Source organism: Lissotriton helveticus, chromosome 3_1 (assembly GCF_964261635.1).
Source record: "Lissotriton helveticus chromosome 3_1, aLisHel1.1, whole genome shotgun sequence".
NCBI classification, from domain to species: Eukaryota; Metazoa; Chordata; class Amphibia; order Caudata; family Salamandridae; genus Lissotriton; species Lissotriton helveticus.
Window position 1 is genome coordinate 2,023,309,992 of NC_136061.1, and position 288,358 is coordinate 2,023,598,349.

General features: G+C 45.3%; 1 protein-coding gene across 2 annotated transcripts; it reads left to right on the forward strand.

The window, feature by feature from the left end:
* The first annotated feature begins 7,362 nt into the window (after nt 1–7,362).
* Nucleotides 7,363–236,403, forward strand: FAM174B (family with sequence similarity 174 member B). Of its 2 annotated transcripts, none has more exons than XM_078683154.1 (3): nt 7,363–8,229; nt 175,371–175,508; nt 228,929–236,403. In XM_078683154.1, the coding sequence occupies exons 1-3, from the start codon at nt 7,919–7,921 to the stop codon at nt 228,930–228,932; spliced, it is 453 nt and encodes a 150-aa protein (XP_078539280.1). In that variant the 5' UTR covers nt 7,363–7,918; the 3' UTR covers nt 228,933–236,403. The 2 variants fall into 2 exon arrangements, with proteins under 2 accessions (XP_078539280.1, XP_078539281.1); XM_078683155.1 differs by having other exon boundaries at nt 7,383–8,229; nt 175,371–175,502.
* Nucleotides 236,404–288,358: the final 51,955 nt, after the last annotated feature.

The following is a 288,358-nucleotide window of genomic DNA, read 5'->3' on the forward strand; positions in this document are numbered from 1 at the left end:
GATTGTTGATGATGGATCTTATGACTCGCTCTTCCTTATTATAGGAGATGATGCGACGAGTATTAACCACCCACTCGTTGGAATCTACAGGAGCACCCGTGTCAGCATAAAGGCCGTGTGCGGTCTCTTGAAAATGGGGCCCGGGGGGATTCCGGCGTCAGCCGGTGTCCCCCTGGGATGATTCGCGCGATTGGAACAATCCACGCGCAAGGGATTGTGGGTAGGTCAGGGCTCGCGGGCGGGGGCAGTGAGGAGGCGCGCGCAGAGGCTGAAGAGAGCGGCGCTGCGAGGAATAATACGCAGCTGATATTTTCGAGTGTGTCACGATTTATTTGAACTTTGTTTTGGCACAGTAAGGTTAATTTAACCCTTAATATCGGCGTATTTCGCCGTGTTGGCGATTGTTTTGCCGTTTTCGGCGGGATGACGGCAGAAGGCATGCAGGAGGAGGCCCGGAGCAATTTCTTTCTTCCTGAGGCACCAGTGGCAGTCTTTTCAGGTGCGCAGAGGCCAAAGAGGATGGCGTCTGATGGTGTCCTGGATGCGGTGGCAGCTTGCAGAACATTCCGGGGATGACAGTCCAGCTCCTCGGTCCCCCCTCATTCAGGCAAGTCCAGTGGTCGCAGGGGTAGGGCAGTAAGGAGAAGCCCTGCTGGTAGGCTGGTGTCCAGGAGTTGCCCAGCTGTACCTGCAGCTACTAGGAGGCGTCTGGGGGGGCACAGGTTTCGCAAGTCAACAGGCCTATGAGGCAGTCGAAAGGAAAGGGGGCAGCACATGTCATGGTGGGGGCCCCCGATGAGTTACTTAGTGGGGGAGCGTTTGGCACCCAATTTTCACCCCTCGTGGCTGGTGTCCCCAGTGTGCAGAGTCAGCAGTGGTTGGGGTCCGGTGCCTTGCGCCCGCAGGTTTTGTCAAAGGGGGTTCGGCCCCCTGTGGATTTGGCCCCCCCGGTCCCTGCAGCAGTTTTGGCTGCCCCCCCGCTGGTGGATTATGCTGTCGATAGCGATGATGAGGAGGAGCTGGAGGTGGTAGACTTTTCGGGCAGCAATCAGCCCGCTCTGGGGGATTTCTATGACGAGGAATGCGAGGAAGGCCAGGTGTTGGATGTTACTACTGCGGTGTCTTTCACTCAGAGAGGTTCCCAGAGAGCCGGCAGACTGGCAAGGCGGTCGCAGATGCGGCAATATGTTTTGTGTGACTTGACGACCTCTGACAGGGTCCAATTTTCACCCAGGCCCCAGCCTTCGAGGTCTGTTTCTGGTTTTGCCCTGGTTTCGGATGCTGAGGAACAGTTGCATGGGTCAGCGGATGTAGCGCCTGTAGTTCCTATGTCTGGCACATCTTCTTTTCCTCCACAGGTCTCATTTGAATCACCTATGGGGCCGCAGAGCGGTCAATGGGTATGGGTGGAGCACTCTGTCCCTCTGCAGACCGTAGTGGGTGTTCGTGGGCAAGTTCCGGCTGTTCCTTCTGGTAAGTCCGCGGCTTCTGTCACGAGCGGGCGGAGGTTGTCGCAATTTTTGCGAGACACGGCGAAGCCTGGTACCTCGGGAGTTTTGAGGTCAGACCAGGTGTTTGCTCCTGCAGAAGTATCTTGTCCAGGCGAATCAGGTGCGGATTTTAGGACAACGGCCAGGTTGAAGGACCTTTTACCTGTGACCAATTGGGAGACATATGATGGGGGAGTTGGGGATGGAGTGAGACCGGGGACCGGCAAGGACAATTTGCAATTGAATATGGACAAGGCTTATCAAGACGATGCGTTAGACGATGTTGTTGAGGATATGGTGGTGAGAAATGTGTTGGAAGGTACGGAGGGTTCTTTGTTGCAGGTTCGGGGTCACCCAGCAAAGGGCGGGGTTGCCAATAATTGTTCTAGTTTGTTGCAGGAGTCAAGAACGGGCTCCTCGACGGTTCATGAGCGGAATCCGAGTTTTCAGCGGCGAGAGGACCTTCCAGAGTTCTCCAAGCGGGCGGTCCAATTAACTTCAGGTGAGCCTTGTTGGTGGGCTGCTTGGTCTGAACCAGCAGTGGGTCCTCAAGTGGGGAGTGGGGGGAGGAGTCGGGTGGGTACGGACAAGTCCACCACTGCCAGAAAGGGGTCTGTTTTGGATTTTCCAAGGGTAATTTCGGGTGGGGGTGATCCCGTCATACCGCCTTCTCGGAGCGACACAGTCCTCTCATCTGATGTGTCGGTCTCTAGTGGTGGAAGGAAGAAGTTGCCTTATATGGGTTTGGCCATGCCGCTAGGTATACACCTTTCCGACATGACTAGACAGCGTATTTGGAGACACGAATTTGTGGATGTTTTCAAACTTTTGCATAGGGACATTCAAACCAAAGAGGGTTCCAAGGAGGAGGAGTGGGAGATTGCTCGTAGGCCACGGGTTCCTCGTTCTATTGATAACTGGACTGCTGCATTTTTAATTTATGCTAGTGTGTACTGTGAGAAATACCCAGACAGGGCAGTGTCCTTATTTAAATATATGGATACAATACGCAAAGCTTATTTGCAGTTTGGAGGTTATGCATGGCTGAACTATGATGAGGAGTTTCGGGGGCGGGTGGGGTTGTTTCACGATAAGCCATGGGGGGAAGTGGATCAGGAACTTTGGCTCCAGTGGATGTCGGTGTCCCAGCCTAATGCTACTCTTCACACTGCAAGTGGTTTGCCTATTACCTATCGGCCCTTTCTACAGCGTCCCGCCCACGCAGGGGCGGGTTTGGTTGGGAGGGGACAGCTGCCTCCCTTGGGTGCCTGCTGGAACTTTAACAGAGGATCTTGCATTCGACAGTTTTGTAGGTTTAAACATGAGTGCTCCCAATGTGGTGGAAAGCACGCCGTTACTCAGTGTTTTGCCCAACGCCCCTATGGAGGAACAGGGACCCCCCAAAGAGGAGGAGGGGGTGCTTTTCCAGCAATTATGCCAAAGGGCTCCTACACCCATTAGGTTACAGGCTTTGTTACCATGGTTGGAGCTTTATACGGATTATGAGGCTGCATCAAAACTATTTTGTTTTTTTTTGGAGGGTTTCAGAATTGGTTACCAAGGGCCACGTTCTTTGCGATGGTCGGAAAATCTGAGATCTGCCAAGGAGCTCCCTCATGTTGTTCAGAAGAAGCTGTTGAGTGAGTTACAAGCAGGTAGGATAGCAGGACCTTTTCCACATTGTCCTTTGCCCAATTTGATTGTGTCACCGTTGGGGGTGGTGCCCAAGAAAGCGGCGGGTGAGTACAGATTAATCCATCATTTATCATGGCCTGAGGGGCAATCTGTCAATGACTATATTTCCTTTTCTGATTCCAATGTCTAGTACGCGTCAGTTGATGATGCACTCCGGATGGTGAGATTGGCTGGTGTTGGGGCTGAATTGGCTAAGTGTGATGTGCAGTCCGCTTTTCGTTTGATCCCGATACACCCCACAGATTTTGAGCTTTTGGGAATGTATTTTGATGGAGCCTTCTATGTGGATAGAGTACTTCCCATGGGTTGCTCGATTTCTTGTGCTCTTTTTGAGATATTCAGTACCTTTTTACAATGGTGTTTTGTACAAATCAGTGGCCATCAGTCGGTTTGTCACTATTTGGATGATTTTTTCTTCATTGGCGAGGCACAGTCAGGTCAGTGTGGCAAGGCGATGCAGGTTTTTCAAGGTTTGGCAGAGGTTTTTGGTGTACCGCTGGCTCCTGATAAAACGGAAGGGCCTTGCACACAAATCACTTTTTTGGGGATTGAGATTGATACCTCTGCCATGGTGGCCCGTTTGCCACGTGACAAGCTTTTGGAGATCCGTTCATTTTTGCTGGAAATCTTGGAAAAGACAAAAATTGAGCTCCGTCAGATTCAGCGTCTTTTGGGCTATCTCAATTTTGCTTGTCGGGTGGTGCGTGCAGGGAGGACTTTTTGTCGGAGGCTTGGCATGGCGATGGCTGGGGCCACCCTTCCGCATCATCGCATTCGGCTTTCGAAAGCGGTAAGGGAAGATCTTCAGGTATGGGTGAGATTTTTGGAGGAGTTTAATGGAGTTTCAATCTTTTTTCTGGAAGACGACACGATTTGGCAGATACAGATTTTCTCAGATGCTTCTGGTGCGAATGGTTTTGGAATTTTTTGGGAAGGGCGTTGGTGTGCGGAGCCTTGGCCGAGCAGTTGGTTGCAGCAAGGTCGCAGCATCGCCTTTTTGGAGCTGTTTCCCTTGGTGGTGGCCATGTTGGTTTGGGGGAAGGAAATGCGTGACAGGTGTGTGTTGTTTCACGTAGACAATTTGGCTGTGGTTCACCTTATCAATAAGCAAAAGGCAAAAGACCTGCGGGTGCTTCAGCTGTTAAGACATTTTATGTTTCAGAGTTTGAAGTACAACATTGATTTCAGGGCCAGGCACATCCCAGGGATCAATAACTCAATAGCGGATGCTTTGTCTCGTTTTAATTGGCAGAAGTTCCGGGAATTGGCGCCAGGAGCGGATCTATGCAAGACTGCCATTCCGCGAGACATCTGGGTCCTGGGGCACTCCGAATAACCGACCTGGTTGAGAACTCTATTGCACCTTCCACCAGACGTAGTTATCGTCAAGCCTGGTTTGAATACTTAACTTTTGCTGATTCTCAAAAAAGTTCGGGGCTAGTTCCTGGAAGCAGATCTTTTATTCTGCAGTTTGTCTTACATTTGATGAATAAAGGTCTGTCTCATACTACGATTGCTGGGAAATTGGCTGGGGTTTCCTTTTATGGTCAGTTGTTTTTGGGGCAGGATTTGGTTTCTGATGTTCTCCTGAAGCGAATGTTACAAGGTTTTAAGAAGGAGCAATTTTGCCCAGAGAGAGTGCGGGAACCGATCACTTTTGACCTGTTATGTGTGTTATTGGGGCATTTGCCTGTTTGTTGCTATGATGCCTGGGAAGTTTCTCGTTTTCGTCTTTGCATGATTTGGTTGTTTTTTGGTGCTTTTAGGGTTTCAGAGTTGCTGGGGCTTAAAGGGCAAACGGGGATATCTTCCGGTGCCATTCAGATTCAAGAAGGTGTTTTACAGATATGGTTAAGTCATTCCAAGACGGATCAATTGGGGAAAGGGACGTTGATTTCTTTACACGCCAGTGGTCGGGAGGGGTGCTGTCCACTTGCGGAGTGGTCCTCTTTGCTTCGCTCGCCTCATTTTCAGGTTGGACCTATTTTTGTTCACAGGGCAGGGGATAACATTACCAGTTTCCAGTTTTTGTCAGTGTTGCGAAAAACATTGTCATTAGCTGGGAAGGACCCTTGGCTTTTTGGGATGCATTCTTTTCGCATTGGGGCAGCGACTGAGGCTTACAACTTGGGTTTTGGTTGGGAAGGTATCCAGAGGATTGGTAGGTGGAAATCGGGGTGCTGTGCTCGTTATGTTCGATTGTAAGCATATATGCTGTTTTAAGTGCCTTTTCTAACATTCCTTTTTCTGTTTAGGTCGTGTCTACCATTCATTGTCCAGGTGGAAAAACACCACGTGGCTGGTGGGACATTCTTTTATTAAATGGGCTGCGTTCTTTGCCGAAAAGCAGATCTATGGCAGAGAGCTCGGTCTTCCTAGCAAACGCCATGAACTTTTATGGAATGGACAAGGTGGGATGAAATGGTCTCAATTGTTTCCATTGTTGTCGAAGTTATCTTCGGTCAGAGGCATTCCAAATCTCCTTATAATTCATTTAGGTGAAAATGACCTGGTCCAGCTCTCTGGTTTGTCCCTCTTGAAGCAAATGCAACTTGATTTAGCGGTTCTCACGGAAAATTGGGCTGGTACTAAGTTAGTGTGGACGAAGTTTGTGTATCGACACCATTGGGTGGGAGCACGGAATCAGGCTGCACTGGAGAAGTCCCGTAGAAAACTGAACAGGGCAATGAAGTGTTACTGCGATCACATGGGTATTAAGGTTTTGTGCCATGCAACCATTTCAGGTAAGGATATGGATCTGTTCCGTCAGGATGGGGTTCATCTCTCTGACTTGGGTCAAGCCTACTATTTGTTGGAGGTGAGGGAGTTTTTGTCTGCTTTCTGGGGTGACAATCTTTGGTGCTCTGCTAAACGTGAGATTTAAGCCTCATATTTGCTGCCTTTGTGCCCGGGTTCGGGTGGTTGGGGACCACGAAAACTCTTTGGTTTTCCTGGGTGGCGCTTTTTTGGGGATGGGATGGTCAGGAGCGGGCTCATCCTTCCCTAGGGGGTGGGAGGGGGAAACGAGAAATTGGAAGGAGGAAATAAACTAGGGCATGGTTCTGTTCATTTGGGGAAATTGCTGATGCAAAGTTTTGTGGGGAAGTTTTAAAGGTTTTGATATTTGAAGGTTTTACATAAAAGAATGTTTTAATGTACAATGTTGCATGGCTATACTGTTTACCTGTCTTAAATAAAGTGACCTTTTATGCTAAAGAAAACTTGGAGAGTGTGGGTTGTTCTTGTTGCGCGATGGGGCCCGGGGGGATTCCGGCGTCAGCCGGTGTCCCCCTGGGATGATTCGCGCGATTGGAACAATCCACGCGCAAGGGATTGTGGGTAGGTCAGGGCTCGCTGGCGGGGGCAGTGAGGAGGCGCGCGCAGAGGCTGAAGAGAGCGGCGCTGCGAGGAATAATACGCAGCTGATATTTTCGAGTCCCACCCTCCCTTCCCTTCTTGTAATGCTGTTACCATTTGTTATATATATTTATTTTGTTGTCACTATAGGACAGGTGACAGTGCCATGGTGTTTGTTATTTGCTGAAGGCGCTTTTTTGGGATGGGATGGTCAGGAGCGGGCTCATCCTTCCCTAGGGGGTGTGGGGGGGAAACGAGAAATTGGAAGGAGGAAATAAACTAGGGCATGGTTCTGTTCATTTGGGGAAATTGCTGATGCAAAGTTTTGTGGGGAAGTTTTAAAGGTTTTGATATTTAAAGGTTTTACATAAAAGAATGTTTTAATGTACAATGTTGCATGGCTATACTGTTTACCTGTCTTAAATAAAGTGACCTTTTATGCTAAAGAAAACTTGGAGAGTGTGGGTTGTTCTTGTTGCGCGATGCTCCATTGAGAACGCTGTCTGAAAGTCAGGAACGCTTTTGAATCGTTTTTCAAACTACGGTGTATTTTGAAAAGGAAATGAATACAGTGAACATGGTTACACGTCAGGCTCGGGGTATTTCCATAAATACTGTGACATAGATTAGCTAAAAGACACACAGCGCTGACTCGATGCCAGCTCGGAGCCTTGCCTGGTGCTGTGCTCCACACACGCGCTGCTGCTGGGGGCGGATCAGGATGCAGACAGTCAGCTTCCTGCTCCTGTAGCATTGTGTCCTCGGTCTCCTCCCTCCCTCCTCCCCCATAGGCGTCTTTAGATGAATCAAGTGACTCATCAGAGCATGCTGCAGAGAAAACTCTTCCGGGTTTGCAGGCTCATTTCCTGCAATTCTTCCAAGTGCACAGAGCAGCAGGCGAGACCAGAGCGCTTGGAGGACAGCCTCGTCGGTGCAGCACGGCACAAGGGTCTGCTGAGACCACGCTGAACCACAAAGCTCCAGCATGGTTTGCAGCCCGGTGCAAAGGCATACTTCGAAGGGGTACCTCTGACGCCACGTGTTACACACTCCTGTGTTTGCACAGCCCCCCTGACAGCAACTCTGGACACAGGACTTCTTGCTAATACCCGGGCTGCCATTCGAGACCCACTGAGAGGTCAGTGATCGGCTGGGACTGAGCTCCATCTTTGAGTAAGCACAGCTACAGGCGGAGCCCCGCTCTGCCTTCACGTTAGGGAGTGAAGGGGGCAGGGCGACTCGCACACCTGTCCTACCTAGAGCCAGCAGCAAGGCCAGCGGCTGGGGCCGTACTGGGCGTCTACAGCTTCATCCCACGACTGCACACAGCTTTGGGACCACCTGGTCGCGGACACCTTGTTTCTCCCGGAATAAAGATGCCCTCTTTCTTTCTTGCCTTGGTCTTTGCCCTCCTTGCCCACGGAGGGCAAGTTCGCTCCTTGTCCAGCATTGCGGAGCCTCGGACACTAGCTCGCGGGAACCCTCAGGCGGACAGTAAGCCCGGGGACGCTGATAACACCACCGTCACCGCCTCCCCGGAGCCGCCCTTGGTCGAAGGGGGCAACGCCACCCTGGTGACCCGCATCTCCACCATTTTCAAAGATCTCCCCACCATCAAGAATGTGGTGATCGCTGTGTGCGGCTTCACGGCCTTCCTCATCGCCTGCCTCATGTTCAAAATCTTCAGGTAACTTCCACAATGCACAGATGTAATGCTTTGGGCTACCCGGCTTCGTAGCACTGCACCTTTTACTACCTCAGGTCATACACGGTGCTTTCTTTATTCCTTCCAGATTAACTGAGATGAATTATTTGTATTATCTGGTGACAGTTTTCTTAATCTTTTGGTGCTTGATTGCGGACACTCAGTGCTGATCACCTGAGCTCACCCACACACACTACTCTGTTACTAGGTTCACGTAGCCCCCTCTCTCCTTTACTGCTTAAGTTGAATTTGCCCTTTTAACCTTACTGTCTGAGTCTGCCCACCCCTTTGCACAGCTTCCAAGTCACGTCATGTCACAAGCAAGACCATCACACTGTCCTAAGTTTTAGCCAACATCACTTTGCTATTAGGGGCGTGTGCGTTCTCTTTTAGCATTTAAAGCATAGGGTCTTAAAACAATATACAATGTGGTGGGGAGAAACAACCAAGGCTGACAGGGCCACGCTTGAGGTGGGGCCGTTAGGGAGCTGTGAGTGTGTAGTGCCGGATATTGTCTGAGATCAGGTACTCCAGCATATGCACGGCCTGTACTTCCTGAGATCAGATGCCTCCTCTCCGGGATGCTGTTACTTGCTACAGTCATGTGAGTTTCGAAATGTTCGATCATAAAACAGTTTTTTTCCTCGTGCTGTGCCCTGTGTGGCAGTGCTACTGGATAAGAGCACATTTAGGGCCATGTAGCATGTGTGGAGTAGTGTGCACCCCTCAGAGGGCACAGTTCCAGGACTTCTCATCTCTGAGGCAGAAATGTTTGAGCCCCTTACATGTTTTGCAGTTAGAGAAGTTATTTTGTTACTCCGCTACACCCACAGGGTTGCAAATATTGTGCGTTTTACAATATATTTTTCATTATCATACATTATCCAATCGTTGAATGCGTGGATAGATCAAGATTAGAGACGGAGGGTGTGGGGGGCGCTACTTGGCTGAATAGCTTGATTGTTAGCAGTGGGTGGATGAATGGATGGTAATGAATTAAGACTTTCAGCTCCATGCACTGATCAATGGTGGATGGTCTGATTTTTCATTTTAACTTTCGCATTACAGCAACCTTTTCCCCAAACACTACTACCAACAAATCCTTTTGAACCATACATACCCTGGCTGGGCTGTATTTAACAAAGTGCACTGATTTATCAACTTAAAGAATTAACCAAAGTGCATTGAAGTTTGCTCTAAAATAGGAGAGAAAGTGAGATAACTGGCTGAATTCTAAAATGTGAAATCAGGAAACCTCATCAATCCTGGCTTCCACTTAAACTACATTGTGTGATTTCAGGCAATTACTTTTTTTCAGAGTGCCTCCTTTTCTTTTGTCATCACGAGAGTAACTTCAACTACATCAGTTCTGGGTGTGTGCTGCACAAAAGCAAAATACTATAATGTTACTCCATCTATACTAAAACCCTTGCCCACATAAAGGGGCAGAACACAGCGGTCTTTCCTCTTAGTTGACTAATAGCTTTTTCGTCAGGGCTTTGGCGGTTGGGGCACAAATGTTTGTAAGATCATGATTAGAATCTGTCACTTCTAACAAATGCCATTCTATACAGTGGTATAATTGAATTTACTTAGCTGAAATTAGTTGCAAAGATCACATTATAAAGAAATAAACTGTTTTGAATTTAGAAGTTCTTATCATATATGTACAGGACTCTCCGAGACCAGCAACAACAGCCCCCCTCCCACTCCCCTTAAATCTCTGAAGGCTAGTGCTGCTGGTGGCGACCCTGGTGGAGCCAGGAACCACCCAAATTGTTTTAAAGATCTCTTTAAAAAATATTTTTTGCATTGTTTATTTTTAAAGAGTAGCAGGCAGTAAATGTGGCCAGCCAGCCCCCTGTAACAAAACTTCCCCCCACAGAGTGGATTCTTATTTTATCCATGTTATAAAGATGACATGTAAAGTTAGTCATGCTGAGATTTGAATCAGTAGCCTACCGGCAGGGTTGCTAGAATCGTGTGATTTTTGCGGCCGAGGCTTATGCTTAATAATTATATATTTTCGGCATTTGCCACATAATACTTTATCTGCTGGATACTCTGCAGAATTTAACCCAAAAATAGTTTTTGATCTCAAACAGATCAAAAGTTACTAAACTCACAATGATATGTAATGGCTTGAACACGAAGAAGTCCAATTAAGTTACAGTGTCTGTGGACCATCACATTATGGTATCCCCTGTTTCCTCCTATGATGTATTTGAACCGGTCAGTAACATAACCCACTGAGCTATACTACCCGTTTACTGCAAGAACCCATTGTACTCCTTGTTGTGTTGCCAATACAATTATAATGTGAGTGCAAAGCATGATAGACCACATTTTCAAGATTCCTTTTACGTTCCATTTCCTTGCGATAACCTTAGGGCTAATAGCCCACCCACACCCTTTAACTCTGTCTGAAGATGATAACCTATTACTAGACTTGGTGATTTCACTCAGAGCAAAAACTATTCTGTCAGAGTAGAAATCCACCACTGAAACCCCATTCAATGTGGCTGAATATTTTGTGTCACTAGAAGGGCTTATAATGCGATGTATAAAATATTATATAACCTCACACATGCAGCTCGTTGCTTATGGGATTCTTTTGATTTTTACCTGCAGAAGTCCGAACTTCCCTAAAGGTCCCGCTATGCAGTTCCATCGTACAGTCTGATTACTTGGAGAATTCCGTAGTCTTTAATGTGCATTTGTCATTGGACTGCCGTCCAAGCTACACGTCTACTGCCTTCCCCTCTTCCCTCTACACTGGTTCTTCTTTGGCTTATGCATTATGCATATTTTTCTTTGCTTTCTCTTTTCTTTGTTTTTATTTGTTTCACAGTGCACTCACTGCTGTGATTAGGTTTACTACATTTCAAGCAGAGCTGGCAGGACAGAAGATCTAGTTAGGTGCTATTGGCATACATTTAGGATTGAGCCCGTGGCTGATGAAGTAATTTGGTTAGAGGGAGCATGTGTATATTGACTAAAATAGCTGACAAAATGGAGTCTTGAGCAAAATCACCACTGAGAATCTTTGCATTTGCTTGAAAAGGTGGAAGAGTCACAGTTTGTTTATAATCTTTCAAGAAAGACTCAACCAGTTTCAAGTCTACTCCTGAGATACCCACATACAAAAATATGGAGATGGGTGTAGAGTGATCTTTGGTGCTGAACGCTGCCAACAGGTAGAGCAAAATCAGTGTCCTGACTCCATCTTTATCTGTTATTCTGTGCCGAACATCAAGGGTAGTCAAGACAACTAGTTTTGTGCGTCTGTATGCATGGAAACTCACTTGATAACTATCCAAGATGATTGTTGAAGAAGACCAGTTTCTCCATTATTTTGCCCAAACAGTGGTACGAGTGATATAGATGTATAATTACTCCGCTCTCCTGAATTTAAAAAATGGCATTTTCAGGAGAGATTTAAACATTGCTGTTTTCCACAGAACTGACATAACGCTGCCTAAATAGAATTACTGAAAATAATAGTCAAAATGTTTAGGAAATGAGATGATTAAAACTTGCAGCCTATTCGCAGGGCAGATGTTGCTCGGAGACCTAAAGGGATGCGAGTTACAGGTGTTAATTAGATATTGAGCTGACACCAGATGCTGTTGGCAGATACAGAAATGGAGGGACCACTGTCAACCGCAAAGAGGTCCGGTTTAGATAAATGTTCAGTTACGATTTAAAGGACTTGGGTTAAAATCCTATCTGCAAAAAGGATGGCCAGATTGTTCCATATTGATACTGAGGGAATGATTTAAGTTTTCGCAGCTAGCTACAGGAGATTGACGCTTATTTATAACTCTACAGATTTCTTTGGACATATTGGGCACTATCACAATTTAATTGGAACAATAAGTATTTTTAGCAGGCTTCATTTGAGATTATTGATAACATTTATAAAAATTAATGTAGCTGACTTTTAAATGGTATCATATGACCTACACCATTTACGCTTGAATTTACATTGATCGAAAACTTTGTGTTTTTGATGCTTGGTTCTGACCTTCTGGTTTTGGAAATTAAGTATGGGGTCTATAGTATCCATCAGGGAATCATTAAAACATTTTAAGATGCTGTCAGGAGTGTTTACTAGAGTGGTTGATACTGGATATTAAAACTATGAGAGGTCTGTGTAGGTGTTGCTTTAGAGGAACAAAAGTTCAAGTTTTTTCTATATAATAAATTGAATTTGGATGTTTAGCATGGGAGACTCGGACATGGTTATCAAAAGGAATTTCAAAATGATCATTCCATACTAAAGACATTAGATCACTAAATTCCTTAGTATCTATCGTGGAAAACACAGCATCCCATGGGCGACTTGCCCTGTGTTTATGCTGCTAGTTTACTAAATTGTAAATCGCTATGGGGTAACCCAGTATCCCTCAGAACCTGGGCAGAACAATTTAGTATATACAGTGGTTCTGTCGGGTATGCAAGCTAATTACTTCACAAATGCATATACCTTCATTCCAAAGTCATTTCTTAGTTAAACACAAATTATTTTGAATTACTTCATACAGTCATTAAGAAACAATGCTACTTCCTAAACAAATCAAAAGGCAAATCCCATATCAAGGAAAAAACAGAGTAATAATGTACTTTTTAATCTCTGAATTAATTTCATTCATGAATACTTTGTTTCTAATACAGGTAAATCAATTCGGACAATCCATCAATACTTGGTAACAAACGGCGCATAGATACAAAAGTGCGTGCAATGTGACATATAGTGCACTCGTGAAAAAGTGAGTTATATACATCAAGTGAGTGAAAGAAAGGGGAAGGGGATTGTGTGAGGTTTCCTATACACACTCTTGCAGGTCAGTTTTCTATTTAATTCTAGAACATTCAATACTCCCTTTTATTTGACCTTCGTGACTGAATGTCCTATACTGGTCCGCTGATGGTGATACCGTCGACGTTTCGACCCTCGGACACCTTAATTCTGGGTCTATAGCGGGTCTTCTTCAGGACTAAAGAGGGTGGGGTAGTGAGTTAGCGCCTAGGGGCCCTTCTTAGATAGGAACCCAGAGGGTGTTTGGATTAATCACCCCTCGATTAGAGCCATCCGGCTTCAAAATGGTCCGGTTCCTGACGTTTAAAAATGGTAGAATCCCGATTATTCTTCAGTACTTGGCGAGTATTTAAGCCGCCTGCCGCCAAGGTGCATCTGTAACACTCCTTATTTATAATATCAACCACATCGATTTAGACGATCTGATATCAGAATTATCTTTCTAGATTCATTAAGTTGCCGACCACACTGGATACCAATTCCTGTTGTATGCCGCACAATGGTCTCAGACATTTACCCACCCTCTTTAGTCCTGAAGAAGACCCGCTATAGACCCAGAATTAAGGTGTCCGAGGGTCGAAACGTCGACAATATCACCATCAGCGGACCAGTATAGGATATTCAGTCACGAAGGCCAAATGAAAGGGCCTATTGAATGTTGTAGAATTAAATAGAAAACTGACCTGCAAGAGTATGTATAGGAAACCTCACACAATCCCCTTCCCCTTTCTTTCACTCACTTGATGTATATAACTCACTTTTTAACGAGTGCACTGTCACATTGCACGCACTTTTGTATATATGCGCCGTTTGTTACCAAGTATTGATGGATTGTCCGAATTGATTTACCTGTATTACAAACAAAGTATTCATGAATGAAATTAATTCAGAGATTAAAAAGTACATTATTACTCTGTTTTTTCCTCGATATGGGATTTGCCTTTTGATTTGTTTAGGAAGTAGCATTGTTTCTTAATGACTGTATGAAGTAATTCAAAATAATTTGTGTTTAACTAAGGAATGACTTTGGAATGAAGGTATATGCATTTGTGAAGTAATTAGCTTGCTTACCCGACAGAACCACTGGATATACTAAAAAGCTAGTTTACTAAAACATATTATAGGTTTTCATACTCCGCATAAATTGAGATGCTCCGGGGTTAATCAAACCACAGATCAGTGTCCCCTAAAAGCATGCCATTAGCATTGCTTAGAACATACTAGACAACCCCTGTATTAAAGCATGCAATGTAGCATTGCGAGTGTTGGGTGGGTGATATATCAAATGGAAGTAGAAAGTGAATTTATCAACTTTCCAGGAAAAAGTAAGGCAATCCATAGCAGAATCTGAGGTGAAAGATTTCATGTGAATTGTAAATTGAAACTCCCTCGCCAGGTTTATTGGGCAGGTCCGAGCTATACATTTTAAAATTATTAGGTACAAAAATGTGAGTAAATGATTGCTACTACCAGAAGGTCACCTTAAAGTCAGGCAAAAAAGGTAAACTCTAGTTTGCTCCAAGAGCTCTGCAGTCAAGTGTGGTGTGCTGTGACTGATCTTACATTATAAAGAAGGACCTTTTTAAGTTTTGTTTTGCCGGTATAGCTAGACTGGAACGGAGGAACAGATCCATTATTGAAACTGGGACAGTATAGATGTTAAGTGGGTAAAAACTGTTTTTGTCGTCATTGAGCATTCAGCTAGCACAGTGTATGCCTAAAATTGAGAAAATGAGTACATTATTGAAGCATTACTTACAAATTCCGAAGTGATGGTAATGGATGCCATTTGGGTGGTAGACCTGTCTCGGGTCACTTTAGTCTAGGGCATGGACGGGCATCATCAGCACACCTGCTTGCTGCACAGTGGCAGAGCACCCCGGTTTTCAGAGGAATTATTAGTTTAACATGTATTATCCCAAACTCGCAGACCATGTAAGGTGAAGCAATATGGCAGACAAAGTAGAGGCTGAAAAAGACTGCCTGGGTGGCCTCGGGATCCAAAACTGAGAATGCTGAGCGAACTAGTTACACAAACGTTTTACAATTTAAAACTATTCACCTGCAAATCCTACTTAATGAAACAGATACAAGCTATTTATATAAAGACCAAAGTGCATATAACTCGAACACTCAAGAATCTAGACGTAGTCTGTTCTGTTTTTGAATACAAAATTTAGATTTAAATACAAACTGGAGCCTATAAGGAGCAGAAAATCAAACTCTATCAAGGTAGGTAGGCCACAGTTACTGTGTGTGTGGCTGTGGAGCAGTCCAGTGTAATTAAATATTATTAGCTTGGCACATAATTGCTGGACCACCATCTCACAGACAGTATGAGGCAAAGTAAGATAGCAGAGAAAGTAGAATTAAAAACGGCCTGGCTGTGAAGTGCTAGGCAGCCAAACTGGCTCTGCAGACATTTACAGTTTAAAACCATCTACCAGCACAACAGATTTAAAGCCCAAAATTCATAAAAAGTGCATATAACGACAACATTCAGTCAACTATACCTAGTTAGGTTGGTTTAGGATAACCTAGTTTAGATTTAAATACTAATCTATGTTGAGGTAGGTAGCGTGTAATTATTAAGGCAGCTTAAAGGCAATCATTAAGAGTCTTCATTCTGGTATGTAGACGTCCTTCCATGTTTCTAATGTGCTTTCAAAGAGTGATTGTCATTTTACTGGTTTCTTTTGCTGCAGCACCGAATCTACATACCTAGGTGAGGCTCGTGCTGGAAACCGAAAAAAATATTCTGGGATCCCATAAATTGGCAGTCAAATTGTGGAAGCAGAAAGGGGGTGGAGTCATGAGAGTGGAGCCTGGCACTCAACTCCTACATTTATTTTTCTAAATAGTCTTCAGCAAGGAATTTGGTAGCAAGGCCAAACGTGTTAATCGGTCGTACTTACCTACTTAAGTGGACCGTAACAGGCTGTATTTTACACATAAGACACCTGCTCTAGAGATATTTACGTGCCCAGCATTTCCAGGATATAGGAACATATAGGCTGTAGCATAACGGCAGAGCTGCCGACTTTGGAACTGGGGAACCATAGAGTCTCGTTGTCGGTTCAACATCATGTAATTCTGGGCAAAACACTTAATCTCCCCATGCCTAACAAAACAAGCATTGGAAATGCAATAGGTCTCGCAGCATTAGAGTTAGTGCTTTTAGAATTGTTTATGGGTTTTTTGTAAATCTTTAGCCTTGGCCTTGCGTGTGTATCAATGCAGCTTTAGCAGGCAAAAGGCAAAATGCACGTTCTAGGCCCCGAGTGGCTACACTGAATAATCCTTCTAATCACAAACTAACTAAAAATTACTCGAGTGCCTGCTCTCCACTTTTTTTAAGTTGCCTACAGTGTTCAAATTAAATACCTACTCGATAACATATAACAATGTCTAATGCACCACACAATTCATCTAACACCCTGCCAGTAATATTCGGTTTCTGTGCGTGTCAGATAACTAATCTCCCTTTATTCACTGTTGAAGTATTCTGAAACGTTCTCCTGGCATCTAGAGTACACGGGTTTCTTTCCTCTAGTATTTGTAATTTAGAAAAAAAATGCTGTTAAAGCAATGCAACGACTTAAAGACTGTTGTAGAGTGTAGTAGATTTGTTCAAAGACATAGTCCACAATTCAACGACCATCCTTCACATTACAGATATCAAAAAACATTGGTATAGTGGTGCTGTCAAGCACTTCAAAAGTGAAGTACGGCTGTTCTTCTACCAAAGATACATCCATCTTTTGTAGTTATAAATGTTTCCTGTTCAAACTGGTCAATTATGTTTTAAAACAAATTGATTTCCAGTGTTCCAAATGACCTCAAAAATAGGGACATGGTTTCCCGCCTACTGTATTCCTCCCTGGGGGCTTTTGGACACTGGAGTGCAAACAGTGGTGGTTGAGTACAATCGCTACTGAAAGCTGGGGAAAACCGGGGCCTTAGACGTCTGCAGCAGCGAAGTACCTCTTTTGCGCACTACGCAGCCTGGCAGCAGTGGGGGCAGACGGACGGCAAAACTGGATGTGGCGACTGGCTGTGATAACTCAGGGCGGTTAGTCTCCAGTGTGAAAGTATGGATGGTGATAGTTGCTTAGGCTGGAGGGATGAGGCTGGGCATGCACGAAGGAGAACGTCTAGCGGAGAGCTATGGCTTAATCGGGATGTGCCTGGGAGTGAGACGGAGAAACAACTCTGGGGCATTATTGCGTTTTGTGTGACCGGTAGTAAAGTAAAGTCCACATTTATAAAGCGCACAATCACCCGTAAGGGTCTCTAGGCGCTGGGGGCCGTCAGGAAGATTAAGCGAGCTATTGGGGCCACACCTCTCCCGTAAGAAAAAGGAGAAATCTGGATGATTTGCTGAGTCTGGGAATTGAAGCATTTTGAAATAGGTGCCTTTGTGGTGAGTTAAGGCCCGGATGCATGTTGCCTGATAAGTATGGAAGATAAACATAGGAACAAGGACGATTTTTAAAAGCACAAGGGGAAAGCACAGCGCAAAGGCAACAACACTTCATCTATGCTGGAGCCAGAGCTGGGGAAAACCGGGGCCTTAGACGTCTGCAGCAGCGAAGTACCCCTTTTGCGCACTACGCAGCCTGGCAGCAGTGGGGGCAGACGGACGGCAAAACTGGATGTGGCGACTGGCTGTGATAACTCAGGGCGGTTAGTCTCCAGTGTGAAAGTATGGATGGTGATAGTTGCTTAGGCTGGAGGGATGAGGCTGGGCATGCACGAAGGAGAACGTCTAGCGGAGAGCTATGGCTTAATCGGGATGTGCCTGGGAGTGAGACGGAGAAACAACTCTGGGGCATTATTGCGTTTTGTGTGACCGGTAGTAAAGTAAAGTCCACATTTGTAAAGCGCACAATCACCCGTAAGGGTCTCTAGGCGCTGGGGGCCGTCAGGAAGATTAAGCGAGCTATTGGGGCCACACCTCTCCCGTAAGAGAAAGGAGAAATCTGGATGATTTGCTGAGTCTGGGAATTGAAGCATTTTGAAATAGGTGCCTTTGTGGTGAGTTAAGGCCCGGATGCATGTTGCCTGATAAGTATGGAAGATAAACATAGGAACAAGGACGATTTTTAAAAGCACAAGGGGAAAGCACAGCGCAAAGGCAACAACACTTCATCTATGCTGGAGCCAGAGCTGGGGAAAACCGGGGCCTTAGACGTCTGCAGCAGCGAAGTACCCCTTTTGCGCACTACGCAGCCTGGCAGCAGTGGGGGCAGACGGACGGCAAAACTGGATGTGGCGACTGGCTGTGATAACTCAGGGCGGTTAGTCTCCAGTGTGAAAGTATGGATGGTGATAGTTGCTTAGGCTGGAGGGATGAGGCTGGGCATGCACGAAGGAGAACGTCTAGCGGAGAGCTATGGCTTAATCGGGATGTGCCTGGGAGTGAGACGGAGAAACAACTCTGGGGCATTATTGCGTTTTGTGTGACCGGTAGTAAAGTAAAGTCCACATTTGTAAAGCGCACAATCACCCGTAAGGGTCTCTAGGCGCTGGGGGCCGTCAGGAAGATTAAGCGAGCTATTGGGGCCACACCTCTCCCGTAAGAGAAAGGAGAAATCTGGATGATTTGCTGAGTCTGGGAATTGAAGCATTTTGAAATAGGTGCCTTTGTGGTGAGTTAAGGCCCGGATGCATGTTGCCTGATAAGTATGGAAGATAAACATAGGAACAAGGACGATTTTTAAAAGCACAAGGGGAAAGCACAGCGCAAAGGCAACAACACTTCATCTATGCTGGAGCCAGAGCTCACTCATGGAGAAACAAGACGGAGGGAAGAGAGGGGAGGGGGGAGGAGAAATGCGACACGGCGGGAAGGGGCAGGCAGGATGACTCAGGGGAGGGGGCGGAGCGGGGCAGAGCGGCATGTGGGTGTGAAGAAGCCGGGCCTTTGAAGTGAAGCTAAGCTTCACTTCAAAGGTGTCGGAGGAATGCGGGCGGCTGTGCACGCGCTTTTAAGCTCAATGCACATGCGCATTGAGCTTAAAAGTCACGGGCACTGCAAGGAATCGCCACGATTCCTTGCAGTGTGGATAAAGAGTGGATAACTCGCAATACTCTCGCCTTGCTCGATGCGCATGCGCATCGACAGGCGAGACCTAAAAATGCTGTGTGCAATCTAGTCACACGTTTGACTCCTCAGAAAATGGGATACAGGGTTAATGAGCTTGCTGCTAAGCACAACATATAACATGCTGATTACAGATTTGTATATTATGTAGTCTGCTTGGTGGGTTACTTTTTTTGCAGAGTTCCTTTTATTGCCTGCAGGGCACAACATCCAATTTTTGTAATCTAGCTCATTGAGTTGTGAACTGTCATCAAGGCGATGCATGTAAATTGCAATGAATAGGTGTAGAACCTTGCAGGTTTTTTCTATCTTTCTCTATTCCAAGATTGCTAACTATGATTATGATTATTTTGTGAAGTAATAATGACTTATTGAAAGTTGTTTAGCTCCTACGAACTAGTGAGGTGACGCGCTAGGTGTCTTTGTTTCCTGGATGGTATTTGCATTAAGGTGTTCATCTTTAGCTAGTTCCCAGCCACGTCAGACTCAAACTAAATGTGTAGTGATTGCCCATTACATCAGGCATTTGTGTAGGAACTGAAAAGAAGAGAACTCCGTTACGCCCTGCAACTGCTCTGAATTAAAGCACACAAAGGTCCTCCTTACCAGTGGCACAATAACTCGGATGGGCCCCGTGAGGCTAGTTACAAGGACCAGCAAAGTTATGAGTGGTGTTAAGAGCAGCTGAAATCCTCTATGTGAAATACCGGGAGGAAACATGCAGGAATTGGCACAGAAACACAGATCCCAGCATGTTACTCACAAAAAACTTGCAATCCCTATTATTTCACAGACCTCTGGAGTGACCAGGACCCTAAGTAATGGTAATTCTGGGGCAAGGAATTAACACGAAGTATCCGGGCTACTGAAAAAGAGGTTCATGGTGTAGGCACTGCTGAACGTGTCCCAGTTTTGGCACATTTGGGGGAAAGTCGTGATATTTCCCTTGAGCTGTCTCGGATCTGATTCAATAATAGTTATCACATCCAGGACCCGGCTGGATCCCCCTCATTTGCAGCACTTGATGTGCCTCTGGTCATTGTAAAAACTGTGCTTGCGTACGATTATTCCTCACTTCAAAGTATGTGAACCAGATGAATTCTTATAGAAAGAAACATTTTATAGGGAAAGCAATAGGTACTGAACCAAAAGCTTACACTTTCTTCCATTGCACAACAAGATCAAACAAATACAATTAGTGTATTAGAATGGGCTATAGAGACTTAAGTCACTGACTGGCACATTTCAATTGTACAACTAGGCAATCAATTTTGTTTCCAAAATAACAATGGCGGTTTCACGTACACGTTCATGGAATCTTGGATACTTCATATGGTCTGGCTGAAATTTTATGAAACCAGATAAAGTGTAAACCAAAAATCGACAAGCAAATCCTTTTTGCTGTTTTTAGGCTGAGCCTGGGCAGCGCATGCTCTGTTCTTCGAGGCATGCTGCGTTTAGGTAGGCACTTGAAGCTCCACCCGCTCTCCACCTACATTTTCCATTTGCTTGTGTCATTGTTCACTGTAAACTGTGAGAAGAACAAGTAATATGCTGTAACTAATGGTTAAAAACAGAGTCAGTTAAAGGGATCTGGACGTGCTCAACTGTGAATGATTCAGAGGTGGAATCCAATTTATTGGAATTTAGGGCCCTCACACACCCAGATGGGTGTCATGCTTCATCATCTGGCTGCTCCTCGTCGGGTCGGCGCTGAAATACCCTTAGGGCACCCAATGAGGGTCACTTTGGCAGAGATATTTTTCCAATAGCCGTTTGGTGCCATGGGATTGAGGGGCCTTGTGAGTGAAGATGAAAAAAAATGTATTAGATGAGTGAATTAAAACAGGTTGGGAGTACCACCAATGACGATTTTAATGAGTGGGTCTCCTATCCTGAGTAAAGACAAAACCAAAGGCGCAAGGCTGGGATTTATGTCTCAGTTGGGGTGCTCTTTCGTGTGAGAGGTCAACATGTTTCTCACCTGCTCCTTAATCTAGGGGCGATTTCGTCGGGACCTAAAACCTATATGTCAACTATCTTCACCTGGGGTACTGATGTGGTCAAAGAATCACACTGCTAACCACCCTAACTACTATTTATGTAGTATACCTGGTAGTGCTGGATGTACCTCATAATGCAGTATCTACCCTATTTGGGTTATTAAAAAACATCCACAATGCCCGGCAAGTCTTACATGAGGGACTTCCTCATTTGGTGTGTGTGGCTTACACTTTTATTTATTTATTTATTTATTTATTTATTCATTTTTATATAGCGCAGACTTTACCCGAAGGTGTCAGAGCGCTTCACAATAGGAACAGAACTGATACATGAGAACATTACAAGTGAGCAAAATACAAAGGCAAACGTTACATTAAATGAAGCAAAATTACAATTGTGCGCCAACAAAGTATAAGAGGTAGTAAACGGTGCATTACAAAAGTGACAATCGTGATTCAACAAAATACAAGAGGTAGCAAACGGTGCATTGCAGGAGGAAAAAGTGACGTGTGCAGGTTACAAAAAGCGTCCAGAATAAATATAGAGGTATAATACTGCAATATATGGAGGACACTCCAGCACAAGAACAAACGTTACGTAGGCACTGGTGGCACTTGTGCAGGTGTCAAAACAAACAAATGTAGGAGGTAGAAAACAGTGTGTTACCGGAGAGAGTGACGGGTGCAAGTCACCCATGAGTCCCAGACACAGGAGGAAGGACAATACTGCAATAAGAGGCAGACTATCAAACCACAAGAACACACTTGGAAGACACTTCCATAGTCAAAGTAGGTTTTTCAGTAGTTGAAGGGCTTCCTTCAGATAGCATAGAGGGCATGAATTACATTTGGAAATGTCTTTGAAGAAGGAGAACTTTGAGGTCAGATTTGAAGGCTTGGGAGGAGGAGGTGGTCCGGAGCTGAGGCGGAAGTGAGTTCCAGATTCTCACTGCGCTGCCTGAAAAGGATTGGGCCATCGATCTCTCCTTCTTGAAAGTGGGAGGTTCAAGCAGTAGATTTTCCGCATTTTGTGATGGTCTAGAGCCTCCAGAGAGTTTCAGTTTATTCGCCAGGTAGCGCGGAGAGGAGGAGTGCAAGGCTTTATGGGTGATGCAGGCAATCTTGTAGATAGCTCTAGCCTCGATGGGAAGCCAGCGGAGGGAGGATAACATGGGAGTGATGTGGTCGCTTCTTTTGGCCCCATAAATGAAACGAGCTGCTGAATGTAGAACAGACTTAAGGGGGGATAGGTGGGATTTGGGGAGGCCGGTCAGAAGAGAATTGCAGTAGTCCAGTCTGGAGAGGACCAGCGATTGGACCAGGGTTTTGAGGTCATGCACCGGGAAGAAGCGACGAATCCCCCAAAGAAGGCGCAGTTGGTATCGGGCAGACTTTGCAATTGAATTAATGTGGGAAAGTAGATTGAGTTTTGTGTCGAGTATGACACCAAGGGATTTTGCGCTGTCGACAATGATGGGATTAGTGTTCAGCAGATTCATCTGGTCCATCCATGATTGCACCGGGGGAGGAGAAAGTGAGGAGGAGAGGAGGAGGAACTCAGTTTTGGAGGGGTTCAGGATCAGTTGATGTGTTGACATCCAGTTATGAATGGAGTCGAGGGTAGAGCTTAGGACAGAGAGATCGTGCGTGGAGGCAACCTTGAGGTAGATTTGAGTGTCGTCAGCGTAGAGGTGATATTTGACCACAGATTTACTTAGGAGATTTCCCAGAGGTTCCAAATAGAGATTGAACAATGTGGGAGCAAGAATAGAGCCTTGGGGAACACCTTGACCCACCGCCAAAGGAGGTGAGAGACTGTCCTCTATTTTGATCATTTGGGATCTATCAGAAAGGAAAGAAGCAAACCATTTAAGCACGGTGCCTTCCATGCCCATTCTCTGTTGAAGGGTGTTGAGTTTGCCCAAGTGCCCCTGTCACCAAAACAGTCTCGACAGAACTATGCTGCATGCTCCACAACTGCAGATCTGCAATAAAACACAAACTAGAAATCTCCGATACCATCACCCTTCACAATATTGACCTGTTCTTCTTAACAGAGACCTGGTTCAACGATACCTCTCATTCCATGTTTGATCTCCTCCTACCCACTGGCTACTCTATTTTCAGGAATGACAGACCTATCAAAGTTGGGGGAGGTGTTGCAGTTATCTTTAGAAACTCCCTTCAACTCGAGGCTTTTCCCATCAGCGCATTCCGCACTTTTGAATGACTATCTCTTGAGCTTCAACTACACCACCGCTCACCCCTTAGATTCCATGTCATATACCGCCCACCTGGCAGTGGCCCTTCATTTATGGAGGAACTCACTGACTTCATCAGTGACCAATACGCACAAAGTGACAATCAGACCTTCGTGGGTGACTTCAATCTCCACTGGGGCTCCATGCAAGACTCTTCCGCGAACGGGCTGGCCTCCTTCCTCTCTACAAACGATCTTACCCAACACTGCACAGAATCAACACACTCTAAGGGTTCTAGCCAGGACCTTGTTATTTCTCATCAATCTCAGCTGCACTTGGCTGGTGACCTACCCTGCTGCTGCCAGGATTGTAAACTTTGGCAGTTTGTTGGTCAAAAGGCTTAGTAGTCCCTCCTTAGTACTGCTTTGTTTCATTTTGTAACCTCCCATGGCGACACCCCGTTAGTGTTATTGCTTGGTAGGCTTTAATTACAGCCTCTGAGCACTATTTTTTCAAATATCTTTGTCCTGCATGCTGTTGCAGGCAGGACACAGTCTTGCCTAATGCTTTAAAAAAAAATGCATAGCACACATTTGCAATGCAATAGGTATCCCATTTGCGAGAGTTTAAGCTATTGGCATGGTAAATGACAATGCCTTTTATTTATCGGTTTTAAAGACCACACGTAAATAAAGGGCATTCTTATTTGCAATTCTAACAGCTTAAGCTCTTATAAAGGCGAGACCTATTGCATTGCAAATGCTTGTTGGATTAGCCTTCAAGGTGGCGCAGCATTAATGTCCCTATTAAATCTGATCGCAAGTGCATTTCTTGAACTTTCCACTCAGTAGCTCATAAATCTTCTCTCATTGCAGCATAGCATGGGTCAGAAAATAGGCCTCTGTGCCAAAATAAAAGTATCTCCATCTGCGAATCAGTAAAGACCAGCTGTGTAGTTGGTTTGCAAGGCATGGGAGAATGAATGCATTTATGCTGGGAGAATGAATGCATTTATGCTTGCTACAGGCAATGCGTGTCGTAGTATGAGGGGAAATCAACAGTAAAATCCGGCTTCTCAGACCATAAAACAGGCCCAGAAACTGCCAAAAAACAGCCCGCACATTGACAGTCGGACCAACCCTTCCGGCACTGCCAGATTGCTCTATTGGTCAGTCTGACTCAAGTGAACTGGTAGCAGTCAGTGTGAGTTTTAGTCACTGTGCAAACAGTGTAAGATTGAATAACTACCTATGGAGAGAGATGCATACTTGACTCCACCAGTCTGTTACCGCTGTTATCAGTCCTCCATTATCACATGACATTGAGACTGTGTGAGCCATACTACAAGAATCCACACACTTTTTTGCATGGACTTCTAACAATGTTAATTTTTGTTAGGTTCGTAGCGTACCCCTTGGCCACACATGTTTTTCTTAGCTTTAACTAGGCTCACATCCAGTCAAGATTGAGTGCATCCCCCCTTGGGTAAAAGCCAGGTGTAGGTGTTAACTATTTATGGAACGAATAATACATGTTATCGGCCTGTGTGCATTGGGCAGAAGTTGCAAAGTTTGGAAACCTGGAAAGAGAGTGCTCTGTCCGCGAATATTTTTTACTTGACTCTGAACATTCAACACCGGTTCAGAGAAGGACAGGCTGCCTTATTGTTGTTTTTATCACAGTGCTTAAATGAGACTAGAAGAAATACTGGTATAGGCAAGATAAGAAATTATGCCTTGCTCTGTCTGATGGACAGACTTGTTTTGAAGGCAGATGAGCGAGTAATGTGACAGTCCTTGTTAGAGGTGAGGATATCCCTTCATAATTCATGTCTCCGGGGTATAATATTTCTAGGAGCCAATTTCAGTATCGCATTTGAGAAGAACATTCAGTAATGGCCTCGATCTGACGAAGGAAAGTAATTTCTCAGCATGCTTGACTCTAAGGAGTAAGAAGTTCTTTGAACTAAAGTTTAAATATTACACTGAATATTTTAGGATTATACATAGGATGGCATATACTTATATGTCAATATGGAAAAAATATTTTTTTGCGTCTGTCGAATGTAATGCATACAAGCAAGTTAAACTCGAGGCAGGTTGGTAAATAGAAAACATATGGTAAAAGTTTCAGCAAGATTTGCTGACATTTAATGGGCTCATCTAGTTTGGTATCAGATAAAGATTACAATGCCTGTCGTCTACACTAGGAGGACAGGCCTGACTATGTCTCCAGCTTTACTCAACATTCTTCAAAACTCCGATATGAAATCTGTTTCTCCCCCCACCAATGGACTACTCCATGAAACTCCTGGCTTCTTTTCCCAGGGCTCGGCACTCGCATCATTTCGCCCAAATCTAGTGGGTTGCAAACAGGCCCAGTCAGAGTAATGTGAGCAAGCTAAGCCTTCCCAAGGGAGAACTGTCGGGTGCTAGTGAAGTCCAGCATAAGCATGACGTCTAGCCTACCCCCCCAAACATTGAAATAAATGGCTAAAAATCCACTTTTAAAGCACATTTCTGTAAATAGTTTGGTTACATTGCTACGTTTTACAAATGGTCCTTTAGTGAAATGTTGAAGATTTATCACAGTTTCAAAGACAATAATATTCTTTTACAGGAGGAAGTACAACGATGTATGCTATTGAATACTTTGTGCCTAGTCAAAACACTTGTTGCACAGCAGACATGTCCTATTAGGAAAAAAGTACATATTTGAAGCAGCAGCTTCATGCTGTTTTGCACAGAATCTGGATATTATGCAAAACATATCCACTGCCCCAGGGTAGAAGACACGCAAAGGAATCATTTGACACTTAGGTCTGAATTTTTTTTTTTTTTTTTAGCGTAACACAGCTAAGGAGAAGTTCTATTTGAAAACCATCATAGAAGCAACAAATAAGTTGAGGAAAAATTTTGGCTTGGTAAGGGACTTAGAAAACCCAGACTGTACGAAGAAAGCCATTAACCCTTCACAGGTACTCTGTGACAATCTGTTTGAGTTTTTCAAAAAAACAATGGAGCTTATTTTACCATAGAGTTAGATCCACCCACAGAGGAGCAGGGCTCCAGAGAGACATGAATGAGTGGGAGTCCACTAAAATAGAAAAGATTGAAGGGCTGGAGGAGAACGAGGAATTTAGATCATTGGCCCTGTCAATCTACTCCGGCTCTGGAGTACCGGATTAAAAACCTCCATCAAGTACAACCCATAGCTACAAAGCTTGCTCTGAACAAATCCAGATGTGATTTATCCTCTAGTACAATAAGAGAGCTAGGTACATTGGCTTCCAGTCAAAGAGAGGACGACTTAAATCTATGGTTGTGGTCTATAAGGCCCTAAACAAGACACGCCCACTGGCATTGCAGACACTTTAGACACACAGTCCTCAGAGGATTTTACAATCTGCCTCTACCAATCTGGTCTGTGCCCCGAAATTCTGGAGAGTTGGGTCAGGAGTAAGAACATTCCAGGTAAAAGCAGCCCAACTGTAGAACACACTTACAGCTTCCCTTAGAGCCAGTGCAGGTCTCTCCGGTTTTAGGAAGAACCTGAAACCATCGCTGATTCTGGAATGGCTGGTCGGGCCATAAATGGTTTACTCTGAGTATACTGATGCAGAAATGAGACAACTGCAGGGTTGGAACCAGCAAGCGTGTTTAGTGCCAAGATACCTATCAGGTAAACTTATTTGCTTTAACAAATGTTTGTTACTTACATTGCAGCAACCAAAGTTGCTGCACTGCGTTGTGCAAGGGGGAGGAAGCAGCGCATAGCCATCTTTAAAAATGGTATGCTACTGCTTATTAACCTTACGCTGGTGTACTAATAGGCTGCCAAGCCCCATGTACAGCCTTTGCTCCATAGTGCATGTCTAGATAAATTCTTAAACATTCCACTAATTTCTATGTGTGGTGTACAGTATAGCAGACATGAAATACGTGGAATGTTTGGAGAAACATTTCTTCTTATTAACATCTTCTTCAAGGATGCATTTTTTAAAAGTAATGCATGGTTTGGCTTTCTTTATAGATTGGGCTTTGTGTCAAAAACTTTGGGCACCTGCGCTGATCTACCCCAGTACCAACCAAGTCACACCCCCTTGACGCAAGGCGGCACAAAGCAGTGCAAAATGCTATTTGTGCTGAGAATGAGCACCTTTCTAGTGCAAAGTAATTTTTGCAATGGAAAATAAATACTCTTGCAAGAATTTGCACTTCTGGCCCTGGTGCAAAGTCTAAGCAAATCCCTTAAGCCCAGAGATCCTCAGACGTTGCATAGGCAACTTCAAGAGGCAGCTAGGATTTGTGACCTCTGTGCTCCCCTAAATGATTTTCATGGGCTCTGTTGTCTGCAATATAAGGGCCACAGCAGAAGTAACTTCCCAGGCTCTGTTGGTGATAAAGCTCATTGGTTTGAGAGCTGGCAGTGTAGCTCTCGGTCTTGAAGCAAGTTGCAGGTTAGAAAACCAGGAATGCATTCATGATTCTTCAGTCTATACAGTATGTAACTATGATTTGTTTAATAAACCTATGTCGTTTTAGAAAGGTGCATCGCTTTGTCAGGCCTCGAAAAATCATAATGTTACTACTTGTGCAGGTCTAGTGACCTAAATAATCTTCTGTCTAATTGTAATTCTTTTGACCCATAAACTGGTTTCAAATTATGTGATTGTGGGCAAATATTTTAATTCACTTAGCCACCATTTTCTTCATTATCACATATATGAGAGCACCTTCAAATATGCGAGTTCAGCCTGTCTGCTGTAACAAAAACTCTTGTTTAATTAAATAGACTAAACATTTGCTCCATATATAATACAAATCAAGGCTAATATAGGATACAAGTGACACCCTGACGTGTCTCTTAGTTCATTAAAAGCATTGTCATCCTGGTGGGGGCAGGAATGTTTCTCAAATCATGTTTAAAAGGTTCGCTTTTAATAAATGCATAACGAAAGCATGAAGTGTTAGCACACTGTCATTTGCAATCTGCAGTTTGTACATTGAAATGGCCACAGAATTTCCTAGTGACATACAGTTTTACTGATAGAACTATGAAGTGTATAGTGTTGGAAAATTGTCATTTGCACATAACCAAAAGTGTCCTTATTTTTTTTGCTCTTTTTTAAAATCTCCGTTTGCATCACACTCATTAATTACAAAATAAAATGTGCTTTCATATATCGTGATATATTTTGAAATATTTATAGTATTAATTTACAAGCTATTTAAATGTATTTGGAAAAAACTCATATTTTACAGCCTTTGTTTCACCATGATTGTCAGACAGTTCACTTGACAAAAACCTCTAACTGTAGTAAGAGAAAGGAAAAATAACGTCTGTAGGTTTTGCCTGCACAGCGCTTGCGCTGTGCTTGTGAAAACTCTTGTATTCAATTTACCTTGAAAGAGGGCTCCTATCGTTCCCATATCCGAATTACTGTAGTAATTCGCTTTTGTGTGGAACCTTTTGTGGTTGTTAGCTTCCCCTGGCTGCACACATTTATGATACTTCTACCAAAGCTATTAACTTTTTAAGCCCCATTCACAGTCAAGATAAGATCTCTTCACACAGAAAAGACATACCGCTTCTAACAGTATTATAGAATGCTTGCTTTTTATGACCTAGGTGTGTAAAGGAGATGCTTTAGCCTTAGAACGTTTGTTTCATTTCCTAGTCATGCTTCAGTACCTTTCTTTGGCACTTTGTAGGCATTATTGGATTGATTTTTTTTCAACTTAATCTATTTGGTCATTATAATCAAATTCTAAATGTTGAAATAAACATTGCACAATAAAAATAAAGTTAATATACCACAGCTATGCTATATTTGACTACTAAATGGGAAGCCACAAGTGTAGTTAGCTTGCAGACAACAGGGTCATGATTTGAATGTTACTGCAGGTGTCTTGGTACCGGGCCCAGCATTTGTCAGAATTCCTCTAAACACCTAATATTGCTATATTTTAGTGCTATACAGGCACACAATTGCAGTTATCTTTCAGCTAAAAGGGGCTTGATTTGAATGATGCTGCAGGTGCAGTGGCACCAGGGCAAAAAACTTTAGGGACCCAACTAAACGCAGAATATTGCAACATTTTACTACTAAACAGACAGTCATTAGTGCAGTTATCTAGCAGGCACTAGGGTCATGATTTCAATGGTGCAGTGGGTGAGTGATACCAGGGCCCAAAGCCCTAGGAGCCCCTCTAAACACCAAATATTGCAATATTTTGCTACTAAACAGGCTGTCACAAGTGCAGTTATCTAGCAGGTAATAGGGCCATGATCTAAATGGTGCAGCAGGTGCAGTGGCACAGGGCCCAAAAGTTGTCATAACTCCTCTAAAGACATACTATTGCTATTACATTAATTCTATTATTTCCCGTATTCATTTCATTTTTCTAAATCTTGCTATTACTTATCCGCACTATACTACTAGTAACAGCACAATATTTTGCCTTTTTGTACATAAACAAGTCATAACACTTTAACAGACTTTCTGTAACTTATATTGTACAACTACTCAGCAAGCTACAACTACCAACAGAAAACAGCTTATTATTAACCACATAGGGAGCCCGTCATAGCCACTGGTGGGAACAGAAGACTTCAACTCCCAGCCTTCCTTGCGACCAACGCCACACCGCCAATGCGCAAGGAGGCGCTTCATTGGCAGCTCGGGGCTTCTGCAGCACGGGACATGCGAGGACGTACCTGGGCCTAGGGCTGCGCCCGGGCCAATGGCTGGCCCGTCCATGGTCGGCAGAAACTGGCCATTGGATCTTGGGCCCCGATGCCACAATACAGCTGTCCTGAGCCCAAGGAATTCACTGCTGGCTTGTTACTCAAGGACAACACTCACCTTCACGTTAGTACTTGCCCATCATCTTTGACGTTGATGTTTTTTGCAACATCTTTTTGGAAGCAGGAGGTTTTTCAAGCTGATAAAGGGCAACATGGGGAAGAGGAAAGCTGGACCTGTGAGCTTTCCCCAGGGCCCCAAACACAGTACTATTGACTCCTTCCTTGCAAAAGCTGTGGGTGCAATCACACAAGAAATAGACAGGGCGGAGAGGTGCCTTTCCTTGGATACAGGTGGAGCTTTGTTTCCCACGCCGGATGAGACCTTGTGCTCAGTAACTGATAAATCATTGGATAAATCATTGAACGGTCTTATGGGTCGACTTCAGAAGGGTGCAATCATTTCTGGCCCTAGCTGGAGTAATGCCGCCCCTGGGCACAACATCAGCAATAGGGGTCTTAACGCTGCCCTTCAAAATGCGGATTTGAATGGCCCCCCTGCACCCAAGAAGTTGTGAAAAGCAAATAAGAAAATAGAGACTGTGAAGACTGGGGCGGGTGTGGTCAATGTTGACTTGAAGGGCACTGAAAAATTCTAGAGCCTTTTAAAGCAAAATTTCAGGGAAGTTTTGTCTGGCTTATTGTCTAAGTTTTGTAGTGAAATCACAAACATTTTGACAGAATCCAATATTATACTTGGTGGTGTTGAAAAAGTGTTGCTTTTCCTCAAGCAGGCCTCTCAGATAGCTGCCCCGCAATTACAAGCAGCTCCATCTACAATCTCTCTCCCAGGGGCCCCGTCTCTCGCCCAGATCCCCATAGTCTCACTTAGTGCATCAGGGTCCTTTGTACAGGACTCTGTCCACCCCCCTCCAAACCACCGATCATTCTTCAAAGTGGCCTGGCCCGGAATTACCAATGTCCTCCCTCACAGCAACGAGCAGTAACCGAAAATAGCTTATCTGCTCAAAACAGAAATGGCTTACCAATATAAGACCTTCCACCAGCCTGCTTCCCTTACACTGTGGTCTTGGCAGGGGTACCAGGCCTGAGGGAGTCTACAGACCAACAATAAGGCGAATCATTGGCTGAGTAAACTCGCCAGGTTTAATATGGCAGATTAGAGGCATATCCTGATGACTAGGCAGGACTCTTAGACCGGACGTTCTAGGAATACATTTGATGGGGACTGTGTGGTAATCACGCTTAGAATTCTGGAATTGGATCGCAAGATTTTACATTGATCTTCTCACCCATTTTCTTTTGACTCCGGTAGAAAGCCATTTCCAGAGGATTTCTTTTACAGGCCCCCCACAAGTTTTACACCCTGCCACCACCACATGAATCCTGAAGCGGGTGTTTCCTCCCTAGGGGGAATATCGATGTCACTTCACCGTTTTGGTCCCCTGAGGGACCTCAACGAGATAGATTGACAGCGAGATGGTGTGGGTTGGGACGAAGATTGCGAAATGTCCATCGAGAATTGTGACATAAATGTGGGTGGAAACAGGCCCCCATCCTAACCTCACGCGTCAAAGCTGCAGCTGGACTGGCAGCTTAGAGGGGCCTTTACTGCCGCACCATATACACAGACACGGGTCAGTGGGGCTAATTTAAATATTATTTCTTGGAATGTGGCAGGACTGGCTCAAATTCATTAGGCACTTTCATATAATTTGTATACAGGAAACTTGGGAGACTGAAAATACTTTCTTTCTTGAGGGATATACGAATAGGCGAGCAAGGGGAGTGCTAATTATATTCATAGACCTTAGCATTCACAGCACTATGAAGCCTCTGGCATGGGATTCCTTCGTCGCTCAAGAGTTCACATTAGCAATCAAATCGTATAGACCCATGATGTTGCAAGATGGCAAAATCATGGGTCGGCAAGCATTGCAGAGCTAAGGGGATATCTTGAGCAACTACAGGGAGAAGGTTTGTCGCAGGCCCAACTAATCCTAGTGGGAGATTTTAATTGTCATTTATGTCCCCACTTATCCATGAATCTCCAAGATTGGTCTACTTGTATTATTAGTGAGGGACTGCATATGGAACATACCATGGAAGGGCGGGAATTGAATGCCCTCCTTAACACCCATGGCTCAACTCATATACTGGATATGCTCCCTATTCCCTCTGAATCTTTTGTTCCCCCGACCTATAACGGCAGAGGTTGTTCAACATTTATTGATTTTATTTTTGTCTTCTTCCTTGAGGAGGGTTATGGCTCTTTTTAATATCCAACATAGCCCATATAGTGATCACAACCCTTTGATCCCGACGCTTGAAGTTTCAGGGTGTCAGTCTGTGTTGTACATAACTGGGAGCACGATTTCTGCCACTGACCAAGGAAGGTTTTTAAGGTGGTCGCATGTGGAGCATACCGATTTTAATAGATCTTTGTACATAATAGTCAGCAGGAGGTTTTGACCTGTTTAGATCCACAATGGGTAAGAAACCATTTAGGCATTTACTGCCTTCGCACAATCAATTGACGGTCTGCTAACAGTCCCAGCAGCCTCTCCCGTGTGGCAGGTCCAAGATGGTTTGACAGCGAGTGCTCCTGTGCTCTGAGTCCTGAAGATGGCCTTGAAACAGATCCCGTGAGATAGAGCCCGATTTGCAGCCAGCCGCAGTATCTATAAGTGGGTGGTTAATGGGTGGAAATGCCTACTGCAGAAACTAGCTGTGGAAGACCTAGCAGAGGCATGTAAACAAAGGGATAGTACCAGATTCTCGAGGGTCATCAATAACCCCTGTTTTTCAGATCCAGGTAAACCGGCGTTCAGTCACAAAGTTCCCCCAGATATATGGAAGGATCACTTTGAGGCAGTTTACAATTGTGGTCCTAGTGAGTTACACCTACAGAACCCAATTCCCTTCTATACGTTGGAACCCATCATTTTTACTCTGGCTGGAGTTAGAATGGGAATCAAAGGATTATCCCGCAATAGGCTCCGGGACCCGATGGGATACCCCTGCCCTTTTTTGCCATAACCCAGAGGTATTGGCTCCACTCCTGGCTAGGGTCTTCAATGCCGCAGCAACATAATTTATCCCCACTTGTTTGTCTACTGCCATTATTGTCCCAATCTTCAAGAAGGGAGATAGGGACAGCCCACTTTATCGTCCTATATCCCTTAAAGATGCCACAGTGAAAGTTCTTGGTCTGGTCCTTCTTAACAGGATGTCAGACTGGGCAGATTCCAACCGAATAATCTGAGGTGCAGTATGGGTTCCGGGTTGGAAAATCCACCTCAGACCAGTGTCTTAACCTTTATCTTCTAATTGCAAAATACACATTAGCCAAACCAGGTGCGAAGTTACTGGGTTTTATGGACCTCACTGCAGCTTTTGATCGGATGAACCGCAGTAAGCTATGGAAATTGCTTTGGGACTTGGGGTTCGAGGTGGCGATAATTAATGTGTTAATGACCCTACACTCTAACACCTCCACTGTAATTAGATATACCCAGGAAGGGAATATTACTGATCATTTTAAATGCTCAAGTGGGGTCAGGCAAGTATCTCAGCTCCTTTTTTATTTACACTATATATTAATGGTCTTGATGCATCCTTGACGGCCCTACAGGCCGATACGCCTAGGATAGGTGCGAGGCCGGTACCTGTCCTATTGTTTCCAGATGATGTGGTCCTTCTTTTGCGTACACCGAAGGGTTTGCAGATTCTACTTGATTGGTTCATGTCCTTTATGAATGAGATGGATCTGTCACCAAACCTATCCAAATCCTATGGAATGGAAATTGGTAAACACGGCATTAGACATAATTCCTTTAACCCTTTAAGTGCTGCCGTCGGCCAACGGTCGTCACGGGCACTACCTCCCCAGTGCTGCGTGCGACCGCTGGACGTCCAGTTCAGCACTGGATAATGGACAGCGCAGCACTGGGGAGGTTTATTTAGAAGCTCCTAAGGTGTTAAACTTTACCCACATAATTTAGTGAAAGTCCCTGCTCTCTCCTACCTGGGTGTATTATTTGATGAGAAACTTAATTTTAAAAATCTATAGGAGAGGAAGCTTTAAGAAGTGGTTAGGACAATGGGCGCAATTGCAAATTACGCCCACAGATTGGGTACTTGGTCACCGGAGATCATTTTAAAACTATATAATTATTTTTGTATTTCTAAAGGTCTATATGGCAGCGAGGTTTGGGGGTACATGGCGACTGGTAAACTCCAAACTGCAGAAAACAAATATATCAGACGTATTCTGAAAGCCCCTCCCCTCCCCTCATACTCTATACATGAGGAACTAGGGAGTAAGTACATCATGGATATGGTTGCTGTTAAACCCCTGTTATTTTGGGGGGTGATCTGGTCAAATGAGGAGGAAGGTTTTAACACACTTGTAATTCAGGACTGCCTCTCACTCTACCACCCACTTAAAATACCCTGGCTAAAATACATCAAGATACCTCTACTGCCTTAGGAAGAGCAGATATGTTCTCTAGATATGACAATGTGAAGCCCCGGGATAATGATACTATCAAAGAGTTGTTTTTTTAAACATGCTGCAGCTCACTGTGAGGACCAAGAGCTTAGAAAACCCTTGGAGAGAGCTCACATCCTGGAAAAATCTGTGCAAGGCATGAAGCCCTATGTATCCTTTTTAACAAGTGCGCATGATAGATTTTTAATTATTCGTTTTTAGATTGAATCAAAATCATCATCTATTGGCTTCGCCCAACACATAGAAGATGGAGGTGGCTGTGGCTGCGACATAAGGCCTCCACAGGATACTCTCCATTTTGTCTTTTTCTGTAAATACTTCTCACGCCCTAGAAGAGTGTTTCTTAAAGTGCTTTTAAAAGATCTGAGATTCTGGCAGGTTAGTGTTGCCCTATTGTTTTTACAGCTTTTACCTAATTTTCACATACTTTTCTGTGTTAGTAATTTTTTTAATATCTGCCTGAAGGTTGAGATGTTCTAGAGGTAATTAATGGTCATAACTCCTTTTGCGTTTTTGCACATTGTTATGCTGCCACAAATGTAATTAACTTCTGTTGATTATCGCAGACCATTTTTGTGTTTCCCTTTGTTTTTTAATTCCTGCCTTTGGCCCCCCCAGCCTTTGTTTTAATGTTTTAGCTGTTTTTGGATATCTCGTCAATGTGTATATGTGGTTGTTATGCAGTCAACATAACAATTCGATCCGTTGCTACTTTTCTAAATTTTTTCATTTATGGCCGTATTCTCGGCCGAATAAAGATTGTTAGTATTATTATTATAACATAGGCGAATCCACCTAATGCATTCACCAATGCGTGTACTAAGCAGCAGTTAGTAAAAAGACAAACTGACAATTGACCTCTTTACTTCAACAGACAGCAAATGTGTCAAGATAAAAACAAAATGTAATGGCATCTTTAGTGCTCAGTCTCTTTCTGAATGAACAGAACACCTGCTCCTTTCCAGCTAAAGTTCACCTACCAGAAGGAACAGACTAGTAAGTGCTAAAAATAACAACACTTGATAAAATCCAACTGGTAGACTTTTCGAAGTCTATTTTGTACATTATTTTAACTGGTTTGTGTCTCAGTTTGGTTTATTTTGAGGGCATCAATTATCTGCAGGTCTTTGCCTTATTTATCAATTGATGGAGTTGAACATTTGCCAAAAACTAGCGCAAATCTCTTCTGACATCTTCATAATGCCACTAACATCTATGGACTCTGAAACTTTTTGGCGGCTGCCCTGCATCTGCCTCGCTCTAAATAAGGCCCTTTATTTTCAAAGAAGTGTACTTCAAAAAGCCACCTTTTGATGCGAGAAAAAAAAATGTTTTAGAAAAGAACATGGAATGCACACGTTCTCTCTCTGGAGCAGTGGTTTTCAAAGTTTTTAATGTAAAGAACTTAGAGTTGACAATAGGCACTGCAGGAACCCTGATCAGATCAATTTATCTAGGTCCCTCTTTATGGGGGTCTACTAAGAACCTGTGATTCTTGATCCATTTTCCTCTGTAATTCCTCATTTTTGCACAGATTTTCACCTGAGGATTTGGGCTGCCTAAATGTCAGGGTGAAAATTCAGTTCAAAATACTTTATTTCCATCACTATATAATAGAGCAATTCCTCCCTGAGCACTTGATGAAGAAAATATTAATATTAGTAAAAGTAGTTAAACAAAACCAATTACTTAACAATAGGTACATCCAAACTAGTATCTCGCTTCACCAATCAGTCCTTTTTGTCGTCCATAAGGCAAATTGTTTTCAAATTTTCTTGTATAGATGATCCAACAGTAAAGATAAACAATATCTTTTATTTAGGACAAATGTCAAATAGTTCCAAAAAATAGTTTTTTCAAATCAAGTTTATCAGCATTTGCAAAAAGGCAGCCAACACGTGTTTCGTCATGCACTAACATTGAGTACGGGGTACATTGACTCTCTGTTCATATTGTAGGATATCTTTGGATTCTTTTCGTTATTGATTTGGAATGTTTGTCACTCACCCATTGCCTTAGTGGATGACGAATACAGGTGAGCAGTTAAAAATAGATGGATTTTATAAATATATGTTTTTTGTTAAATTAGATCGTGGTCAAATCAGCTTATGGTCTGAGTGCCATTTAGAGGAGCTTTTTTACTTATGAAAATGAGGAGGAATGACTATTATTACCCTGACATCCAGATAGTGTCCTTGTAAGACTTTTACATAATAGTTCTTTTTGAATTGTTAAGAGTTCTATTTATTTTTACAGTGGCTAGTGTTACATTACTTCAAGAAGTTTAATACCTGAAACTTTTGGAATTTGAGTTCAAAGGTGAAATACCTAATTGTTGTCTAGTACATGTTACGTCTTGGTGAAAATGTGCACTATGGTGAAACTTCAACTCTTGCTGACTTGCTGTATATTTCAGCACTTTAACTTTGATACTATATCCGGTGATGACTTTGGACTTGCTTATACTTATCTCTTAGCTTTGTTTTATTTGAACCTTAATTGTGACATGAATAACTGTGTTTGAAATGTATTGATTTGTATACTATTTTCATTTGGTTGCAGCCCTGACAAAGTCAACTGGCACATATTAGTGCATGGGGAAACACGTGTTGGCTGCCTTTTTGCAAATGCTGATGAACTTGATTTGAAAAAACTCTTTTTTGGAACTATTTGATATTTGTCCTAAATAAAAGATATTGGATATCTTTACAGTTGGATCATCTATACAAGAAAGAATTTGCCTTATGGACGACGAAAAGGACTGATTGGTGGAGCGAGATACTAGTTTGGATGTACCTATTGTTAAATAATTGGTTTTGTTTAACTACTTTTACTATTATTAATATTTTCATCATCAAGTGCTCAGGGAGGAATTGCTCTATTATTTGTTGAATACCCACTTTGTGGGTGCTGTGTGGTTGTCTGGTAACCGACCACTTTCCACCCTTTCAAGCACTGTATGTACGTTTGTCATTGTTATTATACCCAGACTGACGGTAGTGCGCCCTTCTGTAACCTGGCCACCAGGATTGTGTGTCTATTTCCATCACTATAGATCATAAAAGTACAACATAGAGCAAAGACACAAACACAAATAAAACATAAAACATTTAAAATGCACGTTCTCGGTCCATTAAAATAGCAGCATAGTGAAACGATGAAATTCTCTAGTTCTTTTAAGATTGTAATTTTGATCATAAAAATACTTTAAGAACAGCAATAAAAATCAATTAATATGTTGGGTTATATTAAAAAACATAGTCCACACAGAACAGTTTGAGTTACACTAAACAGTCTGAGACCCTGTAATCCGGGGCAGCCTAGGGACTGTCAAGGGAACACTTGGCATGCCTGATCCACATTGCCATTAGAAACTTGGTTGTACAGAATACGGTAATACGAGATGTGTTTGTCTGCAGTATTCTGTACACCTCCTTATACTTACTTCCAAGTTTCTACATAGTGGGGCTATCCATTTGGATCGCTAATTGGCTGTAGGAGGGGTAGAATAAAACATGCTCGATTGACTCTATTCCCCCTTGGCAACAGGTAAAATTCCCATCCACCCTGTCTCCTGCTTTACACCATTTTTATTTTAAAAGTATTTACAGGTAGGCAGCCTTACCTAAACTGTAGGTATAATTTCCTTGCTAAAGGAGGTACAATTTCATATATGGTATCCTCAAATGACTGTTGGTTTAAAGCAACCGAAAAGGTGAAAATTAAGAATCCACAGTGTTCCTGTGGATTTCATAATTCCGATGAGGCTGATTACTCCTTCTGCATGCACCATTGGAATTAAGAGGCCATTTGTAATGACAGCGTAGGTAGGAAATCGCTAGGGAATTGATGCAATACAAATTACTTATCCCATTCTGTGACTGTTCTCAAACTCTTTTAGTTTGATGTTCTTGTTAACGCATTGGTGGCATTAAAGTCGCAAGTCACAAATATGGTAATATGACTATATAGTATAATAGACTTTAGAATTGTAGTTATTTGCTTTCTTGCCTAGAACACGCTTTTCTGAGGTCAGCAGATGCTTCCATATGAAAGGGTCCATTTAACTAAGTGAACCATTGCATCTTGGCAATCATTTGTTTCTCTGCTCAGTTTCAAAAGAACCAACCAATTGTTCTAGTATGAAGTCATTTGCAAAAGATCCGGGAAACATTTAGGTCTTGCCTTAAGCTGATCCAGAAAATCCTGTCCCCTGTGCAAACTCCTGTATGTGAAGGGGTTTGTATAAGAATTTGCTGGGGGTGAACTGTCATCTGTGATTAATGGGTGCGATAAAGCCAACGCTGGCACAGTTTGTCATTGGTACGCCTTGGCAGATCAAACCTGTCAATATTCACTGACGAAAAATCTCCAAAAAGACCATATATCGTGCATGTAATGGCCCATTATGAAGAGCTTGACATCCCATAAATACTTGATCCTGGGATATCCCATTTATCCACTGGTAGTCAAGGAGTTATTGGTAATTGTGGCTCATTTCCTTTGATAACTGTCCGCATGTTGGAAATAGAAGTTGCTCTAACACACTACAGACTGTTCTTCTTCCCATGGACAGTGTGCCCCTGCCAACTGTTCCGCTTCACCAAAACACCCTTCTTTTTTATCGCTGAAGAAGCTCCTCAGTGGATCCCGTATTGTAAAATTCTCTTCAGCTAAGTTTTTTTGGAATTCAAACATTGCTCATAACATACATATTTAAGTAGATAGTGTTGTTCCCAATTGTTTTCCTACTCAAAAGTGCCAAAAGGAGCACATGCTTACTTAAAAAAAAAATACAAAGAAAATGGACAACATAAGCATCATGACCCATCCCAATTACTCCATTTTGAGAAAATTCCATGATTAGAAACCCCCCTTTTCGAAAAACATTTGACAAAAAGCCACCATAAATTGGGTGAACGTGGAACAAGAAAAGTTCACAAAAATAAATGGGAGGAGTAATGGGAAAAAAAGGGTGGAAAGATACCAGGCTACAGGTAGGGATATTGGTACGAGGGTATTGGTGGCTATAAAGATACCCAAAATAATTGGGTAAACAGTGTATTAGGGTAAAGGTGGAAGTTTAGTGTTTGGGTAAAGTAAATCATACTTGAGGCGAGTAATAGATTTGAGTGTAAGAAAAGAGTTGTGGGAGGTGTGCCAGGTAGAAGAATAAGACTTGGAGAAGGTAAAAATGGGTTTACGGGGATTTCCCTTACCCTCCTATGTAAAAATGGAACAAGATACCCATTTGATCCAGGAAAATGGATCCGAAGGGCCCTGTGGACGCTACAGGATTGACCCAGCATCCTGAAATTATTATTCATATGGAAAAGTTTAAGGAAATCGATTAATGGAAAGTTTCTCAGAACCTGTTTCCCTACAAGATGTTTCACCCATATCGCATGTCTGTCTGTGTTGTTGTACCATATATACGCTTACTCCCAACAAATGTTTGGTGGAGGTTCATTGAAAACGTTGAACTTGTTTATGACCTTTAAAACCTGTTAGCAGCCTCTCCATACCCCTGGGTTTTCTGCTGTGTTGCCTCCTAGATAGATTTGTGCAGCAAAATATCTCCACATATATACTACGCAATGTTAGCGTGGATTGATTGCTACTGCAGAGATTTGTGGGCAACCTGCATGCTACAGCTTCAAAATCCTTTGCAAGGCTGACGTTCCTCTTTGTGAATTCAAACAAACGTGGACTATGGAGTGAGGCTATTGAGCAGAAGAGACTTGCCATTTTGTGATCTGCAATATATAAAAGGGTGATAGTAAAAATTAGGGCAGGTCTACATTGTTATTCCAGAGAGTAGGTGGTATTAGTCGTTAGGTGTAGCGCCTAGATTTGCTGGGCTAAGCCGTATCTATTTATGCAAAACAAAAATCCCTAAATGAATAAAACATACAGCTTTATTAATTCCACCCACGGTTATAGGATCCAAGCTGAAAAGAACGGGTCGGCAGATGGAATATGCGCGTTGGTTTTGAAAGGAAACCCTTCTGTCCGGTGATCGAGCTGGCCGCAGTATCTCACTGCCTGCATTCCTGCTAGGCCTGCCTTCCCGAGAGTCTTTTGGCGCTGAAGGCAGGCACTTTAGGCGTGCCACCGCTAGAAGCAGCTTTTTTTCTGTACATGTTTCAGAGCAGCTTTGTTACATGCCACACCCTAACTATTGCAGCAGCACCGCTTGGAGTCAGACAGACTTAAAAAAAAAAAAGTGCGTATTGACATATGTACTCTTACACGCCGCTGAGAATTGACCCGAAAAAGCCAAGTCTTTATTAGTGAAAGAGAGCGCAGTTCTTTCTGTTTGTTCCAATTGTATGTCAATATTCACATTATACTCCCATTGAATGTTTTGGGGTGAATTCACATAGATGGGTAGGTAAACAAGTACGACATAAGTACTACTTTAAATACTCCAAAATGCCTTTGTAAGTGGGCCCCTATGGCTCCTGAAAGTAGCGGAAACATCAGAATGAATCTCTGGGAGAAATTAGTAATTTACATGGAACTCGAGTGAGCCATTCCCACTTGCACTATTAATTCCATATTGTTGATGGGGGGAGCGCCCCTACACTGCTGGGGCAAAGACTTCATTATTCTGCATAACTAGTCCTACTTCATAAAACTATTGCATTGGCACAAACCAATACATCTGCCAAAATGAAATCTATATTCATAACCAAAGTCAGTCTGCACAGGAGGATATGTTAATCCCCAGGGTGAAATATTCTGTTACAATACAGAGGCAGCTTGTGGGACTTGGTGGCGTTCAATCCATACCGAGCAGCACTTGTCATTCTGGGCGATTAGGGATTTAGCCAGGTGTGCAGTGAGCAGAGCTTTAAATGTAACGTGACATCCATGAGTACGTAGTCAAATTGAAAACCAAACTTGTTGTATCACGTCCAGTGCAGGCTTGTACATTGCTTTTGCTGAATAAGAGAGAAAAAGGTGTGAAGGTTGATGACATGTTTTGTCAAAACATTGCCCCATGGTTCGTCGGAGCCGCTTCTAGGTGTGCAGAATAGAATGGCTTTACTTCATGTTCTCTTTGACTCTTCTTGAGTCACCAGTGCCACTCTGAAAACAAGAAACCTCGTGATGATAGTGATTTCAGTTATAGGATTAGATTCAGGACATGGTATGCTTTTTCGCTAACCAAGAAGGTGCAGCCGACTATCTACCCTTTTGACAGATACTGACCTCTGAACTGTTCTCTGTTCTGAACTGAACTCGTATTGCCGACATTCAACATCCCCAGAAACAACAACAAGCGCCACTGGATGTGAAACAGACCGGGTCACTGTATTCAAAGAGGAATAATCTTCAACGCCATCACTGTCGCATCTGAGGTCGAACTCTGCGGAGAGTCGGCTCTAACAGAGTAAACAACTTATTCGACACCAACTCCAGTGTGACTTAAATATTTATCATTTACCTTCTCCCTTTCTGGATGTGGGTGGTGCTCTAAACTGAGAAAGGAGGAGAAATCTTCACTTTATAAAATCCCTTAATACCTAATTCACCAATATTTCCATAATCCATGGATTGTAACAGGTTGAGAATTAACGATGTTGGTGAGCAACACTACCAATGGGAAGAAATCCTAAACACTGAGTGGGTCACTATAGAGTTTTGGGGGAAGATGTAGGACATTTTTACCTGGAATTGAGTGGGCACTCCTCTGACAGTCACTGCCCCCTTCTCTTTCACACAGGGCACACATACGATTTTGCGTTCGTTAAGAAACTACATTTGTGGGGCTATCAATGCGCAAAATTCTAGAACTCTGTGGCATTATGGGTAGGCGCAACCCTATTATGGTGGTCCAAATGTCTGACTAAAGTAATTAGTTTAATCGATCACATCCATTTTGTGGTTGATATATGTATTGTATCTAAAACCACTCAATAACACACACATTCCTTCTTGTGGTGTGCTTTTCCAATCGCCATCTTCCAGTACAAAATAGACGAATGTTCCTTCTGATCACCTTTTGAAGCCATGTAGCCATTGACCTACCAAGGAATTCATATTGGTGCCTTTTCCTTCCATGCTCCTAATAAAAGCAGAATGATGTACATACACCCTTTTCCAAATGTGAGTATTTAATTAAACAGTTGCTTGGAATTACATTGCACTTGTTTAATTGTTTTTTTTTTTTTTTAATACATGTAAAGGATAGCACTGCCGTGGAGGATCAGAGGCAGAAATGGGTTTTTGTCATCTGTGTCCTACAGCAATGCCATAACGCAAAGTATTTGAATGTTCCCCCATCCCTTATGTGATTTGGAAAATGAAGCAGTGGGATCAATGACAAATAATGAGGATAATAGTGCTAGAATTGTTTGTGCTTTTGAGGGGTGCTCGTGGATTCTCTTCCATTATGACAGGCACCTTCTTAGTGCTGCGGCACACTGCAATCAAATGGATACTCTTGTTTGAAGGTTCCACTATGAGGCATTTTGTCACCTTCTGCCCCATTCTTGTAATATTAACGCATTTGTTTGCCCATGTTGGAGCTAGATCACCATTCCATCAAAACTAAAAAATGAAGAGAAGCGAGGTAGAGGAGCCATCTCTGACAAAGCCCTGCCTGCTTTTCACCTCATTTAATAGAACGCTCATTTTAGACAATATTTGGCTGGCTGGAGGGACACACGTGCGCGCACACACCTCTACGTGCACACACCCACATCTACACACACACCCACATCTACACACGCCCACATCTACACACGCCTACATCTACACACGCCCACATCTACACACACCCACATCTACACACACCCACCTCTACATACACACACCTCTACACACACCTCTACACACACCTCTACACATAGATGCACACACCTCTACACACACACCTCTACACACACACCTCTACACACACACCTCTACACACACACACACACACACACACACACCTCTACACACACACACACCTCTACACACACCTCTACACATGCACACACACCTCTACACGCACACACCTCTACACGCACACACCTACACACACCTACACACACCTACACACACCTCTACACATACACTCCTCTATACACACACCTCTATACACACACACACCCGCACGTCTACACGCCCGCACGTCTACACGCCCGCACGTCTACACGCCCGCACGTCTACACGCCCGCACGTCTACACGCCCGCACGTCTACACGCCCGCACGTCTACACGCCCGCACCTCTACACGCCCGCACCTCTACACGCCCGCACCTCTACACGCCCGCACCTCTACACGCCCGCACCTCTACACACCCGCACCTCTACACACCCGCACCTCTACACACCCGCACCTCTACACACCCGCACCTCTACACACCCGCACCTCTACACACCCGCACCTCTACACACCCGCACCTCTACACACCCGCACCTCTACACACCCGCACCTCTACACACCCGCACCTCTACACACCCGCACCTCTACACACCCGCACCTCTACACACCCGCACCTCTACACACCCGCACCTCTACACACCCGCACCTCTACACACCCGCACCTCTACACACCCGCACCTCTACACACCCGCACCTCTACACACCCGCACCTCTACACACCCGCACACACCTCTACACACACACCCGCACCTCTACACACACACACCTCTACACACACACACACACACCTCTACACACACACACACACACCTCTACACACACACACACACCTCTACACACACACACACACCTCTACACACACACACCTCTACACACACACACCTCTACACACACACCTCTACACACACACACCTCTACACACACACCTCTACACACACACCTCTACACACCCACCTCTACATACCTCTATACACACACACACACACACACACCTACACCTCTACATACCTCTATACACACACACACCTACACCTCTACATACCTCTATACACACACCTCTACACACCCACCTCTACACACCCACCTCTACATACCTCTATACACACACACACACACACCTACACCTCTACATACCTCTATACACACACACACCTACACCTCTACATACCTCTATACACACACACACCTACACCTCTACATACCTCTATACACACACACACACACACACACACCCCTACACACACACCTCTACACACACACACACACACACCTCCACACACACACCTACTTAGGGCCCGTCTTTTAAAGACCACTACTCCTTTCTTGGGACTTCTTGAGTCTATAAAAAAAGGTTCGAGGAAAATGGAAATAGGCTGAGGTTTTTTTTCTTCTGTTGTTAGAGGTCCCCTATGTTGTCTGCATGAAAGAGAAATCAGTTTCTGATTCACAACTGATCATTTTTAGTATATTATTAACTATTTGTCTGAATATATGACTTCATGCGCGACTGTTGAGCACATGGAAGAACTTGGCAGTCACGACAGGACTGGCTGTTCTGCAAATGCTTCTCAGGAACATAGGGTGTGTCAACATCCGGCTTCTTCATATGTAGATCTACGCAATGTGTATTTTTTCTATTGGTGAACCACAATGCCATAAACAAGAGGACCAGATTTTATTTACCCTGTTTATGATTGCTTTACAAAAATGTGGTGACAACATTTGTTAACACACCTGGATTTTCTTTTGCAAATCTTAAGTAGAAGACCTGGCTTCACAATGAAAATTGCTGTTTGCTGGAGTTGGAAATCTGAGCCAGGCAATCGCAGTGCTTTGTATTGTTTTTTTTCCTTATTTGAATTTTTTTTGTGTGTGTGTGTGGTGTGAACGTTTTGAAAGACATAATGGAGTGTATAATACATTATAAGACCAGCCAAACGTTAGCAGATGGAACGGCTCACTTTTGACTTGTCATTTAAACCACAGACCTGGCTTGAATCTACTGAACGTTTCTTTAAAACGACTTCATTCAGATGCGTAATTTTAACAAGTCCCACCTACCCCTTCCAACTAAAAAGATGTCCTTTCCCTGCCCACTTTCCTTGTATGAAAAAGCATGCTTAGTGGCACGACGGGAAGGGTGGAGAGCTGTGCATAGACCATCCTATCATGCCTTAAGGTGTCTAATAGCTATTAAAGAATGCTTCTCCTCCACAGAACCACAGGTACTTGGAGGCATTGCATTGGAAAGCCAGTAGCTCGCCATGGGCGAGCTATTGGCTTTGGCAATCTGGTGTGGGTGGTGAACGGAAGGTGGGGTGTGGGAGGTGAACGGGTGTGGGTGGTGCATTGGGTAGTGAATAGTAGGGCGTGTGTAGGTGAAGAATGGGAGGGTGGGTGTAGGTAGATAACAGGATGGTTATAAAGCACTATCAAGCAGATTTAAGAGTAAACATAAACACACTATAAAGAATGCCTTTCCTAAATGTACTACCTTATTATCTTTGTATTGTTTTAGAACTCACTAAAGGTGAGTTACCATTCCGTATAAGAAGCATTGCTAACAATCCCCCATGATTCAATAGAAATACAGTATGGTGCATGGGTAACTTGCGCAGACAATATACATATATGCAACCAAAGTTCAAGAAAAGTACTAGCTTTTATAACAAAAGTCGGAAACGCAGCCTGTTCACCCTAAAGAGGCTCGATTTTTGGGGGGACTCCGTTATCAAGTCGGGTGACCAGCTGGCATTGGTGCAAATTCAGGATGTCCAGTGTAAAAATTCAGGACACAGGGTCAAACTTTAGGACAAAAATGCAGGACAGAATGTCAAAATTCAGGACAAAAATTTAGGGCAAAATGTTTTACACTCATCAGAGGAGGTCGCACAATAGTACATAGGTAAATAGACACCCAAATAAGTTTTTTTTTTTTATGTCCCAGGGGAACAGAGAACAAGAATAGTTTCCTATTTCCTATTTACATGGTTTCTTTTTTGTCGAACTGAGTTGTAAACAGTTTATCAGACTTGGAAGGATGAATAGCTGATTCAGACTTGTGTGCTGTATAATCTACGGAAGTCAGCAATGGGAATTTGACTCACTGAGTCATCCTACAGTTTACCGTGATAGTGCACATTTTTGCATACTATTTCATAAAGTAGAAAATGTATACTTAGAGGACCATATGCTCTTTGCCAAACTCCTAGGTGGCTATCCCACGGCTTGCAATACAGCAGTTGAATATAGATTGCACATCAGCTGGTATTTAGCAGTTTTAACTCTGTACCTGTTTATTTCTCAAGTTTGCTTTATGCTTCTGTCTGTCGCTTCAACTCCTCTTTCACAGTTTGCTCTGTCCTAGTCTCTTAGTCTTTCAATGGATTTTCACGTTCATGAACTCTGTCTACTAATTACCTCTCAAAAACAAAATATTGTGTCATCCGGCAGCTCCAAGGATTGCAGCAATTAACACATCCCAAGCAGCCTTTTCAACATTTGCATTTCTTTGGGGAAGCAGACACCCTGGGATTATTTCTTTTCAGCTGTCTGCCCACCTCCGGAATGAGTACAAGAGACTCCCTTGCTCTGTAGCTGGGCAATCTAAATTATGTAAATAAACGTTTGTACTTTAGCTGAGAGGCTAACATTATAGACACATGCTGTCCATGAAGACATTCGTCACGGACAACGGGCTTAAGGGTTAATTTACGGACTGTATGAAAATTACCGGCGGTTGCCCACCCTATAGTCAAGTATTGTTTGAAAATGTCATGAAGAGGGTCAATATTTTGGGACTCCTGTAGTGGCGGTCTAGTGTTTGCACTTCACGTCGGCGACGTGACGTGCTGGCGGCCGTGCTGGCGACCATGTTGGCTGCGCGCGCACCGCGCTCGGCAGAGGCGCGAAACGAGCGCAAGGAGCCGGTACATGAGCAGAGGCTCGGCGCTCTTTAGGGTGAATTATAGAAATAAACAGACTCAGTTTACCAGTGGCTCCAGCGTCCTTCTTGGGGGTATAAACAACTTTACAATGGTGACGAGGGTGGGATGACAGACCGCCCCCCCCGCAAAGAAGAAACACCAGAGCAACAGCAACCACACAGACAGCACCAGTGCCCAGCAGGACCACCAAACAAGGAGCCCAGAGGAACAGAGGGCCAGGAGGATCACCAACTACCTCACAGGTACCCTAAAGAGCGTGGCAGAGCCCAAGAGCACCCGAGGGGGTGGCACAGACAAGTCACAGAGGGTGGACAGACCACAGGGACAAGCAGCAAAGTGCGCCAAATCACGCCGCAGCCCACAAGACAGGGGAACCCGAGCTGGATACCCCACCGAAGAGCGAGGGGGCTGACGCAGGTAGTCCCCAAGCCCAAACCAGCGAGGAAGAGCAGGACAACACACCGGGGAGCCCCAGAAGCCAAGGGAGTGTACAACCCACGGTTAAGAGAGAGAAAATGAGTGCGCAAACTGGATATGCAATGGCGCCGGTGCAGTTTTTGCCCCGTCCTGGAGAACCACTAATGAAGTGGGAGGACTGGAGAGAATATATTGATAATTTCATAGGAGTCTTGGAAGATGAGAATGAGGAGGAGTTTAAACCCACGAGGAAGAAACGCATCTTGTTGCTGAACCTTGGCCTGGAAGGTCTGAGAATTTACAAGAGCCTGGTACCAAAACAGAGAACTTCCACAGACAATGATGTATACGCTCACGCAATTGATGACCTCAATGAACACTTCAGGCCGGCAGTGTGTGTATCTGTGGACAGGTTCAATTTCCAACAGAGGAAGCAACGCCAGGAAGAAACGGTGGAGGAATACGTGGCAGCACTGAAGCGGTTGGCATCCACGTGCAAATATGACAACTGGGAAGAGGAATTCATCAAAGATCAAGTGGTGATGCATACCACGTGCACGGCAGTGCAGGACAAACTGTGGGCCAGCGGAGACACTACACTGAAAGAAGTGTTTGTCATCGTCAAAAGGGCCGAGTTAGCACGACGGTGTGCAGAAGTAACGAGGAAAGGAACAGCGTCCAGCACCAGGGTGAACAAGGTGGACGACGAAGAACCTCGCAGAGACTATCCGAACAAGAGATCATCGGAGAGGGGACCCAACAAATGGCAGAGCGACGCAGGCCCCTCGGGGAAACAGGCGGGAAGCAACAAGAAGCCATGCTATAGGTGCGGGAGCTGGTCGCACGAGGCGCACGACAGGAAGTGTCCAGCTTTTCGCGCCAAATGCATGTATTGCGGAATAATCGGTCACTACGAGAAAGTATGTCGGAAGAAGGCCTCCAAGGGCATGGTGAGGTATGTCGGTCAAGGCATCGATGATCAAGACGAAGGTACGGAGGAGGATGTCGTCACAGTAATCTACATCGACGACCAGGTGTCGAGCGTGGACGGCTAGGTCCTGGGCATAGACGGGAAAAGGACCATGAAACCAGTCCTGGAGATGGCAATAGGAGGTGTCACAATCAGCGTGGTGGCAGACACAGGCTCGCCCTACACCATTGTCCAGAGAGCGGTGTGGGAGGAGAAATTCGTATCGCGACTAGGCCCAGAACTAGAAAAACTAGACATCCGTCCCGTCACGTACAACGGAGACCGCATACCAATGGCAGGATTCAGGCCGTTGAACTTCGAATTCAGAGGGCGGTCCGCACACTGCAAGCTCTACGTGTCGGAGAAGGGCCCCTCGGTCTTAGGTTGGCTAGACCAAGGCGACCTGGGCATAAAGCTGGATCCGGGAGGCAAGGAGCAGATATTACTAACGGAACAGGAGGCATCGCCCGATCTCGACAGATGGAAGAGTGGATTCCCTAAGGTGTTTGGTGGCACGGTAGGACGACTGGAAAAGTTCGCACACAAAATAGTCCTAAAGGAAGACGCCGTGCCTGTGGCCCACAAAGCGAGGAACGTCCCGTTGGCAGTGAGGGAAGCAGTTCGGGAGGAACTTCAAGACTTGGAAAGGAAGGGGATCATCGAGCCCATCACATGTGCTGAGTGGCTGGCACCCTTGGTGGTAGTTAAGAAACCCAGTGGTAAGATCCGGTTGTGTGTCGACCTGCGCGAACTGAACAAGAATATTGTGGTGGAGAGGTTCCCCTTACCCAGAATAGAGGAGATGCTGGCCAGCACTAAGGGAATTAAGTGGTACTCCACTATAGACTTGACCTCAGCTTACCACCAGATAGCTCTACACCCGGAGAGCCGCAAACTCACATCATTCATCACCCCATTTGGGTGCTATCAGTTCCGCCGAATGCCATTTGGACTGGCCTCGGCGGCAGCGGTGTTCCATAAACTGATGCACCAATTGTTCAAGGATACTGCCGGCATCCAATACTTCCAGGACGACATCCTGGTTATGGAGAGAGATAGACCTGACCATGATGTGAAGCTGGGAAATGTACTGAGGATCCTAGAAAGAAAGGGACTCACAGCGGAGTGGTCCAAGTGCCGGATAGGGATGACCTCGGTGACCTACCTAGGGCATGAGATAGGAGTGCAAGGAGTGACTCCAAAAGCAAAAAACGTAAGAGCAATCTGTGAAGCACCTCCACCCACCAACAAGGAAGAGGTCAGATCATTCCTTGGAATGGCAGAGTACTACGGCAAGTTTGTGCAGCACTTTGCCTCCAAGACCCACCACATGAGGCAGCTGACGAAAGAGAATACGGAATTTAGCTGGTCAGAGGAAGCACAAGGGGAATTCGAAATTATCAAGAAGGAAGTAGCAGGAGCAATACCACTCCAAGGGTACGACCCTCAAGGAAAGACCGTACTGACCACAGACGCCAGCGATAAAGGACTGGGCGCCGTTCTCATGCAAGACCAAGGGCAAGGGAGACTGGAGACACTAAGCTTCGCATCACGCACGCTGAGTGAAACAGAAAAAAAGTACAGCGTGATAGAGAAAGAGATGCTGGCAGTGGTGTGGGCTACCACGAGATTCAGACAATTCCTGTGGGGCACGTGGTTCCAATTGCGGACAGATCACAAGCCGTTACTGAAGGTGCTAACGTCGAGTGGACATGCAGATGCCACGCCCAGAATCTCCAAAATGACACTGAAACTACTTGAATTCAGGTATGATGTGGAGCATATTCCAGGCAGCAAGAACAGAGTGGCGGACTATCTGAGCAGAGCAGCGGCCATGGAACCGAGTGAGGAAGACAAGGCGGGAACAGAAGAATGGGTAGCACTCATGGAGGACCACGAAAAAATCATCAGCCTTCAAGAATGGAAACAGGCGTATGAGGAAGATCAGACCCTAGAGGAAGTGAGGCTGCACATCACCCAAGGATGGCCTGACAAGAGACACACCCGAGGGGAACTCAACCCCTACTTCGAAGTTGGAGAAGAACTGTCTATAGACGACCAAGGAATATTTATGTATAGAGGAGAGAAGGTCATCCCCCCGACAAGTATCATCCCCCGACAAGTATCATCCCCCGACAAGTATCATCCCCCGACAAGTATCATCCCCCGACAAGTATCATCCCCCGACTAGTATCATCCCCCGACTAGTATCATCCCCCGACTACTGGACATGCTGCACGAGGGACACCTTGGAATTGGAAAACTTAAACTGAGGTCCAAACAAAATTACTGGTGGCCAGGAATGGACGTCAGAGCCGAGCGACATGGAAGAGACTGCTCACGGTGCCAGGGTGCAGACAAGACACTCAAACCACTACGCCCAGCACTGGGTACATTTGAACCGCCGAAGAATCCGTGGGAGGAGCTGTCAGTTGATATCCTAGGCCCGAGCACTAGACACACAAGGAGTCCAAAAGTACGTGTGTCCTAGTGGACAGGTACTCTAAGTGGCCAGAAGTGAAGATAGAGGAGACAATGGACACAGAGACCATCATAACATGTTTGGCGGACACCTTTGTGAGGGAAGGCATCCCAAAGTCCATCCTCAGCGACAATGGCCCCCAGTTCAGATCGGAAAAATGGAACAACTTTATGCAGAGAAACGGCATCCTAGCGAAGCATACATCCATATACCACCCGGCGGGGAATGGTCAAGTGCAGCGCTTCAACAGAGTGGTGATGGGGTCGATCCAAGCAGCTATCTTGGACAACAAGGATTGGGAGAAGGACATATGGCACATGCTGTGGGCGTACAGGATCACTCCCACAGGGACCGGTTATAGCCCCTTCCAGATATTGCAAGGCCGCAAACCATTCACCCAAGACAATCGGGTGTGGAAAGAGAAAACAATTGTGAGTGAATGGTCCCCCGCAGTGGTGCGTGCGACGACCGGAGGAATGTGAAAGACACGGGACTGGAAAAGGGGGAGTGGGTGCGAGTAAAGTTGCCCACGCTACAAAGGAAGGGAGAGAGCAAATACAGCAAGCCCATGCAGGTGAAGGAAGTAATGGGCAGAGCGGCCCGGCTGAGTGACGGGAATGTATGGTCACAGGACCGCATGGCAAGATGCAACAAAATTCTAAATTGGGACCATGGCGGAGTAGACGTAGGAGATGGAGAGAACGGGATTGGCCAACAAGAACATCCGGAGGTAGAACCTGAAATGAGAGGAGGAGAACAGCGACAGGAAAAGGCGAGAGACATCGAGCAAGAGCAGAGGGTCGGAGAGGAACCGAGTGGTGTAAGGGGAAGCGCGGAGGTGCTAGGAAGCAGAGGGAGCAGCGAAGGAGTGAACCCCACCACCCCGGTAAAACTGACCCGGCGGGGCAGGGCGGTGATCAAGCTCACAAGGTTCAGAGACTATGACCTGAGCGACGGACTGTAAGTTATAAATGTTATGTGTTGGAAAAAAGGGAGATATGTAGTGGCGGTCTAGTGTTTGCACGTCACGTCGGCGACGTGACGTGCTGGCGGCCATGTTGGCTGCGCGCGCACCGCGCTCGGCAGAGGCGCGAAACGACCGCAAGGAGCCGGGACATGAGCAGAGGCTCGGCGCTCTTTAGGGTGAATTATAGAAATAAACAGCCTCAGTTTACCAGTGGCTCCAGCGTCCTTCTTGGGGGTATAAACAACTTTACAACTCCGTCGCCAAGTATTGGCTAAAAATGTCATGAACATCCTGCTAACATGAAGAAAGCCGCCAGGAGAATTTAGGCCGATCTTTCCAGCATTGTGACACAGCTTCTCACTAAGAGCACAGCATTGCCAGTCAGCTCTAGGGGCGTTGTCAGTCATGATTTGACATGGCCGTTGCCTCTGTCGCTAATGATCACGTGACTACGGAGTAACATCGCTGTCATGCTGTCGGGGACCTTTAAACATTAAATATATTTGGCACTTTCTGAAACTAATAATAATGCACATGGTTTAAAAAGCGTTGTAAATGCAATCAGCCTTGTGTTTATCATGCAGGAAAACAGCAGTTTTCTTGCTCATTGTTTGCAGGTCAATAATGTCAGTAGCAACAGGGCTACCCACTTAAGTAACCCTCTGCTGGAACTCTAGTTACATAATGACTTGTGCGTCCCGCTGCCATATCGCACCTATTGCAGCAGGGTTTGAAGTGTCCACAGTGCGCCCTGATACAACATAGGGAAAAAGAAACAGGGAGGTGGGGAGAAGTTTAAAACACGAAGTGCGTGCCACGCTACTACTGGTAGTGTCAGATTGGGATCACAAATTAGGCCCATGCACTCCCAAAAAACAAGCATTTGCAATGCAATAGGTCTCGCATTTGCGAGAGTGTAAGCTATTGGCATTGTAAATGACAATGCCTTTTATTTATCTGTTTTGCTAATTAACACGTAAATAAAAGTAATTGTTTTTTAACTCTTGTGAATGCGAGACCTATTCAAAGAAGCGGCTGCCATTGTCCCTTGCTGCTCTGAAAGAGAAAGTGCACATGGCGTGCTGAATGTTGCAGGAAAGCATGTCGTGCCTATAGTAGGAGAAACTCATTAAAGAAAATAGTGCTTACAAACTAAACCAGCATTTGCAATGCAATAGGTCTCGCATTACTGATAGTTTGAGATATTGGCGTTGCAAATAATAATGCAACGCCAATAGCTCATACTTTTAGTAATGCAAGACCTAGTGCATTGCAAATGCTTGTGTAGTGACCCAAGAACCAGCATTGTATGTCTCAGTGCAGTACCACAAGCTGCTCTTAGCGGTGCCTAGTGAGGCAGGAACCAGCATTGTATGTCTTGTGCAGTACTGCAAGCTGATCTTAGAGGTCTCTAGTGAGCAAGACACGAGCATTGTATGTCTCGATGCAGTGTTGCAAGTTGCTCCTATAGGTCCCTAAGTGAGCAAGGCACCAGCACTGCATGTCTTGGTGCAGTACCGCAAGCTGCTCATAGAGGTCCCTAGTGAGCAAGGCACCTGCACTGCATGGCTCGGTGCAGTTCCGCAATCTGCTCCTAGAGGTCCCTAGTGAGCAAGGCACGATCACTGCAGACCTCTTTTGGTTGCGTATGGTACTGCACCGTGCAGAATATATGGTAAATCCATCCTACCCATAATGCATTGCTTGCAAGACAGTAGTACTACGAGTGCATTCAAATAGCTATGTCCGTATATGCAATTAGTAGCTTTGAAATGTGACAAAAGAATTAATACATTTATTTCTGATTAGGTTGCACTCTGTGTGGACCTGATGAAGGGAAATTTATAGACGGTCTCATATAAACGTGAGATGTTCTAGTGAGCGAAGTAACCACTGCCAGCCTAACTAAGGACCAAGTGTGTGTCTTGCCTGAAGCCTTTTAAGAAAATAGTGCTTTGAGGCGGTAATTAAAACCTAGGGAGTAACCACACATGTAGTAGAGGGTGTTCTCATGGCAGGTTGCAAGAAGAGACAAGGTGGTGCTAAGGAGGGGCTATGAAGCCTATTGACCAATGAAATGTTACAAAGGACAGGGAAATGAGCCAATTAAAAAATATGGGTGGAAAGTGGTCTCAGCTTTATGCCCATAACCGAAGAGACCGAAAAAAAGTGCAGCAGGAGTGTTACCAAGCTGTACCAGAGACCAGCCACCATAACACAAATTGGCCTTCTGTGGCAGTGCACATGGGCATGTAGATACCGGTTAGCACAACATGTACATGTAGAATGGAGTGTGTTGCTGCCACTGGTGTCTATCATAGGGCTCTTCTCCCACATGAAAGGTACATAAGGGAAACATTTATAACCAGCGGAAAAGCTTCAAGGATGAGGCAGTGTACCGTCACTACTTGTGGATAATACATTATTACAAGTAGTGATGCAGTTTTCCTATTTTGTGTGTGCCTTTAGTAAGAGAGGGAAAGAGAGATTATAATTAACAAACCACTACGGAAATCACAGCTGTGTATGAACAGTATAGCCTGGGGAACCCTTGCAGCACAGGGGGCCCCAACCCTTCAAAAGACCCCTAATCCTTCAAGGGGGCCCATTCATCCCAAGTCACTTCTGTGCGATATGGGAGACTCGGGCCCTCATCACATTCTGCAAGGGAGCCCCATAATGTTGCGCTGCGCTGCGCCACTGCTATAGCTCACTAGGAAAGACAGTGTAGGAATGGCAAAGATTCATGAAAAATACGCAGACCAATATGAAATGAAGAACCGGCCTTTAAATGCACATACCTCTATGAAATGCGAAGATTTACTTAAAATTCACAATGCCAAATGCACTCTTTCATGAACTGCTCAGCCGTGTGTGAAAACGCAAACAACTGTGTGAAATAAACGTAACTGTACAAAGCTAAAGGGAATAGAGACGTTTAAAAAAACACATACCTGCATGCCATTCCAAACCTATGCATAATGCACAACCCCAGAGGCGTCATTAGGCCCCTACTATAGCAGCTTGAGCAGGTGTGAGGGCCACAAACCTTTAACAACTTGTTCATGGCTCCTTTGACTTCGATAGGAGATACTGCTCTTCAAACAAGCCGAAAGTACCCCCGCAAGAGAATAGTATGATGGGGATGTGGAGTGGGGGCACATGAGGCAAGGGAGCATGAAAGGAGAGAAGGTGTTGACGTTGATGGATGGAGAAAGGAAGACTGGATGGGCGGAATTACAGGCTCGTCGCCCTGATGGATGTGGAGGCAAAACTCTAGGCATCATGCATTCTGTGAGATCTACATGGACTGAGGCAAAAGCTATAATCCCCAAAAATCAAAATGGCTTCAGACAAGGAATGGGCACGATCACAAACTTGGCCGCGTTAGCAATTCTCACGGAGAAACCTGCACTAAGGAACATAGGACTTTTCGTACGTTTTATCGACCTCAAATCTGCTTTTGACAGAGTTCCTAGAGAACGACTTTGGATGAAACTAAAAGACTGGGGCCTTCCGCAAAAATTATTGGACGCCATAGTAGCCCGTCATACCGAAACTTTTGGGCAAGGGTAAAGTCGGTAGACTGTAGCATCTTATCCTCCAAAATAAACATTCATAATGGCCTGAAACAGGGTTGAGTTTTGGCCCCAAACCTTTTTAACTTGTTTCTTGCAACTTTATTTGTCAAATATAAACGGGCTTCCTCCAAAGTTGGCAGAAGACCATATACAGTATCTGCAATATGCAGATGATATTGTGGTCTTAAGCCAAACCCCGATCGACTTACAAAGAGTTATTAATCACCTGACAACATACTTTGATGAGCAAGGGCTAGAGATGAATAAGAAAAAAACAAAAGTTATGCAATTAGGAGGCCCCAGCCCAGGAAAACGCAGGTGGTTTGCCAAAATGGAACAAATAGAGGAAGTCAGTTCATATAAGTATTTAGGGATACATTTGGGTCGAGGGATGTCATTTATGGAACAGAAAAGAACAATGGAAGCAAGAGCACAATCACTAATTTTTGCTTACAAACAACTGAAACAAAAACTGAGTTGTCCATCATATAGTCATCTTCTGAAAGTAATGGCCTCGCAATTAATCCCTGCTCTTGCATATGGTTTGGAAATATGGCACGGCCGGGAATGTGAAGTCTTAAACCATCTTCAGACAAAGGTGTATAAAGCTGTTTCTAACCTTCCAAAAAGGGCATCACCTGCACAGATTCATCTGGAATTTGGTCTACAAAACCAGGAAATCCAGCGCTGATCGTTTTTTATAAAATTATGCTGGAAACTCCGTGCAGCAGATCCTGGCTCATTGAACAGCATTTGCTGGTCCGAAATAAAGGCTCAGTTGGTTTTGCAAAAATCGCACACATGGGGCGAGTATTTACAATCCGCATTAACAACTTTAGACATACAAGAGGCATGGGATAGTAAGATGAAAAGGGTGGCTTTTAATAAAACGTGTAATTGAGCTGCAAAAACTCCCTTGTTTAAGATAAAAGAGCCTTGGTAAAACACAAACATTCCTGGTCAGTTATAAACTCTTATGTCAAACCAAAACAACAAGCTTATTTGGAGGCTCATTTTCGATTGTTTTAAGAAAAGAGTTTTATGATGTATCGGTGTGGAGAATATGAAACCAAAGATTTGCGACAATCATGGAATGAAAACTACTGTTTATGTGGATACCACACCGAATTTTTGTCACCTGATGTGCGTTTTCCCCTCTTTGAAGGAAGCAAGAATGAGACTCTTGGTTTTAAATGAGCTTAACATCCGCACCTGTAGACAAACTGTGACTAGCTGGTTGAGGGGGCGCATCAACTAGTCTTATTTGTCGAGGGGTTACATTTCTTACCTTGATTAACAACCTCTTATGTAAAGAAGATAAAACAAAATGAACTAGGCTATAAATGAGTTGGCAATATGGATGAACTGTAAAAAAACTTTTTTTAATTTTCAAGGGCTTTTAATGTATCTTAGTTTTAAAACATGGAAATTGATTTTAAACCGGAAACAAGCTTCCGAGGACCGGTTTCTGGCATTCCAGCCGTCTACAGCCCGGCTTGCTTGAATCCAGTGGCAAAGTGAGCAAGGGACTCACGTCTGAGCATACCTTGCCACACTTATGGCGGCCAAAGCGGTACAAAAGGGGGTGGTGATGGACGGAGCATCTGAATCAATCAAATACTCACACCCAGTCAAAAGATCTGGGTTTAATCCATCACCAACCCTTTTTGTACTGCTTTGGCCGCCATAAGTGTGGCAGGGTATGCTCAGACGTGAGTCCCTTGCTCACTTTGCCACTGGATTCAAACAAGCCGGGGTGAAGACAGCTGTAATGCTAGAAACCGGTCCTCGGAAGCTTGTTTCCGGTCCAGGCAAGGCATGGCTTGGCAGTTCGGGCTGGACTGTTCCCATGAGGCACAGGGTCAGACTGATTTGCATATAGCCATGTCTGAACTGGGGTGGCAGAGTGGGCTAAAGAACTGTGATGGATCAAACCCAGATCTTTTGACTGGGTGTGAGTGTTTGATTGGTTCAGATGCTCCGTCCATCACCACCCCCTTTTGTACTGCTTTGGCTGCCATAAGTGTGGCAGGGTATGCTCAAGCGTGAGTCCCTTGCTCACTTTGCCACTGGATTCAAGCAAGCCGGGCTGAAGACGGCTGTAATGCCAGAAACCGGTCCTCGGAAGCTTGTTTCCGGTCCAGGGAAGGCATGGCTTGGCAGTTCGGGCTGGACTGTTCCCATGAGGCACAGGGTCAGGCTGATTTGCATATAGCCATGTCTGAACTGGGGTGGCAGAGTGGGCTAAAGAACGTGATGGATCAAACCCAGATCTTTTGTCTGGGTGTGAGTGTTTGATTGGTTCAGATGCTCCGTCCATCACCATCCCCTTGTGTACTGCGGTAGCTTCCATCAGGGCACACTAGACCAGGTGAAGGAAGCAGTTGTGTCTGACCGCACAGCCACACACTCCACCCCCACCAAACTCTGGAGCCCCCAAGTGGGGCAACGTCAGAAGGCTTTGTAGTGCGAAATGACCCCGGTGAGGTTGAATGCGGTGGTCACGTATGTTATGGGAGGCGAAGGGTGCTGGGATGGTGATAATCATAATACTCACTTTCTTTATTGTCTTATTAAGATATGTTATATAGCGCTTGCACTGCCCGCAAGCATCACAGCGCTACACAAATACCACACAACCTATAGCAGGGGAATTTAACGATAATAATGGCAATACACGTGAGCAGTGATCACTAGCAAAGCACCGCCCCAACACAAAACTGCACATCAAACTTTACACTATGCAGTTTGCGCGGGGCCGGGGCAGATATCCTCAAACTCCAGTTGTTGGTATTTTTGGGGGGGGAGGGTAATCCTCTAGCACTAGTTGTTTGGGGGTGAGGTCTGTGTGGACGGTTTGTTTATGCTCCAAGCCTATGTCAAAGCATGGCTCTGTTACTCCAGCGAAGTAGGGGAGTACCGAACCACATCTGTTCATTCCACGGAATAAACCGTACAGCGAAACAAGCAAAGAATACAACCTCTGCTTTACTGTCCAACCCCCATTCCTGGCAGGACAGGCATGGGTAACTACGAGGAAAGAATTACACGGATTTCAGCAATGTTATCTGTGAAACGCTGCTTCTCCTGTTTAACCCCATATCACTTCTTTCAAAAGCGTTTGTTTCGGGTCGCAGCGGGCTTACCTCTCGTCGCTCCCATGCATTATCTGGTACGGTATAGGGGAGGGGCGCGGAGGAGGGAGTGGCGATTCCATTGGTCATTGCTACATCACTGAGGAACCACAGTAGAGAGAACAAGCATTTGCAATGCAATAGGTCTTGCATTTACGCGAGACCTATTGCATTGCAAATGGTAGTCATCACGGACAACGGGAGGGAGGGCAGAGGTGTGGGGGTAGAAGTCACGGACAACGGGACGGTGAGAGGGAGGGACGGCGGGAGGGAGGGGAGAAGGCACGGACAACGGGAGGGAAGGGTGGAGTAAAGAAGGCACCAAAGCACGTTGTGCCTGCAGTAGGAAAAGCTCATTAAAGAAAATAGTGCTCACAGTCTAAAGAACATGTACCATGTAACACTCGAAGTGAAGGGGCCAGTCACCATGGGAGTTGACAAATGAAGAGGAGGTGGTACTGAGGATGGACTAACAAGCCTACTGACGAATCAGAAGCCAGCATTTAGGACAAACAATGACAAAAGCCAATGGCAAATATGGGTGGAGAGTGGGTAGGGCTTCTATTCGCTAATCAATCAATCAGTCATTTGTTAAGCGCACTACATACCCGTGAGGGTCTTAAGGCGCTGGGGGGGGGAGGTGGGGTCTGCTACTGATCAAACTGCCAGGTCTTTAGTATCCTCCTGAAGGTCAGCAGGTCTTGGGTCTGTCGTAGGCTCAATGGGAGGGTGTTCCATGTCTTGGCGGCGAGGTGGGAGAAGGATCTCCCACCGGTGGTTGTGCTTCGGATGCGTGGGACGGTGGCAAATGAGAGGTCTGCGGAGCGTAGCTGGCGGTTGGGGTGTAGAAGGAGAGCCGCCTGTTGAGGTAGGCTGGGCCGGTCTTGTGGAGTGCCTTGTGTGCGTGGGTGAGGAAGGATATCCTCTTGTTGACGGGGAGCCAGTGAAGGTTTCTCAGGTGGGGGGTGATGTGGCCCTGTCGTGGTACATCGAGGATCAGTCGTGCCACATAGAGGATCAGTCGTGCCGAGGCATTTTGGATGCGTTGTAGTTGATTGATGAGCTTGTTCGGGGCTCCCGCGTAGAAGGCGTTTCTGTAGTTGAGTCTGCTGCTGACGAGGGCCTGCATGACTGTCTTTCTTGGATCTGTCTGGATCCATCTGTAGATCTTGTGGATCATGCGGAGGGTGTTGAAGCAGGAGGAGACGGCGTTGACTTGCTTGGTCATTGAGAGCGTTGAGTCAAGGATGATTCCCAGGTTGCGTGCGTGGTTGGTGTGGTTCGAGGCTGCCCCCCGTGCCATTGGCCACCAGGAGTCGTCCCAGGCTGACTGATTGGAGCCGAGGATGAGGACCTCCGTCTTGTTAGAGTTCAGCTTCAGACGGCTGATCTTCATCCAGTCGGCAACGGCCTTCATTCCTTCATGGAGGTTGGCTTTGGCGGTGATGGTGTCCTTGGAGAGGGAGAGGATCAGTTGAGTGTCGTCGGCGTAGGAGATTATGTTAAGTTCGTGCTGTCCGGCGACGTGTGCGAGCGGGGCCATGTAAATGTTGAATAGTGTCGGGCTGAGGGAGAATCCTTGAGGTACGCCGCAGATGATCTCGGAGGCTTCGGAACGGAACGGGGGGAGGCGGACGCTCTGGGAACTGCCAGAGAGGAAGGAGGTGGTCCATTCCAGAGCCTTGTCTCGGATCCCTGCTGCGTGGAGGCGTGTGCGTAGTGTGCGGTGGCAGACGGTGTCGAAGGCGGCGGAGAGGTCTAGGAGGATGAGTGCTGCATTCTCCCTGTTGTCTAGCAGGGTCCTGATGTCGGTGGTGGCGATGAGGGCGGTCTTGGTGCTGTGGTTGCTGCGGAACCCTGACTGGGAAGGGTCCAGGATTCTGTTCTCTTCGAGGTATCGGGTTAGCTGTCTGTTAACGATTTTTCTCGATGACCTTGGCCGGGAAGGGGAGCAGAGAGATGGGTCGTAATTTCTTGAGGTCTCTTGGGTCTGCCTTGGGTTTTTTGAGTAGGGCGTTGATTTCGGCGTGTTTCCAGCTCTCAGGGAAGGTCGCGGTCTCATGGGAGAGATTGATGACGTTGCGTCGGTGGGGAGCGATAGAGCTGCTTGCTTTGTTGAATACGTGGTGCGGGAATGGGTCGGACGATAAGCCGGACTGGATTGTGCTCATGGTCTTGATGGTGTCATTGACGCTCACGCTGGTCCAGACTAGCAAGGGGATGTGGTCGATGGTGTGCGGAGGGTCTGTTGTGTTGCTGTCTTTTGGGGCTGTCTGGGTGTTGAAGCTGTCGTGGATGTCTGCTATCTTACGATGGAAGAAGGTGGCGAGGGAGTCGCACAGGGCTTGCGACGGCGGGATGTCGGTGTTCGAGCTGGGGTTGGAGAGTTCCTTCACGATGTTGAAGAGCTCCTTGCTGCCGTGTGCGTTGTTGTCGAGGCGGTCTTTGAAGGAGGTCTTCTTGGCAGCCCTGATGAGGTGGTGGTGGTTGCGGACGGCGTCCTTGTGTGCTGCTTGGCTGTCCAGAGTTTGTTCACTGTGCCATTTCTTCTCTAGTTTCCAGCAGGCTTGCTTGGAATCTAGGAGTTCTGGGGTGAACCAGCTGGCCTTCTTGCTGGTGTCTCTGTGGGGGCAGGGCGAGGGTGTTGGCGCAGTCCTCGATCCAGTGTCTGAGGTTGTGGGCAGCGTCTTCGGTGATTTTGCTCCAGCAGCGGCGGGGGTTCTGTTTGGTGCGGTGGTGTGTTTCTGGAAGGTGAAGTGGATGCAGCGGTGGTCGGTCCAGAGGAGTTCGGTGGTGTGGCCGACAGAGACGTGCGGGCTTGAGGAGAAGACTGGGTCGAGCGTGTGGCCGTCAGAGTGGGTGGACGTTGGGACGAGTTGTCTCAGTCCGAGGTTGGCGAGTTTATCGATCAGGGTTGTGGAGTTGTTGTCGTTGTTGTTCTCAAGGTAAAAGTTCAGGTCTCTGAGGAGGATGTAGTCGGTGGAGGTCAGGGCGTGCGTGCTGATTAAGTCGGCGATGGAGTCACTGAACTGGGGGCGGGGTCCGGGGGGTCGGTAGACGAGTGTGCCTCTGAGGGTAGAGTTGGGGTCTGTGTGGATCTGGAAATGCATGGGAGCACGTCGTCGGTGCTAGTCGAGACCCTGATGCTGTTCTTGTGGACAATGGCGATTCCTCCTCCGACTCTGTTGGTGCGGTCTCTACGGGTGATCTTGTAGCCGTCTGGGATGGCTATGGCGATGTCTGGTGCGGAGGAGTTGTTCAACCAGGTCTCTGTCAGGAAGGCGACGTCTGGGGAGGTTGTGTTGAGCAGGTCCCAGAGCTCGACGGCGTGTTTGCGTGCGGAGCGGGTGTTCAGTAGTATGCATCGGAGGTAGTTGAGGTCTTTCTTGGCGGGTGGTTTGTCGGCTCTGTGGCTGGTGTAGCTGCAGTTCCGGCAGGTGAAGGGACCGTGTGTGCGTTTCGGGCCGGCCTTGAAGCAGTTGTGGGTCCGTCCGGGGTTGAGAGCGTGCAGAGTGCTGGCGTCGTAGTGGTGGTGGGTGCGGGGGCCAGGTGTTCTCGCGCTGGGAACGGTCCAGGCGCGGGCAGGGGCAGACAGGCATGCCGTGCGCCAGCGGGGCGACCGCAGCGCCGGCATGTGTGGGGGTTGGGAGTGAGGAGCAGCTGGGAGGCGGGGGCAGCGAATGGGCAGTCAAGGGGGGCGGAGCCGCAGGGGACGCAGTTGCAGGGGCGGTGAGGGGCGACAAAGGAAACAGAAGGCAAAAGGGCACAACAATTGAGGGGGAAACGAGTAGCACAGAGGGCAGAAAGATAACAAAAAAGGCAAAAAGGTCACAAGAATACAGGGGTAAACGAGTGGCACAGAAGGCAAAAAGGTGACAGGAAGGGCAAAAAGGTCACAGAAAACGGGGTGAAACGAGTGGCACAGAGGGCAAAAGGTCACAAGAAAGGGCAGAAATGTCACAAAAAACGGGGGGAAACGAGTGGCACAGAAGGCAGAAAGTTCACAGAAATGCAGGGGCAGCTAAGCAACAGAAGGCAAAAACGGGCAGAGAGACACGGGGGCCGCAAGGGTAGCAGAAGAAAAAAACGGGCAGAGAGACACGGGGGCAGCGAGGGAGAGAACGGGCACAGGCGGTGATGTGCGAAGGGGGAGCAACCTACCTGGAAGGGTCAATGGTCGCTCTCCTCCCCGCGCAGCGGCCGGCCTATATGGGGAGGTGGGAGGGAGGAGCAGCTGGGTGGCGGGAGGTGAGGCAGCGAATGGGCAGTCAGGGGGGCGGGGACGCAGCGGGGACGGGCGACGAAGAAAACAGAAGGCAAAAGGGCACAACAATTGAGGGGGAAACGATTGGCACAGAGGCAGAAAGGTCCCAGGAAAGGGCAGAAAGGTCACAAAAACGGGGGGAAACGAGTGGCACAGATGCACAAAGGTCACAAAAAGGGCAGAAAAACGTCACAGAAAACGGGGGGAAACGCGTGGCACAGATGCACAAAGGTCACAAGAAAGGGCAGAAAAGGTCACAAAACACAGGGGGAACGAGTGGCACAGAGGCAGAAAGGTCCCAAGAAAGGGCAGAAAAGGTCACAAAAAAACGGGGGGAAACGAGTGGCACAGAGGCAGAAAAGTCCCAAGAAAGCGCAGAAAAGGTCACAAAAACAGGGGGGGGGGAACGAGTGGCACAGAGGCAGAAAGGTCACAGAAATGTAGGGGCAGCTAGGCAACAGAAGGCAACAAGCATTTACAATGCAATGGTTTTGCCTTTGTTAAGGTTCCACCAGGTTCACCATGGTGCGGCTCTGAGCCCCAAGCAGAGCAGCAGCAGGGCCCAGCAGAGCAGGGCGGGGGGCAGCAGGGGCTCGCAGAGGTGTTTCCTGGGGCAGCCGCCCAGGTCCACCATGGTGTGGCTCCGAGCCCCAAGCCTCTGGTGGTGGTGCTGCTGCGCTCGGTAGCCCATGTAACTTACCGGGCACTCTGGCGGGGGCTCCTTGCGACGGCGGCAATCTCCTGGGTACTTCTCCGGTCTCCCTCTTCGGCATGGGAGACCGGCAACGTCCTCCGCTTCTCCCGGGGCTCCCTCCAGGCCACTGGAGCCCCGCGTGGACCGCCATACTTCTTCTCCTGGGCCGCCGTCCTGGCGGGGGCTCCTTGCGACAGCGGCAATCTCCTGGGCACTTCTCCGGTCTCCCTCTTCAGCATGGGAGACCGGCAACGTCCTCCGCTTCTCCCGGGGCTCCCTCCAGGCCACGGGAGCCCCGCGTGGGCCGCCATACTTCTTCTCCTGGGCTGCCGTCTTTTTTCTTCCCCCGGGCGGGGGCGGGCACTTCCGGCCGGCCGCGCTAGGATTGGCCGGCCGGCTAGTCACTTCCGGGTCGCCGCGGGCAGCGCGGCGGCCCGTCTCTAGCTCAGGCAGGCGGGCGGCGAAGTTTCCCGATGGATGCGCCGCTCTCAGGGCGAGCCTCCGATGGTGGCGAAGCTGCGGCCAATCGCAGCACGGCTCCAGCGATGACGCGGCGGCTCGAGAACCACTCCTAGCGCGGCGGCACTGAGGGGGCTCGACCGCCTCAGCCAATGGGAGGGCAGCTCCTTCGTTCTTGCTCTCCGCGGCCCGGCGAGGTCCTCATGTTATTCTCGGCCCCAGGCAGCGGCGGCAATCAGGGAGGCAGCGTTTGAACCGTAGTAGGAGGCGGCAGAGCGCTCGGGGTGCCACTAGTGCCTTACCAGATTCGGGGGCGTTCCCGGCTTTCGGCTGACGTCGCGTGACGTCGGCAAAAGCCAAAGAAACGCGGGAACGCCCCCGAATCTGGTCCGGCATTGACGGACAGGCCCCTCGTCCAATGGCTAGGCTCCATTTATGGAGCCAGCCAATCAATGACGAGGGCCGACCCAAAGCCACACTACAGATCTCATCAGGATTTCGCCTGCGCGAAAAAGATGCGCAGAGCGCATCTTTTCGCCAGGCAAAACCTAAAAATGGGCAGAGAGACACGGGGGCCGCGAGGGGAGCAGAAGGAAAAACTGGGCAGAGACAGGGGGGCAGCGAGGGAGAGAACGGGCGGGCACAGGCGGTGCTGTGCCGAGGGGGAGCGACATACTCCACCACAACAAGTCTCACAGAGCAGTGCAAGCGCGATGGATCAGGCTCGACCTAAAAAGACATACCGTGTAACAACCAAAGTAAAGGGGCCAGTCCTCATGGGAGGTTGCAAATGAAGACAAGGCAGTACTGAGGAGGGACTAACAAGCCTATTAATGAATTGAAGCCAGCGTTTATGAAGGACAATGACGAAAGCCAATGACCAATATGGGCGGAGAGTAAACAGTGCTTTTATTCCAAACTCCAATACAGCATTGCGCAGAGCAGCCATGCGCTGCCCAAGCTCAACCTAAAAAAGTGATCCACATTTCAGAATTTAATTTTTTTTGTTGTTTTATATAGTGTGAACTCCGTCTCTGACAGGAAAATCAGGAGAATAACAGAGACTCATTTATGTCCCACCCTTCAGCCCCCTTTCCAGTTTCCATGACAGGAGAGGGACACAACCTGAGGAGCTCCCTTGCTGGCTCTATCAGCCCCCCATCACCCGAACTTTCCAGTCCTCCTCCCTACCCCAGTCCTCTGCAAATCGAGTGCCAATGGCTTCCCATGAGCAGCTCCTTGAGGCTTTTGTCGCACCTGGATGGAGTCAGGGGGCAGGAACACATAGGAGCAGCCCATTGTCGTTCTGCCTCTGAGAATTAGCTGGCCTGAGATGTGTCCGGCTCAGTGTATGTATGCAAATACTGTAATTGCAGCCTCTAACGGTGTACAGGGGAGATCGGGTTGTAAATCCAGGAATTTGATCTTCAGATTATTGATATTATAAGTGAAACTGATGTGATCGGTCACTTGATTCAGGACTTCGATGGCCAATGTTAGATCTGCCTTAGAACCTTGCCAGACGACAACAATGTCATCTATGTACCTCAGCAATGTGACTAGGTGCTTTCTCCAAACTTTTACATTAACAGTCCGCAATTGTAGACCACCTTGTACAGGAAGGAGACAGACCGTAACAACATATTGCACTTCTGCTGCTTCCATCAGGATGCTCTTCAAGTTCACCTACCTTCTTCTCAACTACTGAAAGTAAAATGAATCGTTTCAGATCCAGAGCAGCTGACTTCCAGTATGATCAGCATCACAGATAGATTCAAACACGGAGGATATCCTACCAACATACTTTTCTCATCCACCAGGTCTTCTGCATGCAATCACTGACCACCCCGAAAACGAAAACAAAATCAAACAAAAGGATTATGGTTTTCAAGTTTTCAACAGAAGGCACTGGACTCAAGAAAATCATCCTCAAATACTGGCCGATGTTGCAGTTGGAGCCAGATTTTAAATGATTATTTACAGACACACCACTATTCGCTTATGAAAGGAGGAACAACCTCAACGAGCTATTAAGAGCTAAAAGACCACACACACTGACTGGAAACATACAAATGCACTGTTCCGTGCTTTAATTGCTGTAAGTGCAATGACATCATTAAAGGCAACATCATTAACCACCAACCAAACAATATAAAATCAGACTTTTCACCACAGCCACATGTGATTCAAGGAATTTAGTGTATCGGCTCAAATGTCCATGAGGGTTAGCCTAGATAGGCAAAAATGTAAGGAAAATCAAATCAAGAATAAACTAACATAAAAGTAGCATCTGAAACAGAAACACCAAATCTGTCCTGGCGGTACACTTCTTGGCTCCTAATCAAAACATCAGCCAACTGCGTTTCCTGGACTTGAAAAAGGTGGAACTAAAGGAAGGAAGAGACAACAGCAAATTCCTCATACAACGCAAAACTTTTGGTTTAAGTGGATGAACTCTTTGATGCCTCATGGTCTCAATGACCGTATTGAATACAGTTGTTTAATATAAATTCTGCATCTTACTCCAACCTTATCCTCTAAATCAGGCTTGCTTACTTGGTGAGTGGTCCATAACGATATACACGGTAATAAAATAAACCACCTGATTTGTCTCTGATTTTTTTCCCTCTTTTTCCTCTGTTTACTGCATTCTATAATTCTTTTTTATGGTGGCTTATTCTTTGTACTATCGTTTAATGTTTCCCCACTTTCCGTGTGGCTTTAATTATTTATATTTACACAATTCATTTTTTTGAGGCATACATTTATGAAATGTGTTAATTCCTCTGCGGCACTCGGAATGTATAGCGCATCACTATGGGGTTCGTATTTTACATGACTGATTGATTAAAAGATTTTTTCCAATTGGAATTTGGTAGTGCACCAAAGGTACGCTTTCCAGTGGGGCAGCACAACAATTTGTCACATGTACATATGTCCAGGTTCAGAGGACAATACCTTGCTGGACACCCACTAAACTGTTGAATATAACAGAGAGAGACCCCCTGCGCCAGGGGAATAGGGTACTTTTCAACAGTAAAATTAGAACAAATTTTCCCTTGGCAGGATTACTAGTAAATCAAGCCCAAATGTTAACATTGGACATTATTTTTAAACAAGTATGACAAAACATATAGATATGTAAGAAAAATATATAAAATTTATTTGTATGTTAAAAACATTAATAATAAAAACAAATGAACATTTCATTAGCAAGTTATACTAAAATAGTCACAATTCTAAATCATCCGAAAATTGTGAGCAAGAAACAAAATTTATATCAAACTAAATCAGACAGTACAACACAATTGTCAATTCCAAAGACCTATACAGAGGGGAGAGCCGAACACAAGAAAATATAGTTTGTCATCAAAACTTGCACATCAAGTGTCAAAAATTCAAAAACCAATCCTAGACACATTTGATTCTTGCCATACACAGGATAAGCTTGATTACTTGATTTTGCAATTTGTTTGGCGTCACTAAACTGAACATTTGTTGATGAGGTTGGAATTAAAGCTAGGCTAACTTACGAAGTGTGTGATCCACACTCATTGACCTTTCCCTGTGAGGCATCACCAAGCATGCTATTTGTAAAAGTTAAAGCGAAATAATGAAAGTTAAGAGAGGCTCCCTTAAACTGATGATCTGAATAAAACACAACAAATAACATACATAGTACATAGTAGGTCCAGAATCCAGACAGCAGTGGTGTATCGATCTCCTGGGGATAGGCTCCTTTATAAAAGCTCTAGTTAAATCGTAAGTTCTTATTAAGGTAATGTTTACTGCAGGTGTCTGATACGGAGATGAACATTTGAGAAGAACACAACCATTTGTGAGTCTTTTATCACAGAAATATTAACAGCAGTATTCCAACCAAAATCTGTTGTTTGTTGCCTATTGTTCGGAACCTCTCAAAGCCAGCCCTGAGAGCGGTGACCAAAGTACCTTATTGACCTATAAGTGCATGTTTTTTTTCCGTGCGAACCATGATACCCAAGTGTGACTTCAGGGCTGTGCCCTGCCAGAGTTAGGATCTGGCCAACAATTGCCATAACTAACTGTGGTCCATTCTGGTCTAGTGGAAAGGTTTCTGAAAGAGCCCTGACTGACCACTTGATCATAGTTATCTTTTTACTGTGAACAAAGGTTGTTGGATTGTTCCAGGGTTTAGCACCCTGACTAGCCAGCATCACACCTCTTGCTTTGATCCGATTAGTTCTTCCGATCACCAACTGACCTCAAAGCCTGAACTATCCCACGTGACTTAAGTCGCGGATGCAGGTCAACAGTTTCCTTTGTATCGACAACTGTGCATACAAAATGTTGGCATTACTGTGCCTTACCAACGTCACTACTCTAAAACAAAGCATTTTTAAAGCGGGATGAAGATTCCATTATTACCCAGACTTTTAGAATGATTACCGAAATTACCTTAGGCCTAACTTAAGGTTTATCAGACTGGTTACTCCGTTACAGTGACTTATTAGAAGTGCCATAGGATAGAATTCCCATGTAATAAGGTAGACTGGCTATCTTCCACATCTGTGACGGAGTAACTAGTCTGCCAAACTCTAAATCCGGTCCCTTGCTTTATTTTAACCCTTGAGCATTATATAAGTGATAGCCTTTGAATTTAAAGAGTGTTCTCTTAAAATATTATTTCAAACAATGACGCTAAAATGTAATTGTAAGGTTGAAATAGGGAGCAGAAAGCAGAAAAACAGGTTAAATAGCTTCTTCTGATTCATATCCAGCGTGGTTTGAAGCTGTAAAGGTTTCCGTAAAACACCATTTATTTGTAAAGTCAACTGGCTAGCTGTTCTTGTTTTGAAGTATGAGACTTTTACCTCCGACTTATTACACAATTCTAGTTTTGTACAGACTTCCTTTCCAGAGGAATTTCAATAGTATTTCATTAGTCTTCTTTAAGTACTCAGTACAATGGAAGCATATGTTTGGTGCAGCTGCTAACTGTAATATTTGACATTTTAACTTTGTGCTTCTCTGCCAATATTTGGTTATCAATGGTCATTTTTTCTATAGTTGTCTTTTGCACCAATGCATAGTTGTCTACTCTAGAATTCACTTACTATTACAACATTAGTTGTCCAACTTACTGATGGAGGTGGTTCACTGTGTGCACTAGTATGGTCTTCGTTAAAGGTTGTACTTCTGACTCTATTGAGTATCCAGAGACCACAGCAGAGGTTTGAAATGGTTTTATGACGTTACAACGCATTCCCTTGCAACGCATGTCTTTTCCACCCATGCGTTACAATGGGAATGCCATTACCACGAAAATGCCTTTACCACGCATACCTTTACAACGATTTTCGTTGTATAACTATGCATGATAATAGCATTTTCATGGTAAACTGACTGCAGGGCTGATATTTTTTTAAAATCTATAAATATATTTTTATTAAAGCCTAACCTAACAAATTAGTATAATAAAAAAAAATATACTCCCAGTTTCTATGGTCGGAATTCTCTTTCTAACACTGTTTTAAGTGGTCCTATTTCAATTTTTTTGACCATGTAGTACGTAGACGCACATACGTAATTATGTCGTTGGGGAGGCTCATTGCATGATGGACAAGAGGCACAGAAGAGCGTTTTTTAGGTAAAACCTTTCTCTTTTTTTTTTTAAAACCCACTCGTATTTTTTTTGGGGGGCCCCCCAGCCCCCCTTTTTATTTCCACCTTTAACTCCCATTCCTTTATTACGTATCTCGTAGTAAAGGAATGCGTGGTAACAGTTATACGTGGTAACCACGCATGCGTTGTAAAGCATGCATGGTTAGTGTATTCGTGGAAACGGCCTTGTTGTAGTGGCTGTTTCCCGTTTGAAATGCGCTGAGGCAGACAGCAACTTATTTCTTGAATGATGAACAGTGTAAACTATACTAAAAGGGAAAGCGGGAAACCAGAGGATTAATTTGGGGCAGTGATAGTATCAAGGTAGTAACCATGAACTATAACCCCATTACCAAAATAAGCCCCCACGTCATGCCAGTGAATGCATTTCCAGAGCTAAACTCGGGCAGAACAGCATTGTTAAGAGTTATCCTGAAGGATTTATTGTTACCACGACAGTTCCGGCCCGGATATTGCCGAAGCTTTACCTGTCGAGTATGCCATTGTTAGGAGTGACCGTCTTAAAAAAGTAGGGGGTGGTGTGGCAATTATATTTAAGAAAAAGTATCAATGTCAGTCTGATCCTGTCATTTTAGACAGCTGTGAAGCATTGCATTTTAAGCTTGCTCTTAACCCTAAAAACACCCTCACGGGACTGCTAGTGTATCGTCCTCCGGGCATTGTGAATCCCTGGCAGTCACAATTTCTAGAATATATAGCATCCGTTCTTACATTGTCCAGTAATTTTTTAATTGTTGGCGATTTGAATTTGCATTTAGAAGACCTTACGGACAGTGTGGCTGGTAATTTTACTGCGGATCTAGCTTCTATGAATCTAACCTTACATAATAAGGGCCCACTCATAAAGGTGGGCTTCTTTTAGATCCTATCCATTCAAATATCATTCAACTAGTCTGTTTTCCGGCGCTGCCAGTTTCCTGGTCTGACCATTACCTCATTAAGTTTATCATGACGAGTAATGAAGCACAGTCTAATCACAATTCTTCTGTGAATATCAGGAAGAGAGACTGGAAGAATCTCGATATTGTTGCTTTAAACAAAACCTTGGTCGATCTTGCGCCAAACAATCTACCAGGCTTGGGTGAGATGGAAACTGTGGCTAGTTATGTGAATTCTTGGCTTTTTGAAGCTATTAACATCTGTCTCCCCCTTGCCCAAAAGAATAGAACTATTCATAAATCACCTTCCCTTTGGTACAACGAGACACTTCGTCTTCATAAATCCCGATGCAAAAAACTGAAACGTGTTTGGAGAAGGGTTTACTCCATCTCAGCCGGTCTTCATTATAAAACGGAACTAAAGCAATATCACAAGGCTTGTGCCCACACTAGAGCCACTTATGCAAACAAAATAATCACCGAAGCAATAAACAAATCCAAAGTATTGTTTAATGTGGTCAGAGATCTTGCTGGCTCACAGACTACTGCTACACCCCCCCCCTCCTCTATCTAGCAGTAAATGTGATGAACTCGCCCAGTATTTATTTCTAAAATCGAGAATATCTACCAGGATATTGCAGCCCGAGATGACAGCAATGCCTTGATGAATTCACCCTCTATTACGGGGAATGGCGCAGACCCCTTGTCGCTATCCCCAGCCTTGTGTCCACCTTCGGCCTCACTCTTGACCCGGCCTGATCTCTGCCCTTCTACCTTATTGGAGATCTTGAGCAACATTAAGTCAGGCTCTCCAGGTGATCCTTTACCCATTTCGATTTTACGTATGCTAGAGCTCCCTCAACTTACCACGATGTGCATTTTACTTAATTTTTCACTTAGCTCGGCCACTGTCCCTAGTTGTTGGAAGCACGCAATGGTCACCCCGCTATTAAAAAAACCGACCGCGGATCCAAATGTTGCTTTTAATTTTCGCCCTATTTCGTTATTGCCTGCATTCTCTAAAAATCCTTGAGAGGCATATTCATTTGCATTTGTCGCAATTTGTGGCAACTAACAATCTTCTTCATCCCTCCCAGTCTGGTTTTCGTCCGGGTCTCTCTACAGAAACCACTCTTCTAGGAGTGACTGAGAATCTTCGCTTGCTACTGGATCGAGGTGAAACGGCTGCACTGATACTACTTGATCTCAGTGCAGCCTTCGATACTGTATCGCACAGCATCCTTCTTAATAATCTAGCTTCCTTTGGCATAGGTGAAAAAGCCCTGAACTGGCTTACGTCTTTTCTCACCGACCGTACTTTCCAAATTTTCTCTCACACGTCCACTTCCAAAACGTATGTGTCCCCACATGGTGTGCCCCAGGGTTCTATCCTTAGTCCCCTTCTTTTTAATCTTTGTTATTCCTCTGGTCCATATCGCACATCGTTCTGGTTTAAATTTATTCACTTACGCTGATGATTCTCAAATTGTTTTTTCTTTATCCCAAGCTGATTCTACTTCTTCCTCTTCTCTGCAAGCGGGTCTCAGCGAAATATCCTGTTGGATGAATCGCAACTTTCTTAAATTAAACAGCAGTAAGACTGAGGTATTAGTCCTCGGAAACAAACCTGGTCTTTGGAGCCCGAGACACTGGCCATTGACCATGGGTTCCTTGCCCACTCCTTCAGAACGAGTACATAACCTCGGGGTCATTATCGACAAGGGTCTATCTATGAAACATCAGGCCAACAAAGTTGCAGCCACCTGCTTTACCATCTTACGGTGGCTGAGAAAAATCTTCTGGATATTACCTCCTAACACCCAGAGATCCGTGATGACGGCCTTGGTGACTTCCAGATTGGACTACGGCAACGTACTCTATCTGGGGTCTACCAAGGCGGTCATACGTCGTCTCCAACTGGTTCAAAATGCTGCTGCACGGCTTCTCTGTGGTTGCCGAATACGGGATCATATTATTGAGCGACTGAGGGAGCTTCACTGGCTCAGTCTTGACAACTGTGTAAAATTCAAGGCACTGTGCTTTATGCACAAGATCAAGATTGGAGTTGCCCCCTCTTATCTTTAGTCCCTTGTTACACCTTATATCCCTGCACGTTCACTTCGCTCTTCTTCCCAACACTTATTCTGTATTCCTAAGTTCAGACTCTCGAGAATGGGCGGCAGCTCCTTTGCAACCTTGGGACCTAAACTCTGGAACTCACTTCCCTTGGTTCTGCGGATGGAGAACTGCCACATCCGTTTTCGTAGAGCCGTGAAGACCTGGCTTTTTGTCCAATAATTCTCCTGGGATTGTATTTTTGCTGCAATTGTCTTTCAGCGCCGGGAAACCCTTACGGGTAGCTGTCGCGCTATACAAACTTAATAAATAAAATAAATAAAATACCAGTATAATATACTATGCAATGGGCTGTGAAGCTGTTTATGTTGAAGCAGCAGAAATGACATGATCCCACGCCCCCCCCCACCATTCAATACATAACTACAAGTATTCTTACAAGTTAAATAAAGTCTTTGGTCACTTTCATTCATTTCCTGTTCTATTTGTGTGTTTGATATTCTCAAACTTTGTAACAATAACCCGTTTCAGTGCAGAAGGCTCTAGTTTAAAAAACAAAATTGTCATGGAACATTCTTGGAGCCCTCTACATTTAAACTGAAAGTTAAACCTATTTGTCCAATACTTTTTATCCCCTTACTCAAATTTAAAACTTTGATATGAATCCTTCGTAGGGGTTTCCAGAGAAAGGTGGAGAGTCTCCTAAATCACTGTCCCAAACCATATTTCGAGCGATTCTTTTCATTCAATTGGTGTTAAGAAATTATTATGCAAGGCTCCAATTTAGTGGTTTTACAGTAAATTAGACATTGTATTCCTGATTTTATAGAGCCTTTGACAGTGGATCTGTCCTGGAGAGGCCCCACCCGATGCAGGAAGAACAGGGGTGTAAACTTAGAAGGCCTCATTTTCCAGCTGACACATGAAAGTGGCTTTTCTTTGAATATTTGTCTGTCCAGGATGGAGTAATGATGTAGGCTAAATCTGTTCCTACGAACATTATTGATTTGTCGTTTAAAATGTTGACCATGGAACCGGAGCAGCTCAAGGTTTCACCAACAACAGATCCTGGTTGTTTCTTGTCTGTGCTATGTAAACCTTCTTTGTATATAACACTTTCTTGTATACTATTACTATAAACAGTGGCATATCTCTCAAGGAAGAGTGAAAAGGGCATTTGGCAGACATACATTAGAATGAAAATTTGCTTGAAGGTGAAAACTCTTCCGAATAATGCGTGACTCCGCCTGGGCATCCAAAGAAACCGATGGTAGAGAACTGAAAACACCTTACATTCATTGCGTTTTCAGTTAACAATCTTTAAGATTTTAGAAATAGGGGGATCTTCAAACACGTTTGCTTTACATGTGGTAGTGGTGAGGGCTGGGGGAGAGGAGTGCCTGAAGGAACCACGTTATCTCTCACACAAGAACCTTGAAAATTAAACATTTATTCTGAAGACTAGATATTGGAACGCAGGAATGGTAACATGGCATTTTTTGTAGTTGGAGGCTGTACATTCTTGAAATAATTAAAGCGCTCTATGATATTCCGTCCATAATGAAATCTTTTAAAAGTATGCATTATGTATTGATGCTTTATGACAGAAAAAAAAAGAAAACAAAGCATTAACATCCCTCATACCACACGCCGAATTCTCTCATGGCACCTGCGCATTGAATTGAAGTATTGCCACTACCACTTCCTATTGTCCAGGGCCAGAGAAATAATGACAACAAATACATCTGCCGAAAGAGATTTTTAAAGAGCTTATGTATGTATGCATGAAGAATAAAAATACATTTATCCTGCAACCTTCTTCCCTGGCCAAGTCCTTGTTGTGTAGAGCCTGCGGTCCCAGGGAGGATAAAGAATTGGTTTAATTACCTGGTGAACGTGGCATCTCAGCACTACCTGGCTATCCGTGGTCCGTTCCAGAGCATATACCTCCTCGGACAACTGTGTGTTCAGTGGGCCATTTTCAGTAAGATGCATCATGAGCTATTTGTCGCAGATGTAAGGGCTGTTGGCAAGGGCAGGGAAAAGCCTGTGTTTTCAGTGGTACAAATGCATGCTGGTTCATCATAGTCTTGTGCTCAGCACAGCTACTGAGCCACTGTCTACCTCTCTCTGTAGGTGGGCTGGAGCCCCCCCCTCCCTCCCCGCTACCGCAGTGCATGTTGCCAGGGGCTCCCAAGAGTGTGGATGCAAACCTTCTTCACATGCCAAGATCCAGGTTGCACTTTTGCCTATAACCCCCGTACTGAGCCCACTCCAGTATGGCATACAATCTTCTATCCCCTGCATCTTTTTTTTTTTTAAATTACATTTATTTTATTAATTTTCTGTAAACATACAACTGTGAGACTCAGCAGTGCAAGGTATTATACCACAGTGCATACACATAGACCTACATCGAATAACGTAATTTATGGACAATACATGTAGCCAGATGCATATCACACAAATGAAATAAATCTTTAACGTTCTCACTCACTGTCCACAATACCCGTGACACTTTGGTGATTCAACCTCTTGAAATGGGTACTAGTCTTGGGTGCAGGTCGGATAAGCATACTGCACGAACGAGGGCGTCCTTTCGCATAAAGCATACTAACTGTGTGTATGAGCAGGGGTGACATTTACACTATTGGCAGTGGATTGTTGATAAGTATTGTAGAGCTCCCAAACGTTTTTGGGTCTGTTGCGCGGCGGAAGCACCTCTCTAAAAAGCTCCGTCTGCGTACTTCAGAATGTCATGTCGGTCTTCCACTGGGCGATCGTAGGCAAAGGGCCTCGCTACCAGTGCATAGCTACCCTGCGTTTGGCTATCAGCATTCCCATATTGACCAATCGTCGTGCACCCTTAGGGATTAATCTAGAGTAAACCCAGTAGGGCTAGCAAGGGATCTGGTTCAAGAACCATTTTCGTATCCTCTGCATCTTTATTGAAACACCCAACATGTATTGTAGTATTTGTGGTCATTGTTGGCTGCAGTTTTATTATAATTACATGCATAATCATCTTTTCATTTTTACAACACCCTGGTCATATTTTATGACCCTGACCATAAATCGCCATTGTGAACTGTCATATATTGTTTGTCATAAATCATATGCTTTGCTTGTCATAACTCATTTCTTATCGTAAATCATTTGTACATCATAAATTCGTAAATCACCCAGACAGTTTGTTGGTCCGCTCTTTTCTTTCCACTTCTGGGTCATAAAATTGTTCTGTTGGTTTCCACACTCCTTGCGTGTGGGGGTAGCTTCTCCCCAGAGTTAGGCCCCAACTCGCTACCTTGTTAGTCTCATTTGTGCTTTGCCGTCTGGTGGGGTCTGGGCTGCGAGCACCGCCTCCGTTTGCAACCCCCTTTTGTCAGGCCTACTCACCCTGCCGTAAGGCATCCCAAAGTGAGTTGCCCTACTCCTAAACCTCACCCTGTCGGTGTGTCTCCAGAACCAACCATGGTACCCTTTCTTATCCACTACGCCGTCAGGAAGGCTACAGTCTTCCTGCTGCTCCCCCCTGCATCGTCATTTTTTCTTTTTTTGTTAGTTGCAGCCTGCCAGAACTATTCCCCCCCACAGGTTATCCCGAAACACCTGCATGCGTTCATCCGATAGGTGAACCCCATCCCGGTCATAACGCTCCGGGTGGCTAGGGAGAAGGAGGCTGTGCCTGATGCTTTCCAGGCCATTGATTTTGCAGAACTTGATTACTGCGATGTTCAGCTTCCTCCTAGAGTTTCCAACCGCCTTATGCGACTTGGCCCCACCAAGCCATTCTACTGATCAGCTCTGACCATATGATGGCAGTACTACCAGAGCACATCTCCGCGTCTATTAAGTACGTTTGCATGGCCTGGAGGAGCACTTTTCTCCCCAGCTGGGCCAGGTCCTGTCCCCCCCCCCCCCACCCCCCCCCATCCTCCCTCCCCCGAGGTGTATTATCAAGATGTCCGGATGCCATGCCGTGTAGGCCTATAACTCATTGAGTGCCTCTGGCAACTAGTTCCATCGCATCCCTGGATGACCCAGCCATTGGACGCATGTGTGGACTTTCCTTCTCATCTGCTTTTGGCCCCCCGCTTCTACCAAGATTTCATGCAGGATACAAAAGAGTGCCCCACCACCCATACCAGTCGGGCCGCATTCCTGCTGAAGCAATAATCACAAATGTCTGATGGCCTCTAGTGCCTGAAGCTGAGCCCCCCCTAACAGCCCCATAGTTTTGTCCTAGTGCCAAGTGTTTCTACAATAGTCGGGGTCTCACATAGGTCCTGTATGCTCTTGACCGCCAGCTGCCGATTGCTTTGATCCCTGCCTCGGTCATCCAGTGTTGGGCTGCTGATGTTGCTGCACCAATCCTGAATGAATGAGAGCCAAATACTGACGGGGTGAGCCCTGCTCTGCCGAGGGCTTGGCGCATCACTGCTGTGAATTGAAATTTACTTAAGAGGCTCCCATCCCTATGTTTGAAAAGTGGGCCTTCCCCTGCTGGTCACACTGTCATGTAAGTTAGGAGGCAGCAGACTGCGCAGTACCTGCGGTCCTTGATGCACCACAACCGCACCACTGCCCTTTTGCCAGCCTGATCAGTTTTCAACCTTCTCAGCAGCAGCTCCATCTCCAAGCTGTGTTTGGCGTCCGCTGCTTGCAAGCAGCGCCCTGCTGGGCCAGACTTTCTCAAGGCCACAAGCTCGCTGATCCGAAATGCCCCAAAGAATGCGGTTGCGAAGACCGCATTGAAAAGGTTTCGCTCGATTGTGTCCCTTGCTATTGACCCCAGCGTGTCACCTGTTGTCTGTTTTCTTCCCCTGTGACCGCTTCAACCCTTTCATAGCTGTTATAATTTGGTGAGAGGCAGTGGGGTCCTGACCAGTGATTATCTTAGCAAAGTGTGCTAGTGCTGACAGATGGACCTGCGCCCAGAATCTTTACATTTTGTTGGTGAATGCCCACTGGATGAACTGCTTGACAGCCCTCTCTTCTTGTCCGTATCTCCCAGTGTCTGGATTCCTCCTAATTGCATCACTGTTCCTGCATATTCCTTTTAGCACTTAGCCGCTTCCGGGTTGAGAGCCTGGTTCACTAGTACTGTCTAGTCTGTCCCGCTAGGTCTCATAACTGCTCTGGGAAGGGGGTCATAACCTGTTCCGCCCCTAGTGCCAAATTACCTGAGTCTGTTCATTTGTGCTTGTGAAAAGGCGCCTACCACCGCGTTCTCCACACTGGTATATGACGTGCCGTCAGATCTATGTTCTCCTCCAACTGCAATTTAATCATGTGACACATTAGTCTCAGTGTATCAGGGCACCTGGCTGTGCCTCTGTTGATTGCCTGTACTACCTCTTTGTTGTCTGACCAAAGCGTCAGCTTCATGTTCCTAAATTTCCGCCTTCAGCCTGTTAGGGCCACAGCTATGGGAAAGAGCTCCAGAAATGTGATGTTGTTGGTGGTGCCCTGTTTATGCCATCTGTTTGGCCATTGGCCCAAATACCACTTGTCACCCAGGATTGCCCCGAAACCTGTACTACCCGCTGTGTCTGGGAACAGGGCTATCTGCTTGGCTGTCGCGCAGCCCTCCCTCCATATCAGGAGATCATTAAACTCCGCTAGGAATGTGTCCCACATGAGCAGGTCCCGCTTGACCCCTGCCCCAGCCTTAAGTAGTGGTGCTTGTGAGTAAGCCCAGCTGTTAGCTGTGTGAGGCGCCTGGCAAATACCCTGCCCGCGGGAATGACCTTGGCTGCAAAATTGAGCTTTCCAATCTACCGCTGGAGCTCCTGGGGGTTGTCTTTTCCCGGTCGCGCAAGCCCCCTATCTCATCCCTGAACTCCCTCACCTTCTCATCGGGCAGCCTGAATGTTCCAGCAACTGAGTCTAGCTCTAGCCCACGTAATGTGAGTTTGGTTGGAGGGGCCTACTGTTTTCTCTGCTGCAAGTGGGATCCCAAACTCCTCGGCTAACTCTTGAAATACAGCCAAGGTGTCACCACACTCTGCTCACCTGGGGGGCTTGTAAACAGGAAGTCATCAAGGTAGTGTAGTTTGCCCCCAAGCGGGGTGCCTGTCATGTAAGGCCCATTCTAGAAAGGTGCTAAATTGTTTAAAGTTTGCGCAAGACTGCGTACCCCATTGGCATTGCTTTGTCAAAATATATTGACCCTCCTACTGGGAACCCAATAGGTGGAAGCTAGAGGGATGAACCGGGAGGAGGCGAAATGCAGACTCAATGACCGCTTTTGCCATGTGGGCTCCTTGGCCTGAGGCCCTTACTAAGTTGATGGTGTCATTGACTGTAGCGTAACCCACTGAACATGCCTCAGCACTGATACCATTGTTAACAGACTCCCTTCAGGGAAGGAGAGGTGGTGAATGAGTCTGAACTGACCTGCCTCCTGCTTGGGAACTACCCCCAGGGGGTAAATTACCAATCCCATCACAATCTGGAGGGGAAGGGGACCCTATCCTACCCAGGGATTTTTCCTTCTCTAGTTTTTTGCGACCCTCCACTGGGTGCTGTAGTGCCGATTTTAAGTTCTTTGCGCTGCACTGTGGTAGGAGACCCTCAAATGGTATAACAAAACCTTCCTCAAAACCTACCACAAGCAGGGCGGGGCCTTTCTTATTGTGAGATTTGTTGGCTAGATGCCTAAGCTGTTGTGTGTTGATGGGGGACTTGGCTAACCTCTAGTTACGCACTTCAGTTTTGACGCCCCCCCACCTCTCTTGTCTGTCCTAATGTTTTCTCTTTTATGTCCCCTTGCGGCTCTTTCTTGTATTTGCACCCTGCTGCTGGATGTCCTCCCCCACATGTGGAGCATATGTGCTGGAATTTGCAAGAGGCTCCCCATGTACACTTGTTGGAATGGTACTTCCAGTGGATGGCCGCCGGCCTTCTGGAGGCTGGGGTTTCCAATTATTATAGGTTTTAGGTCTATGAAATGGCTTGCCTCTTCCCTTTGTTAAAAGAATCCCGAAAGGGCTGCTCACTTTTCCCTGTCCATGTTTTAACCTCTTTCGCCACCATCCTTTTGTGATTGAAACCGGACACGCTCTCCTCATTTCATTCCGTTCCATTCCTGGGTGTATCTGCATTTTTAGTCTAAAGCCCTTGTCCTATTCCAACCATGCATCCCCTGGGAATTGCCTATGTGCCCCGTGGAAGTTGGCCATAGGTCTTCTGAGCAACATGGGAACTTCTCAGCAATAATGCAGGCCATGATGCTAAATGCTTCTAACCAGTTATCGAAATGACATTCTTTTGTCTCCCTTCTCCTTCCCCTCCTGTCCTCATCTTTTTTTTATCGCACACCATCTGGTCCTGCCCGTCTACTTGAATCTCTAACGAGGACAAAATATCAATAAACTCTTTCCTCTATATACTCTCTTTTACTGCTAGGGTGATAAGGCTCGCCAGCCCAGTGGCCCTCTTGGTCAGTCAGTCAGTCAAAATCACTTTATTCGGTTATTCAAAACCGTAAAAGCTTGTTAAAAAACCATCACGTAGAAAAACAGATAATACACAGAATCCATGATAGATAAAATACATGTCTAAAAATTAGACGAGATATAAAATACATAATATAAAAGGGAGAATCTTGTTACAGAGAAGAGACCAGCACCTAAAAGAAAAAAGCTTACATTATAAAATACAAATGGAATGAAGAAGAGACATTTCATAATTAAGAGATGAATATACATTAAAAAAATCGAGACCCAGGAACCCACACTCTTGTTATTTCATTTTTCTCCTTGCTCTGACTGCTGCTACTAGAAAGTTAGCAATATAAAAAAAAAATCCAGGGGCTCTTCAACATCTGCAGATATGTTAGAGCCGGCTTGACCTGCAGGAATCCTTTGTCCTTTAAAATTGGAAAAATAAAACGCTTGCGAATCTGCAGATAGTGGGCCAAAACATGACAAAGTGCAAAGTATCTTGCCGGAACTGTCGGAAGAGCAAGGTCCCAAATCCTCTATGTTGCACCAGCCCAAAGGTTCAGCCAATAAAGAATGTGAAAGGTCTCGTCAACAGTAAACGGTGTTGAGGCTTGGTGACTATGTCCAAATAGGGCTCCATTAAATAGGAGGTTTTTAAAATCTGGTGAGCACGTACAGTGGGTTTCATTAGTTCTGTGGCCTCTCTTTCTGTGGATGCTAAGCGTAAAAATTAGGTCTTTGCCAACACCAAATGTTTTTTACATATTATTTCTGGGTAATCAAATACCTCTGGGCAGCCTAGCACCCCTGCCTTACTTTTCACATATCTCAGCCATGGGATACTACTAGCCCTATCTAGTGCAATACAGTCTCAAATGTTTTCTTGGATTAGCACTAATTCTGGATTACACCAGATCTAAATTCATTTAAGAAAGGGGGACATTTTAATTAAATCGGCAACATAGGCAATGCCCACTTCTTCCTGGAGTATATATGAAGGTATGGATTTATATATGCTTAGCATTGCCTTCACAGGTTTGGCACCCAACCTCCAAGCAAAATCGAGTACCGGACTTGTTGATCCTGCCATAGCACTCCTCTTCACCCTCCATTGCGGGGCCCATGAGCATCTGTCATCAAATAAAACACCTAAATACGTGAATGAGTTGACCCTGGTTAATTCATTACCGTCACAACCAAAAGTTTTGAGTTTACTTGGCTTTGCTCCCATACTCATGGTGTGTGACTTAAAAAAAAAGTGTACGTTTAGATCCAGAGAGCCCATGAAATCTGCAAAGGAGGACAGCAAGTGCTGGAGCCCCACCGCTGTGTGCGCCAGTAGGGCTGCATCGTCAGCATAAAGCAATGCAGGGATCAATTGATCCCCACACGAGGGATATCCTTGGTGGCTACACACAAAACCGAGTCTAAGTTATTAATGTAAAGGGTAAATATCAAGGGAGCCAGGATACAGCCCTGTCTGACTCCTCTTATATTATCTATCTTCTGCGTCGGTTTACCCTTTTGGTCGAACCTTACTGCTGCCAAGAGATCCCTGTGCAGATCAGACAAGAAATACACGATATTCTTGTCCATACCCAAGTCTAGCTACAGGTCCCAGAGCTCGGATCTATTTACTCGTTCAAACGCCGAGGATCGATCCATAAAAGCAAGGTGAAGTGTTCCTTTCTTGGCTACTGTATATTTTCCTATTAAAAAATGGATGATGTTTGGTCTCCCGAGATACACTTCTCCGGCGCAGATCCGACTCGAATTTGGGCTGATTAAGGAAGAGCTTGCTCGCAATGGAGCATACCTTAAGACCTGGCACAAAATTAGCAGAGGGGAAGCAAACACCCTCATCGCACTCCTCTGGAAAGATCTACAAAGCAAAGACCACTTCCCAGCAAGACTCTTTCTACAGGATGCAATAAAACAACTGGGGGCGAGTCAACTATGGGATCTGCAAGGGAGCCAGGCAGGTTTCAAGAAAGCTGTAAACAATACAGTTAGGAAAGAATCCCTCCTTCAAGACAAAGCCTCACTAACGGAGAGAGCACATGGCTGGCTGACAGTATAAACCTACAATAAACTCACACCACAGGCATACCTTCTGACCAGCTTCACCAAAAAAACAAAAGAATCATTCCTAAAATTAAGATTAGGAGTATTACCCTCAGCTGACCATATGGCCCCTTGGCTGCGGCCCCCAACACCGGCAAACTGTCGCCTGTGTGGAACTCATGAGGAAAAGATCGTACATCTCATTACCATCTGCAAAGAGCTGCAGCAAGACTGCAGGAACCTACTGAGACCCCTACTCATAAAAAAAGGAATCGGGACGTGCAGACAAGCAACTCTGGCTTGTTTCAGAGGCGACGAATTTCAAATGGCTAGCCGACTGGTAAAATACCTCGGAGCTGTAGAAAGCAGAATCAAAACAAAGAAAGAACAAACGGACAAGGACAGCACACCCTCAATACTGTGAGTGCCAAAACATCAAGACAGCTCAGAGACTTAAACCGAATTAAAACACTGGCATACTATAACTAAAAGTTATGAACATTCAGGGTAAAGGCCAGCCAGTATTCCTAAAAGGAATAGGCACTGCAATACCTAACTTTGTATAGGAATGAGGGCTAGGACTGACAAAAGAAGCCCTCTCCGTAGAAGGACACGAGCACCTAGCGGCAGACGGACACTCCGTTCTTTTGTAACTTTTTTTTAAACTGCACTTTGTAACATAGCTTAAATTGAATAACTCCATCATCTATGCTGCTATAAATATTTGTAATACTTTCCTTTTTACTGCTATTAAAAAATGGAGGTTAAGGCACTGATCCAGGGTTCCTCTGCCTTTCCTGAAGCCGTATTGGAGATTTGACAGGACACCACATTCTTTAATCCATCCGGTTATTTTGCTGAGAACCACTCTCATCAACACCTTAACCGTAGAATCAGTCAGTGATATTGGCCTGTAACACCTTGGATCCCTTCTCTCTTCTTTTTTGAAAACTGGGACAATAATTGATGTAGAACAGGACTTGGGTATTCCCAGTTGGCATACCATGTTTAAAACCTTAGCCAGTAGCTTTGCCGATAGAGGAATATCTGCCTTGAAAAGGTCGACTAGGACCACCCCATCTGGGCCCGGAGCTTTATTACTGCTCATTTGGGCTATGGCCACAGCCACTTCTTGTTCTGAAAAGTTCAAGCTATGTGCAGCAGTTAGACACGTGAGCCCTGTATTTCTCCTGTTCAGGCGAGTCACCATAAATATGTTTAAAATGGTTAAACCAGAGCTCTTCTGTGTTATTGCACTCAACAATATTACCCTCACGTCCAGAGAAGAAAGGTCTGTTTACGATGTCCCAAAATTTTGCGCTGTTTTTAATCACATCAACAGACAACAGATCGTCCCCGGCTTCTGGTTTGATTTCCAATTTGCTTATATGCCGAATCTGCTTATACCAATTTCTGATGGGCAACTGTGCAGTTGTGATCAAACCACCTCTCTTCCTTGTGAATGCCCTCTTTCTTAGGTACGGAGAGCGCACTGGCTACCTGCTTACAAATCGTGTCAAAAGCTACGACAATCACCACTCCCCCCTGGGTACTATCTTGACAAATGGCGATGTCGTTCCCTACAGTGTTTAACAAATGATTTGAAAAAAAGGTCTGCCACCACTTTCGCCCATTTCAATCTGCAACCTTGAGCCCTAGTTTTTATTATGGGGGCTAAGGCCCTAATATACACCACATCTGTGGTCTTTAAACACTCTCTTAAACTAATATAATAGGATTATGCTCCAAATTCATCAAAGATCTTACATTTTTTATTACATAGATGAATATTAAAATCACTGAGTAAAATAATCGAAAACTGGATAACTTGCTTCTCACTATATAAATCTAAAAAGTGATTTTGGATGCATAAGTGTTCATTTATTAATGTCTTTTCAAACAAATTATGAAAGTTAAGAACAAGTATTTTCTGAGCACGTGGGGGGTTAATCTCGACCGCTAGACCGTTTGTGTACCCTGTATCCAGTTTACAGTGACTATCCCTCACTTTTATAAAGAGAGCAATGTTAGTAGGCCACCCCTCGAGCGGCCAGCAACCGAAGGTCGTGCGGCCTCCATATACAAGTTGTGAACCCGTCCAACCAATATACATGTTCAGGCTCTCAGGTTTCTTGAAATCCCAGTATATCATATTCCCTCACCAGGCCAAGCGACACTGGGTCATCACACTTGTTCTTAAGGCCAGCTAAATTCCAACTTTGAAAATTTTCAAAGTTTCATCCCCTCTTTCTACCACCCTTATAGTGGAGCTCAGACTTGGCGTGGTCTGACTCGGTGGGACTGAGCCGCTGTAGGCGTCTGACTTGAGTCGATCATTGGCGTTCAGCTGGCTCAAAGGGGAAAATCTATTAGACAATTCTAGTATGTTCCCTGATGGTCTAGGACCTGGGGCATTCCAAAGTGTTAACAGACCTGTAGATTGTGGGTTTGGGATCTGATTAGGCAAGTTATTCTGTCTTAACAAGTTCGTAGTGCCCTGCCCTATATCTGCCTTACTGAGGAATGAACTTGCAGAGATAGAGGGTTCTCAGCTAGGTTTCTCACAGATGGGCAGTAAAAAAGAAGAACGGGGGAAGCGCTCTAATCTCACCCAACCCAAGATTACCAGGCTCTTTAACTAATAGACAGGCTACATTAGCCTGATTAAAGTTGGCAACAACACAATGTCCATCAACTGTCTTCACACCCTGTCCGACCCACCCCACTTGCCTAGCCATAATGTGTGATGCCGCTTTAGCCTCACCATCTGACGACCTTGAGCACCATAATTTAACTTTGCAAATCAGTTCATCTGGGGTCTCATTTGTATTGTCTTTCAGAAAAGGGACCCCTACTAACTCGGCTGCGAATGGGGGTAGCCTCCGGAGGTAAATGGAGCCTGCATTTGTTACCCTGTTCACGTGGGTACTGATTAATCCGTGCTCTACAGGCAAAAGTAGCTAGCTGTTCAGACTTGAGGATGGGACCATGTGAGGCTAGACTGGGCACCCATATCTGATGTAACGTTATTAGTAGCTAAGTTTTCAAGATCAGATGTGGGGATCCCACAGTGATGGGCAGTGTGTTAAACCCCATTGGACGGTCCTGTGTGTGTGAGGCCTGAAACAAATTGAGCATCCAGAGCCACCTTACTCGGACCGATGTCCTTATTCTTGCCTTCTATATGATCCCTCATTTTGCTTAAATGCAAGTCTATGGGGGACAGTTTCATTAATATAACCTCGAATGCGTTATTAATACAATTAGGTAAGTCCTCTTTAAGTGTCCCCAGGAAAGTCGCAAGATGCGTTTGAATGGAGTTTTCCACAACAGTAGCATAATGGGATTTGGCCCAGGCTTCCGTGCCTAATGGACTTTTCGGCCCCGCCACAAGCCGAGAGTCAACAGTATTTCAAGCCGACTTCAAGCCCTTTCTAAGTTTCTTCTTGTTTATAGCCCCCGTTGAATCTGCAGGTGCAACTCCCTCCAACTTTCCGCCAGTATCTGCCACGGGATTCTTGGCAGTAGACAGAATATCTTGTAGCACCTCAATAGGGGCTTCCTCTTCCACCTCAGTCTAGACCAGTGTTCGCACCATTGAAAGTGGAGCGTACGCTTTCACTCAGTGTCTCATGCAGGGTATTCTTTAAGTTCTTATCCAGTCTAGGACCTCCTCCTAATACCAGCTGCTCCTCAACAACATGGTTTTCCTTATTTAACACCCCAATAGCTGTCATACGATACGAAATAGTAGAGGCACAGTTTCTGGGAATCTTGGCTTCCACCCCGCCCCCATCAGAATTAGAGGGTAATTTTCCCTTACCCATGGCGAGTGGTGGACGAAAGAGACCTGGCCCAGTCCAGTCTCTGCCAGGCGCTGACTGGCGCGGATGGGCCAGCCCTTGACCCAGGAACGCCCGCGCCCGTCCCGCACTTCGGTAGCCCTCTGTGGCTTTTGAAGGCACCTCTGGGCGTGTGTGAGCGGCGTCCGTGGCGGCTGGTTGCTGCGAAGGAGACTGGGACGTGTGGTCCTGTCCCGCTCCCTCTACGGATCCCGGCAGTGGTGGCGGTGCTGGTGACAAAGGTAAGGTCTTTCCGCGCTGCGGGAGCCCTCTGTGGCTTTTGAAGGTGCCTCTGTGCGTGTGTGAGCAGCATCGGTGGCGGCTGGTTCCGCGAAGGAGCCTGGGACGTGTGGTCCTGTCCCGTTCCCCCTACGGATCCCGGCAGTGGTGGCGGTACTGGAGACAAAGGTAAGGACTTCCAGCTCTGCGGGAGCCCTCTGTGGCTTTTGAAGGCACCTCCGGGTGCGTGTGAGTAGAGTTGGTGGCGGCTGATTGCCACGAAGGAGCCTGGGATGTGTGGTCCTGTCCCGCTTCCGCTACGGATCCCGGCAGTGGTGGTGCTGCTGGCAACATAGGTAAGGGCTTCCCGCACAAGTCACTGAAAAGGGTTTTTAAGTTATTCAATGACAGTAGGGTACGTTAGTAAATGAAGTTCAATATGCTATCGAAATGGCTGCCCTGCTCGTCACCGGTACAGCCGTACGTTTTCATCTTTCGATCCGACTAACTTCTTAAGGGTATGGAAGCGGCCATATTGAGTGTTCAAACAACCACGTTCTCTCTGGGTCATTAATGCCTGAGCTGGCGATGGTCTAGTGTATGCATCAGGAGGTAGGCCTGATCTAGCTGGGTCGCTTGCCGTGCTTGCGCTGGCCCATGCTGCTACGGGTACCCCATTCCCCCACCTATCTCCTGCGTGACCTGCCCCTGCAATCACGCCTGCCGCACACAGCCGGGGTCTACCAGGTGCCATGGTAGCCCCGATACCCCCCTTGAGGTTGGGTGCCCGCTGTACCCAACCCAAGTGCGCCCAAGCCATTAAGCAACAACTGTGCGATTGATTTTAAGCATTCCTGTACTATTGTACCAATATGCTCACCCCTTGTCACTGTGTTTCTGGCATCTCCGCTAGCTCCTGCCATCGCCGTGATGGCTACATGTGGCACGTCGGTCCTTTGGCACCCTTTCTTGGCCGCCGTCCTCTGTGGTGTTCTCGATATGGCCCTCTGTCTCTTCCTGGGTGCTGGCCTACCGCTATTTTCGGGTGGCTGATAACTTGGCCCTTCGCCGGCATCACAGTCCAAGTGCGAATGCTGCCAACCGGTCCCGTGCACCTCAGATGTTGCTCGAATTTGCCTTAATAAATCCCCCAGCTCTCCTGGTTGCTCCTTTCTGCCCTGGTTCTCCGTCCTGCATGTCTTTCGCTCACCTCCTCTGTTCCTTCTCCTTGTGCACCAAAATCCTTAGGTCCTTGTTGTTGTGTTGTGCACAAGTCCTTTTTTTATTTTATTTTTTTGTTGTTGCTACTGTTGTGTTGTCACCACAGGGGAATGGCTGCCTCTTCTCCCACCTGTGTAGAAGAGGAGGAACCTGTTACAATCAGGCCACCATCGATCCTGCTCCTGGCCCTGCCTTTTCGCCCTCGATTCAGCTCGAATCTCCCCAAGGCAGGGGAGCAGCCACAGAGCACTCCTGGGGACGCAGCCGCAGATTTCTCCTGGGGATGCGACACAGAGACACAGCCTGCCCTCTGATGACCAAAGACACCGCGCGCTGTCAAGAGATGAGGTGCCTCGTGAAAGGGTGAAACTGTGTCAGCAGCTTGCTAGGCTTCCCAAGAAAAGGGGGGGGGGTCTGGAGAAACCACTGCTACTCACTGGGAGTAATCCCGTAAACTCCCACAGCCGCGCCCGCTGTCACGGCTCCACCCCTTCGGCCTCGATTCAGCTGCCGTTCTTCTACCTGGCAGGAGAGGCAGCGCAGGTGATCCGGTGCTGGAGCCGTCGTTTGCTGCGGGGAACATGGGTGTGTGGGTGCGGCTGGCACGCCCGTAAGCCTGATGAACTGAGCCTGATGAACTGCGCCGCAGGAGTTATTTTAGCGGCCAGGGAAACTGAGCAGCCTTCCCTTCTGCCTAAAATCGGATGCCGCTCTTTGAAGCAGCTCCTCCTCGCTTCTGGATAGCCTCAGTGCAAACAACGCCGAGCAGCAGTCGGGCACCTTCGATGCTGAAAGGTTCTTCGGCATGCCCCAAGGGAGAGGCAGTGCGGGGTAATTCGTAGCTGGTTGTCGGGAGATTGGGGCCCATCGGGAGACTGGGAGGGGAAGAACCGACCGGACACAGATGTAAAGTGTGATAAAGGCCGCTTTTATTGGAAAACAGGTGCATCCTGAAAACATACCCCAACCTTGGCCTTTGCCGTACAAAACTAGTCCTAACTAATTATACATATACCTGAACAATCCCCCCACCCCTAAACAGTTCCCCGCCAACAACATACACATCTTTATCAATTACCCAAACGCCTGCCTCAACTGTTTTACATCTGCCAAATGTACACTCCCTCCCCTTCAACCAGTAAAGCTCCTTCCTCCTATCCTACCCCCCCCCATTATAACTAGGGAAAAGCGCCAACCTACATAAAATTCTCCAGCACCTGCTCCCAGCGACAAAATATGCAAACCCTAACACAGAAAGCACCTGTGACCAACAAAAACCCCTTAATTTTCCGACCCTGAAAAGAAGAAAAGAGACTCTCCCCCCCCCCCCCCCCCCCCCCAACTTAAGGGAGGGCGGGTGGGACAACATTTTTCAAGAGCCCCCGGCTGCTGGGTCACTGTCCCATGAAATGGTGCACAGTGACCCAAAATGGCCGCTTATTAACCCTCCCAGCCCAAAAGGAGCCCAAAAACCGCCGACCAGCCCAACCAGCCCAAAACTCCCTTCCTGTGTCCTTTGACATTCCTCCCCTCCCCTTCCTCCCGGTGCCCCAAAATCCCCGGGGGGGCGAGCCTCCCTCCGGTCGGCCACCCCCCGCAAAGCCCCATTGGGGCCCATCGGGAGACGGGGAGGGGAAGAACCGACCGGACACAGATGTAAAGTGTGATAAAGGCCGCTTTTATTGGAAAACAGGTGCATCCTGAAAACATACCCCAACCTTGGCCTTTGCCGTACAAAACTAGTCCTAACTAATTATACATATACCTGAACAATCCCCCCACCCCCACCCCTAAACAGTTCCCCGCCAACATCATACACATCTTTATCAATTACCCAAACGCCTGCCTCAACTGTTTTACATCTGCCAAATGTACACTCCCTCCCCTTCAACCAGTAAAGCTCCTTCCTCCTATCCTACCCCCCCCCATTATAACTAGGGAAAAGCGCCACTCGAAAGCCCCATACCGCTTTCGACCCCCCCCTTAGGTCCCCTGCACCTTCGGATACCTTTGCACCCCTATTGCCCGGTCCAATGCCTCCTTCAACTGCACTATATACAGCTCCATCCCATATCTGGACAAATGTACCCCATCTTCCATGAAAAATAAACCGCCCCATACCTCAGTTCCGGGTGCTCCATTCTACCTACCCCTTCCTTCTCACAAAAAGCCCTCATCTCCCTGTTAATCTTCCTCCTAGTCCTGTCAACAGCCCCTGGTCTCTCCGCTCCCCTCCAACATCTCCTAGGTATAAACTCCGACCAGATGACGTAACACCCTGCCCACTGCCGCTTGATCTCCAGTAAATCCCTCCTCATCTGCTTTACCAGTGCCAGTCCCTTACACTGAACCAGGTCGTTTTCCCCCAGATGAACCACCAAAACATCCGGGCACACCCCTCCCCGCACAACGTTATTCAACACCGGCACCAACTCGTGCCAACGCATGCCCCCTTTACCCCTCCAATGACACCTAAACAAATGCTCATCCAATTCAAGGTTAAGGCTCCTGTATTTTTCCCACTCAGCCTTCTCCGCTCTCTTTACAAAAGAATGGCCCACCACGTATATAGACACTGCTGCCGCTGTAGGCCCCGCCACCGCACCTGGAAAGAAACATATATAAGCAGCAAATCCAAAATCCAGCTTAGTCCACCACTACCCCTCGCAACCTGACATACGTCTTATAACAGTCCGATTTCCATCGTCCCAACTGTTTAATTTCCTCCTTCCCCCAACCTTTCCGCGCCGCCTCCGTCGCCGCCCCGATGCGAAACGAATGCGTCCCGAAGTCTTTCGGATCCTCACCCATACACCGCAGGGCGTGCCGCAGGACCCATAACAACTGCGCAGCCGTCACTCGTCCCGCCTCTCTCCTGCCAAACACCTCCGCCCCAACCTGCACCCCTCCGTCCGCCAGCCGTCTCCCCCACTCCACCGGACACACCGCATCTGTTCCCCCAGGACCCAGCAACACCCAAGTACCCCTTCCTCGCTGATCAGTCTTGGAACGTGGAAGCCGCACTGCGACCTCCCTGCCTCGGAACTCCACTTCCCCCCACGTCAGCCCCGCCCTCCCTTTCAAACCCACCAACTCAGACACCCGACAGTCATTGTCCACTCCCGGCACATGCTGAGCCCGAAACAAGATATTGTGTTCCAAACACCTCAACACGAACACGCGCATCAGCTTTAGCACCTGGGGCTCCCTCGCAGACTGCCGGTTCACCACCTGCACCACTGACATATTGTCCACCTTGAACAACACGCGCCTGTGCGCCAACTCACGCGCCCACACTGTCACAGCCACCACCAGCGGGAACAATTCCAAGAAAGCAATGCTTCTCCCCCCCGCCTGCCACTGCTCCGGCCATTGTTCCGCGCACCACCGGCTAGCCCAGTAGAGTCCGAAACCTCCGACTCCCGCCGCATCCACCGACATCGTCACATCCCACTCCCACTCCTCCGGAGGCGCCATGGGAACACCGTTGATCGTTGAATCGTTCCAAAAAGGCCAACCACATGCACAGATCTTCTCTCGCGCCCGCCGATAGCCGTACGTGATGGTGAGGCAGCGACAAACCGGACAAGGCCAATCCCAACCGCCGACAAAAGGTCCGCCCCGCTCGCACAACGCTGCACGCGAAATTCAAATGCCCCAGCAACACCTGCACCTCTCGCACCACCACCTTCCGCTTGGCCAACATGCCCTTCACCAAATCCATCATCGCCGACCGCTTGTCCTCCGGTAGGCGTGCTTCCATGGCCGCTGAGTCGAGCTCTATCCCGAGGAACGACAGCACCGTGCTGGGCCCCTGCGTCTTCTCTGGCGCCAAAGGCACCCCCAGGTAATCCATCAGGTCCGTAAAACTGCTCAGCTGCTGCTGGCAGTCCGTCGAACCGGGGCTGCCCACCAGGAAGAAGTCGTCCAGGTAATGCGTAATCGCCTCAGAGCCTGTGCGCCAGGAAAAAGCCCACTGCAAAAAAGAGCTGAAACCCTCAAACAAGGCACACGACACGGAGCACCCCATTGGAAGCGCGCGATCGACAAAATTGAACCCATCCAGCTGGATCCCCAGCAAATGATGATCAGCTGGATGAACCGGAAGCAACCGAAATGCCGATTTTACATCGCATTTTGCCATGAGCGCCCCCTGACCCGCCGTCGTCACCAACTTCCTCGCGACGTCCACGGACGAGTAGGACACCGATGCCAAATCCGCCGAGATAAAGTCGTTCACCGACGCTCCCTCGGGCCATGAGAGATGTTGAATCAGGCGGAATTGACCTTGCTCTTTCTTTGGGACCACACCAATGGGAGAAATGATCAAATCTCTCAACGGCGCTACCTCGAAAGGTCCCACCATCCTCCCCTCTTTCACTTCCTTGAAGAGCTTCTCCCGGACGATACCCTGGTGTGCGTTCACGGACTTCAGGTTCTCCGCCCAGCGAGCGATCCGCGGACCCCAACCGGAAACCCTCCCTGAAACTCCGACGCAGCACCGTCGCATCGTCCGCCCGCGGATACACCTCCAAGAAAGGTTCCAGCCGATCCAGCCTAACCGGTGTACGAGCCTTTTCCCATGGTACTCGCTCCCCCCCTACCCCCTCCCCTCCCCCTGCCGGGCACGGGAGCCGGGAATTGACCCTGTGAGGGGCCTCCCCAAAGCCCCCAGCATCGCGCCTCTGGGTGACGTTTTCCACAAGCGGAGCACTCATGCCGGAAGCGGCACGTCTGCCGGAAACAGGAACCCCCGTTAAAATCCCAGCATGTCCCAAAGCCGGGACTGCTCCCGGCTCCCCCCGTCCCCACCCCCCCACGGGTGGGGCGGGCCGAAAAGGGGGGAGGAGCCAGCGGCAAGCCACTGGCCGTGTAGATAGTGCGGCCAAACTTCGCCCCACTCATCGTCTGTTGGTACAGGTCCGCGTCTAACTCCCTCCACTTAGCCTCCGGGTCGGACGCCATGCGCGCCCGGAACTCCTCACCGTAATGCGACCAAGCGTTGCCCCCGTAGGTCACTTGCGCCCGCCGCACCACGTCCATGTATTTAAACAGCGCGACCGCCCTGTCCGGGTACTTCTCACAGTACACGCTCGCATAAATCAAGAAAGCCGCCGACCAATTCTCGATAGTAACCGGCACTTTCGGCCGCCTCGCCAATTCCTGCTCCTCCTCTTTCGACCCTTCCTTGGCCATCAATTCCCGGTGGAGCAACTTCAAAATCTCCACGTACTCCCCCTTCCATATCTTCTCCCTAGTTGCCATTGACAAATGCGCCCCCAATGGCTTCGCTACCCCCATGTACGGCAGCTTCTTGACCGGAACCTCGCAGCTCTCCTTCGCCCTGGCGCCCGCCGCCATCGACCCGCCAGCCGCCACGCCCGTCCCCGAACTCCCCGACGTCGCGCCATCCGCCTCCGTGCACACCCCGGCATCCATCACATACCTACCCTTCAACAGTCTCACCTCATCACCACCCACAGCATCCGTCCCCACCGACACTTGGCAACTGCCAACCCTACTTCCACCCGCCTTGCCTCCATGAGGCGCGCCCAAGCCACTCCCCGACCCCGTACTGGTCTTACCTGGCGTCAAGGCTATCGTCCGCACCGGATCCTGCCGCCTAACCATTTCAGCTGGGGGGGCCGTCACTCGCGGCACCACTTGCCGGGGGCATTCCTGCAAAACACTGCCAACAACATTACTGACCTCCCCCCGTCCTCCCGCAGCTCCCCCTCTTCCTCCGACTCCATCTCCGCACTCCCTTCTCCTACAGCAAAAACCCTTCCTGTGGACACCCTGCTTAGACCTGCCTTCTCCCTACACTCCGTCATCAAAGTACCTAGGTCCACACTCACTCTCCTCCTATTCTCTTGGTGGTAAGCTGAGTAACCCGTCACATCGTTGCTCCATCCCCGTCCCCCGGCGGCCGGATCGACCCATCGGGAGGGGGGCGTCGGAGAGCTATGGCCCATCGGTCGTCTGTCCACACCAGGTCCCTCGTTGGAGCGCGACCGCCCGTACTAGGCAGAGCCGGCCCATCCACTCGGCGGGGTGGAGCCGCATGCTGCTCACCCGAGCCCCTACCCCACTGCTCCTGCCAAGAGAAAAACGGGGAAGTCCAGCATGCCGGGGCAAAACCCTCTCTACTACCTCCCCATCCACCTCTCCCCCCCTGCCGCAGAATGCCCTCCTCGCCACGCCGGACGCCCCCCCCACCCGCTCTCCCCCCCACCCCCCGCTCCCCGCCCCGCCCGGGCCGTCCCACACGCCCCCCCCGAATCCCCCCACTCACCCCATCCCCGCAGCTCCCCCCCGCTACCCCCTGCCGCTCCACCTGCCCCGTATCCCCCCCGCCGAACCCCCCCCGCCCCCTCCCCCATCCCCCGGCCACCCCCAACCCTTGCTGCACCTCCGGACCCCCGCTCGGCCCCCCTCGGCCACCCCTCGCACCTCCTCCGTGCCACGCACCCTGCCCCTGGCCCCGTGGGGAGCCCCCCCCTACTAGGAGGCACTATGTCATCGTCCGCGGAGTCCTCCCCCCCCCCATCTCGCTCTCCCCTCCATTTCCCTCCTCCTCTCCCCCCTCCGAATCCTCAATCATGAGCGGCGACTCCCCCCCCTGTCACTCCCTGCCCCCCCGATCCCCCCTCCCCCATTGCCCCACCGGCCCCCCCCCCATGCACCACTCCCTCCGCCCCCCTCCCGGCCCCCTCCGCCTCCTCCTCCTGACCATGCTCCCCTCCCTCTCCTTCCTTCAAGGCCTGCCCCTTTCCCACCCCCCCTCCCTTGGAGCTGCGCTTCGCCCCCCGCACTGCCATTGTCCCACCCGTACTCCCTTCAACTCTCTCTCCCTCGATAGCGTCCACCTGCGCTCCCCCCTGCACCCCCCCGCCTCCCCCCGCCCCTCCCAGGCCATCCACGCCTTGCCCGAACGTCAAAGGCGCCTTCTTCCGGCCGCCGCGTTGTTGTCTCGGCCCCCCTCCCCTCTTAGCCGCCCCAGCCGCCCTCTGTCCGCCACCGCGCGCCGCTCTCTTTGGCGCTCCCGCCCCCTCCCCCTTCCGAGCGCGAGACCTAGGCGGCTCGCAAGCCGCCACCGCCGCCGCGGCGCCATCTGCAGCGCGCCGCGGTGGCCTTACCCTCAGGTCGCTCCTCAGGAGGTCCGTCCTGCCCGCCTCGCCGAGGAGGCGAAGCGCATCCCGCACTCGGGGATCGGATAACGCGTCATCCGCCATCGCCAGTTACCGCGCTGTCAGCCCGCTGCCTCCTTCACTCCAGCAACGTCTCTTCGCGCACCACGCTGTAACCGGCACCGACCACGCGATCCCGCCCCTAGTCGCTACCGCTAACCTCTAATATCAACCCACCCAATATCCCTAGAACTCTACCGCCAAAACTAAATTCACCACAAAATTTTTCAAGAGCCCCCGGCTGCTGGGTCACTGTCCCATGAAAGGGTGCACAGTGACCCAAAATGGCCGCTTATTAACCCTCCCAGCCCAAAAGGAGCTCAAAAACCGCCGACCAGCCCAACCAACCCAAAACTCCCTTCCTGTGTCCTTTGACATTCCTCCCCTCCCCTTCCTCCCGGTGCCCCAAAATCCCCGGGGGGGCGAGCCTCCCTCCGGTCGGCCACCCCCCGCAAAGCCCCATTCTCACACCAGTGCCTGCGCAAACCAGGCCCACAGCTATACGATCGAACTCTTCCGTCCAAAGTTCCTCGTCGTGAAGGTTAGGGGAGAGTCCTTCTGCCGGCCCCCAGAAACTGTTTCAATACCATCGCTCCGTCCTCGCCATAGGTAAGCGTAATTCATGAACTACTTGTTGCGCCGCTCCACGATGATAACAGGCTGTACTGAGGGGAGCGGCGCCTTATAACATCCCGCAGTTTTCCTGCCTCAGACGGTGGTTTCCCCCCATTGGGGGTGGTTCGAAAATCTAGCCCCCCCCATTGGTCGGGAGGTTTGGCACCTCTGTGGCGCTCCTTAGGGGCGAAGGGTAGCCCCATCTACTTCTGGGTGCTTTGCACGGCCCAAACCAGATCCTTCCAGCAGCTGTTATGGCGCCGGCCCTCGAGGCCCCGTTAGGGGCGGCCTCAGCAAAACTGACTGCATAACCCAGGCTGACCTGTTCGAGAATGCACTGGGGCTCCCCATACTTCCGCCTACTTTTCGGTTCCTACCATGTCAAAGTTTCCCCTCTTGTGTGTAGAACAGGTAGGCCACCTTGTATATTTCTGCAGCACTTTTGTTGAGAGGTGGGTTCCCCTTATACAGGCTACGTAAAGGAGGACACACCTTGGAAATCACTGTTTCTCTTGAGAATCTAAAAAAAAGTAACGTCCTTAAGTGAAAAGGAGGCAGTAGAAGGACCCCACACACACACCTTAACCGGTAGAGAGGGGCCAGTGGAAGCCTATAAAGTGAGAACCATCCAATGTTTCACTTGATTTGCATCAGTTGTCCTTCTAACTTGTTTAAAGGTGAACGCCCCGTATTGTTAAGAGAAGTATGAATTCAATTTCAGCACCATTTTCGTGATCTGTTAGGATGCCAAATTCTCAAAACCTCTCTTCGAAACACAGTAAAGAGAAACATTAACAGATAAATGTTCAGTATGCTGCTCGAAGAGATTGTGTTCAATAGAAAACAGTAAAATCTCTGGCAGAAAGCCATCATCTGAGCAACAAAGGGTTTTAGAGGCCGGTTCAACATCCGTCTCTAGATGCGGTTTAAAACAAAAGCATATCTTGGAAAACCTGTTTTTCTGGATGCTATGTCAAAGTGTAGCACCTGCCTGTAAACACACTCGCCTACATACCCCAAGGCTTGTGTAATGTCTATAGGCCGGTAGGGAGGGGTGCTGTCTAGATAAATACAGTACGTGAACAGGGCTAACGTGCTTTGTGTGGTGTCCTAGACCAGGTTTTTGTAAGAGGTGGTCATGACTGGAGTACTGGCTAGTTTTATGTGAACAAGAAGACCGGCTGAGGTTAGCTGTTATATCCCTAACCTCCATCTACGGTGTTAAAGAACAGAAGAATTTGGTTTCATTGCAGGTCGAATTAACTAGATGCCAATTTAGGAGGAGTATTGCATGTCAGATGAGTCAGGTGAACTAGTTGCTTATTTAGGAGGAGTGGTACTTGTAGACTTAAGCAAAGAAAACCAAATAGTGGTGTACCAAACAGTGAATGTTCATGTGCAGATGTCTCCCCCACCAACCCCTCTTCTTCTGCAGGAAGAAGCAAAAGTAGGGATCACGGACACCTTTTAGCATGTGTGACACTCAAAGAAAAAGTGATACAAAAAGTGATTTATGATTTACACAAAGTAGCAGTGAGTGACTTTGTCATGTTAAATCAGAAAAATCCGTGCTTATTTCAGGTTTGCTTCTTTCCGGTTTGCTCAGCTCCCGCCGGCATCTGACTAGCTCATGGGCAGGTAAACCTCACTCTTTAACCCCTTTGGTGCTCATGACGGCCGGGAGCCGTCATGAGACACAGTGAGCGTATGCTCATTATGGCTCCCAGCCGTCATGACACATGGCCCCGGAAATCCCTCTGGTGCGGGCACCAGAGGGATTCCCTTTACACCCTAAAAGCCTCGAGAGCTGGGGAAGAGCTTCCCCAGCTCCTGAGGCCCTCCCCTGGTTTCCCTGAAATAACGATTAGTGCGCACGTCGCGCTGACGTCATTCCAGTGAAACCGAAACTGAAATGAGCCAAGAGGCTCATTGGGCAAGGGCCTTTGCTCCCCCATTTAATTTTGCCCCCCCGGGCAACGGGCCCGCCAATGCCCCCACCAACATTACAGCCTTTCTACTGGGGATAAATGGGGCATTGGCCCCTAATCAGCCCCTTCGGGCGGCAGAAAGCCCACTTGATGCCAGGGATTTTTTTTAGGGTGGCGGCTGCCTGAAACAGGCACGCCAATGCCCCCACCCACCACCACCATTAAAGCCTTTCTGCCCCAACATCCCCCCCCCATGAGGGGGTAGATGGGGCAGTAGCCACCAATCTGCCCCCTGGGGGGGGGGGGGGGGACAGAAAGCCCACTAAACGACAGGGATTTTTTTGTGCGCAATTGTTTAGGGTGGGGGCTGCCTGAAACAGGCACGCCAATGCCCCCACCCCGCCACCATTACAGCCTTTCTGCCCCCCCCTCTGTAGGCAGATGGGAGCTGTAGTCCCCAATCTGTCCCCACAGGGGGGACAGAAAGCCCACTAGAAACCAGGGATTTTTTTGTTTTATCCATGTAGGGTTAGGGGCTGTCCAAAATGGGCATGACAATATCCCCACCCCTCCCCTACGTAAATTACAGTCGTTCTGCCCCTTGGGAGGGCAGATGGGGGCAGTGGCCCCATATCTGCCCCCGGGGGGGGCAGAAAGCCCACTAGGCGGTAGTATTTACGCAGGGGTTTTTTATGCGTGGAGGTGGGGGCTGCCCAAAATGGTCATACCAATGCCCCAACCCCCACAAAAAAAAATCCAGTCTTTCTGCCCTCCTTAGGGGCATATCAGGGCGAACCTCCCACCCCTATTCCCCCCAGGGTGGCAGAAAGCCCACTACGCTCAGACTTTTTATTAGCAATGTTCCATAACTGTGGATTTCGGGCTCTAGCGCCGCTGGCACGTAGGGAAACCTAGCAAACCTGTGCATTTTCAAAACTAAACATCAAGCGGGATCCAGGATGGGGTGACTTGTCTGGCTCTCACCAGGTTCTGCTACCCAGGATCTCTTGCAAACCTCAAACTTTGTAAAAAAAAACAAAACATTTTCCTCCAAATTCTGTTGTGGGAAAGTTCTGGAATCTGCGTGTATCTACAAATTTCCTTCTACACAGCGTTCCCCCAGGTATTCCGATCAAAATCGTGTGGGAGGCCCAAGTACCCGCGACAGGCAAGGGCCCAAAACGTGTTGAGGCAACATCAAAATTGCCTATCACAAAACGACCTGATTTTGCAAGGGGGGTCACCAGGGTTTTTGGCCCCGTGCTCGGCGGCTAGCTAGGTAACCCTACCAAACCCACACATTTCTGAAAACTAGACATCCGGGGGATTCCAGGGAGGTATGGCTTGCATGGATCCCCCAAGTACTCGCGACAGGTAAGGGCCCAAAACGTATTGAGGCAACATCAATATTGCCAATCACAAAAAGGGTAATTTTTCATTGTGAAAATGTGGTGTGTTCACGTTGCGTTTTGAGCATTTTCCTGTCGTGAGCATTATGCCTACCCACACAGTCGGTAGACTTGGGGTAATTCAGATTTGTAAAGCAACTGTTATTACCTATTGACTTTCGATACGTTTCTGCCTTCCAAATGAAAGACAATGTGTAAAAAAAGTAATTTTGAAAAATGATTGATAATTCTAATGCTAGTATGAGTATACCCAATTTTGGAAATGTGCAAATATCTACTGTTTCTAAACTATATATTTTGTTCCCATTTTAGAAAAACATAGTTGGCTTTCATACCTATTTTTCCATGTATACATTTTCCCAGAATAATTGCTACATACCTGGTACATAATAAAAAGCCATTGCAAGTCGCTGCTCATGTTTTGGCTCTGGGTTTGTCGGGTTCTTGGTGAATTTACAAGTCCTATATATCCCCACAACCAGTAAGGTCCAGCGGATGTAACGGTATATTGCTTTCAAAGAGCTGTCCTAATTAGACGAAGTTACAGGTGAAAACGTTGACACAAAAGTCTGGGTTTTTTTCAACTAATTTTCAATTCTCCTATATTTAACTGTTAGTGTCTATAAAGAAACCTTAAAGGATCTACACAAATGACCCCTTGCTGAATTCAGAATGTTGTCTACTTTCAAGAAATGTATAGCTTTCCAGGATCCATTATTGCTTTCATACCCATGTCTACCATTAACTGGAAGTAGGTTAAAAGCACACAAAGTAGCAAAAATAGGCTATGTCTCAGAAAAATGCCAAAACTGTGTAAAAGATTTTGGTTTTCTGACAAAAGTCTGTCATTCCCTGAAAGCTGGGGAAATTGTGATTTCAGCCCCACAAACCCTTGTTTGATACCATTTGTAGGGAAAAACCCAGACGCTTTCTTTGAAGCACTTTTTTTCCCATCCCCCCCCCCCCCCCCCAAAAAAAAACTGCATTTATTTTGGCTAATTGTTGGGTCCCCTCCAGGGGAATCCACAAACCCTGGGTACCTTTTAGAATCCCAGGATGTTGAAAGAAAAGGTCGCAAATTAGGCGTGGATACCTTATGTGGTCAAAAAGTTACAGGGGCCTAAGCGTGAACTACCCCAAATAGCAAAAAAAAAGGCTTAGCACAGGGGCGAAAAGGCCTAGCAGCGAAGGGGTTAAGCCTGTGTGCACGTGATTACAGATACCTAGAAATCCGCAGCATAGTTATTGCTCTGCCACTGACCGAAGATAATGGGCACCACCTGTATATGTGCATTGTCTACGAAAAACTCCAAGATAATATAGTACGCTGTAGTTTCCCATGGGCCAGTTCTGATGACAAGGTGGTGTTCGCATTTTTTTGTTTTTATAACAATGTTCTTCGGTTTGGAAAGGTTAAATCTAAAAGTGAAGGGAAGTTGATTCCCTTAAATATAAACATGCAGATGAAAAGAGAATTATATTGTATTGTTACTGCAAAGTTTAATTGTAAAGCTATGGGAGAATAATGTTAACTTCTACATCAACAAGATGTCTCGGAGAGTTAAGCTTCTGAACTCTAGTCTTGGTTAGAACTTGTGACATGCACATCATGCAGATCAATTCAGCCTTTCATACTTCTGAGGTCGATACATTGTGTCCAATTAGTCTTCATTCTGATCATCTCTAATCTCTAACTAGTTCCCTAGTCACTGGATGACCTGACAGGGAATCCATTGATGTGTGGTAGTCTCGATTCGGATCTGGACAGGAGTTTGCAGCTGGGATTGGGATTACAAGATGTGTGCATGTTTCGCAGCCAGTAGATTTTACCTTCTCCTATTTCAGCAGGTGCCACCTAAGACCATTGTAAACACAGGATTCTGAGTGGGTGATGTACTCAAACAACATTCCCAGTAGCATGCCCCTTTTTTGGAATGCTTTATTCTGAGGGGACTAAAATTCTATATTTACTTTCTGCATACCTTCCTTAATTTAGTTATTCTGCATTTTAATTTTGTTTTACTTTCCCACTTTGTAAACATTGCACTTGCTGTTTTGGTTTTAGTGAGTGTACTTCTCAAAGCTCATTAAGCAATCCTCCCCCCCCCCCCCCCCCCGCATCCCACAAAAAAAGTGAGCATCAGCGCATTTCCACATCTCAGCATGCAAGGTTTATCAGAGTTTGTCTGGCCAACCTTAACCAGGCTTATTGTTTCTGCTCTGGCAGTTGCGTGGGATCGTGGGATCACGGCATCGCCCTCCTAACTCCTAATCTTGATGCGTGCCTGATGTAGCCTTTGGCCTAGTATAGGGAGTCCCGTCAGTTTCCTGGAGCTCTTGCATTATCGTGTCCCAGTGTGTGGCGATTGGTGATATACGCAGTCCTAGCGCATCCTCTCTACGCGGCGCGACACCTGCTGCTGTGGCCCATACCTGCAACAAACATCTCCATGCAAGAATAACAAGGGGTTCAGGGGATCACCACCGTTTAGTAAATTTGTCATTTAGCAACTTTCAACCCCAGGGCAATGAAACAGGAAGTCACCTTTTGATCCTTAGTTCTGCCATAAATGTGTAGAATGAAAGCTTCCCAGCATAGGGGTACACTGTGACCCGTGTCGGGATTGAGAGTTACAACAGATTCCCATTACCCTCCCAGAAGTGGGAAGCTCCATACCATGTGAAGCAAATCTGCGACAAATGCCTGGCACCGCGGACAACCAACATCTGTGCGATTGTAGTGTTCATTAATCTTCGCTGCAGTGAGATATGCACTCTGTGTTCTAAAGTATTGTATTAGGCGAAAACGCATGTTGCACAGGATGCTATTTGGCCCCTCCAGCACTGTGTTCCTTTCAGGGTCCGAGAAAGGACGCTGAAGGTCTCTCTCCCATCTTGTGCGCAAAGGAAAGCGTTATCGCTGTGTAATGCCTGAGGGCGGCGGTGAACCACCTGATTAACTGTCGTCCCTGTCCCATGACATGTAAGTATTGGATAATTAAATGTGTTGGAGGCTCTCTCGACATGTCACCTCAATGTTTGCCCAATGCTGCTATTATTGTGCTGTGTATGGCGAATTGCCCTGGCTGGAGCTCATTGTTCTTCGCCAGAGAGGCAAACAACATAAGTCACCCCTCAAGGTATAGATCACCAATGTCATGAATCCCACCAAGTGCCGCAATTCGTGGTCCTTGATAGCCATGGATCCTCTGGGAGTACCCAATAGCGGTAGTGCAGGGCCATATGTCTTTGTGTTGTGTAAGGAACAAGATTCTGCGGTAGCATCTGTATGCTACCTGAAGCAGTAATTGCGCTGGATTTCTCTGCCTATGACATGGGTGGAATAGTGCAAGTAGTTTGCGACGTGATAAGGGCGGAGAGTCTGTTGCCGTGTCTGATAGATATCGCTCGGAAAGCCACCGGGCCACCCATTGCAGTTGAGCTGCAAGATAGTAGCGCTCTTAGTTTGGTAACGCGAGCCCACCCTGATTTGTCGGTAATTGGGACGTGATCCTAAGAAAAATTTGGTCTTGCTAGTGCTTCTTAAAAGCCAGTCTTCTGTATACTGAGAGCCTCTGAAAGATGGTAGTTCAGTGGTGTGACAGAGCAGTAACTCTGAAAAGATGGAAGAGCAGGGCCACATCAAGCCAGTGTCTTTCAGGAGCTAAAAGAACTAAAGTTGAGCTAGTCGCACTGCAGGCCAATGAAATGAAGGGAAGTGGCTTGTTCAATGAGATGGCACACTGATCCATGTGAAATGTTGGCATTTCTGGTCTCCCATCCTTCAAACGTCAGGCTAGCATTTGGGAAAGACTGGTGGACTAAAGTTAGTCTGATTCCAATATTGCATCTTGTAGACTGGTGAGGCTGACTTAGAGTTGGCTACTTAACAGGCTGATGGCTCTTGGAGACTGGTGTAGCTAGAAGGCTTTTAAGACTGGGATGAATTAATTCCCTATCCGCGCCATTTCCCAAGTACACCTTCAATAGATGAATAATATACCAGGCCAAAATCTTACTTCCTTAATGTGTTGGACAGCTAGGTGTGAGAGATTTAGGACTATGACAGTGACCTTTTTGGCTTCTTTGCTTTCTATCAAAGAGGTTTCCATTGGGAATGCTTATTTCCCTGACATCTGGTTGTCAGACGTAGTCATGGGAATCAAGACAATTACTCCAAAAATATAAAATATCCCAGTCTCTCCTTTCTCTCCTTCCTTTGGCACCAACTTTAAAAGGTTGTTTGACCAATTTGTTAAAGTTAGAGGAAAGGGTCTTCAAAAAAGAGTCTGTAGCTATTCAAGAAGCAGGTAAGTTCTTCGTTTCGTTTAATTCCGGTTGTCCATAATCGTGTGGTTGCTTTGTTAAATCAGTTCTCCGCATTCTGATACGTTCATCTCATTGTTGTGTCCAAGCCTATACATTTGTTTGTTATGGCTTTGTTGTATATTTTGTCACACAGCACTGCGTGCTTTTCAGATCGCTGTCTTGGTCCGTCTTCTTTTAGCGTCTTTCTTTTTATTTTATGAGTGATGCTCAGGAAATACATTGTAGAATTTGATTATGGTGGTTGGAGAAAGTTCACTAAAGTTGATTTTCCCTTGCACTACAAGACATGATCATTTAATCCATGGAAAATATTTCGTTTTCCCCTATTTGATTGATTGCAGGTCATTAAAATATTTAATTATTGTCACCTAATTAGAGGAAAAAAAAGATTTATTATAAAGTAAAATAAAAGGACTAATCAATGCTAACATATATCATCTTTCCTCTCTTATCTACAATACATAGCAAGTCCACAATGAATTGCCCGTTATTAGTTATGGAATCAAGATTTGAGCTCCAAAAACTCAAAATATTCCTTTGGTCTCTCCTTACTTTCCTTCTTCTGGCACCAACTTTGAAAGTTTGTTGACCAATTTGTTGAAGTTGGAGGACAGGGTCTTCATACAAGTGTCTGGAGCTATTCAAGTAGCAGGTGAGTTCTTAATTTCATTTTAGAGCTTTACGTTACAGCAACAGCATGTTGGTCCAGCCAGGGATCCATCCTCTCTTCAATGGTCCATATTTTACTATCTACCACACACCAACATTCTATTAAACAGGTTACTCTCAGCATTTCAGGTACCATCTCCATGAGGGCATGAAGACCCTCAGCATGTAACATGCAACACAGCTCCTTTTCTCACAAACAACTTTGTGTACGAAATTAGAGTATTAGTTGAGTGGGGTGAAAACCCACCTCAAATAATCACAGTTCATGTTGGGGTGAACCACTAACGTCACTAAATAAACCTGCTCTACCATCTGATAGCTTGGCACACAGCAGTCAAACTTAACTTGGAGACGATGTGCATTTATGCAGTACTAAAACCGTTAAAACCTGAAAACACAAGAATCCCAAACCAATTTATAACTATAGAGGATATTTCCATTAGTAAAATGATACAAAAACAAAAATCCAACACTTAGAACAAGATAGATGGATTTTTAAAGTTTGGATTAAAAATAGTAACGGTAATAGCAAAGCGCCAACCATGGGTATCTGGTTGCGCTTGACCGGGTCAAAGACAAAAGTTAGGGCGCACTGAGATGGAGCATGGGCTGAATGCAGGGAGCAGTTTGTCCCTAGTCTAAAGATTACCTTATGATTTAGGACCTTTTATGGCAGAAAAGTGGTTGTTGACTAGTCGTCAGCGGGTCTAGATGCAAGCTGGTTCCAAAGTGGGCTCGATGACAGTGGGTCTCTGTGCGGTTTTCAATGAAGTTTAAAATGATGATGACATGAGGTTTGCATAGCACAGAGATACTCCAAGGAGTGTCCCGGTGCTGGATTCAAGGCTACCTACAAACCACAGATTGTCCTGTTAAGCTTGTTGAGAGAGCCATGTTTTCATTTTTTTTATAATGATGGATTGCTCAGTTGTGGTACGTAGCTCCAGAAGAAGTTTATTCCCGGTGACCGGTCCGAGATAGGAAATGGACCTGCAACCAGTTCTAGCCCGGCAGATTTTTGGAATTCTAGTCAATTGATCATAGGAGGACATTGGGTTTCTGGAAGGGACATTGTAACAAATCGTCTTTTTCAGATAACCAGCTCCAGTATCATGCAGTGCTTTGTGAACCAGGACCAGGGATTTAAAAAGGATTCTTTTTTTTAATAGGAAGTGAAGTACCTTCAAATGGGAGAACATATGGGTTCTTTGGGAAAGATTGAGGAGCATTGGGGCTACTGAATTTTGCACTACTTGAAGTCTGTTAAGAAGATATTCTGGAAGACCCAAGTAAAGTGCATTTCCATAATCTAATCTGGTAGTTATCAAGGCTTGGATCACTGTCTTATCTTCAATAGACAGTTAAGGAAGACATTTTTTCAAAGTGCGGAGCAGCCTGACACGGGAACCAGCCAGTGCCTTGTTTTGTAGTTTGAAGGAAAGGGACTGAGGCCACAGAACCTGTGGCTATTTCTCTATCAGAGTCCCTCTCAGTTCTTAATCTTGCTCCTTATGTTTCCCATCTTACACACAAAATGGGCCACACCCTCAACCAGATTTACTCCAATTTAGAGCTTTAGGTAGACCTGCCTCTACCTCTGGTATGGTCAGAGTACTGCCTTATCAGCTTTAGGGTGTCTAGCTTAGGGAGGGCAGCCAGACTCCTGCAAACAAAATAGAAAGCAAGTTCAGACCTTTCCACCGAGTCTCATCATCTGCTTTGGGGGAGGCACGGGATTTCTCCACCCCCCTGCTATCAGGGAACCCCGAAAGGGATGCACTCTTACTCGATGCCTGTGTGCGGCATAGTGCTCATGAATTAGCCCCAATGCTGACACATACTCCTAAGAAGGTCAGACTTTTAGCACCCTGGTTCAATGACCTGCTGAGAATGATTAAGAGCGCCTGTAAACGCTTAGAAAGGAAATGGCTAAAATACTTAAATTCAGATGATAAACAGGAGTACAAACTGGCCTGAAGTCCCTTTACATTAAAGTTCATGAGGCTAAAAAAACTACTCTAAAGACAAAACTGAGTAATTAGTAATCGAGTCAAGAAGATTTTTGAAATTGGTAAAAGCCTTCTCGGCCTGTCATCTGTTGCCAGGGTTCTCCCTCTCTCTCCTGAACGGAGGCTCCAACTAGTGACTTTCTTTCAAGAAAAAATCTTGACTATTCAGGAGCGTGTCACAAGGGGTTCCCCAGATGACCTGGTAGACCGATGAACTCCTACGGCGGATCTTCCATCTGGAGAAATCCCGGTCTTCTTGCAGTTTCCTTGGCTGCAACCTAGAGTATCCCCGGATATTATTAAGGGTCTTAAGTCCGACTCCTTCCAACCCCTGTCCTGCAAAATTGCTGGCTGTAGTGGTCACGATTCTAAACCCTGTGGTAAACAAGATGCAGTACTCCATACTGAACCCCACTCACTTCAACCTATATATGTCCCCGCTGGCACCACTAGCGGAAGCATGCAGTGCTAAAAAGATTTCATATGCCGACAACACTCCTCCTTTTTTACCTGTGATAGGGGAGCGGACTTTGAGGGTGAGAAGATTAGAATCTGTCTCATGAAGGTGTTTAAGTGGTTGTGGTCTAATTAACTGAAATGTAATCAGGAGAAGTCTGAAATTATCTTTTTGGGCTCCCCACTGCCGGAAGATTGGAGATGTTGGTTGCCTGAAGATATGTCACCTCCTCTCTCTGCGCAAAAGTCTGTAAAAAATCTGAGCATCATGATGGATGATACTCTCTCGATGGGAGCCTAAGTCCAGTTGGTAGTAGGCGCTACTTGCTTTGGCCTCCTGCCTATTTTGAGAAAGTGTCTTCCCCTACTGCCACTTGATACTAGGAAGATCGTGGTCCAGGCTCTGGTCACTTCCAGACTGGAATATGTGAATGTTCTGTTCATGGACCTTCCTGAATGTCTGCTCAGTCGCTTGCAGGTGGCCCAAAATGCAGCCGCCAGTGTGGTTCCTATTTTTAAGCCCAGGACCCACTTATCCCCGCACCTCAAGGCCTTCCACTGGCTACCAGTAAAAAAGAGGATTCGGTTTAAAGCGCTGGTGCTATTCTTTAAGGCCCTGCACTTGAGTGGTGCCGGCTACCTCAGAAGGAGAGTAGCCCAATACGCGCTCCAAAGAACCTTGAGCTCATCCACTCTGAACCTGGCTTCCGTTCCCAGAATACGCCGTGCCCGGTCGGGTGGTAGCTCCTTTAGGTTCCTGGGAGCCCAGTCCTGTAACCTGCTTCCACTGTCTCTTAGAACAATGACCGAGCTCGCCATGGTTAAGAAACTGCTGAAAACCTAGGTATTCTGTCATTGACCTAGCAATCTCCCGGAAGCATCTTAAAACTTTGTTTCCTGCCCGATGGGTGTCAGTTGAGTTGGCAGCGAGCCATTTTAGTGCCGGGATACTCTTGTTGAGTAGCTGTGTGCTATATAAATGTCTTCATTCACTCACTGTCAAAAGTAATTCCTAAATTCTTTAAAGTGCCTAGTTGCGGGCCAGAGAGCGGGGTATCCTTCAGTCAGAAGGTCTCCCGTAAGTCTGGCAATGTAGGTCCAAAAACACAATCTCTGTCTTGTCATGATTACATTTGAATTAGTTAATGGACAACCAGTGAAACACATTTGAGGCAGTTTTTAATGCCTTCTACTGCACTGGTGAAAAGAAGCTAGGTGTCGCCAGCATATGAGATTACCTTGGCCCCCAAGGTCACAGCTAACACAACTAATGGCGTAAGATAAACATTCAATAAGGTGGGTCTGTGTGCCTAGATTTGAAGCACTCCCACTGCTAGCCCACGAACTGTGGAGAAAAAATTGGGCATTCAAACTTTTTAACTTCTTTCATCTAAGAAGGAAGTAAGCCACTAAACGGCTGTGCCACCATTCTAAGTTCAGAAAGCTCAGAGCATCAATCAATCCGAAATCAATGCCGAGGAAGGCCTCAATATCGATGGGATGCTGCTCAGCATTGGTCCCACTGAAACTCTCTACTTTTGGATTCAGAAACTTTTCTGGAAGTTAGATCTCCCTCAGCGGAGCAAACCGTCAAGTTGAGATCAACCAGCGATTTCATTTTTACGGCTCGGCTTCAACAACAATCCCAGTCTCTGTTGGTTGTCCAGGCAGAGAACAGGCAAAATATTTTGAAGTCTCACTTTTTGAAGTTTGAAGACACGAGGAGTACACCAGCCATGAGCCCAGGACCTGCGGGCACCACTTGGGGGTTAGACCTCACTGCAACAGAGGGACTCAGCAGGATTCAGGGTACATCCAGGTTGAACAGGTCAGCTGGGCAGTTACAGTAAGAGCTCTGTGGAAGTTTGTTGCGTCTTTGTAGCTCAAACAGGAGGTCGGCCAACAAACACTTGAAGTCACTTCTAGGGTTCTGGGTTCAAGGGTCTCAGTTCTTCTTCTGATTCTACGATCCTACTCCTGAGGCGAGATAGCCGGGAGAGTAAATTGCTTTTAACTATTCTGTATTTTCTGTATTTTCGATTTTAAAGATTTACTTTTAAAATTGTATGTAAATTGATGCACACTGCTGTTAGACTGCTCCTGATTACAATTGCACTCTAAAAATCGTAGCACGCAACCCCGAGCACTCCTCCCCCACCTCACCTGTTAGAACTCCCCGCGCTGCCGATTTCAGGGCTGTGGCGGGTCGGAGTTCTTGCCCCCAAATCTGAGCGAGCACAAGCCACGCCCACAGACGCAGGCCACGCCCCCTTCCCCGCCACAAAAAATGTGCCCTCCACAAACGCGCAGCGGGCGCGCGGCCTGCGCGCCAAAGGAAAGCCCGTCTGCGCCCGTCCCGCCAAGACCGGGCCAAGGGCCATACCCCCTGTCCAAACTGACCCCAATAAAAGACTACGGAAATACTCCAGCCAGGAACTTCAAGGGCTGAGAGCAGACATCATATGTGCCCGGATAGAGCCACACAAAGAAGGTAAAAAATGTCTGTCATGCTCACGTACATTTGACTTTCTTCCCATTAAGAACTTGGATAAATCCAGGATACCAAAATTTAGAAACAATTTTCTGAAATCTGGCTTAATTAATGTCAGGTCATTAGTCAAGCATAATATACAGACCGCTGAACTAATAGACCAACAAAATATTGATATACTATTCATCACTGAAACATGGGCAGACGAAGCATCAGATGTTGACCTGGCCTTAGCTATTCCGGAGGGATACTCCTTCTCCAGAGTTGACAGAAAAATAAAACGGGGGGGAGGATTGGCAATCATAGCAAAAGAAGGTCTGAGAATTAAAATCTCAGACAAAGGAAGCACCCCAGACTGTGAAACTTTGACCTTCCAAATAAAAATCACAAACAATTATACGTTTAATGGACTACTAATATATAGACCACCTAGTGCAAAAACCTCCTTAATTAAACTACTAAGTCCGTTTCTTGAATCCAGTGTGACAAGTCCAGATTATACAATCCTAGGAGATTTTAATCTGCATCTAGAGAAAAAATCAGACCCAAAGATAGCAGCATTTATCGATGCAATGACAAACTTTGACTTTGAACAAAAGGTTCACTTAGATACCCATAATGCCGGACACACACTGGACGGTATTTTCACTTCATGTAAGAGCCTAAATAAAATTGACACTCTTACGATCCCATGGTCAGACCATAAACTAGTCCGATTCACGCTGGAAGTTAAAGAGGACACTGGAAGACCTGTGGAAACTATCAAACAAGTAACCTATCTCGAATGGTCTAAAATTGACAACCAGGCATTTCTAGAAACACTCCAACCATCCCATCCCACATTCGACGAAAATTGTAATATAGCCTGCAAACAATTCAACAAATGGTTAGATAATGCAGTCAATTTGACAGTTCCACAAAAAAAGGTTACTCTTAAAAGAAAAACCCCCTCACAACCATGGTTCTCAGAAGCACTAAAAATACAAAAACAAACATGCAGAAGAGCAGAGAAAAAGTGGAGAACCAACTACGATATCCACCTCAGACAAGAATACAAAGCTACTTTAGCCAGCTACAAGAAATTAATAATAACAGAAAAGAGTAATTACTTCATTCAGAAAATCAATGAGTCTAAAAACTCCAGCAAAACCCTTTTTGACACGGTCAAGAAGTTATCAAGATTTGAGAACAACAACTCAGAAGCACTGTCATCAGACTTTTGCAACATATTAGGGGATTTCTTTGTTAGCATAGTATCATCAGTCTACGACTCTTTTAAAAATCAGAGCATGGAGAAAGTAGAAAAGGATACTCCACACTTACTAAACCCAGTAATACAACCAGTCCAAACCACATCATTCATCTTCACATCCCCTACAGCTGAACATATCCAGAAAGAGATCCTCACCATTAACTCAGGTAGCCAATGGACCCTTGTCCACCCAAAATAATGCACATCTGTTCCCACCAACTGAGCCTAGTGCTAGAAAAATTATTCTCCAAAATCATCAATACCAATATATTCCCGGATGATTGGAAAATTATATCAATCAGGCTGCTGCTAAAAAAAACTAACTTAGACTGTGAAACTCCTAATAATTACAGACCCATAGCCAGGATCCCTTTTGCCGCAAAGGTCTTGGAGAAACTGTTAAACTTGTAAACTTGTGAAACTTGTAAACTTGTGAATTTATAAAGCGCGAATTGTTGCCCGGAGGCGTCCAAGCGCTAGGATAGCCAGAGTCTACTAGGAACAAGAAGGGGTGGCAGACAGTAAGTGGATGCAAACAAAAAGGTCTTTAATTGCTTGCGAAACTGCGTGAGGTTAGGGTTCGCTCTGAGGTGGGAGTGGTAGGGTGTTCCAGGTCTTGGATGCGTTATATGTAAACGTTCTTCCGCCAGATCTGGATCTTTTTATTCTTGGTACCACTGCCAGAAAGGTCTGGCTGGAACGAAGACTTCGGTTTGGAGTGTAATGGGTCACCAAATCGCGTGTAATGCTGGGTTCTATGTCCCAGAAGGCTTGATGAGCTATGCATAGTGTTTTGAACAAAACTCTCTGCCGGATCGGAAGCCAATGAAGGCTAATCAGTCCGGCCCTCACTGAGTGTCTGCGGGGAATTTTGAGCAGTAGGCGCGCTGCGCAATTCTGTACAATCTGCAGCCTGCGTAGGGTGTATTCTGGGGCGCCAAGGTAGAGTACATTATTGAAATCAAGGCGTGATTGAATAAGCCCTTGAATGGCTACCTGTTTTGCTTCCAAGGGAAGGAGGGGAAATATTTTATGTAGCACCCTCATAATGCCAAAGCAGGTGGCTGAGAGTTTAGTGGCCTGTGTATTAAAAGATAGTGAACTGTCCAGCCACACTCCGAGGCTCTTGATAGTAATTTTGGGAGTTGGAGGAGGGCCTAGACAGGAGGGCTACAGAGAGGGAGGAAGGGCCAGATCTGATGGGCCTAAGAGCATCAGCTCTGTTTTGTCTCCATTCAACTTCAGGGAAGACGACGACATCCAGTTCCTCACCTCCTCCAGAAACTCTCTAAGCCCGCCTGGCGCAGTCGATTGACATCCTGCGCCAGTGAGACCACTAGCTGCGTGTCGTCCGCATAGGAGATGATCTTAACTCCAAAAGGGCGGACGACATCGGCCAGCGGTCTCATGTACAGATTGAAAAGCGCAGGGCTTAGAGAGGAGCCCTGAGGGACCCCACATATTAAGGGTCTACTGGAAGACACGGCTTCACCGTCAAAAACCCTGAAGGATCTGTTGTCCAAGAAGGATTTAAACCATGCCCAGGCCTTATCCTTGATTCCCGCACAGGACAGCCGGTTCAGTAAGGTGTCATGACTGACCGTGTCAAAAGCCGCACTTAGATCAAGGAGGATCACTGCCACTGATCCTCCTTGATACAGGATTTTTCTAGTTTCCTCGTTGACCATGAGGAGGGCGGTCTCAGTCCCGTGTTTTGGTCTGAAACCCGTCTGAGTGGGATCTAGTATGTGTTGATCTTCCAAGAATTTCACCAACTGCTGGTTGATATATTTTTCAAGTACCTTGCTCACCCATGGGAGCAGGGAGATGGGACGATAGTTGGCTAAGTCAGATGGGTCCAAATTGAGCTTCTTAATTAGTGACCTGACCATGGCTTGCTTCCAGACAGTTGGCACGGTGCTGGAGGAGATAGATGCGTTTAGTATGTCCCTAATGACGGACAGAGTGATCCGGGATGCTGCCATTAGGATGTCAGGAGGGACTGGGTCATCCGGCGAGCCTGATTTGATGCGAAGAGCTAGTGACTCAAGGGTAGGAAGATTCAGAAGGGGAAAACAAGTTAGGCTATGTTGCACAGGGGGAGGAGACCGGGCTGGGGAAATATTGGGTTGAGTTGAAGGGTTTATTTTTGGGGAAGGAAATGCTGAGTAAATCTTGTTTACTTTCTGAAAGAAAAACTCAGCAATATCATTACACTGTGTGACCGCTTTCTCGATGTGCGGCACAGGGGGGGGGGGGTTTGTAAGTTTTTTTAATGATCTGAAACAAACAAACAGTTGTCTCAATATCTGATGGATGGGAACTGGCTGGATCATTCTCAGTTCGGTTTCCGTGTGGGACATGGAACAGAGACGGCCCTGATTACAGCAGTGGAGGAACTTAGGCAAATACTGGACAACGGATCGAAGGCCGCCTTGATATTACTCGACCTATCGGCGGCCTTCGATACAGTCAGCCACGAGATCCTTATAACACGCCTAAAAACAGCAAATATACATGACTCAGCTTGTGCCCTTAGAGCCTCTTACTTAGAGAATAGAACCTTCTCAGTAGAATCAGGGGAAGCGAAATCCAACCTATTCAACCTACCATGCGGAGTCCCGCAGGGCTCTTCGATGAGCCCCACTCTTTTTAATCTATATGTAGCTCCCCTCGCACAAATAATAAGGAACAGTGGCTTCACCCCAATATCCTACGCCGGCGACACCCAAATTGTGGTGTCAATAAGTAAGGATGTACAGGACACAGCAGAAAAATTCCAACTCTGCATGGCACAAATCAGCCAATGGATGAGAATGAACTGCCTAAAACTGAACGGTGACAAGCGTGAGGTCATGATATTAGGAGGGGACACAAACATATGGTCCCCCTCATGGTGGCCAAAAGATCTGGGAAGATGCCCGAGTCGTCAGAAAAGGTGAAAAGCCTAGGGATCATGTTAGACACTAATCTCTCATTTGACGCCCAAGCCAGTAAACTGGCATCATCACTCTGGTACATCCTAAAAATGATCAAAAAAATTCTACCTTACTTACCGTATGATTCACGCAAGACAGTAGTGACAGCACTAGCATTGTCCAGACTGGACTACGGAAACGGCTTATATGCCGGAGCAAGGAAGAAAATCCTACTCCAGCTACAACGCCTGCAGAACGCAGCAGTGAGGCTGATACTAGGAATACCAAAGTTCGAAACAGTCAGCCACAAACTAAAAAACTTGCACTGGTTACCAATTGTAAGTAGGATACAATTTAAAACACTGTGCCTGGCATACAAAGCATTAAACGGAACTGGATCACAATTTTTAAAGACGCATTTACAACAATATGAGCCAAATAGGCTTCTCAGATCTAGCCAGATGAAGCTCATCAAGGTCCCTAGATTTAGGAGAACTAACTGGGGCGGAAGAAGCTTCCTGGTACACGCAGCAAGAATCTGGAACCAACTACCATTAGACATAAAAAACAGCCTATCCTTGAAATCCTTCAGAAAGGAAGTTAAAACATGGCTCTTCTCTGCACAGCTCTAGTCAACATCTTCAAGAGCCAGTGGCACGTCTCAGCGCCAAGACGCCCTCGGGCATTCGCGCGCTATATAAATAGAAAAATCAAATCCAGTTCCAGGAGTGTTCTCAGTTGAGATTTGAGGGATACACTTTTATGCCCATTGCCAGCCTGTGGGTGGAGGGCAAGCTTTTGAAGCAGTTCTGTTCAGTTCCTCTCTTCCCACCGGGTATTTGGGCATTTGGCCAGAGCAGGAAAAGGAAGGAAGGCCATTGTGCGAGTCGTCTGCCAGTGACAAGGTACGCTTCCTTTAAAGCCCCTGAAGGGGCTAGGCACAGCTTCCCAGGCCATCCTGTTGTGTGCTGGTTCTCCTTCCCAAAAGCCAGAGCCATTTCTCCACTGTCTGGGAGCAATACACATCTCACCACAGTAGTGCCATAAGTGGTCACTTGACAGCTGGACACTGACAGGAAAGTCTTTTGATTATATGCAGTAAAAGGACAACTTTCTAAAAGTATACTTATCAAAATATTCATATAAAATCTTACTTGACTATTAAGTTGAATTATTTTATTTAAAATGAGGACTTGAACTATTTCTCTACCTATCCTGAAACTAAATTTAGCACTTATTAAAGGTCATGGAGTAAACCAGTGCTAACCTTTCCACAGTGAAAAACTGCGTTGGGGATTTTCACTGGCAGCACATGTAAAATATCAAATATACATATCCTACTTTTTAAATATCATGCATCCTGCCTTATGGGCTTTTACGACTACTTTAAGGGTGACGTACAAGTATTAATAAGGAAGGTTGGGCCTGGCAAAAGGTGTATTTTGCCAGATCGACACTGCAATTTATATCTCCACTCCCAGGCTACGGTGGCAGACCTGGAGACGTGTTTTGCCGGGCTACTGTATTGGGTTGTAAAGTTAGTGCTGCAGCTTACAAATAGCATTTAATTTGCAGGCCCTGGGTACAGTTGATACCATATACTATCATAAAAGCAAATTAAATGTGCCAAGCATGAATATACCAATTTTAGCATATTTAAGACTGAAACCTCGGGCACTTTACTACTGATTAGTAGGGGTAAATTGCACAGAGTTCTACAGCCAACAACATAAAAGTGACACTGCAGGGAAGGCAAATTTCAAACACTACCCAATACCCATACAGGCACAAAAAGACAATAAATAGCAGTTACAGAAACTCAGTGAGAGGTCAAGACATTGGGCTCCTTACACCTCATTTTAACAAAGAAATATGACTACAAGTAGATTGTGGCTACCATTACACATCATTTCAAGATGAGCAAGTTTTGCCTACTTGTCGGACAGGAGGCCCCACCACCACGTCTGCACACTCCCAATGAGACCATACAAAATGTATGCACACACATCATGTAGTCATGTAGCTTGATCACACGACGGCCAGGGCACAGAGCCGACTGGCTTCCTTCAACAAAGAGTTTCTCTGTAATCCCCAAGACTACACATTCAAGCAAAATAAAAATGGAAACTTTAACCATATATAGTCTTGAATCAAAACTCCCTTGACTTGATTCTAGACAGCTGTCTCACATTAGTAAATTAAAAAGGTGACACTGGCCCAGCTCTCACACTTTCTCCATCTTCCACAAGCAGTGCACTCAATCCCAGAAGGATAACATACTCCACTACACACCTGTTCACGAAAGTGCAGCTCAACACACCACACATGCGGTAACATTAACCACAATGACCAAGTGCCAGTCTGAAGAAAACAATCTGCAGCCAATACAATGCTGTCAGGAAAATTGAACCAGGAAAGTTGGGATGTCTTCTGAACACAATGATGACAGCCTCCAGTAGATGCATACTGTATTGACACAAGACACGTTGAATACTAGAGCAGTGCAGCAATCTCCCCATTAATACTAGACCACATCAGCAGATGAAGTCCTCACCAATAATACACTACAGGTACATTAAACATTATCATTCAAACACTACACTGCCCGACTCCATTACATCCAAACTGAAAAAAATCACTACTATACAACCGCAAACATACTCTGCCTGTATAACACATATGTCCAATCTAACCATTTGTACAGAATAATGACTCGGGCGAAGCTTGTGGTTTCCACCCACATCACTATGGGGGTACTGCAGGTCTGCCCATTTTCACTCCATGGGATAATTCCCTTTGCCAACTCTTGCAGCATGGTATATCTCTGTGGCACATTGCACCCATGAGGTATTCCTCATACCACTTCTCACAACTGGGTACTCCACTTCCCATGCAATGGGGTACTCTCTCAAGCAACTCCTCGCAACAGGCAGGTGATGTTTCAACTTACCATGACTTCAGGGCACACTATACCCTCTAACATCACAATCTCACTTCAATCTCCAATATCCTTTGAGGTAGTCCTACTTTTATTTCTAAACTAACCCGGAGGCCTTGGGTAGTCTTTCTTAAACATCTTCAAACCTGACTTAATTAAACCTCTGCTTATTACCCCCATCTATGACTTCCAAACCCTCAACTCATCTGGAATCCAAGTATTGGTGAGTCTCTCTCATGAGCACTTAGCAATATTCTGCCCCGAAATACCACACCCTCTTTTTCCAGCTGTGACTGACTTGTGCTGAAGTGGAAAGTCCCCATTTACTTAGTGCTGCGCATTGTCACAAAACTTCTGACCATTGCCTTGACCACAGCACTTACAAGAGATTCATCATCTCATTTGGTCAATCTGCGCTGGGCGCCATAAAAATTTAGAATGCACTTGCGACCCTCCAAAGGCACAGATTAGCCTGTTCCACTGTCAATGTAATTGAGAAGGCATTTTGCACACTCACCAGCTCTGCTTCTTATGTTACTGTTTAATGTATTACTACCTGAAGCTCCATCTGTCATATGCTTCTTCCCAGTGCCTCCACAGACCTGTCCTTCAAACACGGTCTCCTTAGCATTGTCCTTAAGTGTGGAATCTTTACTGGGACACACCTCTTCAGTTTATAACTCCTCTCAGTTGGCTCTTTTTACTTGCCAGACCTTGCCCTTCCTGTCCAGCAGCCTGGACTGACACAGCGTACTGGTGAATGTGAGGATGGGTGACCCCAGATTAGTCCTCCATAGACGGAGGGCCATCTTCCTGCTCTTGACAGGCCTTCTCCTCTGCCAGAAATGTCTCCCAACGTCCACAGTCTTACTGCATTTTCAAGTAGGAAGGGAGTTCTTTATTTCAGTTAGCCCCTTGTGTTACAGCAGTAGCAGGTACGTCCTGGCAGGGTTGCATTCTCTGTAAACTGTTTACATATCCTAGCTTCCACACCACACATCTACATTCTCTCACGTCATCCACTCTCACCATTCTCGACACCAGATACCAAATCTGTATGTATTAACTGCAAAATAAATTAAAGTTAAGGGCACAGCCATACATTTTGGAATTTATGGACCTGACCAATGAATGCATTTGAGAAGGTTACTAGTGCGAAGCCCTGGTTTATTTTGACAGGAATGGGGGTATAAGATTCCTTAATTTCTTTACTTAAAGAGCTGCATAGAAATGGGGCGTGGCTAGCGAGCAGCCAAGATGGCCGCTTCTCTGTAAGATCTGTCGCGTCACCGGGAGGTCGCGTCTTTTATTTCATGACTGACCCCGTTTCTGCATACAAGATTATCGAATTCTGAAGGTGGAATGTTGTAAGGATATTGTGAGCGGTTTTGGAGAGGCTGTGGCGTGTTTTTCACTCCCTTTTCGTGGTGATGACTGTCTCCTCCGGAACGCTCCTCAAAATGGCGGCACGTGAAGCATGACTGAATCGCCGACGTTGTCGGGATAAGTACTGCCTGTAATCTGCTACGGACTTTACAATGTACTTTTTTAGTCGCCATTTTCTATATATTTCTGCTTTTGCGCCTTGACATATAGCTATTGTAGCGGACTATTCAGGCGCTCCTTCTTCTGTTTGATGCTCTCTTCAAGTTCTTAATGCTTCAGCTGCATCTTTCTTCTGCTGTGGATACTGCTTTGTCATGCATTTCCCATTGTGCTTGAGGTTTGGTCATGCTTATGTCTGCTCTAGCTTTACCTTAGGACATTTTTAAGCTCTGGAAACGCGCCATTATTTTATATTGTGCTCTGTTATAAGGGTTTGGCTTTTTCTTTTTGCTGCCCTTATAGGATACTATTTTATGGGTGCAGGTGTGTGCGCTGTTTTGAATTTATTGTCGAAGGGCAATAAGAACTTTATTTTTTATGCCCAGAGTTGCGCATACTATTGTTTCCCAGGAGGCTGTCCTCTAATAGTGTAGTGTCTCGTGCTACATTAGTGGAGGCAAATACACGCGGAGGGCTTCTTTATTGTCTCTATTGCTTTTTCTCATGGCAGACACCATGGGTCTTTCTCCCAAAACCAAGGACTCTAAAGGCAATCTTAAAAGACCTAAACAAACGTCTCCTACTCCGGAACTTTTACCGAAAGACGCTGATAGTACACTACATGCTATTCTCTCTCGCCTAAATGCTGTTCATGATATTGCGCAGAGCACTAAAACTAATACTGATTTATTTCAAGTTGAAGTTGCGGCAATCAGGAATGACTTCAAGAATTTAACACTTCCTTTCTCTCATTGATGCCGCAATGGTTTGAAAACCACCGGTCTAGTAGAGGTGAAGACTTCGGATGAACTGTAGGAACCCTGTGAGTACGCTCTATTTCAAAGTCTCTCTGAAAAGAAATATTCAGCACAGTAGGAATCCAATTGAGCAAAAACTCTAACATTGATGGCGCTGTTTTATCTGCATCCTCGGGCAAACCAAAGATACGTAGATTGCTTCGACGATTCCTAGCTTCCTGTTCCGTAAGATCTCTCCGTAAGGCAACCAGGGAGCGCTCCACATTCTGCATGAATTTAGCCTGTTGATGTGAGGAATCCTCCACAGCACTTACCCGCGATTTGTTGTGAAGATGCTGATGCTATGTGTTTATCTTCTCTTACTCTAAGTAGTATTTGGTCTTTTGATTCTTCACTATTATGCCAGGCTTGAACGTTTTATCACTTAATGTGCGTGGGTTGAATCATCCTGTGAAGAGGGCAAACATTTTGGACTATTGTAAAAGCCTTTCCAGTGATTTAGTATTGCTACAAGAAAGCAAAATATTGTATAAAGAAGCTTTATTGTTGCGGAAGGAGTGGGTTCTTGATGTTGTTTGTTCTGAGGCTTCTGGTAAGAAGTATGGAGTGGTGACTATGATTTCCAAAAATTCTGGATTGAATATTGTTACTGCGGAGCATGGCGCTAAGGGTAGGTGGTTGCTGACTCGTCTATCTAATGGTTCTCTCGATATTTATGTCATGAATATTTATGCACCTAATAGTGATGATCAATCTTTTTGGTGTCTTATTACTACAAAACGTTCCTCATAATGGTAATTTGATTGTTGAAGGGGACTTTAATCTCCCTTGGGACATCATCTTGGACACTCTGCTTTTAAGTTTCGTTCCCCTAGGGCTCACAAACCGATGACTAACATGTGCTCTTCCTCTAAACTTACTGATGTGTGGAGATTGCATAATCCCATTGGTAGCGATTTCACCTTTTTTTTTCTCCTCACTCTAGCTTTTCTCGTATTGATTATATTCTAGTTCACTCAGTTCTTCTAAAACACTCTTCGAATCCTGCCATTCATCCTATCCTTGTCTCTGATCATGCAGCGGTTTCCTTTACGCTTCTCAATTTTTCAGACCTTAAGGAACCTCGCACTTGGCGGCTGAATACAGAGATCTTGTATGATGAAGTTCAAGTTGATTTACTTAATGAGGATATTGCACAGTTTTTCTTGGAGAATGAGTCCTCGGTTAGCTCTCCTGTGGTTTTATGGGACGCCTTTAAGTGTACAATCAGGGGCCAGATCATTAATGAAATGGCAAAAAAGAATTCAGATATTAAGAAGGAACTTTCTGCTTTAGCGGATACTATTAAGCGGAAAGAATCCCTATATAGGAATTCTAAAGATAAGGCGCTTTTACAGGATATCAACAATTTAAAATACTCTTACAATTCTATTGTGTCTAAGAGAGCTCACATTGGTGTCCAGGCGCAGAAGTCTAAACAGCTGCTCCTAAAGAATGGTGCAGGGAAGGTATTGGTGGCTACGTTAAAGTTCCAAGATTCTACTATTAGATCAGCGCATATCTCTTGTATAAATGATAGCTTTGGAGCTAAGAAATTTCAAACTAAGGAGATTCTTGAGGTCTTTCATAAGTATTACAGTAAATTATACACTCCTCTTAATCAATCCTCTCTTGATCAATGCCAACAATTTTTTAATTAAATTCCTACTCCGTCTGTTTCTGATGCTGATGGGGTAAAGTTGGGGAGTCCGATTCATTCCGAGGAAATTATTCATGCTATTAAGTCCACTCCCTCAGGGAAGGCACCGGGTCCAGATGAGTTTCCCATTCTTTTTTATAAGACCTTTCTCCCATCTTTCGTATCTCGCCTCAAGGATGTTTTTGATGACTTTGTTTCGTCTGGATCCGTCTCTGGTTCTGCGGCTGAAGCTACTATTGTAGTAAAAGCAAAGCTTTCTAGCCTTCCTGCTGCGGCCCTGGCCCTCAATGCCGAGAAGGTTTTTGACAAGGTTTCCTGGCCTTTTCTACATGCAGTGCTTCAATCTCACAATCTTAGTGATTCCTTTGTCAACATGGTGATGTCCCTGTACGCAAATCCTAGGGCAAATATCAGAGTTAACGGAGCTACCTCTTCCTTTTTAGGGCTCGGCCTACGTCACCACTTCGTCAGAAGTGGGGCGGAGCTCCGAGCCGTTTTGTTATGGGGCTCCGAATAGTGTAGCAAAAATTCCTCAGTGCGCGAGATTTTTCAGTAGTTATTTTTGCCATCTGCATGGTAATTGGTCCTCGCGTTGCTGTGTTTGTAGTAGCCTTGACGCAATAGGCCATATATATTTTATGTTCGGCACTTCCTGCATTTTCTGTGCGGTTATGCGCAGGGGAGTGTAATAAATGTTCAATTACGAGCTGTCGGGGTGCTGCGGTAATAGAATCCAGATGGTCCGGGCGCGTTCACCAGTCTGCAGTGAGTTTGGTGGGTGCGCATTCGTCTGCATTCTTTCATGTGTAAGTGTTGGCCTTTGAAGAGCTGGCTTGGTCCTGCGATAAGAAGTAATTAAGACGAAACAGATGTTCCCTTCAGTTTTATGAGGGCAGGAGGGCTTTTGTTTCTGTCAATATAGTTTCGTTTCTGCATTTCAGTTACTAACTTCACATGTTTTTAAAAATGAAACATTTGTTGTCTTATGACTTACATTAGTGTGTTCTTAGAACCATCTATAGACATAGGTCAGTCTAATACTGAAAACAGCATGTGGGAAACACATGCACAAGCATCACAACAACTTTGTGGTGCAGCTTTCCCTGTCAGTGTATATGTGTATCGCAGTGCTCTTTAATATTTATTTTGTTGTCAATTTACTGCAGCTAAAATGTTTTTTTTTTACATTTTAGTGCACATTAATAGTCTGAGCAGAGTTCACCTGAGTATGCAGGGTGAGCAGAGTGTGAGTATGCAGGGTGAGCAGTGTCAGTATGCAGGGTGAGCAGAGTGTCAGTATGCAGGGTGAACAGTATGAGTATGCAGGGTGAGCAGTATGAGTATGCAGGGTGAGCAGTATGAGTATGCAGGGTGAGCAGTATGAGTATGCTGGGTGAGCAGTATGAGTATGCTGGGTGAGCAGTATGAGTATGCAGGGTGAGCAGTATGAGTATGCAGGGTGAGCAGTATGAGTATGCAGGGTGAGCAGTATGAGTATGCAGGGTGAGCAGTATGAGTATGCAGGGTGAGCAGTATGAGTATGCAGGGTGAGCAGTATGAGTATGCAGGGTGAGCAGTATGAGTATGCAGGGTGAGCAGTATGAGTATGCAGGGTGAGCAGTATGAGTATGCAGGGTGAGCAGTATGAGTATGCAGGGTTATCAGTATGAGTATGCAGGGTAAGCAGACTGAGTATGCAGGGTGATCACATTGAGTATGCAGGGTGATCAGTAGGAGTATGCAGGGTGATCAGTAGGAGTATGCAGGGTGATCAGTAGGAGTATGCAGGGTGATCAGTAGGAGTATGCAGGGTGATCAGTAGGAGTATGCAGGGTGATCAGTACGAGTATGCAGGGTGAGCACACTGAGTATGCAGGGTGAGCAGTATGCAGGGTGAGCAGTATGAGTATGCAGGGTGAGCAGTATGAGTATGCAGGGTGAGCAGTATGAGTATGCAGGGTGAGCAGTATGAGTATGCAGGGTGATCACATTGAGTATGCAGGGTGATCACATTGAGTATGCAGGGTGATCACATTGAGTATGCAGGGTGATCACATTGAGTATGCAGGGTGATCACATTGAGTATGCAGGGTGATCACATTGAGTATGCAGGGTGATCACATTGAGTATGCAGGGTGATCAGTAGGAGTATGCAGGGTGATCAGTAGGAGTATGCAGGGTGATCAGTAGGAGTATGCAGGGTGATCAGTAGGAGTATGCAGGGTAAGCAGACTGAGTATGCAGGGTAAGCAGATTGAGTATGCAGGGTAAGCAGATTGAGTATGCAGGGTAAGCAGACTGAGTATGCAGGGTAAGCAGATTGAGTATGCAGGGTAAGCAGATTGAGTATGCAGGGTAAGCAGATTGAGTATGCAGGGTGAGCAGACTGTGAGTATGCAGGGTGAGCAGACTGTGAGTATGCAGGGTAAGCAGACTGTGTATGCAGGGTGAGCAGACTGTATGCAGGGTGAGCAGACTGTGAGTATGTAGGGTGAGCAGACTGTGTATGCAGGGTGAGCAGACTGTGTATGCAGGGTGATCAGTAGGAGTATGCAGGGTGAGCAGACTGAGTATGCAGGGTGAGCAGACTGTGAGTGTGCAGGGTGAGCAGACTGTGAGTATGCAGGGTGAGCAGACTGTGAGTATGCAGGGTGAGCAGTATGAGTATGCAGGGTGATCAGTAGGAGTATGCAGGGTGAGCAGACTGAGTATGCAGGGTGAGCAGACTGAGTATGCAGGGTGAGCAGACTGTGAGTGTGCAGGGTGAGCAGACTGTGAGTATGCAGGGTGAGCAGACTGTGAGTATGCAGGGTGAGCAGACTGTGAGTATGCAGGGTGAGCAGACTGTGAGTATGCAGGGTGAGCAGACTGTATGCAGGGTGAGCAGACTGTATGCAGGGTGAGCAGACTGTATGCAGGGTGAGCAGACTGTGAGTATGTAGGGTGAGCAGACTGAGTATGTAGGGTGAGCAGACTGTGTATGCAGGGTGATCAGTAGGAGTATGCAGGGTGATCAGTAGGAGTATGCAGGGTGAGCAGACTGTGAGTGTGCAGGGTGAGCAGACTGTGAGTGTGCAGGGTGAGCAGACTGTGAGTATGCAGGGTGAGCAGTATGAGTATGCAGGGTGAGCAGTATGAGTATGCAGGGTGAGCAGTATGAGTATGCAGGGTGAGCAGTATGAGTATGCAGGGTGAGCAGTATGAGTATGCAGGGTGAGCAGTATGAGTATGCAGGGTGAGCAGTATGAGTATGCAGGGTGAGCAGTATGAGTATGCAGGGTGAGCAGTATGAGTATGCAGGGTGAGCAGACTGTGAGTATGCAGGGTGAGCAGACTGTGAGTATGCAGGGTAAGCAGACTGTGTATGCAGGGTGAGCAGACTGTATGCAGGGTGAGCAGACTGTATGCAGGGTGAGCAGACTGTGTATGCAGGGTGAGCAGACTGTGTATGCAGGGTGAGCAGACTGTGAGTATGCAGGGTGAGCAGACTGTGAGTATGCAGGGTGAGCAGACTGTGAGTATGCAGGGTGAGCAGACTGTGAGTATGCAGGGTGAGCAGACTGTGAGTATGCAGGGTGAGCAGACTGAGAGTATGCAGGGTGAGCAGACTGAGTATGCAGGGTGAGCAGACTGAGTGTGCAGGGTGAGCAGACTGTGAGTATGCAGGGTGAGCAGACTGTGAGTATGCAGGGTGAGCAGTAGGAGTATGCAGGGTGAGCAGTAGGAGTATGCAGGGTGAGCAGTAGGAGTATGCAGGGTGAGCAGTAGGAGTATGCAGGGTGAGCAGTAGGAGTATGCAGGGTAAGCAGACTGTGTATGCAGGGTGAGCAGACTGTATGCAGGGTGAGCAGACTGTATGCAGGGTGAGCAGACTGTGAGTATGTAGGGTGAGCAGACTGTGAGTATGTAGGGTGAGCAGACTGTGTATGCAGGGTGATCAGTAGGAGTATGCAGGGTGATCAGTAGGAGTATGCAGGGTGATCAGTAGGAGTATGCAGGGTGATCAGTAGGAGTATGCAGGGTGATCAGTAGGAGTATGCAGGGTGATCAGTAGGAGTATGCAGGGTGATCAGTAGGAGTATGCAGGGTGATCAGTAGGAGTATGCAGGGTGAGCAGACTGTGAGTATGCAGGGTGATCAGTAGGAGTATGCAGGGTGATCAGTAGGAGTATGCAGGGTGATCAGTAGGAGTATGCAGGGTAAGCAGACTGAGTATGCAGGGTAAGCAGACTGAGTATGCAGGGTAAGCAGACTGAGTATGCAGGGTAAGCAGATTGAGTATGCAGGGTGAGCAGACTGTGTATGCAGGGTGAGCAGACTGTGAGTATGCAGGGTGAGCAGACTGTGAGTATGCAGGGTAAGCAGACTGTGAGTATGCAGGGTAAGCAGACTGTGAGTATGCAGGGTGAGCAGACTGTGTATGCAGGGTGAGCAGACTGTGTATGCAGGGTGAGCAGACTGTGAGTATGCAGGGTGAGCAGACTGTGAGTATGCAGGGTGAGCAGACTGTGAGTATGCAGGGTGAGCAGACTGTGAGTATGCAGGGTGAGCAGACTGAGAGTATGCAGGGTGAGCAGACTGAGTATGCAGGGTGAGCAGACTGAGTGTGCAGGGTGAGCAGACTGTGAGTATGCAGGGTGAGCAGACTGTGAGTATGCAGGGTGAGCAGTAGGAGTATGCAGGGTGAGCAGTAGGAGTATGCAGGGTGAGCAGTAGGAGTATGCAGGGTGAGCAGTAGGAGTATGCAGGGTGAGCAGTAGGAGTATGCAGGGTAAGCAGACTGTGTATGCAGGGTGAGCAGACTGTGAGTATGCAGGGTGGGCAGACTGTGTATGCAGGGTGAGCAGACTGTGTGTATGCAGGGTGAGCAGACTGTGAGTATGCAGGGTGAGCAGTAGGAGTATGCAGGGTGAGCAGTAGGAGTATGCAGGGTGAGCAGTAGGAGTATGCAGGGTGAGCAGACTGTGTATGCAGGGTGAGCAGACTGTGTATGCAGGGTGAGCAGTATGCAGGGTGAGCAGACTGTGTATGCAGGGTGATCAGTAGGAGTATGCAGGGTGAGCAGACTGAGTATGCAGGGTGAGCAGACTGAGTATGCAGGGTGAGCAGACTGAGTATGCAGGGTGAGCAGTAGGAGTATGCAGGGTGAGCAGTAGGAGTATGCAGGGTGAGCAGTAGGAGTATGCAGGGTGAGCAGTAGGAGTATGCAGGGTGAGCAGACTGTGTATGCAGGGTGAGCAGACTGTGAGTATGCAGGGTGAGCAGACTGTGAGTATGCAGGGTGAGCAGACTGTGAGTATGCAGGGTGAGCAGACTGTGAGTATGCAGGGTGAGCAGACTGTGAGTATGCAGGGTGAGCAGACTGTGAGTATGCAGGGTGAGCAGACTGTGAGTATGCAGGGTGAGCAGACTGTGAGTATGCAGGGTGAGCAGACTGTGAGTATGCAGGGTGAGCAGACTGTGAGTATGCAGGGTGAGCAGACTGTGAATATGCAGGGTGAGCAGACTGTATGCAGGGTGAGCAGTAGGAGTATGCAGGGTGAGCAGTAGGAGTATGCAGGGTAAGCAGACTGAGTATGTAGGGTGAGCAGACTGAGTATGCAGGGTGAGCAGACTGTGAGTATGCAGGGTGAGCAGACTGTGAGTATGCAGGGTGAGCAGACTGTGAGTATGCAGGGTGAGCAGTATGAGTATGCAGGGTGAGCAGTATGAGTATGCAGGGTGAGCACACTAAGTATGCAGGGTGAGCAGTATGAGTATGCAGGGTGAACACACTGAGTATACAGGGTGAGCACACTGAGTATGCAGGGTGAGCAGTATGCAGGGTGATCAGTACGAGTATGCAGGGTGAGCACACTGAGTATGCAGGGTGAGCAGTATGCAGGGTGAGCAGTATGCAGGGTGAGCAGTATGCAGGGTGAGCAGTATGCAGGGTGAGCAGTATGCAGGGTGAGCAGTATGAGTATGCAGGGTGAGCAGTATGAGTATGCAGGGTGAGCAGTATGAGTATGCAGGGTGAGCAGTATGAGTATGCAGGGTGAGCAGTAGGAGTATGCAGGGTGATCAGTAGGAGTATGCAGGGTGAGCAGACTGTGAGTATGCAGGGTGAGCAGACTGTGAGTATGCAGGGTGAGCAGTCCATACACGCTTTCACCAACCACACACACCAACAGCCATCACTGCACAATTCCTACAGGCACACACATCCACCACACATCAATGCACACACCAATTGACAACGCATCCACCAATTAATATTGTACCTATCGCACTATGCTGCACTTTACCTTTTAAAGATAATGCGTTAAAGTGCAGCATGCCACCATTGATAACATTCCAATACAACACACATATCTCCAACACACACCACCTGCTTCCACTCCAAAACACATGCCTAAAACACATTGCCATTTACAATGCCATTATCTCAAACTCAAACAAACTCGAGCCCTAATGCATTCCTAATGCTTGTTTAATCTGTGTCAGGGTACTAGACAAGGGTGCCCGTTATCACCTCTTTTGTTTTTGTTATCTATTCATCCTCTTCTTTGTTTACTTAATCTTAACCAAGATATTAAAGGATTTCAATTTGGTTCAACTTGTTTAAAAACGGCTGCCTATGCAGATGAGGTGCTCATTTTTTCTGATGACATAGTTAATGCAATTCCTGCTATTTCCGAGACTATTCTTTTTTTTTTTTCGGGTGTTTCTGGTTATACTCTCAATAAAGATAAAATGGAGATGTTTCCTCTTAACGCATATTGTTTTCCTGCCCACATGGGAAATGCTGGTTTTAAATGGCAATCAAAACTTATTAAATATTTGGGGATTTGGTTTTGCCACACTTTAACAGACACAGTTTCGTATAATGAAGCTCAAATTTTAATTAAGGTTCGTCAACTACTGGATACTTGGTCACCTAAATACATTTCATGGTGGGGACGTCTTCAATCTTTAAAAATGATGATCACGCCCATGATTAATTTTGTGTCCTCGATGATTCCTGTTAAGTTGTCTTCATCTTTTTTCCATGAAATTGATTCCCTCACTTCAAAATTCCTTTGGAGTGATAAGAGAGCCAGAATAGCCTATAAACATTTAAAGAAACCCTATATATGGGAGGTTGTAATTTTCCTGACTGGGATCTGTACCAAGTGGCTTTTTTAGCCTATCAATGGGCTCTTTGGTTCTCTACTGATGCTCGACATACTCCACCGTGGGTGTTTATTGAACAAGAATTATCTTCTCCTTTACCTACCTCTTCTTTTTTAACTGCGTCCACATTGTCTATTCCTTTTTCTCGTGCTATTATTTTAGATACCGTTGCTGCCGTGAAAGCTATTGATAAAAAAGTAGCTCAGCCAACCCATAAGTCTAGATGGTCTTCTTTGTGGAACAACCCTAAAATTAAGATTGATATTGATTCGCCATTAGTGGCCTAATGGGCTAACTAGGGTATAACGTTAGTTCAACATCTTTATGGCCCAAATCATGATCCATTGCCTTTTTCTTCCTTAGCTCAGCAGTTTTCACTCACTAATTTGGATTTTTATAAAAAAAAATTAAATTAAAGTTGCCGTTGCTAAGGTTCCTTTTGATCCAGTTTCTCATAATGTTTCTCTTCTATCTATGTAGTTCAAAACAGGTCATGTGGCCTCTCAACTCTATACATTTTTATCTCCCACTCTGCCTTTGTTGTCTACCGTTACACAACAGAAATGGCTTCACCATTTTGACCATGATCTTTTTAAGCATATTTCCCCAGAAACTTGGCAAACTATTGGGGAACTTTCTTTACATAATAAAATTGCTCCCTCTCTAATTCAGTCTAAAAAAAATTCTCTCAATGTGCTGCATTGCACCCCGGTACGCCTACACTCCCTTAATCCTGAGGAAAATGATCTCTGTTGGAGTTGTAATCTAGCCGCTGGTACACATCAACACATGTTTTTTTAATGTTCTTTACTCCAACCTTTTTGGGAACTGGTTCGTAAACATCTCGTACCAATTTTTAACATTCAATTTCAGCTTTTGTTACCCTTAATTTTGTTGGGTCCATGGGCTACAGTATTGCCATTGCCAGTGGATTCTTTAGATATGCAGTTATTATACTTGTTGCTGACAATTGCGGTGAAGATTATCCTTACGGAGTGGAAATCATTTGGATCCATATCCTATCATACATGGTGGGCTTGGGTCTCTTTCCTCCGTGGGGCTCATACCTCTGTGGAGAAGAATCACCTTTCTCCTTCTATTTCTAGTGGGGTATGGAGATCTTTAGATAGATATGTGACTTAGCTACAAAAGGTATGGTAGAGCAATATCCCTTTGTGTCGTCTCCTTAATTTCCTTTTCCCGCCTCTTTGTAGCAGGAGACTCGCTCTCTTCTCTTTCTCTCTCTTTTTCTTCTCTTTCTTCTTTTCTTTTTCCTCTCTTTCTCTTTTGCCTTCTTCCTTGTCTTTTCTCCTATGTTTGATTTTTATCAAAGTGATGCACCTGACTCTTTAGTATGGTTTCGTTTCGATTTTATTTTTTGCAACATGCTAATCGCATTGTTATATAGCAGCTATATTTGATAGTATTTACAATGAATATGTATTGTTCTGTTGTCAGTGTATTGCTTTTTATCATATCTTAACTATGTATATGTCCTTTTTAAATTAATAAAGATATTAGAACAAAAAAAAAGAGCTGCATAGAAATGCTTCCAAAAGGGTATGCTTTGACCCCAAATGTGGAATGCACAGAGTGAATTCAATCGGTCAAAAGGGTTTCTCAACGCTACATATGATCTCCTTTTCTGTTCACACTGTATATAAATGGGGTGGTGGACTATTTAATTAACCCCATAAAAGACCTACCCCTTGTGGGTATGCGCCCTATCCCCGTGTTGCTGTATGTGGAGGATGTAGTTCTGCTAGCCAGAACTGCAAATGGACTTCAGGACCTTTTAGATAATTTTACTCTTTTTATGAATAATTGGGCTCTTAAAGTTAACCTTGCCAAAATGCTTATTATGATCAGTGGTCCAAAGAATACAAAATCACGTTTATATGTAACAGAGGAGTTTGTAGAGGGGCAGGTTAAGAATTTTACATATCTAGGTATCACATTTAATTCCTCGCTTGGCACCACGTGATTATCGTTAAGTCTCAGCAATTTAACCGATCTCTAAAGGCGCTTTTAAAATTCGCACAAATACTTCCCACAAACCTGTTAAAGACATGCATACCTTCTATAGGAGTCCATTGCAACATATGGCGCTGTCTTGTGGGGATATGATCAATTAGACCAGCTGCAGAAACTTGAGAATACTTTTTTAGGGAGAATGGTAGGAGTCCCACAAAGCTGGTCTACTTGCATATGTCACGCCGAGCTATGACTACTTCTGTTGTCGATCTAGTAAAGATCTCTCCACTTCTATTAAGGGTTTCTATGAGGTGGAGCCCAGAGAGGAGCCTTCTGCAACAGATCACAAAAAAAGATTGCCTGAATCTGAATAAGACTCCACATATTCCTTGGCTAGCTTGTTTAAGAAATACATTTCATCTCCTGGGGTTGCTAGAGGTATTTAACAACCTACATCCATCTATGACCACAAGTAGGACTGGGGTAAAGTAAATGTACAGAGGGAACCTGGAGGAAGTTAGATTAGCACAAGATTTCAGTAAATCCTCAGTTCCGTATCACCTTGATTTACTGATGGGGAGGGGCCCGGAGCACTATCTTTTGATGGTCACTAATCCCCAGCATTGATTTACTTAACGCGCTTCAGGCTAAATGCGGTGCACCTTTTGGTTGTGTTCCCCAGCTATGGTCCATGGTTTGAAGATCTTATTGAAAGTGCCTGTGACAGTCGAACTTCTCAGAGCTCCTTGCACTTTGCCATCTTTTGTAAAATATATATTCCCCTCAGGAAACACGATATTTTGTCGTTATTACGGGATATTAAGATGATGAGATATTAAGTGATCTTAATATAAGGAGGTCCAATAAAGCACTCATTGTTTTACAACAAATGACCTCAGAAAATATTTGTTTGAGTATAATTAATTGTATTCAAAGTGCTTCGGAAATATTGCAGCTTGATAGCTTTATGAAGGATGTTTTCTAAGTACTTCGTTAACTGTCCTTATATAGCTGGAATAAGATGTAGTTCTTAGCTAATAGTCTTATGTATCGTACATTTTTACTCAATGCGTGTGTGAGATATTGAACGATTCTGTGCACTTTTATGGCTGCTGCTTTAAGCCAAATAAAGATATTTTGACTGACTGACTGACTGATACTAGGTCAGACATACAGGGAATGGGTACACACAGGTTACTATATCAACTTCTACCATGATATCTCACCTGTATTTTATTCCAAAGACTATTTTGTGGCACATCAATGGCCTTTTGCATCCACCACGTCTCAGAGTAATTGGCCATGACTTGCTGAGTTCCATCATTGAGGATGACTGATCTGGGGCAGCATCTTATTGCTTTTACAGTTACCCTACTGATCGATCGATCCATGTGTGTCTACTACGAAAACGCTCTATTTGGGAATAATGTCCGACTGTGCTTTGTCATTTCCTTCAGACATATGAGTGCAGTAAATCCAGCAACTTCATCTTTTCAGTTTGCTGTTAAAGTCAATTACATCCTTTTTGCTGGGACAGTTTACCCACCACATTAGTATGTACCCTATGAATGAATGAATAACCAACGTCTTTGCCAATCCTGATCTGAGTAGGTTAGGGTTAGGTCATACCCCAATCATTTGAAGGAAAATCTCAGTATAGACACTTAACCAAGCATCTCATAAAGTCTGACACTTTACTTTTTAAATTCTCAGCAAACACCCAATGTAGCACCTCATACTTTTGATCGTTCTGTTTTCAAAAAAATAAATACAAGTCCATTGCCAATTTCAGATTAGTCATTTTATATTACACGGCCCACAGGAATAAAGTTTTCCTACAACCTGTGAAATGATTTGCATATTTTTTACAACGTGAAACCACACTGAACAATTGAGAGCCCAACTGGAAGGATTGGGCTCGCAAAGGTTTATACTGGATATTCCCTGTACTTGAGCTCCCTCCTTGTAGAATCTTCTTAGCCTTCTAGAGACTCTGAAATTAAATTGATGGTTTTGGATTCTAATCCAAGTGGTTTCTACTGGTTTACTATCAACACCCTCCCTCTTTGGCCCATCCAGCTTAGCGATCCTCAGGTGTTCCTCTTAAAAAAAACCTGGTCTCTGGTCTACATAAAGACAAACTAATGACAATTACATTTGGCAAACCTTGTTCACCAATCTTCACATTGACATTTGAGCTGTGTGCCCTTTACATATATTTTTTTGTACCATCGTCAACGCGGGAAAGTAATTTGCTGAGTTTCTCCACCCACATGACTACATACATATAATATTATCAGCTGTATTTCTTTCTGTTTCGTTTTATTAATAAATCTATATTCAGTGACTTCATCATATTTCTTCTTCTCCAGGTTATCGAAACACTGATCCAACGTACACCCAAGCATAAGTGTTATAAAATGTAAATTAAATTGTCATGAATCGTGTACCATCTACTGAGCACTTAAATGTCCAGCTTACTCTTAGCAGTCCTGATCTCTGAGTGAATTCCTAATAGCCTTAGTTTTTGTCAGTTCTGTGGATGTCTACTTCATCAAAACCATGTATTAAATTCACAGTAAGTTATAATAATCTACCTATTCTGCCACCATGAGGAGCGTGTTATAGCTTAACGTTAACTGCCTGTTGAAATTCGTTCTTCCTACGTGCTGATTTAAGAGGTTCTATAGCGATATTGAAAAGAAGTAGGGAAGTATAATCTCCCCCTTTTTTATTTTCAGTCTTACTTTAAAAGTTTCTAGATAGAATAGCTTTAGTATCTACATTTATTTGTGGAAGTTTTATGGAAGTCCTATGAAGTGACACAATACTTATGCAACGTATGTACGTGATTTTCAAACTCTAGAAAACCATCAACCAATAGTTCAAATTCTGGTGGTGTACAGCATTTCCAGAATCATTTGAGATTACTACACTAGCCTACTGTTTTCATCGACATTCATAATATCGGAGAAGGCGTCTAGTATTATAATGTGCACGTATGCCCTTAGCGAGAACAACTTTGTCCTTGGCAAACTACATTCTGGTTATACTTTTGGATCTTAACGTTCATCACCATTGCAAATAATAGTAATTGAAACTGGCTTATGGTTGTGACCAAACTGGGTGTTGGGTGCTTCATGAGGTATCATGCCACCTGGAATGCAGCATGACAGGCACCAGTTACCACCCTGACAAACTGAAAGGAGTAAGCTTTTAGGGTGATCAGTAAAGGTTGCAGGGAAATGATCATTACAAATATAACTTCAAGTATCGGAGTGCACTAGGACCAAGCAACCAACATTTAATGAATATTGTCCGAGACAAAACCATGTCATAGACCTACCACACCCCTGTGTGGTTCATGTCCATACTGTTGACTCTACTAATGGGCATTGTCCACAACATGAGTGGGATAAATATCACTATAAATAAAATAAACATTCTTAGCTTTTTAGGACATATGAAATTGAATATTGTAATATTCCATGAATGGAGAAAAAAGGTGAATAGTTACAATATGTTTGTCTTTACCTTGCATCGTGACTTCACAACATGGGCGATAGGTTTAAGCATTCTAGAAAGTTACTGATGCCTAAATGAACTAAGTGAATTTGAGGCCCCGAAAGGGAGGGTCAGTATTATGAACTTTAGAAGTAGTGATACTGATGTATTTGCTGCTTCAGTATCGAAACAGAAATGCAGCAGCTTTGAAAAATAGACTGACCATACAGGGCCTCCTCCCCCTCCCCAGTTGCCATGAATCCACATATGACTGAATAAGTAAGCAAAAGTAAAGCAGTGGCTTTCATGATAACGGGACAACTGACCTTCTGGAAGCTGGAGTTGTCGAACTGTTGTACTCCAATGCATTTGATACATTCTCAAGAAAGGCCGAAATACTCTGCAGTAAACCACCATCAGAAAACCTGACTTTGGAAAACTGGGGAACATTTCCATCTGTTACCATGTTCGTTTTGTGATTTGCTGGCAGGGTGCTCTTTTCTGAAAATGTGCTTTGACACATTTCTTTTTTCTTTCCTTTTTTTCACTTAATTTACCGCTCCAAGGTAGATGTCCGCCATCTGGGAAATGTAAAAGGGGGGGGGCAAAAAGGGAGGGGGGACAGGGGAGCGGGGACTAAACAAATGGTGGCCGGGGACTAAACAAATGGTGGCCAATGTAATTACGCATGTGCAAGTAGACACCAGAATGCTGTTGTGTACGAGTTATAACCTACATGTTTATACACATCATGACGTACGCGTCATTAAACATGCACACTTCATCAAGCGTTCATACATAATCGTCATGACACATGGCATCCATCTTGAAATTTATTTTCTTAATAGGAACCTCATTCCAAAATTACATGTGTACTCCTGCATCTTGAGGCATAAACAAGCATTGGCAAAGCCAATAGCTTAGCCATTTAAAGCTGAAATCTACTGACTTTGTCAGTGCTTGTTTGTATTTTGGCATACAGGAGTCCAGTGTGCCATGGTGACCAAAGTGTTGCAGTGCTGCAGAAGAGTACTGATCATGCGTGTGATAGGCTGTATAGTCTATTGTTGTAAGCTTTGCCTAGTGATTTCCACGTGTTAATGAGATTTACATTTTGGAACTGGAGCTCACACAGTTCTGTGGCTACTCCTGTTCTGTCAGCAAAGCAATCCTCTCCCACCTAGATGTACCACTGCTTCATGTGCCACCTAGCTCATCCTGCTGCTTGTGACACTTTCCCCTGCACTGTCATCTTCCTCCCACTGTTCCCAAAATAGTCCTTCTCTTTCTGCCCTGTCTCTATTTCCTGGCTCATCCTGCTCCTTTCTGCCCCTCTATGGACTGGCTCATTCTGCCCCATCCTCCACTTCCTCTCTGCCCTTCCTCCTGCACTGAGTCCACTGTTGCCTTTCGACTCCTGCTCTCTTTGCCCTACTCATGCACATCCGGCTGCCAGCCTCTCTCCACCACTTTCCACTGAAGAGCCCCATCTATGAAGTGCCATCTACTATAATCTGTACCTCTGCATTGGCAGTGGTGTGTTGGTTGCCAACACCCAGAACGGCCAGGGCAACCCATCCCAACGAAGAGGCGGCAGAGGGCTAGAAGAACTGAGGTAGAGCAGGAGAGCACCCCACAAAGAGACATCCACTGAATCGTCACAGCAGAAAACTTAGGTGACTGACCAAAGAACGAGGATAGTGGATGGTGGGAGTGCGCCCCCTGCCTCAACAAACCAATAGCGTACCTGAAGCACACATGGACAACAAGCGAAAGGGAAAGCGGCCACAGCTGCCAACAGCACCAAACCCGCAAAATCCCCCCTGCATGGCTGGTGTATAAAAGGAACCACCACCAACAACGACCGAGCACCACACAGGGTGGGAAAGAGGAGTTGATGAATGCCTCACCGGTGGGAAGTTTTCAGATTCTTCTTGAGCCTGAGGTGGGTTTTTTTTATTACTAAATAGATTGTTTTTCGGAAAATCTGTGAGCAGGGAATGCAGCGTGATAAATGAAAAATGTCCCCGCAGCTTTTTGAAAACTAAATCTGTGGGAACAGAGCGATTCTGGGGCATTTTTAATGACCATAAACAAAAATACACAGTTCCTTGACTCCCAAAATAAACTCGGTCATAAACTGTGTGTCAAGGCTGATGAATCGATTTTTGCATTTCTTCAACCACATGATGTGCTCGAAAGTAGCATAAGGAATTTCATGTGACCGGGATTTGAGCAAAACACCCTCAGGTGAAAATAAAAAGGCTCAACAGCATTCACAGCCAAGCTCGCTGTGGGTCGTCTTGCTCGTTTCCAGCACCAACAGGCGGCACGTACTGCGTTGGAAATGGCAATTTATTTGTGTGTAATGTTTAGTATCGCATTGTAACAAATGTCTAGCTATGTTTGTATTAGAAAGGCCGCTTCTTTGGTGTAGTGTGACCAAGAGATAAAACAAGATGGATGACCGAGACTGCTACCTTGCATCCCTGTGTTAAAATCCTCTCTGCCACTTCCGCCACGTTCCCTGCATATGAAGCAAGTGACTAGTTAATAATCACTCATAAAAATAAAAAACACATTTTCATCTCTCCCAACCACCCTGTTAATCTGCCACCCAAAGGCCACTCACACAGTGCAATCAAACCATTGCTCGAATCTGATGCTCCATGTTTGACCGTAGAGAACTTATGGATAACAATTGTTTATCAGTCAAAATAAGAATAGGATGCTCACCTGCTCACACTGCACACCCACTTATGTCCTCCATCCGCAGATTTACTCCTAGACCACCTCAACTACACGGACTCTTTGTTGCACGTTCTAAACATCTTGATGATCATATCTTGTTCGCAAGAACTACCAAGGACTGCTCATTGTATCCAACATAAGCAATACAACACTTAACGTCAATCGAATAACTACCAAAAGGGTATTTTGTTCTGCATGTTACAACATAGAAATAAAAGAGGAATCGTAGAAAAGTGGGAGATCAAAAGTAACAAAATACCTGTTATTGATGTTCACATTACTTCTCACAAATACTTCTTTTATGTCATAACTTCTATAAGCATGCAAATGTGAACAGTACCTCACTTCCTAATTGAATTTCAAGAGTGAGGTCACTACTCACAACTCCAGTGTAGTAGCTTCAAGTTTAATTTATGATGTCAGTGTCTGCTACCAGCAGACAGCTTTGAAAGCAGCTTCCATAGCAAACACACAAATTGTTATCTAAAAATCTAAAGAGATTCCTAGCTTTTGAAATCCATGCCCTGTGAAATTGCTTTACCTAGTATGGATTACAATCCGCTCCCAAGGAGATATTAATTGCAGTAAATGTACTTAGTTCAGCACATGAGAACAAGGAACTATTTGTTGCATGTGTTGTAAATCATGAACCAGGTTTTACAAGTCTGTTTCATAATTAATACACATATCTCATATAGCGAACGAAGCAAGAGACTTAAGGCCCGGGTTAGACTTTCGTGGATGGGTCGTTGGTCACAAATGTGACTGATATTCCATCTTCCGTATTACAAGTGCATTATATCCTAATGTACCTGCAGTAACAGCAGACTGGATATTCCTTACCTTGTGACAGAGAAACCCATCCCCCACGCTCTAAGTCACAAACTAAGGACCGCATTCATAGTATGAATTTCCTCCTAGAAACTGGAGGATGTTCAACTTCCTGTAAACCAGCGGTCTTCAAACTTTTTTATGCCACTCCACCCTCCCCGCCCCCCAGTGAAAAAATAAAATTAATCGGGCCCCCCTTCGAATTTTTCCAATTAATTCTATTAAATTGCCAATGTTTAAACATGTCTCGACTTATTTAAACACAAACCATATTTAGGCATTGCAGTCAAATTTTGTTACAGTTTTACAAATGCAACCAAAAGACATGATTGTCAAATGCACTATTCTGGTCAGGCAGGTCCTACTAAGGTGTAAAAGTATCTGCAGTGTGACTATTAGAAATGAGGATTGGGTTTTTTAAGAATATTTGGAGTCCCTTCCCTTTTGACACATACTCCCAGCTAGGATATAAATGGCAAAAGATGTTAGTGATGGCCCATTACAGAGTGGCTTTCTGCCACAATTTTTTTCCGCTTAAATGAAAGGTCTGTTATCAGCATAATGCTTCTTTTGGCCAGAGACTGGTGGTCCTCCTGGGGTCACTGGAGGTCCCCCAAGCGGGTTCCGCCCCCAAGTTAGAAGACCCCTGCTCTAAACTGTAAATGCAGCCTCAAGTATTGACGTACAAACTGGATGATGGTGGTTTAAACATAAATGAATACATTAAGTATTCCTGAGAATACATGACCAGCATTGGCAAAGCCAATAGGTTACACTAAAAAAATGCAAAGCTCTTGGCTTTGTCAGTGTATTAGTGTACTTTTATGTAGACCAGTGCTTAATTTGAGCAGGTGGTTTCCTGTGCTCGACACCTACTTGTCTACACTGGAGCAATGGCAGACTGCAACATGGTGGATTTGTTAGGCTATTGTAGAGATGAGCAAAACTACAGTTATTTATTAATTCATTACACATTAAAAATTATTAATACCTGCTACCCAAACCATTCTTATAGCTTTGGGGGCCTGGAATAGCCCTAGTTGTCACCCTTGTGGGAGTGTGAGGGGTTGTAGTTGTGGTGTTACTATCATTGGCAGCACTGACAGTGGCAATGTGTGGTGCAAGCTGCAGTGGCTTTTTTATTTTCCAATTAAGCACTGATGTCGACACATATGCACATGCATTGGTAACTTTGAAATGAGTTTTCTGATACAGAAAGACTTTTACAAGATGACCTGTGGCAGCACAACGCCACATATCATGCCAGGAGCTGTCATTTTTAATATACCTATATAACATCCATTTTAGACCGGTAAATGAAAGTTTTAAAAAAAATGCGCGGAAAGTGTGAAAAAGTTGCCAGTGCTGCATCGGTGCAGGTGCCAGACCCTCTTAAAAAAGAAATGTATATAAACAAATATCACTTGGTGGGGGTACGTAGGGTGGGTGACAGGGTATAGTGGGTGTAGGTAAGGAGAGTGAACAGGGATGAGATGTGTTATTAATAACCAACAAAAGGTGAGCAGGGCAAGGGTGGCGAAAGCAACATGGAGAGGAGGGGGTGGGATAAAGTTAATCCATACCCTTTGGTTTAAAGGCTATTTTAACATTTAGTAATCAAAAGTTCCTCGATTGTATGTATAGAGGTGGGCAAGCCAGCAAGTTAATAGGAAGAGCCAAGCCATTGCAGTCATCCATCTAGCTTTGCCCTAATAGCCGGAGCTGAGACAAGCCATCAAAATGTTCAACATTTCCGCAACAAACGTCATTGAAAAATAAGATAATGGCCCTTATGAAAAGTGTTTCACTTAGTGCATTAGATTATTACTTCGCATTAGGATATGAATAATTATTCTAATGCAATCACAATAAAATTATATCATTGCACTTAGTGACTTTATTAGAAGTGGTAATATATTAACGTGAGTTTAAGAGCATTCACGAGTCCTTTCTCCGCTCCACCCCCGACTCCGACCCTCCCATTGGTGAAACAAGAGAAAACCAGTTGCTGTATGTCGCTATGTAGTAAAGTAATTAATTGTCTAGGATCAAACAATGTGGTCCGATAGGGAAGCTGGGATTTGATCATAAGTTTCACGGTTACAGATTGTCCAATTCAGCCTCTGGTTGGATATATCCTTCTAATTACTATATAACACTCACTCCTGTATAAAACTGAAGGACAATGCTTTATGTTTATTATGTGTAATTATTTACGGGGCCAAATGAGTACACCAGAATTACAAAGTGAAGATAAGGAACAGCAGAACAATACATTGTTTTCATTGAGGTTTCCCTTAACGGTCTTAACAGAGAAACCCATCTCTTGATAGAAACGACGCCGAAGTGAGGCTAGTTACATCTTTTAGGAAGACGAAGAGGTGTCCTAGATGCCCCCGTTACAGGGCTTTACTGAGACCCGTAAGACGTGCAGAGCTGTGCTGTAAACTTAACTTCAATTTACATGTTCTGCTCAAAGCGTTCAGGCAGAATAGCCCCCCTCCCGGTATGATGCCGCCCTTGTCTCTTATGCGCGGTGAAGTTCCTGTATATCAACAAAGTGCATTAGGAGGGGTAAAGGGCAGTGGCAAGGCTACCAGCCTGGTCCTTTTTGGTGAGCCAGTCCCTAGTTGGCAACGGTTGGGCAACATCCATGCATGTGGCGAGCCAGACCAGAGCCTTTCTTGGTCCTCACCTATAGAATGTAATTCCTGGCCAGATGTATAGATATCCCACGTTCTTATTTCGAAGGCCTTATACAGTGCACAGAGGACCGTGCATTTAATTGTGCACTAGGCTGAGCCCTGTAGGAGTGCTCTTAAGGTGTATTGTGCCGTGTTGGGCACGACTGCCAGTTGTTGGAGTCTTTCAGTTTGGCAATGGGCATTCCACATACATCACATTAGAGCAGCATGATTGGCCCTAGCAGGGCTCTCACCAACGTCACTCAATGACTGCTTCGAATGGGTGCTAGATATTTCACAGTATGAAATGTCAGAATGTGATGCCCTTGACCTCTTCGTTTATTTATGGGGTATAGTTTTGTTTGTGCATCCGTGCTGATTTGTTAGTGTGGCCCAAAACCAGCATCTTCTTGTTGGTGCCTTTAGGCCGACGTAACTCGCCTATATTCACATGTGAGCATGATAAAGCGGGTTTCATTTAACAGGCCGAGCTAGATCTGAGTGTTTTTGGTATACTTCTATTAACGAGAGAGTGCTATGGAATCCCAAAGGTGGGGGAGAAGAGCCCTACGACGCTCCTCACAAAGCCCTTAAACTGGAATAAGAGTGCACCGTCCCTCTTTATGGGCTGTGGTTTGGAGGAAGGCTTGGATCCACTCTGAGCTGGAGTTTTTCAACCACTCTTGCAGTTTTTTATTTAAAATGTCACGGTCCGCAGGGTCATTGGGGACAGAAATGTCAAGATATGTTCAAGCTGCCGGTTGTCCTTTACGTAGGAAGTTGTGAGGTTCTCTGGAACATTTTCAGGTGCTTTTCTTTCTGCCTGACTACAGGAACTGGCAGTCATAAAGTAGTGTCCCACATACTCATGCAGCTGTAGGTACTTTTTTAATTGGTATTTTGCTTGAGTACTGTTTGTTTGAGACACATTGGCATTTAGCTAGCACCTTGAGGTCTGCAGGAGATTTCTTCGGGTGAGGGGGAAATGACTGCCCTTTTCATGAGACTGGTGGATTTGCCCTCCTTGAGGGATATGATTGATTTCCGTGATATTGTTGAGTTATTTCAGCTGTGTGATTGTCCAAACCCATCTTATCTTGCGTGATGCCGGGCACTGCTGTAATGGGCCCTGTGTACTCTGTTCTTGTTTACTAGATTCTTCGGCACAGCTGAGGGGGTGGAGATGTGACGATTCTGGCTTGAGAAGGGACCTCTCCACACTTAATGCTCTATCTCTTGATTTCAGATCGGAGTCTGATGTTGCTGTGGTGTCCAGTCGCACTCATGCTCCCTAGCTCTTGCGCTCGGTGTCTGATATTTTGGCATTTATATACAGCCCTAGAGAGGAATAGGCGCACATTCTTGGTGTGGTCACATGTATGGGCGACCTAAGGGCAAATAAAAACGCCTCTTCAAGGATTATGTACACAAGATGAATATTCATGCTGCTGTTTTTGCTGGTGCCACTCCCTATCATTCCCTTGAGCATGCTCCATCCGGTTGGCTGGCATGCGGCCAGCTGAAAGCCATATGTGAAGTCAGCAGTATGCGCCCATCATTCAGCTGCATGCTTGGGCCAGCATGTGGGTGGCTGCAGATTGGAATAGCCGTGGATTCACCTGGCAGGAAGATGCTGTAGGCCCCTTAGCATTCCCGGTGGAGGGATCCGAGTAGCTTTCTGCTCCTGCAGTGCTGTAGAAGAAGTGCTTGAATAACCCTAGTCTATATGTTCCTGGCAGACATCAGGCCCTAGTTGCTGCAGCAGAATAAAAGTCAGGCATTGAAGCTGCATTTGTAGCCCTTGGCAAACTTACTTGGGGGTTATGTGGAAACTGAATGCATCAACTACAGCTGGCATTATCACATTGACAATACTTGATATTAATAGTATGTAGATGCTGGTAATACCTGGCACTGGGGGCATTTACAAACTGGCAATACCTAATAATAAGGGCATGTACCTATTACTGGGCTTATGAAAATTAGACTACTTGGATGACTGTGGCCATGTGCAACCTGTTAGTACCTGTTACTTTGCACGTGGATATGGGCACACCTGATTATTGTTAACAAGTAAACCTAGTAACATCTGTTTCTGTATTCCTTGATCATTTATATTTCTTGAGGCATGTAGACGTTGGCCATACCTATTGTGGACGTATCGAGGCCGGCAGTACATGGGGCACGTAGAGTGTCTTGTCAAGCATTTACCTCTACCACTTAAGTCCCAAGGACAACCTAGCGCAGTCCAAGCTTAGAGTTCTGGGGTTACAATTGAAGGGTTGACCCAATGGTGCTGGGACCTGGGTATCGATTGGTACATAGATAGGGGTCCCAGACTATGTAGAATTTACATGCACAAAAAAAAAAAAATCTTAACTTTTGATACATATCACTCGTACCATAGTTTTAAGACGGATGTTGTTTATTCACATCCTCTTACTCATACATCTTATGTACAATACATAGTCAATATTCACATATGTGCCCATAGAATAGAAAAAGGGGGGGGGGTGGTTGTGTTGTGAAAGGAGGTTTGGTGCAGGTAAAGGTAGTGGACAGACCATTTAGGAAGATGACACGTGATATAACAGTATTCAATAAGTTTAAATCACAAGGGTGCTAAAGTCAGTCACCCCATACATTGATGAACATCAGTTCGTTCCTATCCCATATAATATGTAACACAATGATCAATCCATTGTTGAAAAATTGAGTAGGTCACATGTAAAAACAGTCGACGTTTCGACCCCTGCTGTGTGTAGGTTGATTGCACCTTACAGTGGGGTCTTCATCAGGACGTGATGTGAAAGGGGGCACCTAAGGTTAAAAAGGGGAAGATTAGAATAACGAAATGTAGGTTAAATAGTTTCAAAAGACTTAATCTACCATAAGTTCATTACCGATTAATTTGTAAAGTAATTTCGTATAAGGGCCGGCAGGCTCCTCTGGAGGGTGAGCGTGGGGTAGTACCTGTGAATGGGAAGTATGGCATACTAATGAACAATGGTCCCATTAAGGGTTGGATACATAAATGAACCATGTCTATGATAAGCCACAAAGGGGGAGACAGCTCATACAACACATACAGAGGCAAAACAATAAAATTATTATGTTGATATTAAATTATTGAAACAAAAGGAAAAAGGATCCGCATCACATATATCCAACTGGTGGAACCTAGTCTAGATACACAGCAAGCCAAACAGGGTCATGTGTACTAGACTATGACCCGTCCCTTATTGTGTATACCCGTCCGGGTTAAAAACATTCATACGTCTAAGAGTCTGGTTAGAAGAAAATGTCCGTACTTATTCCATGGCTAGTGGAATGCCTGATTTGGAGGTATTCAATCAAGACACGTACCAAGATTAAGCCATACACAAAACCCATCCCGTGTCCAAGACATTAGAGTTGCAGGAAAGTTACAATCATCAAGGGGGCGGGGAGACTGTCTCACGCTAAAACAAAGGACGGGATCGCTTGAGAAAACATGTCTTACTTGTATCAAAAAGTAGTACTGTTACATTATAACACCCATAAAAAGCACTCGACTAGCGGAATATTTACCTAGTCACGGCCTGTCAGTGGCAATGTCGACAAGATGATTTCGAAACGAACCCAAGGTGCGGTTTTCCGTGCATTAATCTGTAAATAATGCAAATTGTCACGGTCTTGTTCATGAGGGCCATATATTAAGAAGCTAAGGAACGAACTCGCATGGCGTTCTTACCGCGAAAAGGATCAGTTGAGCCCAGCAACTCGGTCAAGGGGACAGCCGCTCCCTGGCGTGGTTGAGTGTTTGTGAAAGGCGCGCATGCAGCAGCTAGATGCTGGTGCCGCGCGGCCAGTGAGAAAAGACTAGTGTTTCAGATCGTATGGTATTAGAAAAGGGACCTGCTATTGCCAAACACGATTACTATAAAATATAGCATTTTGATAGGTGGGGTTAGGTCACCGAATGGATAGTTTACACCATATTACAAAGTACATTATTAAAAGCAGATATTCAACAGATGCCTCATTTTCGTGTGGCATGAGATGGTGATGAATAAACATGAAAGCAATTCAAATATTCACAGTTAATTGAAACATTCAAAAGAATCGACAAAAGATTGCTGTAATGGCAAAGCCTCTGTGTCTTGGTCTGTGCCTTGTTCTGTGGGAAAAAGGGGAGATGAAAACATACAACCCAAAAATTACAAGCATTGTTCAATACAGACAGGCTAATTGTGCATAGCTTGAGTCATGCTCATTGAGGCCACTAAGGATCGTGTCAAGTAACAACATCCATTTGCTCTCCCTGGGGTTCAGAATTCCTGATACATTTCCTCCTCTTGGCCCTAAAGTGACCTTTTCAAGGACCACCCACCTCAGATCATTCGGTGTGTGTTTGTATGTTTTACAGTGGTCAACTAAAGGAGCCCCAAGGACCTCACATCTAATCCTACTATGATGTTGTAAAATGCGTGCCTTTATTTTTTGTTGCGTCTGGCCTATATATGCTAGTCCACAGGGACACGTGATGCAGTAAATTACACAGCTAGTGTTGCAGTTCGTAAGCAACTTGAGACTGATGGTATGTTGTCGGTATACGAATTGTTGTGTTTGGGTAGTTGTGTCACAGGCCTTGCACTGTCCGCATTTAATGTGACCCACCACTGGTGGTAGATTCCACATTGTTCTCAGAGTGGGCTGTTCCGGGGTGTCCAAGAAGGAACATACTACATGGTCTTGAATGCTCTTTCCTCTTTTAAAAGCATGCATGGGAGGATCTCATTGGCCGATCTCGTCAGATACTAGAGTCCAATGTTTGTTCACAATTTTGCGAATTAAGTTGCTCTGGGTGCAGAAAGTGGTTACACATATCATCCTCTGCTGTTTTTCTTCATCCTTGGATTGTGCTGCTAGTAGGCTTTCCCGCGGACTGTACCAGGCCCGCTTCTGTGCTTTTTTTAATGAGTCTGCGGGGGTAGCCTCTTTCCAAGAGTCTTGTACTCAGGTCTGTGGATTGCAAAAAGTAATCATCCTTCTTGGTGCAGTTGCGCCGTATCCTGAAGAATTGACCTACCGGTAGGTTGTCCCTCAGGGCACGGGGATGGTGACTATCGTATTGTAAAAGAGAATTGCGTTCCGCAGGTTTACAGTACAATGTGGTCAGGAGTCGGTTATCCTCGTGAAAGATGGTTATGTCCAGAAAATCAATTTTGTTGTTGTCAGATTGCAGGGTGAATTGTATATCGAGGCTCTGCTGATTAAAGATGAGTGGGAGCTCGCACAGCGTTAATAAACCAGATTTGTGTGTTGTAAAGGGTTGTGGCGTGCCACTGGATTGAGACACTGTCTGGCCAAGCAGTGTGAGCACAAAGCTAGAAAATACGAGGGTCCCCCTACTGGGAGGGGAACTAACCAGTGCACAGCGAAAGGACCGTAGTCTTATTCCATAAACATTATGATCAATGAAGTCTGTATGAATGATTTCAAAGTTTTTAATCCTTTCATAAAGAATATTCTTGCATATTCATGTTCAACATGGTGATACTGGCCAAAAGCGTGTGACTACACGCAATATGATCCAACCATTGTAATCCACAAAACAAAATCCCGATGCATTTCGGGCAAAAGCCCTTTCTCAAGGGAATGCTCTACAAGAAGAAACAAACATAACCAAGATAAATAAACTGTAAAAGGTACAAACGATCGAATGCAAACATGCATAAACCGGATCTTAAGTGACTAAAATAGATCGTGACGGAAAATGGAATAATGTGTCAAGTATCCCAGAGACTGCCGAGTAATGCGGCAATATCAGAAGTTGTGCATGGGTCGGTAAAGCGTGGTGGAAAAACAACCGTGGTCGCGTATAGTGGAGAAGAAAATAAATGAAGTTTCAATAACCGTACCAAACCAAAGAGTGAAGCGGCAAGAGGCAAGCATGCCAGGGTGTGCGGGAGAGTTCTCACCGGGTTACTTACATGCTGAGATTCTACGGGGTGCCTCGCGGCGTGACAGCGGGGTAGTGTTACTGAGAACGGAAAGAACTCCTAATAGTTAACTGCCAATAATAGACACAAACGAGGGACACGGTGCGGAGAGTTAGTGAACAGGGAAAACGGACTACAGTGTGTGATCGAAACATCGCCATATTGGAAAGGTGCGGTGTAACGAGTGAGTTAGTGTAAGGTGAAGCTGAACACATAACAATGATATGTGAATATTACAGATAGCAAAGAAATTCAATTCGATCGTTCAGCCCATTGGGCGCCATCGTAGAGAGGAAACGGATCCAGAAGTTCTCACGCTTCAGCAACGTGTTCTTGTTGTTGAAAGTTACTGGTACTTGTTCCAAAATCAGGAATTTAAGTTGAGCAACAGAATGTCTCAATTCAGCAAAATGGGCAGCCACAGTGGATTTTAAATTGTTGGTGCGAATGTTGCTTTTATGTTCTAAAATCCGGGTACAGATTTTTCTTTCAGTGTGTCCCACGTAACATTTGCCACACGGACACTTCAACAAATAAATGACATTGTTCGAGTTGCAAGTGGCATTAACTTTGAGTTTGATGGGATGCCCTTTCATGGGATGACAAATGACGTTGCCAGTAATACAGTTGTTACAATTAGAGCAGTTATAACAAGGTCTCAGTCCTTTGTATTCCTTATGTGTATCATCTTGGTTTGATTTGGTCAAGATTTCTTTTAGGTTCCTACCTCGTGTAAATGCAAAAATTGGAGGTTGGTTAAACAAACCCTTAAAGTCTGGTTCCAGGGTCAGGATAGACCAATGTTTTCGAATGATGGATTGAAAGCGGTTAGACGTTTTAGAATATTTAGATACTACAACCAGGCGTTCAGATTCAGATTTTGGTTTGGGTTGCAACAAGGCAGACCTGTTTTTTTGTCACTTCTTGCCATGGCGAGATCCAGTATAGGTGTGGGGTATCCTCTTGCTTTCAATCTGTCAAGTGTGTGTTTCATTTGTATCTTGCATTCATCTTTATCTGAAACTATACGTTTAATCCGTAGTAGTTGTGGTAAGGTAGATTGTTCTTAAGACCAGGGCGATGGAAACTGCTGTAATGGAGGGTAGAATTTCTGTCTGTAGGTTTACGATAAACCGTGGTTGACCAGTCTCCTTGTCTCCTGTGGATTTCTACATCCAGGTAATGTATTGTACTTTCATCATGTTCCCAAGTAAACTGGATTCTTTGATTAAATTGGTTCCACGTTTCCAGAAAGGCATTCAACGTGTCTGCGTTGCCCTCCCATAGTAGGAAAATGTCATCAATGAAGCGTAGGTACAGGCGTCCGTGTTCTTGCCAGCTGTTTTGGCTCAAGATGTGAGATTCCTCAAATTGTTTCATATAAATATTCGCGTAGCATGGAGCCGCCGAATTGCCCATGGCAGTGCCATTGAGTTGCAAAATCCATTTGTCTTTAACTGAGAAATAACTGTGGTATAGTGTAAATATTGTCAATTGCATGAGGAACACTTTGAAGTCTGCATCCAAATCAGACGAGGATAACACTTCTTCAATGGATTCAATGCCTCCATCATGTGGAATGGAGGTGTAATTTGCATTTACACGAGGTAGGAACCTAAAAGAAATCTTGACCAAATCAAACCAAGATGATACACATAAGGAATACAAAGGACTGAGACCTTGTTATAACTGCTCTAATTGTAACAACTGTATTACTGGCAACGTCATTTGTCATCCCATGAAAGGGCATCCCATCAAACTCAAAGTTAATGCCACTTGCAACTCGAACAATGTCATTTATTTGTTGAAGTGTCCGTGTGGCAAATGTTACGTGGGACACACTGAAAGAAAAATCCGTACCCGGATTTTAGAACATAAAAGCAACATTCGCACCAACAATTTAAAATCCACTGTGGCTGCCCATTTTGCTGAATTGAGACATTCTGTTGCTCAACTTAAATTCCTGATTTTGGAACAAGTACCAGTAACTTTCAACAACAAGAACACGTTGCTGAAGCGTGAGAACTTCTGGATCCGTTTCCTCTCTACGATGGCGCCCAATGGGCTGAACGATCGAATTGAATTTCTTTGCTATCTGTAATATTCACATATCATTGTTATGTGTTCAGCTTCACCTTACACTAACTCACTCGTTACACCGCACCTTTCCAATATGGCGATGTTTCGATCACACACTGTAGTCCGTTTTCCCTGTTCACTAACTCTCCGCACCGTGTCCCTCGTTTGTGTCTATTATTGGCAGTTAACTATTAGGAGTTCTTTCCGTTCTCAGTAACACTACCCCGCTGTCACGCCGCGAGGCACCCCGTAGAATCTCAGCATGTAAGTAACCCGGTGAGAACTCTCCCGCACACCCTGGCATGCTTGCCTCTTGCCGCTTCACTCTTTGGTTTGGTACGGTTATTGAAACTTCATTTATTTTCTTCTCCACTATACGCGACCACGGTTGTTTTTCCACCACGCTTTACCGACCCATGCACAACTTCTGATACTGCCGCATTACTCGGCAGTCTCTGGGATACTTGACACATTATTCCATTTTCCGTCACGATCTATTTTAGTCACTTAAGATCCGGTTTATGCATGTTTGCATTCGATCGTTTGTACCTTTTACAGTTTATTTATCTTGGTTATGTTTGTTTCTTCTTGTAGAGCATTCCCTTGAGAAAGGGCTTTTGCCCGAAATGCATCGGGATTTTGTTTTGTGGATTACAATGGTTGGATCATATTGCGTGTAGTCACACGCTTTTGGCCAGTATCACCATGTTGAACATGAATATGCAAGAATATTCTTTATGAAAGGATTAAAAACTTTGAAATCATTCATACAGACTTCATTGATCATAATGTTTATGGAATAAGACTACGGTCCTTTCGCTGTGCACTGGTTAGTTCCCCTCCCAGTAGGGGGACCCTCGTATTTTCCAGCTTTGTGCTCACACTGCTTGGCCAGACAGTGTCTCAATCCAGTGGCACGCCACAACCCTTTACAACACACAAATCTGGTTTATTAACGCTGTGCGAGCTCCCACTCATCTTTGATTTCTACTTATTCTGCCCTTGGACCTCAGCACGCGCTTCAAAATGAATTTTGATACAGTCTCAGGGATGACTGATCAGAAAGCTTCTACCTTTGCCTACACAACTGAAGATGCTGATAAAATTTACAATTTAATTCAGGAAGAAGTCACCGCCGCTGGCAACACCCGCAGCGCGGAAAGTAATCTTAAACAATTGCTCTACCTTTTAAAGAAGGAGTCAAACCAGAAATTACATGCAAGTACCCTGATACGGTACCATCGAGTGCAACGGATACCCCGGGGCCTTCGTGTCCCACTTAAACCGCTTTTATGTAAAAACAATGTTAAGTTTGTCGAACGCTGGTACGCCATACTGAATAAGTGTTCCCTCGACTTGATCCTGTTGATCGTCGAGGAACTCTCCAAATCTTTGGAAGAACTATCTCAGGAAATTACCAATATAAAAGAGGAGCTGACCGAGACCCTTACAGCAGATGACCTGAAAAAAATGTTGGATGACATCAATATTCAACTCGAGAAACACACTCGAGAGACCCAGGAGAGAAAACTGCGCAAGTTCAAGAGGGACACTATAGATTATAAGCTCGGCGAGGTGTACACCTGGGCAGAGGTGTATGCCCGCCGACGCTCTAATAAACCTTACAACCCTGCATCTGCCACTGAAACATCATCTTCAGAAGACGACAGCAGATCCAGATCAACCCGTGCAACTCCTAATGCTGATTCACAAACACCAAGCACCTCCATAGACGCCTCGGTGCATTTTTTAGAGTCAGGCCTGGACCAACAGAAAGATCCCGGGGGGGAAAAACCCGCCGAAGCCGCAGAAAAAACGCCTCCACAAACCAAAAAGAACAGAAAAACCAGACGTTGAAGGTTCAAGATAACTTGGTAATAAACATATCTTCTACCACTCTAACCAGTGAAGAAATCAATACCCTTCAAAAGGGCCAATCCTTTGTGCCTACTACTGTCATCAACACTCTGGAACTGGAAGTCAGCGCCTTTAAACTGATTCGTAACATCCGTCTTAGAAATTATTTTTCTAACATTAATCCAGCTACAACACAAGAAGAAGACATGCTCAGAGGATTGAGACCCCACAGTACATTCCTGGCACCACAAAGTCACAAGATCATTGACGCCTTTGAGAATTTGATTAAACAAGAAATTTTGAACCTGCCTTTTCAATCAACCATCAAACGCGGTAACCTGACCCGGAAGGAGAGAAACATCCTCCAGAAGCTGGCCGATGACCCGACGATAACTTGTCAGAACGCTGACAAAGGTGGTGCCCTGGTCATCATGGACACCAGCTTTTATGACCAACAAGTAGACCTACACATCAATGATCAAAATACTTACGATTTCCTACTCGAAGATCCGACTAAGGAGTACTCACAGGATTTGTCACTCATCATTCAGACAGCATTTGATCAAGGAACCATCAATGACAAGACTCGCAGATTTTTGACACCATCTAATCCCAGACCTCCTGTACTGTATATGCTTCCTAAAATGCATAAGCATCCAACGCACCCTCCTTTTCGACCCATTGTGTCGACCAGAGGCAGCCTACACGAAAATGTAGGCAAATTCTTGGACAAATACTTGCAACCTTTTGTTTTAGCCACCAAATCACATGTCAAAGACACTACTGACTTTTTACTAAAAATTGAACCTATCATGAACGAACTCAGGAACAACCAACTCATCATGTGTACGGTGGACGTCTGTTCACTTTACACCTCCATTCCACATGATGGAGGCATTGAATCCATTGAAGAAGTGTTATCCTCGTCTGATTTGGATGCAGACTTCAAAGTGTTCCTCATGCAATTGACAATATTTACACTATACCACAGTTATTTCTCAGTTAAAGACAAATGGATTTTGCAACTCAATGGCACTGCCATGGGCAATTCGGCGGCTCCATGCTACGCGAATATTTATATGAAACAATTTGAGGAATCTCACATCTTGAGCCAAAACAGCTGGCAAGAACACGGACGCCTGTACCTACGCTTCATTGATGACATTTTCCTACTATGGGAGGGCAACGCAGACACGTTGAATGCCTTTCTGGAAACGTGGAACCAATTTAATCAAAGAATCCAGTTTACTTGGGAACATGATGAAAGTACAATACATTACCTGGATGTAGAAATCCACAGGAGACAAGGAGACTGGTCAACCACGGTTTATCGTAAACCTACAGACAGAAATTCTACCCTCCATTACAGCAGTTTCCATCGCCCTGGTCTTAAGAACAATCTACCTTACGCACAACTACTACGGATTAAACGTATAGTTTCAGATAAAGATGAATGCAAGATACAAATGAAACACACACTTGACAGATTGAAAGCAAGAGGATACCCCACACCTATACTGGATCTCGCCATGGCAAGAAGTGACAAAAAAAACAGGTCTGCCTTGTTGCAACCCAAACCAAAATCTGAATCTGAACGCCTGGCTGTAGTATCTAAATATTCTAAAACGTCTAACCGCTTTCAATCCATCATTCGAAAACATTGGTCTATCCTGACCCTGGAACCAGACTTTAAGGGTTTGTTTAACCAACCTCCAATTTTTGCATTTACACGAGGTAGGAACCTAAAAGAAATCTTGACCAAATCAAACCAAGATGATACACATAAGGAATACAAAGGACTGAGACCTTGTTATAACTGCTCTAATTGTAACAACTGTATTACTGGCAACGTCATTTGTCATCCCATGAAAGGGCATCCCATCAAACTCAAAGTTAATGCCACTTGCAACTCGAACAATGTCATTTATTTGTTGAAGTGTCTGTGTGGCAAATGTTACGTGGGACACACTGAAAGAAAAATCCGTACCCGGATTTTAGAACATAAAAGCAACATTCGCACCAACAATTTAAAATCCACTGTGGCTGCCCATTTTGCTGAATTGAGACATTCTGTTGCTCAACTTAAATTCCTGATTTTGGAACAAGTACCAGTAACTTTCAACAACAAGAACACGTTGCTGAAGCGTGAGAACTTCTGGATCCGTTTCCTCTCTACGATGGCGCCCAATGGGCTGAACGATCGAATTGAATTTCTTTGCTATCTGTAATATTCACATATCATTATGTGTTCAGCTTCACCTTACACTAACTCACTCGTTACACCGCACCTTTCCAATATGGCGATGTTTCGATCACACACTGTAGTCCGTTTTCCCTGTTCACTAACTCTCCGCACCGTGTCCCTCGTTTGTGTCTATTATTGGCAGTTAACTATTAGGAGTTCTTTCCGTTCTCAGTAACACTACCCCGCTGTCACGCCGCGAGGCACCCCGTAGAATCTCAGCATGTAAGTAACCCGGTGAGAACTCTCCCGCACACCCTGGCATGCTTGCCTCTTGCCGCTTCACTCTTTGGTTTGGTACTGTTATTGAAACTTCATTTATTTTCTTCTCCACTATACGCGACCACGGTTGTTTTTCCACCACGCTTTACCGACCCATGCACAACTTCTGATATTGCCGCATTACTCGGCAGTCTCTGGGATACTTGACACATTATTCCATTTTCCGTCACGATCTATTTTAGTCACTTAAGATCCGGTTTATGCATGTTTGCATTCGATCGTTTGTACCTTTTACAGTTTATTTATCTTGGTTATGTTTGTTTCTTCTTGTAGAGCATTCCCTTGAGAAAGGGCTTTTGCCCGAAATGCATCGGGATTTTGTTTTGTGGATTACAATGGTTGGATCATATTGCGTGTAGTCACACGCTTTTGGCCAGTATCACCATGTTGAACATGAATATGCAAGAATATTCTTTATGAAAGGATTAAAAACTTTGAAATAATTCATACAGACTTCATTGATCATAATGTTTATGGAATAAGACTACGGTCCTTTCGCTGTGCACTGGTTAGTTCCCCTCCCAGTAGGGGGACCCTCGTATTTTCTAGCTCTGCTGATTAAGCCATTGATGGAATAAATCTAGATCAGTCTTGGTACCAGCCCATATCATCAGCACATCATCGATGTATCAGCGTAACAGGAGTATTTGGTCACGGTATGGGTTGCAGGTATTCAGAATATATCGATATTCAAAGTCGTCCATATAGATTATCGCCAGGTCAGGCGCAAAGGCTGCCCCCATGGCGACTCCCTTCGTCTAGAGGTAAAAGTTACCTTGCAAAATGAAATAGTTCTTAGTCATGGCGATGGTTAGCAAGGAAAGAATGAACTCAGTAGGTACTGCCATCGATGCTGGCCGTCTATCAAGTGCAAGTTGCATCACATTCAGCGCCTGCATTCGTGGGATACTCGTGTAGAGTGAGACTATGTCACAAGTAACAAGCAGCTGAGTCAGGGGGTCAAATTGTTGGCCTTCCAAGAGATTGATGGTCTGGGTGGTGTCACGCAGATAGGTCACAGTTTCTTCAGCGATGGGTTTCAGGAAAAAATTGATGTACCTACAGAGTGGTTCAAGGATGGATCCGCATCCGGATACTATGGGACGTCCGGGGGGGTCCTGCATACTCTTGTGAATCTTCGGTAGACAATATATGGTGGGTAGGCGGGGGTCCGTCTGGTTCAAGTATCCAAATTCTAGGTCACTCACGAAGCCAAGATCTCTGCCTTTTTGAGTGACTGTCAGGATCTCCTCAGCAAGTTCTTTGGTGGGATCGCCACGCAGTTTCTTGTAGCTGGTACCATCCTGTAGCTGTCTAAGAATCTCCACTTTATATTTATCGGTGTCCTGTACCACAATGGCACCACCCTTATCCGCGGGTTTGATCACAATTTGTTTGTTGGAGCGTAGGGAGATGAGTGCCTTCCGTTCCTGATTGGAGATGTTGAGTCGAGTACGTTTCAATGTTTGTAAAGTGTTGTGCACTTCTCTGAGAACCTAGAGTTCTGGGGTGTCCTACTGACTAGGTTGCTGGGTGATTGATCTGCATTGGAAGGATGGCCTCCAAAACCTTTGTGGCTGTCTGGGCAGATGTGGTTGAGTGTTAAAGTAGAGCACCACAATCGCACACCTGTGGTGAGCACCTCAAGCTCATGTCTGCACCCAGCATCTCAAGCATATAGTTCATCCTCATATTCATCATCATTACATTTAAAGGATACTGATTACATCTTCTGAAGACACTTTGTGCCAGTCTCGCTCACCCATTGTGGCACGAGACAGAGCAGGCCGTTCATTCTCAGATTTGCTACTCAAGTAGCACATGTTTTGTTCACATTAGCACTAGGAGCTGTACATCTTGGAGCAGGCCTTAAACTGAGTATCTCTAGGTCACATCTGTCCAGAAGGAGGGACAACAAAATGTCCCCTTTTGTCCTTTAGAGGCGCATCCGAAGGTCACATGTCTCCAAAGGAAGGGCACACTGCCGTTTATGCCATAAAGCAGCTTAGTTCAGTATCAAATCAAAGCGTTCATTGCCGACGCCCACTCATCCCGTCCTCACATCTCCCAAAAAGCTGCACACCTGTAATTCATGACTGCACCTAGTACGGCACATTCGAAACTCGCATCTGCAATTCTGCACCCAAGCAGCACATCCCAAGCTCACATGTGCCTATAAAACAGTGCAGACTTCTGCACATAAGTAAGCATCTCAGGCAGCCCCTTTAAAGCTCACATCTGACCCAAAGCGTAATATAAAAGCGACATCTGCCTGAATGCCTACAGCCTAAGCTCATATATGAACACAGGCTTGCATTTGTTTCCGAAATAACAAACTTCGTATTCTGAAGACCATTCAATGAACTACCTGTGGCGGAAAGCTCTGTTAATATGTGTCATTATTTTAAACTTTAATTACACACAGTTTAAGATAGACTGCTACAGAATTCGCAAAAAAGGATTCAAATAAAATTGAGCTTCCAAAATATAGATTTTAGTAATACCCAGGCTGCCTGTAATTCAATTTTTTTTTACATAACTGTCCCTTCAAGACCTAGTCAGGATTAGCAAGGGATATATACATACAATTACAATTCGAAGTACGTACTTCACAGCTCAGTTGTTAACATTCTCCACTACCACAAAAAAGATGCGATTGGGTCAAGCGTGTGCCAGGCCTAGAAGGTTTCTTAAACAAACAAAACTGTGTTAGTGTAGGCCTCTCTTTTCCACCCGATGAGGAGAAACATTTCCTGAGAAAGGAAGCGTTTAGGACTACCAGCAAGGCAAGTAACTTTTACTCTCCGATCCCTTCCTTTCTGTTTTTCTACCAAAAGATGGAGCACATTGCAAAGAAGAAATGTGAGAAAGTCCTGAGAAACCCGAGCACCCTGCTATGTGCTCCGCGTGACGTTATTGGACTGGTAGTCCTGCTGCCCTGGTGCTTCTTAACACTTCGTTTAATCACGGGATGCCACGGATACACACCGTAACGTTTCACAATTTGACTCTTGCATTATTTTTATTTTTATTTGAGTTGCTGAGGAGAAGAAGAATACCACTGTGCTCTTTGGGCGTTGTGAACAAGGCCAGCAGGTTCCCTGGCATGAACGCAGTGTGCGACAGTCACATCTGCAAGAGCCTGACTCTTTGTTGGAAACAAACACGTCCTTTGAAGCCTGTGTGCTTCCGCGTGACGGCTGTCACGGACGGCTCAGGGCCGGTGTCAGAGGGAGAGTGGACATGCCAATCAAACAATCCATTTGTTTTTCTCTTGGTTCCGTTAACCCTTTAAGGAACATGAGCTACAATTCTTTTTTTTTTTTTTGCCCCTTCAAAGAGTGGATACTCGGGCGCCCCCACTGATTAAACCTCAGACCAGGTATATTAAGAGTGACAGCGGGAGGCCCATCAATCAGCGGAAGCGGAGCACCGGGGCTCTGAAGGACCATTGGTCGGTGTCTGCCTGTGCCTGCTGTGAGTGACAAGGAATGACGCGAGTTGCTGCTCAGGATAGGAGCAGCCTGGGGGGAGGAGGGTTCGATTAATAGGCCTGACATCCTGTCCATATCCTTGGGAAGAGACTTGTCAGAGTTCAGAACAAGCCCTTAAGAAAGGTTCAGACCTGCATTTTTTTATGTTCTTACGGCATGCTTTTCATTTAGTTTTAAAACTTAGAGCCTGATTTAGAGTTGGGCGCGGGGAGGGGTGCGCCATCTCAAACGTGGCAGATATCCCTTCAGCCTTATTACAAGTACAGTAGGATATACATAATGCACTCGGAATAAGGTTCAGTGGATGCCCGCCCCTTTTGTGCCAGAATAACCCGTCTGCCAAGCTCTAACTCGGGACCTTACTGTCTGTGAGAGGAATATTAATGGGACATAAAACACATCATAGAGTTCATGAAACCTCTGACTAAATTATTGTTTAAATATAAGTGTATATGAAGAAATCCCTACATTCCGCTTTGAAATGGGGCTTTTTTTAACCTTTATTTGGGGCCCATCGGGAGACGGGGAGGGGAAGAACCGACCGGACACAGGTATATAGTGTGTTAAAGGCCGCTTTTATTGGAAACAGGTGCATCCTGAACATACCCCAAACCTTGGCCTTTGCCGCACAAAACTAGGCCTAACTAAATAAACACATCTGCCAATCCCCCCACCCCCACCCCTAAACATTTCCCCAAACAACCTCCTAAACCTCTTTATTATGTACACAAACGCCTGGCTCAATGTTTTATAACCTCTGCCCTATGTACACTCCCTCCCTTCTAACCAGTAAAGTTCCTTCCTCCTATCCTATCCCCCCATTATAACTAGAGAAAGCGCCAACCTCGAGAACACAACCCCAGCACCTGCTCCTAGCGACACACTCTTTACCCTACCACAGAACACACCTGTAACCAACAAAAACCCTTTGCTATCCCCCCCTTAATCCTAACCCTTCACAACAGGGCGGGTGGGTGGGACAAATAACTCCTAACCTAGACCGGCTGCTGTGTCACTGTCCCAACTAATGGTGACAAGTGACCTAAAATGGCCGCTTATGTATCCCCCTAGCCCAAAAGGAGCCCAAAAGACTGCCACCCAGCCCAACCAGCCCAAAAAGACCTTCCTGTGTCCTGCCTTCCTGTACCCCTCCCCTTCCTCCCGGAGCCCCAAAATCCCCGGGGGGGCGAGCCTCCCTCCGGTCGGCCACCCCCCGCAAAGCCCCATTGGGGCCCATCGGGAGACGGGGAGGGGAAGAACCGACCGGACACAGGTATATAGTGTGTTAAAGGCCGCTTTTATTGGAAACAGGTGCATCCTGAACATACCCCAAACCTTGGCCTTTGCCGCACAAAACTAGGCCTAACTAAATAAACACATATCTGCCAATCCCCCCACCCCCACCCCTAAACATTTCCCCAAACAACCTCCTAAACCTCTTTATTATGTACACAAACGCCTGGCTCAATGTTTTATAACCTCTGCCCTATGTACACTCCCTCCCTTCTAACCAGTAAAGTTCCTTCCTCCTATCCTATCCCCCCATTATAACTAGAGAAAGCGCCACTCGAAAGCCTTTATTACTTTCGACCCCCCCCCTAGGACCTCTGCACCTTCGGATACCGTCTGACCCCTATCGCCCTGTCTACCGCCTCCTTCAACTGTACTACATAAAGTTCCATCCCGTACCTGGACAAATGTACCCCATCCTCTAAGAAAAAATATATGGCCCCATACTTTAACTCCGGGTGTTCCATTCTTCCCAATCCCTCCTTCTCGCAAAAGGTCCTCATCTCTCTGTTGATCTTCCTCCTAGTTCTATCAATCGCCCCAGGTCTCACAGCCCCCCTCCAGCATCTCCTCGGAATGAACTCTGACCAGATAATGTGACACCCTGCCCACTGTCTCTTGATCTCCAACAGATCCCTCCGCATCTGCTTCACCAAAGCCAAACCCTTACATTGCACCAGGTCGTTCTCACCCAGATGTACCACTAAAACATCCGGGCACACCCCACTCCGAACAATGTTATTTAACACCGGCACCAACTCGTGCCAACGCATACCCCCTTTTCCTCTCCAATGGCACCTAAACAACTGTTCGTCTAGTTCCAGGTTCAGATTCTTGCATTTCTCCCATTCGGCCTTTTCCGCTCTTTTAACAAAAGAATGTCCCACCACATAAATGGACACTGCCGCCACCGTAGGCCCCGCCACTGCACCTGAAAAGAGACACATGTAAGTACCAAGTCCGCACCCCTTCTCATTCCACCGCCACCCCTCGCAACCGGACGTACGTCTTAAAACAATCCGATTTCCAGCGCCCCAACCGCTTAATGTCCTCCTTCCCCCAACCCCGGCGCGCCGCCTCCGTCGCCGCCCCGATGCGGAAGGAATGTGTCCCGAAGTCTTTTGGATCCTCACCCATGGACCGCAGGGCGTGCCGCAGGACCCATAACAACTGCGCGGCCGTCACACGTCCCGCCTCACCCCTGTCAAAAACCTCCGTACCCGCCTCTGTTCCCCCGGCCGCTAACCGCCTTCCCCACTCCACTGGACACACCGCCTCCTTGTCTCCTGGCCCCAGTACCACCCACGTGCCCCTCTCCCTTTGATCGGTTTTGGAACGTCGCAGCCGCACGGCAACCTCCCTGCCCCTGAACTCCACGTCCCCCCACCTGACGCCCGCCTGCCCCTTCAAACCCACCAGCTCTGATACCCTAAAGGCCCCGAAGTACAACCACGACATCAATGTGGAAAACCGCACCGCCTCTTCCTGATCTCTACATACCACCGGCATTCGATTCAACAATCCCTCCAGCATCGCCTCCGTAATAGGCCGTCTCTGCCGCACCCGGGCCCCTTTCTCTCTCTCCCAACCTTCCAAAAGACGCCCTCCCAATTCCCCCGCCGAGGGAGCATAGCCCCACCAAAGTTTACCCATAAACGCCACTCCCGCCAGTTTGCCCGCAATAGTCACTCTCGCCAAACCTCTGTCCATCAATCCCAACATGAATTGCACCACCTGTTCCTCCCGACGCCACTTGTCTCGCTGCCTTACCGCTCCAAAACGCAGAAACTCCAACCAGGCCTGTTCATAACTCTTCCACGTAGACACCGCCACAGATGACCTCACCAATCGAACGACCCGCGCTCTCCCACTAACCACATCTCCTCCGGCACCTTCGTCTTGACCGCCTCCGTGGCTAGCCCATGGAATCTCCGCCACTGTTGACGAGACAAAGCATCAGCAATGTCATTGTCCACTCCTGGCACATGTTGTGCTCGAAACAAGATATTGTTCTCCAGGCACCTCAACACAAACACGCGCATCAACTTCAGCACCTGAGGTTCTCTCGCAGACTGCCGGTTCACAACCTGCACCACCGACATATTGTCCACCTTGAACAACACGCGCCTATGCGCCAACTCGCGCGCCCACACAGTCACAGCCACCACCAGCGGGAACAACTCCAAAAAAGCAATGCTTCTCCCCCCCGCTTGCCATCGCTCCGGCCACTGTTCCGCGCACCACCGACCCGCCCAGTAGAGTCCAAAACCGCCGACTCCCGCCGCGTCCGACGACATTGTCACGTCCCACTCCCACTCCTCCGGCGGCGCCATGGGAACACCGTTGAACCTCTCCAAGAAAGCCAACCACATGCACAGATCCTCTCGCGCGCCCGCCGGCAACCGTACGTGGTGATGAGGCATCGACAGCCCAGACAACGCCAATCCCAACCGTCGACAAAACGTCCGCCCCGCCCGCACCACTCGGCACGTGAAATTCAGGTGCCCCAGCAAAACCTGTACCTCTCGCACCAACACCTTCCTTTTTGCCAACATGTCCCTCACCAGAACTACCATTGCCGACCTCTTGTCCTCCGGCAGGCGTGCTTCCATGGCCGCTGAGTCGAGCTCTATCCCGAGGAACGACAGCACCGTGCTGGGCCCTTGAGTCTTCTCTGGCGCCAAAGGCACCCCCAAGTACTTCATTAAGTCCATAAAACTACACAGCCGCTGCTGGCAGTCCGTTGAACCAGGGGTACCCACCAGGAAGAAATCGTCCAGATAATGCGTAATCGCCTCAGAGCCTGTGCGCCAGGAAAAAGCCCACTGCAAGAAGGAACTGAATCGCTCGAACAAGGCACATGACACAGAGCACCCCATCGGAAGCGCTCTATCCACGAAAATCAACCCGTCCAGCTGTATTCCCAGCAACTGATGATCCTCCGGGTGAACCGGCAGCAACCTGAACGCCGACTTCACATCGCATTTTGCCATGAGCGCCCCTCGTCCCGCCGTCGTCACCAGTTTTCGCGCAACGTCCACAGACGAGTAGGACACCGACGCCAAGTCTGCCGATATAAAATCGTTCACCGACGCGCCCTCCGGCCACGAGAGATGTTGAATCAAGCGGAATTGACCCTGCTCTTTCTTCGGGACCACACCAATGGGCGAAATGATCAGATCCTCCAAAGGTGCCACCACAAAAGGTCCCGCCATCCTCCCCTCTCTCACCTCTTTAAAAAGCTTCTCCCGGACGATGCCCTTGTGCGCGTTCACAGACTTCAGGTTCTCCGCCCAACGAGCAATCCGCGGACCCTCGTACCCCAACCGGAAACCCTCCCTGAAACCTCGACGCAGCACCGACGCATCATCCGCCCGCGGATACACCTCCAAGAGTGGTTCCAACCGATCCAGCCTAACCGGAGTACGAGCCTTTTCCCAAGGTACTCGCCCCCCCTCTACCCCCCCCTCTCCCCCTGCCGGGTCCGGGAGCCGGGAATTGACCCTGTGAGGGGCCTCCCCAAAGCCCCCAGCAGCGCGATTCGGGATGTCTTTTACCACACGAGGAGCACTCGTGCCTAAACTTGCACGTCTGCCGGAGGCAGGAACCCCTGTTAAAGTCCCAACAGGGCCCCCCGCTCTGGAAGCTCCCGGCTCCCCCCGGCCCCACCCCCCCACGGGTGGGGCGAGCCGAAAAGGGCGTGGAAGTCAGTGGCAAACCACTGGCCGTGTAAATCGTGCGGCCAAATTTCGCCCCACTCATTGTCTGCTGGTAAAGGTCCGCATCCAACTCCCCCCACTTCGCCTCCGGGTCCGACGCCATACGCGCCCGAAACTCTTCATCGTAATGCGACCACGCATTGCCACCGTAAGTCACTTGCGCCCTCCGTACCACGTCCATGTACTTGAAAAGCGCCACCGCCCGGTCAGGATACTTCTCGCAATAAACGCTCGCATAGATTAAGAATGCCGCTGACCAGTTCTCAATAGTGACCGGCACCCTCGGCCGCCGTGCCAATTCCTGTTCCTCCTCCTTCGACCCTGCTTTTGCCATCAACTCCCTGTGTAGTAACCTAAATATCTCAACATACTCCCCCTTCCAAATCTTTTCCCTGGTCGCCAAAGACAAATGCGCCCCCAACGGCTTCGCCACACCCATGTACGGCAATTTCTTCACCAGAACGTCGCAGCTCTCTTTCCCCCCGACACTCGACGCAGCCGCTCCCCCTGACCCCCCGGCCGTCCCCGCGATCCCCGCCGCCGCGCCCGCAACCGGGCCCTCGCCGCTCCCCGTCGCTCCACCACTCGCTGCCACTAACGCACCGGAGGACTCGCCCGACCCCGCCGAGCCGCAACTCGCTTCAGTACACACGCCGGCATCCATCACATACCTACCCTTCACCAGTCTCACCGTATCCCCACCCTCCGCATCCGTCCCCACTGACACGTGGTGACCTCCAACACCACTACCCCCCGCCTTGCCTCCTTGAGGCGTGCCCAAGCCACTCCCCGACCCCGTACTGGTCTTACCTGGCGTCAAGGCTGGCGTCCTCACCGGATCCCGCCGCCTAACCAGATCCACAGGGGGGCCGTCACTCGCGGCACCACTTGCCGGGGGCATTCCTGCAAAACACTGGCAACAACATTACAAACCTCCCCGTCCTCCCGCAACTCCCCGTCTTCCTCCGACTCCAACTCCGCACTCACTGCTTCCGCCACAATCCTACCAGGAGACACCCTACTCAACCCTGCTCTGGCCCTACACTCCGTCATCAAGGCCCCCAGATCTACACTCACTCTCCGTCTACCCTCATGTTGGTAAGCAGAAGAAACCGTTGCCTCGTTGCTCCATCCCCGTCCCCCGGCGGCCGGATCGACCCATCGGGAGGGGGGCGCTGGAGATCTGCTTTCCGTCCATCTTCGCTCCGACCACCCCAGGTCCCTCGTTGGAGCGCGACCGCCCGTACTAGGCAGAGCCGGCCCATCCACTCGGCGGGGTGGAGCCGCATGCTGCTCACCCGAGCCCCTCCCCCACTGCTCCTGCCAAGAGAAAAACGGGGAAGTCCAGCAAGCCGGGGCATAACCATCACCACTACCTTCCCAACCGCCTCTCCCCCCTGTCGCAGAATGTCCGCCCCTCCACGCCGGGCGACCCCCCCACCCACTCTCCCCCCACCCCCAGCTTCCCACCCCGCCCGGGCCGCCCCACTGTCCTCCCCCCACATCCCCCCACCCACCCCACCCACGCAAATCCCCCCTGCTGCTCCCTCCCGCACCCTCAAAACTATACGCACCCCCGCTACGTCCCCCAAAAAACCTCTCCCCACCCCCTTCCTCCCCCACCCCCCGGCGCATCCCCCAACCCCCCACCTGCACCCTCCTACCCCCTTGCGCACCCCCTCCCCCCAGCACCCCCCGACCCCCACCCAGGGATACCAATCCACCACCTATCGGGTTGTCCTGCTCCTCCTCATCGCCCACCACCTCCTGTCCACTCTCACCCCCCACCCCCTCCTCCTCCTCCCCCTCCGTCTCCTCAATGAGCAGCGGTGAAACCCCCCCAACTCCCTCCCAAACACCATGCCCCGCCTCCCCTGCACCCCCCTGCCCCCCTCCAACGGCCCTTCGCCCCCTTCCCCCTCCAAACCCCCCCCGTCTTCTACCACCAGTATCCCCAGGCCCCCGGCCCCTCCCCCCTCGCGCCCCTCGCCCACCCCCTCCCTCGCGTCACTAGCAGGCCCTACACCCCCGACTACCTCCGCTCCCGCTCCTTCAGGGCCCTCCCCCCCCGCCCCCCCGTCATGTCCGCCCTCCCCCAACCCTACCGCATCTCCCACAAAGACCAGCGGTGCCTTCCTGCACGGACCGCGCTTCTTCCCCGGAGCCTTCTTGCGCTTCGGCGCCCCAGCCGCCATGAGTCCGCCACCTCGCGCCGCCCTCTTCGCGGCTCCCGCCCCCTCCCCCTTCTGCACACGTGACCGCGGTGGGTCACAGGCCGCCACAGCTGCCGCGGCGCCATCAGCAGCGCGCCGCGGTGGCCTTACCCGCACTCCGGTGCGCAACAGATCGGTCCTCCCGGCCTCTCCCAGCAAGCGAAGAGCCTCCCGCACCCTTGGATCTGTCAGATCGTCCGCCGCCATTTCGCCTGCTCTCCGCGTCTGCCTGCTTCCACCGCGTCACCGACCTCCGCACCAATCAACCAGCGACCAAGTGAGTCAAATACGCTCTCTCTCACGCTACAATCTAAACGTATGCCAAACTAACAGTACCCACCACACAAAACACTATCACCCACAAATAACTCCTAACCTAGACCGGCTGCTGTGTCACTGTCCCAACTAATGGTGACAAGTGACCTAAAATGGCCGCTTATGTATCCCCCTAGCCCAAAAGGAGCCCAAAAGACTGCCACCCAGCCCAACCAGCCCAAAAAGACCTTCCTGTGTCCTGCCTTCCTGTACCCCTCCCCTTCCTCCCGGAGCCCCAAAATCCCCGGGGGGGCGAGCCTCCCTCCGGTCGGCCACCCCCCGCAAAGCCCCATTTTCAACCATACCGAATACAACGCAGCATTCATATGATTTTCGTCACACGGGAGGGAAAACATGAGAAAGCCTCCACCCCCTCAACATCCAACACTCACCTGCAGTGTCAGTTTCTTATTGTGGTGTGAGCCCCCATTCCATACCCTATACATGATCCATTCTCTATGCGTGGGAGGAGGTCACTCCCTCCACTGGCTCAGTGCCATCGTCCATGTTGTCATCCGAGCTATCGCGATCATCTGTCACTGTAGCAGCATTGGGGGGCAGGGCTCGAGTCGGGGTACAGCGTGGGCTGATGGCGTCCTCCCACTTATTTTACCGGGGGGACGCCGTCCCCCCTGCCAAACAGCTGGACTTCACTCTTTGGCCTCTCTGGGACAAGGAGCTCGGCACCTTTCGTGACATCACTTCCTGTTGTGACGTCTTTTCCCCACTTGTTTTTTTTTTTAGGACTTGTGCCCTGTTGGGGGGTCTAGAAGTCTAGAAGTTTATCACATAGGCCTCGCCAAACAATGACTTCCTCATCCACTTTATCATCCCTCCTACTGAGCTTCATATGAAACTCCTCTGCTATAGACCACTCCGCCGCATCCCTATGCCAGTGCTCTATCCCAGGAGAGAGCTGACCCAGTTAAGTGATGGCAACCCTGCGCCTGGCCAGCACCGGTGCTAATTGCAGAAATTTGTATCCCATTTTGCGAACTTTGGCTCTTTTAATGTTTCTCAGCAGACAGCACTGGGGTGTTTGCTCTATTCTTAGGTGTATGGCCTATTTTAACTCATCCACAACCCAATTTCAGTAACTCTGCATCACCCAGTAGTGCCAGCCCTGGTGAAGAAAGACCACCCCACAACGCTTCAACTGAGGCAGTTATCTGATCAGAGATCCCTACGGGTCAAAACGTTTCGGTGCAAGAAGTTATAATGTATCAACTTGAAGCTGGTATTGCAGGAGACTAATAGAATAAGTTCACAGACGCGCCTCGTCATCCAGTTGGGTTCCCAAGTCAGCATCCCAGGCTGCACGTACCTATGGCTGTCTACCCACTGCATCGATCTTATTGGCTTTATATAATAGTGTGATCAGATGCCTACATGTCCCGCATGACAGCAGAATCCACATAATGTGAGTAGTTCCAAGCACTGCAGGTAGGAGGAACAGGTGTGTTTAGCCACCTTGGGCAAACCTGCTTGGTGTAAGAAATGCCCTGGACCTTGTTCAAACTTGGTGCATGCCTCCTCAAAGGTGATAAAATTCTCTCTGGAGTATAGATCCCCAAGTTGGGTACATCCACCCTCCCTCAAAGCGTGGAAGGACACACTGACCATCATTTGCATGATCAGTACCCTCGTCCATACCAAGAGCTCTTGGTGGAATGGGGTGTGTTTGAATGCTGCTGTAACTAAGTCCTGCTATATACTTGCCCTCTGTCGCACCACGTATGGCACGTCGCTCGAGACCCTGCTCCTTCCATCAACATTAATGTCTTATGCGTCCCGCCATCGCGCTGCATGCTGTAAGTGCGCGGTGTAATAATACAGATCTAGTCGTGGCACCTCCAGTTCACCTTCCTCATATTGTGTAGTATGTGTAGCCAGGACCACCCATCTACATCTGCCCGCCCACAGCAAGGAGAAGAGTAGCGAGTCCAGTTGCCTTCACAGGGAGAGCGAACTTTGCAGGACATACAAACATCGCAACACGAACACCATCTTTTAAGATTGCCGGTCTGCCCATCAAAGACACTCAGGTCTTTAGTAAGTCCAGCTAAACCAGTACATAGAGGGTCCGGGGAAAACAAGGCAACCCTGCTGTCCCCACGCATAACCATCATCATCAAAGCTTTATTCGAGAATTATACTCGTAAAAGCACACACATACATTTAAAATACATTATTTAAAAGATTATATCCTATTTATACAAAATCTTAAAACAATTGTGCAGACATAAATGATAAAAAACTTTGATGCCTGGTTATACAGAAACCACAAAAAGTACCACAATCAGTTTGCTTTAGTAAGAATTGCCCTCCGTCTTATGGACCATGCCCACCCCAAGTACTTTGCAGTTGCTAAAACAACAGGCATATCGGTGGAGGTACAGAGTATTCGTAATGCCTCAACACTCCTAGATGTCCCTAAGTTTTTACAAGCAGGGACTAACCAGACTTTTCTCGGGGTGGTGTAAGCTTTGCACATAAATAGAAAATTACCTATGCTTTCGTCTGCTGCACCACAGACTGGGCAGCAAGAGGTGGTGGAGCTCTTCCACCTACCTGTCAAAGATCTCAGAGGAAGGACACCAGATCTTAATTGGAAGAAGAGCTTCCTATCTCCTGGGTTAGTGATGCTGTCCCAATATGGTTCTAAGACAGGTAACAATTTAACTTCACAAAATCGCCCTGTCATGGAATCAGATCTGGTTTTGTTCCAGATTCTTCCAGCTACCCAATCCCAGTATAGGCCCTTAATCGTATTTTTGCTTGGGAAGGGTTCCACAGATGGATTGTCCCATAAATTTGAAAGGCCAAGATCACCTAGGGCAGTCCTGAGACTTTTTAGCCAAGCTATCTTGTGGAAGGTATCGGCGTTAATTATTGCCAAAAACCCCTCTGCATAATGCCGGATCTCCGGGGTAGTCCAAAGGCGTCTCCAATAGAGAATCGGGCGCAACCTCGCTTGGTCACTAACTGATCTTCTCCCTAAGTCAAGACCAAGTGGAATTAATGGTGTACTCTGCGGGAGTCCTGTAATTCCCCTAAAAAACCTATTCTCTGATATCTGCAAATGGTGGAGCTTCCCAAATCCCCACAACTCTGCCCCATAAACGGCAGACCCAAGAGCCTTGGCATCATATACAGCCAAGACAGGTTTTATGGGCTTGGACTTTGATTTTTTTTATGTTCCACCCGAAGTGCCCCCGAGATCTGTTGGTGCCTCAAAACCGCCTTTGCTATGTGCTGCGACCATCTCGAGTCGTTTGCTATCTGTATCCCTAGATAGGTAAATACAGTAACCACCTCAAGCTGGCAGTTGTTCAGGAATATCCTTTGCCGGGGTCTACGCCTTGATGCAAAGGTCATCAACTTGGTCTTACCCACGTTGACTTCCAGGCCATGCTCCCTACAAAAAAGATCAAAAATGTTCAGAGCTCGCTGCAGGCCGGCCGGAGTTTTGGATAGAATTAGCGTATCGTCTGCGAACATCAGGATCGCAACCCTGAGGCCCGCCAACGAAGGCGCGTCTATGCTGGCGTCCAGCATCCGAGCCACTATCCCATTGATAAATAGGGAAAAAAGCAGGGGAGCCATTGCACACCCCTGTCGCACTCCACGTTCAACCGGGAAGTCAACAGAGGATTCACCATTCATACCCCATTGAACTTTGGCGAAGTTGCACTCATGCAACCTCGTTATCAGGGTAAGTAGCTCTGCCGGGAGACCTATTTCACTTTAAACTGACCAGAGCTTTCTCCTTGGGACCAGGCCAAAGGCAGCCCGCAGGTCGACGAAAGCAACATGCAGGCTGCCTTTGCCAAGCACCACCGTCCCCCACTGCAGCAGGGCAAAACTAAACACCTGGTCAACTGTGCTTGTAGCCCGCCGAAAACCAGCCTGATAAGGGGACAGGGCATTGTTCTCATCAACCCAATCCATTAGCTTATTTACCACCATCCTCCCTACCACTTTTTGGACAGTGGCGATCAAGCTTATCGGCCTGTAATTAACCGGGAGAGACCGATCCCCTTTTTTATATATGGGTATGATGGTTGCTCCCCTCCATAATTCGGGGACAGCCGATCCCTTCGCAATAGCATTTCCCAGAAGGAATACATATCTGGCCCACCTCGCCTTATCATTTTTAAAAACATCAGAGGGTACGCCATCTAGACCTGGGGCCCTTCCCCCGGGGGCAGTGCATATTGCAACTTCGGTTTCCTTGAGGGTGAATAGATTCCCAATGGGGAAAACAGCTGAAACTGCTTCCACATCTATAAATTCTGCAGTCTCAGCATATTGGGGTTTGAAATGGTCCACCCAGGCACATTCGGCGACATTGTTATCAGGTTTGTCTGGAGTTCCTCCTCTACCCCACTTAACAATGTTCCAGAATAACCTGGAATCCTTAGACCCCGAAGCCTCCTTTAGTTCGGCCCAATGCTTTTCATCCCATGTTTTTTTTGCTAGGGATAGGCTAGCTTTGTAGTGCTTTCTAGCGCCACTGATCGCTACCCTGTCCCTGTTCCTAATTGCTCTACCCAAGCTCAGCCTGGCTTCCCTGCACTGATGATTGAACCACTTGGCTGGTTTGGGTGGTTGTTTACCATTTGTCTTACGGGGCCTCAAGAAGTGCGGTTTTAAAAGAGAAAAGAGCCTGTCATGTATGTCAGTTATTTCCCTAGACCCTGGAATTACTGGGTTTGCATCCTCCATAGCGGTGATAGCAATGTCCACCTCAGAACTTATAAATGCCATAGATTCTGCATTAGCCAATACACTCGGCCAGTTAAGTCTGCGCATGTCGTTGGCCATAGTAGGCAGTGGACCATCAGTCGATTGAGGATTCCCTGATGTGGCCAACCACCAGTTGTGGGTCACACAGAGAGGATTGTGGTCACTCTCCAATCTGCCCTTGATTTCCATGTCGCATACCAGCTGCCACAAGCTTAGGCTACAAAGGACATAGTCTATCCGGCTTTGGCTACGACCATTGTCAAATGTTCAGGCACCTTCCTTATCGCTCTTCGTTCTCCCATTTAGGGCTCTTAGTCCCTGTTCCAGGCAGATGGCATTCAGTTGTATTATATCTTTCGTCCACCGCCTAACCGGGGCCAGATTTAGAATTCGAACGCCCCATTGCATATCTTCTTCTCGCCCCAAGGGAACATCGGAGCTGTCTAATGGTTCGAAAGTCCTGTTTAGGTCGCCAGCTACTACAACTTTATTTCCCAAAGACTGCATTTCCCCAAAAATTGGACAAAGCCTCTAAAACAGGTGACTTCCCTATGGTGCTACCCCTGGCATAGATGTTATAAATGTCTATCCCTCCCCAGTGTTCTGATGCCAGTCTTATCATTTGGATATCCTTGCAACCCAAATCCACCACTTTGGTTGTTGCTTGTAGGCATTGCCGTATCCAAATTGTAAGACCTCCCATCGGTCGGCCCCTGCCGCCTCTACTGGCCGGGATAGCAAAGTTTAGGTAGCCAGGAAGGAATATGGGATCACAGGCCCATGTTTCTTGGAATAGACATACATCAAAACCATTGATGAAGTCTATCCAGTTTTGGGATGCCAGCTTGCTACTAAGCCCCGCGATGTTCCATGAGACCACCTTCCCTGAACAGGGACCATCTATAAGGACTGCTCCTGCAGAGGGCTCCCCAGAGTGACTTGTTAGGATTCCTACGTGCCCCTCCCTATCTCGATTGTTGTCATCATTGCTGTACACAGCCTCCTGGGTACCAACAATGCTAGTTGTATTCAGTTCCTTGTTTTCAGGTACCCCAGAGATTGGAATAAGCTCCCCACACATTGCCTCCAAATTCACAGTTTCCCAATTAGTGATAGTTTCATTTGGCTCCACATTTCCAGTCGTCAAAAGAGTTAGAACAGACTCCCCACATGTGTCCCAAAAATTCACATTTTCCCGGTTGTTCGTGGTATAGTCAAAGTTATATTCGTCAAAACCCAAACCATGCAGATTTTTTCCGTTTGGTCAATGAACCCACCCCGGATCCGCCATCACTTCAAAACGATTATACGTTGGTACATTACAATAGTTTCCCCGTTGAGAGGGTGCAGTGAAAGGAACAAATCCTGGAGAGGGGAAATTATTGTAGCAACCTACTTCTGGGACTATGCCAAATTGAATGCCTGTTGGTCTTGGATAAAAAAATGTGAGGCCGACAACACCAATTCCAGCACTACTCGTACCCCAATTTTGCCTCGTAATCAAGCGTACCACCCTGGGATCCTGAAAATGGACAACTATACAATCCCCCTCCAAGCGCTTGGGAGTACAACCTATCCAGTCTATCTTTCTTACTCCTGTAATCAACCCGTCCACTTCCCTGGGCAATGGTCTATTGATCCTTAACCAGTGCATTGCCTTGTTTTTCAGCATCTGGAAGGATTCTTTTTGCCCAACCTGCAAAGATGGTACATTGGTGAGGATAGCAACGAAAGGATACGAATCTGGAGGTAGATTCATAGGTGGTATCCTGCGGGGCACCCTCAAAGGAAGTGTATCAGGCAGACCAAGGGCAGGGGCAACAGGGCCGGTCGTTGGAATGCTTAGTGGGGCTTGGGAATTGTTCAATACAGGATTACCAGTCTTGGATCTATCTTTGGTACCCATGGCTACAGTATCTGGGCGCTTTTTGGTATGAGAAGTACTGCTACTTAGATGGTCCGGTAGCTGTGAAATAGTATTGGTGGGTTGTCCCGTCAGCCGAGGCCTCTTTGCAGTGGTGGCTACAGAGGGAAGAGGCTCAGCGGCAATTGCACTGTTTGCCAGCCCACTTGGTTGTGGAAGATTTATATTATCCCTCATCCTAGGGTGGGACTTAATTAGGGATTTGGTGGAAAAGAAATTAATAAAGAATTATCTAGGGTAGACTGCTCGAAGTGGTCTAATCGATCAGCTAGTCTTTTGACTCGTTCTTCGATAGGAGTCAGGAGAGACCTCATCAGCCTCTCCAACTGGAGCAGCAGAGGTAAAGCAGAGGGTGAAGTCTCGGCCGATCCCATCATTGGAGGGTCACCAGGGTTGGATACAGATCTAGCCGGGGTGGCTTCATCCCTAGTGATCTCGACCCCATCGGAGCCGACCCCATTAGGCTTGCAAGGAATACACAAGCCTGTTCCAGTTTTCCTTATTTTTTTGGGATGTTTGGGAAGATAACAATTCTTTGGGGCAATGCCTCTTTTTCTTTTGGTGCACGGTTTGTTAATTACCACGTGGAGTGGCGCACTCAATTGGGCAGTATTTTCCTCACTAGTAGGTAGTTCAGTTAATATAATAGGCGAAGTAAGGACCGGAGTGGTCCTATCATCACCTGCAGGAACATCAGTCATTGGGCCAGGTGACTGAGAAAAAGAATAGGGAGTTTCTGTTACCACTGGCAGGGTTAGAGATGATAAAGGAGTAACCAATGCCGGGAAACCCAGAGATGGCCGTTTCTCCAAGGGAATTTTAAGGAGTTCAATAGATAGCCTACGCTCGGCGCGTCGCTCCGCCAGAGCAATCTTTGTCAATATCTTGGGTAGCCCGGCTAAAGTATTTGTCTAGAGGACCCAAGATTGTTTGCCCCACCTCAAACTGGGGGGAGCTTTGGGCAGGGGTAGTTAAAGGGGAAGGCATAATTAGCAAGCTGTACACTTTAAAAGGGAAGGAACAATATAAACTAGATCAGAAAGTTCTCAAGGCACAGGAACATACTATGACAATGAACCGTAGGTTAAACAAGTCAGGATATCAAAAATGGCTTACAAACTGAACAGTGTCCATATGGCGGTACCGCGATGTCAGAGAGTAGGCCCAGCCCAGCCTCCTGCAGCCCCTGACGGCCACAGACGGTCCCGCCCTTGTCCCGGGCTTCTCCCGCGCTGCGGTGACCTGTTCGTGTTATGAAGGATAGGGAAGGAACGGGGGGCGTGGCCAGCAGGGAGAGCGGACCAGGTGTGATCAATGGTCAGTGCAGGGACTCCTGGGAAAGGGAGTCCCTGCTGTTCAGCTCGCAGCCCTGCCGCAGTTTGTTCTGTGCCCCTAACGCTCTGCTCCAAGTGTCAGTAAGCACCCTCCTTGTACTGCGATGCGGGACCCGCGAAGCGGGTCCGGCAAGCAGTAATCAGCCCATGGAGAAATGCTAGTGAAGAAACAAGTGGCAGTCACGTCCTACGCCAAACAGCAACAGAGTTCAAAGGTCCCCACGCATAACAACAACAAACACACGATATAGAGATCAAAATGCTGTAAATCATGTATAATTCAAGGTGGTCTAGAAGGCCATCCTTAATGGAAGAGAATTCCTCTCACACCATGTTGTCATGCTTCATCATAGGCACCCTGGTATGAGGGTACTACCAGGGTGAAGTCAACCTCAGTAAAGACTTGGCGAAAGGAGGGAGATTTTTGGGGATCCCAGACACTCGGTCAAAAGGAGGGGTGGTGGTCTTCACAGACGCACATTCTTCAGAAGGACCTTCACTCAGAAGAACCTACTGAGTCTGCTCCCTTCCTGATGGTACCAATCTAGGGTGCATGAGGTTTTGCGCTTCAGAAGCAGTCCAGGTAGGATTCACTTGGGCACACCTTGCGTGTACTGCCTCTCATTAGCATGTAGGGATATAAGGGACACCCAATAATGTTTCTGTAGGGTTCCAACAGCCCTGACGAATACCTTAGTCCTTTTAGGCTCCTTGTGAGGGCAGAAAAATGTTGGCTTACTGCGAGATGGATGAGAGACATTATTCTCTGTAAGGTCCATCGAAGTATTCGTTTTTAATGTACCTCCGGTCCTCATTAATAAAGGTGTTACCCGAGGCACCTGAAGGTATTTTTAATTCACATGGATCCCGCTTTTATCCTGTAAGTTTTATGTAAGCACTTCGCAGAGGTTGAGTCCGCCCTGGTAGTACCATCTTACAAAAGTGGGGAGAGGATGCCTGTGATGAAGCATGACACAATATTGCGTGTGAGGATTTCTCTTCCATTAAGAATGGCCTTCTAGACCCCCTTGAATTATACATGACTTACAGCATTTAGATCTCTATATCTTACCACAATTTCCTTACTGCATTGTCATAGCCAACCTACTTCTTTTGTGTTTGTTTTTCATTAGTGAGTCCAGTACAATACCCATGTTGAGGCGCCATTGTTGCATCCTGGTGTGCGTGACCATAATCCCCAGGTATCTAAAGTACAGCAGTTCCCAGCGCAGCCCAATCTTCCGGAGTCTCACTGTTGTCCCGATCAGCCACACAAGAGGGAATAGCAGAGTTTTGGCCTGGTTGAGTCGAAGACTCGATAGGTCTTCAAACTCATCCCACTGGTGCAACAGGATCGCCAGTGCGAAGCGGGAATAGGAAAGATACAACAAGGCATCATCCACTTACATTGATATGATGTGCTGAACATTCCTCAACTGCATGCCTTTATCCAACAGCTCCTGGTGCACCCAAACTGCCAGAGGCTCCATTGCAAGCACAAACCGGAGCAGAGCGGCAGGCGGCCCTGACATGTCCCACAACCTAGATTCCATTTTTTCCCAAACAACTCTGCCCCACGCATACTTTAGCACTGGGTTCAGTATATAACAACCAGACCCACCTGCGAAAGCCTGGTCCGAGGCACATGACCCTCAGGACCTCAAGGAAATAGCCCCAGTCGACCGTGTTGAAGGCTTTTTCAATAGATGGAGACCAATGCATTTCCTCATTGTGGCACTCAACCTTGTGTAGGACATGGGATACGCACCGGAGATTCATTTCAGTGTTCTGTCCCGGGATAAACCAGCACTGATCTTTGTGGACCAGGCTGGTTAAGTGGGGGGGGGGAGGGGAGGTGGGTATTCAGTTGGCGAGTAGTTTACACAGTATCTTTGTTGTCGTCCGGCTTCAGGAACATAAATATCTCTCCCTCCATCGTAGTTGGCGGCAACATCCCTTTTTACTTTGAAAAGTTGATTGATCTAATCAAAGGGCCTCGCTCGGGCATATCCCAATAAGTATGAGGTCTGATGCGCTATATGCAAAGAACCACATATGCTCAATTGAGATGTGCTGTTTCAGTACCAAAAACTTCAGTTCAGACAGTGAGATGCACAGTGAGGAAGTGATCCAAGAAAAGCACAAATTGCATCTGCAAAATAAATATAGCCCGCCAAGAAGTAGTTCTATAGTCTTTAAAAAAAAAAAGTTTTTAATCTATTTTGGTTTTTGAATGTTGCCAACCCACTATGAAAGCTATCTGTGGGACTCTTCACTACTGAAGCAGTCTAGCTGAAGCAGAGGGCAACCCCTTAGTCTAGTATGAAAAGCATTTATATCAGTCTTTATATACAAGATATTCTTCCTTTATACATGTATGAACCTACCTGCCTCTCTGCCCATATACCTATTGTGTCACTCTGTATAACTTCTTGATTGAATACATAGTTGCATTATGTCCTGTGCATTGCTATGTTGAAAGTTATTACAAATGCTATACAATAGACTTGAGGTTGCATTTCATTTTATGCACTATAACCTAAAACTGGAAAAATGCAGAATGCATCTTCTTGATTAGAATTCACTTTCTACTTTAGCAGTTGTCCTTTAAATATCCTACCAGGTTAACATTCTCCAATTTGATATTGTGTTGCACTGCATTATATTATTTGTATACCACTTGTTACCCCTTTGTGGGACACTGACGTGCTTATTCACATGGGTAGCACACTACACCTATTTGGAAAGTGTTTCCATGACCTTAGTGATGACCACCGAGGTGTGGTTATCATGTTATGGGACACAGTCCTTAGCAGTTTGATAAAATGTGTTACGCTGGCAGCACTGATAAGTAGGTCCGTTATTGTGGTGAGCTTTTATTTTAAGTTCTGGATCTGATTTCTTATACTGTTTGTGGCGGGAGGTCGCCCCCGCTATGGTCTTATGGGTCCCCAAGAGGTAACTGACGTTGATAGAGTGAGGAGCAGGGATCTGAGATCTGCTAATATAGAATGCGTTACAGTTTTCCCGTATAAGATTTACATTATGAGAAGGACAGCTTTGTTGATTTCTTTTTTGGTATTACAGTATGTCGGAGTGTAGAGCATGTGACTATTTAGGATCTGCGGGGGGGTCTGTTGTAGAGGCTTCTGTTGACTATCAGTTTGTGGCAGATCTCTTTGGTGCTGGCAGGCCTGTCTGGTTAGTAGTGAGTAGTTATTTAAGCATGCTCGTGTAGCGTGGATCTGCCCCATTCAGTTGCCAGGAAGGCTCCGCGTGGCTTTTCATACACTAGATGCCTGTTCTGTTGACAACTGTTGATCAAGTAATAAACTGGACATAGGATCTGTTATGGTGACATGGATTATATCAAATGGATACTGGAAGGAAAGTCGTAAAACCATAATAAATTATCCTCCATCCTGTGGTTAGTCGCAGAAAATATGGAAAATATAGTTAACTAAGTGAGGTCTGGGGGGAGGGTTTCATGACAAAGTGCCACAGAGAGAGAAATGAGGGGTAGCGCTTTGAGAGGGATGCAGAGCATGGCCAGTCATGCAAGCCTATTGCATCTCAAAGATGGAGTACAATTGTGAATGTCATGCTGCAAATATTGAAAGGTGAAGAATGAACTGCCTAAGACCGCAAATAAATGAAGTGCTAAGGTGCTGGATGTAGGAGAAGTATGCCACCATTCACCCTAAATCCAGGTCTAATCCCCTCTCGCCTACATACCTACTTAAAGCGCTTATGTGCCACCTAATGTTTATTGCCACCCTAACTTCACGCTCCCACAGATCCAGATGAGATGCGTCTCCCCTAGGAACTAATACTTTACACTGTAATGGGCACATCCTACCCCTTCAAAGGTGAGTATCAACAGTACAGAAACCAATACCATGCTTACTTTTCTCGATTGCCTTGAATGACCCTTGCGCCTTGACCCCAAACAATACATTCCCGTAACAAATGTTTAGGTGGGATAGCACATACTCCAGTTAACCATCACCCTCTTTAAAATATGTGCAAGGGGACTGTTCACTACATTGAGGTGTGACCGTTATATATGTAAGGTACATGCAATTTTACAAGGAAGCAGGGCAACACGCTTTTTATAAGTTATGCTGTCTGTGAATAATTAAAAATGTTGGAAAAATAAAAATGTTCTTTCAGACCTCTCCTTCTAGAAACCCTGGCTCGCACTCACCTTTGTAAAATTCCCTTCCCTTAGCTGACAGCCACAGAAGGCACTCCAGTCCTGGATACTTTAGTCTCGCAAAGATATCCTTCTCCTTTGGAGCAGCGTACATCAAACCCAAGGGAGCTGCCATCTTATCTAGAAGCCACACTTCCAGATTCAGTACGCCTGGTATCATGGGTTGAGGTGGACTCCTGTGCCTGTTTCCCAAGTTTGTCCACCCCCCCTCCCCTCAGTCATGACTCCTAGAAGTAATAATTAGAAAATATCTCACAATATTTCTTTCCTTAACAATTAGACGATGGAGCCTAAAGCAATGTCTGGCGGTGCCTGCTTAACAAAACATCATGTTTTATATTTTAACCCACCTGCAGATGGATTCATGTGTAAATAATTTTTTAACAAATCCTTTCCTCCAGTGAAAAGAAATCCATTGAAGTTAGGATTCTTTTGAGCTTTACTTTACAGCTAGTGTTCCCATTGACGTTGATGCGTTTTTCACATTATGTGATAGTTTACCGTCATGAGGAAGAGTATGCTTATTCTTTCAAACAGTCATGATGATGGAAGGAGCCAAGTGGTTACGTTCTTTGACCCAAGCACAGAGTCCTATGTTTCAATGCCCATATTTCCTTTTAGATCCAGTGCATTATATTCTTCATAAGACTATTACCCTGATGAAAACATCATTCATCCAATATTTAATGTCATTCATAGGTCTGGTAGAAGGATAAGAAAAACGCGGAAGTATGACATCATCACCACTCCTGCAGAGCGAGTCGAAATGGCGCCTCTGAATGAAGAAAATGACGATGACGAGGATTCAACCGTGTTCGATGTAAAATACAGGTACAGGTAATGTACACACAGGCACTGGGAAGCTGCCTTTAATTCATTATACTCCTGGTGGTGGCTTCTTTCATACTTTTTCATAGATTTTTTAATTTTATTTTTTTAACGACATTTCCTTAATTTGTAATCTCTCATTGAGTAAATATGTGGAAATATTGTTTGCGATTGTTTCTCTTTATAGTCGACCTCCTAAGGATTGTAACAACGAATGTGCACCTGGAGCGTTCTCCCCGCACAATCATCAATTTGACAACACTCTGGCAAAGTTGTAGCATATGAGGAAGAATCTTAAGGGATATGTTCAGAGTAATTCTGTTCAGCGTGAGAGGATAATAGACTGAGTTAAGCTTACTGAGAATGAGAGCTGCAATCCCCGGCTCTGCGGATATCATACAGGTGACTTCGTATCAGGCAGTGCGGTCTACTGGCATTGTGTCTGTGCCGATTGTCTGTGGAAGGATATTTGCCAACTTGGGAAAAGTGACATTTGGCACAATCACCTAGTTACTCCTTCCCCCACTCCCACCAAACAATCAATAGGACAACACTTACTGCTTGTAGTGGATTTCCGGCACCCCATGATTGCAGCAATCGAGGCAGCTGCCTTTTGGAATGTAGCATTTTTGGGGAAAAGGTTGTTCTCAGTCCTGGTCACTTCTGCTTAGCCTTTTATTATGTGTGAATGCTAGACTGAAGACCCAACCCTTTGCCCAGGTCAGAAAAATAGTTTTTCTGTAATAAAAGTTGTGAATGGTGGAATGTGTTTTCTGAATGAATGCATTATCTTTTTTCATATAAGCTTGGTGCTTCAGGACATCAACACTAATTGAAGACTAAATTGGATGCAAAACACGCACCAGCTCTTAAATGCATAGTGTAGGAATAATGTGTGTAAGGTTGTTGAATGGGATGTCTGAGAATTCTGTAAACCTTAAGTAAAGACAATGCTGAATGAGCAAAACATTGAGTGAGGTTGGCAAGATGGAGTAGGTTTATGAAAAAGAGGTAATACTGAAACCACTGCCTGATCCGTATAACTGTATGAAACAATTATGTATCTGCTTGCTTTTATAATATAGTAATTTACTTCTTACTCTAGTTGTGGCTAGCACATTAATAGTATTTTAATATTTTATATTTATAATCAAGGTTACGGCAAGCAAATTGTTACAAAAGGTATTGTGCCGTTACATTTGTGACCAGTTTCACAATTTAACTGATTTTAAAACTGTGAAAAATGCAATTGATCAAATTTTACTAGTTGGCCTCCAAACACACTAATTCGTCATTGAAAAAGAGAGAATATTCCTTTGGATTTAATGTTTAATGAACGTTATTATGACAAGTAACACACATTGTTTTACTTGAAATTCTCAATTTTACTCAAAGGTTGTAATGATCAAAGGCTTCTTGGCCCTGTCCATGCAAATGACTATGTACAAGGAAACATTGTGTAGGAACATCTACAGCACCATCTACATGTACTTTAAACCTTTACGCTAAGGTGATGAGATTCTAAAAAGCGAAAGCTGTGAATGACCTATCAAAAACATAAGAGTCCGATTACAGTTTTTCAGCGACAGCAGGACAAATGATTGCTTACTTTAAGACACAGTCCAACATAAAGAACACATGGCAGTGAGACACTAAAGGGAATTAAATGTTGCTTTTCCTTATAGTATCAGCAAAGTTCAATTGTTTTGTGTACGTGAAAACGTGCATCCTTCGGTTAGTTGACTGTTGTGACAGGAGTTGGAAAACGGGGACGAAGGCCAACCTGGGACGTCTGGTCACCCTGCTGATAACAACAAACAATCCATCTTTTTAAAAACTGGTAAATATTCGGTCGGTGCTCAGTAACCCCTCTCAAAGGTTAATCAAACGATATGCAATTAATCATAACAGCCTGAGCAAATGCAATAAATCTGAGACCCGGTACTATCGTGCCCCGGGGTCAGGTAATGGCGACATAGAATTAGGGTGGACATGGCATGCAGCATTGAATCCAGTGTGATGGCTCAGTGCTGTCTTTCAGTTCAGGCAGTCAGCCACTGCTGCACTACCTCTGGGCACAGGAAGACAACCCGGCCGGTACAGGCCTAAGACCCAGTTTGAGAGCTGTCCTGCCTGCTGCATGCTGACTTATTAAACCACAGGCAGATGCTAGGAGCTGCTCAAAACTTTCTTGTGAGCTAAACCAATCATCATTGCACAAATAGAAGCAGGCCCAATGCACGAATCCTTACACATTGGGAAACAATTGACAACTCTTCAGAAACCTTGGCAAAAGGTTAAACATCTGTGCCCAGAATCCTATACTTGGGCAAACCATTCTTGATACACCCGGATAGTTTTTAATATCGTCATCGGATTCCAGAACTTTCAACCGTGCATTTCTAGTCACTGCTTCTTTGTCCTCCAATATGTCATCCACCAAAGCATCACACACTCAACATCCTCTTCTCCATCTGCCTCTCTATCAAGTTCCAGAGGCATCCTAGACCAGCCCTACTTTTCTTTCCTTTTGGAATGTTCTAAGAGGTAAATGACTACCAACCTGACTAATGTCAAGGAGGACTTGCCAGTGCCACTACCATCCAATGTGCAAATCAAAGTCTTGTGGTCAGTAAAGATCTCAAATTCTGTGCCCAGTGAAAATGGTCTTGAAATTCGCCACAGCCCAGCAGTACGTTGAACCACATGTTCTATCGTATTGTACTTAGTTGAAGATTGCTTTAAAGCATGAAAAGTAAATGCCACTGGCTGCTCTTTGCCATTCGCCCATTATGAAATGACTGCACCAAAACCACTGTGACTGGCATCAACCATTACAAAACATTTCTTCTCTGAATCACACGAAGCACGGGCAGAAGGGATGCATCATTAGTTCAATCATTCCAGTCAAACTTCACACCCTATTGCGTAATGGTTAAATGATGAAAGCATACCCCTTAATAAATCTAGAGTGGCACTCACTGAGTCCTAGAAAAGATTGAAGAATATCTTTATTCTTGGATGGAATGGCATCCTAAATGAGTTGTATAAGAAAATTAGGTTTGATCCCTTCAGTGGTAATGTAATACCTGGGCAATAAAGTTCCTGGACCAAAAACGTGCACTTCTCGCTTCTCAGAGTAACCCCCCACATCCCTGAAGATCTGCAATACTCTCTCTAGAATCGCATTGTGTTTCTCAATATCTTCAGCAAAAATCAAAATATCATCATGGAAAGCCTGTACTATAGACGTGCCTTCTAGAATGATGTCCAGGAATCTCTAAAACATACTGGCAACGGATGCTAGGGCAAAAGGTATGCATACACATTGGAACACACCAAATGGTGTTACAAAGGTGATCAAATCATGTGACTCTTCTGCTAAGGGAATCTGGTTATAAGCCAGCCTTAAATTAATAAGTGAAAAGAATCTGACTTGTCCCAAATTGACTAAAAGCTCATGCGCTTTGGATAGGGGGATGGAAGTCAATAAAGTTTTAATTCAGGGTCAGAAGAACCGCACATATGCAAATCTCCCTAGATTTGTCCGCACAATGACAATGTGGCTTCCCATTCTACAGAATCAGTTGCTCTAGTATTTCCATGAGGCGTCAATTTATGTAATAAGGTCGTCCCTCACACTTAATGGGACAGGGGTCACCTTGTGTACCTCCGGCACCGCATTAGATTTGAGTTTGATTTCATGCTCAAATTTTTAATGGGACCAATGTCTCTAAAAACTTCCGAAAATAGAATTGCAGAGGTGGTGTTCACTAAAGCAGTATCAATTAAAGAAATGAAAGCGTCCGCTGCCACAACCGATGTTTCAGCACAGGCATTAAACATTAAGCCCAAATTGGCAAAATCCTCCAACCAAAACACATTTCGACAATTTATGGCTACATAAACTTTGGTAATTGCCATTCTCCCCAGACATGTTACAGACCCAACAAAATACCCTAGCAAATCGATACTTTTCTCCCCCAAAGCAACTTTCGGATGTGGATCCGGTTTTTGAAGTGAAAATTCCTTAACCCAGTGTTGATAAAAGTGCAAATCAGATAATATGATTATTGGTGTATCTGATTCAGCCATCATGTTTAGAGAAATCTTACCAATGGTCTCCTCACACCAAGATCCTTTGCCTTTACCATTCACACCAATGTTGTTAGTATCACAATCTGGACAAAAATTGCTATGTATGGTAAGAAGTATTTTGACAAATCATTAGTACTTTCATCCACTTCAAGATCCATACTGCTAACTGTAAGTAAAGATTTACCTCGCTTGCAGACACTTTCAAAGAGGCCAATTTTCTTGCACTTATTGCCTTGTTTGCCCAAAGGAGTACAATTCAAGATCCAACATAAATGGGACTTTGACACACATCTATATCATACATTTTGAGCATTTTTAGACACATTTTTAGCAAGCTTATCTTTCACTGATATTGCAGTAACAGGGTGCTACTTGAAACCAGAATAACCATTAACATGAGAAGCAGTGGATTGTTCCAAAGCCATGGATTTTTCAAACTATAGCCCTTTTAGTGGCCTTGACAGCATCAGTTACTTCTGCAAGAGTGGGGCCTCTGCAGCTCAGCAGCTGCTCTTGTATTTTCTTAGAGTAACAACGGAAGACAAACTGGTCTCTCATGTAAGTGTCCAGTGGCTCTCCAAAGTTGAAGGTGGAAGCCAAGAATCTTTGACCAGAAATTAACAATTCAATGCTTTCATCAGCAGATTGTTTCCTCTTAAAGAAATGAAATCATTCCAGAAGCATGTTAAGTTGTTCAGAAAATGTATTTCAAGTTTTGAGGCATCAGTGGCCGCTAAATAATGTAAACAAAATGTGAACCCTTTGTTTCCAAGAAACAGGATGTTTTCCTAGATTCTGTAGAAATAGTTAAATCTGGCCAGGATACGTAGTAGTGACCATGGTGGCAGTGAAGGAATAAAGTGCCACCAGGGGCTGTATTACATAAAGTGCCCGTGGGCATTTGCGCCCGCTTTGAGTGCCCCCAAGGCACTTTGGTATTACAGAAGGAGTCACAGATGCTTGTATGGCCCCCTTCTGTAAAAACAGATTGCGCTGGTGCACATGTAGAACCAGTGCTATCGAGCGAGGGTGTGCCCTAATTTCCAGATGAGGGAATCTCTTTACCTCTGCCCTATGACGTGTTACCGATGTGGGTGCATAGGCAAACATGCCCTTAGGGGGCTACCAAAATGTGGTGCGCTGCCAGTGCAATCATCCGCCCCACCCCCTGAGGGTACATCTCTTGGGGACTTTGCTGACATCACCCTGTAGATGGGTGCAGTCACTCATTGCACTCTCCTGCAAGGGGATTTATAATCGCTTTTGAAAGTAGAGGCGGGTTGCCTCCTGCACAGAGAAAAACAGAGCCGCTTTTTAAGAACTGCTCCGTATTTCACCGGAAGCGCAATTTCTTGGCTGCCCTGAGGGCAGCGCATTCTTCATAATTGGGTGCCCTTTCCCAATGTCCAAAGGTACCTGGAAAACTCACGGTCGAAAAAAAGCAAACAAATTTTATTAATGCTAGATTTGGCTATTTCCCAGGCTTATGTCACTTGGCACCATGGAAAAGATTACATGAAAACAAACTATGCAGGCTATGTAAATTAAGACAAGAAAATATCCTACACTGATTGTGTATTTGTCCAGATTTGGAAGCTGCAAGAAAAACTATACTTAAGAAACTATTTAATATACGTGGTGTAGGGACATGTAGGCAAGCCCTGATTGCAAGCTTAAATCCTAAAGATCTGCCAATTTATTCAGCATTTGTCAAATTCCTTTGTGTTGTACAAATAAGTTGGAGGCTTTCGCTTGATTAACTCACGTATTGTGTGAATATGGATTTTATAGAATTAACTCTTAAAAATAACAAATGATTGATTATTATAGCACCTAACGTGAATGGTAAATACCTAACTTTTAGGAAATTAATTGAACGCACGGATTGTTTTATAATTATAAATTTGTTAATGTTTTAGCTGCTTTTTGTAAGATTCTAATTAATCAAATAAATAAACTTTGAAATAAACTTTGGGTGCCCTTTCCCTGTTTCCACCTGGCACAGATGCTTAAAGGTGCGGCGTGGCGCAAACTGGGACAGTGCGCCCCTTAATAATACAGGTCCAGAAATGTCAAATAGTTAAACTAAAGTGTTTGTAAATCTAAAAACATCACCTATAATGTCTGTAGAAAAACAAAAAGCAAACTCCAAGCCAGACTGCCGAAAACAAACGCACATGGTAGAATTCCTGAAATGTCAATCTCGACATATAGTGGATCAGCAAATTAACTTTCTCAAGGGCGCACTTTCAAAGTGCAGGCGCTTGAGTGTGCGGCAAGAAAGCGTACCTTCCAATTTCCAGGCATCGAAGGATACCACAGGGAGCAGTAGACACCAACAGCAACCGGGACATGGAAGAAATCCTGGTCAAGGCAGAAGTGAGGATGACCCCCCAGCACAACCGCGGACTCCCGTGAATAAAGGGGCCTTGTCGCCAAATGTGGAAGTACGATGACAAAATAAATAAGGCTACAATTCACATTTATTGAAATAAAGTAAGAGCCCATGTCCTGAACTGGCCAGGGAACTTCTGCACCAACTAAGCACTAGCACTGTTAGCTACAGAAGGCCTTGAAATGGCAAGTCAGAGCATGGAACATGCACACGTCACAAGGTAAGTGGTCATATAAAGGTATCGAGGACAAGATGATTAGACATAAACAAATATTCTGTTACAGCCTGGTTCTGGCTGTCAGTTCTGCGGACACACGGATAACTGATAGAGGAAGAAGGGTAACGAGCGATCCATGAACGACAGCAGTAACATAATGAAAATGCGGATAATGGTATACAGATAATTAAAATTTGTGCGGAGCTCCATCCCTGTCCGGGTGACGGAATGCAACTATTCTGGCAGATTTTAAGCCACTGGTAGCAACGCAGGCTATTTAAATTTAAATGCAAATATGTTGTATTGCCATGATAGAGCAGGGCTCACTGCGAGCAGGAACCTGGGGTTTCCTTTGTCCACTCCCCACCGCAATTTCATAATCTGGAGGGTACAGGTACATCTATGGTTTATCACTTCCCAGTCTGCTTTGGTATACTGAAATTTACTTAGATCAGGCACAGGGGGGAGCAAAGAGCTGACTGCATGGGTTTGCTAATGACATAGAGAGATAAGAGACATTACACTTAGTGAAAAGAGCTTCGAGATGAGGAAGTAACAGTGTAGTGTCTTGTAAATAAATAAACGCTGAAACCCTTTTAATTTCCCACTGTACACCGTAGGCCTTTCACGTAAACGTTGGAGGGATGAGTTGAAGACAGGCTTAGAATATAGAATTTTGATGAGTATTAGGGTCCAGCAGGACGCTATAACGGGGGACGAGATAGGGGATACAGATCCCATACCCTGAAAGTGCTCTTCCAGAGTTTACTGTGGTCCAACAAACTTCTTGTGTGCGTCACGTGTGCTGCAGTTGAAATGCCGAATCGATGGTGGCACTGGTGCAGTCTAAGAGCTACGCCAGCCTGTGTAAACGTGTGAAGATGGTCTTTATGTCGGTGGCCAGGAACTGAATGAAATTGCCTCAAATAAAAGGTACTGAGCCATTGCTCAAATCAATGCCGTACGCTTAATGGAGTAAGGACAGTGAAGGTGGATGCAACCAGGTTCCGAAAGCAGTGCACTGAATAGTTCAGTACAGATTAAACTGAAATTGTGCTACAAAGCAGAGACTAACCCAGTGTTTGTGAAGAAACATTTATTCTCAAAGCCGATCAAATATCATAAATATCTGCTGTCATGGGCAAGTAGTGTAGAAGGTTTATCTACTTAACAAAACCATTCATGAATCATCCTTCCATAACGTGCTGCTGAGCGGCCCCAGAAGGAAGGTGACAGGAGTTTGGTTTAACAGCTGTGCAGCCCACCACCAGAGCTGCCGCATAGGGGCTTAGAACAACTCCCTAGACAGCGCCCAAGTAAGGAGCTCCACTGGAGAGCCAGGGCGAGATCCAAGCTCTAAAAATCATTAAAGCTGACCCTGGAGCTAGCCTGTCGCAAAGCGCCAGAGTATCTCTGTCTGATCGAGTTCCACAAGAAGTGCATGAGAAACCACTCCTGTCCACCAACATGTATACAGCTGCTGCTTTTTTTAAACTGTCATCTGCATTTGATACTGCCAAGAAACATACTATTGGTAATAGATGGACTGCATAAATAGAGACTCTTAAAGATTTCATAGATTCAATAGATAAAAAAGATCATAAAGTATCTGAAGAAAATGTCCGGTGAAGAAGTGAAAGAAGGTATGAAAAAGATATCACAAGAAGGTGAAGGGACACATGATCAAATTAAAACAACCTTGAATGTCAAATTTAATCCTGTGCCAAATGTAGATAGTGAAAGATACATATACAGTAAAGACGCCAGAAACCAGGGGAAACCATCAATGAGTTTGTTGAGAGACTGGATGTTCTGGTGAAGCATTGTAGGTTCAATAAGTTTAACAATGAGGATGCTACATGCCTTAGAGTAATTGATAGATGTCTGTCAGATTCCTTTTTACGACGAATGCTGAAGGAAACTGAGCATACAACAAGTCCTCAAGGCTGCTCACGCTGAATAATGTGCTCATTGTCAAGCGACTGACATGGAGGCCGGAGGCACCCAAAGTACATCAGTTATAAGTATTAAGAGTAAGCCAAAGTATAAGGCTGAGGGACACTAAGTGATGTCCCCACAGATGAAGAAAACATGTTACAGATGTGGACTGTCCTTTCCACATGAAGGCAAATGCCACGCTATTGGACAAATGTTCATCAGCCGTGGTAAAGTAAACCATTTTGTGATGACTGGCAAGGTGAAGAGAAAAACAAGAGAGTTACAGCATGAAGACAAAATGGCTAACCAAACACTACGTTAGTGACGTACAATGCACCCCCACATGGCCAAGCGGTCACACCAACTGAGGCAAATCAACACCAAACGAAGTCCATTGTCTAAATCATCGACAAAAAGTTCCTCAGTATAATTTTCTAGTGAAAGTGACAATGACAATTGTGCAATGTCGAAGTTTACTTCTGCACATATGGAACTAGTCGGATGGGAGGAAAAATTTAAAGTGAAGAAAAATCGACACGAAAAGGCACCACAAACATTAAAATACTGTATGAAGATCACTCTAAAGATAAATAGATGTTTGTTACCATTCATAATTGACAGTGGTCCGTCGTAAAATGTCATGCATGAGGAGAAGTATCAAGAGTTATCTCAGCTACCTCAACTTACGAAGTCAGAGGCTAAAGTATACTCACGGGCTGTCTCAACACCCCTAAAGAGTCAAAGTTCATTTGTAGCTACAATGAAAAATGTGAAAACTATGGTAGAAGCACCTATTCATATACTTCACGGAACATCCTCAAGTCCCTGTTTGCAGAGTTTTAACACTGAGCTGATATGGGACTGATATCCGTGAACTACTATATTAACGCCTATCATGAAATTATAAGTCAGTTCACTTCATTATTTCATGGGTCAGTAAAACTCAAAACAATGAAAGTGAAGTTACATATAAATGAAGATATTTGTCCTCTTGCACAAAGGCACAGACACATTGTGTTTCACTGCTTAAACATGACATCATTGAATACTCCACTGGTCCAACGCCATGGGTTTCTCCCATTGTAGTAGTGCCTGAAAGACAGTGAAGGAGCTGTATGCATATGCAAGGCGATTGAGCTAGAGAGACATCAGGGCCCCACATTGTTGCTATTATAACTCAACTGAATGGTGCGGAGTTCTTCTCTTGACTAAACTGAACTAAAGGATATCACACTTGAAGATAAATCTTGGTAGATTACAACCTTTTCTACTCATATTGATCTGTTTCGCTGCAAGCACTTGAGTTTTGATGTATCGTCTGCTGCAGAACTTTTCCAAGATGTAATTCGACGTGTCATACAGGCTGTAGTAAATACATTTAATTATAGTGCCAGCATATTAGTTTTCAGAGCAACACAGAAATAGCATGACAGAGCTCTTATAAATGTATGTTGTTTGCTGAATATTGCAGGTTTAAATCCAAATGCTGACTGTTGGACTTGGCCCTTTTGGCAGGTTCACCCCTAAACTTTTTGCTTTTAAATGTGACCTGGTGTTAGTTGTTTTTGGCTTCTGCGCACTTTAACACTGTGTCTCAGTGTAAAGTGTGTGCGCACTCTGAGTGCATGGTGTGAGATTGGCCTGCCTCCCATAGGAATGCATGGGGAATGCGTGTGTCCATGGTAGTTCCTGATGTGTGGAGAGTGCAGGGGAGAGTTTGGTATGTGTGAACTTGTGAGATTAAATGCTGCGCGATGGTGTGCGCAGATTTAATGTGTCTAATGTAGAAGTGCCATTTCTAGAAGTTGGCATGTCTGTGTAGTAAATGTGAATTGACTGTCTGGCTTGTGATTGGCTGGAGCTGGCTGGTTCGCCTGGCTCCAGGAGTCAGGATGTGTCTGCCCCGGTGGTGAATGGAGAGATCTGCATGTTGATGGGAGGGAGGAGTGCACCTGGGACCTGAATAGGGCTGGGCCTTCCCTCCACAATGCTGGCTCCGCCCCCTGTGGTGCGTCTGATGATCCTAGCCTGTCCTGTGAATGGGGCTGAGCACAACAAAGTGCTCCAAAACCAGTTGCATCTGGTTTTTCCTTGCCCCTGTGCTACCAGACAACAGAAAATGTATGTATAAAAAGGGGCTGTGACCCCATGTAAAATGTTCACTCTGGGTTCTATCTTGAGGGGGGGGCCTGCTGCTGCTGCTGGGCGCCAGGAGGTACCGCCACTGGGGACTGCCTCCCTGCCTGGAGGGTCTAGTGAGCTGGCCCCTGGGCCCAGCCTTTGCCCCCTTCCCCCGCCTGCCTTCTAAAAGAATTTGCCCTGGTCTTTGGGCCCGCAGCGCGAGGCTGCACCGTGTAGGATTCACGTCTGGCCTTGGGAGTGCTCTACTTTTTTTTTTTTCATATAGCGCTTTACTGATGAGGAGCGCTTTTCTGTCCTGAGGTGCGCTTCCAGCCTTGGGTCTGCAGCACTGCGTTGTGACAGTTTCTAAAAGGGCAACCCCAGCGTGGGGATCCCCCCCTGCAGTTGTAATTTCCGGGCGGGTGCCCACCCCGCATATTTGCCCACCCCTCCAGGGACGTTGTGCCGATTTTTACTATCCCTAGCGGGTGCCGACCCCGCCAGGGACTGTGTGCTTAAACTATGGGAGCCTACCCCGGATTGCCAGCAAAAGAAATCACCGCCGACCGTCCTGGGAATCCCGGGGACACCTCTGTGTCGTCACAGGCAGCGCCGCGCTGGAATTGGAGCCAGCGCCGCACAGTGATTGGAAGGAATCCCGGTGAGAGAAGAGCCGTCGAAGGAGCAGGGAAGCACACGAGGCAGGCGGGGCTCCCGTTTGGAAGGAGAGCCCCGCATGCTGCATGACCCGGCCGGTGCCTGCCCCCACCGCAGCGACAGGAGCCCCGCCATCAGCCGGTGAGTGCGGGCGTCTCAGTATTTGGTGGTAGAGCAGCCCCGGAAAGCAGCGGGCCGCTCCAACGTTGTGGTGGCATTTGTGAATTTAGGCGGTATTTGGTGGTCAGACGTGGGGCAGCATTTGCAGGCAGAGCCTGCGTGGCTCCACCGTCGTGAGGGGCATTTGATGATTTAGAGCCTACGTGGCTTCCACGTTGTTTAGCCGCAGATTGGTATTTAGAGCCTACGTGGTTCCAATGTTGTTCGGGGGGCATTTTGTTATGTAGGAGCCCCCAGAGGAGAGCCAGGAGGCACGCTGGTACCAGGCTCAGTTTCCCCAGCTGCCCAGCACTTAGTGGGAATAGAATAACAGGCCTGTGGGTGTGCGATCTACGTATGTCCCAGATGCTCTAAAAACCCATCTGTTTAAGGCTGCAGAATACCTTTAGTAGATGTACAGGAATTTATATAGCGCAAATCACCGAGCGGTTTCTAAGCGCTTGCTTAGGGAACCCGTCCTAGTATTCCCTTGTGAGATAACCCCAGCAGGGTATCCACAAGGTGAAAGCCAGGCATCCCGCGGCGAGGGGCAGTTGTGGAGATTAAGCAAGCTATTGCCCAGAGTCGCAGAGTGTGAACCCGTGAATTAAGTAGGCACCGGAGCGAGAATTGTCGAGTCCATGGACATTTTAGGACTCAAGACCCCGCCGAGCCGGGAATTGAACCCTGGTCCCGAGCCGACCTCTGTTTCCAGGTCTGCCTCCTCTAACCAGTGAGCCACACTTCTCCACGTGTGTTTGATACATTCAGGATATAACCTGTAATGGTGCAGCGTGTGCACTATTAAAATAGAACAAAAATAGAGTGTTTTTAAGGTCTACTGTATGGCATATGATGGTGCATTTTCAATCCGCACTCTGGACTCTCTACAGATATATTAACGTAGTCCTATTCATGATTTAAAAATCAGTTACCTATAGCTGTAATTTTGAGCTCAACAAATGGCACTTAAGCCACTGGGCCCTGTCACCAGAGAATATTTCTGACTATGCACGTTTGTCATTATGTCGGTCTGTAATAAGGTCCCACTGTAAAATTATGCATTGAACATTTGCATAGTGATACAGTTGGGATTTATCTGCTTGGGGATTTTCAAATACCTGCTTTTGAATTAAGCATGGAACCACTTTGATAATTAAATAGTGGAGCCCTTTCCTTTGATTCAAATAAGATTGGTGGATCTGGCAAGTTTTTAGAGGTACTTCTAGAAATGTCATGTGGCTTTTCTCAAAAGATTCTATGCTACGGTGCATAGTTCTCCATAGACGAGGAGGGCATTTGCAGGAATTAATAGGCCTTAGGAAACTGCCTTTACCAAGGAGTGTGGGTGTAAGCACACAGCTTCATTAATTTATCATTGTAATTCTTCTTTGGATCGACACCTCTGTAAATCAGTCTTTAATGATCAAATATTGCTTCAATCATTTAACTGAAAGAGTCTTGATATATTACATTTTGGTGTTTTTACTGAAATTGGTTAAATAATCGGATGGTAAACTCTAGTTATGGAGAGTAGGTAAACCACATAGGGTCCGTTATCTCCTGTGGCCTTGCTTACCAAAATATAGTAGATTTTTGTGTTGAAAGTAATCATAGTGCAACTGGAAAACTCACAACCCTTTAAACAGTGGAAAATCATTAAGTGATGCGATTGGTGAGTCAGTTGACAACTGTTGAATTTTAGAAGCACAGCTATGGACTGGTTTGGCAAAATGAAATATTTATGATGATATCAAAATCTCACTTTGTCACTGCCTTTTTCAATTCCCAAAGACTGATACCTACTTCTTCAGCCTTGCTTCCAATTTGAAATCCTTTCTAATTTGTACATTTGAAGGGATTTTATATTTTGAAAAATTATGAATAGGTTTATAGATTGGGCATTTCTGGTTTAATCTTCTGTTTCTTCAGCAGGTTCAATACGACCACTGAACTGAAGGGAAATTAATTATATAGACAATACATTAATTGGCTTTTCTTATCCAGAGCCCCATAGGTTTTTAGTCAATCCCACTCACAATACATTCTCCTTTTCTCTGACCCATCCCTGAAGTCATATGGCTTGTAAATGAACAGTAATCAAGAGAAGTACAGCATTCTGTAGGAATGATGGCATGACTATCCGGCATCTTGTGCCTGGATAATTAGAATTCTTGTACACTTTGTAACATCAGCTTCTGTATTTTCAGGCTGAAACAAATGTGATCGAACAGATGCTAGTACAAGATTAAACAAAAGCATAACTGTTAATAGTCTTACATGAAAGAACGTTTGACCAGAAGGTAAAATGGCCACAGCACAGCAGTCTGTTCAATCACAGGGCATCTTTTGTGCTTTCGCCTTCCCCTTCATAAGTCTTTAGCTGCCACAGTTATAGGATGCCTTTCTGCGACCCCCCCCCCCCCCCGTGACCCCCAAAGAAAGCCAGGACGTTCAAATTGAAATTTCCATTAAATTATCCACTTGTGTTGGTCTCATGCCGGGGTATTCTCTGTCGAGCCTCTTGGACCCTCTAAAACCTAATGTTGTCAAGCCACTGCCTTTTACATGTCCTGATTGAAAACGTGGTAGAAAGGAAGACACCAGAAAACCTCCTTTCCATCACTGCCCCAGCCTAGATCACCAAGTTACCAGTCATTAGTATCCTGCTCCGTGTCCTTCCCTATCAATATGTCTCGCCTGCCTCCCTAAAGTGCTCTTCCCTTGTACTCTGTCTTTGCTGGGAATAGTGAACAAGTATGGGCATACTGGTCAAGTGCTGGAGATACAATAATAATTGTGCTGTTGTCCAAATCACCACATCAAAACCTCACCATATCCTGACCTTTTGGGTTATTGCAGTTTCATCATTTATGTGCTTCTTTTGTGGATCAGATTTTGATGGACTCTTTGTGATTCATATTTGATTCTGCCATTGGCTTTCAGTATGGAGGTGGGAATTGATTGCCCATTTCTTTCATTCAGAATGCCCATATATTTAACTTTTTAACATTGTGATGATTCTGTTTCTATAAAATAATCATCAATGCTCACTCATAAATTAACTATCATAGTAAGAAAATCTCATTAGTAACTGTAAATCATCCAACATATTTTTAAGGAAATAGTGGGGGGTTAGAGATTTAATGTTAATCGATTTACCAAAGAGTTCTCTGTTGACTGTAGTGTATTGCAGTACAAGCTTCTAAAAGGTTTTCTGACATTAATCTGCTGCACACATTTAAAATACCTCCTGTATACCGCCAAATATATAGCAATGAATTGTCAGAATTGGCTTCCTAAAGTTATTTATTATTGTATGAAGTGTAATTCTTATGGGAAGCCTGTACATATGGGCCATAGAGCTTTTTACAGAGATGTTGGAAAGAGCATTAACACAACCAACTTATTAAGCAAATCTCATAATAAGGCAAAAGGTGGTAGATTGAAGTCAATCATGCAGAAGGCAATGATCTAGAGAAATTCTGGAGCTCTGCAAGGATAGTAGAGGGGGATGCAGGGATTTGCTGCTGGGAGGAACATCCACATGACATATAAGAGCTTAGTTTAGAGTCTTAAGGGTTGATTTAAAGCTGACCGTAACTCCGTGTATTTTCACAGAAAGTGATGAATCCTTCAAAGTAGAATTGCCCACTGGTGGAGAAGAAATCCACTGAAGAAGACTTCTCTTCCAGTGGAAACTCACCTGGTGAAATTACATCCATAACTGTGATAGAAAGGTAAAGGGAAATCCTTTAGTTCTGCTCCAAGGGTTCAACTGTGCCTGGTACAAGGCATTTTGTCTCTACCTACCACAGTCTACCACCATTTGATTTCTTCAGAAGACTGTCACACACTGCTTCTGCATGCATCATACGTCTTCTACACCAGTGCAGAGTCACAGAGCACATGTCTCTCCCATCCATCTGCCACTGTGTGGCAGACTGCCTGTCCATCTTTTGCAAGGAAGTTGAAGTGAGAGGACTTTGTGGCTCTCAGCCCCTTCCAACATTTAGGGGTACAGTAGTGACAGATATAACTCACTGGCTTCACTGCCACACCTCTTTAAATCTGTGCGATCCTTCTAGTGCTTTCCTAAAGCCACAAACCCTCTCTTTGTGAGGACAAATAGAACAGCTCTGTTGGCTGACATACCACTCTGCTCTTCCTTGACGAGAAGTGTGGATTTGTATGCAGCCGGTGGTGATCACCGTTACATAAGCTGTTTCCAAATTATGTAATGGATTCTTACATGCACCAAGGAATAGTGTCTTATTTGCATGTTCATTGCAGGCATGCAAATAAGGGAACACTAACCCATGAATGTAGTGGCACTCCAAAAACTTCCTTGCATTCAGAATTACAGATGGAGCCTTCTGACCCATCTGAAATTCCACTGTGCTCTGAGCATGCATTTAACTGCAAAAATTGGACTTTTGTTTGCTTTACGTGGTCTGCGTGCAACATGTATTCAGAAGCTTTAAGTACAAATGAAATGTTGTGCTTTTCCAAATGCTATTGGGGCTTGTGCACACTGCACTGGAGTATTAACTATGGATCAAAGTACCTGATAAAATGACCGTAGAATGTATTTACTTTCCTCCAAGTACTGTGAGTGCCCTCTTATCCCCCACCCCACCACCACCTTCCTCTCTTCAGGTGCCTGGGAATAGGTGGACTTCCTTGCAGGGGCACAACAAGTATAGCTGCTCCAATATTCCCTAGCCACTGCCTTTTACACGTCCTGATTGAAAGTGTGATAGAAAAGAATTGTCCCTAATGTGACGCATTAATGGTGGTACATTTTTGAGGGAGAGCTGGGTCAGTGGGTGTCGAACACTGATGCTTAAATATACATTGCCAACACACGCAGAGCAAGACTGAAGCTACCAATGTGATTTCACACAGGACTCAGAACATTAGCCCAAGGACCACTGATGGTTGAGATTTACATCTGTGTAGGCGAAAGTCAAAAACGTCTAGTACACTTCCAATCTAGGTTGAGCCACCAGAGTCCCCAAATGAGTTAACGTTTTTAGGGTTTATTGGTGGGTATGGAACTTTATCTTCTTACTTTTTACACCATTTTGTTGAAAGCAGTCCTGGGGGCATGAAGCTTGAAACACTTTGAGGCCTATTCACAAATGTAATATGTAGTACATTGTTTTACAAATTTTTTATTTACTTTTTATATTTTCTCAGTTTTTAAAATAGTTTCTTTTGCCTTTATACTAAGTTTTTTTATTAACTTTAAAAATATTATATTTATTTAATAATGATATATATATGTATATGTGTATATATATATATATATATATATATATATATATATATATATATATATATATATATATATTTATTTATTTATTTTTTCCTCCAAATGCCCAAAGCTTTTCAAAGGCGCACACGCCAGGTGAATTGATTGCACAAGGCAGCCTGCATTCATTCCAGTGAAAATATGTTAATGTCTTTCGCCAACGCGTTTCGAGACACCAAGCCTCTTCGTCCTGGGCAGCTTGAAATGTACACAGAGAGCTCCCTTTTCACTTTTAAAACCATGCATTACCCTAATTTGGTTCAGGTGTAGTACGAACGTTGTTTCAGGCATGATGGGACATGTAGTCCATTTATAGATCATTATTGTTACCTTATTAGGTTCTGGTACATCCCTGATTTGCAAGCATTTCTCTCCTTTAGTAGGTGTCCGGAGTGAATGTTGACCCATTTCTCCGCATCTCCTGTGGTGCTTCATGGGCAATAGAGACCGTTCCTGCCACACAGCCTCGCATTTCAGCTTTTCACGGTCAGGACGGCCGTGTTTATCAGTTTTCCTCCAAATGCCCAAAGCTTTTCAAAGGCGCACACGACAGGTGAATTGATTACACAAGGCAGCCTGCATTAATTCCAGGGAAAATGTTTTAATGTCTTTCGCCAACGCGTTTCGGGACAACAAGACTCTTCGTCTTGGGCAGCTTGAAATGTACACAGAGAGCTCCCTTTTCAATTTTAAAACCATGCATTACCCTAATTGGGTTCACGTGTAGTACGAACGTTGTTTCAGGCATGATGGGACATGTAGTCCATAAATCTATATATATATATTTTTTTCTGGGTCTGCCTTGTTTCTGGATGCTTTTGGACAAGAAAGACTGTGTATATGTATGTATGTATGTGTATATATATATTACCTACTGGCGGTCGCCAGTAGGTATATATAGTTAGGATTTTTTCTCTATGGGATTTTTAAAAATTCTATGTCTAATAACTTTGGCGTTTGTGGACGGAATTGGCTGAAATTTTCAGGAAAATGGAACATTTTGTTTCTGAGTAGCCCCTGAAAATTTGGGGGGGTTTCGTCAAGGGGGGGCCGAGAAAAAAGGGGGGTCCCAAAACGTGTTTTTAACATTGAGTTTTCCATAGGGCGGTTGGCCTCACTTTTAGCCCGAACGGCTGAATGGATTTGCACGAAACTTGGCAAAATTGTAGGGACTGGTAGCCCGATGTGCCTTTGCTAGGTCTCAATATATGTGCTCCAGTGGATTTTGAGAAATTAACGTTCAAAAAAAGATATATATCTGTAACAGCGGACCGGGCAGCGCTCCAGTTCGCGTACTTTTCGCGTTATGGAGCTTTGTGAAGCGAAGCTGATTGGTTCTCCGGCGTCTGTAAACATTCCAAACAGTCCGTAGCGGCCGCCATCTTGTCTCTCGGTAGGATCGAGAGACAAGAGGAGGCCAAAGCGAAGGGGAAAATGACCATAAGGGGGCATAGTAGATCCTCCCTGACCCCCTAGGTTTGATGTGGAGGTTTTAAAAGGGCCCCGCGGGGCAAAAAAAAAAAAAAATAATAATAATCGAACGGCTGAATGGATTTGCACGAAACTTGGCAAAATTGTAGGGACTGGTAGCCCGATGTGCCTTTGCTAGGTCTCAATATATGTGCTCCAGTGGATTTTGAGAAATTAACGTTCAAAAAAAGATATATATCTGTAACAGCGGAACGGGCAGCGCTCCAGTTCGTGTACTTTTCGCGTTACGGAGCTTTGTGAAGCGAAGCGGATTGGTTCTCCGGCGTCTGTAAACATTCCAAACAGTCCGTAGCGGCCGCCATCTTGTCTCTCGGTAGGATCGAGAGACAAGGGGAGGCCAAAGCGAAGGGGCAAATGACCATAAGGGGGCATAGTAGATCCTCCCTGACCCCATAGGTTTGATGTGGAGGCTTTAAAAGGGCTCCGCGGGGCAAAAAAAAATCGTTTTTTTGGTGGGGTGCGCCCGGTTAGCGTAACGGGAAGCAGACTGGGGAGCGTACTACAAGGAATGAAGAATGATTGACTTTTAACTTATTGTATGTTTATAGACTTTTTTTAAACTTTTTTTTCTGCTGAGTGACGTCTCGGCCTATCTTCACGGGATGCAGTCCCTACCATCTCGACGTTTAAGCCCAGGGGGACCGGTAGTGTGGGAGAGATAACGGGGCATATTATCAAGGGGGTTTATCTCCGCTTTTTTGGCTTTAAAAGCCAAGAAAGCGGAGATAAAATTATCTCCGTATTACCTAGCTGTCGCTAACACCAGTTAGCGACCGCTAGTAGGAGATAGCGACCATCTTGGGCCCCACTTTGCATGTCAGTGATATTTATCACTAATGACATGCAAAGTGGGCATGCCAAGATGTTAGCGACTGGAAACAGTCGCTAACATCGCTATCTCCTATTACCAACTTTTGGAGATATTCGCGCTAAGCGCGAATATCTCCAAAAAGTAACACCTGCCCTGAGCAGTTCTTAGCCATGTTATCCAATGGGAGGTGGATAACATGGCTAAGAGCATTAGCTCGGTAATGCATGAATATCGCTGACTTTTCAGCGATATTAATGCATAGCGGCCGTTTTTTATCGCATTTGCGATAAACCTTGATAATAGCAAGGTTTATCTGCGATAATTTCTGACGATGCTTAGCGGTAAAAAATTAGTTGCTAAGCATCGTTAGGGATAAATATCGCTTAACTTTGGTAATATGCCCCAACGTCTGTTAACGTTCGATTCGAAGGAAATCAGGAAGTGTTGAAAAACATTGTCTGCGCCATCTTGCCTTTTTTCAAATGCCACACTTTTGTCGTGCACGGCAGCCATTTTAGATGACTTGACCAGACCCACTCTCTGCACGCTGTCGATCCTTAGCATGGCTCCCCACCCTCGCAAGCATCTCCCCCAGGCACTGGTCACCCCCGCTCTCTGTCTTATGCATGGGCAATAAACCTCCCCCCATCTGCGCTGCTCTTCCCTGAGAATCACACCCTGTGCCCGCCCGACACCTCCCTTTCGCCCTATTCACTACCGCACCCTCTGACACTCCTCTTCCTCTGTGTCCGATTGTCCAGGCCGGTCCCAGGCTATCAGCTAGCCCTGCAGATGTAGTTTATGGCCCCAGCTGTAAAGAATTACCCCTCTTCAAAGGAGTTATAGTAGATCAAGGCCCACACCCGATGAGATCCGTCACACCACACGCGTTCCTACTGTCTGAAAACCATCCTGTATTGTGATTGGGGAGGGGACCGAGCCTGAAGCGGAAGATTCCAGGGATGACTCTTTGTACATCAAAGTTTTTACAATTATGTGTCACATTAAAAATATATAGCACTCCAACAAAGTAGTAGGATTATAAAACTTTAATAACTTATAAATATATACAACAAAACAAAAACAGTAAAAACATTTAAACATTTTTAGGGAAAAAGAAGGAAGTAGCGGTCGGCTGTGCGAATAGTCCCAAGGCAGCACAACGTCCAGATTTCTGGACGGCACCCCACTGATTTCGGTATCCGGCGTGGTGCGTCGCGGGGGTGGGTCATCAGTAGCGGTCTGTTGTGCGAATAGTTCCAAGGCAGCAGAACGATGGCACCAAGGTGATGTCCAGTAAGTTGCCTCCTTCCGAATAACGGCGTGGGGCGCCCGGGGGGGGGAGGAGGCGGCGTGAACGGGCCTCCCCAGGTGGAGCCTCGTCTGCTGTAGTGGGGCGCCCCTTTACCGTTTCAGTTGCCATTCCGTCCGCTTTTGGTCCACTGTGTCAAAATCCGCAATTCAGCTGAGTTGCCGCCCTCCGAATAACGGCGTGGGGCGCCCCGGGGGGGAGGGGGAGGCGCCGTGAACGGGCCTCCCCAGGTGGAGCCTCGTCTGCTGTAGTGGGGCGCCCCTTTACCGTTTCAGTTGCCATTCCGTCCGCTTTTGGTCCACTGTGTCAAAATCCGCAATTCAGCTGAGTTGCGCCCACTCTTGCGGTGCAGCGATAGGCGGCTGTCACAGGACTCTCAAAATGGCGGCAGGCTCTTTCCTTTTTGGGCCTGGTCCACTGAAATGGCCCTGGGACACCTTGGAAATCGGACGCTTGTCTGCTAGGTCTTGGACCCCATTCTCGAAAGCGTCCCCTCCGCCTTGAGGATTCTACAAAAGTCTTGGGGGCCCCCGACTCCTGTAGGCTTCCGGTGGGGAGCGGCTGCCATGATTGCTCGCGGAATGACCACGACGGAGCCACGAGATGGTGGTGCTTTCATGCTGACGCCAGCTTCAGTCTGAAACATCCAGAAACAAGGTGGGGCTTTCATCGTTTGGGGAAAAAAAATAGTTTTCATCCAATGAAAAGTGTTGTTTTTAGGTCATATGATCAAGCCTTCCATCATTAGGAAACCAAAAGTAAAATGAACCAATGAAAAGTTTTATAAACAAGTCACATGACCTGTTATGCGGCATAGGGTATAAAAAGCGTAGAAAATCCGTTGGCACGTGAGGCGGCGTCAGTAGCGGACCGATGTGCGAATAGGCCGAAGGCAGCACAACGCGCCAAGATCCGTATGGCACCGAGGTGGTGTCCAGCAAGTTGTCGCACTGGTGTGGCCATCCTACAATGATGAAAGTCGGCGTGGGGCGCCCCGTTGGCCTGTGAGATGGCGGCAGTAGCGGACCGATGTGCGAATGGGGCCAAAGGCAGCGCAACAATATTTTCTGAATAGAAGACACCACAAGGCGCTGAGATGCCAAGATCCGGATGGCACCGAGGTGGTGTCCAGCAAGTTGTCGCACTGGTGTGGCCATCCTACAATGCTGAAAGTCGGCGTGGGGCGCCCCGTTGGCCTGTGAGATGGTGGCAGTAGCGGACCGATGTGCGAATGGGGCCAAAGGCAGCGCAACAATATTTTCTGAATAGAAGACACCACAAGGCGCTGAGATGCCAAGATCCGGATGGCACCGAGGTGGTGTCTAGTAAGTTGCACTGGTGTGGCCATCCTACAATGCTGAAAGTCGGCGTGGGGCGCCCCGTTGGCCTGTGAGATGGCGGCAGTAGCGGACCGATGTGCGAATGGGGCCAAAGGCAGCGCAACAATATTTTCTGAATAGAAGACACCACAAGGCGCTGAGATGCCAAGATCCGGATGGCACCGAGGTGGTGTCTAGTAAGTTGCACTGGTGTGGCTATCCTACAATGCTGAAAGTCGGCGTGGGGCGCCCCGTTGGCCTGTGAGATGGCGTCAGTAGCGGACCGATGTGCGAATGGGGCCAAAGGCAGCGCAACAATATTTTCTGAATAGAAGACACCACAAGGCGCTGAGATGCCAAGATCCGGATGGCACCGAGGTGGTGTCTAGTAAGTTGTCGCACTGGTGTGGCCATCCTACAATGCTGAAAGTCGGCGTGGGGCGCCCCGTTGGCCTGTGAGATGGCGTCAGTAGCGGACCGATGTGCGAATGGGGCCAAAGGCAGCGCAACAATATTTTTGGAATAGAAGACACCATAAGGCGCTGAGATTCGGTTAGCACCGAGGTGGTGTCTAGCAAGCTATGCAGCTGAGTTGCGTGCGCACTTGCGGCGAATAGGTCGAAGGCAGCACAACAATGTTTTCTGAATAGAAGACACCACAAGGCGCTGAGATTCGGTAGGCACCGAGGTGGTGTCTAGCAAGTTGCCGTACTGGTGTGGCCATCCTACAATCCTGCTCCGAATAACGGCGTGGGGTGCCCGAAGGGGGGGCGGGGGGAGGCGGCGTTAACGGGCCTTCCTAGGTGGAGGCTCGTCTGCTGTAGTGGGGCGCCCCTTTACCGTTTCAGTTGCCATTCAGCTGAGTTTCGGCCGCTCTTGATGCTACAGCGACAGGCGGCTGCAAGAGGACTCTCAAAATGGCGGCCTGTTCTTTGGATTTGGGCCTGGTCCACTAAAATGGCCCTGGGACACCTTAGAACTCGGACGTTGAATTTTTTTTCCTTTCCTCTACATGCAAAAAAAGGTAAATGCCCGGTACGTTACACGCTTCATCTGCCACGATGTACTCTCCAGAGGAACCGAAAAAAAATATAGTTATGGTAACTATACCATGCATCGTCATATGGAGAGGTGGCACCGATTAATTATAGTGCTGCATAAAAGAGAGATTTGGAGGAGAACCCCCGACCTGCCAGTACATTCATCAAAGAAGTGGCACTGACAGCATCAGAGGCAAGGGAAACGGTCCCAAATATTTAGAAGAACTTTGGAAAGATTAAAATGACATGTTTAGATTGTGGCAAATTAATTTCATGTGGACAGATGAGTGTTACTCTAATAAATACAGCATATGAACATCATCATAGTCGATGGTTGGTAGAGACATTTTGACTATATCCTGGACCTGCCCGTCCTCGCCCAAAATGGTGCCGGAATAAATGGGACTCGTAACTCCTTGTTGTGTACTGGTTGCACAACCTTGATATCACGAGATACGTATGCAGTTTTGAAGCACATGGCGGGCGGGGACGAGAATAGATTGAATATTTCGATATCCCTATTGATATTAAGTTCTGATGTGTTATTGATTACTGTACTATTGAAAGTTCGAATTAACGTCACCCATGGTACTTGCCCGCAAATGTATATCTAGATAATTTTATTGTAAGTGGCCCTGTCGTATTTTAATTATAAAATGTACGTCCACCGATTCCGCAACTGTTAGACACTTTAGTTCTTGCAACCTAATGGCCCGCCCGTTACGTTCCTCTACAGTGTAAATGTCTACTCATCATATACGATTACAGTTTGCTCCGTGGCCGGCCCACGTGGTTATAGGCCCGTATTTGTATAATGACATTTTCACAATAAAGGTTTTTAAAAGAAAACATGGTAGTAGTATATACATTGGTAAAGTTTTTAATAATAGTCACTGTTTTCGAATCAGTAAAAGGCAAGTGAAATAAAGCAGTCCAATTACATGAAGGGTAAAAGGTATAATACGCAGGAACGCAGTAAAGATAAATGGTCAAGGGCTGTTGTGTTTTCTACTCCTGCAACATAAAGTGATCGATAAGAATCTGATATTCAGGCGTATCGGCGACTAAGACAGCAGGCCGACCCTCTTTTGCTCAACGGCTCCGTCATGGGACGAAGAAACGCCCTTTTTCTCGAAAAAGGAATATATTTTACTTGCAGGACAGTTGTAAATTTTCCAGGAAAGTACATTAGCCTGGAACATTATAACATATATTTAAGAAAAAATAATGTTCGAAAGCATCATTAGAATAAGAAAAGTAAAATGAACCAATGAAAAGTTTTATTAACAAGTCATATGACCTGTTATGCTTACGTTACGCGCTGCACGTCGCGCCCCGGATCACTTCCGGATGCGCTAACGCGGCGCGTCATATGACGCATTACGCGACAACGCAGGTCTAGAATATAGTCAAAATGTCTCCACCAACCAGCGGTCGGAACACAACCCCTTTCAGCAGGCTAAATAGTTCTGTTAAATGACAACAGAAGGGACAGGCAACAAGAACCATCAGTGAAAGAGGGGAGGGCTAGTTCTTCTCTACCGGGTCACGTTGGGGCGCTACCGGAACTGATTGAATTGGTAGTCTACAGTGTTTCTGGATGTTTCAGACTGAAGCTGGCGTTAGCATGAGAGCACCACCATTTCGTAGCTCCGTCGTGGCCATTCGACGAGCAATAATGCTAGCCGCTCTCCACCAGAAGCCTGCGGGAGTCGGGGGCCCCCAAGACTTTTGTAGAATCTTCAAGGCTGAGGGGACGCTTTCGAGAATGGAGCCCAATCTCTAGCAGACAAGCGTCCGAGTTCCAAGGTGTCGCAGGGCAATTTTAGTGGACCACGCCTAAATCTGAAGAGCCGGCCGCCATTTTGAGAGTACTGTGGCAGCCGGCTATCGCTGCACCGCAAGAGTGGGAGCAACTCAACTACATGGTGAGCGAGACGCTGTAGTCGAAAGAGCGGGCGGTAAACAGCTGAATAGCGGAAGAGGCACAGTGTAGCAAAAGCGGGCGGAATGGCAACTGAAATGGTAAAGGGGCGCCCCACTACAGCGTGTCTTTAGGTGAAACGGATTGTGGGACAAGGTCAAGAATGGAAGAGTTACCAAAAGGCAAAAAGTTCCGCTTGATCCCGGGAGCCGGCCACCTATGTCGGGGGCGATCTCAGGCTACACCAGGAGAACACGACTTGGGGAGGGAGCCGGAGCCAAGCGCCCCCTACGAGTCCGCGCCATCACACCGTCCCTCGGGGGCCTCCGTCAAGCGGTTCAGGGTGGCACCGCATTACATTGTTCACAAATGCAGTCACGTCCTCAAACAGTCCCCACTTTACTTTGACAATAGTGAAGCTGAAGCAAGTGCAAATAGGCTTCAGACAGTGTTACAAGCACTCCTCAAAACTTTGAACCATCAGAGTGCATGAGTTTCATGCTCGATCGATTGAGCTAGCCGGATCGGGCAACAAAAAGTATAAAATAGTTATGTAAATAGTTGTTTAATAAAATGTTTTACCCTGTTACTTTGCTGGTGTGTTGTATATATTTGTAATATTTGCATAGAGTTTATCGTTATTTTGGGCGGGGTGGGTGGCGGAGCCGAGCTGTATTGCAGCCATCATGGTGTGGAGTTCAGTTCATCTCAATAGTTTCGTGTTTGTCATGAGGGGTTGTTCCTAATGTTTCTATTTTAGCGAGGTCAAAAAGAGATCCCATTAGTGGCCTACTGATTTTGCTCGATTCCTTTTGTTTTTTTACACGATTTTTCGCTATCTGCAAAGACTAAACAGAGTATTGCGACTCTGTGCTTGTTTGTAAATAGAGAATGAACCAAAGAGAACCAATTCTAAAACAGTAAATGCTTGGATAACAATCAATCAAATGGAGAGAGAAGCAGGCACGACGGATTACAACGGGGGCAAAGGCCTGCGTTAACTACCCTTCACTATCTGCAAAGAGAGAGTACTCCTAATAGAAATGAGGGGGGGGGGGGCAGCATTCAAAGCAGATCAGTGTGCATAAACACGAAAATGTTTTTACTTAACACGTACTTGACTTTCAACAGCTTATGATATTTGCTATTAAAAAACCATTGAAATTCACTGAAAAAACCATAGGTTAGAGACCATATATAGTTAGGAATTAGCATTTAAAAAACCTTGAAAATTCACTGAAAAAACCATAGGTTATAGACCATATATAGTTAGGGCTTAGCATTTAAAAAACCTTATTTTACTCACACAAAACCATTGAAATTCCATATATAGTTAGTTGCACTAACTATATATCGCGCACCCGCAATCCACTGCTGATGATGTCACATATTACATCATTCATGACATGGTCAGTGACATCACTGATGACATCTCAAATGACATCACTGATGACATCACTGATGACATCTCATTTGACATCAATGATCACATCACTTATGATATCATTCATGTGACAATAAAATGCATCTCCTCACACTTTAATATAACCTCTGTTACACCCAGTGTTAAATACAGAGTATAATTTTTGAAACCATTGACACACCAATACTAGTTACTACATACGCACTCACTGATTCCTACTTCTACACACACATTCACTCATTCACCCATACAATCATTCATACATACAATGACTCATCTTTACAACACTATCATATGCACTCATACACCTATACAGACAATCACACTCTGCCACTCACCCATGGAGTTACTTACACACCTAGTCAGTCCTGTAAAGAATCAATCACACTTCCATTTTCTAATCTATACAGTTAAACATAGAGCACATAACATTTTCAAACATATACTAACACATACTTACTCTCTTATACAATCATTGATACAAGTACACATTGATCTGCACAGTCACACACCTCCCAGCCAGCCACACACACACTCAGTCTCCCATACAAATAATTGGGCAACCAATCAATAACCCATATAGTTACTGATATAGCTACTGATCAACACATGCAGCAGTTTACAGAACAATAGAAATAATGATGCACAAATTAAGACAGTTTAGTCACTAACCCATGCACTCAATGAGACACATTTAATCACTCACTCATACAGTCAGTCATGCACCTACTAAATCCTTCATCCAGACACTTATTCATCCACTCATTCTTCAATATGTAAGACATATTTAAAGTTTACAGAAACATACAGACACTGGATGTTGTCATCAGTGATGTCATCAGTGATGTCATTTGAGATGTCATCAGTGATGTCATCAGTGATGTCACTGACCATGTCATGAATGATGTAATATGTGACATCATCAGCAGTGGATTGCGGGTGCGCCATATATAGTTAGTGCAACTAACTATATATGGAATTTCAATGGTTTTGTGTGAGTAAAATAAGGTTTTTTAAATGCTAAGCCCTAACTATATATGGTCTATAACCTATGGTTTTTTCAGTGAATTTTCAAGGTTTTTTAAATGCTAATTCCTAACTATATATGGTCTCTAACCTATGGTTTTTTCAGTGAATATATATATATATATATATATATATATATATATATATATATATATATATATATATATATATATATATATATATATATAAATTGCTCGATACTATTTACTCCCCACCAACACGCCAGAGCTTCTCTTTTGATGGTAGAATACGTACACTTCGCACCCCTCAGCGGACTTGAAGCGTAATGAGGGGTGACTTCCTTCCCTTGTCTAAGTTGAAAGAGCACAGCACCCAAACCTACGGCGCTAGCATCCATACACGCAATGCTATTATAATGCGCATCACAAGGTTTGAGTTCCAGTGTAGATGCAATGTCCTTCTTCAGTTGCTCAAACGTTCGCTCACACCAGTCAAGTCTGCCAATCCCTGATATTAATTTACACATGCACTCAGTTTTGTCCACAAACACATGGATGAACCGTGAATAATATTTAACCAATCCGAAGAAGGACCTCAACTGATCTCTTGGTGCGGGGGCATCTTCTGTGGCCTTCACCAGCTTCAACTTTGGTATACTCCCTTTTCATCTAACCAGTGCTCGAGATATTTAAGACCCCTGACCCCAATTTAAAATGTTTCCAACTTTATAGTCTTTGTTGTAAGGTCTCCAACACCATGGATAACACTTCATCATGTTTCTCCTCACTCTATGCAAAAATTATGCCATCTTGGAAGTAGGTTACATGCTCTGCCCCTTGAATAGATGGTGCATCGCCCTCTGGAATACAACAGAAGATGATGCCAGACCAAAGGGCATACGTTTGAACCTGAATGCTCCTTCAGGGATGACAAATGATGTAACCTGTCTTGGGTCCGGGCACAAGGGAGATAGGTGATAGGCGAACGACAAATCCAAGGTAGAAAATAGTTTTGCTCCTTTGATTGCTGTCCGCATTTCACCAATATTGGGTGGAGGATGTCTGTCCACCCAAATACCCTTATTAAGGTCAGTTCAATCTACACACATCCGTAACTCTCCAGTAGGTATTTAATCCAAGACTACTGGGGCCAAACATTCCGAAGCCTCGATTTCCTCACTGTCCGTTTCATACAGATTTTGCAATTCTTCCTCTAAAGGCTACCTCTTTATCAAAGGCACACTGCGAGGCTTGTGCACCTTGAGACAAACACATTCTTTTGAGACAATCTTATGAACAAAACCTTTGAGCAATCCTAATTCACTTCTGAAAACATTAGGAAATGTATCTTGCCACTTCTTATCACGCACGACATTCACATCAGTCCATGTTTCCAGCACCGGAATCAAGCATCCAAGGACCGGTTTCTGGCTATCAGCCTTCATTCAGCCTGGATAGCTCGACTCCAGTGGTGTGGAGAGCCTGGGACTCACGTCTGAGCATACCCAGCCCACTCGGGGTGAAAATTGCAAAAAACACAGTTGATGGACAGAATGTAGAACAATGTCATACATTCACCCCAGTACAAGGATCTGGGCCTAAATCCATCGTTTTTTTGCACTCCACACCACCCTGGGTTAGACACTGGCTATATGCAAATCAGCTCTGACCCTGTGCCTCATGGGAACAGTCCAGTCCGAACTACCAAGCCATGTCTTTCCCAGACCGGAATCAAGCATCCAAGGACCGGTTTCTGGCTATTAGCCTTCATTCATGTGGAGTGGTGTGGCTCACTGGTTAGAGGCGGCAGACCCGAGAGCAGAGGACGGCCCGGGACCAGGGTTCGATTCCCGACGCGGCAGGTTTCTGGACCAGGGTCAGCGAACTCGATAATTCTCTCGCCTCGGTGCCCACTCTGATCAGCGATCACACTCGGCAACTCTGGGCACTAGCTTGCCTCATCTTCACTAACGGCCCCACCAGACCGCCGGGGATGCCTGGTCTCACCCTGGAGATACCCATTAAGGGACCATCTCTCAGGGAAGCCAGGAAGGGTTTCGCAGCGGTCGAAGCGCGGAGGTACCCCTTCAGGAGTGATTCCAGCGCTATATAAGCACATAATTAATTAATTAATTAATTCAGCCTGGATAGCTTGACTCCAGTGGTGTGGAGAGCCTGGGACTCACGTCTGAGCATACCCAGCCCACTCGGGGTGAAAATTGCAAAAAAACACAGTTGATGGACAGAATGTAGAACAATGTCATACATTCACCCCAGTACAAGGATCTGGGCCTAAATCCATCGTTTTTTTGCACTCCACACCACCCTTGGTTAGACACTGGCTATATGCAAATCAGCTCTGACCCTGTGCCTCATGGGAACAGTGCAGTCCGAACTACCAAGCCATGTCTTTCCCAGACCGGAATCAAGCATCCAAGGACCGGTTTCTGGCTACCAGCCTTCATTCAGCCTGGATAGCTTGACTCCAGTGGTGTGGAGAGCCTGGGACTCACGTCTGAGCATACCCAGCCCACTCGGGGTGAAAATTGCAAGATGCTTGATTCCGGTCTGGGAAAGACATGGCTTGGTCAGGCTTAATTTAAGAGGCAATGTGTAAAGTGTAAACAGTAGCACAGTGAAAACACCACAAAGACCCCAAACCAGGTTAGAACAATAGAGAATAATGTTATAAATAACACAAGACCAACATGACAAAAATCCAATAACTAGAAGTTGAGCTATGAATTTTTTAAAGAATAAACTGAAAAATAGCGCTTAGAAGCAATAAGTGCTTAAGTGGGCTATTTGATCACACCGGGCCAGGACAAAGTCAAAAGTTCAGGCTGACTGCAATGATGCGCGCGCCGGAGAAAGTGATCTAGTTTGGCCCACTGAACAAAAGTACTTTGATACGTACTACGTTGTTATTGACAAAGATGCAGAGTGCATCCAAAGTGATGTCAGTGTTGAGTATGCAGTGGATAAGATGCAGTGGTTTTCTCCATGCAACGGTGCCGATGCGTCAGTTCAGAATGCAATGCACTTGTTCTGAATGCGATGAGCTGCTACTGCAGCAGAGGATGGGTTGGTTGCGGGGGACGATGCGTGGGTTCCGAAGTTGATGCACCGGGTCCGCTCCACGATACTATGAGGAAGCGCCAGTTCCAATCCATGCAAAGGTGAACATGCGCCAGTTCAGAGTATCTAAAGGCAAATATGCGCTGGTTCTGATGAGGATGCATGGGTTGACTTGAAGAAGCCCGTAGTCCTTACTCACTTCCAATGGTCCAGGACTGGGCTGGCACCACTTGGCAGGTTAGACTCGCAGATGACAGAGCTCATGTGCAGATGCAGGTAAGATGGAAGTCTTGTATGTCCCCGAGACTTCAAATCAGGAGGCAAGCCAGTGAACCCTTGGAGTCACTTGGAGGTCAAGTGTGGCATGTTCACTCCTTCTCACCTAGGCAGAGGAACAGGAGGCAGAAGGGCAGCCAGGCATGAGTCCTACAAAGCAGCAGTCCAGCATAGTGGGAGCACAGCAGTTCTTCCTGTCAGGGTGGTCACAGACCAGAAGTGTAGTGAAGTGGTGGTGTAATTATTCCACTACTTCTACCCAGTTGAGCCTTTGAAATGGAGAAGGCTTCAAAGAAAGGACTTTGAAGTGCACAGAGGTCCTCCCTTCCTAACCTGGCTTCAGACTCACTACAGGGGGCTGTGCAGCCCTTTGTGTGGGGACAGGGCACAGCCTATTCAGGTGTGTGAGGCAGTGCCCTGCTCCTCCCTTCCATCCTGCCCAAGAGGGCTCATCAGGATGTAGATGGCTCATTAGTCACACCTAACCTCCCTTTGAGTGTTGCTGTCTAGAAGGAATGCACAAAACCAAGCTGTCGCCCACCCCAGACGTGTATTCAGAGACAGATAGGTACAGAACGGCTAACTTAAGAAAATGCCAACTTTCTAACAGTGAAGTCCAACTTCACCATCAGTTGTGATTTTAAATTGTGAGTCCAGACACACCAAACTGGAAAAACCTATCTCGTCACAATTGGGAATGACACTTAAAAGATGTAATAAGGTAATCCCAGTGTTATCTATGGGAGCGATATGCCTTGCAGTAGTGAAACGTGTATTTGGCAGTAGATTTTCACTACTAGGGCAGGTAAAACTTAAAAGTACATGTCCTGCCTTTTAAATACATTGCACCCTGCCCTCTAAGCTACTTAGAGTCTACCTAAGGGTTGACCTATGCGTATGAAAAGGGAAGGTTTAGGCCTGACGGGGTTTATCTTGCCAGGTCGAAATGGCAGTGTAAACTGCACAGACAGGCTCTGCAATGGTAGGTCTCAGCGCTGACTCTAGGGGGGTGTGACCGATGCCACCGGATGCTGACTTCATGGAGCACCGTGTTTGAAAATGTATTTTGGTTCTAAAAGCACCTGCTGCCACGTTCTTTGTTGAGGTTTTGACTGATCATAAAATAGCACAAACGATTAACTTGCTTGCTGCAAAGAACATGCACCAAGCAGATCACAAAGTGCATATAATACCCAGAGGTCAGTGGGTTACTGTTTTCATAAGAGACATCCTTTTGTTACTTACAGTTTATAAGTTAAAATCCTAATATAGAACAGTGAATTATTAACCTTCACCAAAGAACTGCATGCACACTGCAAAGTATTTGAGCATAGATTAATAATTAAAAAAGGGTTCATTTGGGTAGAAATCGATTCTTATTATTCAAGAGAACCCCTAACTATGGGGATCCATTTTCAAATCTGAATTTGTGCTTCTCTAGACCAAGCACTCTTAAACTATACTGCCTACCAGTATGGATGACATGTCACTCCTACACCTTGTAGTCCTCTGGCTTCTGTAACCTTTCCTATATGCTGATTTACACATGCATGATTGATTGTCTCTGTGTACTGTGTGTGTGTGATGCAAAGTGCTCTGACACCCCACACTGGTATGAGGGGTGCCATATAACTAATTATATGCATCTGAAAGAGAGTGGTTATGGAGCTTTGAGGGGCACTGTTAAAAGGTGGGGTTGAGGGAATCCGTGCTAAAGGTGCTCACCACCTCCATCATGGATGGGGTGTGCCTACAAAAATTGTCACATTGGGCGCCACCAACGCTCAAGCCGGCCTTGGTGGATTTGAACCATGGTTGGAGGACTACTTAAGTGGGTGGTACGATGAGTGCTGCAGTCCCACTCGTAGCATTTCATTTACAGACCCTGGGCTCATTTAGTGCACTTTGCTAAGGACTTATAAGTAAATGAAATATGCTAATTGGAGAAGAGCAAATATTACCATGTTTAGGGGAGAGAGCACTAGCACCTTAGCACTGTTTAGCAGTTGTAAGGCGCAGAGAGACCTAAAGCCAGCAATACTAAGGTCACAAAAATGGAGGAAAGAAGGCAAAAAGTTGGGGGAAGCTCACTCGAAGGCTGTCGGGTCTAACACACACTTTGAAAGGTGCAATCTTCATTTATTACAATGCCGATCAATGTTGAGAATGAGTATTTTTTTTCTGGCACAAGATGTAGTAGTTTTTCCTCACAGTCCTTCATAAACACTGCACCCGGATTGAAAACCGAATATTAATGCTTTGGCCGAACAACCAGCTTTCAGTCATTATCCTGGCTGTAAGTCAAAGCAAGGAGGACATTTAAAACCTGCTGCCAGGTGCAAGGATGGATACTTAGCTCAGCTTCAGCTGCTAGAGAAAGAAACTCAAGATATATAGGTGTGTTTTGGATCAACACACACAAACCTGATAATCTTTTGTTTTAAATGCGCCTTTGTAATTATATTTCTTAAAATTATTATTTTGGTGCCCAGATTAAAGAATGGCCTTCTATGAATACCCAGGGAGTGGTTTCAACATTTCAGTAGCCTCTATGCAGGGGACGAGGCCTTAGAAAGTAGCGGGCACTCCGGCCATCCAACGGCCCTCACGCTGAGCCCATCAGTTTCTTTTGATCCTGTAGGGAAAAACGAGGTGGTGATGGCAATAAACAAAATTGTATCCGCTAAGGCTCCGGGACAGGATGGTATACCAGGTGACCTGTTCTGAGCTAATGTTGACCAATGGGCCACCTTTTTTGTACTACTGATTAATGCACTCTTAGAGGGCTCACCAGTACCAAGCTCTTGGAAAGGGGCCGAGGTGATCACCATCTATAAAAAGAGCCCCAGGGAGAGCCCTGCCAACTACCGCCCAATAAGTCTTATTGACGCTGGTCAGAAGGTGGTTGGTAGGGTTCTACTGGAGAGGATCCTCCTGTGGGCGGAAGAGAATGACCTCCTATCGCAATACCAGGCGGGGTTCAGGCCTTGTACGAGCACAATTGACCAGGCTTTTAGGCTGGTACTACCGCACTGGAAGGTTGTAACCATTGGCAAGGGCGGTCTTTACTTGGCATTTATAGACTTGAAGACCGCTTTTGACTTGGTTCCTCGCAAGCGTCTTTGGTTGGTCTTGCGGGATATGGGGTTTCCCCCTCCTATCCTGAACCTTCTGGCCAGCATGCATGATGGTAACTATGCACGGATTAGGTGGGGTTCTCAGGTCCAAAAAACAGACAAAATCCCTGTGAACAGAGGTGTTCACCAAGGATGCGTCCTGGCCCCAACCCTCTTTCCGCTGTTTGTAAATGGGGTGGTCTCTTTTCTATCGGAAATCAATGCCGATGCCCCTGTCCTGGCTGGTGTCAAGGTCCCCACACTACTATTTGCGGACGATACGCTGTTGGTATCGAAAACTCCGGCAGGTCTACAGAAGCTGCTTGATCGGTTCTGACTGTTCTGTAAATTGTGGGGCCTAGCAATTAACACCACCAAAACAAAGCTCCTTTATTTTAATCCAAGCAGATCGGCCAATTCCACGCTTGCGCTCGACGGGGAGCCCTTAGAGCGTGTCAAAGTTTTTGACTATCTGGGGAGTAGAATTGCGGACAACTTAAAATGGCAGCCGCACATCGAAAAAATGGCCTTAAGCCATAACCGGGTTATGGGTGTCATTGGGAGAGAACACCGAGCCTCAATCTCCAGACCTATTGCGCCCGCCCTGGAGATCTATGCCGCAAAAGCAATAGGCTGTGCATTATATGGAGCCGAGCTCTGGGGCTTCAATAATGTAGATGCCCTTGTGACAGCTGAAAACAAATTTCTTAGGGAGCTTGTTTCACTTCCCAGGGGAACCCCTAGCCAACCCTTTTTGAGCGATCTGGGCCGCCGCTCAATTAAAGATCTAATAGGCTTACGCCCTCTTCTTTACTGGGGTCGCCTTTGGCGTAACCCAGAGCTTTCTAGCTATGCCGATGGACTAAAGGAAGTAATGAATCTCCAGGGATCGTATAAGATCGCCTGGTTAGCCAACATCAAAAGACTTCTTTTGACCACTGGCCTCAAACCTCTATGGGAGTCAGGGGCCCCGTTGTCCAAAACGGCAATTAAGAGATTTTATTGGGCATCGATTGACAATCAAGGTCATAGAGATCCCAACTAGGGTAGACTGACTGATGAGTTTCGTCAGCACAAGACAGTGCCTTGTTTCGAGCCCTATCTGGATTTTATCCGGAAACCTAGAGATAGGGCTCTTTTCATTCAGTTTAGAGTGGGAACCCTCCCTGTCCACGAACGTACAAACCAGTGGAAACCTCCCAACCAAACGTCTGCAGATTGCCCTTTTTGTGTTGGGGTTGTTGAAACTATCCCGCACTTTTTCTTTGTGTGCCCTGCTTATCTTAAACCGAGAATGAAATGGTTAAGACCTGTCTGTCGACAGTTAGAGACAAGGAACCATTCAACCGCCCTCAGAATTCTTCAGTCGGATGCAAATACTACGCTAGCATGTGGGGTGGCCAAATATCTAAGCTGGGCCTGGCTGCTAAGAACAAAAGCCTTACGATGAATTGGCACTGTTACTCCTCAGGAAAGATGTTATTGGATTTAGATTTTTAACCAAGCTTTTTATCAATGTATTTTTATAATATTTATTGTATTGTAACTTTCATCAAAGCTGATTCTTGGTTTAATGTTTTTTTACCATCGTACTATAAAAATGCTTGCTAGTTTTAACCTTTTATCAGATTATTTCCTGTAAGAAATGTATTTTTAAGTGTGTTGCGCTTTTTAAGATATTTCATATCGAAATAAAGCTTTGTTGAATACCCTTTCTTTCACTGGCAAGCATTTTTTTCTGTGACATGATGGTTTCTCTGAACCTTTTCAGGTAGCGAGCAGTTTACTGCCAAGTAGGAGATGTTAGGCATATTATCACTTAGATGGCCTTGTATAAAACTCTATTGGTCGGTCGTACTTCATCCTGGCGAGGAATATATTATACGTACTCAAATAATACACTCGCTGTTCCACTATATTCTATAATGTGAGGTTTTGAGAGCCTTGCAGAATAAGCCTCTAGTACAGGTAACTGTTCAACTTACAAGTCTCATCATCACTTCTGACTTTGTCTCTTAAGGTGCTTAGCACAATTGAATGAGAGAATGGTATGTATAAAGGTCAGAATCTTTACTCTGTGTTTATAAAAACCATTTGTTAGTATCTGTATGTATGTTTTCTGGAAAACAGGTGTCTTGACTCTGCTCTCTTCCTAGGGTATGACTACTAAACCTAAAAGACTCTTAAGCATATCCTATCAGGACCCATGCCACTCTTCCTGTTCCCTCCTCAGAAAATTAACTGTGAATATTGGTTTAGCGCTTTATGATTATTTTTCTGACAACCCAAATGCATTCTGTTGATATTGGATGTCCATGAGGTTTGGAAAGTCATTTTCAAATATGCATCCTTTCAACGCCCAACTATTTGAACTTCTTATACATTTATCTAATACACCGGTGTGACTAGTTTCAGAAAGTGACTTCAATTCATCTGTATCTTTTATTAGAAGGAGTCTCATTGACAAGTTTGTCGAGGTGATGAAGAGTGGAGTTTCTCTTCTCTCATTTTTACAAAAGCCTTCCCAAAAAGCTACAACAAGCAGATAGAAACTGACTTCCTTCTGTTAGAAACATCACAAATTAAATTGGTGCTCAAAGTGTTGAAATATTTCAAACACTCACCCCCAGCCACAGATCTGGGTTTAATCCATTGTTATTTTGCTTGCCATGTCACCCCAGTTTGGGCCCAGCCTGACTGATTTGGATATGGCTGGCCGGCCAAAAACGATGGATTTAGGCCCTGATCTCTGTACTGGGGGTCAATGTTTGACATTGTTCATCATTTCGTCCATCAATTGTTCTTTTTGCACAATGTTAGAGCAAGGTAAAAGTATAGTTGACATTTATTGGAGTTCATGACCCCCCCCATCCTTTGGCCATCTGCTGAAGCATCTGCGGTCTTAGTAAAAATGGCTCTGATAATGTTCAGTGCACAGTAACTTAATGTGAGGGTGCTGTAGAACGTGGGTCTTAGCTATGCTATTATTACGGGTCTTTTACATTCTTTCTCAAGCCCCTGCTTTGCCTATAGGGGTCAAGCTTGCCAATGGTGACAGATGTTTTTTACCATCCCTTCAAGCTAGGTTAATAAGGATAATTGCATACAAACATAGTCGATTTACCCCTGACTGCTTTCTCGCTTGTATTTAGCCATTATGACTTTGTTCGCTCACTCCGGGTGAAGCTGGTACTGATAGGAATTTTAAGTGAGTCTTTGTCTGGTAGACGCGGTCTCCCAGATTACACCCAAATCCATATCTTCCGCCATTATTATTTGATTTGTTCATGTATCAGGTGGAAAATATAATGTAAATCTGGCTACAGCCATGACATCAAGATGTTTTATTTTGAACTGTGATTATGAAAAGTTATGTAGATAAAATGCACATCTACAGATGAACATTCATAATATTAGGCACCAAATAGCTCAGCAGAAGTCTTCTCCTCATTATAGAATTGATTACGAATATTTTTGGAGAATCAAGGAGGTTCATTGCTAGATAGATGAAACAGCCTATACTGTAACCTAACACTCTTTCTGATCTGACGTCAGCATTTTCAGTTGCGTTGCTGTGAATGCAACGCACCATGGTGTGTTTCCATTTTGTCTTCTTAGAGACGAGCTCGATCCTTGTGAACTCATTTTCTATCTGTGTATTTTCACAAGCGAGACCCCGGTGGACTCCTGTTTTTCCCTACACCCTCTCTCCATTCACACAGTGTGCAATTCTACGCTCAGCCTTAGCAATATCTATTTCTCAGTTTTTATATTTTTTTATATCATTTTTTCCAGTTCAGTATCCGTTATCTTTCCCTAGCCCCCTCCTGGACTTTGTTGGGACACATCCTTAGATAAGCCTGGCGTATTTCTAGTATACTGGTATTGGGCCTTCGGTCAGCTTCCTTCTGTCTTTGCTTTGAGACATTGTCAATCACATTTTGGATCTGCACAGATTAGTATACTACTCTCACCTCATGCTGTCAATGGTATGGTGTGTCATTCTGCCTCTCAGCAATAGGTTTCATTGCTATGAAGGTGGCACTGCTTTACCTCTCTTTTGCATTAAGTACTTTAATCTTTTTATTTACATATATGTGATTAATTCAATGTGTTGCTCCCTAAGGCACAGGGGCAAAGGGTTGTTTGTTTGTTCTCTTTTTATCAGCAAGGCCGTGTGACCGGAGCAGCCCCTGTGGTGGAGCTCCTGACTGCCAAAAACACACAGGAAAGTCTAGCAACACAATTAACATGCCAGCCACCACAGGTGGAACCTTTGTGTAGGCTCGTGGGCGGTGTGTGTGTGGGGGTCCTCCTTTTCTCCCCGCACCTTCTTAGATGTTCTACTAACTATAGTGCCAGCTGGACATTATGCTAACACCCCCACCACCTGCCATTTTTGGCACGCACACACTAAATATTATTTTCGGGTTCAGAGACTGGTAGCGCACTACTAGGCTGTTTAGAATAGCTCCCCAACCTTGCAGGGAGCAAAGTAGCAGAAGTAAGCTGAATGGCAAAGACACTTCGTCCAAATTCGGTTCCGTTAATATTTCTCTGCTAACTCCATACATTATTCATCATAGCACCAGTTTCCAGTTTTTAATATCCTTTTAAAATAATTAGCAGACGAATCCTACCATGCTTTTAAGAAGTTCTTTTTAGGTCGAGGACCTAAAGGCTGCGCTTGCGCAGTCTGGGGTCGGAGAATTAATGTTTTGTAGTAGCGCTTTAGAACCGCCTCCCTGCCCTGTCTCTCCTCCATTGGCTGGCTTCCTAAATGGAGGCCAGCCATTGGAGGAGAGAGCCGTCACTCCGAATTAGCCCCGTCTTTTTCGGATTTGGGGGCGTCATTTTTGCTGTTCTATAGACAGGGACGTCATCCGTCACTCAGAACAGCAAAACCACGCCCCCAATTCAGAAAAATGTTGGAGCTTTGGGACGCCATTTTGTTTACTTCGCAGTGAAGGTGAGCCGTGTATTCTGGTCCGGATCTGCGATCTTGGGCCATGCGCTGCCACAGGTAAGTTTTCTACTCGTGTTTTTCTTGCTCTGATCCGTGGTGTGTGGCACACTAATCTGTGTGGTCTGTGGTATCCTGAGCAGCTTGTTTGTATGCGTGGCACTTTCCCCCTTCCCCGGGAGGCGTGGTAGGGCAGGCTCCGGGGGAGAGGCAGTCTTGAATTTGAGAAGTTCAAAAACTGCTTTCCATTCGAGGCCCGTTCCTGTCAGGCTTCTCCCGTGGTGACACGTTTCTGTGCCCTGACACTGCTTACAGGGCACTTTAAGCGCCCCGGGACCCCCGATCCTCTTGCGCGAAGGTGTTTGACAATGTCTTCTGCCAAACAGAGGCCCAAGCACGGCTCCTCCGACAGGAGCGGCCAGCCTGCGCCGGGGGACGTGGCAAAGAGAGTCCCTGACCCCAAGGGAAGCTCCCGGACAGAGCCGGCTGCTCACACGCTGCCCATCGGCAAGGCCTGTCACTTTCTCTTTTACGCTGCTCTCTTGTCCCTAGCCGGCTTTTCGGGATGGTGTGGCTACAACCTCCTGGCAGAAGTGGCAGAGATTAACAGGAGGCAAGGGGACCTGTCCAGGCAGTCTGGGGAGCTGGCCCAGAGCGTGGAGGGCGCCCTGAAGCAGGTAAAGGCTGCCTTCCCTATGAATGGATGAATGGATGAATGAATGGATGGATGGATGGATGAATGAATGGACGAATGAATCTCTATAGCACAGTTCTGGGAACTGAAATGCACCGTGAACATGATGAAATCGTCAGCTGGCTTCACTTGCAATTAACCTACACTAGGGATTCACAGTGCTCTGCCTGGAGGGAATTCGAGTTATTCGTAGATGCATCTTGGAAGTGGAACTGGCTTCTGGTGTAATTAATAGTTATTTCTGGTGTTTAATAGTGTCTGATTTTCATTTGGTTGATATTTTAATTACCAGTTAGAAGTTGTTTGATTGATAATGGTTGACTGTAGTCCTATTTCTAAGAAGCACCCTCCACATTACACTCTGTTCGCGAGAGGCACGAAATCCAAAGCAAATTCTCACTGTTTAAGATTCTGAAAATCCCCCATTAACTGCACCACAGTTTCACGTCGGAAATCAATATTTTCTTCCGAAAGTGTGAATTTTTTTCTTCCAGACCCTCAGATTTCACCTGTTATCTCGTTTACTCGGGGAATTCTTAAACCGACTCTTTAACCTCCAGGCTCCACTGTCTCATATAGAAATCCCTTGCATTGATCAGCATTCCCACAATGCCTCCTATACCGCTGCTCACATAGTCGCAGCTTTAGGCACGTCACCGTCATGATCAGCTTCCTCTTATATAACACAAAATCCCATCAGAGTTTATCCGTCCATTTATTACCGGATGCCAGTGGACCATCCATGGGGAGGCTGCACAACTACTCATGGCTTGCGAAATTTACTCTGTAGAAACAAACAGGCAAACCAGGATACCAGACTTTAGCCTTACATGGTCTTCAAAATGCACTTACATATTCAACCATCGAATTTCTTGCTTATTGGGCAGGAGACTCGATTGGGAGCTCATTATTTACATTTAAAGCCAATGAGTCGGATGCAGTCATACAAATAAGCATCTGGGATTAATATCCATTATGCAGCAGCTTACACACGTCGTAAATATTACATTCTTACATTTCTAATTCCGCAATTTTACTTCTTTGCAGTTTGTCTCAGTTGCATTCTGGACATCTTAGTTTGACAATTTTCACAAACGCAACTCCTGACACGTTTTACTCTGATAAGAGCGTACCAGTGATGGCAAGACAAATACTCCAAATTAACTTGGATGCTGCTTTTGACAATGGTTAATGCCAAGATATCTGGCTCTGTACAGGTATGTTGATTTTAGTAGTCTCTTAGGCTCAACTCATGGCGATAACAGCTTTTAGCAAATCTAAAAAGAGACAGAACTCATTGTGACTCATTTAATGGTCACGCGATGAGAAACCACTTTTTCTAACTTTCTCAAATAATAAACTTTTGTGTATAGTCATGCCCATGTAGTGACCTATAAGGAAATTAGATGAACCCCATTCTTTAGCCTTGCACAATTTGATGGATTAGACTTACACTAGTTAAAGTGTTTCCTCTCAGAAGCAGCAGAACGATCTTTCATTGTGCATTGCTGCTCCGTGAAGTAAGCGGCAGCGCTACCTTTACTTGTATCAACTAATGCTGTCCTTCTCAGCAGCACACAGCAGTGCTATCTCCGCGTGTGGCATCTGGCGCCGCAAGACGGGCTGTTCTGTAGTGTACACTATGTAAATTAACTCACTCACTTATGTTATTTGTAAAACATGGAATGCCTTGGATGTTTGTACAGGATTTGCACCTATATAACAACCAATCGCTATTTATATCTTATTCTCTCTGATTTTCATTTGCACTTTTTCACTCTACTTTTTTCTCGTTATCACCCGTTTTACAGTACAATATTTTGTTCCCACTTTATTATCAGCAGGAAACTGCACATTACATAGCACATCAAGCTGCATAGAAAGTTTTTTTTTATGTGGTCTTGTGATCATGAGTTTAGGCGTCTCTGAGATTTTAATTGCCATAGAGGTGACGCAGTAACGTGTGGAATACTGGAGGTTGGTAGTTGTATTGCGAGTCTTGGTAACACGAGAGCACCAGCAGTGAATTATCAATAAAGTTTCATTTTAAACAGCGTTCTCTTTAAACCGCATACTTCACGACGCACGTACGTCCACCAGCGGTCTCGGGGATTCCTTGGAATCAACGTCTATCAGAGCTAGTCACTGGTGAGTTATTAGCGCTGAAACCTCATGTTACTGTTTTATTTTGTAAAAATCAACTGTTCGTCTAGGGGCTTACGCTTAACTAAGGCTTCATTTTGTTTAGAATTGGAGTGCCCATTCGTTTCCTCCTTGTAAGATAAGCCGCTTTTCATACAGTTCACGTGGGGTTGGTCACCGGGACTCTTCTGCGTTTCCACGTTTACTTACTCACGTCTTTATTATCACACATAATTGGCGTCTACATTCTCAAACCTTGGAGGTAAGCCCAGCACTCAGGATTGGGTGTATACTAAGTGTTAAAAGGACACATTGAATTTATCGTATTTGATTTTGCCTTTGTTTACAGATATGTGTGAACTTTAGCAAATTCTAGGTATGTTACGGCAGTTGTCGGTGACAACACGTGGTATATGCATCTATATTTGGTTATTGTGGGTGGCTCTGTGAGGGTGGCTCTGTGTGAATGACTCTGTGTGGGTGGCTCTGTGTGAATGACTCTGTGTGGGTGGCTCTGTATGTGTGTGTGCGTGGCTCTGTCTGTGTGTGTGAGTGGCTCTGTGTGTGCGTGTGTGTGCGCAGCTCTGTGTCCGCGAATACTCTCTACTACTCTCTAATGCTCACCTATTGCCATTGTAAATGACAATACCATTTATTTATGTTTTTTAAAAAAATGAAAAAAGTCATGAGCAATGCCAATAGCTCTAACTTTAATACTGCCGAGACCATTGCATTGTAAATGCTTGTTTCTTTTTCGGACATATATGCAGAATGTCAGTGGAAGAAACACCGAGCTGATTTATCATCCGATCTTTCTATAATTAAATCTTAAATGTTTTTTCAGCTGTTGGCTCGAAGCAAGTGTATGCAGTTGTAGGTAGCAGTGGGTAGATGGGCCACCTGCCTGGTAATGTGACCGATTTGTGTACAAACCTTTTATCTCCAGGAGACATTCGTTTGCAAAGGCCACGGTCTCCTGTACGCGGAGGCCAAAAGAGTCGCAGCATTCTCAGAAATTACCTCCGCTGGAAGCTTCTAGAAAGGTGTTCTTTAGAAACGTTTGTTTTAAAGCTCTGTGTGCTTTCTTCAGTTTGGCTTTTTGTGCCTCTGAGGAGCTGCGAAGGAATGTTTAAGAACACAATCGAGCGTGCTGAGGTGACTAATCCTTTTAAGAAAACAATAATTCCCATGAGCAAATCAACATCTTCAGTTGTTTTCTTGCCTCTTTGAACAAGGCTGATGGTCCAGATTTACGAACCTGTTCTCAATTACACCCGGACCTGTAATATAAGGGCGAGTATTGTTTGACCATTTCAAAGAGATTGGTCACGGTTTATGAGTTCTAAGGGAAGTTTCTTAATAACTCCTTTAAAGAGAGACTGGTTGAGGGGGATTGCGTATCTATTGCGTGAGGCTTGTCACAAAGTAAACATCATTTTATAGGGTTGTTAACCAGACTTGAAAAGCATGATAGCATCTGGTACAACTTTATATGGTCCTTTGTGCATTTTTTATGCATAATGTTTGTGTAGCGTACATTACTAATTGAATCATCTCGAGGCATGCAAGTCAGACATTTAGTACAAGTCCCAATGAAGGCAGCAGAGACCTATAAAATGGAATTGGCAGCTACTGCAGGAAGGATGTGCAGGGGAGGTTTAATCAGCAAGTCTTTTGGGAGAATGTAAAGAGAGAGATATTTCCTGAGAAGGTAAACAATCAAAGGTGCAGGCATAATCATTGATCAGCAAGAGCACGTTTTGTCTATCAGTATGGATAATAGTTAATCTTTTTAAAGGCCATCCAGTTAGCTGTTAATTTTTTGGGATGTCTCAGAAATATTATATTTTTTTCCCCATCACCGTATTTTGTAGTACCTTGATGTTCTGGATCGATAACTTCTAATGTGGTTCACAAAATACTTAGTGTAAGCTTCTTCCTGCGAAGTGGACATAGAAGAAAATAATTTGACTGCACAGCATCTGTGATCATCTCATCCACACCAAACATTACTCCTCAAGCTTTGCCATTTGCAACTTACTTCATGCAGGAGTGGTTAGTTTGACCCCAAACAAATCCCTAATGGTATCCTTAGCCTACATTACCTTTGCCAACTTGCCCTAGTTTGTATACATAGCCGGTTGCCTCCCTTCCGATTACTATCAACACTAGTCTCCATTTCCGGGCTACAACCAGCTGAGGCACTATTTGATGAACTTCATAGGGTCCTTGACATCCTTCCTCACATTTTCTTTCCCTATTTCTTAGAGACATCCTCTGTGATGCCAATGTCTATCCCCGAAAACTCCAGCTGCGGTCTTCCTTTGGCATCATACCCTTATCAGATCCCTCTGTGTTCTTGTAAGTTTCAGCTAGAAATGCAAACCTGAAATGTCATCTTTATGACCTAAGACAACCACCTCTGCTCTACACTGATCCTTCATGTCTTCCCTACTGTCACTGGTTTAGTTCTCCTTCTTCCAAGTGCCACAATTATTTTGTGACTAAGGGTCAAAATTCAAATTTCAAAGCTTTATTCGACATTTGTCATAAAAGCATCCTGAATAACCCTAATACAATAAATACTATATTTTTAAAAATAATTCTAAAACACGTATTAAACATTGACCGTCGAATATTACACATTAAGAATCAATTGATTATAAAAATATTTTAAGAACAATTCATACAATAGACTAATTCCATTTATGTAACATTATTTCATTTACATTGACTTGAGACTACGAGTGCGGATTGTCCATGCCCAGGCAAGAAACTTAGCTACGGCGACAACCATTGGTGTAGAACAATCAGATTCTAATATTCTAAGGGCTGTCAAGTGACTGCGAGAGCCGATGTTTAGGCATACTGGCTTTAACCATTTACGTCTGGGGCTAACATATAAGGGACAACAGAACAACAAATGCGAGATGTGCTCTATTTGGTCTTTACAATAGTGGCAATGTTCATCCCACATTGGCGACCAGTGTTTTTTAAATGCATTCACTGGTAAAGTACCTATACGAAATTGGAAGTAAAGTTTCCTATCATATGGTCGTTCTATTATGTCCCAGAATGTTTCGCATGTTGGATACATTTTAATTTCACAGAAACGATTTGTCAATTTTGATTTGGAACCTTTACAGAACATTCTTACATAGACCATCTCCCAATATAGGTCTTTCAATTTCGCTTTAGTTGGAAAACTAGCCACATCATGGTTGCCCCAGAGATATTCCAATTTTAGCAGTACGAGCAACCCCCGAAGTTCCTTCAACCATTCAATACAATGGAAACGATCAAACTCAACAACATCTTCAAGGGCTGTAGCATAATGCTTCAGCTCTGGAGTGACCATCAGGCGCCTCCAGTAGAGGAGTGGCCGCAGTCTTGCTATGTCCTCGATATTTTTAGTGGCCCAGGTCTAGTTTTAGCGGGATTACAGGTGTACTTTGGGGGGCCATGACAATCCCTCGAAGAAATCTGTTTTCCGCACATCCTAACTCTCCCAAGTTGGAAAACCCCCATAATTCTGAACCATATAAGCAGGCACCTAGTACTTTCATGTTGTATATTTCCAATACACAGTTAACCGGCTTTGTTAGCGATTTACGATGTTTTAAAGCTACTGCACCAGAAAGCTGGTTAAACTTCAATAGGATCTTATTAATGTGGGACTTCCACTTCATATTTCCCTGGAGGGTGATGCCTAGATAGGTAAAGGCATCCACTTTCTCAAGGGGGGTTCCTTTGTATTTAATTTCGCCTTTGAATGAAGACTGGTAGTTTAGGCACATGAATTTTGTTTTGGTGGTATTCAATTCAAGGCCCCTACTATCACAGAATTCACCAAAGGCATCCACCACTTTTTGAAGACCACTCGGGGTGCGTGAAAGTAGAAGCGTGTCGTCCGCAAACATTAAAACAGGGACGTGGGAGCCAGCTATAATTTGAGCGTCGCATGGGGATTTCATTAAGTGGGCCACAATACCGTTTATATAAATTGAAAATAGTGTGGGGGCAAGGACACACCCTTGCCTTACTCCTCGTTCTATTGGAAAAGAGTCTGTGACTTCGCCTTGCTTGCCCCATCTAATTTTGGCAAAGTTATTATCATGGAGGCGAACTAAGAAGTTCTTGGCTTAAACCTACTTCAGCCAGAGTCTGCCACAATTTTTCTCTAGGCACTAGATCGAAGGCTGCTTTTAGGTCTACAAGGACTGCATACAGCGTGCCCTTTTTGAGTGTGACATTTCTCCAATAAATAGTCATAAAATAGAGAACTTGGTCTACACTACTAGTCAATGGCCGAAACCCTGCCTGGTAGGGAGATAATATATTCTTCTCATCAATCCATTGTTGCAGTTTGTTCTGGACTAAGCGCCCCATCAGTTTTTGTGCTGTATCTATTAGACTGATGGGTCTATAATTTTGGGCTAGTGTTTTGTCTCCTTTTTTATATATGGGAATTATTTCTGCCCCCTTCCATGACGGGGGGACAGCCCCTCCCATCGCCACAGCATTTGCCAACATTGTGAAATAAGTTCCCCAGGCAGTCCGGTCCGATAGGAATACATCGGCTGGAATACCGTCCATACCCGGTGCTTTCCCCCCCGCTATGCCATCCATCGCTAGACTGACATCCTTCTCATTAAATATTTGAGTTTTAAAGAAGGTAAATGGGGGGGGAAGATCATCAATGTATGCAGGGTTACGAGCATACTGTGGTTTAAAAAACTCTATCCATTGATTTATGGGGACATGATTTTGGGGCTGGGCGGCTAATCCTCCCCTATCCCATTTTACTATAGCCCAAAAGCGTCTAGAATCCTTAGCTGCACAGGCCTCCTTCATATCCTGCCAACCTTCTTCATCCCAACGTTTCTTAGCCAGTTTTTGGGATTGTCTATATACATCTCTCGCCCTCCTGATTGATATTACATTGCCAGATTTCAGTTCCAGACTTAGATTTTGCCGTGCCAACCTACAGCTTTTATCATACCAGCCTTGTACTATACCATTTTTCCCCTTTTTGCAGGTATCTACTTTTTTGAAAAAAAAGCTTTGTATTTTGGGAAATAGATTACCATGAGCCTTCATCACGTAATCTTGAAAATTGGTTGTCCCGCAGTGCGACTTGATAATATTTACCTCGTCTACTACCAATTTCTTAAGTGCCTCTAGTTTTGCCACATCTTCTAGAAGGTTTTTCCATTTGAGATTACGCAAATTATTCGAGCAGACTACATCCTGCGTTGTCATCCCGATAATGTTACTTTGTGCTATAGGCTCATGGCAAGAGTAAAATGTCAGTAGCAGGGGGTTGTGGTCGCTTTCTGGTCTATTTTCTACAACCATGTCTAGCATTTTACTCCAGAACCTTACATCTAGGAGTATGTAATCAATTCTGCTGGTGGATCGGGCATTGTCAAACGTATTAAACCCTTTTTGGTCGGAAGACGAACGACCATTAGCCGCTCTCAAGCCTCTAGCTAAGCAGAGACTTTTTAGTTGGATCGCTGCATTACTCCATTTTTAATGGCTGGCAATTCCAACTGCGGGATACCCCACTTATCGTCCTCCTCTTCGGACAATGTCCTATCCTCTTCTCCCAGTGGCTCAAAGGTGACATTAAAATCCCCACCCACGACTATTTGATTTGTAGTCTATAACGTGTCTATGTGCTGCTCTAGAACCGTTAGTGTCAGAAGATTTGCCACTAGACACTCCTCTAGCGTAAACATTATACAAGGTAAGCTCTTGGCCATTTACCCATTTAATGCGAAGAGCCATAATGTCATTGGAAGGTATGGACAACTGTTTTATGGTGCAATTCAGGGACTGCCGTATCCAGATTAACAACCCTCCAGAGGGGCGTCCCATCTGGTTTCTGGTGGCTGGGATATAAAAATTTAGAAAACCCTCTCTAAATGTTGGGGTTAGTGACCATGTTTCTTGCAACATGATTATATCATGCTGGTCGATGTAATCACCCCATTCCAATGTGGGTATCTTGCTTGCTATGCCTGCTATATTCCAGGATAGAAGGGACAACAAAGTCGATTCATAATGGGACAATAACTCCCCTGTTTTTAAATTCCTGGTTTTTGATCTGCTTTCAACACTTGATGATTGGCCCTCCGTTGGTATTATTTCGGGTATTCTAGCCTCTGCAATGCAAGCGATACCCTCAACATCTGGTATTTGGACTTCAAGGACAAGATTTCCCTGCACCGTGTTGATTGGTCTATCCTTGTGCATATTCTGATTCATCAAGTCGGTGCATGTCATATTTCCTTTACTTACATACCTATGCGACATTGGCCTTGCACAACCCGCGAGTCAATCACACTCGTTCAAGTTGGATAAAGCCAAGTAGCGGTTTTCCAAATTTATCCCCCAGTCACAACTTTGTTGATCATTCCTAACCCTTCTTGCTCCAACTGCTGACCACTTTGTCCTTAAAATAGTTGGCTTTGACACTAACCCTCTTCTGCTATAGAAAAAGTCCAACGTCAGTGGAATTATTTCTGCCCTTCTACGTTGGGGTGGAAAAATGTTAAGCAGAATATCTGACAATACTTCCGGGCCCTTAAGGTTCAGCACCACACAATCCCCAGAGAATTTTTTTGGTTTTGTCCCTATCCACTTTACTCTTCTTGCTGTTAGGAGATCTTCAGACAACTTTTCTCTACCCCATGGGGATATTTGCATGTTGTTACCTAACCACTGCAAGGATTTGTTTAGAAGGGAATCAGAGGACTCAGTCTGGTCTTTTTCAAGTGGTGGGACATTTGCCAGTACTAAAACCAGTGGAGAGGCTTCCACAATTAATTCCACGGGATTTAGTTCTAGGTCGAAATTGGGTGTTAGAGCATCCCCTTGGGTTACCGGTGGCACTGCATCTACTGGATTACCAACAACATGACCAACGTCATTCCTATCACTGGGCAGACTTGTCTGATTAGGGGGGGGTATAGGATGTAAACTCTCAGTCATATTTAACTGTTTCCCGTCTATCTTGTTCATAATTTCATTTGAAAATTCGCCCACATTGTCATTCGTGATTTTCAACAGCGACTCCAACTTATGGACTTTGTCGGACAAATGATCTATTTTAGATATGAGCGGTTTAATTATGCAAGATATCTTGGCTTCTAGCGTGGCCAGGAACTTATCTGACAGCAGCTCTTATTTATTGAGTTACTCCTTTCCTCCCTTATGTCAACAGTGGCATGTTTGTGTTTAATTTTAGGGGGTGTAGCAGGTTTTTTACTGTTAGACCGTAGCCCTAACCTTTTTGGTGGAATTTTAGTAGGTCTTTTCACCACTCTAGGGGCCGGAACTAGCGTTGGCGAGGAAATGCTCTCTTCAACCACCTCTAAGTCAACACATGACTTACATAGCTCCTCCCCCGTTAGTAGATCCACATTTGTATCATGGTGCAAAACATTGGCAGACGAGTTCAGTACTGAACAATCATTACTTACAACATTTTCAATAACAGTAACATTTTCAGCTTCTAAATCCAAGTCAATTAAATCTTGGCTTCCACTTTGGGAGCAAAATGAAGACTCACTCAGCCCCAAAGACGACCTACGTTCGCTAATGATTTTTGACACCCTGTGTACTAAATAATTATCCATTGTATTAGCAGGTGTATTGGGTGTTTTTGTTTAGACATAATTCAGCTCAATTAATGCAATACGAGCAGCAAACAAATGCAAATGAATCGGTGGCCAAGAGAGTAAACGCAGGACTCACAGTACAGGAGATGTTACTAACCGGGTCCAGTCCAGTCGTGGCCAGTAGACTGTCCGCCCTTTGTCCGGGCTTAGTCCGGCGTCCCGCTCGCGTCCCGCGACGCGGAGGGCGCCGGGAATTTGAAGCGCCTCCGGGCGCGGTGACCCCCGTGATCTTTTCCGGGTCGGGTCGCTAAGCAGTGTGGGTATCGTAGTTCCCCTCCGCTGGGCGGCCGCGAGGGAAACTCAAGCGGCGGCGGGAGGGAAACGAGCAGAGTCCGGTGGCAGCCTCACACAGCCCCAGGTAGGTTCAGGCAGAATTGGCAGACTGGCAGGCTATGACAGACACCCCGCTCCACCGAGGGCGCCGGGAATTTGAAGCGCCTCCGGGCGCGGTGACCCCCGTGATCTTTTCCGGGTCGGGTCGCTAAGCAGTGTGGGTATCGTAGTTCCCCTCCGCTGGGCGGCCGCGAGGGAAACTCAAGCGGCGGCGGGAGGGAAACGAGCAGAGTCCGGTGGCAGCCTCACACAGCCCCAGGTAGGTTCAGGCAGAATTGGCAGACTGGCAGGCTATGACAGACACCCCGCTCCACCGAGGGCGCCGGGAATTTGAAGCGCCTCCGGGCGCGGTGACCCCCGTGATCTTTTCCGGGTCGGGTCGCTAAGCAGTGTGGGTATCGTAGTTCCCCTCCGCTGGGCGGCCGCGAGGGAAACTCAAGCGGCGGCGGGAGGGAAACGAGCAGAGTCCGGTGGCAGCCTCACACAGCCCCAGGTAGGTTCAGGCAGAATTGGCAGACTGGCAGGCTATGACAGACACCCCGCTCCACGGAGGGCGCCGGGAATTTGAAGCGCCTCCGGGCGCGGTGACCCCCGTGATCTTTTCCGGGTCGGGTCGCTAAGCAGTGTGGGTATCGTAGTTCCCCTCCGCTGGGCGGCCGCGAGGGAAACTCAAGCGGCGGCGGGAGGGAAACGAGCAGAGTCCGGTGGCAGCCTCACACAGCCCCAGGTAGGTTCAGGCAGAATTGGCAGACTGGCAGGCTATGACAAGGGTCAGAATAGCTTTACATCTTTCTCTACCTTTTGGTGAACTTCAAGGGCTGCGTTCTATTTGGCTCTGTCTGTTTATTCTCTGTGCCCTAGTTATCATCCACAGTATTGTCTTCCTGTATTTTGCCTGTCGCCTCTTATCAGTTGACACACAAATATCCTCTTTCCACCCTCCTCTCCTTCTATCACACATCTTAAACAGCAAGTGATGAACTGCACGGCTGTTTGGAACTGTGAGACTTGGCACTACTAGGCTGTGCCCCAACATAAGTCAGATTCTTTCCTGTAGATCTTGATAATTGTTTGTAACATTCCTTCTGCCATATCAGTTGCTTGTCCACGAGTAACAACGCCCTCCTGCTCAGTCAGAAAGATTTGTTTCTAATTTTACATTTAAATGCAATTAGAATGACTTCCTAAAGATCATTCTTCCCTTAACATTACACTTTTTTAAAGCCCTTTTACTTGGTTTCTGAGCGAGCTCTACTACAGCCTCCCACATTACTCCATCTTATTCCTAGAAATATGTTCTCAACTTTGCCATAGATCCTTAAGCAATTTTGCAGGCACCCATTGTTTTTCTCATTAGACACCAGACTGCCTGGTTCTCAAAGCACTGTATTACAGATTCCTAATCCTAGTTTTTAAATTGCTTTAAGGGCTCACTTCTCCTCACCAAACTAGTTTCGCCTATTCCCTGGTCTGCCACCTTCAATTCTCCAAATATTTTAGTCCACTCCAGACTTTCTTTTTGCCTTCCCATTATCCCTATAATGTAATGCTTCCCTCCTTAACATGAGGACCGCCATTGTCTGCAACCTCTCAAATAAACCATCAAGAATAGGATCCTTCCTTGTGAAAGTCTGCAAGAAGATCACATTTAGATGGACAGATGACGCTACATCAAACCCTCCATAATACATGCAATTGACAGATACAATTTGCCAACAATACTATATATTGCTTATGCTTATTCCCTAGCCATGTTTATCCTTCACCCCATAGTGTGTTTACTTATCTACCGTGTTCCATTTACCTTTGCACTATTTGTAGGCAAATTCTCAATAAGTACAAAAGGGTTAGAAGGTGAGTGCAGAAGAGCAAATAGGGATAATACGTGGAAGAACATAAACTTCCAGTATGTCATTTTCAGGATTCTTTCACTGTACTTTCGTTATTTGACTGAGCCTGTTGGTTAGTTTTGTCATTAATATACCATTTGTAAGCATAACCACTTTGATCACAAGGTTTATAAAGATGGTTTTGCTGAATTTTTCTTTTTAGTGTTTGGCACTTGTGCCATTCTGGTTGTACAAATTGTATTTTATATTTACTTTAAGGAGCTTTGGTTAAGCTTCATTCAGCCATAAGTTTCTTTTGCTCTATAACCCTTCCCCATTGGCTTGGGATGTTGTCCTTCACATCTTGGTCAGCCCATAGGAATATGCTATTATCACAATTTTTCTACTGGCCAGTTATCGTGTCCCCTCTGTCTTAACTGGAATGCATGTGGGACAATTTTGCAGTTAAAATCATTCAATGTTCATTTGGCCTGGTATTACACAAGAGTGAGCAGGGACAAAAACAAAAATATTTTTAACATGCCTTTTCTGAACTTTAGTGTAATAAGCTTGGTTGTCTGCACACTGTGTATGTATATATATATATATATATATATATATATATATATATATATATATATATATATATATATATATATATATATATATATATATATATATGTTGACTTTGCCAATTATTGCTGGTATAATATATAACCTATCTCTTGATTTAAATATGAATACGACTTAAAAACTGAATGAAGGCTAACATGAAGCTGATGTATAGTTTACATCATTAAATGTTTTACAGCTCGTAATTAAAACTCTTTGTAAAATAGGAATAACAGAATTCAGATCAAGTAAATAAATTTTTGAGTCACTAACCGTTTTCCCCTCTCCTGTGCTTTGCAATCTATATATCTTTGCCACCATCAGCCTTTTCTGTCTTGCAGGATGTTGGCCAACCACAACTTGTATTGTTGAAGAAAGGGAATTGAGTTAAATTGTTAGATGAAATACCTCTGTATAGGTTTTGTTCCTATAGTATGTTTATTTTTCCTAGAATCATTTCAACTTTTATCCTGATCATTGCACAGGGAATCAGCTGCCTTATTTGTTTTTCATGCCAGGTAATCGCCATCATTTTCTGTTCTTGTATCAAAGATGCCTCAATATATTGGATTTCTTTTTCAACTGTATCTTTACAAGAATAAGAACATATTGCTGTGTGGCTTCAATATTGTGAATTAACTTAAATGATTTGGAGAGCATAAACCCAGTTGAACTCCTGATGCGCAAGACACAGCCCACATGTCCATGTTCCACGCATTTGGCAGTCGCCACCAGAAAAACGGTGTGTTATATTTCATGGCATTTGTGAGGTCATTCTTGGTGTATGGTGAGTGGGAAAGAGGTGGCCCATGGCAGAGTGCTCACCCGGTCATACGTGAGCTAGATTTATTGAAGCACCTGGGATACACCTAGGTCTTATTCTGGCACTGGCAACTTGCTAGTAATCATTACCATAAGGTGGACTCTCATGATATAACGCTTGCCATGGCATACTGGAGATCATTCTTGACACTTGGGGAGTGGGTGGCCGAGGCATCCATATGAAACTGTGAAGAAAATACGATCAACTCCTCATTGTGTGTGTCAGGCTTACCTGACACACACAATGAGTGTACTGTAGGGTAGTATTTCAAGAGGCCCCTTTCAGAACCTAAGGCTTTTTAGCTAATCTATATTAAATTGTGCTTTAAAATGTGCTTTAAAATGCTCTATTTGACCATGTTATTCAAAACCATTTCTGGGTGGGGCAGAGTACTATCCCTGAACCCTCCTAAAAATAGTTTAATGTGCTTGCTTCACTCCGTTGCAGAAATCTGAAAGTGAAGGAACACAGTCCCAGTCCCAAAGACCACCAGTAACCACTTAGTGTAATATTTCTGTGCAAATGGAAGGTAACCTCTAATGAACGCTACATGACTGAGCTGTTGTTAAAGTATTACCCGATATTCGTGACAATGGTGCCGCTTTAGAACATAGAAGTTCATGTCCTTCTTAATCATTGTATCATCTGTATCTTTCTTTCTTGGCAGGTAAACCAATCTGGCACTGCTATCACTTAAGGAAACGTGGGCGGCCAGACACCATGAGTCGTTTTCGAGCCTCAAGAAAGAAGGTGGATAGACTTCATCATCCCTGTGGCACCCAAGCAAAATAAATATATCTTCATACACTGTTATTTTAATGAAAAGAATCCAAGCAGCCATCAGGTCTTCAACTACTAAGACTGTGCCCAGGTGACCTCCGTGAAGACCCTACTTACTATAGCTCAGATGTCTTGCCTTCTATGAACTCTGTGTTTTTAAGAGATTGCAATACAGCACACAAACATACATTCATAGGCATCTATACGCATATATTACATTTATATAATCTATGTGTATACTCGCATATGTGTATCTACTATATTTACCACTACAAGAGAGCTTGGAAGGGCTGGTGTTCAACTGAAAAATATTCTGTCGCCACAAAGAGCATGAAATAAAGATGTCCTTTGTCTTTTGTACCAACTGGGCGGTGATAACACTAATTAACAGGAAGGTTCTGCAAAAGAATTAACATTCAACAGATCTGCTGTATTCTTCCTGACTATAGCATAAACAACTGCTAACCTATTTTAATAAATGCAAAACTCAAGATTGTAATGCTGCGTTTCAGAGAGCTACAGTGAATTGTTTTTCAGATAAAATGATTTTGATGTTATTTATTTAACTTCCCCTGAATGTTTGCCTATTATTTCCCTTACTGCTGACTTTAGCAGTTATGTTTTCTATTGAAGCTTAGAACTGTTTTCTGTTTAGAAAACAGTTTTTTTAAACAAAAACCCTAGTAGATGAAAAACCATTATAAAAAATTGTGGAATTTGATGGAAGCATATATAACAAAAGTCTGCATCAATATGTATTTATTATAACCTGTTGTCTTAATAAAGGAGCACAATTTATAGGAAGTATGGACAACTGAGTGACTTGGGAACCACATCTTTATAGTAATTACTTTCGACTTTAATGGTCAAATCTTTCACCAGCATTGCTTATAAGAAAGAAAATAACACTCCAAAGAAATATAGGGAATGTTGCACTAGAGACTGAACCCACACTGCCACATAACAGCAGTTTACCACACACAAAATCAGGATCTGAATCGAAGGGCGCTAGGTAACGTCAAGGCGACTTCCCATAGGGCAGTTATTGGGTTTTGACCCGAACATGTCGTGCTCTTTAAAGTTGTTTTTTCGTAATTAATTTTGTGTTTTGTGCAGTTGAGATAGTTTGTGATGCCAATACTATTTTATTATTCTTACGTTTTTTTGCTTTTTAATTTTGATTTCCCATGTACTTCAGTTCATCAGGTCTACGTTTTTTATTTAATAAATAGAACTACCTTGTTACAACTAGAGTCAAAATGCTGCAAAGCAGTACTGCATCTGCTCTTGATCTGGATTTCACGAGTTCCATAATTTTAGTCATGTTCACTCTCCATGTGGTTTTTGGCTATTCTTTTTATTTTGATTCACCCAGTGCACAAAGATAACCAAAAGCAATACAGGTTTAATTTGTTGATCTCTCCTGACCATAGTGTATCCACATTATTGAACTGGTGGGTATGTTTCATAAAGAGGTTTAACCATCTACAGTAGTTTTTTGTTATGACCTTTACATTTATAAGCTATTGTATTCTGATTTTGGGTATTTGATGTGGTGCACATCTACCTCATTACATGCTAGATTTTTATTGCAGCAGATGATGTACAAACAGTGGTTTATTTGTGGGGTCTAATTGCAACCAGACTGTGATGGAGAAAGTGGCAAGACCGTAGAATTGGGAGAGAACAAGACTGTGCATGGTTTTCCACCGACTCACAGTTTGAGTCAGAAGAACATGAAGTAGTATGCACAGTCTCACAAGATTGGCTATGATCATGTACATCTTAAACTTGCAAGGAAAACATCATAAACACTAAACTGTATGTTCTCCTTCAACCAGCTCATAAAAGTACTCTGATCATTAACAGAGAAATGAGCCATGTGTCAAAACCTGGAACTGCAAATCGCGCTGCCCCATGAATCCTTTCACCTATCAGTTACCAGTGTTTGCACACATTCAACAGTGCCAAGTTCCTGTTCAGCGTAGTTGGGCAGGTTTCGGTGAAAGTTAGTCCAGAATCAACTGATGTAAATGCCTACCTTCGTAGAGGTGCACATGGAGCTGATAAACGCCAACATGTGGAGCAGATAATCCCTCTAGATCTACACATGAAGCTGCCAAACTCCATAGATGTACACGTGGAGCTGTGCACTATTTTGATATTTGCATTTGCAAGTTTCCATGATATGTATCCATCTCAGTACATTCAGACTCCTCAATATGTGGCAAAGCTTTGGCCATCCCCATGGGTCTCCATCCTAATTACATGTGTTATGAACTTTTAAAATAACTTTTAAAACAAGTGGAACCCCGCTTAACCCATGAAGACTACTTGGCTTTTGTATTTGTTGAAATATTGGTCTTTTAAGAGCATGTAAAAATCTGAATTCTTTTCATATTTTGAAACTACATTTCAAATAAAATATTTTTTTAATTCTTTTTTTTGGCAGTTTGGGGCTGTAGGAGAGATTTTCATTCGAATCTGCTCTACTGTTTGCACCTGTCTTTTACCCTGTGCAACTATCTCAGCACTGTGGGATGCCCATGAGACTTTGTGCCGAGATTGTATACTGTGGTAAACATGTCACACCTACTCAATCCCTTCCCGTGCTAGAGAACTGCTGACCACGTGAAAGTCTTGTGGCCTGGTCATGTTGTCACTATAGGCTCCAGTAGGCAGGAAGCCCACATTTATCTTGAATGACAGAGTTGAGTGTTGTATAGAAATGATCACATCTTAGATCAGTCATTTCCTAATGTGTTAATGAAAATGGTAAGAACTGCCAGATTGTTTAGTTGCCAATTATCCCCTTCAAATGTTGCCCTCACCATTGTTTATCTATCATGACTGCAGGTTCTGTTTGTCAAAATGTTGTTGAAAAGTTATCAAATAATTAAAGAATAGTTGGTGTTGAACTCAACACCACCATGTTACTGTCATTCTCGTCTTTGATGTGTGACTTGGTAGCCATCATGAGAATCATATGGCAGAGATCTGACTTGTTTAATTTACTACTTAATTTCCAAGACCAACATATATGGTTGGTCAAGTTTGTGAGTAATCCTAATGCCATGCTTAAGTGCTCTGATGACTAAAGCATGCAAGGAAGTTAGATGGAAGAGTAGTTGTAAAAGGTGCATTGCATCAGCTTAAGTCCGTTTTGCTGTAGTCTTATTTTTTTGGGTGGGTTTCACTTTTTGTGTTTTTTTTTATGTTTGAGTGTGCATTTTTCACGTGCATTTTATGTGGTTTACATAGCTGACTCATTCCGCTTCAAAAAAATCTTAATGTTAGAATATTTAAGACTTCATTCAATTACCATTTCTCTCTTAAATAATTCTGTAAATTTACAAATATATGTTTGGATGTTTTCCACACAAAAGGGGAAAGAAACTGGAAACACAGTTAGGATACCCAATTGAACTTTTGTAGATTGGCTTATTTATACGGATCAGAGGCATGCCTTAAACCTTATTCGAACTTATGTGTTCAATTTCTCTTGTTGAACTTCTTCTGCCATGGAAACTGAAATCTCATGACTAACCTGGAAACAAATGAAACTTTTCCATTTTAAATTCCTTTTCACAGTATGACCTCAAACTTAAAAATGTGTATCCCCGAGGCTTTTGCATTGGCAGTAAAATCCATGTTTAAGTTTCGATTTCTTGCAGCTTTAGACTATGACATGATTTCTTTCATATTGTTAAAAGCATTTATGCTGAGCAATCTCTTGAAAGGGACGATAATCTTGTTTCCAGGAAATTTGCATTAGGATGAAGGTTCAGCAGGTCACTATGACATTTACACTTTTTGCAAAGTGCATGTGCGTTAATGTGACCAACAAAGCAACAAAGACATAATTCTAATCCCCTTGGGAGAGGATGCAAAGCAAGGGCAACAGATAGCATGTTTAAATGTGCAACTTAGAGAATTCTGGCTGTAAAGGTATTGATTTATTGAAGATGTATCCTGTCTTTGAAGGATATTTATCTTGTTTTTGTTTCAGTAAATGCAGCAATGTTTTCAAGTTTGAATTTCAAGGAAGACCTGATCTCTGAGTAATTTCACGGATCTATCTCATTGGCCCCTTTTAAATAATGTATGCACTTTGCAAAACATTGTATGGACCACACTGATTTTCCCTTTCTAAATTTAGTAAGATTGGGTGAGTATAAGGAGGTAAATATGAAGTCCTGTTCAAATAAGATCCTTTTTATGCATGGTTCTCAGAGAGCCATTAGCGTGAATGACTGGATTTTAAATACAGTGATTCACTCATATGAAGTAGCAACCATGGGTAACTGAACTTGTTTAATACTGTTGCTACGTTATAAAGAAATTCCAGGCTTCTCTGGCAGGGCTGTCTGAGAGCCTAGCACTTGAAAGCAGGGAAGGAAAGGGAAGGCACAGGAAGTGGCAGGGGTGGGTGGCAGGAGGCCGTGTATTATTATTATTTGTTTAAAATTTGGGACAGTAGGAGAGGATATGGTTTTCCCCTCGGCCTCTGAGTAGTTCTTGAATGCAGGGTAAGAGGATTTTGGGGGGCACAGACAACATAACATTTTATTAAACTTATTACGGGGATGTTTTTCTCGGAGGGGCTATGAGTGATTTCATAGAAAAATGTAGCTTAACTCTCATCTACTTGATGCCACTCAGAGCACTTCAGTGAAAAACACCTCTTAATTCACTGCTACTCATCTATAATTCTATATAAAATATACTTGCAGTTCATTGAAAATACTTACATTGAGGGATGTTAAAGACAGGAAGTAGCAAATGTGAAGTTGATCTGGCAAGTTGCCATAGCATCTTACCTTTCAGTACAATGCACCCATGTATAACGAACAGTTCACTTTAAGAGAAGAGTTACCTTATTTTTCGTGATCTGTCTGCCTGGTTTTCTGAAGACAAATGTAACTTATCGCATACACTGTTGAACTATAAATTACCCCTGTCTGCGCTACAGATAACATTATCCTAACCAAACACATAATGACTGTTAGAAGGAATAGGTGTAAGTTGATGCTAGTGTTTGAAGCAAACATTCATACAACAGTTTACCTAGAAGTATGTGTGAATGTTTTACTTGTGTGAACACATTTTCAATATTTTTAATTCTTCTTCTTCTACTTATCAATATATTTCCTTAAAATATTCTATCATCTACTCCTACCACACTCCAAAAACATACAAAATGTGTTTTTTAAGGATGTAGCTCTGAATCTTTCATGTGCCATGTAAGTGTGCTGAAATGTGTAGGAAGTGGTTTAACAAATAATTGTGATTATCTTCTAAGTTACACCTGAGTGGGTTTCCGCCATATTTTTCCGATTTGCCTGACTACTCCACTGACATACTCCTGGGAACAAATGCAAGTGTTACTTACAATACATTTTAAAAGTATTTAAGTTATGCACTGTCGGGAAGTTATGAACATGTAGTTCTCTAACTCACGGTAGTACTAACACTTTATAACTATAGTGTAAGGTACGCAACATTATGTTACACCTGCTAGTGAAAAACTGTCTTAAGGCATAGATCCACGTATTATTCAGGTTTCTATGACTTTTCTTATATTTCCCTGCAGATATTTTTTAATTGAATATTATGAGCTGTCTGTACACAATTCAGTCCTATGGAAGTCTCCCAAATGCGTGGGGATGTTATTATAAAACCGTACATCATCATTTTTGTAAAGCACATTTATTGCCTTTGAGCATCATTTTTGTAAAGCACATTTATTGCCTTTGAGCAGGCATCTTGGTGCTGTGGCAGGCTAGAAACAGTGAAGCAGAGAGGCACAAAGCAGATGATGTCTGGAATTATGTGCAATGGCTGACGGAGATGACAGTAGTAATCTCATAGGCGTATTTTGCATTTTATTTACTTTAGCGTCTCCTCACAATATATGGTTACAAATATGAAAGATTGTTTCTGGAGACTACTGTTAATCTTGCAAAACAGTATAGCTATTGCTGAGAAATGGGTTTTGTTTGCATGTTCTCTTTTACAGCATTGCTCAGCGAACACATAGATATTACCATAATGTCAAGAACACATTGCCTCCTACCTTTACTATCCTCTCTGTGTTTACACGGCTTATGTATGCCTGTTGGTGCTCTCACATGATGTGAAATTTGCCAGAAGGAATGATTGAGTGAACTCATGCAAAGAAACTGAAGGAAAACCAGAAATAAATGTGCGAACGCAGCCTACATTCAATGTGTTTGCTTTTTCATACTTAGAGCAAAGTTATTGCATATCAAATGTTAATGTTTTCTTTTGAATCCAAAGAAGTTTATATTGTTTTTACATTTTCATGCTGATGTTCAGGTCCTAGTTGGTAAAGCAGTTAGATTTGAGTACCTGCATAAAATATATCTCGATAGAATTAATATAAATCTATATATATATAAATAAATATATTTTTACTAAGATTCTGAAGATAGATTTACAAATATTTGCAAAGTCTTTATAAAGCCAATCTCGTTTCTTTATGAAGCTGCAGTGATTAACCACTAATGTCATGTAAAATATTATATTTTCAAGAAAACCTATGCTGCCAATTAAACTGCAAAAATGTGATTGTATTGTAATTCTCAATATTTGCTGCTATTTGCATTGCTTTTTTAATATGCTTAATAGAAAATCTTTATTTTACATGTATCAGGGTTCTGAAATAAGATAAAGTAAATAGAAGACATTTTTGCGTTAGAATTTTGGTGGTGGCAGGTATTTGTTATGTTACACATTAATTATGCTAAATACCCCAGGGCAGGCTTGTTTCACTTTCTGGTTGACCCTGTATGTTATGAAAAGCACCAGACATGTCGGTTGTTGCATTTTCATTTCCTCTGCCTTCCTCTATGTGGGTTGTTCTCCTAAGTTGCATCACTGAGGGTGCATTCTTTTTTCTTTTTATTCTAATCTAAAGGATACTGGAACGTTTGATGAAAATTTGTCTTTACTCTTAATTTATATCTACACAAATTGTAAATATATACATAGATTATATTCATTTTGAACACAAGAAGTATAATTTCTAAGAAGAAGGCGAATACTGGAACTGAAATGTGTTTTGATTTTTAAGTGCCATCAGATAATATGTACTGACAATTTCTATTTTCACATGAATAGAGTTGTTTTGTGAATTTATACAGCATTTGTATTTGTTAAAACATTGTATTACTTCATTACCTTATATTGTCATCCTGGGATTTTGTATTAATTTGATCTATGTGTTGTACAAATAACAGTGTAATATTGGTAAAATAAAGTTCTTGCTTGACAGAAGCCTTGAATGATATCGATTCAAGGCTCAAAAGATCTATTAAAGTGAACCTGTTACAATTTAAACAGTCTCATTAATCAATCTTTGTCAAATGATTACATTTTGAAAAAAAGGCTTTTTCTAAATTTCCATCTGACTTTAAAATTAGTATGTATGTGGTATGTGTCTAGCACATAACTAGCCAAAATCAGAGTACAGAGGTCAAGACCAGGATGCAGTCAAAACGTGATTTGAGAGGTTGCTGGCTTGTGGACTGTTACTGCATCAAGATGAAGTGTGTTTAAAGGAGTCTTTTTCACCTCTTTTCTGAACTGGAGACAGACTGGGGGAGGTACAGGGTGAGGAGGAGGAGTCCTAATGCATATGGGGAATGTAAAATGCTAGCTCCTCAGTTGGTGTGTATGCCAATTCATTCACAACACAGATGTGCTACCTTGTAGTAGTTAAGTAAGTTTGGCGATGCTATGCCCCCTTCTATGTTCATCTTTTTCAGTTTCTTTATTTCTGTATGTGGAGTGCCTCCTGGCCACATTAATGCTCCGGTGGTCTAATCTACTTTTTATAAAGAAGCTGTGGGCGACATAGTATGTGGTGTTTTGCAGTATATACAAGAATCTAGTAAGGGTGCTCATCTTATACACTCCTGCTTTACCAAGCAGGGACTAGGGAGATGTACTCCAGTAAGAGATGTCCACCTCTACTTTGTTCATAGTTTCAGATTGTCTTTATAAAATGTATATTCGTCCGTAGTTATCCAGATACCAAGATATTAAATTGTATATATTTCTACCTTAAGGGGCATAGCTACTGGAGCCAGTGGTCACCATTCACCCAATGGGTATTGTGAAGAATTGTCCCCATTGCACCGGTTTCTAATATCTTCAATAAATGACTGGAACGTGTAAGAGACTTTTTCTTTGTTGGGAAGATGTGTCTAGAGAGGTTGGGATTCGTTTTTTTAGCCTAAGGGGCAGGAGGAATTATGAAGAAGAGTGTGGGCCAAGTTCAGCTCTTCCATTTTAGAATAATGCACATTAAATCCCTATGGGTTTGTTTTTTCAGTAAGGCCCCAGGGTAAAACAGTAACTTTGCAATTCTGCTGGAGAAGATGGGAGAATACTGTAGAAAGACTAGCTGAGTTTTGTTAGCTATTATTGCCAATTACTACCACTACTGGGTTCTGCACAAGGTTACTGCTTCATTTATTCTCAAGGTGGCAAGCTGCTTGGGCTAGAAGAGACAAGACGACTGTTTTATTTGATTTAGTTATTCATTTGTCAATTAGAATACATAGTGATCCATCAACAGAGCATACATAAAATGTTATATTCCATATTGAATTGTCAAAGTTAATAGTTGAAAAATGTATAAAACCACAAAATTAATCTTTCTCATAAAAACATTTGTAAAGTGATAACGTATTCAAGAATTCAAAGGCAAGATCTAAGTGCTTTGCTTCTCATAGCTTGCAAAAATCATGAAATACTACTATGAGGATTCATGTGTCAGATTTGCAAATTCTTATAGTCTCCTGGTAGTGTCTTATTCCTTGAAGCAAGCAAAGGGGCTTATTCAGTTCTGATCTCGGTCTATTGTGAGCTGGACTAAAGAATAAGAAATGCTTCTCCGTTTCCTCCAACCTTTGGCAAATAGCTTGCTTTAAGATTCAGGAGCTAGCCGCACACTCGTGAGGAATGCCAGTGGAAGTCCCCACCCTGAAATTTGTATACAGAGTTCTACTCTGAGTAGTGCTAATGCTTACCAAGTCTTCTTCAAAACCATAATCGTATTTCAGGTCTAAAAAACAATTAGCCAGTCTGTCCATACTTGTTGATTTCATTTAATTCTCTAGAACACAGGCCCAGTGCTCCAGGATGCTCTTTTACATTGTGATGCGCATTTGGAATGATAGATTAGGTGTCAGCCCAATAATTACCTAGCCCAAGATATGATAGGTTATTTTTGGTGTATTTCAACAATTTTAATTTGTATTCTACTTATAACGCAAAGTAGGTCCTCCTTGTTTAGTTTGAGCTCTTTTGTTGACCAAATTCTAAACCAGTTCAGGATGGGCCTCAACTTGGCATAATACAATATTGGTTTAAGGCCAGATCTAAAAGTAACAGCAGAAGTGGTATGCTCTGAAGAAGTCTTAAGAGCGATCAAATGAAATCTTTCTCAAATTTACTAAGACAATCCACAACAGAGTGGCCCCAAAGCTCGGCGTTATATGGAGCAGCACTAACGGCTCTGTATATCTCAAGGGCTAGTGACGAGGTTAAATTGATGCCCATTGTACAAATATAACTATTGCAAAGGATCTGTGTGTTAATAAATGTATGATAATTTAAATTGGTCTGTGCCATAGATGGGAGTCTACTAGCCTCACACTAAGATTATGGAACTCTGTCATTCTCTCTAACACATTATCACCCAGCATTATCTTACTCCTAAAAATTTTGTAAGCATTAAATCCTGTGAATTAAGTTTTTGGGGACCATAATCTATAATCCATAATCATTATCCACCCACTTACCTACCCGCACACTCACTACTCTATTAATCTTTGCACAAGCATTAGCAACGCCAATAGACTGGTGGTGGATGCCAGCCTTTTGTTTTTCACAATTCCTACTTTGTTTCTTCATGGTTTTTTCAAAACTGTATTGTTGGAGAAGCTGCGGGGCCTTCCTGAGTCTAAAAAAGAACACTGACTAAAGGGAAAAAGTATTTTTGGATTTCGAAAAAACACACATTACCATAAAGGAGGAACTACTTTGTGTGTGGATATGCTTCTTGTGAAACAACAGCATGTCGTAACTCAAAGTGAAGTCTGGCAATGGCTGAAGCAGGCCGACCCGTTGTCCCATGATGCACTGTGTAGCATGTAGGACAAAAATGTGAATTACACAACAACAGACTAATGAATTCAGTTTGGCTGAATAGCCCTATAACTAACTGCAATATAAACATTTTTAGTGAAATCAAAAGGTCTTGGCTAACATCAGAATGAAAAAAGCCAGTAAGTCTGGCGTTGGCTGCCAGACTCTTGCTAATGCTGCTGTTGTAATGTTTTTGTTAATCTTTATAACAAATAGAGAGTGTTGAAAAGGTAGATAAATAGAGAGGCTTGTAAAAACTGAGAACAATAGCAAGATATATAGATTTGTATAGATAGCTATATAGATGTAGTTGCATAGATAGTGTTGAAAAGTTTGATATAGACAGCTAAGGTTGCATAGTTATATTAGATAGATCTGCAAAGATAGATCAACAAAGAGATAGACCAGTTGATAGATAGATGGACAAACAGATTAAGAACAGTAGGTAAACTGACAAAGCGAGTTGCAAAGATGGATAGAAAATTTGAATAAATGACAGATTTAACTAGTAATACAATAGTTAAATATCAATATGAGCACAACATACAAGAGCACTGAAAACAAACATGTAAGCCTTACTGAAGGACATACATACTAAACTGGTTTACAAGTAGAATTTTAGTCCTCAAATTAAAATGCATACCAACATGACATAGAAGAATACAGTAAAATATGCACTTTATTTCGTACATACTACAAAGAGGACAGTTTAAGATGGACACAATTGTTATGATGTGAAATAGTAGTAGTCCGATAAACAAAGGGCACTCCAAAAGGAATTTATAACTATATTAGCAGGAGACCAGAACTGATAAAGCTGGAATACACCCTGTGCTCACATATAAACGAACGCGGAAATCTGATGGAAAGCATCCTGCTATCACACCAGGCTTGATACACAAAGACAACGCTAAAGTAATAATAAAGTAAAAACAGAAACACTGGCATTGAAGAGAACAACCTTGTGTGTGGATGGGCTCTTTGTGAAAGAGCAAAATGTAGTCACTCAAAGTGAAGCTAAGCCCATGGCTGAAGTAGGCAGACCCATAGCCCCGTGCTGTAGGATGGAGTGGGCGGAAGCAAAATGTGAACAAAACAACACCAGACTGATGGGTGTGGAGAGCTATCTAAAATACCCTTGCAGTAAGTATCTGAAAGAGACACGTTAGTGATAGATTCCTTACCTTAGAATCATCCCCAGGCGTCAGAATGGATCCGGAAAGTTTTGCTTAGCAGTACCCTTGCGCGCCGGTAGGTGGCGTCGTGCGCTCCACATCTTTCACTGGCATCGTGGGCGCCGAGATGACGTCACGGAGACTACTTAGGTGCCACCATGCCCGCTGACTTCCCTTCTTTCTTTTTACACGCCGAAAGCACAGATCCGTATTGAGCATGTACCTCGGTCATTTTTTGACTACTTCTTGAGACTTTTTGTCTCCCCCTCTTGTCTCCTGGTGCACATAGGGATGCCTGGCTTAAAGTCTTGTGGCTCGTGCCGCCGTAACATGTCGGTGGCGGACCCCCACCATGTGTGCCTTTACTGCCTGGAGAACGATCATGACTCCCGGGACTGTCGAGCCATGGCCATGAAGGCCTTGCGGGAGCGGCGCCGGAAGTTGCCGGAGGTCTGGCACTCCTCTCACCGCCGCTCCGGGTCTAGTGGCCGTTCGCGAGACCGGAGCCGTCGCTCCTCGGACTCCAAGTCTTCGCCTTCAGATTCCGGTAAGCGACGCCATAAAAAGAAGTTGAAGAAGCGTGTTCGCTCTCCGACATCCCCTCGTCGCTCCCCGGAGGCGGACAGGGGCTCTGCCTCTGCGGTTCCTCTGTAGCCGGGGAGTACCGCGGCCTACCCGCTACACCTGGGTGCGTCGGCGACTCCCGAACAGATGCAAGAGTTATTTGCTGCCATGTACCGCCTTTTTAGGCTCCGGGCTCCCGCCAGAGCGCCTTCTGGCCCGTGGTCCCCGCGGTTGCGCACATGCAAAATGGACGACTGGTAGGAGCTCTCAGAGTGAGCTCCAAGCACTTTGGATCCTCTTTTCTGGGAATATCGCTATCAGAGGCAGTCATCGTTTGGAACCGATCACACAAGTGTAACAGGAATAACTCTATCAACATTATGTGCTAATCTCACATCTATTCGCACAAGGCCTTAGCAAAATGTCAGCGCTTACCCACGGCTGTCCAAACAGGCTCGGGCTTGGGACTGCTTTCGATGTTCGCCGTCCGTCTGATGGGATCGAACACGATGGTAGCCTAAGTAGCTTTGGCCAGATCGATGAGGGCAGAGGCCAGCTGGTACTGGGATACTCTGAGCAGCCCCCGGCGACCCGCAGAACGAAGCCTCAAGATCTCTCTGCCGCGGCAGCAGGCGGACTCCTGTTTGAGACTACAGGTTTCCAGGAGATAGAGCAGTAAGCCCCTGGAGACTCCGACTCGAGGCTGTAGGCTCTCCCCGTTGTTGCAGGTAGCCCCCAGCCCCCCCCCCCGATCGATGCTTCAAGATTTCGCTGCCAACGGCGGACTCCCGGTGACCCCAGGACGAGACTCCGGGTTTCCTGGTGTTGGAGCAGCAAGTCCCTGGAGACCCCAGCCTGCAGCAGTAGGATCTCCTCTTTGTTGCAGCAGCAAGCCCCCGAAGACTGCAGGAAGAGGCAGCAGGTTTACTTTTTCTTTATCTGTCGATGCAGCAGCGGGTCCCCGGAGACCCTAGAACAAGGTGGGAAGACTGTTGGGTTGCGGCAGCAGTGGGCCCCCGGAAACCCTAGACCAAGGCGGCAAGACGGCTGGGCAGCGGCAGCATCAGAGGCCCAGAGCAAGGATGCAAGAGGTCTTATAGACTACAGAGAAAAGTTGCTATGCAGCACCGTCCTCTCAGGAGCAGCACACAACAATGCCGATAGAGCATTCGTTGTGGCTCTTATGACCGAAGACTCAATTTAAATGAAAAGAATATGCACATAGCGACCAATACACCATGGCAACATAGCCCTCATGCAACAAAGGGGGCCTTGATGTAGCCAGCAGAACGATCTAACTATGCCAGAAACTACTTCAGCGTCGACATCGCGGTAGAGGTAATTGTACCTTTGTGTCACTTGACTTTATTTTTATCTGCAATTTCTTGTATATCTACATACTTATTAAGAGGGCAGTGGCTCTGGGTTGTACTCTCTTAAAATGGCCGATGTCTTAAATAACAAGGTCAATGGGCCTCCCCCATCCACTGGTCGGTCCGAAGTGTGTTTTTACAGCATCTCCTCTGAATCTAATCTGTTACAACTGAAATAGGACTATTTTCCATAGCAGTTTCATGGACAGCGAAACAGGACTACATTGGATATCCACAGTTCCCCATCAGCTTAATGAAACAGGATTCCAGGAAACAGATTCCCAGGAAACAGATTCCACTACCGACTGAACCGGTCTTCTCCTGGTACCGCGGATTTTAATCAATGAAGCGCGGCCTACCTCAATATTGCCCGATTCTGGGCTGCTTCCCCAGGCTAACAATTTCTTAGCCCTTGCCCGTGCCGATCGGGGTAACCTTTTTCCTTTCCCCCCCGGCATTAGAGGCTTATAATGTTAAAGGCAAATATAAATGTCCTGATGATGGTCCCCATGACTAAGTAGTGGGACCGAAACGCCGTCGACTCATTGTACACCATATACAAATGCTTGATTTATATGTTATATGTAATGGTGTTTAACTGATATTTCTGTACACTCAATACTTTACAGAAATCGCTGCTTTTGCCTTGAAAAGCCCTGCTCTTTTCCTCTGTTTACCTTTTGTACTGATCTGACTGTGTTTGGGTACAGGCTTGTGCCCCACACTGGTGATATGTTGAAGGTATTCCTGTGTATGAAATATTTCAATTGAGTAAAAAATTGAAGACCTCTGTCCGGCTGGAGATGTCGCCCCAAATATAGAACTGATTCAGTCTATATTCCTTGCTTTGCATATAATTCTTTTGCATGGACCGTTCTTGGTAAAGGAATAGTTTTATTTTCTATCCCAACACCTTCCCTACTGTTACGTGGGCTGGAGTTGGAATAGAAAATTAAACTATTCCACAATCCAGCACCTACAGCGCAAGTCGTTGTAATGGATGTGTCGTAGTGGCAGCGCAGTGTAAAGCCCGCATTGTCATGACATACATCTACTCCTTACACCTACCCCCCCCATCAGATCCACCCCCCCAGGTCAGTTGTTGGCACTTAATAGGACATCCCATTACCACTCTGTCTGAAAACACGCTGCCCTTAGAGCACACCCCGCTCCCATTTACACCTCCCACACCCACACACCAGCCAGCCACCCCACAACTCAGCCATCTACATCCACAACTCATCCATCCACACTCTCAACATTGCCGCCAACTCTACTCACACCTGATCACACACCTTACCAGACCACATCGCAGCCATTCACATGCATAACACAGCCACCAAACCCATTCATAACCGCTCCAGACCCAAGACTGGATGAGATTATGACTGCACTTCACCAAATCAAAAAGGAACTCTAAGCTTTTAAAGAGGTGATATCAAGACAATCAATGGTGCACTAGGTCCTCAAGAACGTCTAAATCGAGCGAGCGCCCGAACCACCTAACATTGGAAAACCGTTCCCTCCCGTAATATATCAACCCGCCCAATGCGAAGCATCAATCCGTTTTCGAAGAGCGATCTTCTCTCTCTACTATACTCTTACGAACCCTCTCTTACGAACCCCACTCAGATGACCATCCCTACTATCCCCCACACAGGTCCTCTACACACAATAGAGGAATCATCAACAACAACCTAAGAAGAGTTTCTCTCGTTCAGGATCCCACTTCATCCCTCATCACACCCAGTCTTAAATGCACACTCCTAAATTGTAGATCGGCCTCTAGACACGCAGCGGACATAGCTGACCTCATGATCTCACATGAGCTGGACTTGATAATATTAACCGAAAGCTGGCTAACGGAATCCTCCACTCATCGACATTCTAGTGCCCCTAACTACGACATCAGATTGGATCGAATTGACAAGATAGGGGGAGGTATCGCCTATATACATTGTAGCAACATCACTGTAAACAGAGCCATATCCCCTGTATTCCCCTCTTGCGAATACATATGCCTCGACATCAGCAGCAATGGCAAACCATTATGCTCACTACACATCATCTATCATCCATCTGGGTGCAACCTCATCTTCACCGAACACCTCATGGATATGGTTTCAACGAACCCCGGGCAGCAAAGTACCCAAAAATTCCTTGGCGACTTCAATCTCCATTGGAACGATCACAACGACTCAGTGGTCAATAGTCTCTAAAACTTCCTCGATGCTCTAGACCTCACCCAAATTTGCAACAGCCCTACACACAAAAAGGCTCAATCTTGGATTTAATAATCTCCAAAAGTTATGTCATTCAGCTGGAGTCGATCCAACCCCGTGACTGGTCAGACCATCATATTATCACCATCTTTATCAAGGAAACCGTGAAACTTAACTCGGTTCAATCCAAAAATTCAAAGGTATGGAAAAGAGACTTGAAAAAACTCAACCCCAACACATTACCTCCCTCCAGCTACAACCTTCTTCTGCCCCCTGCAGGTTCTTCCGACGTCCATGATCTCACCAACCACTACTTCAGTTCCATGACCTTGATAATTAACGAGGTAGCCCCCCCTTCAACTAAAGAGTTTCCACTAAAGACTCTAAGCCCTGGTACAACGGTGTACTTAACGAGGACAGACGGTCTCTCAGAACTTCTGAACGCAATTGGAGATCAGTCCCATCTTCTAATCACCTAAAGATACTAAGGAAAAAGAGAAATGCATATAATAGAAAGATCAAGCGCACTAAAGCAGACTTCTTCAGCCACCAACTTGTAGTGTAGTTCCTATCTTCCCAATAGGCTCTGCGCATTGGAATAATACCTACAGCAGTAAAGGCCTAGGCCAGACGTTAACTAGGTCTACTACTGTCGATACTAGACTTAAGTTTTGGGTTTGCCAGCGTAGCTCAGAGTTCGCTAGAAACTTTCTCGAATGTTCAGGAAAGAATTAACTCCCCTGATTAGACGAGAAGGGATTTAGTTTCTGACAACCATAGAACATGACAACTTTGCTCTCCCCTAATCAAGAGTGTATCTCCAGAGTCGTGTGAGCACAAGGCAATTATTTTACTCAGTCAGTACGTGCATTCTTAGTCTCATCAGAATGTAGAGAAAAGGAAGAGACGGGCGTGTTCAATAAAAAGGTGTTATTTATTGATCAGTCTCTTTTCTCGTACAAGAGAAATGGATCGATATTATTGCAATACTTATAGTTAAGTAAAGTGCATACATTAAAAGCAATAGTATAAAATAATACTGTAAAAACATTGATATGGTTTCTGAGCCATATGATGTTTAAAATGATTAAAATATATTTACATACACATATACATTTGACTAAACGTACTCAACTGGTGTTTCTAAATACGCCTACCCCGTGTACCTGACCTAAGTCTAATACGTGGGCGGGAATAGAAAGTTACAGTTTAAGTTAAGTTTGTTTTTGCCAAGTGAATAACTAAAGAATTCTCTGTGAGGGGTTATTCAGTTCTGTACCTGGAATTTAGGATGAATGAGGAATGGTATCTCTTTCTCTGTTCTCGATATTCCAGGCCGCCTGCGAGGGCTGCCCGAAAGCGCCGGTGCTGGGTCTCTCGGCAGGAGATAGCAGCGCGTCTCTCAGCGCGTCAGGAAGGCGGGGCTGCTGCCAGCGGGGTCTGCTCTGCTCTCGGCTTCGGCAAGTATGGCTGCTCCGTCTCGTCACCACGCGTGTGTTTGCATAGGGCAAGATCGGCAATATTTATACCTTAAAGGTGCCGAGATTGACGTAAGGATGGACATAGATACGTCAATAAAGATGTCATACGACTTGCTCGTTAGCGCATTCTTTTACTGAAGTTCTCTGTGAAATCAAAACAATGGCCGCACGGATTTTCCAGGTTGTCATAGGTTTGATTTGTTATGAGAACGTCGTATGCCTTATCAGGGGCTGGAGGAATGTCGCTTGTCTAATTAGATCTCAAGCGTTATGACCTAATCAGATAACACGTTCCTGTGCCGTAGTGTGACTGCGTCAGATAACGGTATCTGCATCATGGGGGCTTGTCTTGCCTCATGGGCTGACTGTTAGTTAACTTGATAGTTAGTTTAACCAGAATAGGGTCAGGAATAGGGGGATTAATTCAGAACCTATAGGAATACATGACACCCACTCCACGCTAACTATGGTCATATTTACTAATCTATGCATAGTATAACATAGTACAACATACTATAGAGTATAGTGTATACCTTACCACCCCAAAATACATAAATGCATTTTGAAATTTTCAAATATACTGAAAAATTAGTCATATATTTTGTATGCACTCAAGCTATGAATTAAACGCTAAAGTAAACACGCATTTGTATACATTATTGCTTATTTGGTATATGAGAAATACACATGAAATGGCTCTTAATATGGCTATACAGAAAGAAAGTTCGAGACCATTTCATCACATAATAAAATGTTTGTCAACATACCAGCGGGCAACTAAAGTTTATAAAGTATCTAAAAATAGAAATCTTAGTTCTCTTGGAATAGTTTCTTACTTTAAGCAGAAGATAAGTGTCCCGAAAATTTAGTAAAAAATAATTTGGGGCTGCTAAAAAATTGCTGTCCGTGAACTGGTGGGAAAAATTGTTCATGTGACTTTATTTTTAAAGTTGAAGGCCGAATTCAGGGAACGCCGTGTGCGAGCTTGCTCAAAAGTCTCTATTTCTGTTCTGGAGAGAACATCATATCATTAAGGCTTTCGAAAAAACTGTCAACAGCTTCATGGGAAAGTTCCACTAAGTCGGAAATAGGTGTAACCATGCATTCGTGCGCATGATTGTCTCCATTGACATTCTGATTCGCATTGCTGACAGAAGGTCGTACCTGTTCGATGCTGCTTTCATCTTGAACTTCACTACTCTTCAATCGTAGTGGTGAAGATTCCACGAATGCCGTCATCAGGATTGGCAGCCTTTGAGGGCAGCACAAAGCGTGAACCTTGGTAGGAACCAACAATGTATCTGCATCCACTGGCGCATCCGATTGTAGCGTCAGACAGGTGTCTAACACGCATTCTTCTCCGCATAGCAGACACCTCAATACAGGTAAAACACACCTTTGCCACATTGGTCGAAATGATAGAAACCAAGTCATGTTCAGGTCTCTAAGCCGGGAGAGTCCCAGGATTTTTGATATCCGGTCCCGGTATCCAATGGCTAGGATTGTATCTTCCATTGTCGCGAGAGTTTGATCTGTGACATGGGTTGCCATAACGAAAAATAAGGACTAAGAATAGGATTCCTGCAATTAGTCCCAGGATCAGGGGAAGTCCTCCAAAAATCGAATGGACGAAATCTGGAAAAATACCCAGTATGGCTTTGAATGGTGTTAATGCCATCGAAAATACTGTCTTAAATACCTTTGAGACCCCTGTGGTATCAGAAATATTTAAGATTTCGCTCAGGATTTCCGCGAAATGTACGGGGGAATTAGTTGATAATAATGTATGTATCTCTGCAGTCGTCCTTGCGACTTGTAGATCATACGTTTCTTTTGATGACGAGAGCCTGGTAGGCGTCTGAAGAAGGACTGTTTTCATTCTGCTTAAAGTATCTATTCGAATAGAAGTAATTTTCAAATCGGGCCATGCCCTTGCCTCCCTGTCTGGGAAGGAGCTGGGGAACAATGAGCGTCCACAGCACTTGACCTTCGCAGTCGTAGTTACTAGATAAGGAGTCCCGGGCATAAGACTACAACATCTGCGGTCTACAATAAGAATGTAACTCCCATTATAGAGTCTTTGAAAGAATGGTTCTATTTCAGTTGCAGGTGCGCCTTGCTGGTGACATGAAAGGTTGTATGAATTCCCTTCACAGGCTCCATGCAAACTAATTCCGTTACACAGAAGCGTGCCGCTTAGTGACATAGCACAATTGTTGCCACTAAGAAACACTTTCTGTCCTTTATTACTGACACATGCATGTGAATAGGGCAGGTTCCAAGTTGTTTTAATGTACCCCTTTCCCAATTTCTCGTACATGCCAGCCTGTATATATTTTTGGCAGTATTGAAACCTGAAGGTTGAGATTGGAATATTTATGATTCCGTGTATTATCCATTCACTGACAGGTCGTTCTGACATTGTCATTGGTAATCTTTCTAGTTTTTCAATGCTCAAGATTGTATAATCAGCACCCTTTTGGGCCATACCGATTTGTCTATCAGTAAGGTTAAAGATTTGGAATAGTGACGTTGTGTTGATTAAACGCCAAGGCACATAGCCTGAACGCAAATTTTGTAACGTCCAGCCAAGCTGTACAATAGAACGCAATTGTGACTGACCATGTTGTAATAACAGTAAGTCTTGCGATAATATATCGATTGCTGAAGACACAATGCTGTCCAATGAAAAAATTCTGGAGGACAGTCATTAACCCATTGTCCACTACAGAAAGTGATTTTTCCAAATTAATACGGTCAATTTCCCGTATTCTCTCTGCTGTTTCAATTTGAGTAACCTTCCAGGCCTCATTGTATGCTGCATATACAGAGGCTGCTATGAAACGCTTTTGACGCTGTTTGCGTGGTCCCAAAGTGAAATCACGCAAGTCAGCACCATCAGTAAGTAAAGTTAGGTGTTGCTTAATTTCTGCCAGTGTGGAGGTTTGTAGCCATTGAAGGCATAATTTGCCCACACTGTAGGTTGTTATTATCCCTGGGTGATGTCTTTGGGGATATCTTGGGTCTGGCCTGGTCATTTTGAACCCCTGTGTTTTATTCAGGAATCTGTCTTGACAGTTATTTGTATCTGTGGGCCAGATCAACCACTGTTTCCAATCAGGATGTGTTCTGTTTTGGTTTAATATATGGTTTACGTCTATCTCTTCATCTGTATCAGAGCTATTGCTAAACATTGTTGGCTTTGGAATAGACGGTTTATTTAAATCTTTGATTTTGGCTAAGCCAAGACAGGTGGTTTGTTGAACAGTGTCATTTAAAAATATCATTTGTTCTGGGATCATGCAGGCTCTAAACAAAGCTTCTATACCCTGTACTTGCCATTCTTTTGTACCCCAAACACTTTTCAAATCAACATTTTTGTCCCAATAATCAAATCCAAAAGTATTCATTTTTTCAAAAAATGAGTCTGAATATAACAATTTTGTGTTGGTTATCATCGTTTTCATCCCTGTCTTGTTTGACAATTTAAAATAAAATGTTTCAGCATTACTTGTGTTAAAACCTGAAAAATATGAATATTTGTCGTAAACGGTTCTTGAGCTCCCTTTTGGAGGTGTTGCACAATGTTCCCATTGATTATAATTTAAAACATTTCTAGGTTGTGCAGATCTATGTAAAAAGTGATTACCATAGTGGTTATAGCAATACATACTGTCATAATTTGTAGAACCTTGCAAATAATCATGTTTGGTAAATTTAGCAGACATTACTAAGTCAGACATCATATTATTAATGCTTTCGAAGTCCCAATCATCAGCAAATGAGTTCGGTTTTGCAAAGTCACTCAAGGAGATCTTAATTTGGTGTGGATATTTCAGGATCTCGACCGGACCATAAATTTCATAGTCAGTGTTGTCCCAGGCTACCCCACCAGGTATCGGATTGGCTGTGAAGTTGGCTGAAGAAAGTTCTCTTTTCTCGACGTGTGAAGATGTGTGTGGTTTGAGGACCAAGTTGATGTTCTGACTTGCTGTGTCCATTTTAGCATATTTTCCCTCAATGAAGCGTCCCAAAGTAAGTACCATGATGAGCCAAAGTATGAGGATAAATGCACCAAAACCCACCCAAAATTCAATCCATGGAGAAATTAGATATGTTTCTTTCAGTTGTTTCAAAAGTTCTTTAGCGTTATCTTTAAAGGTTTTTGATGATGGCTGTGTCTTTGATTCACTGAAGCCTTCAGAGGAATCATCGAAGTTTATGAAGTAGCCGGATGCAGTTCTGTCAATTGTTCCAATTGGTTCAGGATTTTTGTTTCTTGCATTGTCACTTGGTACTTCAGAATAGATTGGTGTGTCTCTGCTAAATGTTTTTATTTGGGTTTTCAGAGGTCTGAGTTCTATTGCATTGTTGCATAGTCCTTGCTGTTCTTCTGTAGGCATTTCGAATGTGATGAGCCTCTTCGTTAGGACCTCTGTACTGGTAGCAAACCTTGGTGTACTGCTACTTATTGGGAGTCCACTTGGCCTACTGTTTGTTATCGGTCACATGTTGTGGTTTTACCAGGTCGATGGATACAACTCGGTTCTCCTTTTTTCCAGCAAGTGGCGGTAGTACAACTGATCGTGTCCCGTTGACAGACAAGACAGGAACTGCTTTTCTGTAAGAAGGCCCAAATTCCTTCTTTACCGCGATCTTCTCCCTGACTAGATCCCCGACTTTTGGAATCCAGACAGGTCTTGCTGGGACAGGTGGTGATTCTTCAGTGGTTGTTGGCTGTTGTTTCAACTTTATGTTGCTCAGGTCTTTTCTTGTTTTGTTTAAGTCCTGCAAAATAGCCAAACGGTCTTTGATATCAAAGCTTTTTTCTTTCACCACTGAAGTCTGACTATCAATGTCAGAGATCATCATCCTAGTTCCAAATAATAATTCGTACGCACTGAATCCCTTCAGAGAATTTCTTGGCAAGTTATTTAGACTACGTTGGACACTTATTAGATGTTTGACCCACCCAGCCCCCGAACCTAATATCCTTTCTGCTATAGATTGCTTTATGCCTTGGTTTTTTCTTTACACCATCCCGTACCCTCAGGAAGGAAGTGAGAAGATTCCCGCTGGACTGTGCTCATTCGGTCATGTTTCCCCCCAGGCTGGTGGGCTTGAGTGAAAACAATGGTCGAACGTAGCATGCTCTTAGCGTATATGCCATTTAGACTCGCAAATCTTTGTATAACAGTCCGGACGTCAGCCGAGTGCTGAGGATCTACATTATAAGTGGAAACTAGCCTGTATATGTTAATCGCAAGCCATTCTTTTTACTGGTAATATTATCTGCCGTAATACGACGAGGTATAAAACTGTTTCTCTCCCCACTGCGATCTCTATTGCAGTTTGGGCAGTTTTTTACAAACATGGTGTGATGCAGGCTCATGCCTGGCCACCAGTACCTTGATTGTAATTCTTCCAGAGAATCTTTCAGTTTGAGGTGTCTGAGACCCTCGCCCATATGTGCGTCTGCGATTAACAACTTTCTCCTGTCCATGTTTGGAATCACTCTATCCCCCACTCAAGGGATTCGAGCAAAAGGGACGGAGTTTGCATCTATTATGTATGTGTAATTGAGTGGATAGTTGATCGGTAGTGCTGAGCAGTCGCCTTTAGGGAGTGGTTCTATCGAATCCTTTTCTGAAGCGCTGACAGCTTGTAATATTTCGCTGTCTATTTTTGGTTTTGACCGGGTGACGGCAGCTACGGAAGCCGTTTGCACAGCTGCCTTCGCGGCCTCATCAGCCAATGAATTCCCTGCAACGTGAACGCCATCACGTTGATGACTCAGTGTATGTATCACGTGAGTCTTTGGTAGTTCTTTCTGTAAAAGAACTACTTGTTCCCAGAGCATTTTATGCTTGATTGTGCCACCTTTCGCATCCTTGAAACCGTTCTGAAGCCAGATCTGCAAGTATTCATTATAAGATTGAACGCAATAATACGAATCGCACACTATGAGTGTGGGGAATTCTCGATCGGTATTTTCAAGCGCCATCTTGAATGCTAGTAGTTCAGCTCGCTGAGCTGTACAATCTCCTAGGGATTGTGTTTTAGTGAGGGTTGGTTTGAATTTCCCTTCGTGCCAACGACCTTTAACAATCACGCACGCAGCACTGTAAGCTTGTTTACCCCCTACTGCGGGTTGTGCTGATCCGTCTGTATATATTATACAGCCGTAGTGATCTAGAGGGAGAATTTCGGTTGGCGGAGGACATTCAAATTCATATTGGAGAAATTCTTGTGTTTTTAAGTAAGGATCAAATTCGTACACCACGTCTGTTGCAGCAAGAGAGTTAGCCCATTGTATCCATCTCGGATGGAGTGCTTTAGCATTTGGAATGCTTGCCTTTGTTACCGCCTCTAAGGCTGGTATTGGTGTCACGATTACTATTCGTTTACCTTGTGCCAGGGCTCGTTCTTTTGCTATAGCTGTCTGTGTTGCTGTAAGAATTTTTTCCGTTGGGCTAAATTTCATTTCAGCCTTAGTGTACAAGTGTGATTTGAATGCAATTGGTACCTTTTCTCCCTCATTAGAGGTTAGGTATGTGAATCCGCATCTCCCTGGGATGACTCGAATCACAAGATTGCGTGTGTTATCACGTGTTTCTAATTTTGTTTTAATTAGCATGTCTGTTTGTAAGGATCTCAAAATTTCTGTGTGTGTTTGAGTCCAACAGGATCTTTTAAAGTCTGGTTTAATTAGATCATAAAGGGGTTTGACCCTTTCTGCGTAATTTGCAATGTATGTTCTTCCGAAATTTAGGAAACCTAGAATCGACTGTAAGTTTTTTAGTGTTCTAGGTGCTTGGAGTACGGCACATTTCTCTAGAAAATTGTCAGCCAGGCTTTTGCCTTCACTTGATAACTCATATCCTAAGAATAGGACCGTCAGATGGGCAATTCTGGACTTTTTAAAGTTGAGTTTGTAACCCTCTGCTGCGAACCCAAGTATTATGGTGTTCACTCTTTTCAAGTGAGTCTCCAAGTCATCATCTGTTAAGTAAATGTCATCGACATAGGATAATGCTTCATCATCATATATTTGTAGTAATTCTGTTACTCTCGCTGAGAATACCCCCGGGCTGTTCTTGTACCCCTGGGCTAACCGACAGAATTGTTTTTGAGTGCCATTTACTGAGAATGCAGTTAAATATCTGCTCTCTGGTGCTATGTTTTGACAAAAGAATCCATTGGAGATGTCCAAGGTTGTTTTGTATTTTTTGCGCACTATGTTATTCATTAGTGCAGCACTGTGTGAGTTTTGCACTGCAAAAGTTTTGCAACATGTGTTAAGGTGTCGGTAATCCAAAACTAGATGATATGAATTGTCTGGTTTGGAGACCGGAAACAAAGGATTGTTCATTTGTGAGGTGCAAGTTTCAATCACCCCCTGGTATTCTAGCTGATCTAGTATTTCATTTACCTGTTTTTTAGCTTCTTGCTTAATTGGGTACTGCCTTTGTGCAGTTGGTTGTGATTTTAACTGGATTTTGTGAGGAGGAGAATCCTCATCCCATCCTACATGATTTTTATATAAAGCAGGTGCTAGAGCCACTGCCCACTTTCTGGCAAGTGTATATTTTTTATGAATCGGGATTTGATTCGAGAAGGCAGGCATAATTACTTCTTCGCCATGAGGGCACTCCCTGACAAACTCTGGTGGCCAGTCTTTTTCAGCTAGAAGGATGTCATAACCCTTGGAGAGGTTATCCCAAAATAGTCCCCTTATTTTCCTAGTCTTATCTCCCTCTATACGTAATGTTATCTCGTATATCTTGTGGGGTTTGCTAACTCTGGTGTCTGCAGTTTCCACTTGAAGATATTCATTCGTGTCCACTGTCTCCAGATGATTCATAAGGACTTTGCGAGCTATGCTCACTTCTGCTGCGCTGTCTAGCATTGTCTGAGCCCACTCTCCGTTTTTCAGTTGTGTCCTCAGTATTCTCGGCATTGTTAACTACCTTGATACTGGCTACCTTCTTTTTTGGAAATTGTAATTTCTTTTTTAGTTGAGCAGGTTCCTTGTCTTTGGACTTGGCGTGCTCTTCTCTTTGTTCTGATCGTCCTCTTCTTTCCGATTTCTGCGAGGAAGTCTGAAAAGATTGAGAGGGACGTGTATCAATGTCTTGATATCTATCAGGTTTTTTAATATTATCCCTATTTCTAAGGTTATATCTTTTCCCAGAGGGGTCACTCTGGGGTGACCTGTGTCTCTGGTTCGGAGATTTCTCTCTTCGCCTAGGAGACCTTCCTCGGGACTGGAATTTCTTTTCTTTAGGATTGGATTGTTTGTTTCCATCCCAGTTCTTTTTTGGTGAATTATTATTAAAAAATATTTTTTCAGGACTTTCAGTCAGTTGCGGTTTTACTGGTATTCCACCTAAACTATCTCTACCTAGTTCCTCATAGGATTTTTCTATGATTCTGGCAATTTCAGCTGGTTGGTCTGCTATATCTGTCTCTTTTAACCTCTGGCGGATCGCCACGTTTGCTGCTTCACCTTTTATGTTGGCTAATAATATAGCCGAGACCTGCTTGAAGTCTTTCAGTAATTTCATACCAAGAGTTAAAGCAGGCTCTGGACCGTATTCGTCTTGAATTTGTTTTAGCACATCTGGTATTACCGAAATGGATGGAACACCGTGCGTTTTTGTGTAGATGGAAGCAAAGACTGTACCCCAAGTGTCACAGTCCTCAATGTGTGGTGCGATTCCCATTGGAAGACAGATAGTCAGAACCCTGTGTTTTTCTAACGGGGTGGTGTCAGGAAACACCGCCTCTATTTGGGTAATTTTCTGTGCCAACCAGAATGGTATCTGTTCCCGTTTAGCCGGTACTTTACCTAGGCAAGACTGGATGTTCTGTGGTGTAATTTTATTTGTATTCCCCTGGTGAGGGGTCAGCTGTGGGAGTTTAATCGCTGGCTGAATTGTTGAAGTCCGCATCACATACTGAACTAATTGTCTATGAATTTTTATTAATTGTTTTAGCTGTATTAACAGCTCTGCTGCAGCCATCCTATCGATGTCTGGATGTGGTGTGTATCCGGCTAGTACCGGCCACGTTGCTCCTGGTCTACCTAAAGGACCGAGCCTGGTGATGTGATTATTGTGTTTTAGGGCGCCATCCAATAAGAGCAAATGCTCTTGGAATTTGAGTGGTACTTCCACCTCCTCGAAAGGAGTGTACTCATTTGGAGGTTCCTCTATTTTGTAATAGTGGAAGTACTTTGTTACAGCATTAGCTGCTGGAAAATGTATCCATGAACAATATACCTCTGTCTGCCGATATTCGTGTGCCTCAATTACGAATATGACTGTGCCACCTCTAGGTGTCAGTCCATTTTCTATAAGTTTTAAGGTTATAGATTTCCTTTTGATGACCGGGATGAGTATTATCTCCGGGTCAGCGTCTTGTAAAGTAGCATCAGCTGCTGCGAGTTCAGTTGCTATTCTAACTGTCTCTCTTTCTTCATCACTGTCCATTTTACCGACAGGATGGTATTATGTTTGTTTGCAGATCAGGTTTCTTATGGAAACAGAGATTAGATGCACAATATTTTGGAACAGTGTATCCTTCAACGTTGACTATACCAAGAACCATACATAGGAGTTCCCTCCTGCGAGGTTTTGGAGGATATAACCTTTCACCCACTCCAGACGTCTTTGGAGAATTTGGGAAAAGGGGTCTGAATGAGAAAGCACGACTGAGTTACTCTAAATGTCTTACGTTAGTTTTATCGCCCTTTCCAAACGCGTTGGGCGCCATGTAGTGTAGTTCCTATCTTCCCAATAGGCTCTGCGCATTGGAATAATACCTACAGCAGTAAAGGCCTAGGCCAGACGTTAACTATGTCTACTACTGTCGATACTAGACTTAAGTTTTGGGTTTGCCAGCGTAGCTCAGAGTTCACTAGAAACTTTCTCGAATGTTCAGGAAAGAATTAACTCCCCTGATTAGACCAGAAGGGATTTAGTTTCTGACAACCATAGAACATGACAACTTTGCTCTCCCCTAATCAAGAGTGTATCTCCAGAGTCGTGTGAGCACAAGGCAATTATTTTACTCAGTCAGTACGTGCATTCTTAGTCTCATCAGAATGTAGAGAAAAGGAAGAGACGGGTGTGTTCAATAAAAAGGTGTTATTTATTGGTCAGTCTCTTTTCTCGTACAAGAGAAATGGATCGATATTATTGCAATACTTCTAGTTAAGTTAAGTGCATACATTAAAAGCAATAGTATAAAATAATACTGTAAAAACATTGATATGGTTTCTGAGCCATATGATGTTTAAAATGATTAAAATATATTTACATACACATATACATTTGACTAAACGTACTCAACTGGTGTTTCTAAATACGCCTACCCCGTGTACCTGACCTAAGTCTAATACGTGGGCGGGAATAGAAAGTTACAGTTTAAGTTAAGTTTGTTTTTGCCAAGTGAATAACTAAAGAATTCTCTGTGAGGGGTTATTCAGTTCTGTACCTGGAATTTAGGATGAATGAGGAATGGTATCTCTTTCTCTGTTCTCGATATTCCAGGCCGCCTGCGAGGGCTGCCCGAAAGCGCCGGTGCTGGGTCTCTCGGCAGGAGATAGCAGCGCGTCTCTCAGCGCATCAGGAAGGCGGGGCTGCTGCCAGCGGGGTCTGCTCTGCTCTCGGCTTCGGCAAGTATGGCTGCTCCGTCTCGTCACCACGCGTGTGTTTGCATAGGGCAAGATCGGCAATATTTATACCTTAAAGGTGCCGAGATTGACGTAAGGATGGACATAGATACGTCAATAAAGATGTCATACGACTTGCTCGTTAGCGCATTCTTTTACTGAAGTTCTCTGTGAAATCAAAACAATGGCCGCACGGATTTTCCAGGTTGTCATAGGTTTGATTTGTTATGAGAACGTCGTATGCCTTATCAGGGGCTGGAGGAATGTCGCTTGTCTAATTAGATCTCAAGCGTTATGACCTAATCAGATAACACGTTCCTGTGCCGTAGTGTGACTGCGTCAGATAACGGTATCTGCATCATGGGGGCTTGTCTTGCCTCATGGGCTGACTGTTAGTTAACTTGATAGTTAGTTTAACCAGAATAGGGTCAGGAATAGGGGGAACAATTCAGAACCTATAGGAATACATGACAAACTAGACCAAGCAAGAAATCGGCCCCAAAAACTTTTTGAATTAATCAAAACCCAATCTAAAGACACACCTCAACGGCTACAAGACATAACCCACCCGCAACCCAACTGTGAAGAATCCTCTGCCTTCTTTAATCAGAAGACTGACAACATCAAGAAGGACCTCCTAAATGACCTAATTATACACTTGGGTCCTCAAACCAAAACCTCCCCTTCATTCCCAACTGCGCAACACCAAATCCCCTCAAAGGTTGACCTAAAAAACGATGCAACTTGGTCATCCTTTCCTACTTCCACTGAAGAAGCTTTATGTAAGATTCTTAATGCCCTGAAGTTTGCCAATCACATCACCGATCCTCTCCCCGCAAACACTGTTAAAGACTTAACCCCATGGCTTCTGCCTCTCTGGACCAAAATCATTAACAGTTCACTTCAACAAGGTTGCATCCCGGACACCCTCAAAGTTGGACAGGTATCACCCATCCTAAAGAGACCCACAGCTGACCCTACGGACCTAAACAACTATTGTCCTATTTCCAATATTCCTACCTTGGCCAAACTACTGGAAAAATGTGTACACTACCAACTGACAACATATTGATCACTTTGACCTTCTTAACAAACACCAATCAGGTTTCCGAGCAGGTCACAGCACTGAATCAGCCATGACAAACATTATTGAGAGTGCGCTACAAATCCTTGATCAGAACGGAACATGCCTACTCATCCTGCTAGACCTATCCTCAGCCTTTGATACGGTCAAACACGAGAACTTGTTAGATCTTCTGAAACATAGAATGGGTCTGTCAGGGTCAGTGCTAAACAGGTTTACCTCTGTTCTTCATAACCGGAAGCAAAAATTCAAGTTCAACAACACTCTGTCCAAACCCGTACCAGTAATGTTGGGAGTCCCGCAAGGGTAATTTCTATCTCCAACACTGTTTAACCTGTTCATGGAACCCCTCACCGAAATGCTACAGGCGTCTAACATGCAATATCATATGTACGCTGACGATACACAACTATATCTTAAGATCAACACCCTAGAAGACAATAAATTGCTTAACACAGCGCTTCGGAACACCCGGATATGGCTGGCAGAAAACCATCTCAAATTGAACGCTCTAAAAGCCGAATTCCTCCTTATAGCTTCACCCGCCAAAGTCCCCATAATGCATAACTTGATCAAACATCCATTGTGGACTCAGCGAAATCTTTGGGAATAACTCTTGACAGCAACCTCAATATGCAGAAACACATTAGCAACGCAACAAAGGGAGCAAACTTCCAGATAAACACACTGAGGAAGTTAAAACACTTCCTGCCAGTCAATGAGTTCAAGCTGGCAGTACAAGCTCTAGTTATCCCTCGTGTGGAGTACGGAAGTGTCTCTGTGTGACCTTCCAAAAGCTACAACAGCACCCCTAAGAGCCTCACAAAATGCTGCAGCGAGACTTATCACTGGTTCGAAAAGAAGTTCCCACATTTCCCCAGACTTGAAAGCTTTGAACTGGCTACCACTTGAAGTCAGAATTCACTCAAAAATAGCATGCATGACGCATAAGGCCATACATCACAATGCACCCACATATCGCACAGAAATTGACGATCTCTGGTGGGATAAGATCTTCACGAAGTGCCGAAAACCTACTATTGTAACCGCAAAGATTCAACTAGAAGAAAACATATAAACAAACTTTTCTTTGGGATGGCGCCCAGGATATGGAGTTCTGTCTGGTTTACCCAGAAACTGGACTGAATTCTTCTCCTGCAGCTTTCAAAAAGGAAGTAAAATTGATTCTCATGGCAAAATCCACCTGAGCATAGACTAAAGAAATTCTGAGAACAATCGTACCCTTACTAGTAATCTTTACTATGGCAAGGGTCCAACTAGACAACCTAGTCACTTTATCTGCCCTGAGCTGATTCAACGCGTATGTCCTATTATGTACCCTACTGCTTTCCTTTGCCCAAGATGTTATGTATATGTGATTTACCTGCATTTATTTGTTTGTATAATTAACCCAACTTAATGTTAAGCACTCTGCTATCCAAAGGGTCTTGTTCGCGCTCTATAAAACCTTCAAAATAAATAAATAAAAATAAAATGGACCGCCTTTTTAGCTCCCGGGCTCCTGCCGGCGCACCTTCTGGCCCGTGTCCAGATCCTGTTGGCACGGCGGCTCCGGCGCCAGCCCTGGCGACTTGAGGTGCAGCACCGCTGGTTTCAGCCCCAGTGCTGCCCTTGCCTCCGGCCCTGGCACCGCGCTTGGCTCTGCCACAGGTGCCGCACTGGGTGCTGTTCATCCCACCCCTGCCCTGGTACTCAGACCATTTTGTTCCGACCTGGGATCCGCATTGGAATACGGCTCCGGCTCGGCCCTGGCCAGCGTCATTTTTGGCGCCGTTTCCGACACTGCTCGCCCCCTCTCCGGCTCCGGCCCTGCTGCTGCAGCCGGCTCACTCTACTCCGGACGAGGACTGTGACTGCTCCGAGGACATCCTTGCCCGGCAATGTGACTGCGAGCAGGATTGGGTGGACAACCTTCAGGTTGCGGGTCAGCTCGATGTGTCTTCTGACCTGGGGTTTGCCTCTCCTTGGCGTATAGGAGGCGCTTCCTATACCATGGTGCTGGGTCGGGCTGCGGAGGCTCTCCATCTCGACCTCCCTATGGTGGCCTTTAAGGCCATCCTCCTTTTGGAGATGCTCTGGGTGGCGTCTACGTTGTCTGAGCCGCAACTCCCTTTCAATGAGGCTCTCACCTAAGTCCTCTTAGGCACTTGGTTGCGACCAACCTCGGGGGGGGCGCCCGTGGATAAAAACGTCACCAGGTGTCATCGCCTGGTGACTCCGCCTTCTCGACCACTCACCCCACGCCTGGGAGCTTGGTCATTCGACGTCGCAGAAGGCCTTTCCTACGGCTCCACCGGATAAGGACTCTAAATGGCTAGACTAATTTGGCAAGAGGTTGTTCTCCTCAGCCAGCTTCGGGTTGCGGTCGGTAAACACCGCCTACCTATTGGGCCGTTATTCCCACGCTGTGTGGGATTCGGTAGCTGATGTCTTTCCTCAGTGTTCTGAAGAGGTCCAGGTCCAGGCTGTCCTTTCCCAAGCGATTGCGGAAGGCAAGGATGCGGCAAAGTTTGCCATCAGGTATGGTTTGGACACCCCTGATTTGTTGGGCAGGGCTATTTCCACGACTGTGGCATTGCGGCGCCACGCCTGGTTGCCTTCCACTGGGTTCTCACCCGATGTCCATGCCCTTTGATGACTCCCGCCTCTTTGGGGATAAGGCTGACCATGCCCTGGAGCGTTTTAAAGACTCTCGAGCCACTGCCAAGTCTTTGGGTCTTTCCACGAAGAACCCTGCCATGCTGGGGTTTTGTTCCTTTCGTGGCCAGGGTAGGGGCACCCAGGCACGCTCTTCCAGCAAGCCTGTGCAGAACCAGCCTCAGCGCGGCCACGGCCGTGGATTCTGCAGGGGTGGGTCTGGTAACCAGCATTCGGGTCAGTCCACTTCCACCCCCACCTCTTCCGCCTCTAAGCCTTCCTAATCCGAGCTTCAGGTAGCACCCCACGCTGGTGGGTGGCAGGATCTGCCACCACCTCCACCACTGGCGCAATATTTCATCAGACAAGTGGGTGCTGCAGATAATCAGCCGCGGTTACACATTCCCCTTTCTGTCCTCCCCTCCAGCCATGCAGCCGCGGCACCACCGCATGACTGGGAATCATTTGACTCTTCTCTTTTAGGAAGTCTCGGCCCTCCTGGCCAAGGGGGCCATTGAGCGCGTTTCTGGGCCAGAAGTAGGACGTGGTTGTATTCCCACTACTTTCTGGTCCCCAAGAAGGACAAGGGGGGGCCTGCGCCCCATCTTGGTCCTCCGGGACGTCAATCGCTTCTTCCGGGAGGAGAAGTTCAAGATGCCGGCTCTGGTTCAGGTCCTGGCTGCCCTGGAACCTGGATGGTGGCGTTGGACTTGCAGGACGCAGATTTTCACATCCCCGTCCTGCCGCCCACTGGCGCTACCTGCGTTTCACGGTAGGCCAGGAGCATTTTCAGTTTGCCATGCACCCCTTCGGCCTTACCAGTGCCCCTCGGGTGTTCACGAAGGTGATGGCGGTGGTTGCTGCTCATTTGCGCAGGTTAGGGGTGTCCGTCTTCCCCTACTTCGACGACTGGCTGTTGACGGCGGGCTCGCCCCAGGCAGTCGTCACCCAACTCCAAACTACGGCCGACCTCCTGCATTTGCTGGGGTTCTCCAGCAATGTGCCGAAGTCACACCTGAGTCCCTCTCAGAAGCTCCCCTTCATCGGAGCGGTTCTGGATTTGACTCTGTTTGGGTTGATCCTCCCGATCAGGGAGTCCGGGATATTCAGGCTGTGATTCCTATCTTTCAGCCTCTATCCTAGGTTTCAGTCAGGATGACCCTCCGGCTCCTGGACCTGATGGCCTCCTGCATCCTGTTGGTGCAACATGCCAGATGGCATATGCAGGCTCTGCAGTGGGACCTGAAGTTTCAGTGGGCACAGCATCAGGGCAACCTTGTCCGATCATGTCCAGATCTCGGAGGGCACTGCGCGACATCTGCAGTGGTGGCTCACGAATCGCGATTGGGTCAATGGCAGATCCCTCTCCCTTCCCCAACGGAGCACACAGTGGTGACGGATGCGTCCCTCCTGGGATGGGGAGACCACTTGGGAGAGGCAGAGATTAGAGGCCTCTGGTCTCCGGCAGAGTCCCGGCTCCCTATCAACCTTCTGGAGCTGCGGGCGAACCGGCTTGCACTGAAGGCATTCTTTCCCTCTGTCCAGGGAAGTGTAGTGCAGGTGTTCACGGACAACACCACCGCCATGTGGTATTGCAACAAACAAGGTGGGGTGGGTACATGGACCCTATGTCAGGAGGCTCTACGCCTCTGGACATGGCTGGAACATCAAGGCATTAACTTGGTGGTTCAACACCTGGCATGTTCTCTGAACGCCAGGGCGGACAAACTCAGCCGCTGGTGCTTGATGGATCACGAATGGTGACTGAACTCGGACGTGGCGCAAGGTCTCTTTCAGCAGTGGCGAGAGTCTTGGTTAGTTGTATTTGCCACCGAAGAGAACACGCAGTGTCATCAGTTCTGCGAGTTTGAATTTCCAAGGCGGCACTTGCTCAGAGACACTTTTCGTCTCGAGTGGCGTTGCGGTCTACTGTACGCTTTTCAGCCTATACGACTTCTGCCCAGAGTGCTGAAGAAGATTAGGCGCGATCGGGCCAGAGTTATTCTTGTGACTCTGGACTGGGCTCAAAGAGTACGGTATCCCGAGCTACTCAGTATGAGCATCGATCCCCTGATCCGTCTGCCTCTTTGGGAGGATCTTCTGTCGCAGCAGCAGGGGACGGTCCTCCACCCGAACCTGTCCAGCCTCCACCTCCATGCGTGGAGATTGAGCAGCAACAGGCTTTCGACCTTCCTCACGAAGTCTGTAATGTCATTCTGGCAGCCAGCCATCCCTCCACTAAAACGTATACGCCTGCCGATGGAACAAATTTGTGGCGTGGTTCACAGCAAAGGCTGTGGATCCCCTTTCGGACCCTCTTTCTGAGATTTTCTCCTATCCTTTTGGCCCTGCATGGCTCTGCTCTGGGCATTATCAAAGGCTATCTTTCTGCCATTTCCACCTTCCTGAGGTTTCCTGATCAGCCTTCTCTTTTTAAGTCCCCGGTTGTTAACCGCTGTCTCAAAGGCATTACACACACGTTTCCTCCCATGCCTTTCATAATGCCTCAATGGGATTTAAATCTTGTCTTGACTTTTCTGATGTGCACTCTCTTTGAGCCTCTTCATAACTGTCCTTTACGTCTTCTTACGCTAAAGACGGCTTTCCTGGTAGCTATCACCTCTACCAGGAGAGTGAGTGAGCTCCAGGCTCTTTCTTCTAAACCTCCTTTCTTTCTGTTCATCCGGACAAGGTGGTTTTAAGGACCCGTCCTTCTTTCTTGTCAAAGGTTGTCACGCCCTTCCACATAGGGCAGACCATCACTTTGCCCACCTTCTTTCTGCCTCCGCATCCTTCCAGGGAAGAGGAGAGGCTCCACCGTCTGGACCCAAAACGTGTGCTTGCTTTCTATCTGCAGCGTACACAACAGTTCCGGGTGGATGATCAGCTCTTTGTTGGCTACGTGGGCGCCAAAAAAGGTCAGGCTTTGCACAAACTGACCATTTCCCGGTGGGTCATTCTGTGCATCAAAGCATGTTACTCCTTGGCCAACTGGGTGGGTTATGGGCACAAGAAAGTGGTAGGTGTGTGTGGTGGTTAACTTTAGAGACAGTAGAGTAGCACAATCCATCTGCGACTCAAATCCTAATCTTGGTGGGCAGGGAATCAGTATAGTGGATCTAACATTCTTCTACCCAAGAATAACCCCACTTTTGACTGGTCGAGATTTTGGGTCAGGGCAGAACAACAACATTAACTACTTCAACTTCCCTACCAAACCTCTGTTCTATCCTCAGGCAGCCTGGCAATCAACTGGGCGGAGCCCTTTGGGATATTGAACCGAACCAAATCCTGTAAAGTTGGTTGGAGATGACATTGCTGCGGGAGACCTCGATCTGAGCAGTCTGCTTGCTGCCCCTGTCACTCCCCTTTTGTGCAGCAAAATCCCCACACCCCCGCATGAGAGAGGCCAGGCTCGAGCCGAGCAAGAAGGGGTTAGTACCCTAGTGATACAGGAACCTGTGGCGGGTGAGAACGAACCAATTCCCGGCGCTGCTCCAGCTGTGACGGATCCAGTTCTTAGGATTTTCAGCTGGAACATCGCGGGTATTGATAGAAAGTTGGAGTTGCCAGAATGGAGTGCCCTCGTGGAGGGTTACGCCATCTGCATATTCCAAGAGACATGGGCCTTGGAGCCCCGTCACAAGGTGGGCTATTCATCACACTTTATCCCCGCGGTCAAGCCCCTGGCAGGGAGGGGGTGCCCTTCAGGGGGGTCTCCTCATCTGGGTTGCAGTCTCTTTGGACTGCAGGGTGGAGGAGCATTTTACAAACTCCCCTGACATACTCAACATCATGCTGAAGGATTCCCGGGGTCGCATCCAGCTAGACATTTACAACGTCTACGCCAGAGGCACAAGGGGGGGAGTGCAATCGGCCACCATAGCACTCCTGGAAGACCTGTTAAGAAAACGGCCAAGGAACTCGAGCACTATGGTGACGGGTGACTTTAATTGCACGTTCGAGCCCCTTGGTCTTGACGATGTGTTGGGCTTGGAGGAGGAGGATGCGAAAAGGGGGATCCCGGCCTTGGCCCTGAACCCCATTAAGAAATGGACGCAAGTGGCTTTACAGATCAACGCACTAAATTTGGAATTTGACCTAAGGGCGGTAAACGGGAGGTCCAAATCGGATGTGCAGGGCGCACATACATACAACAGGCCCAATCATACATCGAGAATAGATTAGATTCTTCTCGATGTACGTCTATGGAGTACCCTGCGCGACATGAGGATTATTGAGAGTATTGATAGCGACCATAATCTCCTGTCTCTTGATCTGACCCCAGGGTGGCTTAGGGATATGGATAGGTCCAAACGATCATTGCTGGCACCTAATACCCCGAGATTTACGGTATCTAACTGTGAGAGACGGCTAAAATGGCCCAAGATCGCCCTGTCCAACGAGAAACTTTCTACTATAGGGGTCCTGCTGGTCGAGGCTCAGAGCAAACTGAGCCTATTGCCTAGTGCACCAAAGGAGGCCACGCAGGTCTTTTGTGCCCTAATTGGTGCACAGGGCAAACTCTTTGTTTTACCCAGTGGTGCCCAGAGTACGTCCAACAGGAAAGACCCCTGGACAAAACAGGGCTGGTATACAACTAAATGCAGGCACAAGAAAACGGCCCTGATAGAGGCAGTTAAATCTAAATCCCCAATTGCTGTTAGATCAGCCAGGAAAGAATATTCCCTGACCATAAAGGCGGCTAAAAACCAATGGGAGGCAAAGTTTTGGGAAGATCTTTTGACCGCAAGTAAGGGAAAGGACGCAAGGAGCTTTTGGAGTCTGATTAAGAACAAGAATAGGCCAGATGGGTCGCTTGTTACTTGCAACATCCCCGCCCACCTCTGGTATACTCATTTCGAGGCTCTTTACTCCCTCCCTGTAGGGGCTCTTAGCGATTCCTTTTCCCACGTGAACGATCTAATGGTCAGCGATACGGATGACTTCACCGAGAGGGAGGTAGAAGCAGTAATCAAGTCCGTGGTCCCACTAAAAGCTGCGGGGCCTGATGGGATACCCGGTGATTTGCTCCGTGCCAATCCCAAGGTATGGGGCAAACTGGTTGCCACTTTACTAAACGCAATTATGAGGGGTGCATCAGTACCTGATTCCTGGAAGGGGGCGGAGGTTGTCCCGATTTACAAAAAGGGATGTCGGGACCGCCCCGCCAACTACAGGCCAATCAGTCTGATCGACTCTTCTCAAAAGGTGGCAGGGAAGGCAATTCTGGGGAGGATCCTCCAATGGGCTGAGGAACACAAGATATTGTCAGACTTCCAGGCGGGCTTTCGTACAGGTACGGGGACGATAGAACAAGCTTTTAGGTTGACCCTCCTGTACTGGAAGGTGGTGGTGCTGGGCAAGGGCAGTCTTTATTTGGCCTTTATTGACCTGAAGACTGCCTTCGACCTGGTACCAAGGGAGGAGCTCTGGAGGGTCCTGCAGGGGCTGGGACTACCCGCCTATATCCTGTCGCTTCTTGTCAAACGACTCAAAGTGGTGGTGATCCCTAACGTGATGGGGAACACACAGTGTTGTTTAAATGCCCCTCACACACCAACAGGCCCCTTGGTGTCATGCTTCATCATCGGGGCCTTCGCACCCCTCTACGGGATGCGGCGTGCTACGACTCGCGGGTACGCAGGAGCACTTGGAAGTGAACTATGTGAGGGGGTGTGTTACTAAAGTGTGAGTGAGGTGAGGTGAAAAAAGTGAATGGTTAAAAAATACCTGGCACGTGGGTAAAATAATTTTATTAAATCCCCGGCTGGTATTATTTAAAAAGAAGTGCAAGGCGTGGTTGTGAGAATACGAATTAGGGTATTACAACCACTGTAAAAAGTGTCAACATGTTTCGTAGGGTAGGTTCTCCCTCAGATGACGCGGTTGAAAGCTGTCAAATCTGAGGAGACAGTTCCTGGCCGTCGGTTTGAAGTGGGTCTCTGTTTTTAGGATGCCTGCTTGATGATAGATGTTCAAGTCCAGGAACACCATGCTCTTATTTGACACCTGGTGTGTAAATCTGAGAAATGCATTCTGGTTGTTCAACCAGTGAGTGAATTCAGACACCGTGGTCTCATCTCCTTCCCAGATAACCAAAATATCGTCTATATACCTTCGCCAGGTATGAATCCTCGCCCTGTATGGATTGTCTGGATGGAGAATATTTGTAGATTCCAGATGTACATCATCTGGAATCTACAAAGATTCCTGGCGAAGGTATAGTTTATGTATGCTTTCTCTTTACAGGTTTTCATCGCCAATTGGGCGCAACGACACTCACCTACATATATAACATTGTTAGGTATATTACACATAGTTGTAATTATTTTTTACACTTTTACATTTACATGTGAGTAAGGGGAGGGTAAGTGCTATCCTTGTCCTGAAGAAGGAGCCTCTGAGCTCCGAAACATGTTGACACTTTTTACAGTGGTTGTAATACCCTAATTCGTATTCTCACAACCAAGCCTTGCACTTCTTTTTAAATAATACCAGCCGGGGATTTAATAAAATTATTTTACCCACGTGCCAGGTATTTTTTAACCATTCACTTTTTTCACCTCACCTCACTCACACTTTAGTAACACACCCCCTCACATAGTTCACTTCCAAGTGCTCCTGCGTATGTGAATGGTGTGGTTGAATATCTGCTCAAGGAATCCGCAGACGCCCCGTCCCTGGCGGGCACCCGGATACCAACTTTGCTCTTTGCCGACGACACCTTTGTCGTGTATTTCTATAGGTTCTGAATCGATCCCCCTATTCCTGACCCTATTCTGGTTAAACTAACTAGCTAGTTAACTAACAGTCAGCCCATGAGGCAAGAACAGCCCCCATGATGCAGATACCGTTATCTGACGCAGTGTCAGAAGGCTCAGGAATCCACTGGAGTCGACGATGGTCCCAACGCCCCACTACCTCAGGAATCACCAACAGAAAAACCATTGGTAACCCCTAAGCAACGGGGAAAGGGGAAGTGGAAGAGAAAGAGAGAAAACAGTCGCAGGTAGGTGGGTGGTGCTTCTCTGGTATAACTTCTAACTGGATACGCCAACCCCTGGAAGAGTAACTTATGCATTCAACAGCTCTATAACATATGATAGGTATTGACAGTTATAATTATGCAAAAATCTCTTACCCCAAGGAAACCTGGACTATGCTTCTCTCTTGTAGGTAGCTGTTGTATGTTCTTCACAGCTCCTGTACATATAACACAATTAGAACACTGTTCCTTCTGTTTACTCACGTGATAACCTTTGAATAGTTTTTGGGGAAATTACCTGGGTTTTTATTTAGTCCCTTGTTGTATTTATACTGGAACTTGAACGCTATAATCCTTGGGTAAAAACTACCCTCACTATTAGTAAGCTAAGGCTCCTAAACCTAAAATGCTACTCTGCCCCTCTAATGAGGACTACTCTACTCTGAGTCATTTGAATGGCAAACTTGAATTTAAACTGAAGAAATTCGAAAAACGGTGCTTTATGCACAAGTCTCTCTCAAAAGTCACTTGCCAGAATCCCTCGTTGCGCATGCGAGTGATATCTAAGCCAAAGAACAGGAAGCGCTGACAGGAACTTCAGGAAAAGGCTTCACGCGAGAGCTGCGCTGCGTCTCCGGTGAAGAAGTCAGTTGAAGTGCGCAGATCTCTGAACGAACGTGCGCTTCATTACCTCTGCCGCTCGCGAGCCCCAAAAGACTAGAACTGTCACTCTGCGCAGTTTGTGGGCTTCCTCTGCTGCCATGTTGAAGTTCACGCTCTCTGAGGTGCTGAAAGCAGTGCTGCATAAACAGAATAGTCACTCGGTGTTGTCTTCTCCAATGTGGGTATTTGGAGGCTTTCTTAAGAGATCGCTGAGGTTTTTTGTGAACTACTCTAATGCTTGCTATCGTGCCTGGAGTCTTGACAGTACCCCCCTTCAAGGAAGATTCCCCCAGAGTTGGTTTGTTGGGGAAGGTCCTATGAAATGCCTTAACTAGTCGGGGGGCATGCACATTGACAGATGGTTCCCATGACCGCTCCTCGGGCCCATAACCTTTCCATTCTATCAAATAAAATAGTTTATTCTTGGTGAATTTAGAATCTAAGATTCTGCTAATCTCATATTCTTCATTGGACTCAACCATGATAGATGGTGGTGTGTTTTTTAATCTGGCCTGGGTTCTTCTTTAGAAGGGAAATGTGGAAAGTAGGATGAACTTTCAATGATTTGGGTAGTTGTAATTTAACCACTACGGGGTTTAGGATTTTTATGATTTTGAATGGTCCTATGAATCTCGGCTGAAACTTTCGATTACCCTTTAATCTTAAGTGTTTTGTGGATAGCCATACTTGTTCACCTACTCCAAACTGAGAACCCTGTCTTCTTCTTTTATCCGCCTGTTTCTTATAAGATTGTTTAGCCCTTGTTAAGTTCCTCAACGCTCTTTTGTATGAACCCTGTAGTTCTATCATCACACAAGTAATGGCTGGGACCTCTTCATCCTGTTTTCCTAGTGTGATTGTCGGATGTCTGCCTGTATTCAGATAAAATGGAGTAAACCCTGTGGAGTCATGGATTGCATTATTATATGCGAATTCTGCGGTCCACAGTAATTCAGACCATTCAACATCCTGTTCCAACAGATAGAGGCGCAAATATTGCTCCAAATCTTGATTCAGCCTCTCAGTCTGACCATCTGTTTCAGGATGATAACTGGTTGAATAACGTGTATCTATGCCTAGGTTATGCATAAAGGCCTTCCAAAATTTAGACACGAACTGTGAGGCTCTGTCTGATATGATTACCTGTGGAACCCCGTGTGCCCGAATTATGTGCTGATTAAAGGTCTGCACCAATTGAAAAGCTGTGGGTACCGCCTTGAAAGGAATGAAGTGACCCATTTTGGAAAACGAGTCCACCACCACTAAAATCACTGTGTGACCTTGACTAGGAGGCAGTTCTACAATTAGATCAAGTGTCACTGTGTGCCATGGGTATGGTGCATTTGGCAAAGGTTGCAGCAGTCCCTGTGGGGACTGTCGACTTGGTTTCCCCTTAATGCAAATCTCACAGGTCGAAACATATTGTCTTACTTGAGCTGCCAATCCTGGCCACCAAAAGTGCCGCCTGACCAGATCCTCTGTTTTCCTTACTCCTTTATGACCAGCCAACCGATCATCGTGGCAACCTTTCATGGCATCTTCTTGAAGTTCTCTGGTGGGAAGATATAACTTGCCCTCATGATAAGGAAGTCCATTTACGAGAGTTCTTTTCGCATCTGATTCTACCCATTTGCGAAGATCATTCTCTGAGCACGCTTGCTGAATTTGTTCATTAAACTCTTTCAAGTGCATGGCTCCAATGATTTGTTTCAACGGAACTATTGGTTCCTCTACTGAAACTCTTTCTTCGACGTCAGGATTCATTCGTGACAGGGCATCGGCTTTTCCATTTTTAGCACCAGGTTTGTAAGTGATCACAAAGTCAAATTCAGAGAAATACAGGGACCATCTCAACTGACGCGGCGAGAGAGTTTTCGCAGACTTAAGAAATTGAAGATTTCGATGATCTGTAAATACTGTGACGGTGTGTTTGGCCCCCAGTAGATAATGTCGCCAATCTTGGAATGCCTCTTTGACAGCCAACAATTCCTTGTCTGCGATGGAATAATTACGCTCAGTATCAGACAGCTTCCTGGAACGGTAAGCAACCGGATGTAGTTGTCCTGTAGTTTTGTTTCTCTGCGATAATATTCCGCCAGTTGCAAAGTCTGACGCATCTGTCTCTACAAAAAATGCTTGTTCAGGGTCGGGGTGCATCAAAATGGGAGCGCTAGTGAACGCAGTCTTCAAATCTTGAAAGGCTTGTTCTGCATTTGCAGTCCATTCAAATTTCTGCCCCTTCTTCAGCAGATGGGTGATGGGAGCGACTTTAGACGAGAAATTAGGAATGAACCTCCGGTAAAAATTGGCAAAGCCAATAAAACTTTGAATTTCTTTCACACTCCTTGGTGATGACCATTCCTGAATGGTCCGAACTTTTGAATTGTCCATCTCGACTCCAGCTGCAGACAACATGAATCCCAAAAACTCCACCTTCTCAGCATGAAATGAACACTTTTCCAATTTCACATATAGATGGTTATCTAACAGTTTCTGAAGAATTGCTCGCACATGCCGGACATGATCCTCCATATTGTTGGAAAAAATCAATATATCGTCAATATATACTACAGCCACTCGATCCAGGAACTCCCGTAGAACATCGTTTACGAAGTTTTGAAAGGCAGCTGGGGCATTGCTCAACCCATATGGCATTACTTGATACTCGAATAATCCATACTTGGTCCGGAAGGCTGTCTTCCATTCATCACCTTCGGCAACCCTCACCAAATGGTAGGCTCCCCGTAGATCAAGCTTTGTGAAAATTTTGGCTCCTTTGACTTGGTCCAAAAGTTGATTGATGAGGGGTAAGGGATATCGGTTTTTCACAGTGACTTGGTTCAGGGCTCTATAGTCTATGCACGTGCGGAGAGTTCCATCCTTTTTTGGCCGGAAGAAAAGAGGAGAGGAAACTGGCGATTGAGATGGCCTTATGAATCCCATTTTAGTATATTCTTCCAAGTATTCCTTGAGATAATTATTCTCCTTTTCTGTGAGTGCATAAACCCGGCTACAGGGTAAGTTGGCACCGGCTTCCAACTCAATTTTACAGTCGTAGCTCCTGTGTGGTGGTAGTTTTTCGGCATTCCTTTTGTCAAACACACTTGCTAACTCTTGATATTCCTGGGGTATTTCTTCAGTACTGACTGTGCAAACGTGAACCGATAGTTGAGCCAACTCGGTGGCCGGCGATCCTTCACTTTTCTCCATGTTTTTTGCAAGACAATTCTTCTGACAATATTCTGAGTTCATCTTGACCGTTCTTCTCTCCCAATCAATAGTCGGGTTATGTACAGTCAACCACGGCAGACCCAAAATTAGTTGAAACTGGGGCGCATCGATAAGGTTAAATCTGATAGTCTCTCGATGACCCTGTAATCCTTCTAAATGTAAGGTTTCTGTTTCTTCCACAATAGGACCTGAGGTTAAATTAGTACCGTCGACTGCTTTTACCACTTCATGGTTTTTCTTCTTAACCGCCTTGATTCCCATCTCTTGTGCGTATCTCTGATCGCAGAAGTTTCCGGTAGCCCCAGAATCAATCATAACCGAGACTTCCTTCAACTTCTGTAGCCCAAATTTGACTGTGAAGGACACTGTGAGATGAGGAGCTGCTGACTGTAAGGTGTTTATCAATTGCTGGTGTTCGTGAGTTGACTGTTCAGAACATCCCACCAGGGCAACTCCCTTTACTGATGGGATCTGTCTTTTAACCCTTGGTTATTTTTTGGCTTCTTCGGACATTCCCTCACAAAATGCCCTGACGTACCACAATACAAACATAACTGATTCGCCCGTCTCTTGTCCTTTTCTTCCTGAGTGAGGGGTCCCCGAATGGAACCTATTTGCATAGGTTCTTCTCCAGAACCCACATCGGTTTTAGAATGTTCAGATTTAATACGGTCCAGGCGTGGCACAAATGGCTTGTAGTCTCGCTTCTTTTCGGACCTTCTTTCAAACAATCTGTGTTCAATTTGAAGGACTAAATCTATCAGTTCTGATATTTCTTGAGGTCGTTTAGGAATCTGAGCTAAGGCATCTTTTATTTCGTCCTTAAGACCTCGATAGAATATCGCCGAACGTTTACTGTCAGGCCAGTCCGTTTCGACGATCAATTTGTTAAACTGGGCTATGTACGCTACCAATTCTCTATTGCCTTGTTTGAGATCTAAGAGTTCGTTGTCTGTCGCTTGGTTAGCAGTTCTTCTATCGAATATTCTTAAGAATTCTTTTTTGAAACGGTCAAAATCATACAATGCTGCGTCATTACGAGCAACCAGAGGCATGGACCAGGCAGCGGCGTCTCCGCTCAAATAAGACAACATGAATGCGACCTTTGCTTGGTCCTCTTTGAACACTACTGATCTGCACAAAAAATGTAAGGAACACTGTGTGAGGAAAATTTGGGCCTTATGAGGATCCCCAGTAAAGCGTTCAGGGTTAGCTAAAGGAACAATTGGAGCCACCGAATGAATTACTTGAGTGGCTACCTCTGAACCTGAATTGTGTGAGGAATTGAAACTAGGTAAGGGAGTTGTTCCCGCTACAAGTTCCTCCAATTTCCGCTGAACATGACGAGTTTCTTGTTGGGACCTTTTAACCTCATCCCTAAGGATCCTATTCTCTTCTGCTGAGCGTGTAAGCTGAGTTTGTAACCCTTCTAAGATTCCGGCCAAAGACTTTAAATCAAATCCCTCAGCCATGACGACTCGAGTGGAAAGTGGGCACTTCAATCTGTCAGAAGGCTCAGGAATCCACTGGAGTCGACGATGGTCCCAACGCCCCACTACCTCAGGAATCACCAACAGAAAAACTATTGGTAACCCCTAAAGCAACGGGGAAAGGGGAAGTGGAAGAGAAAGAGAGAAAACAGTCGCAGGTAGGTGGGTGGTGCTTCTCTGGTATAACTTCTAACTGGATACGCCAACCCCTGGAAGAGTAACTTATGCATTCAACAGCTCTATAACATATGATAGGTATTGACAGTTATAATTATGCAAAAATCTCTTACCCCAAGGAAACCTGGACTATGCTTCTCTCTTGTAGGTAGCTGTTGTATGTTCTTCACAGCTCCTGTACATATAACACAATTAGAACACTGTTCCTTCTGTTTACTCACGTGATAACCTTTGAATAGTTTTTGGGGAAATTACCTGGGTTTTTATTTAGTCCCTTGTTGTATTTATACTGGAACTTGAACGCTATAATCCTTGGGTAAAAACTACCCTCACTATTAGTAAGCTAAGGCTCCTAAACCTAAAATGCTACTCTGCCCCTCTAATGAGGACTACTCTACTCTGAGTCATTTGAATGGCAAACTTGAATTTAAACTGAAGAAATTCGAAAAACGGTGCTTTATGCACAAGTCTCTCTCAAAAGTCACTTGCCAGAATCCCTCGTTGCGCATGCGAGTGATATCTAAGCCAAAGAACAGGAAGCGCTGACAGGAACTTCAGGAAAAGGCTTCACGCGAGAGCTGCGCTGCGTCTCCGGTGAAGAAGTCAGTTGAAGTGCGCAGATCTCTGAACGAACGTGCGCTTCATTACCTCTGCCGCTCGCGAGCCCAAAAAGACTAGAACTGTCACTCTGCGCAGTTTGTGGGCTTCCTCTGCGGCCATGTTGAAGTTCACGCTCTCTGAGGTGCTGAAAGCAGTGCTGCATAAACAGAATAGTCACTCGGTGTTGTCTTCTCCAATGTGGGTATTTGGAGGCTTTCTTAAGAGATCGCTGAGGTTTTTTGTGAACTACTCTAATGCTTGCTATCGTGCCTGGAGTCTTGACACGCAATCACACTACGGCACAGGAACGTGTTATCTGATTAGGTCATAACGCTTGAGATCTAATTAGACAAGCGACATTCCTCCAGCCCCTGATAAGGCATACGACGTTCTCATAACAAATCAAACCTATGACAACCTGGAAAATCCGTGCGGCCATTGTTTTGATTTCACAGAGAACTTTAGTAAAGAATGTGCTAACGAGCAAGTCGTATGACATCTTTATTGACGTATCTATGTCCATCCTTACGTCAATCTCGGCACCCTTAAGGTATAAATATTGCCGACCTTGCCCTATGCAAACACACGCGTGGTGACAAGACGGAGCAGCCACACTTGCCGAAGCCGAGAGCAGAAGCAGACCCCGCTGGCAGCAGCCCCGCCTTCCTGACGCGCTGAGAGACGCGCTGCTATCTCAGGCCGAGAGACCCAGCACCGGCGCTTCTGGGCAGCCCTCGCAGGCAGCCTGGAATATCGAGAGCAGAGAAAGAGATACCATTCCTCATTCATCCTAACTTCCAGGTACAGAACTGAATAACCCCTCACAGAGAATTCTTTAGTTATTCACTTGGCAAAAACAAACTTAACTTAAACTGTAACTTTCTATTCCCGCCCACGCATTAGACTTAGGTCAGGTACACGGGGTAGGCGTATTTAGAAACACCAGTTGAGTACGTTTAGTCAAATGTATATGTGTATGTAAATATATTTTAATCATTTTATAACATCATATGGCTCAGAAACCATATCAATGTTTTTACAGTATTATTTTATACTATTGCTTTTAATGTATGCACTTTACTTAACTATAAGTATTGCAATAATATCGATCCATTTCTCATGTATGAGAAAAGAGACTGATCAATAAATAACACCTTTTTATTGAACACGCCCGTCTCTTCCTTTTCTCTACATTCTGATGAGACTAAGAATGCACGTACTGACTGAGTAAAATAATTGCCTTGTGCTCACACGACTCTTGAGATTGACTCTTGATTAGGGGAGAGCAAAGTTGTCATGTTCTATGGTTGTCAGAAACTAAATCCCTTCTTGTCTAATCAGGGGAGGTAATTCTTTCCTGAACATTCGAGAAAGTTTCTAGCGAACTCTGAGCTTAGCTGGCAAACCCAAAAATTAAGTCTAGTATCGACAGTAGTAGACCTAGTTAACGTCTGGTCTAGGCCTTTACTGCTGTAGGTACTATTCCAATGCGCAGAGCCTATTGGGAACATAGGAACTACACTACATGGCGCCCAACGCGTTTGGAAAGGGCGATAAAACTAACGTAAGACATTTAGAGTAACTCAGTCGTGCTTTCTCACTCAGACCCCTTTTCCCAAATACTCCAAAGACGTCTGGAGTGGGTGAAAGGTAATATCCTCCAAAACCTCGCAGGAGGGAACTCCTATGTATGGTTCTTGGTATAGTCAACGTTGAAGGATAAAAACAGTTCCAAAATATTGTGCATCTAATCTTTTTTCCATAAGAAACCTGATCTGCAAATAAACATAATACCATCCTGTCAGTAAAATGGGAGACAGTGATGAAGAAAGAGAGGCAGTTAGATTAGCAACTGAACTCGCAGATGCTGAGCTACCATGCAAGCAGCAGACCCGAATATAACACTCATTCCGGTCATTAAAAGGAGATCTATAACCTTAAAACTTATAGAAAATGGACTGACACCTAGAGGTGGCACAGTCATATTCGTAATCGAGGCACACGAATATCGGCAGACAGAGGTATATTATTCATGGATACATTTTCCAGCAGCTAATGCTGTAACAAAGTACTTCCACTATTACAAAGTAGAGGAACCTCCTGAAACATACACTCCTTTCGAGGAGGTGGAAGTACCACTCAAATTCCAAGAGCATTTGCTCTTATTTGATGGCGCCCTAAAACACAATAATCACATTACAAGGCTCGGTCCTTTAGGAAGACCAGGAGCAACGTGGCCGGTCTTAGCCGGATACACACCACATCCAGACATCGACGAGCTGCCTGCCCCACAGCTGTTAATACAGCTAAAACAACTACTAAAAAATCATAGACAATTAGTTCAGTATGTAATGCGGACTTCAACAATTCAGCCAGCGATTAAACTTCCACAGCTGACCCCTCACCAGGGGAACACAAATAAAATTACACCACAGAACATCCAATCCTGCTTAGGTAAAGTTCCAGCTAAACGGGAACAAATACCATTCTGGTTGGCACAGAAAATCACCCAAATAGAGGCGGTGTTTCCTGACACCACCCCATTAGAAAAACACAGGATTCTGACTATATGTCTCCCAATGGGAATCGCACCACACATTGAGGACTGTGACACTTGGGGTACAGTCTTTGCTTCCATCTACACAAAAACGCACGGTGTTCCATCCATTTCGGTGATACCAGATGTGCTAAAACAAATTCAAGATGAATACGGTCCAGAACCTGCTTTAACTCTTGGTATGAAATTACTGAAAGACTTCAAGCAGGTCTCGGCTATACTACTAGCCAACATAAAAGGTGAAGCAGCAAACGTGGCGATCCGCCAGAGGTTAAAAGAGACAGATATAGCAGACCAACCAGCTGAAATTGCCAGAATCATAGAAAAATCCTATGAAGAACTAGGCAGAGATAGTCTAGGTGGAATACCAGTAAAACCGCAACTGACTACAAGTCCAGAAAAAATATTTTTTAATAATAATAATTCACCAAAAAAGAACTGGGATGGAAACAAACAATCCAATCCCAAAGAAAAGAAATTCCAGTCCAGAGGAAGGTCTCCTAGGCGAAGAGAGAAATCTCCGAACCAAAGACAGAGGTCACCGCAGAGTGACCCCTCTGGGAATAGATATAACCTTAGAAATAGGGATAACATTAAAAAACCTGATAGATATCAAGACATTGATACACGTCCCTCTCAATCTTTTCAGACTTCCTCGCAGAAATCGGAAAGAAGAGGACGACCAGAAGAGCACGCCAAGTCCAAAGACAAGGAACCTGCTCAACTAAAAAAGAAATTACAATTTCCAAAAAAGAAGGTAGCCAGTATCAAGGTAGTTAACAATGCCGAGAATACTGAGGACACAACTGAAAAACGGAGAGTGGGCTCAGACAATGCTAGACAGCGCAGCAGAGGTGAGCATAGCTCGCAAAGTCCTTATGAATCATCTGGAGACAGTGGACACGAATGAATACCTTCAAGTGGAAACTGCAGACACCAGAGTTAGCAAGCCCCACAAGATATACGAGATAACATTACGTATAGAAGGAGATAAGACTAGGAAAATAAGGGGACTATTTTGGGATAACCTCTCCAAGGGCTATGACATCCTTCTAGCTGAAAAAGACTGGCCACCAGAGTTTGTCAAGGAGTGCCCTCATGGCGAAGAAGTAATTATGCCTGCCTTCTCGAATCAAATCCCGATTCATAAAAAATATACACTTGCTAGAAAGTGGGCAGTGGCCTTAGCACCTGCTTTATATAAAAATCATGTAGGATGGGATGAGGATTCTCCTCCTCACAAAATCCAGTTAAAATCACAACCTACTGCACAAAGGCAGTACCCAATTAAGCAAGAAGCTAAAAAACAGGTAAATGAAATACTAGATCAGCTAGAATACCAGGGGGTGATTGAAACTTGCACCTCACAAATGAACAATCCTTTGTTTCCGGTCGCCAAACCAGACAACTCATATCGTCTAGTTTTGGATTACCGACACCTTAACACATGTTGCAAAACTTTTGCAGTGCAAAACTCACACAGTGCTGCACTAATGAATAACATAGTGCGCAAAAAATACAAAACAACCTTGGACATCTCCAATGGATTCTTTTGTCAAAACATAGCACCAGAGAGCAGATATTTAACTGCATTCTCAGTAAATGGCACTCAAAAACAATTCTGTCGGTTAGCCCAGGGGTACAAGAACAGCCCGGGGGTATTCTCAGCGAGAGTAACAGAATTACTACAACTATATGATGATGAAGCATTATCTTATGTCGATGACATTTACTTAACAGATGATGACTTGGAGACTCACTTGAAAAGGGTGAACACCATAATACTTGGGTTCGCTGCAGAGGGTTACAAATTCAACTTTAAAAAGTCCAGAATTGCCCATCTGAAAGTCCTGTACGTAGGATATGAATTATCAAGTATAGCCTGGCTAACAATTTTCTAAATACTAGAAGAAATAAAAAATATAAAATATAAAAAGACGTATCCTCTGCCAATCGACATTCTGCCTCTACGACATTACGCCTGTGTAATCTACACAGACGGACATGCTCAACCCTCCGTCTGGGGAGAACAGGCATACAACCCCACATGTGAGATTACAAAAGAAGTGTGGCGCGGAGGTAAACTAAGACCACTATTAACAAAATCACACTCAGTAGAAACTAATTCAGAAAAACAAACTGAAATAATAGCTTTGAAAATGGCGCTAGATAATGCGGATCGCGAATTCCCGACACTTATAGTGTCAGATTCATATTACTGCGTCAAATCATACAACAAGGATTTGCAGACATGGATTCAAAACGGTTACAAAGATGACACAGATGCACCAATAAAGCAGAAACTGCTCTGGGAACAAATAGCTCTTTTACAAAAAGAACTACCAAAGACTCACGTGACACACTCACTGAGTCACCAGCGTGATGGCGTTCACGTTGTAGGGAATTCATTGGCTGAAACAGCCGCAGCGGCAGCCACTCAATCGGCTCCCGTAGTTCGAAAAAAGCGTACATTAAAATACATTGACGGTGAAACATTGCTGGCGGTGAAAACGTCATCAAAAGGCGACTGCTCAGCACTGCCGATCAACTATCCACTCAATTATACATACATAATCGATGCAAACTCCGTCCCTTTTGCTCGAATCCCTGGAGTGGGGGATAGAGTGATTCCAAACATGGACAGGAGAAACTTGTTAATCGCAGACGCACACATGGGCGAGGGTCTCAGACACCATAAATTAAAAGATTCTCTGGAAGAATTACAATCACGGTACTGGTGGCCAGGCATGAGCCTGCACTACACCATGTTTGTAAAAAACTGCCCAAACTGCAACAGAGATCGCAGTGGGGAGAGAAGCAGTTTAATACCTCGTCGTATCAAGGCAGATAATATTACCAGCAAAAAGAATGGCTTGCGATTAACATATACAGGCTAGTTTCCACTTATAATGTAGATCCTCAGCACTCGGCTGACGTCCGGACTATTATACAAGATTTGCGAGTCTAAATGGCATATACGCTAAGAGCATGTTACGTTTGACCATTGTTTTCACTCAGGCACACCAGCCTGGGGGGAAACATGGCCAAATGAGCACAGCCCAGCGGGAATCTTCTCACTTCCTTCCTGAGGGTACGGGATGGTGTAAAGAAAAAACCAAGGCAGAAAGCAATCTATAATAGAAAGGATATTAGGTTCGGGAGCTGGGTGGGTCAAACATCTAATAAGTGTCCAACGTAGTCTAAATAACTTGCCAAGAAATTCTCTGAAGGGATTCAGTCCGTACGAATTATTATTCGGAACTAGGATGTTGATCTCTGACCTTGATAGTCAGACTTCAGTGGTAAAAGAAAAAACCTTTGATGTCAAAGACCGTTTGGCTATTTTGCAGGACTTAAACAAAACAAGAAAAGACCTGAGCAACATACAGTTGAAACAACAGCCAACAACCACTGAAGAATCACCACCTGTCCCAGCAAGACCTGTCTGGATTCCAAAAGTCGGGGATCTAGTCAGGGAGAAGATCGCGGTAAAGAAGGAATTTGGGCCTTCTTACAGAAAAGCAGTTCCTGTCTTCTCTGTCAACGGGACAAGATCAGTTGTACTACCGCCACTTGCTGGAAAAAAGGAGAACCGAGTTGTATCCATCGACCTGGTAAAACCACAACATGTGGCCGATAACAAACGGTAGGCCAAGTGGACTCCCAATAAGTAGCAGAACACCAAGGTTTGCTACCAGTACAGAGGTCCTATCAAAGAGGCTCATCACATTCGAAACGCCTACAGAAGAACAAGAAAGACTATGCAACAACGCAATAGAACTCAGACCTCTGAAAACCCAAATAAAAACATTTAGCAGGGACACACCAATCTATACTGAAGTACCAAGTGAAAATGCAAAAAACAAAAATCCTGAACCAATTGGAACAATTGACAGAACTGCATCCGGTTACTTCATCAACTTCGATGATTCCTCTGACGGCTTCAGTGAATCAAAGACACAGCCATCATCAAAATCCTTTAAAGACAAAGCTAAGGAACTTTTGAAACAACTGAAAGAAACATATCTGATTTCTCCATGGATTGAATTTTGGGTGGGTTTTGGTGCATTTATCCTCATACTTTGGCTCATCATGGTATTTACTTTGGGACGCTTCATTGAGGGAAAATATGCTAAAATGGACACAGCAAGTCAGAACATCAACTTGGTCCTCAAACCACAGACATCTTCACACATCGAGAAAAGAGAACTTTCTCCAGAACTTTCTTCAGCCAACTTCACAGCCAATCCAATACCTGGTGGGGTAGCCTGGGACAACACTGACTATGAAATTTATGGTCCGGTCGAGATCCTGAAATATCCACACCAAATCAAGATCTCCTTGAGTGACTTTGCAAAACCAAACTCATTTGCTGATGATTGGGACTTCGAAAGTATTAACAACATGATGTCTGACTTAGTAATGTCGGCTAAATTTACAAAACATGATTATTTGCAAGGTTCTACAAATTATGATAGTATGTATTGCTATAACCATTATGGTACCCATTTCTTGCATAAATCTGCACAACCTAGAAATGTTTTAAATTATAATCAATGGGAACATTGTGCTACACCTCCAAAAGGGAGCTCTAGAACCGTTTATGATAAATATTCATACTTTCAAGGTTTTAACACAAGTAATGCTGAAACATTTTATTTTAAATTGTCAAACAAGACAGGAAGCAAAACCATGATAACCAACACAAAATTGATTTATTCTGACTCGTTCTTTGAACAAATGAATACTTTTGGATTTGATTATTGGGACAAAAATGTTGATTTGAAAAGTGTTTGGGGTACAAAAGAATGGCAAGTACAGGGTTTAGAAGCTTTGTTTAGAGCCTGCATGATCCCAGAACAAATGATATTTTTAAATGACACTGTTCAACAAACCACCTGTCTTGGCTTAGCCAAAATCAAAGATTTAAATAACCCGTCTATTCCAAAGCCAACAATGTTTAGCAATAACTCTGAAACAGATGAAGAAATAGACGTAAACCATATACTTAACAAAAACAGAACACATCCTGATTGGAAACAGTGGTTGATCTGGCCAACAGATACTAATAACTGTCAAGATAGATTCCTGAATAAAACACAGGGTTTCAAAATGACCAGGCCAGACCCAAGATATCCCCAAAGACATCACCCAGGGATAATTACCACCTACAGTGTGGGCAAATTATGCCTTCAATGGCTTCAAACTTCCACACTGCCTGAAATTAAGCAACACCTAACTTTACTTACTGATGGTGCTGACTTGCGTGATTTCATAATGGGACCACGCAAACAGCGTCAAAAGCGTTTCATAGCAGCCTCTGTATATGCAGCATACAATGAGGCCTGGAAGGTTACTCAAATTGAAACAGCAGAGAGAATACGTGAAATTGATCGTATTAATTTGGAAAAATCACTTTCTGTAGTGGACAATGGGTTAATGACTCTGTCCTCCAGAATTTTTTCATTGGACAGCATTGTGTCTTCAGCAATCGATATATTATCGCAAGACTTACTGTTATTACAACATGGACAGTCACAATTGCATTCTATTGTACAGCTTGGCTGGACGTTACAAAATCTGCGTTCAGGCTATGTGCCTTGGCGTTTAATCAACACAACGTCACTATTCCAAATCTTTAACCTTACTGATAGACAAATCGGTATGGCGCAGAAGGGTGCTGATTATACAATCTTGAGCATTGAAAAACTAGAAAGATTACCAATGACAATGTCAGAACGACCTGTCAGTGAATGGATAATCCACGGAATAATAAATATTCCAATCTCAACCTTCAGGTTTCAATACTGCCAAAAATATATACAGGCTGGCATGTACGAGAAATTGGGTAAAGGGTACCTTAAAACAACATGGAACCTGCCCTATTCGCATGCATGTGTCAGTAATAAAGGACAGAAAGTGTTTCTTAGTGGCAACAATTGTGCTATGTCACTAAGCGGCACGCTTCTGTGTAACGGTATTAGTTTGCACGGAGCCTGTGAAGGGAATTCATACAACCTTTCATGTCACCAGCAAGGCGCACCTGCAACAGAAATAGAACCATTCTTTCAAAGACTCTATAATGGGAGTTACATTCTTATTGTAGACCGCAGATGTTGTAGTCTTATGCCCGGGACTCCTTATCTAGTCACTACGACGGCCAAGGTCAAGTGCTGTGGACGCTCATTGTTTCCGAGCTCCTTCCCAGACAGGGAGGCAAGGGCATGGCCCAATTTGAAAATTACTTCTATTCGAATAGATACTTTAAGCAGAATGAAAACAGTGCTTCTTCAGACGCCTACAAGGCTCACGTCATCAAAAGAAACGTATGATCTACAAGTCGCAAGGACGACTGCAGAGATACATACATTATTATCAACCAATTCCCCCGTACATTTCGCGGAAATCCTAAGCGAAATCTTAAATATTTCTGATACCAATGGGATCTCAGGGGTATTTAAGACAGTATTTTCGATGGCATTAACACCATTCAAAGCCATACTGGGTATTTTTCCAGATTTCGTCCATTCGATTTTATCGGACTTCCCCTGATCCTGGGACTAATTGCAGGAATCCTATTCCTAGTCCTTATTTTTCGTTATGGCAACCCATGTCACAGATCAAACTCTCGCGACAATGGAAGATACGATCATAGCCATTGGATACCGGGACCGGATATCAAAAATCCTGGGACTCTCCCGGCATAAAGACCTAAACATGACTTGGTTTCTATCATTTCGACCAATGTGGAAAAGGTGTGTTTTACCTGTACTAAGGTGTCTGCTATGCGGAGAAGAATGCGTGTTAGACACCTGTCTGACGCTACAATCGGATGCGCCAGTGGATGCAGATACACTGTTGGTTCCTACCAAGGTTCACGCTTTGTGCTGCCCTCAAAGGCTGCCAATCCTGATGACGGCATTCCTGGAATCTTCACCACTACGATTGAAGAGTAGTGAAGTTCAAGATGAAAGCAGCATCGAACAGGTACGACCTTCTGTCAGTGATGCAAATCAGAATGTCAATGGAGACAATCATGCGCATGAATGCATGGTTACACCTATTTCCGACTTAGAGGAACTTTCCCATGAAGCTGTTGACAGTTTTTTCGAAAGCCTGAATGATATGATGTTCTCTCCAGAACAGAAATAGAGACTTTTGAGTAAACTCGCACACGGCGTTCCCTGAATTCGGCCTTCAACTTTAAAAATAAAGTCACATGAACAATTACAATCCAGTTCACGGACAGCAATTTTTTCAGCAAGCCCCTAAAATATTTTTCTATATTTTTTTTTTCCGGGACTCTGATCTTCTGCTTAAAGTAAGAAACTATTCCTAGAGAACTAAGATTTCTATTTTTAGATACTTTATAGACTTTAGCTGCCCGCTGGTATGTTCACAAATATATTTTATTATGTGATGAAATGGTCTCGAACTTCCTTTCTGTATAGCCATATTAAGAGCCATTTCATGTGTATTTCTCATATACCAATAAGCAATAATGCATACAAATGCGTGTTTACTTTTGCATTTAATTCATAGCTTAAGTGCATACAATATATATGACTGCAATTTTTCAGTATATTTGAAAATTTCAAAATGCATTTATGTATTTTGGGGTGGTAAGGTATACACTATACTCTATAGTATGTTGTACTATGTTATACTATGCATAGATTAGTAAATATGACCATAGTTAGCGTGGAGTGGGTGTCGTGTATTTCTATAGGTTCTGAATCGATCCCCCTATTCCTGACCCTATTCTGGTTAAACTAACTAGCTAGTTAACTAACAGTCAGCCCATGAGGCAAGAACAGCCCCCATGATGCAGATACCGTTATCTGACGCAGTCACACTACGGCACAGGAACGTGTTATCTGATTAGGTCATAACGCTTGAGATCTAATTAGACAAGCGACATTCCTCCAGCCCCTGATAAGGCATACGACGTTCTCATAACAAATCAAACCTATGACAACCTGGAAAATCCGTGCGGCCATTGTTTTGATTTCACAGAGAACTTTAGTAAAGAATGTGCTAACGAGCAAGTCGTATGACATCTTTATTGACGTATCTATGTCCATCCTTACGTCAATCTCGGCACCCTTAAGGTATAAATATTGCCGACCTTGCCCTATGCAAACACACGCGTGGTGACAAGACGGAGCAGCCACACTTGCCGAAGCCGAGAGCAGAAGCAGACCCCGCTGGCAGCAGCCCCGCCTTCCTGACGCCCTGAGAGACGCGCTGCTATCTCAGGCCGAGAGACCCAGCACCGGCGCTTCTGGGCAGCCCTCGCAGGCAGCCTGGAATATCGAGAGCAGAGAAAGAGATACCATTCCTCATTCATCCTAACTTCCAGGTACAGAACTGAATAACCCCTCACAGAGAATTCTTTAGTTATTCACTTGGCAAAAACAAACTTAACTTAAACTGTAACTTTCTATTCCCGCCCACGCATTAGACTTAGGTCAGGTACACGGGGTAGGCGTATTTAGAAACACCAGTTGAGTACGTTTAGTCAAATGTATATGTGTATGTAAATATATTTTAATCATTTTATAACATCATATGGCTCAGAAACCATATCAATGTTTTTACAGTATTATTTTATACTATTGCTTTTAATGTATGCACTTTACTTAACTATAAGTATTGCAATAATATCGATCCATTTCTCATGTATGAGAAAAGAGACTGATCAATAAATAACACCTTTTTATTGAACACGCCCGTCTCTTCCTTTTCTCTACATTCTGATGAGACTAAGAATGCACGTACTGACTGAGTAAAATAATTGCCTTGTGCTCACACGACTCTTGAGATTGACTCTTGATTAGGGGAGAGCAAAGTTGTCATGTTCTATGGTTGTCAGAAACTAAATCCCTTCTTGTCTAATCAGGGGAGGTAATTCTTTCCTGAACATTCGAGAAAGTTTCTAGCGAACTCTGAGCTTAGCTGGCAAACCCAAAAATTAAGTCTAGTATCGACAGTAGTAGACCTAGTTAACGTCTGGTCTAGGCCTTTACTGCTGTAGGTACTAATCCAATGCGCAGAGCCTATTGGGAACATAGGAACTACACTACACCTTGCTCATCGCCAAAACACCGCAGGGTCGCCAAAAGCTCCTTACTCGTTTCCAGGAATTTTGCTCCCTCAGGGGCCTCATAATTAATGTGGACAAGACTACATTTCTATCCATGAACCCTTCAAAAAACCCTGGGCCACCCCCGTTTCTAAATTCTGTCGCACTGGAAAGGGTCCTCGAGTTTGATTACTTGGGGATTCGCCTTAGTAACTCTGAGTTGGACCCCACACATTAATAAGATGTTACTTAACCATAAAAGGGTGGCGGGTGCCATACTCAGGGAACATCGTTCTTCCTCTAAACATTGTATCTCCCCAGCAATAGACCTTTACAAAGCCAGAGGGGTTCCAGCGGCTTTGTATGGGGCGGAGTTGTGGGTCTCCACAAACTTAGAGGCACTGGGTAAAGCAGAAAACACATTTTTGAAAGATCTTTTGCTACTTCCAACAAGCACACCTACTGTCCCAGTGCTTCTCGACACGGGCTGCAAATCGATTACGGACCAGGCGCGATTGCGGCCTCTGCTCTTGTGGGCCCGTTTATGGAGGGTACCGGAGCTAGCCTCCTACGCAGCTGGCCTGTCTGAAGTAATTGCAATGGAAGGATGGCATCGCATAAAATGGTTAAGAGACATCAAGAGCCTCCTGGTGGAGTTGGGCTTGGAAGACTGCTGGGTTACCTGCTCTGCCCCTCCAAAAGCCACCCTAAAAAAGATATATTGGGACTGGGTAACCAACAAACTCATTTGCTATCCCCGCCATTGCAATTCAACCGCTGCATTTCTACGAATTAAAGACGTTGTAGCACTTGAGCCCTACCTGGACTTAATTTCCATTCCCCTGGATAGGGCCCTCTATTTTAAACTCAGAGTGGGCACCTTACCTCTGGCTGACTTGGTGTCTAGGTGGAGATCCCCAACGGCTCAGCCCTCAGCTTTCTGTGCGGTGTGTCTTACAAGGGTTGAGACAGTGGCACACTTCCTTTTTGAATGTCCCGACTACCGTGCCCCAAGGAAGCGCTGGCTGGTACCTCTATGCAGGCTCCTTGGCACTAGACAACATTTGGTGGCTCTCCGCATTTTACTAACTGATACTTCCCCTTTTATTGTCTGCGCTGTCTCCAAATTCCTAAAATGGGCTTGGATGATTCGAGCAAAAAGGCTTTCCATCTCAATTTAATCTTATTTTAATTATTTATTGTATTTTTATCTGACTGTTTTATGAAATTATATCTGTATGTCATTTTTTTTAATTCTTGAAATTGCATTTTGTAATGTATTGCTTTTAAGATATTTACGTATCGAAATAAAGCCTTTTTCACTCACTACTCCTTGGCCAAGAAGGAGCCTCCTGTGGGGTTGCGTGCACATTCGACCAGGGCAACTGCAGCCACTACTGCCTTGGGACGCGGTGTTCCCCTGTAGGACATTTGTCAGGCAGCTACGTGGGCCTCGCTGCACATGTTTACCAACCACTACTGCCTTGACAGTCTGGTCCGGAGAGACAGCTTCTTTGGCCGTTCAGTGCTCTGTGACTTTCTGGTGTAATCCTGTTCGCAGCCCCACCACCGGGGTTGGTATTGCTGGGGTATCTATTCTAAGGTAAGGAATCTATCACTAACGTGTCTCTTTCAGATGCACAAGTTACTACTTGTGTAACGATATATCTGTAAGAGATATTAGTTAGTAATAGATAACTTACCGCCCCACCCATACTCCCCGTTCTGCGAAGTGATTACTAGGGTTAAGGTCATCCCCTTTAGGGCCCTAGTTTTATGCACCAATGGTCAGTATCTTGCATGGCTCTGCATTTCGGCTAGAAAAGTCGTGTACAGAACTGACGTCTGTGCGCATGGGTGGTGCCTAAGTAGTCTCCGTGATGTCATCTCGTCGCTCACTAAGCCAGTGACGGATGCGGAGCCGCACAACGCCACATACCGACGCGCAGGGGTACTGTCAAGCAAAACTTTCCGGATCCAGTCTGACGCCTGGCGATTATTCTAAGGTAAGGAATCTATCACTAACTAATGTCTCTTACAGATATATTGTTACACAAGTAGTAACTTGTGCTTATTGTACATATAAGTTTAGTAAAATCCGTAGGTCCTTGCTAGCACCAGACCTAAAACCTAAGCTGACTTGTATGGACACCAACAGAGGCTTTTGGCACCCTCCCACACTGCATTTAGTTTATCTTGATATGCCTCAGTTCCCTTATCTCTCGTAGGTGTCAATTTATGCGTGCTTGGACAAGGGACACAATACCAGAATTAAGTGCTATATATTTTATTTTAAAAAGTATTACTGCATGTTTGGAGGGAAACCTTATGGGCCACAAAATTTGTGTGATCATATGTGGCGTGATCTATCGGAAAACATTGTGATCACTCCATAGACAGCAGTGTATTTTCACTTCAATACTTTCCCAGTCTGATGTGTTTATGGACACAATTGCATTTATAATGTTGAAATTTAGATGATACACAAGGAGGTTAACTAGGAGAGTGGACATAGAGAAGAGAGGAAGTTGTGGTCCTAGCTGAAATATAAAACATGCCACTATCTTGGGGGAAAATGAAAATCAAAGTGAATTGACTTGATCAATTTGAAAACCTCCAGTAGGAGGTAAGGCAAAGCATGTTTTACAACTTAAAGGAGAGATCTTTAAATAAGAGGAAGGATTGGAGAAAGCAATATTTGGAAGGGAATTCAAGACAAGGGAAATAGCATCCCAGGTGAGCCCATGCCAGGGAAGAGGATGTCTCTTAAGACCAACACCATTCATTAATTAGCAAGCCATATGATCATGTCCAGTAGAAGGAATATTGACACTGGGGAGATGTGAAGCAACTGCCAGATGTTAAACATTGATAGTCAACTAGTAACAAGTGTCGAACAAGGAGGAACAAAATGTCTAAGAATCCCAGGAGAGGTTGTAAGGGGGTGGGGTCCACACCCCTTCCCAGGCATGAACAAACCAAGCTGACCAGGAAGACTGATAGGCTCTTCTTGTTCCAAGATACCAGATTGTGGAATTAACTAAGCAGCAAGTCCCAAAAGGCCTGACCATCAAGATGATCCCCAGAGATTTGTCAGGTGAGAAGTTTGAGA

What these genes read in the sequence shown, in the direction of transcription:
- FAM174B (XM_078683154.1), top strand. Translation starts at nt 7,919, where the DNA reads ATGCCCTCTTTCTTTCTTGCCTTGGTCTTTGCCCTCCTTGCCCACGGA. An exon ending in CTCATGTTCAAAATCTTCAG is followed by an intron (nt 8,230 to 175,370) that starts GTAACTTCCACA and finishes TGTCATTCATAG; the next exon opens with GTCTGGTAGAAGGATAAGAA.